This window comes from Mytilus californianus, unplaced genomic scaffold (genome assembly GCF_021869535.1).
Source record: "Mytilus californianus isolate M0D057914Y unplaced genomic scaffold, xbMytCali1.0.p SCAF_21, whole genome shotgun sequence".
In the NCBI taxonomy this organism is placed as follows: Eukaryota; Metazoa; Mollusca; class Bivalvia; order Mytilida; family Mytilidae; genus Mytilus; species Mytilus californianus.
This window is the reverse complement of record NW_026262670.1, coordinates 3085052-3373409: the sequence shown is the minus strand read 5'-3', so window position 1 is coordinate 3373409 and position 288358 is coordinate 3085052. Positions and strand designations below refer to the sequence as shown.

At 33.7% G+C, this 288358-nt stretch overlaps 1 long non-coding RNA gene and 1 other non-coding gene across 52 annotated transcripts; both read right to left on the bottom strand.

Annotated features, from left to right (window-relative positions):
- Positions 1-64744: 64744 nt before the first annotated feature.
- Positions 64745-177362, bottom strand: LOC127731838 (uncharacterized). Of its 50 annotated transcripts, none has more exons than XR_007995791.1 (18): positions 177097-177362; positions 176366-176470; positions 171275-171346; positions 132915-132966; positions 113076-113342; positions 109920-110369; positions 99488-99642; positions 95998-97218; positions 95128-95214; positions 87240-87320; positions 72678-73131; positions 70938-72375; positions 68333-69744; positions 68150-68271; positions 68028-68088; positions 67662-67722; positions 67479-67600; positions 64745-67236 (listed from the first exon to the last, which is right to left on the bottom strand). It is a non-coding gene; the product is annotated as an uncharacterized LOC127731838 (transcript). The 50 variants fall into 50 exon arrangements; XR_007995795.1 differs by having other exon boundaries at positions 67540-67600; XR_007995794.1 differs by lacking the exon at positions 64745-67236 and adding an exon at positions 67784-67844 and having other exon boundaries at positions 67389-67600.
- A 7392-nt stretch (positions 177363-184754) lies between these two features.
- LOC127731855 (uncharacterized) lies at positions 184755-285395 on the bottom strand. 2 transcript variants are annotated; one of them, XR_007995847.1, is made up of 8 exons: positions 285291-285395; positions 273439-273492; positions 272568-272633; positions 217131-217216; positions 202210-202307; positions 198204-198317; positions 187247-187270; positions 184755-184839 (listed from the first exon to the last, which is right to left on the bottom strand). It is a non-coding gene; the product is annotated as an uncharacterized LOC127731855 (long non-coding RNA). The 2 variants fall into 2 exon arrangements; XR_007995848.1 differs by lacking the exon at positions 202210-202307.
- Between the last annotated feature and the right edge of the window lie 2963 nt (positions 285396-288358).

The window sequence follows — 288358 nt, the reverse complement described above, 5'->3', positions numbered from 1 at the left end:
ATCGAAGTAAACGTACAGATAGATATAAAAAAGGGCAACCTGATCCAAAACTTGATGCTGCATTTGTAAAAGCATAATGGACGATCATTCATATGGTAGAGTAATACCTGCTAAGAAGAATATACATACCAGAAGCTGTTCTTCAAAAGTACCAAAATCAAGGAAGATATAGCTGCATTCATCTACTGCTGAAAAAGATACAGACAAAATTAACGGTCCTTTTAAGGACCACCAAAATCTTTAAAAAGGAGTCTAAAATTGTTGTTCATTCAGTTAAAATTGTTTATATAAGCTATAGCCCTACCCCTTACATATCTTCAAAAAACATCCAGGCCCAAATCTTTAAAATTGGAGAGCCCCTGGCAAAATTTTCTGAGTTTACAAAATATTCTGTCGTTATTTATGTGATGCGGCTCTTCAGTAATGTGAGCCGCATTCCCACACAAACTTTTATGACACATAAAATGGCATAAAGTGTTTTATTTAATATTTAAAACTTATCAAAAACTAATTAAAAACCATAAAACTGAATCTATGGGCTTTTTTCTTTTTCCAGGTCCCAGAAATAGGATACTGGAAAGAAATAAGCCCATATTTTCCATCTTTTGTTGTCCCCTGATCCCATATAAGACATTTGTTATTTCTTGCCAGGTGGCTCTTTTCTAATATTCTTTGCTGATATTTTTCGAAAAATCCCTCCATTTTAACTTACAAGTGTATGAATACATAATACCATCAAAATGACCTTACTGTAACCCCTTTTGAAACTTTAAATTGAAAAACAAACTTTTTAAAAATTTCATAAATTTAAATTTCAATTTAATTTAAAAAGTTTAATTCAAATTTTAAAAATAATTACACCATTGTTTTCCTTACTGAATTTTAAAGTTGCTGGCCAAATTTCATCTATGTAACTCCACAAATAAGCTTACAATTGCAGATTGAAGTGTTCAAAATAATTATGCCCTCTGACAGGAACGGGGACCCAGTTATTTCCCCCATTGAAACGCATTGAAAATCATAGTAAATAAATGGGGTGCTGTCCAATAAATAATTTTGATAGCCACCTTGGGACTTCTGTTTCACGTTAGGCATTTGTTTCGAAGTTTCTAAGTGCAATCTCAGTGCCTCGTGACCGGCATTCCGTTGCACAATTTTGTTTTGATTGACAACAGGGTAGGTCGGTCTACTTCCGGGGAAGAATAAAGGCTAGAATTTAGGCAATTTACTCTATGTACCGACGCCAGATTACATTTAAATCAATCAAAATTTTTACAGAAATTCAAGCTAGAAAGCCTACCCATTCAAATAAATCTACATTCAGTTACAGAACTTGTGTAATAATAAAACTACACCATTTTAAATAAAAGTTATATATTTTTTTAAGAACTACATTCGTGGGTACCGGACTGGTTGCCGTAACTGGGATCCTATTCCTGTCAGACTTTAATTTTTTTTCCAGACTTTAAACTGCACTTTTAAAATAAAGATATACATCTCAGTAGTTATTGTGCAAAGTTTCAATAGATTTGATCCAACAGTTACAGAGTTATTGATCCTTATCTATGACATCTCAAATACCAGAAAATTGATCGGATAAAATCATAAATTCATGAAGAAAATATGCTTAAAATCAGCAAAACTTTTTTATTTTAAAAGATATTTACATTCTGTAAATTGCACATGGTAGATAAATTCATTTTTGATATGGAAATCTAGTTAAAAAAAAAATTCTGCTGAAAAAAAAATAATTATAATTATTTTTTTAATTAAAAAAAAAATCTTATAAGAATTACATATGCAAAGAAGCATACCCCATAACAAGGGTATAAATCATGAGACTTAGTCTTCAAACAGTCAGCTAAGTTCATTTAATATACAATGGAAAAGGCTAGATGCAGAGAAGTTCTCACTTGTAGCTAAAACCAGTCAAGACGGCACCTCCTACAGTTTTACAAATGTCGGGGGAAATCCTGGATCTGCCTGAATGCTTAATGCTACTGTGCGTTGTTATACTTGTGACTGCTCTAAATGTCCCACTAGTTCATACGTGTGTGGTGGTGGACACTCAAACTGTTGGTGGCTCATAGGAGATCCATGTACTTGGGTCCAAACAAGTTAACCAACCTGAATATGGATAACAAAGACAAGTTAATAATGCAGGAACTTTTAAAAATGAAACTTAGCGAAGAAGCATTAATGAAAATGAAATTTAATCATAACACTCAAAAAGATGAATCTGTTAACAGAGCACTGTTTCCTTACCAAAGAATATGAACTTTTCTAGAAATTTGAAGGGAGGGAGGGCATCATCAATAATTCACACTTTGAATAATGGTATAGCTTATTCCTTGTGACAAAAAGCAGAATGTATTGGTTTTAAAATCTCAAAAGGTTCATTAAAACACTTCGACCAGATGTAAAGGGAGTGTGAACGGAACAAAGTAAACCAAAATACTCCAGAAAGGAAAAAGAAAAATTTACAACGCACCAGACAGAAGACTATGGTTCAAGTGGAAGAAAAGGATCGAAGTAAACGTACAGATAGATATAAAAAAGGGCAACCTGATCCAAAACTTGATGCTGCATTTGTAAAAGCATAATGGACGATCATTCATATGGTAGAGTAATACCTGCTAAGAAGAATATACATACCAGAAGCTGTTCTTCAAAAGTACCAAAATCAAGGAAGATATAGCTGCATTCATCTACTGCTGAAAAAGATACAGACAAAATTAACGGTCCTTTTAAGGACCACCAAAATCTTTAAAAAGGAGTCTAAAATTGTTGTACATTCAGTTAAAATTGTTTATATAAGCTATAGCCCTACCCCTTACATATCTTCAAAAAACATCCAGGCCCAAATCTTTAAAATTGGAGAGCCCCTGGCAAAATTTTCTGAGTTTACAAAATATTCTGTCGTTATTTATGTGATGCGGCTCTTCAGTAATGTGAGCCGCATTCCCACACAAACTTTTATGACACATAAAATGGCATAAAGTGTTTTATTTAATATTTAAAACTTATCAAAAACTAATTAAAAACCATAAAACTGAATCTATGGGCTTTTTTCTTTTTCCAGGTCCCAGAAATAGGATACTGGAAAGAAATAAGCCCATATTTTCCATCTTTTGTTGTCCCCTGATCCCATATAAGACATTTGTTATTTCTTGCCAGGTGGCTCTTTTCTAATATTCTTTGCTGATATTTTTCGAAAAATCCCTCCATTTTAACTTACAAGTGTATGAATACATAATACCATCAAAATGACCTTACTGTAACCCCTTTTGAAACTTTAAATTGAAAAACAAACTTTTTAAAAATTTCATAAATTTAAATTTCAATTTAATTTAAAAAGTTTAATTCAAATTTTAAAAATAATTACACCATTGTTTTCCTTACTGAATTTTAAAGTTGCTGGCCAAATTTCATCTATGTAACTCCACAAATAAGCTTACAATTGCAGATTGAAGTGTTCAAAATAATTATGCCCTCTGACAGGAACGGGGACCCAGTTATTTCCCCCATTGAAACGCATTGAAAATCATAGTAAATAAATGGGGTGCTGTCCAATAAATAATTTTGATAGCCACCTTGGGACTTCTGTTTCACGTTAGGCATTTGTTTCGAAGTTTCTAAGTGCAATCTCAGTGCCTCGTGACCGGCATTCCGTTGCACAATTTTGTTTTGATTGACAACAGGGTAGGTCGGTCTACTTCCGGGGAAGAATAAAGGCTAGAATTTAGGCAATTTACTCTATGTACCGACGCCAGATTACATTTAAATCAATCAAAATTTTTACAGAAATTCAAGCTAGAAAGCCTACCCATTCAAATAAATCTACATTCAGTTACAGAACTTGTGTAATAATAAAACTACACCATTTTAAATAAAAGTTATATATTTTTTTAAGAACTACATTCGTGGGTACCGGACTGGTTGCCGTAACTGGGATCCTATTCCTGTCAGACTTTAATTTTTTTTCCAGACTTTAAACTGCACTTTTAAAATAAAGATATACATCTCAGTAGTTATTGTGCAAAGTTTCAATAGATTTGATCCAACAGTTACAGAGTTATTGATCCTTATCTATGACATCTCAAATACCAGAAAATTGATCGGATAAAATCATAAATTCATGAAGAAAATATGCTTAAAATCAGCAAAACTTTTTTATTTTAAAAGATATTTACATTCTGTAAATTGCACATGGTAGATAAATTCATTTTTGATATGGAAATCTAGTTAAAAAAAAATTCTGCTGAAAAAAAAATAATTATAATTATTTTTTTAATTAAAAAAAAAATCTTATAAGAATTACATATGCAAAGAAGCATACCCCATAACAAGGGTATAAATCATGAGACTTAGTCTTCAAACAGTCAGCTAAGTTCATTTAATATACAATGGAAAAGGCTAGATGCAGAGAAGTTCTCACTTGTAGCTAAAACCAGTCAAGACGGCACCTCCTACAGTTTTACAAATGTCGGGGGAAATCCTGGATCTGCCTGAATGCTTAATGCTACTGTGCGTTGTTATACTTGTGACTGCTCTAAATGTCCCACTAGTTCATACGTGTGTGGTGGTGGACACTCAAACTGTTGGTGGCTCATAGGAGATCCATGTACTTGGGTCCAAACAAGTTAACCAACCTGAATATGGATAACAAAGACAAGTTAATAATGCAGGAACTTTTAAAAATGAAACTTAGCGAAGAAGCATTAATGAAAATGAAATTTAATCATAACACTCAAAAAGGTGAATCTGTTAACAGAGCACTGTTTCCTTACCAAAGAATATGAACTTTTCTAGAAATTTGAAGGGAGGGAGGGCATCATCAATAATTCACACTTTGAATAATGGTATAGCTTATTCCTTGTGACAAAAAGCAGAATGTATTGGTTTTAAAATCTCAAAAGGTTCATTAAAACACTTCGACCAGATGTAAAGGGAGTGTGAACGGAACAAAGTAAACCAAAATACTCCAGAAAGGAAAAAGAAAAATTTACAACGCACCAGACAGAAGACTATGGTTCAAGTGGAAGAAAAGGATCGAAGTAAACGTACAGATAGATATAAAAAAGGGCAACCTGATCCAAAACTTGATGCTGCATTTGTAAAAGCATAATGGACGATCATTCATATGGTAGAGTAATACCTGCTAAGAAGAATATACATACCAGAAGCTGTTCTTCAAAAGTACCAAAATCAAGGAAGATATAGCTGCATTCATCTACTGCTGAAAAAGATACAGACAAAATTAACGGTCCTTTTAAGGACCACCAAAATCTTTAAAAAGGAGTCTAAAATTGTTGTACATTCAGTTAAAATTGTTTATATAAGCTATAGCCCTACCCCTTACATATCTTCAAAAAACATCCAGGCCCAAATCTTTAAAATTGGAGAGCCCCTGGCAAAATTTTCTGAGTTTACAAAATATTCTGTCGTTATTTATGTGATGCGGCTCTTCAGTAATGTGAGCCGCATTCCCACACAAACTTTTATGACACATAAAATGGCATAAAGTGTTTTATTTAATATTTAAAACTTATCAAAAACTAATTAAAAACCATAAAACTGAATCTATGGGCTTTTTTCTTTTTCCAGGTCCCAGAAATAGGATACTGGAAAGAAATAAGCCCATATTTTCCATCTTTTGTTGTCCCCTGATCCCATATAAGACATTTGTTATTTCTTGCCAGGTGGCTCTTTTCTAATATTCTTTGCTGATATTTTTCGAAAAATCCCTCCATTTTAACTTACAAGTGTATGAATACATAATACCATCAAAATGACCTTACTGTAACCCCTTTTGAAACTTTAAATTGAAAAACAAACTTTTTAAAAATTTCATAAATTTAAATTTCAATTTAATTTAAAAAGTTTAATTCAAATTTTAAAAATAATTACACCATTGTTTTCCTTACTGAATTTTAAAGTTGCTGGCCAAATTTCATCTATGTAACTCCACAAATAAGCTTACAATTGCAGATTGAAGTGTTCAAAATAATTATGCCCTCTGACAGGAACGGGGACCCAGTTATTTCCCCCATTGAAACGCATTGAAAATCATAGTAAATAAATGGGGTGCTGTCCAATAAATAATTTTGATAGCCACCTTGGGACTTCTGTTTCACGTTAGGCATTTGTTTCGAAGTTTCTAAGTGCAATCTCAGCAATCTCAGCACAACCGGCATTCCGTTGCACAATTTTGTTTTGATTGACAACAGGGTAGGTCGGTCTACTTCCGGGGAAGAATAAAGGCTAGAATTTAGGCAATTTACTCTATGTACCGACGCCAGATTACATTTAAATCAATCAAAATTTTTACAGAAATTCAAGCTAGAAAGCCTACCCATTCAAATAAATCTACATTCAGTTACAGAACTTGTGTAATAATAAAACTACACCATTTTAAATAAAAGTTATATATTTTTTTAAGAACTACATTCGTGGGTACCGGACTGGTTGCCGTAACTGGGATCCTATTCCTGTCAGACTTTAATTTTTTTTCCAGACTTTAAACTGCACTTTTAAAATAAAGATATACATCTCAGTAGTTATTGTGCAAAGTTTCAATAGATTTGATCCAACAGTTACAGAGTTATTGATCCTTATCTATGACATCTCAAATACCAGAAAATTGATCGGATAAAATCATAAATTCATGAAGAAAATATGCTTAAAATCAGCAAAACTTTTTTATTTTAAAAGATATTTACATTCTGTAAATTGCACATGGTAGATAAATTCATTTTTGATATGGAAATCTAGTTAAAAAAAAATTCTGCTGAAAAAAAAATAATTATAATTATTTTTTTAATTAAAAAAAAAATCTTATAAGAATTACATATGCAAAGAAGCATACCCCATAACAAGGGTATAAATCATGAGACTTAGTCTTCAAACAGTCAGCTAAGTTCATTTAATATACAATGGAAAAGGCTAGATGCAGAGAAGTTCTCACTTGTAGCTAAAACCAGTCAAGACGGCACCTCCTACAGTTTTACAAATGTCGGGGGAAATCCTGGATCTGCCTGAATGCTTAATGCTACTGTGCGTTGTTATACTTGTGACTGCTCTAAATGTCCCACTAGTTCATACGTGTGTGGTGGTGGACACTCAAACTGTTGGTGGCTCATAGGAGATCCATGTACTTGGGTCCAAACAAGTTAACCAACCTGAATATGGATAACAAAGACAAGTTAATAATGCAGGAACTTTTAAAAATGAAACTTAGCGAAGAAGCATTAATGAAAATGAAATTTAATCATAACACTCAAAAAGATGAATCTGTTAACAGAGCACTGTTTCCTTACCAAAGAATATGAACTTTTCTAGAAATTTGAAGGGAGGGAGGGCATCATCAATAATTCACACTTTGAATAATGGTATAGCTTATTCCTTGTGACAAAAAGCAGAATGTATTGGTTTTAAAATCTCAAAAGGTTCATTAAAACACTTCGACCAGATGTAAAGGGAGTGTGAACGGAACAAAGTAAACCAAAATACTCCAGAAAGGAAAAAGAAAAATTTACAACGCACCAGACAGAAGACTATGGTTCAAGTGGAAGAAAAGGATCGAAGTAAACGTACAGATAGATATAAAAAAGGGCAACCTGATCCAAAACTTGATGCTGCATTTGTAAAAGCATAATGGACGATCATTCATATGGTAGAGTAATACCTGCTAAGAAGAATATACATACCAGAAGCTGTTCTTCAAAAGTACCAAAATCAAGGAAGATATAGCTGCATTCATCTACTGCTGAAAAAGATACAGACAAAATTAACGGTCCTTTTAAGGACCACCAAAATCTTTAAAAAGGAGTCTAAAATTGTTGTACATTCAGTTAAAATTGTTTATATAAGCTATAGCCCTACCCCTTACATATCTTCAAAAAACATCCAGGCCCAAATCTTTAAAATTGGAGAGCCCCTGGCAAAATTTTCTGAGTTTACAAAATATTCTGTCGTTATTTATGTGATGCGGCTCTTCAGTAATGTGAGCCGCATTCCCACACAAACTTTTATGACACATAAAATGGCATAAAGTGTTTTATTTAATATTTAAAACTTATCAAAAACTAATTAAAAACCATAAAACTGAATCTATGGGCTTTTTTCTTTTTCCAGGTCCCAGAAATAGGATACTGGAAAGAAATAAGCCCATATTTTCCATCTTTTGTTGTCCCCTGATCCCATATAAGACATTTGTTATTTCTTGCCAGGTGGCTCTTTTCTAATATTCTTTGCTGATATTTTTCGAAAAATCCCTCCATTTTAACTTACAAGTGTATGAATACATAATACCATCAAAATGACCTTACTGTAACCCCTTTTGAAACTTTAAATTGAAAAACAAACTTTTTAAAAATTTCATAAATTTAAATTTCAATTTAATTTAAAAAGTTTAATTCAAATTTTAAAAATAATTACACCATTGTTTTCCTTACTGAATTTTAAAGTTGCTGGCCAAATTTCATCTATGTAACTCCACAAATAAGCTTACAATTGCAGATTGAAGTGTTCAAAATAATTATGCCCTCTGACAGGAACGGGGACCCAGTTATTTCCCCCATTGAAACGCATTGAAAATCATAGTAAATAAATGGGGTGCTGTCCAATAAATAATTTTGATAGCCACCTTGGGACTTCTGTTTCACGTTAGGCATTTGTTTCGAAGTTTCTAAGTGCAATCTCAGTGCCTCGTGACCGGCATTCCGTTGCACAATTTTGTTTTGATTGACAACAGGGTAGGTCGGTCTACTTCCGGGGAAGAATAAAGGCTAGAATTTAGGCAATTTACTCTATGTACCGACGCCAGATTACATTTAAATCAATCAAAATTTTTACAGAAATTCAAGCTAGAAAGCCTACCCATTCAAATAAATCTACATTCAGTTACAGAACTTGTGTAATAATAAAACTACACCATTTTAAATAAAAGTTATATATTTTTTTAAGAACTACATTCGTGGGTACCGGACTGGTTGCCGTAACTGGGATCCTATTCCTGTCAGACTTTAATTTTTTTTCCAGACTTTAAACTGCACTTTTAAAATAAAGATATACATCTCAGTAGTTATTGTGCAAAGTTTCAATAGATTTGATCCAACAGTTACAGAGTTATTGATCCTTATCTATGACATCTCAAATACCAGAAAATTGATCGGATAAAATCATAAATTCATGAAGAAAATATGCTTAAAATCAGCAAAACTTTTTTATTTTAAAAGATATTTACATTCTGTAAATTGCACATGGTAGATAAATTCATTTTTGATATGGAAATCTAGTTAAAAAAAAATTCTGCTGAAAAAAAAATAATTATAATTATTTTTTTAATTAAAAAAAAAATCTTATAAGAATTACATATGCAAAGAAGCATACCCCATAACAAGGGTATAAATCATGAGACTTAGTCTTCAAACAGTCAGCTAAGTTCATTTAATATACAATGGAAAAGGCTAGATGCAGAGAAGTTCTCACTTGTAGCTAAAACCAGTCAAGACGGCACCTCCTACAGTTTTACAAATGTCGGGGGAAATCCTGGATCTGCCTGAATGCTTAATGCTACTGTGCGTTGTTATACTTGTGACTGCTCTAAATGTCCCACTAGTTCATACGTGTGTGGTGGTGGACACTCAAACTGTTGGTGGCTCATAGGAGATCCATGTACTTGGGTCCAAACAAGTTAACCAACCTGAATATGGATAACAAAGACAAGTTAATAATGCAGGAACTTTTAAAAATGAAACTTAGCGAAGAAGCATTAATGAAAATGAAATTTAATCATAACACTCAAAAAGGTGAATCTGTTAACAGAGCACTGTTTCCTTACCAAAGAATATGAACTTTTCTAGAAATTTGAAGGGAGGGAGGGCATCATCAATAATTCACACTTTGAATAATGGTATAGCTTATTCCTTGTGACAAAAAGCAGAATGTATTGGTTTTAAAATCTCAAAAGGTTCATTAAAACACTTCGACCAGATGTAAAGGGAGTGTGAACGGAACAAAGTAAACCAAAATACTCCAGAAAGGAAAAAGAAAAATTTACAACGCACCAGACAGAAGACTATGGTTCAAGTGGAAGAAAAGGATCGAAGTAAACGTACAGATAGATATAAAAAAGGGCAACCTGATCCAAAACTTGATGCTGCATTTGTAAAAGCATAATGGACGATCATTCATATGGTAGAGTAATACCTGCTAAGAAGAATATACATACCAGAAGCTGTTCTTCAAAAGTACCAAAATCAAGGAAGATATAGCTGCATTCATCTACTGCTGAAAAAGATACAGACAAAATTAACGGTCCTTTTAAGGACCACCAAAATCTTTAAAAAGGAGTCTAAAATTGTTGTACATTCAGTTAAAATTGTTTATATAAGCTATAGCCCTACCCCTTACATATCTTCAAAAAACATCCAGGCCCAAATCTTTAAAATTGGAGAGCCCCTGGCAAAATTTTCTGAGTTTACAAAATATTCTGTCGTTATTTATGTGATGCGGCTCTTCAGTAATGTGAGCCGCATTCCCACACAAACTTTTATGACACATAAAATGGCATAAAGTGTTTTATTTAATATTTAAAACTTATCAAAAACTAATTAAAAACCATAAAACTGAATCTATGGGCTTTTTTCTTTTTCCAGGTCCCAGAAATAGGATACTGGAAAGAAATAAGCCCATATTTTCCATCTTTTGTTGTCCCCTGATCCCATATAAGACATTTGTTATTTCTTGCCAGGTGGCTCTTTTCTAATATTCTTTGCTGATATTTTTCGAAAAATCCCTCCATTTTAACTTACAAGTGTATGAATACATAATACCATCAAAATGACCTTACTGTAACCCCTTTTGAAACTTTAAATTGAAAAACAAACTTTTTAAAAATTTCATAAATTTAAATTTCAATTTAATTTAAAAAGTTTAATTCAAATTTTAAAAATAATTACACCATTGTTTTCCTTACTGAATTTTAAAGTTGCTGGCCAAATTTCATCTATGTAACTCCACAAATAAGCTTACAATTGCAGATTGAAGTGTTCAAAATAATTATGCCCTCTGACAGGAACGGGGACCCAGTTATTTCCCCCATTGAAACGCATTGAAAATCATAGTAAATAAATGGGGTGCTGTCCAATAAATAATTTTGATAGCCACCTTGGGACTTCTGTTTCACGTTAGGCATTTGTTTCGAAGTTTCTAAGTGCAATCTCAGTGCCTCGTGACCGGCATTCCGTTGCACAATTTTGTTTTGATTGACAACAGGGTAGGTCGGTCTACTTCCGGGGAAGAATAAAGGCTAGAATTTAGGCAATTTACTCTATGTACCGACGCCAGATTACATTTAAATCAATCAAAATTTTTACAGAAATTCAAGCTAGAAAGCCTACCCATTCAAATAAATCTACATTCAGTTACAGAACTTGTGTAATAATAAAACTACACCATTTTAAATAAAAGTTATATATTTTTTTAAGAACTACATTCGTGGGTACCGGACTGGTTGCCGTAACTGGGATCCTATTCCTGTCAGACTTTAATTTTTTTTCCAGACTTTAAACTGCACTTTTAAAATAAAGATATACATCTCAGTAGTTATTGTGCAAAGTTTCAATAGATTTGATCCAACAGTTACAGAGTTATTGATCCTTATCTATGACATCTCAAATACCAGAAAATTGATCGGATAAAATCATAAATTCATGAAGAAAATATGCTTAAAATCAGCAAAACTTTTTTATTTTAAAAGATATTTACATTCTGTAAATTGCACATGGTAGATAAATTCATTTTTGATATGGAAATCTAGTTAAAAAAAAATTCTGCTGAAAAAAAAATAATTATAATTATTTTTTTAATTAAAAAAAAAATCTTATAAGAATTACATATGCAAAGAAGCATACCCCATAACAAGGGTATAAATCATGAGACTTAGTCTTCAAACAGTCAGCTAAGTTCATTTAATATACAATGGAAAAGGCTAGATGCAGAGAAGTTCTCACTTGTAGCTAAAACCAGTCAAGACGGCACCTCCTACAGTTTTACAAATGTCGGGGGAAATCCTGGATCTGCCTGAATGCTTAATGCTACTGTGCGTTGTTATACTTGTGACTGCTCTAAATGTCCCACTAGTTCATACGTGTGTGGTGGTGGACACTCAAACTGTTGGTGGCTCATAGGAGATCCATGTACTTGGGTCCAAACAAGTTAACCAACCTGAATATGGATAACAAAGACAAGTTAATAATGCAGGAACTTTTAAAAATGAAACTTAGCGAAGAAGCATTAATGAAAATGAAATTTAATCATAACACTCAAAAAGGTGAATCTGTTAACAGAGCACTGTTTCCTTACCAAAGAATATGAACTTTTCTAGAAATTTGAAGGGAGGGAGGGCATCATCAATAATTCACACTTTGAATAATGGTATAGCTTATTCCTTGTGACAAAAAGCAGAATGTATTGGTTTTAAAATCTCAAAAGGTTCATTAAAACACTTCGACCAGATGTAAAGGGAGTGTGAACGGAACAAAGTAAACCAAAATACTCCAGAAAGGAAAAAGAAAAATTTACAACGCACCAGACAGAAGACTATGGTTCAAGTGGAAGAAAAGGATCGAAGTAAACGTACAGATAGATATAAAAAAGGGCAACCTGATCCAAAACTTGATGCTGCATTTGTAAAAGCATAATGGACGATCATTCATATGGTAGAGTAATACCTGCTAAGAAGAATATACATACCAGAAGCTGTTCTTCAAAAGTACCAAAATCAAGGAAGATATAGCTGCATTCATCTACTGCTGAAAAAGATACAGACAAAATTAACGGTCCTTTTAAGGACCACCAAAATCTTTAAAAAGGAGTCTAAAATTGTTGTACATTCAGTTAAAATTGTTTATATAAGCTATAGCCCTACCCCTTACATATCTTCAAAAAACATCCAGGCCCAAATCTTTAAAATTGGAGAGCCCCTGGCAAAATTTTCTGAGTTTACAAAATATTCTGTCGTTATTTATGTGATGCGGCTCTTCAGTAATGTGAGCCGCATTCCCACACAAACTTTTATGACACATAAAATGGCATAAAGTGTTTTATTTAATATTTAAAACTTATCAAAAACTAATTAAAAACCATAAAACTGAATCTATGGGCTTTTTTCTTTTTCCAGGTCCCAGAAATAGGATACTGGAAAGAAATAAGCCCATATTTTCCATCTTTTGTTGTCCCCTGATCCCATATAAGACATTTGTTATTTCTTGCCAGGTGGCTCTTTTCTAATATTCTTTGCTGATATTTTTCGAAAAATCCCTCCATTTTAACTTACAAGTGTATGAATACATAATACCATCAAAATGACCTTACTGTAACCCCTTTTGAAACTTTAAATTGAAAAACAAACTTTTTAAAAATTTCATAAATTTAAATTTCAATTTAATTTAAAAAGTTTAATTCAAATTTTAAAAATAATTACACCATTGTTTTCCTTACTGAATTTTAAAGTTGCTGGCCAAATTTCATCTATGTAACTCCACAAATAAGCTTACAATTGCAGATTGAAGTGTTCAAAATAATTATGCCCTCTGACAGGAACGGGGACCCAGTTATTTCCCCCATTGAAACGCATTGAAAATCATAGTAAATAAATGGGGTGCTGTCCAATAAATAATTTTGATAGCCACCTTGGGACTTCTGTTTCACGTTAGGCATTTGTTTCGAAGTTTCTAAGTGCAATCTCAGTGCCTCGTGACCGGCATTCCGTTGCACAATTTTGTTTTGATTGACAACAGGGTAGGTCGGTCTACTTCCGGGGAAGAATAAAGGCTAGAATTTAGGCAATTTACTCTATGTACCGACGCCAGATTACATTTAAATCAATCAAAATTTTTACAGAAATTCAAGCTAGAAAGCCTACCCATTCAAATAAATCTACATTCAGTTACAGAACTTGTGTAATAATAAAACTACACCATTTTAAATAAAAGTTATATATTTTTTTAAGAACTACATTCGTGGGTACCGGACTGGTTGCCGTAACTGGGATCCTATTCCTGTCAGACTTTAATTTTTTTTCCAGACTTTAAACTGCACTTTTAAAATAAAGATATACATCTCAGTAGTTATTGTGCAAAGTTTCAATAGATTTGATCCAACAGTTACAGAGTTATTGATCCTTATCTATGACATCTCAAATACCAGAAAATTGATCGGATAAAATCATAAATTCATGAAGAAAATATGCTTAAAATCAGCAAAACTTTTTTATTTTAAAAGATATTTACATTCTGTAAATTGCACATGGTAGATAAATTCATTTTTGATATGGAAATCTAGTTAAAAAAAAATTCTGCTGAAAAAAAAATAATTATAATTATTTTTTTAATTAAAAAAAAAATCTTATAAGAATTACATATGCAAAGAAGCATACCCCATAACAAGGGTATAAATCATGAGACTTAGTCTTCAAACAGTCAGCTAAGTTCATTTAATATACAATGGAAAAGGCTAGATGCAGAGAAGTTCTCACTTGTAGCTAAAACCAGTCAAGACGGCACCTCCTACAGTTTTACAAATGTCGGGGGAAATCCTGGATCTGCCTGAATGCTTAATGCTACTGTGCGTTGTTATACTTGTGACTGCTCTAAATGTCCCACTAGTTCATACGTGTGTGGTGGTGGACACTCAAACTGTTGGTGGCTCATAGGAGATCCATGTACTTGGGTCCAAACAAGTTAACCAACCTGAATATGGATAACAAAGACAAGTTAATAATGCAGGAACTTTTAAAAATGAAACTTAGCGAAGAAGCATTAATGAAAATGAAATTTAATCATAACACTCAAAAAGGTGAATCTGTTAACAGAGCACTGTTTCCTTACCAAAGAATATGAACTTTTCTAGAAATTTGAAGGGAGGGAGGGCATCATCAATAATTCACACTTTGAATAATGGTATAGCTTATTCCTTGTGACAAAAAGCAGAATGTATTGGTTTTAAAATCTCAAAAGGTTCATTAAAACACTTCGACCAGATGTAAAGGGAGTGTGAACGGAACAAAGTAAACCAAAATACTCCAGAAAGGAAAAAGAAAAATTTACAACGCACCAGACAGAAGACTATGGTTCAAGTGGAAGAAAAGGATCGAAGTAAACGTACAGATAGATATAAAAAAGGGCAACCTGATCCAAAACTTGATGCTGCATTTGTAAAAGCATAATGGACGATCATTCATATGGTAGAGTAATACCTGCTAAGAAGAATATACATACCAGAAGCTGTTCTTCAAAAGTACCAAAATCAAGGAAGATATAGCTGCATTCATCTACTGCTGAAAAAGATACAGACAAAATTAACGGTCCTTTTAAGGACCACCAAAATCTTTAAAAAGGAGTCTAAATTTGTTGTACATTCAGTTAAAATTGTTTATATAAGCTATAGCCCTACCCCTTACATATCTTCAAAAAACATCCAGGCCCAAATCTTTAAAATTGGAGAGCCCCTGGCAAAATTTTCTGAGTTTACAAAATATTCTGTCGTTATTTATGTGATGCGGCTCTTCAGTAATGTGAGCCGCATTCCCACACAAACTTTTATGACACATAAAATGGCATAAAGTGTTTTATTTAATATTTAAAACTTATCAAAAACTAATTAAAAACCATAAAACTGAATCTATGGGCTTTTTTCTTTTTCCAGGTCCCAGAAATAGGATACTGGAAAGAAATAAGCCCATATTTTCCATCTTTTGTTGTCCCCTGATCCCATATAAGACATTTGTTATTTCTTGCCAGGTGGCTCTTTTCTAATATTCTTTGCTGATATTTTTCGAAAAATCCCTCCATTTTAACTTACAAGTGTATGAATACATAATACCATCAAAATGACCTTACTGTAACCCCTTTTGAAACTTTAAATTGAAAAACAAACTTTTTAAAAATTTCATAAATTTAAATTTCAATTTAATTTAAAAAGTTTAATTCAAATTTTAAAAATAATTACACCATTGTTTTCCTTACTGAATTTTAAAGTTGCTGGCCAAATTTCATCTATGTAACTCCACAAATAAGCTTACAATTGCAGATTGAAGTGTTCAAAATAATTATGTCCTCTGACAGGAACGGGGACCCAGTTATTTCCCCCATTGAAACGCATTGAAAATCATAGTAAATAAATGGGGTGCTGTCCAATAAATAATTTTGATAGCCACCTTGGGACTTCTGTTTCACGTTAGGCATTTGTTTCGAAGTTTCTAAGTGCAATCTCAGTGCCTCGTGACCGGCATTCCGTTGCACAATTTTGTTTTGATTGACAACAGGGTAGGTCGGTCTACTTCCGGGGAAGAATAAAGGCTAGAATTTAGGCAATTTACTCTATGTACCGACGCCAGATTACATTTAAATCAATCAAAATTTTTACAGAAATTCAAGCTAGAAAGCCTACCCATTCAAATAAATCTACATTCAGTTACAGAACTTGTGTAATAATAAAACTACACCATTTTAAATAAAAGTTATATATTTTTTTAAGAACTACATTCGTGGGTACCGGACTGGTTGCCGTAACTGGGATCCTATTCCTGTCAGACTTTAATTTTTTTTCCAGACTTTAAACTGCACTTTTAAAATAAAGATATACATCTCAGTAGTTATTGTGCAAAGTTTCAATAGATTTGATCCAACAGTTACAGAGTTATTGATCCTTATCTATGACATCTCAAATACCAGAAAATTGATCGGATAAAATCATAAATTCATGAAGAAAATATGCTTAAAATCAGCAAAACTTTTTTATTTTAAAAGATATTTACATTCTGTAAATTGCACATGGTAGATAAATTCATTTTTGATATGGAAATCTAGTTAAAAAAAAATTCTGCTGAAAAAAAAATAATTATAATTATTTTTTTAATTAAAAAAAAAATCTTATAAGAATTACATATGCAAAGAAGCATACCCCATAACAAGGGTATAAATCATGAGACTTAGTCTTCAAACAGTCAGCTAAGTTCATTTAATATACAATGGAAAAGGCTAGATGCAGAGAAGTTCTCACTTGTAGCTAAAACCAGTCAAGACGGCACCTCCTACAGTTTTACAAATGTCGGGGGAAATCCTGGATCTGCCTGAATGCTTAATGCTACTGTGCGTTGTTATACTTGTGACTGCTCTAAATGTCCCACTAGTTCATACGTGTGTGGTGGTGGACACTCAAACTGTTGGTGGCTCATAGGAGATCCATGTACTTGGGTCCAAACAAGTTAACCAACCTGAATATGGATAACAAAGACAAGTTAATAATGCAGGAACTTTTAAAAATGAAACTTAGCGAAGAAGCATTAATGAAAATGAAATTTAATCATAACACTCAAAAAGGTGAATCTGTTAACAGAGCACTGTTTCCTTACCAAAGAATATGAACTTTTCTAGAAATTTGAAGGGAGGGAGGGCATCATCAATAATTCACACTTTGAATAATGGTATAGCTTATTCCTTGTGACAAAAAGCAGAATGTATTGGTTTTAAAATCTCAAAAGGTTCATTAAAACACTTCGACCAGATGTAAAGGGAGTGTGAACGGAACAAAGTAAACCAAAATACTCCAGAAAGGAAAAAGAAAAATTTACAACGCACCAGACAGAAGACTATGGTTCAAGTGGAAGAAAAGGATCGAAGTAAACGTACAGATAGATATAAAAAAGGGCAACCTGATCCAAAACTTGATGCTGCATTTGTAAAAGCATAATGGACGATCATTCATATGGTAGAGTAATACCTGCTAAGAAGAATATACATACCAGAAGCTGTTCTTCAAAAGTACCAAAATCAAGGAAGATATAGCTGCATTCATCTACTGCTGAAAAAGATACAGACAAAATTAACGGTCCTTTTAAGGACCACCAAAATCTTTAAAAAGGAGTCTAAAATTGTTGTACATTCAGTTAAAATTGTTTATATAAGCTATAGCCCTACCCCTTACATATCTTCAAAAAACATCCAGGCCCAAATCTTTAAAATTGGAGAGCCCCTGGCAAAATTTTCTGAGTTTACAAAATATTCTGTCGTTATTTATGTGATGCGGCTCTTCAGTAATGTGAGCCGCATTCCCACACAAACTTTTATGACACATAAAATGGCATAAAGTGTTTTATTTAATATTTAAAACTTATCAAAAACTAATTAAAAACCATAAAACTGAATCTATGGGCTTTTTTCTTTTTCCAGGTCCCAGAAATAGGATACTGGAAAGAAATAAGCCCATATTTTCCATCTTTTGTTGTCCCCTGATCCCATATAAGACATTTGTTATTTCTTGCCAGGTGGCTCTTTTCTAATATTCTTTGCTGATATTTTTCGAAAAATCCCTCCATTTTAACTTACAAGTGTATGAATACATAATACCATCAAAATGACCTTACTGTAACCCCTTTTGAAACTTTAAATTGAAAAACAAACTTTTTAAAAATTTCATAAATTTAAATTTCAATTTAATTTAAAAAGTTTAATTCAAATTTTAAAAATAATTACACCATTGTTTTCCTTACTGAATTTTAAAGTTGCTGGCCAAATTTCATCTATGTAACTCCACAAATAAGCTTACAATTGCAGATTGAAGTGTTCAAAATAATTATGCCCTCTGACAGGAACGGGGACCCAGTTATTTCCCCCATTGAAACGCATTGAAAATCATAGTAAATAAATGGGGTGCTGTCCAATAAATAATTTTGATAGCCACCTTGGGACTTCTGTTTCACGTTAGGCATTTGTTTCGAAGTTTCTAAGTGCAATCTCAGTGCCTCGTGACCGGCATTCCGTTGCACAATTTTGTTTTGATTGACAACAGGGTAGGTCGGTCTACTTCCGGGGAAGAATAAAGGCTAGAATTTAGGCAATTTACTCTATGTACCGACGCCAGATTACATTTAAATCAATCAAAATTTTTACAGAAATTCAAGCTAGAAAGCCTACCCATTCAAATAAATCTACATTCAGTTACAGAACTTGTGTAATAATAAAACTACACCATTTTAAATAAAAGTTATATATTTTTTTAAGAACTACATTCGTGGGTACCGGACTGGTTGCCGTAACTGGGATCCTATTCCTGTCAGACTTTAATTTTTTTTCCAGACTTTAAACTGCACTTTTAAAATAAAGATATACATCTCAGTAGTTATTGTGCAAAGTTTCAATAGATTTGATCCAACAGTTACAGAGTTATTGATCCTTATCTATGACATCTCAAATACCAGAAAATTGATCGGATAAAATCATAAATTCATGAAGAAAATATGCTTAAAATCAGCAAAACTTTTTTATTTTAAAAGATATTTACATTCTGTAAATTGCACATGGTAGATAAATTCATTTTTGATATGGAAATCTAGTTAAAAAAAAATTCTGCTGAAAAAAAAATAATTATAATTATTTTTTTAATTAAAAAAAAAATCTTATAAGAATTACATATGCAAAGAAGCATACCCCATAACAAGGGTATAAATCATGAGACTTAGTCTTCAAACAGTCAGCTAAGTTCATTTAATATACAATGGAAAAGGCTAGATGCAGAGAAGTTCTCACTTGTAGCTAAAACCAGTCAAGACGGCACCTCCTACAGTTTTACAAATGTCGGGGGAAATCCTGGATCTGCCTGAATGCTTAATGCTACTGTGCGTTGTTATACTTGTGACTGCTCTAAATGTCCCACTAGTTCATACGTGTGTGGTGGTGGACACTCAAACTGTTGGTGGCTCATAGGAGATCCATGTACTTGGGTCCAAACAAGTTAACCAACCTGAATATGGATAACAAAGACAAGTTAATAATGCAGGAACTTTTAAAAATGAAACTTAGCGAAGAAGCATTAATGAAAATGAAATTTAATCATAACACTCAAAAAGGTGAATCTGTTAACAGAGCACTGTTTCCTTACCAAAGAATATGAACTTTTCTAGAAATTTGAAGGGAGGGAGGGCATCATCAATAATTCACACTTTGAATAATGGTATAGCTTATTCCTTGTGACAAAAAGCAGAATGTATTGGTTTTAAAATCTCAAAAGGTTCATTAAAACACTTCGACCAGATGTAAAGGGAGTGTGAACGGAACAAAGTAAACCAAAATACTCCAGAAAGGAAAAAGAAAAATTTACAACGCACCAGACAGAAGACTATGGTTCAAGTGGAAGAAAAGGATCGAAGTAAACGTACAGATAGATATAAAAAAGGGCAACCTGATCCAAAACTTGATGCTGCATTTGTAAAAGCATAATGGACGATCATTCATATGGTAGAGTAATACCTGCTAAGAAGAATATACATACCAGAAGCTGTTCTTCAAAAGTACCAAAATCAAGGAAGATATAGCTGCATTCATCTACTGCTGAAAAAGATACAGACAAAATTAACGGTCCTTTTAAGGACCACCAAAATCTTTAAAAAGGAGTCTAAAATTGTTGTACATTCAGTTAAAATTGTTTATATAAGCTATAGCCCTACCCCTTACATATCTTCAAAAAACATCCAGGCCCAAATCTTTAAAATTGGAGAGCCCCTGGCAAAATTTTCTGAGTTTACAAAATATTCTGTCGTTATTTATGTGATGCGGCTCTTCAGTAATGTGAGCCGCATTCCCACACAAACTTTTATGACACATAAAATGGCATAAAGTGTTTTATTTAATATTTAAAACTTATCAAAAACTAATTAAAAACCATAAAACTGAATCTATGGGCTTTTTTCTTTTTCCAGGTCCCAGAAATAGGATACTGGAAAGAAATAAGCCCATATTTTCCATCTTTTGTTGTCCCCTGATCCCATATAAGACATTTGTTATTTCTTGCCAGGTGGCTCTTTTCTAATATTCTTTGCTGATATTTTTCGAAAAATCCCTCCATTTTAACTTACAAGTGTATGAATACATAATACCATCAAAATGACCTTACTGTAACCCCTTTTGAAACTTTAAATTGAAAAACAAACTTTTTAAAAATTTCATAAATTTAAATTTCAATTTAATTTAAAAAGTTTAATTCAAATTTTAAAAATAATTACACCATTGTTTTCCTTACTGAATTTTAAAGTTGCTGGCCAAATTTCATCTATGTAACTCCACAAATAAGCTTACAATTGCAGATTGAAGTGTTCAAAATAATTATGCCCTCTGACAGGAACGGGGACCCAGTTATTTCCCCCATTGAAACGCATTGAAAATCATAGTAAATAAATGGGGTGCTGTCCAATAAATAATTTTGATAGCCACCTTGGGACTTCTGTTTCACGTTAGGCATTTGTTTCGAAGTTTCTACGTGCAATCTCAGTGCCTCGTGACCGGCATTCCGTTGCACAATTTTGTTTTGATTGACAACAGGGTAGGTCGGTCTACTTCCGGGGAAGAATAAAGGCTAGAATTTAGGCAATTTACTCTATGTACCGACGCCAGATTACATTTAAATCAATCAAAATTTTTACAGAAATTCAAGCTAGAAAGCCTACCCATTCAAATAAATCTACATTCAGTTACAGAACTTGTGTAATAATAAAACTACACCATTTTAAATAAAAGTTATATATTTTTTTAAGAACTACATTCGTGGGTACCGGACTGGTTGCCGTAACTGGGATCCTATTCCTGTCAGACTTTAATTTTTTTTCCAGACTTTAAACTGCACTTTTAAAATAAAGATATACATCTCAGTAGTTATTGTGCAAAGTTTCAATAGATTTGATCCAACAGTTACAGAGTTATTGATCCTTATCTATGACATCTCAAATACCAGAAAATTGATCGGATAAAATCATAAATTCATGAAGAAAATATGCTTAAAATCAGCAAAACTTTTTTATTTTAAAAGATATTTACATTCTGTAAATTGCACATGGTAGATAAATTCATTTTTGATATGGAAATCTAGTTAAAAAAAAATTCTGCTGAAAAAAAAATAATTATAATTATTTTTTTAATTAAAAAAAAAATCTTATAAGAATTACATATGCAAAGAAGCATACCCCATAACAAGGGTATAAATCATGAGACTTAGTCTTCAAACAGTCAGCTAAGTTCATTTAATATACAATGGAAAAGGCTAGATGCAGAGAAGTTCTCACTTGTAGCTAAAACCAGTCAAGACGGCACCTCCTACAGTTTTACAAATGTCGGGGGAAATCCTGGATCTGCCTGAATGCTTAATGCTACTGTGCGTTGTTATACTTGTGACTGCTCTAAATGTCCCACTAGTTCATACGTGTGTGGTGGTGGACACTCAAACTGTTGGTGGCTCATAGGAGATCCATGTACTTGGGTCCAAACAAGTTAACCAACCTGAATATGGATAACAAAGACAAGTTAATAATGCAGGAACTTTTAAAAATGAAACTTAGCGAAGAAGCATTAATGAAAATGAAATTTAATCATAACACTCAAAAAGGTGAATCTGTTAACAGAGCACTGTTTCCTTACCAAAGAATATGAACTTTTCTAGAAATTTGAAGGGAGGGAGGGCATCATCAATAATTCACACTTTGAATAATGGTATAGCTTATTCCTTGTGACAAAAAGCAGAATGTATTGGTTTTAAAATCTCAAAAGGTTCATTAAAACACTTCGACCAGATGTAAAGGGAGTGTGAACGGAACAAAGTAAACCAAAATACTCCAGAAAGGAAAAAGAAAAATTTACAACGCACCAGACAGAAGACTATGGTTCAAGTGGAAGAAAAGGATCGAAGTAAACGTACAGATAGATATAAAAAAGGGCAACCTGATCCAAAACTTGATGCTGCATTTGTAAAAGCATAATGGACGATCATTCATATGGTAGAGTAATACCTGCTAAGAAGAATATACATACCAGAAGCTGTTCTTCAAAAGTACCAAAATCAAGGAAGATATAGCTGCATTCATCTACTGCTGAAAAAGATACAGACAAAATTAACGGTCCTTTTAAGGACCACCAAAATCTTTAAAAAGGAGTCTAAAATTGTTGTACATTCAGTTAAAATTGTTTATATAAGCTATAGCCCTACCCCTTACATATCTTCAAAAAACATCCAGGCCCAAATCTTTAAAATTGGAGAGCCCCTGGCAAAATTTTCTGAGTTTACAAATATTCTGTCGTTATTTATGTGATGCGGCTCTTCAGTAATGTGAGCCGCATTCCCACACAAACTTTTATGACACATAAAATGGCATAAAGTGTTTTATTTAATATTTAAAACTTATCAAAAACTAATTAAAAACCATAAAACTGAATCTATGGGCTTTTTTCTTTTTCCAGGTCCCAGAAATAGGATACTGGAAAGAAATAAGCCCATATTTTCCATCTTTTGTTGTCCCCTGATCCCATATAAGACATTTGTTATTTCTTGCCAGGTGGCTCTTTTCTAATATTCTTTGCTGATATTTTTCGAAAAATCCCTCCATTTTAACTTACAAGTGTATGAATACATAATACCATCAAAATGACCTTACTGTAACCCCTTTTGAAACTTTAAATTGAAAAACAAACTTTTTAAAAATTTCATAAATTTAAATTTCAATTTAATTTAAAAAGTTTAATTCAAATTTTAAAAATAATTACACCATTGTTTTCCTTACTGAATTTTAAAGTTGCTGGCCAAATTTCATCTTTGTAACTCCACAAATAAGCTTACAATTGCAGATTGAAGTGTTCAAAATAATTATGCCCTCTGACAGGAACGGGGACCCAGTTATTTCCCCCATTGAAACGCATTGAAAATCATAGTAAATAAATGGGGTGCTGTCCAATAAATAATTTTGATAGCCACCTTGGGACTTCTGTTTCACGTTAGGCATTTGTTTCGAAGTTTCTAAGTGCAATCTCAGTGCCTCGTGACCGGCATTCCGTTGCACAATTTTGTTTTGATTGACAACAGGGTAGGTCGGTCTACTTCCGGGGAAGAATAAAGGCTAGAATTTAGGCAATTTACTCTATGTACCGACGCCAGATTACATTTAAATCAATCAAAATTTTTACAGAAATTCAAGCTAGAAAGCCTACCCATTCAAATAAATCTACATTCAGTTACAGAACTTGTGTAATAATAAAACTACACCATTTTAAATAAAAGTTATATATTTTTTTAAGAACTACATTCGTGGGTACCGGACTGGTTGCCGTAACTGGGATCCTATTCCCATTAGCATGCTCCCCGAGAACAGAACATAACCTAAGAGAATAGAATAGAATTTTATTTTGAATCGACAAAGCATTAAACATACTAACATAAGCTATAATGAGCATTTTATCGAATATACAAAACAAACAAGTAATAGCTTTTCTAAAAAGCTTGCCGTTTTATAGCTTATTATTTTAAAAATAGATTTTTTTATTTGTAGTGTCATCCATTCAAAATATTACTCTTTATATAAATTGTATTGGGGTAAAACAAAGTGGAACATTGGAAAGGCCAATATTGTATTTTTAAAAGGGTTACAATTCTCTTTTTGTGAGTGGCAATTTTTACCCTTGGAAAGAGCTTAATTTCTAAATCCTTGCGTTTTTGCCTGTACTAATTTCGGTAAACTTTTTTTATGAATAAATTTTTCAAAAGACATGTCATTTATTTACTCTCTATTTACTTGTTTGAGTTTGAAAAAAAAGTGTGATAAATATCTTTCATTAATTATCCCGTGAGATAAATCAACAAAAAACGTTTTAGATTCCACTGAATCTTTATTATACCGGAACTAATTGTCCGTATATCCAACTTGAGCAGGTTCTATTAGTTTGTAAGGGTACATAGTTCCTGCGAAAAATGTTTCTATCTAGTAAATCGGTTTAAAGTCGGTTATATAGGTCTTCTTGTTAGTTTTTCATTTAGCTTTGTATCAATCTGATGAGTCAGCCCCTTTTCAACTGATTTTTACAATAAGTTCTCACATAATAGAAAAGAAAGGATAAGGGGTACCCATCCATGACACCAAGTCATTTCATGCACAGCAAAAACACAAAAAGCAAAGAAACAGCGCTTTTATTGATGTATGTCCCGCTTTAACACCAAAGTCCTAGATTGGGCGCCCACAAATTGGTTATGTATGTGCCACATTCTGTATGTGCCTGTCCCAAGTCAGGAGCCTGTAGTTCAATGGTTGTCGTTGGTTCATGTCTGTCATATTTGTTTTTGGAAATTGCATTCACTTCATTTGAACTTTGGGGGATAGTTGTCTCATTGGCAATCATGCCACATCTCCTTATTTTTATAATATAACTATTTGTATTTGATTTTATGTCAGCTAGATTCTAAGTTTTGGCTTATCCTAGAAGAGGCAAGACATATATGTACAATACACGATTCTCTCTAGTAGCTGGATTAACTAGTCACCACAATAATTCCATAACAGCAATGAAACTAGACCATTATGATGTTTTGAAGATATTACATGTGTTTCTACAGATATGATCAATTTTGAAGATTTTTACCAGGTCTCATCATATGTCGACTAGTCAGACAAATTTTGGTTCTGGTGACCGACAGGAATTATTACAAAATTGCCAATGGTTGCAACAGTTACACATGTATATTATTTGTTATCTAGTTTGCTTATCGGTCCAGCTATTTTTAGAGACTGTATTACGATACTTTAAGAACTATGATATGTCAGAATCTGTGTAAAAGAGAGGCGAAAAATACCAAAGGGACATTCAAACTCATATGTCGAAAATAAACTGACAACGCCATGGCTAAAAAAGAAAAAGACCAACTGACAAACAATAGTACACAAAACACAACATAGAAAACTAAAGACTATACATGTGTAACTGTTACTACAAAGAGAGAGATATTATTGCACACTAAGAAGTATACCCAGTTATCAGAAACTTTTTGCAACAAGTTATATAAAGATAGTTGAATTCATAATATTCATGCATTTTGCAGAAACATGAAATATGTTAGTTTGTATACTTAACAATCTAAGAGCAAAGTTAAATTGTACCCAGGAGAATTATCAATTAAGCAGCAGTATTTCGATTATGGATTTTTAATTTTTTTTATTTACTGAATACATTTTTGTCACTTGTTTTTAATATCAAAGAAATGAAGAATATTAAAATATTTAAAAAAGACTGACATAATATTTGTATAATAAATATGTTGTAAATTTAAAAAAAAAAGATTAGACACTTAGAAAAACAATAATGTATATATTGCATCATTGCTAGGCCAACAACATCAGCATTTTGTGTAATATAATATACAAGAAAATTACACCACTTCAGATTGTTTCAAGTTTGATTAAATCAGTTTGTGTGCAGGGTGGCACCAGCTGATCCATCTACCGCTAATGTGGCATATTAAAACTCTAGTACATAGTGGAATTAAATCATACACCACTGTGGGACACCATAATTCTGATAAGAATGTTCCTCCATAAGTTAAATTCATTTATCAGTGTATGGAGAAGTTGACAGAAGTTAACTACTATAGATCACCATACAGCCTGCAACAATGAACAAAACCCATACCGCATAGTAACTATAAAAGGCCCCGAAATGACAAATGTAAAACAAGTCTAACAATAAACCAGCAGCCTGATTTATGTATTAAACAATAATTAAAAACAAATATGATATACAGCAACAATCAACAACCACAGAATTACAGGGTCCTGACTATGGACAGGTACATACAGAATGTGGCTGTAAAACATGTTAAACGAGAATGGGAGCGAACGTGATATTGGGCGAACAGACCCGGATTCATTTTTCTTTTACATGATTGTATCAATTACACCATTATACCAATAATACTACGGGTGTATTGATACAGGTGTGTTTTTGAAAATGTGTTGTGCCTGTTTGTAATTGAGAAGATATTTTCGTGTTGAAAATTGTTGAAAGGAATGGTTTGTCCCAAGAAGAAATCAAAGCACCAAAGGCGCTATAGGCAGTTAATTAAAAAAATCAAAGGTAAACTTGGCAGAAGTTAAGATTAATATTATGGAAGAATGGATGAAAATATTTTTCTCTAATTCTTCGTCAATTTATCCCTTTCTGCACCCATTGTATAAAAAAAATTTAATCAACGTGTGGTTCGTTTGATCTCAGTTCTTCATTGGTTAAAATCCGATTATGACGTCGAATTTTCTTGCTTTCCTCTGAATTTCCTATTGTGACGGCATGAAAAAAGGCGACCATGCCTGATGACGTCTCATAGAAAGAACACATCTTTTTACAGATCATTCGAAAAGACGGAATAAGTTTGCCCGCATATTGTTTGAAAATCATTAGAGAAACAGATTCCACCACCAAATCTCGTGTAATACGATATTTATCCACTCTCGACAGTTAAATTTTAAATATTTAAAACGCTCGGCAAGCCTCGCATTTTAAATTTGAAAATTTAACTGTCTCGAGTGGATAAATATCGTATCACACTCGATGCAGTGGTAGAATCTATATATCTCAGCTATTTCTCAAGTATCAAATAATGTTTGTACCGTAATGTTTCTGCTATCCAATCCTACCACTTTCAAAAGTTATTTCCAATTTATTTTTTAAAGATTTAATGTCTGAGATTATGCACATACACTGTCCCATGTTAGGGGAGAGTTTTGTGCCAGCTAACGTGTTTAACCCGCCACATTCTGTATGTACCTGTCCATAGTGAGGACCCAGTAATTTGGTGATTGTTGATTGTTGCTGTATATCATATTTATTTTTCATAATTGTTTTGTACATAAATCAGGCTGCTTTAGTTTTATTGTTTTACATTTGTCATTTCGTGGTCGTTTATATCTTACTATGCAGTATAGGTTTTGCTAATTGTTGCAGACTGCATGGAGGAATATTCTTTTCAGAATAATAATTTCAATTATGGTGTCCAACAGTGGTGTATGGTTTAATTCCACTATGTACTAGAGTTTGAATATGCCATATTAGCGCTTTTAGTTGGATCAGCTGGTGCCACTATGCACAATTATCAAATCATACCTGAAACTATCTGAAATGGTGCAATTTTCTTGTATACTAGTATTACAAGAAATGCTGATGTTGTTATAATGGCCTAGCAATGATGCAACATATATTTTTGAAGGCTGTACGGTTGCCTGTAATTGCTTACATCCACTTCATTTGAATTTTGGTGGATAGTTGTCTCATTTGCAATCATACCACATCTCCTTATTTTTATAATAATTACACATGTCTAATCTATAATAAGCTATTAACACAACGATATGTTTTGCCTATTTGTTATTTTGATAATGCAAATGTTACACTTAAAATAGTAATACTTTAACATGTAAGTGATATTCAAAGTAAATGAACCATGACTGAAGGTACAGGGCTAAACAATCTCTATGGAAATGAAAGGTGCCAATGCTTGTACAACTGCAAACCAAATACCATTGACTTTTCATAAGTCGTTCCCTTTAAACAAACCTTAACACAAATTCAATTTCTAAGTCAATGAACCATAATGAGGGGGTGGGGTTATATAATATCCATGGAAATGAAACTTTTGAATACCAATACGTTCGCATACCAATTTTGACTTAAGAATACTGGTAATTTTAAACTGACATAATCATAATAATCACAAACTCATTCATGTAAACTAAGTAAAAGTTTCAAAGTCAATAGATCATGCATATGACTGAGGGGTGAGGACCAAATATCCTCTATGGAAATGAGACGTACTAATGCTTCTACACCTACATGCCAATTATCATTGACCTACCACTATTGGTTTCCCTAATACTAACCTAATCAAAAACTAATAAATGAAATTTCAAAGTAACATAAGTTTCCAAGTAAAAAGAGCATGATTGAGGGGGCGGGGCCAAATAATCTCAATGGAAATTAGAAATGAAAAAGTTTATACAACTGCACACCAAATATCATTGACCTACCACTAGTGGTTCCCCCTAAACTGACCTAATCACAAACATATACATGTAAACTATGCAAAGTTTCAAAGTCAATAGACCATGACTAAGGGGGTGGGGCCAAATATTCTCTATGGTAATGAGATGTGCCTATGCTAACACAACTACTTACAAAATGTCATTGACCTACCAGAAACCAGACCTTATCACAAAATCACAAACTAATACATTGTTGATTCCGCCAAAACAGCATGCCTATATATATATATATGTCTCACTTTTTGACTCTGTCAAGGCAAGACAAAAATTGCTACAAATTTAATACAAATATTTTGTCCATCTTTTTTTAATATTCTTCATTTCTTAGATATATCAATGCTGCGTTTACACATAATTCGAATTCGATTCACATTATTAACTGATTTGAATTAGTTTAATACGCATTCGAAACGTTTAATGTCCAAAAGTAAATTCTACTTGGAATTGCAATACACGTCAAAATCGCTTTACTGTGAATGCAGGGGTTAAAATTAACATTTGGTACTGGACAGTCCAGGACCTTTGACACTCCAAACTGAAAGGTCCACAACCTAAATTCCAGGTCCTGCTTTTACTTGAAATAGTTCATAACATAGTAAGATACTTTAATGTGCTTTTGGTGTTAAGTTAGCTTGTTTCATTGTCAGTGTCACTGTCGTTTAACATGTTTAATAATAAATGTAATTGTCTTGTATATTAATTTATGAATTCAAATAATCTTTTTTTTTTGTATTAGGAAGGCTGAGGGAGGCTGAGGGTATCACTGTGGGTGGTGTGTTGTCTCAACAATTGATTATTTATTACTAATTATACCATTATATTAAACAGTTCAAATTCAAAACTGTTTAAGTGTATCATATCTAGTTGCACTATATATTATATTAGCTAGTTCCTCTGTGAAAATAAAGTAAGAAACTTCCAGATTTTATAGGCCCTTCAAAATTCAGAAGAAATTACCTCATGGAATTGTAGTAATATGTTTAAACAATAAAAACATCTACATGTAATATCAATATATATTAATGATAAGGAAAATACTGTCACATTTTATTGGTTTTTGACATGAAAATTTGTGAACTAAAAGTAATTTTGAGTTTCTGTATAAAATATTTCCTGCTTTTTCTTTCTTTTCAATATATCTTTGGTTTTCAATTCTAGAGTTTATACTTCATCATGATAGATGTATTTTGTCTCATGCCTGGAATTATTATATTTTTATTGTATTTGATCGGCAAACCCGGAATTACCCTTATCCGCCCCCGGAATTAGATCCGGTATTATAATTGTCTTCATTTCCGGTTTATGGCATCCATTGTTTTTCAATGTTGTTTTTGTCAGTCAGATACGTTTTACTCGGATTTACAAATAACATGTTGGCGATTTTCGGTATAAAGCCAGCGGTTGAACAAAATGATTATTATCAGAAATCACCAAATTTAAAACGTCCTTGATTTACGTTTTGTCGACGAAGTTAAAATTACCGCCAACTGAGACTTCAACTCCGTGTCATATTAGTCACAGCCGTTATACAATATTCCTGCGCTTTGTGCCATTTGGCAACTGTAAACGACTTGTAATTAGAGATTTTCGGCGATGAAATAATTCATGCAATTGTTCTTTGACATCTTGGCCAAAAGCACAGGGGATAATAAACTACATAAGGATTTCTATTGAGCACTACTTCCTATGTGCAACTTCAAAACTTTTGGGTGGTTCGACGATCATTTAAGGTTTTTCTGGTCATATTTTTTGAATTCCAACTGCTTAAAAAAACTATGCCCTCTTCCCAGAAGAAGAATGAGAGTTGCCTAGTATAGAAAAACGCAGACGTGTCTTCTCTTCATTTTCATGTATATAATACATATTACAAGCCAGTGGTTTTACTCGTTTGAATTGTTTTACGCTGGTTATTTTGTGGGCCTTTTATACATTGCTATGCGGTGTGGACTTGCTCCGTGTTGAAGGCCGTACGGTAACCCATAGTAGCCTTCATCAACGACATTTGGTCTTTTTTACAGTTTTGATATAAAATGAAAAATTGAGATTTCCGACAAAACATATTTGTTTTCCGTATATTTTTGTCAGAAGTTTGCTCCGGTTTGTACAAAGGCTGCGTCACTCACGTTAGGTTTTGTTTTAAATGTATATTATACTTTGAACTGCTATGTGTCGGTGTTGTTCTTATTTCGTGCATATTTAATTATGAACTGATGGATACATATTTGTCTTTTTTCACGTTTTGAATAGATTTGAAAAACAAATTTTAAATCCCCGTAGAAGGACATGGACAGGAAATCTTCTGTAGTTACAGCCTTTAACAATTAAACAAATTAAGATCTGATTATGCTAACACAACTATAAGCAAATATATAGTTATAAGAAGATGTGGTATGAGTGCCAATGAGACAACTCTTCATCCAAGTCACAATAGTTATAAGAAGATATTGTATGAGTGCCAATGAGACAACTCTCCATCCAAGTCACAATAGATATAAGAAGATGTGGTATGAGTGCCAATGAGACAACTCTCCATCCAAGTCACAATAGTTATAAGAGGATGTGGAATGAGTGCCAATGAGACAACTCTCCATCCAAGTCACAATAGTTATAAGAAGATGTGGAATGAGTGCCAATGAGACAACTCTCCATCCAAATCACAATAGATATAAGAAGATGTGGTATGAGTGCCAATGAGACAACTCTCCATCCAAGTCAAAAGAGTTATAAGAAGATGTGGTATGAGTGCCAATGAGACAACTCTCCATCCAAGTCACAATAGCTATAAGAAGATGTGGTATGAGTGCCAATGAGACAACTCTCCATCCAGGTCACAATAGATATAAGAAGATGTGGTATGAGTGCCAATGAGACAACTCTCCATCCAAGTCACAATAGATATAAGAAGATGTGGTATGAGTGCCAATGAGACAACTCTCCATCCAAGTCACAATAGTTATAAGAGGATGTGGTATGAGTGCCAATGAGACAACTCTCCATCCAAGTCACAATAGATATAAGAAGATGTGGTATGAGTGCCAATGAGACAACTCTCCATCCAAGTCACAATAGATATAAGAAGATGTGGTATGAGTGCCAATGAGACAACTCTCCTTCCAAGTCACAATATATATAAGAAGATGTGGTATGAGTGCCAATGAGACAACTCTCCATCCAAGTCACAATAGTTATAAGAAGATGTGGTATGAGTGCCAATGAGACAACTCTCCTTCCAAGTCACAATAGATATAAGAAGATGTGTATGAGTGCCAATGAGACAACTCTCCATCCAAGTCACAATAGATATAAGAAGATGTGGTATGAGTGCCAATGAGACAACTCTCCATCCAAGTCACAATAGTTATAAGAAGATGTGGTATGAGTGCCAATGAGACAACTCTCCATCCAAGTCACAATAGATATAAGAAGATGTGATATGAGTGCCAATGAGACAACTCTCCATCCAAGTCACAATACATATAAGAAGATGTTATATGAGTGCCAATGAGACAACTCTCCATCCAAGTCACAATAGTTATAAGAGGATGTGGTATGAGTGCCAATGAGACAACTCTCCATCCAAGTCACAATAGTTATAAGAGGATGTGGTATGAGTGCCAATGAGACAACTCTCCATCCAAGTCACAATAGATATAAGAAGATGTGGTATGAGTGCCAATGAGACAACTCTCCTTCCAAGTCACAATAGATATAAGAAGATGTGGTATGAGTGCCAATGAGACAACTCTCCATCCAAGTCACAATAGTTATTAGAAGATGTGGTATGAGTGGCAATGAGACAACTCTCCTTCCCAGTCACAATAGATATAAGAAGATGTGGTATGAGTGCCAATGAGACAACTCTCCATCCAAGTCACAATAGATATAAGAAGATGTGGTATGAGTGCCAATGAAACAACTCTCCATCCAAGTCACAATAGATATAAGAAGATGTGGTATGAGTGCCAATGAGTCACAATAGTTATAAGAAGATGTTGTATGAGTGCCAATGAGACATCTCTCCATCCAAGTCACAATAGATATAAGAAGATGTGGTATGAGTGCCAATGAGACAACTCTCCATCCAAGTCACAATAGATATAAGAAGATGTGGTATGAGTGAGACAACTCTCCATCCAAGTCACAATGGATATAAGAAGATGTGGTATGAGTGCCAATGAGACAACTCTCCATCCAAGTCACAACAGTTATAGGAAGATGTGGTATGAGTGCCAATGAGACAACTCTCCATCCAAGTCACAATAGTTATAAGAAGATGTGGTATGAGTGCCAATGAGACAACTCTCCATCCAAGTCACAATAGATATAAGAAGATGTGGTATGAGTGCCAATGATACCAATAACAAATGTACAAACGTAATTCAATAATTCGGTTAACAGGTTAGAAGGTTTAGACAAAAGCCGGTCCGGGACTAGGTCCATGAAAAATTGCAAATTTCCATTTAAGTCTTATTTCATTTTACCAAAATGCAATAGGAATGAATTAACAAGTTTTAAGGGAAACATTTAAGATAATTTATAAAGGAAAGTCACCCCTGAATTAAATGCAGCGTTTTGATCTACAATTCTTGGGAAGTGGCATTTCGTAGGAATATGTACAAGTTTACATTATTGAACGGATCTATATCTCTAATCCAATTAACTTCCGACATCAGAATGTTAGCGAGATTGTATACATCCTCATCACATGGAAGATGGTCAAAAGAGCATTCATCTAGGCAAACATCGACCTCATCAGTATCAATATCACAAAGAAAATCATCACAGTCATACAATTCAGGCATAATGTACATAAAATGTGGCCTTCCTGACGGTGTATGTGATGTTTTTATTGGTCTTATTTTATGTTGATTCCAATTAGCAGCAAACACTCGAATATCCTCCTGAAATAATCATGATAATACATAAATTAGAGATAAGATACGAATAACAATGATAATCATAATTACGTTCGTACCATGGATGCTAGTGTTGTTTTTGCTTGCATACCTTATTATATAAAATATCTTTATATGCTTTATTTGATTCAAAGGCAAAATGAATGTTAGTATCTTTTGTTCTCTTAGAAGTTTGCTATTACAAATCAGAACATAGTATTTGCCATACAAAGGAGTTACCAAGTCAAAGTAGATCTGATTGGTTTTTTAGATTCGTTACAAATGAAGAAATGCAATGTACAGGAACACCAATCAACAACATTTGAAAATGAATGAAAATTATGGTAGATAAGTAAAAAGATGTAAAAAGATGAAAGTAACGTTACGACTATAGAAAACTCACGAACCAATCATATGGAAGTAAATGTATTAAATTGCTTACATCCATTTCATTTGAACTTGGATGGATAGTTGTCTCAATGGCAATCATACCACATCTCCTTGTCTTCATATTTATAACAAATTCAATGTTAATAAAATGTAAATATTATTAACATTTCGAGCTCTAGCCGATAGAATATGAACCACTCCCTTCGGCTCGAACATTATTAACATTTCGAGCTCTAGCCGATAGAATGTGAACCACTCCCTTCGGCTCGAACATTATTAACATTTCGAGCTCTAGCCGATAGAATATGAACCACTCCCTTCGGCTCGAACATTATTAACATTTCGAGCTCTAGCCGATAGAATGTGAACCACTCCCTTCGGCTCGAACATTATTAACATTTCGAGCTCTAGCCGATAGAATGTGAACCACTCCCTTCGGCTCGAACATTATTAACATTTCCAGCTCTAGCCGATAGAATATGAACCACTCCCTTCGGCTCGAACATTATTAACATTTCGAGCTCTAGCCGATAGAATGTGAACCACTCCCTTCGGCTCGAACAATAGAAAACAACTGGTCAATATACGGACCATTGGACAGGTTACTTATAATATAACATTCTCAATATACATGTAAGTAACTATTATAGTATGTAAATAAAGCATTTCCCTTAAATCTTACTTTGTCGTAAGGATCAACAATAATAAACTAAAGCATGATGTCATAGAACACATGTTTCAAATATATTTGAGGTCAGACGTACCTGAATCAATCCCATGAAGCAGAACCGGACAAGACTTTGGTCCAGATATGAGCCATCAAATTTATTATGTTGCTTTAAAAGAGTAAACAAATCTCTCCAAAACTGAGCACACTGTTTTCGCAAAATGGCCCACAGGCATTCTATCCTTTGGTTTTGGTTACTCGATCCATAAATGTAACATTGAGCAGAATCTATCCCATTACGTTGGAAGAAACGCTGCATTTGTTCAACGTACTTTTTTCTGTTCTAAAGTCACTTCTCATTGATCTCGGGCACCCGTTCTTCTTTGTGACAGCTTGGATATAATACCCAGCTACGATTTTCGGATCATTATTCGTCACGCCTGCTTTCAATCATATAATATTCCTAGAGTATCCATCTATACAGCCATGTATTGCTATTCCGTAAGGTTTTAATTTATCATAACCACCCCTATGCCACATGTAATTTGGGCCACGAGATATATATTGTCTGCGTTTAAGTCTTCGTCTTCTTCTGCCTGAAACCCCTTCTGGGTCTAATATTTGTGATATCAACCGAACTGTCTCTATACTTATTACCAAGTTGTTTTTATGCACATCTGATGAACCAGACGATACCCATGCGAACCACTAGACTTTGACAGGATCCCTTGGATGAAAGTATAGCACATTTCCAAGTTGGACTGCTTACGCTTATAAAGTCCCATTGAATTGGCAAGACGCCGTAAATGGCGAACACTGATATAGATATTAAGATTGTCCTCAAATAAAAGTTTCATTTCACTGTACGAGTATCCTTTTCTGAAAAGCCTATGTAAGAATTGTGCACACTGATCACCCATTTTTCCACTTTATTATTCCTGCGAATAAAAACCGAGTAATTATATACCAAACTCAAACAATAAATGCCAGAGTACAATTATGGTTTATGTTCTATGAAATGGAGATGATATACACATAGGCATTCATTAGAGGTTCCTGAAAGAGAGATGAAGATAATGTCGACGAGAAACTTGTATATAGAAATGAAATGGGACTTCGAATTTGCATCTTAGTGTAGATGCTATAAAAAAGATAGTGCGTAATTGTAATAAAAGGCCAGGGCAAGAAAATAGGCTACTAAAATATACTCAATGAAAAAATACTTACAATTTTGTATTCAAGACGAATCAAATGCGATCTTCTATAATTGAATGGCCAAATCGATTAAAAGTTGAAAAAAACTAACCATCTCAAAGTTGCATTTAATCTTTCAAAAGGGAGTATAAACACTCCTCTCACTGCAAGTTAAAGAAAACCCCTAGAACAATTTAAGCTGAAAACTGCTATTGATGTCGAGCACGATACAACTGTGTAATGATGCGAATACTGTCTTGTGGTTAACAAATTTTTAGAATGTATTGTCGGAAATTCTTTGAATCATTGAAACTGTCTTTTTATAAGTTTTGTTGTGCTCCATGTCGATATGCTAAGTCAAGCACTTTTCAACTGGTTTTAACAGTTTGTTCTTTTAAAAGTTGTGTTGTTACCCCACATACCCAGTTTAAGGGAGAATAGAGCTATCGAAAGCATGTTTAAAACTGCACCTCTCTCTCTATGTTCCGGTCCCAAGTAGGGAGACTGCAATTCTGTGGTTGTCCTTAGTTGCTGTCAAACAATCTATCAATCAAAGCAATTATGTAAAAAGGAGGTGTGTTTCAATTTTCTGTTCAAGAAGTATTAAGAATGTTGAATAACAAAACTGTATCAATGCAAACTCACTACATAGGTCATCATCATAATGAGGACGTATATACTACAAATTGAGGATGCATACAAACTTGAAAAATTGTCAAATTTAGCGGCTTTACTTCTCGTTACATGTAGCTTTTTTTATAAATCTTGCATATCTGTTCGAGTTAATTATGCACACCTTTGTGTAAGTTGCTATATAATCACTGCTTTATATATTTGTAACGCCTTAGTATAACAAAATATGCATGCCTACTTTATTTCATTCGTATCCGTGCCAGTTAAGCTCTTGGCGTGTCTATATATAATCTGTTACACAATAATATGAACGAAACACTTCTTGTGGGAACAATATATTATCTTGTGGGAACAATATATTATGTTGTGGATACAAGATATTATCTTGTTGGAACAATATATTATGTTGTGGGTACAAGATATTATGTTGTGGGAACAATAAATTATTTTGTGGGAACAATAAAACTTTCTTGTGGGTACAAGATTTTATATTGTGGGAACAATATATTATGTTGTGGATACAAGATAAAAATTTGTGGGAACAATATATTATCTTGTTGACACAAGATATTATGTTGTGGGAACAATATATCATGTTGTGGGTACAAGATATTATCTTGTAGGAACAAGAAAAGTTTCTTGTGGGTACAAGATATTAACTTGTGGGAACAATATATCATGTTGTGGGTACAAGATATTATCTTGTGGGAACAATATATTATCTTGTGGGAACAAGAAAAGTTTCTTGTGGGCACAAGATATTATCTTGTGGGAACAAATATTATGTTGTGGGAACAAGTTAAAAAACATTTCTTGCATGGCCTTATTCTGCCACCGTACTTTTGGATCGTTAAAATTAAAATCGATTCGCTCGTGTATGTAACAACGTATTTGATTTCAACGAAAGAAATCTCTGTATTACTGAAAAATTATTACACCAGGGTTTTCGATATCAGAAACTAGTCAAAACATTTACTAAATTTTATCATCGGTACAAGGACATCATTCGTAAATATAAATCAACATGCAGACATCTTATACGTTGTTCAGGTATTTCACATACATATTTTATGGAAATATTCTTTACAAGGCACAAAAATGTCGGCATTCACCTCAAAAGCTAACCAAACCTTTAAACAGACTTATTCGGAAAGGATATAGTTACGATACTGTTGTCAAGTCATTAAGGATTGCATATTTTGGTATTGATATTGATTCACTCATAGGGTCTTTGCATCGGGGAAATAAACACATTTATTCTAAAACCAGTTGTTGGCATGATACGGGTTATGTTCTTCTCGTATATTTTATGATGGTATGATACGAAACGCCTAACGGGAGGGATTGTATTTGATTTTCATATGATGAAGACATAATTTTTTAATCAGTTTAATTGAGGTCTGGAGCTGGCATGTCAGTAACTGCTAGTAGTCCTTTGTTCATTTATGTATCATTGTCATTTTGCTTAGTTTCTTTTGTTACCTATTCTGACATCGGACTTGGAATTCTTTTAAACTGAGTTTTTCTGTGCGTATTGCTATGTGTTTCTGTATTCTACATTGGCTAGAGGTATAGGGGGAGGGTTGAGATCTCACAAAACATGTTTAACCCCGCCGCATTTTTGCGCCTGTCCCAAGTCAGGAGCCTCTGGCCTTTGTTAGTCTAGTATGTTTTTTAATTTTAGTTCATTTATATGTTTTGGAGTTTGTTGTGACGTCCATTTTCATTGAACTAGCACACAATTTTATTTAGGGGCCAGCTGAGGACCACCTCCGGGTGCAGGATTTTCTCGCTGCATTAAAGACCCATTGGTGGCCTTCGGCTGTTTTCTGCTCTTTGGTCGGGCTGTTGTCTCTTTGACATATTCCCCATTTCCATTCTCAATTTTATTACTTAAAAAAACTTATTTGTGTGTGTGTTATCTAGGTTATCTAGTCTTCATTCTCTGAACAATTCTAGTCTGCCCTTTCGTGAAATATTTTATATTTTTTTAGTGTTTTATTGAACTTTCGAAAATTCCCCCTGACAACCGATCAGACAATAATTTTATGTTGACAAAAGGTTAAAGGTACATCAAATGATGCTTAATAGCTAATAGTTACATTTTTCTTTAAAGTACAACTTGTAAATCTTACGGGAAACCCCCTTCCCCTCTTGTTTTTATGGTAAAATTATCATCTGCAGTAATAAAATCGTTCTTGATCATCTGAATCAAATTATTTTTATCAACAATTGTAGAACTTCAAAACTATTCCAAGCTTAACAACTTTCACCGTGACCTCCCTCTTCCTTATTCCAAAAAAAAAACCCGCAATATTATTGTCATCCTTTTAGTAAACGCTAAATTGTTACAAAGAAATCTGATTTTAGCTGCTGAGGACACATGATTCTTAGGCTCAGAAACAAGGCTGAGATTCATTTGGTTGAATAAAAAGAAAAGTATCTACAGTATTGTACAAATTTGTCAGAGAAACAATATCCAGGATGCTTAGGCTACACTGAGGTTGTGCTTGACTTTCATATGATGAAGACATAATCTTTCAATCAGTTTAATTGAGGTCTGGAGCTGGCACGGGAGTAATTGCTAATAGTCCCTCGTTGATTCATGTATTATTGTCATTTTGCTTAGTTTCTTTAGTTACCTATTCTGACACGGACTCTGACTTCTTTTAAACTGAGTTTTACTTTGCGTATTTCTGTGTGTTTGTTTATTCTACATTTGCTAGAGGTATAGGGGGAGGGTTGAGATCTCACAATACATGTTTAACCCCGCCGCAGTTTTGCGCCTGTCCCAAGTCAGGAGCCTCTGACCATTGTTAGTCTTGTATGTTTTTCAATTTTAGTTCATTTATATGTTATGGAGTTCAGTGTGACGTCAATTTTCATTGAACTAGTACACATTTTGTTTAGAAGCCAGCTGAAGCCCGCCTCCGGGTGCGGGATTTTTTTTTGCTGTGTTGAAGACACATTTGGTGGCCTTCGACTGCTCTTTGGTCAGGTTGTTGTCTCTTTGACACATTCTTCATTTCCATTCTCAATTTTACAGAAGAACATTTTTTTTATATCTTGTGATCAATATAAAGATATAAGGCAAACTTTTTTCCTATCTTATAGTTTAGATTTAAAAGATTCACACAATAATTATTTTTCAGTTTCTTAACTTTTAAATCCACAAAATATTATTAAAAGTAATTATTTATACAAATTTATTAGAGATACATTATTTTTTTCCGACCGGCAGTTAAACTCTTGCCGAAATGGGGCGTTCGTTTGGCTACCATGTCAGGGCAGAAAGTGGATGTTTAATCTGATGCTTCGTGTACAAAGCGTACCAAGCTCTCTGCATGTTAAAAAAATATGCAGCAACTCTTTTCTTAGGCCAAAAGTTAGTCTGTTTCAAGGCTAAGTTTTTTGGCACTATCTAATATACTATAATTTTTCAGTGGCAACCCAAAATTTACCGCACTTCATTCCGATCGACTCCTACTAAAGGCTCAATCTACTGTTTGTATTGTTAATTTGTTCTCGTCCTGAACATGCATAAACTATTTGCCACTGGACGTTAAGCAAAAAAAAATCTTTTTCATAGCATTCTTTCGTTAATAAATAATTTAGTCTTTATTGTCATATAAGTAAACATAATACATACTTGTAAAATATACAAATAATAAATGAAGGTGATGTTAGGTAAATGTTAGTTAGACCCTAGCAGGCATACCCTGAGAAGTTTCATGACGTCACCGTCCCCATCCTCCCAAACTACTGTTATGGTTTTTAGGACTATAATGAAAAACTTTGCTTGTCAACGACGATGAAAGTAAGAAATAGAAAGGAGGAACCCATTACCGCAGGTTAAAGGAATCAATCGTGTGTCCGATTCGTACTTTGTTCGTAGTGATCGTTTTTTATAAACAGACAAAGTCTCTTGAAATATAAATAAACGTAAGTGATATATTTAAGCATAAGTATGTTAAATAAGTTTTTTGACAGTTTGTAAATGTGTTACTAGTATTTAAATTCGAACATAATACCCGCTCCTACATTGAATTGATTAAAAAAAAGGGGGGGGGGGGGTAATTTTAAATGAATTTTTACTATATAACGTCAAAATACGACTAACTTGTTTCTTTCCAATGATATCTTCTTGTCGGAAAGAATTTTGCGTTAAGAATAAACTTTCATCGTTGTCTTTATCCATTTTGAGAAACCATATAGATATGAAGGTATTCACAAAAAATACCTGTAGTCTTAGTGCACGCAAGAAAGCACTATATACATGCACTGTGTCTGCATGTAGCTATACATGTAGTTTACCTTCAACTAGACTTCTTAATTTCATTCTATTTTTAGATTGAGCTACTATTTAAAGGGGCCGACATGTAGGATACTATTAATAAAGTTTATCAAAAACAATTTTCACACCTGATGAAAATAAATCTTAAAAAACACTTGTATTTGTTTAGTTTAGTAGAAAAACAAAGGATATTGGGTATTCATCCGTAACACAAAATCAGTACAAGCACAGCAAAACAAAAACAACACAAAAAGCAAAGGAACAGTGCTTTTATTGCTGTTTCTCATCTCAAAGTCACAGTATGGCCTTCAACTCGGTGGGGAGGGGGATTTGCTTTGTTCATCTTCTTGACAAGTTAAACAAAGTTTTAAGTAAGTTATAAGCCTCCTTCAGTTCGTCCTGTAAAACATTGAACAGTTCTGTGACCGCAGGCCTCAGATCTGTCAAATATTTTACATAATTGATTATTCATCCTATTCGTGGTGCGAAGCAATAATGAGATATTGCATCGATGTATGTTCTGTCAACACATAATAATATAGGTATTTAGAAATGAGGCAGGCGAATTTTTATGCCTTTAGAAGAGGTACTTTAAATTATAAGAAAATTTGCGAAAATTTATCCCAGATCCCCCCAATAAAAGAAAAAGACCAGTGTCTAAGTTGTTTCATTATTTTCTCGAGGCTTTTTTGTTTTCTTCAATTTTGTTAGATATATATCATTCTTTTGCCTTTTTTACAGTTCTATGTACCAAATTTCTAATTTTGCAGTAGTCCAAAAATATTTCTAGATTTTTTTGTGTATAATAGCTAGTGTCTCATTTTCTTAAATCATCTACAATGTATGATTTCATCCACGGGTTTAAATTGTGTTTTATTTACATCTCTCTATACGGGCTTTAAAAAATTACAGTCAAATTAAATAGTTTTTCTAAAAGTTCCCAGTGCTTGTTTCTGCATTTCTGCATATAAACAGGGCTTCAATAATCTTACCTGTATGTTCATATGACCAGGGCAACAATAATCTTACCTGTATGTTCATATGACCAGGGCTTCAATAATCTTACCTGTATGTTCATATGACCAGGGCTTATCTTACCTGTATGTTCTTATGACCAGGGCTTCAATAATCTTACCTGTATGTTCTTATGACCAGGGCTTCAGTAATCCCACATGTATGTTTATTTGACCAGGGCTTCTATAATCTTACCTGTATGTTCATATGACCAGGGCTTATCTTACCTGTATGTTCTTATGATCAGGGCTTCAATAATCTTACCGGTATGTTCTTATGACCAGGGCTTCAATAATCTTACCTGTATGTTCATATGACCAGGGCTTCAATAATCTTACCTGTATGTTCATATGACCAGGGCTTATCTTACCTGTATGTTCATATGACCAGGTCTTCAATAATCTTACCTGTATGTTCATATGACCAGGGCTTATCTTGCCTGTATGTTCTTATGACCAGGGCTTCAATAATCTTACCTGTATGTTCTTATGACCAGGGCTTCAGTAATCCCACATGTATGTTTATTTGACCAGGGCTTCTATAATTTTACCTGTATGTTCATATGACCAGGGCTTATCTTACCTGTATGTTCTTATGATCAGGGCTTCAATAATCTTACCGGTATGTTCTTATGACCAGGGCTTCAATAATCTTACCTGTATGTTCATATGACCAGGGCTTCAATAATCTTACCTGTATGTTCATATGACCAGGGCTTATCTTACCTGTATGTTCTTATGACCAGGGCTTCAATAATCTTACCTGTATGTTCATATGACTAGGGCTTCAATAATCTATCTGTATGTTCATATGACCAGGGCTTCAATAATCTATCTGTATGTTCATATGACCAGGGCTTCAATAATCTTACCTGTATGTTCATATGACCAGGGCTTTAATAATCTTACCTGTATGATCATATGACCAGGGCTTCAATAATCTTACCTGTATGTTCATATGACCAGGGCTTCAATAATCTTACCTGTATGTTCATATGACCAGGGCTTCAATAATCTATCTGTATGTTCATATGACCAGGGCTTCAATAATCTATCTGTATGTTTATATGACCAGGGCTTCAATAATCTTACCTGTATGTTCATATGACCAGGGCTTCAATAATCTTACCTGTATGATCATATGACCAGGGCTTCAATAATCTTACCTGTATGTTCATATGACCAGGGCTTATCTTACCTGTATGTTCTTATGACCAGGGCTTCAATAATCTTACCTGTATGTTCATATGACTAGGGCTTCAATAATCTATCTGTATGTTCATATGACCAGGGCTTCAATAATCTATCTGTATGTTCATATGACCAGGGCTTCAATAATCTTACCTGTATGTTCATATGACCAGGGCTTTAATAATCTTACCTGTATGATCATATGACCAGGGCTTCAATAATCTTACCTGTATGTTCATATGACCAGGGCTTCAATAATCTTACCTGTATGTTCATATGACCAGGGCTTCAATAATCTATCTGTATGTTCATATGACCAGGGCTTCAATAATCTATCTGTATGTTTATATGACCAGGGCTTCAATAATCTTACCTGTATGTTCATATGACCAGGGCTTCAATAATCTTACCTGTATGATCATATGACCAGGGCTTCAATAATCTTACCTGTATGTTCATATGACCAGGGCTTCAATAATCTATCGGTATGTTCATATGACCAGGGCTTCAATAATCTTACCTGTATGTTCTTATGACCAGGGCTTCAATAATCTTACCTGTATGTTCTTTCGTTGTTTTCTCGTACTATATGGTATAGAATGACCACTGATTCCAACTTCAATATCACCGACTTTGCTAGCTGTATCACGAATATTACTTTCTGTAAATGTATGGTCTATTTTTGAACAAGAAGACTATGTTATTCTCGTTGGTTGGTTTATATTCATTTTAGGGAAACATGTTAAAGATATTTGAGTAACTCTTATACAATGCAGAATTTCGTTTTTTATGAAAATATTAAAGTTACCAATAATTGTTTTGAGTCGGTGGCTTAAATCAAGAACCTATGATTATAAGTTTGGATTGTGGTAATAAAAGTTCTATCCAAATAGATTCTAACTCATAAACTGAAATATCGTTTTTCAGGCAAAGTGAATGAAATGTCATCTCCGTTATAACGGTACAGACTCCTCTACCATTTCTGAATATATCGCTCCTCACAATGCTATAATTGCCAATTTAAATTACAGCTTCGGTCACAGAATCGTCTAGCCATGTTTCGAACACAGATATTAATGCAGCTTTGGTTTAACATTCCATAAGATTAATTCTTATAATTTGGGGAGCAATGATAAATTATGTCAACATCATTTCCTGATTTTGCATCTTAGTTAGATTGGTAGAGTTACAGATTGGTAGGAGTTTGAAGAACTATGTCTGTGCTATATCATCATAGTTAGATTGGTATGAGTTATCAGAACTCTGTCTGTGCTACATCATCTTAGTTAGATTGGTAGAACTTTTAAGACCTATGTGTGTGCTACATCATATTAGTTAGATTGGTAGCAGTTTAAAGAACTATGTCTGTGCTACATCATCTTAGTTAGATTGGTAGCAGTTTTAAGAACTATGTTAGTGCTACATTATCTTTGTTAGATTGGTAGAGTTAGAGATTAGTAGGAATTTTAAGATCTCTGTCTGTGCTACATCATCTTAGTTAGATTGGTAGCAGTTTAAAGAATTCTGACTGTGTTACATTATCTTTTTTAGATTGGTAGCAGTTTTTAGAACCATATTTGTGCTACATCATCTAAGTTAGATTGGTAAAGTTAGAGATTGGTAGGAGTTTTAAGAACTCTGTCTGTGCTACATCATCTTAGTTAGATTGGTAGGAGTTTTAAGAACTATGTCTATGCTACATCATCTTAGTTAGATTGGTAGAGTTAGAGATTGGTAGGAGTTTTAAGAACTCTGTCTGTGCTACATCATCTTATTAAGATTGGTAAGGGGTTTAAGAACTATGTCTATGCTACATCATCTTAGTTAGATTGGTAGAGTTAGAGATTGGTAGGAGTTTTAAGAACTATGTCTGTGCTACATCATCTTAGTTAGATTGGTAGGAGATTTAAGAACTATGTGTGTGCTATATCATCTTTGTTAGATAGGTAGAGATAGAGATTGGTAGGAGTTTTAAGAACTATGTCTGTGCTATATCATCTTAGTTAGATTGGTAGGAGATTTAAGAACTATGTCTGTGCTACATCATCTTAGTTAGATTGGTAGGAGTTTTAAGAACTATGTCTATGCTACATCATCTAAGTTAGATTGGTAGGAGTTCTAAGAACTATGTTAGTGCTACATCATTTTAGTTAGATTGGTAGGAGTTTAAAGAACTTTGTTTGTGCTACATTATTTTATTAAGATTGGTATAGTTAGAGATTGGTAAGAGTTTTAAGAACTATGTCTGTGCTATATCATCTTAGTTAGATTGGTAGGAGATTTAAGAACTATGTCTGTGCTACATCATCTAAGTTAGATTGGTAGGAGTTTTAAGAACTATGTCTGTGCTACATCATCTAAGTTAGATTGGTAGGAGTTTTAAGAACTATGTTAGTGCTACATCATCTTAGTTAGATTGGTAGCAGTTTTAAGTACTATGTCTGTGCTACATCATCTTAGTTAGATTGGTAAAGTTAGAGATTGGTAGGAGTTTAAACAACTATGTCTGTGCTACATCATCTTAGTTAGATTGGTAGGAGATTTAAGAACTATGTCTGTGCTACATCATCTTAGTTAGATTGGTAGCAATTTTAAGAACTATGTCTGTGCTACATCATCTAAGTTAGATTGGTAGGAGTTTTAAGAACTATGTTAGTGCTACATCATCTTAGTTAGATTGGTAGCAGTTTTAAGTACTATGTCTGTGCTACATCATCTTAGTTAGATTGGTAAAGTTAGAGATTGGTAGGAGTTTTAACAACTATGTCTGTGCTACATCATCTTAGTTATATTGGTAGGAGATTTAAGAACTATGTCTGTGCTACATCATCTTAGCTGAATTGGTATGAGTTTTAAGAACTATATATGTGATACATTATCTTAGTATCTAGTAGATTGGTATGAATTTTAACAACTATGTCTGTGCTACATTGTCGTAGTTAGATTGGTAGAGTTAGAGATTGGTAGAAGTTTTAAGAAATATGTCTGTGCTACATCATCGTAGTTAGATTAGGTAGGAGTTTTAAGAACTTTGTTTGTGCTATATCATCTTTGCTAGATTGGTAGAGTTAGAGATTGGTAGGAGTTTTAAGAACTATGTTTGTGCTATATCATCTTATTTAGATTGGTAGGAGTTTTAAGAACTTTTTTTGTGCTACATTATCTTAGTAAGATTGGTAGGGGTTTTAGAAACTATGTGTGTGCTACATCATCTTATTAGTTAGATTGGTTGTGTTAGAGATTGGTAAGAGTTTTAAGAACTATGTCTGTGCTATATCATCTTAGTTGGATTTGTAGGAGTTTTAAAAACTATGTCTGTGCTACATCATCTTAGGTGAATTGGTATGAGTTTTAAGAACTATGTCAGTGATACATTATCTTAGTGACTAGTAGATTGGTATGAGTTTTAAGAACTATGTCTGTGCTACGTCATCTTAGTTAGATTGGTAGCAGTTTTAAGAACTATATCTGTGCTACCTCATCTTAGTTAGATTGGTAAAGTTAGAGATTGGTAGGAGTTTTAAGACCTATGTGTGTGCTACATCATCTTAGTTAGATTGGTAGAGTTAGAGATTGGTAGGAGTTTTAAGAACTATGTCTGTGCTATATCATCTTAGTTGGATTTGTAGGATTTTTAAGAACTATGTCTGTGATACATCATCTTAGGTGAATTGGTATGAGTTTAAAGAACTATGTCTGTGATACATTATCTTAGCTACTAGTAGATTGGTATGAGTTTTAAGAACTATGTCTGTGATACATTATCTTAGCTACTAGTAGATTGGTATGAGTTTTAAGAACTATGTCTGTGCTACGTCATCTTAGTTAAATTGGTAGCAGTTTTAAGAACTATATCTGTGCTGCATCATCTTAGTTAGATTGGTAGAGTTAGAGATTGATAGGAGTTTAAGAACTATGTTTGTGCTATATTATCTTATTGTCCCCCGCGCAACGCGTTGCGGGGGACATAGAAATAATGGGCGTCCGTCCGTCCGTCTGTGCGTCCTTCCGTCCGGTCTTGTTAGCGCTCTCACGTGTACAAATATTGCCAGATTTGTATGAAACTTATATGATAGTTTATATCATCAATGTCTTGGACGAGTTCGAAAATTAGTGCCGATCAATTTTTTTTTAAAGAGTTATGCCCCTCGGAAACATTAATTATAAGGAAAATTGCACCGTTAGCGCTCTCATTTGTACAATTCTTGCCAGATTTTTATGAAACTTATATCATAATAGAAAAACAAAGGATATAGGTATCCATCTATGGTGCAAAATCAGTACATGCGCAGCAAAAAAAAAAAAAAAACACACACAAAAAGCAAAGGAACAGCCCTTTTATTGCTGTTCTTCATCTCAAAGTCACAGTGAGGCCTTCAATAAGTTTATACTAGCAATGTCTTGAACGAGTTCGAAAATCAGTGCCGATCAATTTAAAAAAAAAAAGAGTTATGCCCCTTGGAAGCATTAATTATATTGACATGCATCGTTAGCGCTCATGTCATATGCTCAATTCTTGCCAGAAATTTATGAAACTAAAATCATAGGTTTTTATCAGCAATGTCTTGGACGAGATCGAAAATTAGTGCCGATCAATAATTTTTGAAATTCTTAGAAATATTAATTTTATGAAAAATTGCCTTATGACCGCTCTGATTTGTTCAATTCTTGCCGGATTTTTTTATGATATTTATATTATATGTTAATATCAGCAAAACCTTTTGACACTTTCGAAAATAAATCTGATCAAATATTTTAACGAGTTATGCCCCTTGGAAATATTTATAATAATGGAAATCATATTGCATTTGCTCTGAAGCCTTCATTTCTCTTAAGATATTAATAAACAAATTTAAAGAAAAATAAAAGTGCTTTTTGTAGTTATTGCCCTTGTGCCCTTGTACCTTGGATAGATCTGTTCTATGTCTGTGCTACATTATTTATTAACAATAAAGCATATACCTATTTCCTTATTGAAACGTGTATGAAAACATTTTCCTATCCTGCCAGTTTGTCACATGGTCATTATCCTGTAGGGTACGAGTTGTAGGAGCGGATGTTTTTTTTATCCCCCCATCAAATCCGAAGACGCTAAGGCACAATCATATATGGGCATGCCCCGCCCCCTTCATGACATATATGGACATGCCCGCCTCCATAATGCCATGACATCGGACATGCCCCGCACCCTTAATGCTATATATGGACATGCCCCGTCCCCATTATGTCAAATATGGACATGGCTCCGCCCCTATATTATATATGGGCATATACCGGCCCCTTTTCCCCGCCCTAATTACGTCACCGGAAGTAAGGAAGATGATTCACGACGAATGCATGTTGACCATATTTGGATATGAATATAACAGTATGAGCCATACCTGATTGAATAGCGTCAAGCCCTTATTTGACGTTACGCCTTAGTATCACATGAGTCACAAAGTCGACATTGCTGGTACGTTCATTATACAAGCGCATGGCTCCCTAATTGGAAAATTCATATTATAGAAAATTCAAAAAATTCAAAAATCCATAGACATGATAAATTCCAAATTTGAAAAATAAATAATAAAAAAAAAAATTAAAATAAAATATTTTTTTTTTTTTTTGAAAATTGAAAAAAAAATCACTGCATAACATTGATCAACCTATCAAACGTCTAAAAAAATGCCTGAAGCAAAACTTGTTACTAAACGATTGATGAATTTTACACTTACGTATCGAGCGAGGATTCTCTTTCGCTTTTTTGAAAATAATAACAGTGGCGCATTTAGGATTCAACTTCACAAAAGCTACATATTGGACGGAGAATGGGAATGTGCACTGCTAGAGTTATCGTTCGTACCGAACTTTCCAATACCAACGGTACGGGTCTTCTTTTGCTCAGCCTTTGTGATCGACACGTACGCTCGGGAAATGTCTCTGCCGATACATCAATCGGCAGGGGTTTTTAACGATATCGCGGATATCGTATATGAAAAACCAATTTACCTCAAAGTAACCAGAAACGAATTGCACCGAATCGAACTCGTCTTGAGGGATGATAATCTCAAAGCATGTCACCCGAAGGATAACCACCTGTTTTGCTTGCTTCATTTTCGCAAAAAACCTATAAAAGGAGATTGTATACACATGCAGAAAAGGTGAAGATGTTTCAGTGCAACTTATGTTGAATCGTTTGTGATCGATATCGACGACAATGACTTGTACATGTCCATAAGACCTCCCTAAACCAATGTGTGTGATCGATATCGTCGACAATGACTTGTATCTATCCATAAGACCTCCCACAATATTTGTTTGTGATCGATATCGTCGACAATGACTTGTACCTGTCCATAAGACCTCCCACAACAAATGTTTGTGATCGATATCGACGACAAAAACTTGTACCTGTCCATAAGACCTCCCTAAACCAATGTTTGTGATCGATATCGTCGACAATGACTTGTATCTGTCCATAAGACCTCCCACAATTAATTTTTGTGATTGATATCGTCGACAATGACTTGTACCTGTCCATAAGACCTCCCACAACAATGTTTGTGATCGATATCGTCGACAATGACTTGTATCTGTCTATTAAGACTTCTCACAACAAATGAGTGTGATCGATATTATCGATAATGAATTGTAGCAGTCCATAAGACCTCCAACAACAAATGTTTGTGGTCGATATCGTCGACAATGACTTGTACATGTCCATAAGACCTCCCTAAACCAATGTTTGTGATCGATATCGTCGACAATGACTTGTATCTGTCCATAAGACCTCACTAAACAAAAGTTTGGGATCGATATCGACGACAATGACTTGTACCTGTCTATTAAGACTTCCCACAACAAATGAGTGTGATCGATATCATCGATAATGACTTGTATCTGTCCATAAGACCTCCCACAACAAATGTTTGTAACCGATATCGTCGACAATGACTTGTATCTATCCATTAAGACCTCCAACAACAAATGTTTGTGGTCGATATCGTCGACAATGACTTGTACCTATCCATTAAGAACTCCAACAACAAATGTTTGTGCTCGAATTCGTCGACAATGATTTGAACCTGTCTATTAAGACTTCTCACAACAAATGAGTGTGATCGATATTATCGATAATGAATTGTAGCTGTCCATAAGACCTCCCACAACAAATGTTTGTGGTCGATATCGTCGACAATGACTTGTACCTGTCCATTAAGAACTCTCAAAACAAATGTTTGTGATCGATATCATCGACAATGACATGTACCTGTCCATTTACACCTCCCATAACAAATGTTTGTGATCGATATCGACGACAATGACTTGTACCTGTCGATTAAGTCTTCCTACAACAAATGTTTGTGATCGATATCGTCGAGAATGATTTGACCTGTCCATTAAGATCACCCATAACAAATGTTTGTGATTGATATCGTCGACAATGACTTGTACCTGTCCATAAAGACCTCCCACAACAAATGTTTGTGATCGATATCGTCGACAATGACTTGTATTTGTCAATCAAGACCTCCCACAACAATTGTATGGGATCGATATCATCGATAATGACTTGTATCTGTCCATAAGACCTCACTAAACAAAAGTTTGGGATCGATATCGACGACAATGACTTGTACTTGTCCATTAAGACCTCCCACAACAAATGTTTGTGATCAATATCGTCGATAATGACTTGTACCTGTCTATTTAGACTTCCTAAAACAAATGTTTGTGATCGATATCTCCGACAATGATTTGTACCTGTCCATTAAGATCTCCCACAACAAATGTTTGTGATTGATATCGTCGACAATGACTTGTACCTGTCCATTAAGACTTCCCACAACAAATGTTAGTGATCGATATCGTCGACAATGATTTTTACCTGTCCATTAAGACCTCCCTCAACAAATGTTTGTGATCGATATCGTCGACAATGACTTGCACCTGTCCATTAAGACTTCCCACAACAAATGTTTGTGGTCGATATCGTCGACAATGACTTGTACCTGTGTATTAAGACTTCCCAAAACAAATGATCGATAATGACTTGTATCTGTCCATAAGACCTCTAACAACAAATGTTTGTGGTCGATATCGTCGACAATGACTTGTACCTGTCCATTAAGACTTCCCACAACAAATGTTAGTGATAGATATCGTCGACAATGATTTTTACCTGTCCATTAAGACCTCCCTCAACAAATGTTTGTGATCGATATCGTCGACAATGACTTGCACCTGTCCATTAAGACTTCCCACAACAAATGTTTGTGGTCGATATCGTCGACAATGACTTGTACCTGTCCATTAAGAACTCTCAAAACAAATGTTTGTGATCGATATCATCGACAATGACATGTACCTGTCCATTTACACCTCCCATAACAAATGTTTGTGATCGATATCGACGACAATGACTTGTACCTGTCGATTAAGTCTTCCTACAACAAATGTTTGTGATCGATATCGTCGACAATGATTTGACCTGTCCATTAAGATCACCCATAACAAATGTTTGTGATTGATATCGTCGACAATGACTTGTACCTGTCCATAAAGACCTCCCACAACAAATGTTTGTGATCGATATCGTCGACAATGACTTGTATTTGTCAATCAAGACCTCCCACAACAATTGTATGGGATCGATATCATCGATAATGACTTGTATCTGTCCATAAGACCTCACTAAACAAATGTTTGTGGTCGAATTCGTCGACAATGACTTGTACCTGTCTATTAAGACTTCTCACAACAAATGAGTGTGATCGATATTATCGATAATGAATTGTAGCAGTCCATAAGACCTCCAACAACAAATGTTTGTGGTCGATATCGTCGACAATGACTTGTACATGTCCATAAGACCTCCCTAAACCAATGTTTGTGATCGATATCGTCGACAATGACTTGTATCTGTCCATAAGACCTCCCACAATATTTGATTGTGATCGATATCGTCGACAATGACTTGTACCTGTCCATAAGACCTCCCACAACAAATGTTTGTGATCGATATCGACGACAATGACTTGTACCTGTCCATAAGACCTCCCTTAACCAATGTTTGTGATCGATATCGTCGACAATGACTTGTATCTGTCCATAAGACCTCCCACAATTAATGTTTGTGATTGATATCGTCGACAATGACTTGTACCTGTCCATAAGACCTCCCACAACAATGTTTGTGATCGATATCGTCGACAATGACGTGTATCTGTCCGTAAGACTTCCCAATACAAATGTATATTATCGATATCGTCGACAATGACTTGTACCTGTCTATTAAGACCTCCCACACCAAATGTTTGTGATTGATATCGTCGACAATGACTTGTATCTGTCCATATGACCTCCCACAATAAATGTATGTGATTGATATCGTCGACAATGACTTGTACCTGTCCATTAAGACCTCCCACAACAAATGTTTGTGATCGATATCGTCTACAATGACTTGTATCTGTCCGTAAGACTTCCCAATACAAATGTATGTTATCGATATCGTCGACAATGACTTGTACCCGTCTATTAAGACCTTCCACACCAAATGCTTGTGATTGATTTCGTCGACAATGACTTGTATCTGTCCATATGACCTCCCACATTAAATGTATGTGATTGATATCGTCGACAATGACTTGTACCTGTCCATTAAGACCTCCCACAACAAATGTTTGTGGTCGAATTCGTCGACAATGACTTGTACCTGTCTATTAAGACTTCCCACAACAAATGAGTGTGATCGATATCATCGATAATGACTTGTATCTGTCCATAAGACCTCCCACAATAAATGTTTGTAACCGATATCGTCGACAATGACTTGTATCTATCCATTAAGACCTCCAACAACAAATGTTTGTGGTCGATATCGTCGACAATGACTTGTACCTATCCATTAAGAACTCCAACAACAAATGTTTGTGCTCGAATTCGTCGACAATGACTTGAACCTGTCTATTAAGACTTCTCACAACAAATGAGTGTGATCGATATTATCGATAATGAATTGTAGCTGTCCATAAGACCTCCAACAACAAATGTTTGTTGTCGATATCGTCGACAATGACTTGTACCTGTCCATTAAGAACTCTCAAAACAAATGTTTGTGATCGATATCATCGACAATGACATGTACCTGTCCATTTACACCACCTCCTATAACAAATGTTTGTGATCGATATCGACGACAATGACTTGTACCTGTCCATTAAGATCACCCATAACAAATGTTTGTGATTGATATCGTTGACAATGACTTGTATCTGTCCATAAAGACCTCCCACAACAAATGTTTGTGATCGATATCGTCGACAATGACTTGTATTTGTCAATCAAGACCTCCCACAACAATTGTATGGGATCGATATCATCGATAATGACTTGTATCTGTCCATAAGACCTCACTAAACAAAAGTTTGGGATCGATATCGACGACAATGACTTTTACTTGTCCATTAAGACCTCCCACAACAAATGTTTGTGATCAATATCGTCGATAATGACTTGTACCTGTCTATTTAGACTTCCTAAACAAATGTTTGTGATCGATATCTCCGACAATGATTTGTACCTGTCCATTAAGATCTCCCACAACAAAAGTTTGTGATTGATATCGTCGACAATGACTTGTACCTGTCCATTAAGACTTCCCACAACAAATGTTAGTGATCGATATCGTCGACAATGATTTTTACCTGTCCATTAAGACCTCCCTCAACAAATGTTTGTGATCGATATCGTCGACAATGACTTGCACCTGTCCATTAAGACTTCCCACAACAAATGTTTGTGGTCGATATCGTCGACAATGACTTGTACCTGTGTATTAAGACTTCCCAAAACAAATGATCGATAATGACTTGTATCTGTCTATAAGACCTCTAACAACAAATGTTTGTGGTCGATATCGTCGAAAATGACTTGTACCTGTCCATTAAGACTTTCCATAACAAATGTTAGTGATAGATATCGTCGACAATGATTTTTACCTGTCCATTAAGACCTCCCTCAACAAATGTTTGTGATCGATATCGTCGACAATGACTTGCACCTGTCCATTAAGACTTCCAACAACAAATGTTTGTGGTCCAGATCGTCGACAATGACTTGTACCTGTCCATTAAGAACTCTCAAAACAAATGTTTGTGATCGATATCATCGACAATGACATGTACCTGTCCATTTACACCTCCCATAACAAATGTTTGTGATCGATATCGACGACAATGACATGTACCTGTCGATTAAGTCTTCCTACAACAAATGTTTGTGATCGATATCGTCGACAATGATTTGACCTGTCCATTAAGATCACCCATAACAAATGTTTGTGATTGATATCGTCGACAATGACTTGTACCTGTCCATAAAGACCTCCCACAACAAATGTTTGTGATCGATATCGTCGACAATGACTTGTATTTGTCAATCAAGACCTCCCACAACAATTGTATGGGATCGATATCATCGATAATGACTTGTATCTGTCCATAAGACCTCACTAAACAAAAGTTTGGGATCGATATCGACGACAATGACTTGTACTTGTCCATTAAGACCTCCCACAACAAATGTTTGTGATCAATATCGTCGATAATGACTTGTACCTGTCTATTTAGACTTCCTAAAACAAATGTTTGTGATCGATATCTCCGACAATGATTTATACCTGTCCATTAAGATCTCCCACAACAAATGTTTGTGATTGATATCGTCGACAATGACTTGTACCTGTCCATTAAGACTTCCCACAACAAATGTTAGTGATCGATATCGTCGACAATGATTTTTACCTGTCCATTAAGACCTCCCTCAACAAATGTTTGTGATCGATATCGTCGACAATGACTTGCACCTGTCCATTAAGTCTTCCCACAACAAATGTTTGTGGTCGATATCGTCGACAATGACTTGTACCTGTGTATTAAGACTTCCCAAAACAAATGATCGATAATGACTTGTATCTGTCCATAAGAACTCTAACAACAAATGTTTGTGGTCGATATCGTCGACAATGACTTGCACCTGTCCATTAAGACTTCCCACAACAAATGAGTGTGATCGATATCATCGATCATGACTTGTATCTGTCCATAAGACCTCCAACAACAAATGTTTGTGGTCGATTTCGTCGACAATGACTTGTATTTGTCAATCAAGACCTCCCACAACAATTGTATGTGATCGATATCATCAATAATGACTTGTATCTGTCCATAAGACCACCCTAAAAAAACGTTTGGGATCGATATCGACGATAATGACTTGTAATTGTCCATTAAGACCTCCCACAACAAATGTATGTGATCAATATCGTCGATAATGACTTGTACCTGTCTATTAAGACTTCCTAAAACAAATGTTAGTGATCGATATCTCCGACAATGATTTGTACCTGTCCATTAAGATCTCCCACAACAAATGTTTGTGATTGATATCGTCGACAATGACTTGTACCTGTCCATTAAGACTTCCCACAACAAATGTTAGTGATAGATATCGTCGACAATGATTATTACCTGTCCATTAAGACCTCCCTCAACAAATGTTTGTGATCGATATCGTCGACAATGACTTGCACCTGTCCATTAAGACTTCCCACAACAAATGTTTGTGGTCGATATCGTCGACAATGACTTGTACCTGTCCATTAAGAACTCTCAAAACAAATGTTTGTGATCGATATCATCGACAATGACATGTACCTGTCCATTTACACCTCCCATAACAAATGTTTGTGATCGATATCGACGACAATGACTTGTACCTGTCGATTAAGTCTTCCTAAAACAAATGTTTGTGATCGATATCGTCGACAATGATTTGACCTGTCCATTAAGATCACCCATAACAAATGTTTGTGATTGATATCGTCGACAATGACTTGTACCTGTCCATAAAGACCTCCCACAACAAATGTTTGTGATCGATATCGTCGACAATGACTTGTATTTGTCAATCAAGACCTCCCACAACAATTGTATGGGATCGATATCATCGATAATGACTTGTATCTGTCCATAAGACCTCACTAAACAAATGTTTGTGGTCGAATTCGTCGACAATGACTTGTACCTGTCTATTAAGACTTCTCACAACAAATGAGTGTGATCGATATTATCGATAATGAATTGTAGCAGTCCATAAGACCTCCAACAACAAATGTTTGTGGTCGATATCGTCGACAATGACTTGTACATGTCCATAAGACCTCCCTAAACCAATGTTTGTGATCGATATCGTCGACAATGACTTGTATCTGTCCATAAGACCTCCCACAATATTTGTTTGTGATCGATATCGTCGACAATGACTTGTACCTGTCCATAAGACCTCCCACAACAAATGTTTGTGATCGATATCGACGACAATGACTTGTACCTGTCCATAAGACCTCCCTTAACCAATGTTTGTGATCGATATCGTCGACAATGACTTGTATCTGTCCATAAGACCTCCCACAATTAATGTTTGTGATTGATATCGTCGACAATGACTTGTACCTGTCCATAAGACCTCCCACAACAATGTTTGTGATCGATATCGTCGACAATGACTTGTATCTGTCCGTAAGACTTCCCAATACAAATGTATGTTATCGATATCGTCGACAATGACTTGTACCTGTCTATTAAGACCTCCCACACCAAATGCTTGTGATTGATATCGTCGACAATGACTTGTATCTGTCCATATGACCTCCCACAATAAATGTATGTGATTGATATCGTCGACAATGACTTGTACCTGTCCATTAAGACCTCCCACAACAAATGTTTGTGATCGATATCGTCTACAATGACTTGTATCTGTCCGTAAGACTTCCCAATACAAATGTATGTTATCGATATCGTCGACAATGACTTGTACCCGTCTATTAAGACCTTCCACACCAAATGCTTGTGATTGATTTCGTCGACAATGACTTGTATCTGTCCATATGACCTCCCACAATAAATGTATGTGATTGATATCGTCGACAATGACTTGTACCTGTCCATTAAGACCTCCCACAACAAATGTATGTGATCGATATCGTCGACAATGACTTGTACCTATCCATTAAGACCTCCCACTACAAATGTTTGTGGTCGAATTCGTCGACAATGACTTGTACCTGTCTATTAAGACTTCCCACAACAAATGAGTGTGATCGATATCATCGATAATGACTTGTATCTGTCCATAAGACCTCCCACAACAAATGTTTGTAACCGATATCGTCGACAATGACTTGTATCTATCCATTAAGACCTCCAACAACAAATGTTTGTGGTCGATATCGTCGACAATGACTTGTACCTATCCATTAAGAACTCCAACAACAAATGTTTGTGCTCGAATTCGTCGACAATGACTTGAACCTGTCTATTAAGACTTCTCACAACAAATGAGTGTGATCGATATTATCGATAATGAATTGTAGCTGTCCATAAGACCTCCAACAACAAATGTTTGTGGTCGATATCGTCGACAATGACTTGTACCTGTCCATTAAGAACTCTCAAAACAAATGTTTGTGATCGATATCATCGACAATGACATGTACCTGTCCATTTACACCTCCCATAACAAATGTTTGTGATCGATATCGACGACAATGACTTGTACCTGTCGATTAAGTCTTCCTACAACAAATGTTTGTGATCGATATCGTCGACAATGATTTGACCTGTCCATTAAGATCACCCATAACAAATGTTTGTGATTGATATCGTTGACAATGACTTGTACCTGTCCATAAAGACCTCCCACAACAAATGTTTGTGATTGATATCGTCGACAATGACTTGTATTTGTCAATCAAGACCTCCCACAACAATTGTATGGGATCGATATCATCGATAATGACTTGTATCTGTCCATAAGACCTCACTAAACAAAAGTTTGGGATCGATATCGACGACAATGACTTGTACTTGTCCATTAAGACCTCCCACAACAAATGTTTGTGATCAATATCGTCGATAATGACTTGTACCTGTCTATTTAGACTTCCTAAACAAATGTTTGTGATCGATATCTCCGACAATAATTTGTACCTGTCCATTAAGATCTCCCACAACAAATGTTTGTGATTGATATCGTCGACAATGACTTGTACCTGTCCATAAAGACTTCCCACAACAAATGTTAGTGATCGATATCGTCGACAATGATTTTTACCTGTCCATTAAGACCTCCCTCAACAAATGTTTGTGATCGATATCGTCGACAATGACTTGCACCTGTCCATTAAGACTTCCCACAACAAATGTTTGTGGTCGATATCGTCGACAATGACTTGTACCTGTGTATTAAGACTTCCCAAAACAAATGATCGATAATGACTTGTATCTGTCCATAAGACCTCTAACAACAAATGTTTGTGGTCGATATCGTCGACAATGACTTGTACCTGTCCATTAAGACTTTCCACAACAAATGTTAGTGATAGATATCTTCGACAATGATTTTTACCTGTCCATTAAGACCTCCCTCAACAAATGTTTGTGATCGATATCGTCGACAATGACTTGCACCTGTCCATTAAGACTTCCCACAACAAATGTTTGTGGTCGATATAGTCGACAATGACTTGTACCTGTCCATTAAGAACTCTCAAAACAAATGTTTGTGATCGATATCATCGACAATGACATGTACCTGTCCATTTACACCTCCCATAACAAATGTTTGTGATCGATATCGACGACAATGACTTGTACCTGTCGATTAAGTCTTCCTACAACAAATGTTTGTGATCGATATCGTCGACAATGATTTGACCTGTCCATTAAGATCACCCATAACAAATGTTTGTGATTGATATCGTCGACAATGACTTGTACCTGTCCATAAAGACCTCCCACAACAAATGTTTGTGATCGATATCGTCGACAATGACTTGTATTTGTCAATCAAGACCTCCCACAACAATTGTATGGGATCGATATCATCGATAATGACTTGTATCTGTCCATAAGACCTCACTAAACAAAAGTTTGGGATCGATATCGACGACAATGACTTGTACTTGTCCATTAAGACCTCCCACAACAAATGTTTGTGATCAATATCGTCGATAATGACTTGTACCTGTCTATTTAGACTTCCTAAAACAAATGTTTGTGATCGATATCTCCGACAATGATTTGTACCTGTCCATTAAGATCTCCCACAACAAATGTTTGTGATTGATATCGTCGACAATGACTTGTACCTGTCCATTAAGACTTCCCACAACAAATGTTAGTGATCGATATCGTCGACAATGATTTTTACCTGTCCATTAAGACCTCCCTCAACAAATGTTTGTGATCGATATCGTCGACAATGACTTGCACCTGTCCATTAAGTCTTCCCACAACAAATGTTTGTGGTCGATATCGTCGACAATGACTTGTACCTGTGTATTAAGACTTCCCAAAACAAATGATCGATAATGACTTGTATCTGTCCATAAGACCTCTAACAACAAATGTTTGTGGTCGATATCGTCGACAATGACTTGTACCTGTCCATTAAGACTTCCCACAACAAATGTTAGTGATAGATATCGTCGACAATGATTTTTACCTGTCCATTAAGACCTCCCTCAACAAATGTTTGTGATCGATATCGTCGACAATGACTTGCACCTGTCCATTAAGACTTCCCACAACAAATGAGTGTGATCGATATCATCGATCATGACTTGTATCTGTCCATAAGACCTCCAACAACAAATGTTTGTGGTCGATTTCGTCGACAATGACTTGTATTTGTCAATCAAGACCTCCCACAACAATTGTATGTGATCGATATCATCAATAATGACTTGTATCTGTCCATAAGACCACCCTAAACAAACGTTTGGGATCGATATCGACGATAATGACTTGTAATTGTCCATTAAGACCTCCCACAACAAATGTATGTGATCAATATCGTCGATAATGACTTGTACCTGTCTATTAAGACTTCCTAAAACAAATGTTAGTGATCGATATCTCCGACAATGATTTGTACCTGTCCATTAAGATCTCCCACAACAAATGTTTGTGATTGATATCGTCGACAATGACTTGTACCTGTCCATTAAGACGTCCCACAACAAATGTTAGTGATCGATATCGTCGACAATGATTTGTACCTGTCCATTGAGACCTCCCTCAACAAATGTTTGTGATCGATATCGTCGACAATGACTTGCACCTGTCCATTAAGACCTCCCACAACAAATGTTTGTGATCGACATCGTCGACAATGACTTGTACCTGTCTATTAAGACCTACCACAACACATGTTTGTGATCGATATCGTTGACAATGACTTGTACCTGTCCATTAAGAGTGATAACTTGGAATTGTTATACTTTATCTACAAACACCAGAAAACTAGTAAACTGACAATTTTTAAATTTACTGAAATTGTTTCTTATAATTGGAATCAACATTCAACATTTAACGATGCATATTTATAAGTAAATAAAGATTGGTTCCATTTTGAAATTTAAATGTTTTGTTGCCATTTTCTCACGTAGTTCAAACTTTGACACTAATTTTGTGAAGAAATAATCTCATAGAAAAGTAAATTTGAATTTAGCTGTGAATATATTATATCAAGGAGACCTTAGTATATTATGTATAACATTTACTAAATTCCTCCATGGGTACAAAGGTTTAATTTGTATGTTTGGCAAATTTTTACGGAGATGTTTTTTTCCAAGCCCAGAATTGACATTGTAGATACGATCGTGGTAAACTAATCGATCCGTTAAATAAACTTATTCTAAAAGGTTACCAATTCAACTTTGTAATTTGATCTTTAAATATTATTTTTATTGGTATAAATATTGATTTTGTTATCAGTAAATTAAAACGAAGCTAATATTATTGTTATATACTAGTGTTGTCAACGGTTAACCGGTTAACCGTCGGAAGGACCGAATATCGAATACCAAAAACGCTAACCGGTTAACCGGACCTTATTTTCAATTTTAAGAGATTTGATATTGAAATCATTAATAAATTTTGTTCAATTTTAAAATGATCCTAGTTGTAATAAATTTGACAGATCAATTGTCCAGTATATTGCTTATTCTTGTTAACCTTGAAAACATAAAATTAATTAGCACAAATACAACTTGTCTATCAGCTCGGGGCAAGATTGTAAGTGAACATAATTAGCAAACATGTATTATGAACAGTTGTAAGCCGATTAAATTTTACGATTTACTATATTATATCATTTTTTATTTGATATTGCGTAGACCTACATGTAAATATGCCATCTCCATCGTCCAATGCTTTGTCATACTTTAAACGAAATGCCGACTCAAAAATGGTGAAATGCAAATCAACGTGAATGGAACTAATGTATACTGGGTGGTACGAGTAACACACTTAATCATCTCACAATGGAACTAATGTATACTGGGTGGTACGAGTAACACACTTAATCATCTCACAATGGAACTAATGTATACTGGGTGGTACGAGTAACACACTTAATCATCTCACAATGGAACTAATGTATACTGGGTGGTACGAGTAACACACTTAATCATCTCACAATGGAACTAATGTATACTGGGTGGTACGAGTAACACACTTAATCATCTCACAATGGAACTAATGTATACTGGGTGGTACGAGTAACACACTTAATCATCTCACAATGGAACTAATGTATACTGGGTGGTACGAGTAACACACTTAATCATCTCACAATGGAACTAATGTATACTGGGTGGTACGAGTAACACACTTAATCATCTCACAATGGAACTAATGTATACTGGGTGGTACGAGTAACACACTTAATCATCTCACAATGGAACTAATGTATACTGGGTGGTACGAGTAACACACTTAATCATCTCACAATGGAACTAATGTATACTGGGTGGTACGAGTAACACACTTAATCATCTCACAATGGAACTAATGTATACTGGGTGGTACGAGTAACACACTTAATCATCTCAAATTGAAACACTCAACATATATATTACGAGTAACACACTTAATCATCTCAAATTGAAACACTCAACATATATATTACGAGTAACACACTTAATCATCTCAAATTGAAACACTCAACATATATATTACGAGTAACACACTTAATCATCTCAAATTGAAACACTCAACATATATATTACGAGTAACACACTTAATCATCTCAAATTGAAACACTCAACATATATATTACGAGTAACACACTTAATCATCTCAAATTGAAACACTCAACATATATATTACGAGTAACACACTTAATCATCTCAAATTGAAACACTCAACATATATATTACGAGTAACACACTTAATCATCTCAAATTGAAACACTCAACATATATATTACGAGTAACACACTTAATCATCTCAAATTGAAACACTCAACATATAAATCACGAGTAACACACTTAATCATCTCAAATTGAAACACTCAACATATATATTACGAGTAACACACTTAATCATCTCAAATTGAAACACTCAACATTATTTACTGAGACATAAGAGAAAATGAAACAATCAACGGTTTCAGACTTTGTCAATTCGACGAGATCAAGAAGATTTTCATCATCTCAATCTGAAGTTAGGAATGCTCAACGCCAAGCCTTATAATGCTCAAGGATAAACATCAAGTTATCGTATCATAAAAACGTACATATGTAGCGTACTATAGATAAGGCATTTAAACATTAACTAAACTACCGGTTAACCGGTCAATCGGACGAAAGATTATCAGAGTAACCGGTTAGGCAAAACTGTTCGATTTGACAACACTATTATATACATATATATATTTATAAGTACGTCTGAACCAGTGACAACTCTACAACAGATTTATCCATCGGATCACCAGCAGTGATGGTGATACATGGCTGTGTACATTCTGTATATACAACTCGTCTAAACATCAGCCCAACATGTTAGATCTGTAAATTTGCTTTCGCAAATTTTTTGTTCTTCCCTCTATACATAAATAAGTCTAAATTGAAAACCTATGATTGCGTTGGATAAAAACCGCAATTTTTATACGTGTGCATGCAAAACAAATTTCTTGGTAGAGGGGTCTAAATACAGCACAAACAACATTTTCCAAAAAACCAAAAGTGAAAAAGTATATTTTAACAAAACGCATTTGACTAGCAGGTCGAACAACTGATGTTCTTAAACCCTGCTGACTGCCATTGGCGATAGCCAAATAAACGGATCACCAGATGTATATATGCACATTCACGGTTCTACAATCTGTCGATACCAGCAATTTGGCATTGCACAAGGTCCTGTTTTCTCTAGACTCTTAATGACGTCTTTACACTAAATCAATTGGATGTTGGATGTGTACTGATTGATACTTTAGTCTTAGATACATGATTTTATCTATTAGTTGTTTCTGGCTTTGCACTAGCAGTCAGTAACTGCGAGTACTCTCCAGATCTGTACTTTTTGCTGTGGGGATGTATAAATACCCTGTCACGTCCGGTCTGCGTTTTTGTTAATTGTTTTTCTGCTTTGTATCGATCTGATGAGTTGAGCCCTTTTCAACTGATTTTTATAGTTTGTTCATAGCTGTTCTGTTACACCACTGCCACAGGTTAGGAGGATGGTTGGGCACCCGCTAACATGATTGACCCGGCACATTCTATATGTGCCTGTCCCAAGTTACAGAAATCTGTAATTCAGTTGTTGTAGTTTGTTGCTGTATATCATATTTGTATTTTGTTCATTGTTTTTCTACATAAATCAGGCAGTGTTTTTTTCGTTGGAATTGTTTTACATTTGTTATTTCGGGGTCTTTTGTTAATAATGAACAAAAAGGTTAAACATGCTACACCGAGGAACAAGTGATCAATATGCTGGAGTTTCATATTGAAAACATATTTGTTGAATTTGTTCACACATTGTTGTCAACATAATGGAATTTATGCGACTGTCATTACAAGTGGGATGTTTAGCTAGCTTTAAAACCAGGTTTAATCCACCATTTTCTACATAAGAAAATGACTGTACCAAAAAGGAATGTGACAGTTGTTTTCCATTCGTTTGATGTGTTTGGGTTCTTGATTTTGCCATTTGATAAGGGATTTCCCGTTTTTGAATTTTCCTTGGTGTTCGGTATTTTTGTTATTTTACTTTTAATAGCCGACTATGCAGTATGGGTTTTGTTCATTGTTGAAGGTCGTACGGTGACCTATATTTGGTAACTTCTATGTCATTTGGTCTCTGGTGGAGAGTTGTCTCATTGGCAATTATACCACATTTTCTTATCTTTTATATTAGCGAATCGAGTTTTGTTTATAGTTTGTTATTATGCCTTGCTAAATATTTCTCGACCTGTATCTGTTAGGGAACGACCATTTAACTTCAAAGGGGGGGAGGTATAGTTTTTTCCTAAAAAAATATTCTGATCCCAAGTTTGATGAAAAAAAAAATATTGTGGTCAAGCAGATGACAAAGAAAGTTTTCTGATTCCAGATTTTCCCCATACCTTATAGTGTTAAATTTTGAAAAAAATTTCTGACTCAAACAAAAAACAAAAAACCATACCCCCCCTTGAAGTTAAATGGTTGCTCCCTAAATACAAAGAAACACATATATGTACAATATAACCAAAAATATATAAGTAAACACCAAATTTCACATATTTGTACAATATAAACAAGAATTCATAAGTAAACACTAAAGCTCACATACATGTATAATATATACAAGAATTATAAGTAAACACCAAAACTCACATATATGTACAATATAAACAAGAATTACATGCAAACACCAAAAATCTCATATATGTACAATACATACAAAAATTATCAGTAAACACATTAGCTCACATATATGTACAATATAAACAAGAATTATCTGTAAATACCAAAACTCACATATATGTACAATATAAACAAGAATTATCTGTAAATACCAAAACTCACATATATGTACTATATAAACCAGAAGGGGAAGTGTTGTTATGTTCTTGAAAACAACTGATTTATTTATTAATCATATAAATCTACCATTTTTTTAATTATTTAAACTTTCCTGTTCAACTCATAATTTCTTTGCATTTCACAATATTTGGTCTTTGCAATACATTTTCATCCGTTAGCTTTTTCTTATTTATTGCAAATGTTTATCATTCTAGAATATGGTTTTCAACACCGAAATAGTTAATATTGCATTAGAAACATATACTTCAACATTCCACCGACCTGTTTCTATTAAGACCATTCTTAAACTCAAAATTTTCTTTAAAAATTCTATAATTTAAAGATTTTGGTGAATTTACCATAAGTTATAATGTAATGCCATTCTGGTCTAAATTCGATATGTAGGCGCATAAGTACTGAAGACATAGGCCAATCTGAGTTAGGAACAAGCTGGTCTGTCATAATATAGGAATAGCCAGTATCACCAAACACTGTTCAATTAACTTTAATCATGGGATTCAAAATGATAGGCGACCGACAATTTGCAAAATCGTAATTGATACGCTAAATAAGAAAGTTTTGAATCCTTCCCGGATAAAAGTCAAGCCTAATATGCAATCATTCTTAGTTGTCTAGTCAGGTGTAAGAGCACGGACTGGTCGCCTTGAAGCCAAAATATGCGTCCAGGTAGGGGGATTTGTTTTTATGCGTTCCGTTACCTTGGAATCTGCATGTTAAAAAAAATCATGTTGGTAGGGGTTATATTCATATTATTTGAATTTGTTTCCTGTGTAGTATTTTGTTGTCTGTCTGTCGTTCTTCTTTTTGATTTTATTGTTTTTAATTAATTGATATATCCTACCTCCTTTAAGTTTCATATCTTTTAAAATCATTGTTAATTTGTTCTCGTACTGAATATGTATGATATATTTGCCACTTGACGTTTAGCAAACAAAAACCAATCAGTCCGATTAAGAGATATGGACAATTTCTCCTTAATTTATGCATCACCTGGTCAAATTCAAAAGAAGTCTTTTACTAAATTTAACAGTATCACAGCCTGATGTGGGCAACTTGAGATTCTAACAACTCGCATGTTGTATTTCTGAGCATGTCACAAAATCATAAATGTCTAAATATACATAAACACTAAAAACATATGATTCATTCGGACAAATTTTTTTTTTTTTTTTTTCAAAAATAAAGAAGAAAATATTCATTTTTTTCTTATCAGATATTGTCCTATGTATTGTCCTTTAAAAACTTGTGAAATTCCAAATTTTTATTTAATTTGATACTTTGTATTGAGAGAAAACCAATGCGGCCTGTTCTTAAGCAACATGTCTGCCCTGATCAAGCATTCAATGTTTTTAAAGTGGGAGTCCAAATCTACGGTGGTCAATTTAAATTCACTCGCTTTTAGGTAGATCGGGAGTATTCCCCCATCTTGGATTGTAAAATAATAGATAACAATCGGTATAGATTTTTAATGAATTGTGCAAATTAGAGTGGAATGTAAATGTAGTTCATTTGTAAGTCTTTTCATCTTAATGAAAAAAAGATATGTGTTTTATCTTATACTGCTTTAAGAAATACAATAAAAAAAATTTCAACCTAGCCATATAAAGGGTAAGAACTCATATATTCTAACTTTTATAAAAGGAATATGTTGTAAACGTTAATTAAATTTACCCAGTTTGTTTAATAGAAAAAAACACAAAAATCAAAGCATCATGGATGTTGTGATTCAGCCAATTTTGTAGCTAGTCTGGCATTTTTTTCTGACCACACTTTCAATAATTATTTTATTATCTTCATTTCCATAATCTCACTGTAAAATTTTCATTCTATTGCCAAAAGATTAATGCAAATTATTTTGGTATTTCAATTCAAGACACTGTCAGATTTTTTTATATCTTTTTTTCGAAACATTTGAAACTCAATGATTTTGGACAAGAATGTTAAGGGAAATCTTCAAATGACTGTAGCATACTTTTTATATGCCATTAATAATAATTGGCTTAATAATTTCCAAAAAGAGCCATTAAAAATGCACTTTCTCAGCAACAACAAAAATAAATAATTAGCTTTTTATCTAAATTGGTGTTCATTTTTCATTAAGGAAAAATACATTTCCTGTATTCAAATACACATGTACAAATACCTCATGCTGAATTTATTCCAATTATCGTTAACTAGCATTATAATGGGGAATATACAAATACCTCATGCTGAATTTATTCCAACTATTGTTAAATAGCATTATAATGGGGAATATACAAATACCTCATGCTGAATTTATTCCAATTATGTTAACAAGCATTATAATGGGGAATATACAAATACCTCATGCTGAATTTATTCCAATTATGTTAACAAGCATTATAATGGGGAATATACAAATACCTCATGCTGAATTTATTCCAATTATTGTTAAATAGCATTATAATGGGGAATATACAAATACCTCATGCTGAATTTATTCCAATTATTGTTAAATAGCATTATAATGGGGAATATACAAATACCTCATCCTGAATTTATTCCAATTATTGTTAACAAGCATTATAATGGGGAATATACAAATACCTCATGCTGAATTTATTCCAATTATTGTTAAATAGCATTATAATGGGGAATATACAAATACCTTATGCTGAATTTATTCCAATTATTGTTAAATAGCATTATAATGGGGAATATACAAATACCTCATGCTGAATTTATTCCAATTATTGTTAAATAGCATTATAATGGGGAATATACAAATACCTCATGCTGAATTTATTCCCATTATTGTTAAATAACATTATAATGGGGAATATACAAATACCTCATGCTGAATTTATTCCAATTATTGTTAAATAACATTATAATGGGGAATATACAAATACCTCATGCTGAATGTATTACAATTATTGTTAAATAGCATTATAATGGGGAATATACAAATACCTCATGCTGAATTTATTCCAATTATTGTTAACTAGCATTATAATGGGGAATATACAAATACCTCATGCTGAATTTATTCCCATTATTATTAACTAGCATTATAATGGGGAATATACAAATACCTCATGCTGAATTTATTCCAATTATTGTTAACTAGCATTATAATGGGGAATATACAAATACCTCATGCTGAATTTATTCCAATTATTGTTAACTAGCATTATAATGGGGAATATACAAATACCTCATGCTGAATTTATTCCCATTATTATTAACTAGCATTATAATGGGGAATATACAAATACCTCATGCTGAATTTATTCCAATTATTGTTAACTAGCATTATAATGGGGAATATACAAATACCTCATGCTGAATTTATTCCAATTACTGTTAAATAGCATTATAATGGGGAATATACAAATACCTCATGCTGAATTTATTCCAATTACTGTTAAATAGCATTATAATGGGGAATATACAAATACCTCATGCTGAATTTATTCCAATTACTGTTAAATAGCATTATAATGGGGAATATACAAATACCTCATGCTGAATTTATTCCAATTACTGTTAAATATCATTATAATGGGGAATATACAAATAAATTTGTGACAGAAAATGCTCAGGTAAGACATGTAAGAGAGATAATTGTAACTTAAATAGACCTTAATTATTAACTTATGTCAGAAGATTATGACACTGATTTTACAACTATTGTGGTCAAAATTTGGTGTATTCAGTAAGATGTGTAATACATTGAATACACAAATTCTTGACCTCAATACCTGTATGATTATCAACTGTCATGATATATTAATATAACTGTGGTCAATTAAGACTGCATTTGAGTGGAGTTTAATCCAAATAATACTTACACCTTTGAGTGCAATTGTTTGATAATCGTGGCAGCTGTCCATCATACTGGTATTGTACCAACAATTTGATTTGCCTTATGCAAGATTGGGAATAATAGCATTTAAAAAAGTGTGGGAATCAACTCTGATATGAATACACATCTTGAACCAAATTTTATTCAATGGCTTACAGGAACATCAGATACTGATAAAACACTTTTATTATTCTTATCAACGGCTAAAATTTGATAAATCACATTTTCCACATTCATGTGACATTAATTAATAAATGGCAATTTAATATAAATTTTGATTTACACAGGAACTATATACAAGTGTTTATCTAAAATAAAGAAGTTGTTCGCCCAACCTTTTCTTAATTTAAAGACAAATAACATATTAAAAGTTGGCAGTTGATGATTAAAAGGGTGTATAAAGTTTCTGCAAGTCATAGAAACACATAATTATTTTCATGACATGTCTTCAACATTGAATTTTGCACCATCTCCAAAACCAGAGTGATCACATAGATCCAGCATGGCTGAATCAAAAAACCAGAGTTCAGTGACCCCGTTTTTTTTATTTTCTGAAAGCTTATTATAAGAGATGTCTTCTCATATTTTACCTTAAAATTCTATCGTTCAGTTTTTCTTTCTATAAAACAAAGTTTGTTTTAGTATAGCGTATTCAAAATCTGTAGCTTAAAAAATACTGGTGACTCATACTTTTTCTAATTTGTTTGCGGTTAGTATAGAAAAGGGAACATTGGCTTTACCTCTTTAACCTGAAGGGAACTGACCTAAACATTGATTGATTGAGTGTTTGCTTTATGCCCAATGGTTGATTCAAATAGCTATCTATTCAAGGAAAAGTAAATTATCTAACTCCACACAAATGTTAATGTTGAACATATTTGTAAAAAGTAGTCTAGTTAGAGAGACTATGGTCTTAGTTGAAATTTGACGTTGAACGAGATTTCAGTCACAATGTGAGTACACTTTATAATGGTATTCATGCCTATTGACTTATTTGTTTTGTATTAATTTGTACTTGGAACTGATCTATGCATCAATCCTGTTCGAACTAATCTAGACAGTTCGTTTTTATATCGTGCTTTCACACAAATGTGACAGTCCCAGATTGGGGATGGGGAAGGAAGGTTGAGCGCTAACAAACATATCTAACCCGCCACATTATGTACCTTTCCAAAGTCCGTACTTTGACCTATAGATATTGTATTGTGCTTTTTTTATGTTGTTATGTTACACCACTGTTTCAGGTTAGGATAAAGGTTGGCGCTTGTTAAAATATTTAAACCCGCTGCATTTTTATGCACCTGTACGAAGTCAGGAGCCTGTTGTTCAGTGGTTGTCGTTTGTTGGTGTGGTTCATAAGTGTTTCTCGTTTCTCGTTTTTTATATAGATTGGACCGTTGGTTTTCTTGTTTGAATTGTTGACTTGGATTGATAGTTGTCTCATTGACACTCATACCATATCTTCTTATTCTTATCGATCTGTAGTCCAGTCGTTATCATCACGTTTCCGTTTTTTACGATATTTTTTGCTACCACAGCCTGAATCAGGTTAAAAAGGTATTAGGGTGATCAGCTCTGAAAGAACGTGATAACTTAAACTACATATTAAATATTCCAACTTATCTTAAATCTAACAAGCAGGTTATTTCTTTTCACGTACAAAACAAAACATAGACATTTGGATATTTTTAAATGATTTATAATTGGTCAATTGAACAATACCAAAACATTGTCTGAAAAATGAGATTTCTGATTGATCCTTAGAACTTATAACCAGACTTTTTCAAATATTGGTGATTTCAGGTTGGTTCCTATAGAACAAGATAACTAGACAGTATATAATAATGGTGATTATGATTGGTCCTCTGAACGTTATAACCAGATATTACTTATAATGGGGATTTCTGATTGGTCCCTTGCATATAAAAATCAGAAAAAGCCCGAAAATGTTGATTGATTTTTATTCTGCAAAAACAGGGAACAATCTTTGGCATAAGAAATGTACACAATTCAACCTTTTTGCATACATTTTAAGAGTTAAATTGGTTATCAGTCTATCTTAACGACAAAAAGTTCAAAAGGTTAGAAAACACACATTGTCACATGTTTGTTCCTTCATGGTTAATTGCTAGATACAAAAGCTGGGAATTTATTTGACGAAAACTAACCACCATCTATACTTAATTCCCTGAAGGACAAAATCATAAAAATAATTCATATATCAACAGAAAAACATACCACAAAATTTCCTAAATGTTTTTTTTCTATGTTTCATGTTTCTCATACTCCTATATACATTTGTATAAATAAATATTCATTTATGTGCACAATGTTTATAGTTTTGGCAATATTTACACAACAGTTTTTACTGCATGTGATTAAATTTAAAAAAAATTACTATAACAGACCAAAATTGATCTAGTTGTCAATTTTATTCCAATATTTCCTCTCTAGTCCACTTTTTCATCTTCACAATTTTTTTTTATAAAAGAGAGGCGAAAGATACCAAAATGGAGATTCAAATTCATGAGTAAAAATAAACTGACAACGCCATTGCAAAAAATAAAAAAGACAAAAAATTAAACAACAGTACAGCCCTTGGATGGTGTAAACTTCCCAAAAAAAACGTGTATGGTGTAATGGTGTATGGCATATGGTGCAATGGTAGAAGGTGTATGGTGCTATGGTGTATGGTGTAAGGGGAATGATGTAATGGTGTAACGTGCGATCGGGAATGGTGTGAATGAATGGTGTACGACATTTAAAACTATGCAAAAATTGATGTATGTTTTGGTTAAAAATAAAATGAATTTACAAAATGACATAAAGAACTGGTTTTTAATTTTATACTTTAATTTACAATATTGTGATCAAAATTCGTTTTTTAAAATAAATAAATAATTTTGTAGTCGCACGCTTTCTTTGAAATTAAATTGCATTATGGTGTAATGTGTAAGGTGTATGGTGCAAAGTAGTAACGTGTATGGTGTAATGGCACAAGGGTGTAATGGTGTATGGTGAATGGTGTAATGGTGTATGGTGTCAGTGGGAAGTTTACACCATCCAAGGACTGTATACAAAACACAATATTGAAAACTAAAGATTGAGCACCAAAAACCCCACTAAAACTTGGAGGGAATCGCAGGTGCTCCGAAAAGGTATGCAGATCATGCTCCAACAGTGACAAGTATAATTCGGGAGAATTACTCTACATGATTGTATGAATAGAAAGATGTAGTCTGACTTTTATCGGTAGCATTACATTGCTATCAAATATAAAGATGGTCGCTTTCTATGCACAAGGTCTTCTACAAATCTGTTTCTATGGTTATATGTGTATTTCTCATCAACTACAAAAATAACTGTTTGCCATACAAATGATGAGAACAACTTTATTTCTCTATTGCGTTAGAACATTGATTTGTTGTTCAATTTCTACCTCAACAGTAATTTCTGAAAAAAAGTAAAAAAATTCACAAATCCAAAGATAAAATACGCAACTATTAAAAATTTTACTTTAAAAAATTGAAGTTTTACAGAAATACCCCTTTTTTACTGGACCAGTAGAAAAAAAAGCTGTGGCGACTATCATTCTATGGAACCTCCTCTTTACCCGAAATATATTCATATTCGAAAGACATAAAATTAAGTGTTTTATTAGATAATACTTATCAAGTCTGCACACTGATACTTTAGTCTGGATAAAACCCTTATTAACTTTGAGCACAACTTCAAACTGTTTAAAGCATATTTACCCGATATTTCTTTTTTAACCAATTTCACATCCTCATCTGAAATTGTATTAGCCAAAATATCCTTAAGCTCATGTGTATACAGCTTTTGTGGTTTGTTAAATTGGTCGAACCGTATTAAGAGGTCACTTAATATGTTACATAACTCGTTAAAACGTGTATCTCCAAGTTTAGCTGCCGTTGAGTGTTGTAGTTCATTCCTTGTAAGTCTTATGCGCTCAATATCATCTCCAACAGTTATGTCTGTAACCTGAATTTTCTGCCATTTCCCTCCCCATCCATTAGTTGGAATATGTTTTTTAAGTTTAAAGTGCTCCTGGTATAAGTGTGATATATCACAATCGCTTCTTGGACATAGATTTGGTTTGTCTGGTTTTAAGAGGTCATATAAAGCATCAGCGAGAATATTCAGCACGATCATTCCCATCTTTGTAAAATTGATTTCCTCTTTGGTGAACTGAAAAGAAGATAATTGTAAGGAATGGTAATGTAAAATATGAAAAAGATATTATACAATAAGGTTTAACATAAGTTTTATTGAAATCAATTGTCAGTTAACTTAGTCAAGTACTCATAGAAGTTCCTAAAAGAATAAAACTTAAAAGTAAAATCAATGAGCTGGTACCTAGCATCTAAAAATAACTCTTGCTCAATTTTTTGGCACAACCAAATCTAGGAATGCTGTTCAAAATTATTATGAAAAACATCTACCTCAGAAATATTTCAGCAATATTTTGTCTTGGTACCATAAACAGATAAAAAATTCGTAAGGGTTCCGCGGAACCCAGTGTCTCGCCTACTTTTGCTGTTAATTGCAGGCTAAAAAAAAATGAGGAAAAAAATTAATAAAAATATTCCTCTTGATATATCTTTTGATTGTAAGAAGCTTCTCTCCAAGTTTGGTAAAAATCCAGGATAGTTTATGAATCTAATAAATGTTTTAAAAACTTTAACTGCAGACTGTATGTAATGTTAACTGAAAGTTAAATACGCAAAAACGGGTACAAAATTTTAACAAAATTTTCTTCTAGATACCAGCTTTTGATCATAAACAAGCTTCTGTACAAGTTTGGTAAAAATCCAGGATAGTTATTTGTGGACGCTGACGCCGCCACCTCCGACGGAATGTAGGATCGCTATGTCTCGCTTTTTCAACAAAAGTCGAAGGCTCGACAAAAAGCACATGTTATGTTAAATCGGTTTTTTTTTATTATCAATGATAATGGAACAAAGTCAACTAAATACATTCATGTTTAAAAAAAAATCAAACATAATGTTTAAATGGATCAAAAATGTAATATTTACCAAACATTTGAGGAATCTGGTCTTTTACATGATAATTCATGATAAGATGTTTGTTTCAAATAACTAATGCATAGCAGTATGATGACTATGAAAGGAGTAAGGTATGTACAGACCACATTTGACCCTGAACATTGGGTTCATTGTTTCAAGATCAACATATTTCATGTTCATAATGTTGATTAAAATACATACAGCGCAGGCTTTGACAAAATAAATATCTGAGTCGAATATGTTTATTGTTATAACAAATAAACATTATGTTAATAGACGTTTTTATTGACCAATGCGCTCTACGTTTCCGTTCCTAAAAACCAATGAAAATATGCGTGTTAACATTGAATTTTGTGTAAAATGTAAATTTGTACTATTTGCGACACCAAGAAATAATCTTAATGACCTATTTCATATCAAGTCATTGTTTTAGCTATGATTTATTGTGATATTGGTTAATACAACCTTATTTGAAATTTTAGCCAGAAATAGAAGCCATATAAAACAGTCTCGTTTGAAGCATACTGATTGCATTTAAGAAAACGTTTTTTTATTCTAAAATGCGTAATATATACAATATATAAATGACACATAGCTGAGAAGGTGATAGAGCAGATTTTTACCTCGAGAAAACATTGTCAACAGATGCCTGGTCAAGGTTGATAATGTTTTTTTTAAGGGTGCCAATCTGCTCTATCACCCTTTCAGCTATGTTTTATTTAATTCATTATACTGAATGTTCTATCATTTTTGTCTTTTGATTCAAGCACATAACGTTACAGTTATTAGAAAAACAACAAAAGTGAAGCAAGATATTTTTTTTTATTTTGACAGTCTATGAAAAGTTCTTAGGCCATAACGTAGAACTGCATCATGTTTTTTTTAAGTATTGATGTACATCCTCTTCATTGTCATTTTAATTATCGATTTTTGATTGCACGAGATGATGACATTCAAAAAATTGTCTCCTGCTGAGCCATGGGATAGAGTAAATTATCTCCTGCTGAGCCATGGGATTGAGTAAATTATCTCCTGCTGAGCCATGGGATAGAGTAAATTATCTCCCTCATATTTAACAATCAAAATCTGGCATTTTAACGTACAGTATAATAATAGTGGTTTGCCGACCCAATGACAATTCACTTCTCACTTCCAAAAAAGTGATACTAGTTCAGTTTAGCTGTCTATGTATATTTATCAACCCGATGACAGTTACGTCCAATGTTGAACACACACTACTAACTTCACATGAATACTAGTACAGCACAGCTGTTAGTGTATGTTTATTGACCTGATGACAGTTACGTCCAATGTAGAACACACACTACTAACTTCACATGAATACTAGTACAGCACAGCTGTAATTGTATGTTTATTGACCCAATGACAGTTACGTCCAATGTAGAACACACACTACTAACTTCACATGAATACTAGTACAGCACAGCTGTTAGTGTATGTTTATTGACCCGATGACAGTTACGTCCAATGTAGAACACACACTACTAACTTCACATGAATACTAGTAAAGTGCAGCTGTTAGTGTATGTTTATTGACCCGATGACAGTTACGTCCAATGTAGAACACACACTACTAACTTCACATGAATACTAGTAAAGTGCAGCTGTTAGTATATGTTTATTGACCTGATGAAAGTTTACGTCAAAAGCTGACCATATACTACTCACTCAACATAATAATACTAGTTCAGATAAAGTGTCTTTGTATGTTTTTATCAACCTGATGACAGTTGCTGAATACATCCTACTCACTTCACATGTGAGAAAATGTTTTACAATTGAGAATTGAGAGTCTACCAAAAAAAATTGTAAAATCACAAAAATACCGAACGCCCAGGAAAATTCAAAACAGAAAGTCCCTAATCAATGGTAAAATCAAAAGCTCAAACACATCAAACGAATGGATAACATCTGTCATATTCCTGACTTGGTACAGGCATTTTCTTATGTAGAAAATGGTGGATTAAACCTGGTTTTATAGCTAGCTAAACTTCTCACTTGTTTGACAGTCGCATAAAATTCCATTATTTTGACAACGATGTGTGAACAAAACAAACAGGCATAATAGATATAAATCTCAAAAATTGGGGTACAGCAGTCAACATTGTGTTATAATCTTAATCACTATAAAAAACAAACAAATATGTAACAAAGAAACACAAAAAGGCATATAGACAAAACACATTAGTAAAAATGAAAGACAAGAATACAAGAATTTAACATAGCACAATTACCACAATAACGGGATGTATAAGTACTAAGATGACCGCATATGTCAAATTCAAAGTCTAATAAAATGCTCCGCAGGGCGCAACTTGATACGACCGCAGAGGTCGAACCCTGAACAGTTGGGACAAGTATGGACACAACATTCAAGCTTGATACAGTTCTGAATTTGGATTGTGATTAAATATTTGACACAGCATAGGTTTCTGACACAGAATGAATGTGGTCTAAGAACTTAAAAATTTTAAATTGGACATTCACCTATTATGGTCCAATATCCAAAATCTAAATACATGGTTAGATTCAGCATATCAAAGAACCCCAAGAATTCAATTTTTGATGAAATCAAACAAAGTTTAATTTTGGACCCTTTTGACCTCAATGTGGACAAAGTTGATAACGGGGCCCAAAAATCAAAAATCTAAATACATGGTTAGATTCAGCATATCAAAGAACCCCATATATTCAATTTTTGTTGAAATCAAACAAAGTTTAATTTTGGACCCCGATTTGGACCAACTTGAAAACTGGGCCCATAATCAAAAATCTAAATACATGTTTAGATTCAGCATATCAAAGAACCCTAAAAATTCAATTTTTGTTAAAATCAAACTAAGTTTAATTTTGGACCCTTTGGACCTTAATGTAGACCAATTTGAAAACGGAACCAAAAATTAAGAATCTAAATACACGGTTAGATTCGGCATATCAAAAAACCCCAATAATTCAATTTTTTGATGAAATCAAACAAAGTTAAATTTTGGACACTTCGGACCTCAATGTGGACCAATTTAAAAACGGGGCCCAAAATCCAAAAACTAAATACATGGTTAGATTCAGCATATTTAAGAACCCCAAGAATTCAAGAATAAAACCCCATTGAAATTGATCAAGAAATAAGCAATTTATACGAAGTATCTTCTTTTGCACAATACTGTGCAATTGAATATTTCTTGCTATTGTGCAATACTGTACAATTGACAATTTCTTGCTATTGCGCAATATTGTGCTATTGGATATTTTCTTGCTATTGCGCAATACTGTGCAATTGAAGATTTCTTGCTATTGCGCAATACTGTGCAATTGAAGATTTCTTGCTATTGTGCAATACTGTGCAATTGAAAATTTCTTGCTATTGCACAATACTTATTTTATAATAATTTACACATCCTGTTTGGTGTGTATCTCCTACCATATCATTATTATTTGCTTTTAAATATTAATCAGAAATAACCAACTTAAAATGGAAAATTTTAAAAGAAAAAAAAAAGGAAAAAAAGAAAAAAAAAGAAAAAAAAAATCCCCCCCCAAAATTTTTTGAACCCCCTTATGATTCATCACCCCGAAACTCAATCCCAGCCTTCCCTTTGTGGTATGGTACCTTGCAGTACAATTTCAGAGAGATCCATACTCTTGAACACAAGTTATTGTCTGGAAACTAGAAAAATGCTTATTTTTGGCCCCTTTTTGGCCCCCAATTCCTAAACGTTTCGGGCAATTACCCCCAAACTCAATTCCAGCTTTTCCTTTGTGATATGGAACCTTGTAGTACAATTTCAGAAATATCCAAACACTTACACACAAGTTATTGTCATGAAACTAGAAAAATGCTTGTTTTTTGCCCCTTTTTTGGCCCCTAATTCCTAAAATTTTGAGGCAATTACCCCCAAAATCAATTACAGCCTTCCCTTTGTGATATGGAACCTTGTGGTACAATGTCAGAGATATCCATACACTAACACACAAGTTATTGTCTGGAAGTTACAAAAATGCTTATTTTTGGCCCCTAATTCCTTAACTGTTGGTACCATAACCCCCAAAATCAATCCCAACCTTCCTTTCGTGGTATTGAACCTTATGGTAAAATTTCATGGAGATCCATTCACTTAAACTAAAGTTAGAGTGCGAAAACCAATATGTCTTCGGACGACGCCGGACGACGCCAGACGACGACGACGACGACAACACCAACGTCATACCAATATACGACCAAAAAATTTTTAATTTTTGCGGTCGTATAAAAATGAGGCGGAGGAAGCCGTGTCTGTTGTTTCTTTAATTTTCTAGTTCTGGGAGATATATAAATGGAACCCAATCAGAAAAGTTTGGATTGTTATTGGAAAGCACATCATCAATATATCTGAATGTGAAATTTAATGACCTGGCTTCTTTGATCTTCTTGTTTTTGACAAGTGTCTAAAGGAACTCTGACTCATATGAAAATAAAAAGAGGTCGGCAAGGAGAGGCGCACATTTTGTTCCCATAGGAATGCCGTGTTGTCAATAAGAAACTACAGCAGACTGATCACGTGTTCCTCTGTGTAGCATGTTTTACCTTTTTGTTAACAAAATATGCTGTATGGTATTCCAAAGTAATAGAGATATTTGGATAAATGATCATCTCAAAAGTATGAATTTTGTTATTGATTTATTAGGTGTTCTAGGTACATTAACAGCTTTTATTACATTACTAACAATAAATATATAATTATTGTTGTAGCTAATATTTGTTTTAGAAAAACAATTGTAAATAAAAGTCTTTCCTATATTTTTAAATTAAAACATCATTATAAGTTGATTGCTTGCTTGCTTGATTCATAAAATGTTTGCATTATATCAACATGATCAATGGAAAAGTTCTTCTTATCGATCCGGTGGTTGGTTGTTGGGTGTAAACATTGATTGGTTCCTTAGTTTATTTATTTATGAATTGATTTATTGACAGTATGCTTAATCACCGTGCATCATCGGTACAGCAGATATAGGTACTAACCAAGCGGGGTGTGATAGATTTTTAACGGAAAAAGCTATATATCGTACATTCACTTAACTATGCACCGTACAGAAGGATTTATGTGGTCAGCTTTACACCGTACACAACGCTTCTTTTCGGAATAAAATATCGAAAAATAACATATGTATGAAAGATTTCAATGCCAATTATTGAAACAGATATACTAACTTATTACGCACACACAGTGGCCTTTTATCAGAAAAAGAGTTGCAATGAATATAGAATCATATCGGATGAGACGAGCGCCAACTTCTTTGACAAGTATTTGCACATGTTTTTAGTAAGCGTTCTTGTTTTGGGAAAATAATGAGACTTCTCTAATCATCAACTTACGACCAAATGATTTCTTAAAACAACAATTATGTTTAGATTGAAGTACACATTGATAGTATGTAAACAAAACAAAGATTTTCTTACTATGTCAGGTCAAAATCGATCACGCGCGACTAACCTATATCCGTTGTACCGATGATACACAGTGCTAATGTAAAGAAAAGTATTATCCAATTCATTGATTGTTTGTGTGACGTCAAGTGACGAATATTTACTGAACATGCTTTACTAAGAGAAGCAGGTTAAATATCCCCTTCTAAAAAAAGAGAAACAAATACAGATACTACTTTCACGATTAAATACAGTGGAACGACTCTCCTGGAACATGCCAAAAAGAAAATACAATGGAATTTTAAGATTCAGATAGACACATAAAACAATAACTAGAGGCTCCAAGGAGCCTGTGTCGCTCACCTGATATTTTTGTTTACAATTGATGCATAAAATAAGCCAAAAACTGCATTTTACCCATATGTTCTATTTTTAGGCATGTCGGCCATGTTGGTTGGCAGGCGTGGTCATCGGACACATTTTGTAAACTAGATACCCTAATGATGATTGTGAAAAAGTTTGGTAAAATTTGTCTCAGTAGTTTCAGATGAGAAGATTTTTGTAAAATATTACATAAATTAACGAAAAATTGTTAAAAATTGACTTTAAAGGGTAATAACTCCTTAAGGGGTCAATTGACAATTTTGGTCATGTTGACTTATTTGTAGAACTTACTTTGCTGAACATTATTGTTGTTTACAGTTTATCTCTATCTATAATAATATTCAAGATAATAACCAAAAACTGCAAAATTTCCTTAAAATTACCAATTCAGGGGCAGCAACCCAACAACGAGTTGTCTAATTCGTCTGCAAATTTCTGGGCAGATAGATCTTAGCCTGATGAACAGTTGTACCAATTGTCAGATTTGCTCTAAATGCTTTAGTTTCAGAGATATAAGCCAAAAACTGTATTTTACCACTATGTTCTATTTTTAGCCATGTCAGCCATGTTGGTTGGCAGGCCGGGTTATCGGACACATATTTTAAAATAAATACCCTAATGATAATTGTGGCCAAGTTTGGTTAAATTTGGCCAAGTAGTTTTAGAGGAGAAGATTTTTGTAAAAGTTAACGACGATGGACGACAAGTGATGAGAAAGAAGTACCATGATTAAGGTACAAATAAACATGTTGCACCGACATGAAAACCTTCCATTTAATGGGAGCCAGCCCCTACCTTTGTTGTATATTCCTTGGAACCAAACCCCGTGTATTTTTTTCTAAAATTATGAATTGGTTCTTTATTTGGAGGATTTTTTTTTATCATTCTGTGGATAAAGAATAAAAGTAAAGTATTTGTTACTGGACATCATAGAAACAATCAATCCATCAATCAATGTATATGGTATACAATATGCACTTCTGTACGTTATGAAAATGTCGATCAATCAATTACTAATATTCATGCATATAAGAAAACGAACCAAGTCAAATCAATTAATGAATGCAATTTCCGTCAAATATGACATGAAGCAAAATGTCATTCAATCAATTAAGCTATTTACCAACAATCCACACCAATCAATCTAAATGAAGAAGTAACTGATGTTATGCAAATATTTTTTTTTCAACCAACCAATCAACCAACTTATTGATAGAGCAGGTGGAAAAACTTCAAACGAACGTTTTACTTAAATCTACTGGAGGTTATGTTCAAAAGCCATTGTTATGTGGAGTAAATCAATAAATCAATTAACACTTTTGAGATGATCCCTTATTTAAATATCTCTGATGTAGACTCTTGACTCTCAGTTGTCCATTGTAAACATTTTTCTATCATGTCTATTACTATTCGAGGCTGTTTGTGTATGTTTATCGACTCGATGAAAACTACATCCAATGCTGAACACATACTTCTCACTTCACATATCAATACTAGTTCAGTTAAGCTGTCTGTGTATGATTATCAACCCAACGAAAGATTAAGTCCAATTCTGCACACACACTACTCACTTCACGTAAATACTAGCCGTTTGTGTAAGTTTATTCATCCAACTGATGAAAGTTTACTTACTACTCACATCACATATTACATATATTAAAACATAATTTTGTTTTCAGTAAAGCTGATTGTTTTTGTTTTGTTTTTGTTTCCTTTATATTTACTAAAACTAGAGGCTCTAAAGAGCTTGTGTCGCTCACCTTGGTCTATGTGCATATTAAACAAAGGACACAGATGGATTCATGACAAAATTGTGTTTTGGTGATGGTGATGTGTTTGTAGATCTTACTTTACTGAACATTCTAGCTGCTTACAATTATCTCTATCTGTAATGAACTTGGCCCAGTAGTTACAGAGGAAAATATTTTGTAAAAATTTACAAAAATTTACAAAATTTATGACAATTGTTAAAAATTGACTATAAAAGGCAATAACTCCTTAAGGGGTCAATTGATCATTTTGGTCATGTTGACTTATTTGTAGGTCTTACTTTGCTGCACATTATTGCTGTTTACAGTTTATCTCTATCTATAATAATATTGAAGATAATAACCAAAAGCTGCAAAATTTTCCTAAAATTACTGATTCAGGGGTAGCAACCCAACAATGGGTTGCCTGATTGGTCTGAAAATTTCAGGACAGATAGATCTTGACCTAATGAACAATTTTACTCCATGTCAGATATGCTCTAAATGCTTTTGTTTCAGAGATATGAGCCAATAAAATGCTCCGCAGGACGCAGCTTGATATGACCCCAGAGGTCGAACCCTGAACAGTTGGGGCAAGTATGGACACAACATTCAAGCTTGATACAGCTCTGAATTTGGATTGTGATTAAATAGTTGACACAGCAGAGGTTTCTGACACAGAATGAATGTGGTCTAAGAACTTAAAAATTTTAAATTGGACATTTACCTATTATGGTCCAATATCCAAAATCTAAATACATGGTTAGATTCAACATATCAAAGAACCCCAAGAATTCAATTTTTGATGAAATCAAATAAAGTTCAATTTTGGACCCTTTAGACCTCAATGTAGACCAATTTGATAACTGGGCCCAAATATCAAAAATCTAAATACATGGTTAGATTCAGCATATCAAAGAACCCCATGTATTCAATTTTTGTAGAAATCAAACAAAGTTTAATTTTGGACCCTGATTTTGACCAACTTGAAAACTGGGCCCTTAATCAAAAATCTAAGTACATGTTTAGATTCAGCATATCAAAGAACCCCAAGAATTTAATTTTTGTTAAAATCAAACTAAGTTTAATTTTGGACCATTTGGACCTTAATGTAGACCAATTTGAAAACGGGACCAAAAATTAAGAATCTAAATACACGGTAAGATTCGGCATATCAAAAAACCCCAATAATTCAACTTTTGATGAAATCAAACAAAGTTTAATTTTGGACCCTTTTGGCCTCTAATTCCTAAACTGTTGGAACCAAAACCCCCGAAATCAATCCCAACCTTCCTTTTGTGGTCATAAACCTTGTATTTAAATTTCATAGATTTCTATTTACTTATACTAAAGTTATTGTGCGAAAACCAAGAAAAATGCTTATTTGGGGCCCTTTGTTGGCCCCTAATTCCTAAACTGTTGGGACCAAAACTCCCAAAATCAATCCCAACTTTTCTTTTGTGGTCATAAACCTTGTATTTAAATTTCATAGATTTCTATTTACTTATACTAAAGTTATTGTGCGAAAACCAAGAAAAATGCTTATTTGGGGCCCTTTGTTGGCCCCTCCTAAACTGTTGGGACCAAAACTCCCAAAATCAATCCCAACTTTCCTTTTGTGGTCATAAACCTTGTGTTTAATTTTCATAGATTTCTATTTACTTATACTAAAGTTATTGTGCGAAAACCAAATGTCTTCGGACGACGACGTGATACCAATATACGATCGCAAAAACATTTTTTTGCGGTCGTATAAAAACTGCATTTTACCCTATGTACTATTTTTAGCCATGTCGGCCATCTTGGTTCACATGCAGGGTCATCGGACACATTTTTTAAACTAGATACTCTAATAATGATTGTGGACAAGTTTGGTTGAATTTGTCTCAGTAGTTTCAGAGGAGAAGAATTTTGTAAAAGATTACAAAAATTTACGAAAAAATTGTTAAAAATTGACTATAAAGGGCAATAACTCCTTAAGGGGTCAACTGATTATTTTGGTCATTTGACTTATTTGTAGATCTTACTTTGCTGAACATTATTGTTGTTTACAGTTTATCTCTATCTATAATAATATTCAAGATAATAACCTAAAACGGCAAAAATTCCTTAAAATTACCAATTCAGGGGCAGCAACCCAACAACGGGTTGTTCTATTCATCTGAAAACTTCAGGGCAGATAGATCTTGACCTGATAAACAATTTTACCTCTGTTAGATTTACTCTAAATACTTTGGTTTCAGAGATATAAGCCAAAATCTACATTTTACCCCTATGTTCTAATTTTAGCCATGGCGGCCATTTTGGTTGGTAAGCCGGGTCACCGGACACATTTTTTAAACTAGATACCCCAATGATGATTGTGGCTAAGTTTGGTTAAATTTGGCCCAGTAGTTTCACAGGAGAAGATTTTTTTTCAAAGTTAACATCGACGGACGCCAAGTGTGAGAAAAGCTCACTTGGCCCTGTGGGCCAGGTGAGCTAAAAAAGTATAACAAAACTACCAAACTCCAGGGTAAATAAAACTAGAGGCTCTAAAGAGCCTGTGTCGCTCACCTTGGTCTATGTGCATATTAAACAAAGGACACAGATGGATTCATGACAAAATTGTGTTTTGGTGATGGTGATGTGTTTGTAGATCTTACTTTACTGAACATTCTTGCTCCTTACTACTATCTCTATCTATAATGAACTTGGCCCGGTAATTACAGTGGAAAATACTTTGTAAAAATTTACAAAAATTTACAAAATTTATGAAAATTGTAAAAAATTGACTATAAAGGGCAATAACTCCTTAAGGGGTCAATTGACAATTTTGGTCATGTTGCCTTATTTGTAGATCTAACTTTGCTGTACATTATTGCTGTTTACAGTTTATCTCTATCTATAATAATATTCAAGATAATAACCAAAAGCTGCAAAATTTTCTTAAAATTACCAATTCAGGGGCAGCAACCCAACAACGTGTTGCCTGATTGGTCTGAAAATTTCAGGGCAGATAGATCTTGACCTAATGAACAATTTTATTCTCATCAGATTTGCTCTAAATGCTTTGGTTTCAGAGATATGAGCCAACAAGAGTGCACACGCTGAAATGTCTCGCCTTCTTTACTAATCATTGATATTATGTTGATAGTCCTAAATATAAAGCTTTATTACAACTGTCACATAAACTTAACATTAACCAAGTAAACTAAACATTGACCAATGAACCATGAAAATGAGGTCAAGGTCAGATGAACCATGCTAGGCAGGCATGTACAGCTAACAATTCTTCCATACAACAAATATAGTTGACCTATTGCTTATAGTTTAAGAAAAACAGACGAAAACACAAAAACTTAACACTGAGCAATGAACCTTGAAAATGAGGTCAAGGTCAAATAAAACCTGCGTGACTGACATATAGATCATAAAATATTTCCATACACCAAATATAGTTGAACTATTGCATATAGTATTAGAAAAAAAGACCAAAACTCAAAAACTTAACTTTGACCACTGAACCATGAAAATGAGGTCAAGGTAAGATGACACCTGCCAGCTAGACATGTACACCTTACAATCATTCCATACACCAAATATAGCTGACCTATTGCATGCAGTATTAGAAAAAAAGACCAAAACTCAAAAACTTAACTTTGACCACTGAACCATGAAAATGAGGTCAAGGTCAGATGACACCTGCCAGCTAGACATGTACACCTTACAATCATTCCATACACCAAATATAGTAGACCTATTGCATACAGTATAAGAAAAACAGACCAAAACACAAAAACTTAACTATAACCACTGAACCATGAAAATGAGGTCAAGGTCAGATGACACCTGCCAGTTGGACATGTACACCTTACAGTCCTTCCATACACCGAATATACTAGACCTATTGCTTATAGTATCTGAGATATGGACTTGACCACGAAAACTTAACCTTGTTCACTGATCCATGAAATGAGGTCAAGGTCAAGTGAAAACTGTCTGACGGGCATGAGGACCTTGCAAGGTACGCACATACCAAATATAGTTATCCTATTACTTATAATAAGAGAGAATTTAACATTACAAAAAATCTGAACTTTTTTTTCAAGTAGTCACTGAACCATGAAAATGAGGTCAAGGACATTGGACATGTGACTGACTGAAACTTCGTAACATGAGGCATCCATATACAAAGTATGAAGCATCCAGGTCTTCCATCTTCTAAAATATAAAGCTTTTAAGAAGTTAGCTAACGCCGCCGCCGCCGCCGGATCGCTATCCCTATGTCGAGCTTTCTGCGACAAAAGTCGCAGGCTCGACAAAAACTGCATTTTACCCTATGTACTATTTTTTAGCCATGTCAGCCATCTTGGTTCGCGAGCAGGGTCATCGGACACATTTTTTAAACTAGATACCCTAATGATGATTGTGGACAAGTTTGGTTAAATTTGTCTTAGTAGTTTCAGAGGAGAAGATTTTTGTAAAAAATTACAAAAATTTACGAAAAATGGTTAAAAATTGACTATAAAGGGCAATAACTCCTTAAGGGGTCAACTGACCATTTTGGTCATGTTGACTTATTTGTAGATCTTACTTTGCTGAACATTATTGCTGTTTACAGTTTATCTCTATCTATAATAATATTCAAGATAATAACCAAAAACGGCAAAATTTCCTTAAAATTACCAATTCAGGGGCAGCAACCCAACAACGGGTTGCCTGATTGGTCTGAAAATTTCAGGGCAGATAGATCTTGACCTAATGAACAATTTTATCATCATCAGATTTGCTCTAAATGCTTTGGTTTCAGAGATATGAGCCCAAAACTGCATTTTACCCTATGTACTTTTTTTTAGCCATGTCGGCCATCTTGGTTTGCGGGCGGGGTCATCGGACAAATTTTTTAAACTAGATACTCTAATGATGATTGTGGACAAGTTTGGTTAAATTTGTCTTAGTAGTTTCAGAGGAGAAGATTTTTGTAAAAGATTACAAAAATTTACGAAAAATGGTTAAAAATTGACTATAAAGGGCAATAACTCCTTAAGGGGTCAACTGACCATTTTGGTCATGTCGACTTATTTGTAGATCTTACTTTGCTGAACATTATTGCTGTTTACAGTTTATCTCTATCTATAATAATATTCAAGATAATAACCAAAAACGGCAAAATTTCCTTAAAATTACCAATTCAGGGGCAGCAACCCAACAACGGGTTGTCCGATTCATCTGAAAATTTCAGGGCAGATAGATCTTGACCTGATAAACAATTTTACCCCATGTCAGATTTGCTCTAAATGCTTTGGTTTCAGAGATATATGCCAAAATCTACATTTTACCCCTATGTTCTATTTTTAGCCATGGCGGCCATCTTGGTTGGTTGGCCGGGTCACCGGACACATTTTTTAAACTAGATACCCCAATGATGATTGTGGCCAAGTTTGGTCAAATTTGGCCCAGTAGTTTCAGAGGAGAAGATTTTTGTAAAAGTTTACGGACGACGGACGACGGACGCAGGACGACGGACGACGGACGCAAAGTGATGAGAAAAGCTCACTTGACCTTTCAGGTCAGGTGAGCTAAAAAAGGGGAATTACATACAACTTGACGATTCAAACGTTACACTTTCTCAACAAACTAAACAAACGCAAGACTGAACATCTCCCAATTCATTTATTTTCATTTTTGGGAACTGAATTTGGCATGAAATTACATTGTGGTGTTACATACCCCTGCCGAACTGGCTGTTCCTGTTGCCCCTTCATTGGCATTTGAAAATACTCTCTCACCAGCTTGGACCCGGACAAATACCTTCAAATATACAAGCATGTCATTCATTATCAATAGAAAATATTGGTAACCATCATGATAAAATGATTCGCTGAGCGCAGCCTGATACGACCGCAGAGGTTAAACCCTGAAGAGTTAAGGCAAGTTTGGACACAATATTCAAGCTTGATACTGTCTGAATTTGGATTGTGATCAAATTTTTAACATAATATAGGTTTCTGACACAAAATAAATGTGATCAAAGATCTTAATCAAAGCACTGTAAGCGCTGCAGGCAGTTAACCAAAAACCAAGGCAAACGTAATTATGAAAACTGTGGCAGTGTTGCTTCAAATTTTTTTTTCAGATTTGAAAGAACAAACATTAAACATTCGTATATTGTACATTTATGTTTATTTAATGAATTGATTATTAAGGCAAATTAATTAATATTTTATCAAGATTTTCTAAAGCAACGCATATATCAATGTATATTTTTAATGGTGAGTCTGCAGTGGTACAAGTTCGCAATGATTGCAGGTGTTCTAGTTGGTAGTTAACGTTGGTACCAGTTGACTTTTAGTGGTACAAGTTGACGTAATTGTATGAATGGACTTGCTTCCCTGGAAGGAACACTGAGTTTGGGTTCTACAGTACAAAAGTTATGAGACACAAATCAGACAAATATTTACTACTACAGGGATCAAAGGTGAGGTCTGACTGCCCTGACCATAGTAAATGTAAATGACCCCCACCTTCACCCCAAGTCCGTGATATCACTCCATACCAAGTTTGGAATAAAATGACAGGTGATTATAAAAGAGGGACGAAAGATACCAGAGGGACAGTCAAATTCATAGATCGAAAACAAACTGACATCGCCATGGCCAAAAATAAAAAGACAAACAGACAAATAATAGTACAGATGACACAACATAGAAAACTGAAGACTAAGCAACACGAACCCCACCAAAAACTGGGGGTGATCTCAGGTTCTCCGGTCAAATAAAACAATTGGTCAAACATTCTTGGACTTTACGTACACTGCTTGAAAGATTTATATGTTTTCTTTAAAATGAGCCATAAATGAAAATTTTTATAGGCCCAGAAATAATTCAAAAAATAACTAAAGTAAATTCAATTTACCTAGACTCATTTTTTGCATCAATAAAATTTTATAATAAACAAGAAATAATTGTAACAGGATGCTGTTACGAAGTCTCCCAAACAAAGCTCCCATAATTCGTCATTCCCATGGTCGCCTGATATTGGGCAAAGTCCAGTACACATTGGTTTGGTCTAGTAAAGTGATATGCATATGTCACATAATGTGACGCCTAGGAGATTGACCCTGTATATCATTCAAATTATTTTGAAATGACAAACAGGAATAAATATGGTTTAGGAGTGGGGACCGTTTACAAGTTCTCAAACAGGAGGGGCTGGGTTGACCCCAGGGACTCCCCCTATATTTCATTTGATTTGTTATATTGTCCCATACATGAATATATATGGTTTAGGAGTGGGGATTTCAACCGTTTACAAGTTCTCAAACAATAGGGGGTGGGGTGACCCCAGGGACTCCCCCTATAAGATAAGATAAGATAAGATAAGATATTTTATTTCCAATTATGGGCCCCAAAGGGCATAAACATTACAACATCAATAATTTTTCATAATACAATACAAACAATGAGATAAAAAAAAAAAAAAAAAGTTAAACGAGAACTATTTAAGTTCTTAAAGAATACGTAGATAAAGAATCTATAGTATGTGGTTTTTTAATACTAATGCATTTTATTGCAAGTGTGGTTGATATAGATAACAAACAAGCAGCCCAAAAAGAAAAAAAGAAAAATAGATATCCACATATGTATAGTACACAAAAAGTTGGATCAATTAAATATATAATAATTAGCCAAAAAGAAAGTAGAAATTAAGCATGTCCATGACTCATCCTGTGTCAGCAGCAAATAGGAAAGCATGATGGTTTCCTAAAGGCAGCTGACACCAGGGGGCGATACCTTATGGGCCATAGGCATGTAAAATGTGTGTAAATGTCTCTTTCCTACCTGTATCAAAAGCAAACAAGGAAGCATCATAGGTAACTTGAATGCAGTTGATACCAGGGGACGATGCCTCAAGGATATAAGAGAACATTTGAATAAATAATATATCTTAACAATTTTTTTTTTTTTTTTAATCGGCTAGTATGTTTGTGATATTCAGATGAATATAATTTTCTATGTCCAATCAAATGTATATACACACATAGATTTCCTTTAACTAATCTTCACTAAGGAAGATGTTTGTATATAAAATTACATATTATTTTAAGTAACTCAACATTTTCTACACTAAATAACCAGATAATTTTGCTTTGACTGCTCATATGATTAAAATAAGAATTATATTTTGCAATACTAGCTAACATACAATTTCTATCATCCTCAAATTTGTTACAATCAAATAGAAAATGAGCCTCATCTTCGACAGTATTGGAAGAACATTTATTACATATTCTGTTAATTCGGGGAATACCCTGATATCTACCTAATTCTATTTGTAATCTATGAGAAGATACACGTAATTTAGTAAAACTTCTTCTAAGTTCAAAATTCTTGATCAATGTTAGATATTTTTCAAAACCAAAATTTGTTTTGTATAAAAGGTAGGTTTTCAGTTTACTGTCTGAAAATTTATCTATTTGTTTTTTCCAACAGCTAATAAACAATATTGATAGCTTGGTTTGTATATATTTCTTAAATTTGTATAAGGATTCACAAAATGGAGCATTTATGGCATTTGTATAGTCAATACCAAGTATTTTAAAAACAACATATATTTCATTTGATTTGTTATATTGTCCCATACATTAATATATATGGTTTAGGGGTGGGGATCTCGACCGTTTCCAAGTTCTCAAACAAGAGGGGGTGGGGTGACCCCAGGGACTCCCCCTATATTTCATTTGATTTGTTATATTGTCCCATACATTAATATATATGGTTTAGGGGTGGGGATCTCGACCGTTTCCAAGTTCTCAAACAAGAGGGGGTGGGGTGACCCCAGGGACTCCCCCTATATTTCATTTGATTTGTTATATTGTCCCATATATTAATATATATGGTTTAGGGGTGGGGATCTCGACCGCTTCCAAGTTCTCAAACATGAGGGGGTGGGGTGACCCCAGGGACTCCCCCTATATTTCATTTAATTTGTTATATTGTCACATACATGAATATATATGGTTTAGGGGTGGGGATATCGACCGTTTACAAGTTCTGAAACAGAAGGGGGTGGGGTGACGCCAGGGATTCCCCCAAATTTTCATTTGATTTGTTTTATTGTCCCATACAAGTATATATATATGGTTTAGGGGTGGGGATCGCGACCGTTTACAACGGATAAAAGAACATTTTCAAATTGAAAGGGGGTGGGATGACCCCCAGGGACTCACCCTATATTTTATTTTATTTGTTTCATTGTCCTGTTCTCATTACTGAAGACCACGCGTGTCTATCACATACTATTTTCGAGTATAAATAGTCATTTGAAAATAAAATCCCATAGGGTTCTACAGTAAACCCCTCCCTTCTTTAGGCCCCTCAAAATACCCCTAAATAGTTCCCAATGCACAAACGAAAGATTGATGGCTCCGCTAGACATGTTAGTCTTACATTTTATGAGACCCTAAGTTAATCTGACAAGGGGTCCGAGTAGTTTTCTTAGACGGTCCGAGTGGACTTGGTCCGACTTGTCTCTGGGACGAGTTATTCCGCATTTCTTAAAACATCGACCTGATTGGTCGACATTAATTACGTCGATTTCCGGTTTTTCATTCATAAAATAACAACAAGTTCAGTGATAAACGGAATAATTTAATAAAAGAAAGGAATTTAAATGTGCATACATTTAATTGAAATCAATTAAATAATCACAATCTTCTTAAACTAAAAGAATATCATGATTAAGAGTACTTTCGCTTAATCGGACTTTCTATCATCAGAATCAAACGAACTTACGTTTCGTGTAAGTTAAAATTACCGCCAACCTAGACTACATGTGTACTATATATAACTTTATTCCCTCTATCATAGAGATTTGGTGTACATGAACAATATTCCTGCGCAGTTTGTCATTTGGAAAATATAAACGACTTGTAATTACAGATTTTCGGCGATGAAATATTTCATACAATTGTTCTTTGCCATCTTAGCCAAAAGCACAGGGGATAATAAACTAAGTACGGATTTCTATTGAGCACTATTTCCTATGTGCAACTTCAAATATTATGCGTCGTTCGACGATCATTTAAGGTTATTCTGGTCATATTTTTTGTATTCCAGAATTAAAAGAATGAAAAAAATGTCCAATTAGTTATAAATAACATATTAGCCTGCTAGATTACAACAATGGCACTTTTTTCAGCATTCGTTAGGAAGAACACAAATCTAGGGTGCTAGCATAAGGCAGCTTAACTGCCTAAAAACAACATGATTAGATTTAGCATATAAAATTAGAGGCTCTTAAGAGCCTTTGTCGCTCACCTTGGTCTATGTGCATATTAAACAAAGGACACAGATGGATTCATTACAAAATTGTGTTTTGGTTATGGTGATGTGTTTGTAGATCTTACTTTACTGAACATTCTAGCTGCTTACAATTACCTTTATCTATAATGAACTTGGCCCAGTAGTTACAGTGGAAAATATTTTGTAAAAATTTACAAAAATTTTAAAAATTTATGAAAATTGTTAAAAATTGACTATACAGGGCAATAACTCCTTAAGGGGTCAATTGACCATTTTGATCGTGTTGACTTATTTGTAGGTCTTACTTTGCTGTACATTATTGCTGTTTACAGTTTATCTCTATCTATAATAATATTCAAGATAAAAACCAAATGCTGCAAAATTTTCTTAAAATTACCAATTCAGGGGTAGCAACCCAACAACGGGTTGCCTGATTAGTCTGAAAATTTCATGGCAGATAGATCTCGACCTAATGAACAATTTTATTCCATGTCAGATTTGCTCTAAATGCTTTGGTTTCAGAGGTATGAGCAAAAAACTGCATTTTACCCTGTGTACTATTTTTAGCCATGTGGGCCATCTTGGTTCGCGGGCAGGGTCATCGGACACATTTTTAACACTACATACCCTAATGATGATTGTGGACAAGTTTAGTTACATTTGTCTTAGTAGTTTCAGAGGAGAAGATTTTTGTAAAAGATTACAAAAATTTACGAAAAATTGTTAAAAATTGACTATAAAGGGCAATAACTCCTTAAGGGGTCAACTGACCATTTTAGTCATGTTGACTTATTTGTAGAAATTACTTTGCTGAACATTATTGGTGTTTACAGTTTATCTGTATCTATAATAATATTCACAACATAATAATCGAAAACTGCAAAATTTTCTTAAAATTACCAATTCAGGGGCAGCAACCCAACGACGGGTTGTTCGATTCATCTGAAAATTTCAGAGCAGATAGATCTTGATCTGATAAACAATTTTATTCCATGTCAGATTTGCCCTAAATGCTTTGGTTTCAGAGATATAAGCCAAAATCGACATTTTACCCCTATGTTCTATTTTTAGCCATGGCGGCCATCTTGGTTGGTTGGAAGGGTCACCGGATATATTTTTAAACTAGATACCCCAATGATGATTGTGGCCAAGTTTGGTTAAATTTGCCCGAGTAGTTTCAGAGAAGAAGATTTTTGTAAAAGTTAACAACGACGGACGACGGACGAAGGAAGAGGGACGACGTCGGACGCCAAGTGATGAGAAAAGCTCACTTGGCCCTTTAGGCCAGGTGAGCTAAAAACACCCAAAATTTAATTTTGGTTGAAATCAAACAAAGTTTAATTTTGGGCCCTTCAAACCTCAATATGGACTAATTTGAAAACAGGGCCCAAATTAACAAAATCTAAATGTATAATAAGACTCAGCAAACCATACATGATACAGCCGCAATAATTCAGTTTTTGAAAGTTTAATTTGGGACCCTTTTGACCTCAATGTAAACCAATTTAAAAATCGGGCCCATTATCTCAAAAAATTATACAAGGTTAGAACCCCCCCAAAATTAAAGACTTAATTAATCCCATTGAAATTGGTTGAAATATTTGTATTTGTTTTCAATTGAAGATTTCTTGCTACTGCGCAATACTGTGCAATTGAAGATTTCTTGCTATTGTGCAATACTGTGCTATTGCGAAATACTGTACAATTGAAGATTTCTTGCTATTGCGCAATACTGTACAATTGAAGATTTCTTGCTATTGCGCAATACTGTGCAGTTGAAGATTTCTTGCTATTGCGCAATACTGTGCTATTGTGCAATACTGTGCTATTGGGCAATACTGTCCAATTGAAGATTTCTTGCTATTGCACAATACTGTGCAAATGAAAATTTCTTCCTATTGCGCAGTACTGTGCAATTGAAGATTTCTTGCTATTGCGCAATACTGTGCAATTGAAGATTTCAAAAATTTTGAAGACAAAAAATGAATCCCCCAAAAAATTTAGACAAAAAAAATTCCCCAATTTTTTGACCCCCCCTTTGAAGTAATTACCCCCAAACTCAGTCCCAGCCTTCCCTTTTGTGGTATGGAACATTGTAGTACAATTTTAGAGAGATCCATACACTTAAACACAAGTTATAGTCTGGAAACTAGAAAAATGCTTGTTTTTGGCCCCTTTGTTGCCCCTTATTCCTGAACGTTTAGGGCAATTACCCCCAAACTCAATCCCAGCCTTCCCTTTGTGATATGGATCCTTGTGGTACAATTTCAGAGAGATCCATACACTAACACACATATTAGTGTGCGGAAACTACAAAAATGCTTTTTTTTGCCCCTTTTTGGCCCCTAATCCCATAACTGTTGGTACCATAACCCCCAAATTCGATCCAAACCTTCTTTTTGAGGTATTGAACCTTCTGGTAAAATTCCATAGAGATCCATTCACTTAAACTTAAGTTATTGTCCAGAAACCAAATGTGTCTTCGGACGACGACGCAGACGAAGACATCATAGCATTATACGATGCAAAAAATATTTTGCGGTCGTATAAAAATATGTCAATGAGGCTGGCCCCTATCATTTTCTTTCATTCTATTTTGATAAACATACATGTAGGTTGAATAATCAACCAATTCAAGCATGCAATTATGTCTAAATTCTTTGGCGTATACAAGAATTAGTAAAATGGGTAAATTAAAAAAAGCTACATTTTTCTTCAAAGATGTGCTACCTTTATGATGAAAAGTCCTCTGCTTAAGTTTCAAACAAGCCCGTCATTAAAATTTTAAACCCCAGACTCCTTATAGATTTTAACTGAAAAGGTAAATAAATTTATAAGTAAAGACAATGATTGGAGTTTGGTTCATTTTGGCCGCACATTTTTCTTTAAAAAGAGGAAAATCTTTTTTACATTCAGAACGAGGGAAAAAGACGCAAAACCATAGCAATAGCTTACATTGTCAGATTAGCTAAAATGCTCAGTTTGGATTATCTTGAATCCACTGTCTGAATAGTTTGCATTTCAACAGCAAGAAATATTTCATATTATTTATTGTCAATCTAAACATGCTAAATAAAAGTTGCTCGATTTGACGAATGTATAATTTTGTCAGAAATTAGGTCTGAAGTAATACAAGTAATAATTAATCTATCTTACATCATCATGTATACATAACATAATACTTACTGCTAGTTATACAAATATCAACATAATACTTACTGCTAGTTATACAAATATCAACATAATACTTACTGCTAGTTATACAAATATCAACATAAGGATAACTTCCATGCTATAAAATAGTAGCTTTTTACCTTGGTGGATTGAACCGTAGTTTGGATTTGACTTGAGCTTTCTGTGTAAGGATTAGATATTGGAACGTTTGCAGAACTCTGTAACAACTACAATAATTTAGAAAATAAAATGTACCACTATCAGATGATCCCCCTTACCTTATATATAATTAAAACAGCACTCTACTTAAATGTATGAACTATTATGGAAACATATTACAACTTACATGTTATTACAATGATTGCATAGATAGAGCATCTTGTATTTCTACAAGCAGATTATAGTTAAGTTTTCACAGTTAGTTTCTGAAATATTCAGTTTATCTCTTGCCAGTTCTTTGTTTGGTCTTTAGACCATCCGAACTAAGAAAAGGAGGTTGAGGACATCACTGCTGCCTGATTCTGAAGTAAAATACATGTCTTGCTTCAGTTTTCTGGAGGAAACAACATGGACAAGTTGAACTGTGAGCTTTTTCTAACTATTTTCATATCAATAGATAAGTATTTGGTAAATACAGAGACGGAGATGATGAGTATCATATTTGAAAAGGTATCACGCGGTATAGCAAATTTCATGGAACTCTAATTGACACTTTTTAGAAAGAGAGAAAAACATGTGTCATATACATAATATATGGTTGAAATGTGTAAAAATATATGTTTATATCAAACTGGATCACGATAAACAATTAATGTGAAAGTGAAAAATTGTTTAAATCAACAAATAACTATTAAGATGTAAATTTCTCTTAACGTTAGTGCCTGAGAAAAGCTAGGAAAACATTTTATTGGATGGATTAATGGAAGGACTAAAAGAGGTTAACCAATGTACCATCTTATTACAAATTTTCCTTGTAAAACTCACCAAACATTGATAAATCTTTTACTTACATCAACTGTTCTATATTGTAGATCTGACCATTCACCTGTGAACTCATGTGCAATTCTACATGTCTCACAATAATATTTTGTATCCTGATCTTCAGGATAGTCAAACAATCCTGTTACAGACTCTGGTCTTGTTTGGCCACATTCCCACTTTTTCTTAAATTTCACATTAGACATCTTAAATCTTGTGCTTATTATCTTGACAATTTCCTCTGTCACAAAGTCGTCAATGTATTTGTACATATGACGTCCTTTCTCAAATTGCCAAACCTGAATTTGAATCCAATTCGGACATTTCAGTATATGCAATTTTGCTAATTTTGTCGTTTTCTGTAACTCAAAGACAGCTGAATCTCTGAAGAGAGCAATTTGTCTTTTCTGTTCCTTCGTGACAACTTCTGCAACTTTATATTTCCTGCACAGTGACGCAATTAAATGATTCATTAAATGAGGTGGAAGAAACCTAAACTTATAACATAACCAGGTGGACTTATTACATGTGTTTTCTGTAACATTAAACATTTCGTATATATCACACTCAGGTTCTGATTTAATCATACAAGGTACATAATAGAGAGGTTTGTCATCACCAGCGTCTCTTTGAGTTTCTGATATGTTAGGACGTATAATGATATCAAATTTCTCCATTACGTTCAGGATGTGATCCTTGTGTTTGGCAAAAATGTTTTCACTTTTTCTAAATATGTCGTCTAAAACCTCACTATGTAATTTGCCTCTGCTATACAATTCATCCCATTTTGTTCTATTTTTAGTACTAAAAGCTCTAAATTTCTTAGCTGTGACTATACATTTAAAAGCATCAGACAACCACTGTGTGTCTAAAATAATATAAGAAGACAGATCTTTGAAATAAACTAAAGCTCTGATCTCATGGTGAAATTCCAGGAACAATCTGAGTTCCTCATCATTTAGTGGATTAGGTGTATTAGTAGAGATGTGCTTAATTTCATGAAAGGAAATAATTGGTAACTCCTTCTTTTTCTCTTGAAGTCGTTTTTCCAGCTGAATAAATTTTAAGGGGTAAACTTTGTTCCACGTTTTTATTTTTCTAGCTAAGCTTAGGATGTCTTCTCGGATTTGCTGGAATACACTGGGGTCATCTTCTGTATTGGAAATGAAGTATTCTTGCCTTATATGTTTTAGTTCATCTTCTGACATATTCTTCGTAAACTTAAAAATGTTTTCTCGGCATGCATCGTCAATCTACAAAAAAAATATGCTTGTTTGTTTGTTTGGTCTTTACAAATATATGAATGCTTTGAACATATTTGAAAACATGAAGTAAATACTAAAGCTACATGTATATAAACATATATGATAATCATTTAACTATATTATATTAAATAAATTATCGTAAGAACACAACTTTTTTAAAATGTGATAAAGGATTTGCTATTCCTGATAACACTTTAAACTGATAAAGTTATTTCATTATCATACCTGTCAACTGACCCGTATCCTGCGGGTCACACCCGAGAATTTCACCCCCTACCCGGGATGGTTTAAATATCCTCTGGGTCGTCAAATAACCTGTGAATTTGGAAAATAACCCGTTTTGAAATAAGGGAGCCTTTAGATTGTCCTTAAAGTGATTTTCCTTTGAAATACCAGGCAAATTCGCAATTCTTCCTAGACAAGAAGTTCAAATAGCTGTGTTAACTGTCAAATTAAGTGAAAAGTTAAATCACAAAAATACTGAACTCTGAGGAAAATTCAAAATGGAAAGTCCCTAATCAAATGGCAAAATCAAAAGCACAAACACATCAAACGAATGGACAACAACTGTCATATTCCTGACTTGGTACAGGCATTTTCTTATGTAGAAAATGGTGGATTGAACCTGGTTTTAAAGCGCTAAACCTCTCACTTGTATGACAGTCGCATCCAATTTCATTATATTGACAACGATGCGTGAATAAAACAGACATAATAGGTAAAAATGTCAAAATAGGGGTACAGCAGTCAACACCGTGATATCGATACAATCTTAATCACAACAAAAACAAACAAGTATTTAACAAAGAAGCACAAAAAATCATATATCACATTTAACAACCTCGTTCATTGCTAACTTATTTTTGTATATTATTTATGTATGCTAAACCAACCCATAAAGGATTGAGGGATTTTAAGCACTGGGACCGAATAGTAATTTTAACATTAACTCTGGCGTAGAATCGCGCGTTTCACGTCAGAATGTAAACGTCACACAGGTAGAGATATAAAATAATTTTGTCGTTCAAAGTATGCAAAAATTATAATAGAACAATAACACAATGGCGGGATGTTTAAAGTACAGAGACACGTCATATGTATCAAAGAAACATAAAAAGTCACACGGACAAAGCACACAAGTAAAAATGAAAAATAATACAAACAACACAATGACGGGATGCATAAGTACAGAGCCACGTCACATATATATATCACCAAAAACAGACCAAACAGTAAAAGTAATATTAATAAAGACAAAAAAAAGAACACTTTAACACGTTATTAAGATGATAAACAGCGTCAGTACGCAGAATTTATACTTCAAGACCATCATGTATTATTTGTGAAGTTGATTTGGAATATTTATCAACAATGACCAATTAAGTGCATGGCTTCACTTGACAGCTTTGGTGTCAAACACACTGTTAATTAACACCAATTACCGTAGCTTAAGGTCATAAATAATTTTGTCTATTTTAAAATTGTTTGACAACAAATTTGAGTTACTTTCCCTTTTTTGTCACCTTTCACAATATACTCCTTAATTTTATGATTTATATTTGTAAAAAGATTAAATCTTAGAACGAATTGAATGCAAATACATATCAGAATATTATATTCTTTTATTTTTCTACCTTAGAACTATGAAAACAATATTTTGAAAATTAATTTTTTTATCTTCAGTTCCTTTGAATGCTTAATTATTTTATTACATTATAATAATCACTCTCTTTTATATTTGTTACACAGCATGATACATACTGAGAAATAAAAATCACGTCCAACGGTGAATAATGATAAATGATATCAAGCACTGTAGCTTGAGAATTAAGTTAATACTCTAAATCAAACTAGGAGATGGGGTATAGTTAGGTTTGACATAATACAGTATATTGAACACATAAATATGTCAATGGCTTATGCAATGAACAAATGAAATTAAAGCCTATTTTCTATTAGAAATTCATCATGCGAACATATTTTGGAAACTGTTGGATTTAAAATATAACGACATGTCCCCTAAATACTTAAATTCAGCTGTAAAAAGTTCGTTCGCTTTATGACCTAAGATTTGATTCTTCAATGCAGGTCATGACCTGCATTTTCATTTGCATAGGTTGACAGGTATGCATTAGATATTGTCAAAATGTTGATCTGATTAGATTACACTATCAGTAAAACATAATGGTCCTGTACAAAAATGAAAGAACAGTAGAAGTGTGCTTGCAACCCATAAACATTTGGAGATTTTCAATACCTCTTCTACATCAGAGGTCACAGCATCTTTCCAAGTACCAACAATAACTACTGGTGGATCAAGATCATCTGATGTCTTGCTGTCAGCAGAATTACTTTTGTCCTCTTCCAGTCTACTGTAGCAATGGATTGAGTCCATCCATAACTGGAATAAATCTACAAAGAAATAGAATACCGATTTCAATCACCATTTATTTAAGTCTCATAAAGATGTGCAAGTTATTTGTAGTTGAACGGAATAATGAAAAACACATTACGAGCTGTCTTTACTTTCACCAGCATTGCAATGTTATTAGAACATGTAATAATTGTACTGTTACTATTTTATGGGAGACAGATTCATGATACCATCTTATACATTTTATTTTATGTATATGGCATTACTTAAGCAATTTTAGGAATATATTAATGTGACATTTTAGGTATGAAAATAAATCACCCTTGTTAAAGCTCTACACGTTCTCTATAACAAAAAACAAATGAGCGGATGTGTTATGATAGATATTGAGACAACAATTCACCACAAACCAATAGACAAGTAAATAATCAGCTAAAGGTCACAGTTCAACCCTTTCAAATTCTATCAAATAACAGCAATAGAGGAAAGATATGAAATTCATATACAAATAATGTTTTTAATATAATCTAGCTAGTCTGTTTGGCTTTAATTGGCGAAATTTTTACAATTTATAATGAACACTGTCAATCAATAATCTGTTAATAATTGATCAATTTAAAACAGTTTTGACCTATAATAAGCATGAACAAAAAACTCCTGTCTGTCAGACCTTCCCATGAGTCAATGCATAATACAAACCTGATCTCTCATTAACAGTAAAAAAAATGATAAACGCCAATTAAGAAACTGCTTGGATAGGGGAAATATTTAATATGTAAACAACTACTAGTAACTAATATGTAAATTATTCACCTTTTAATAAAGATACAGACCAAGTATTTTACTGTTTTATTAAAATCATAGTGAAAGAAATTATTTTAGAAAAAAATGGTGTCATTTTGGTGGGGTTTGTGTTGCTTAGTCTTTAGTTTTCTATGATGTGTCTTGTGTACTATTATTTGTCTGTTTGTTTCTTTCTTTTTTAGCCATGGCATTGTCAGTTTATTTTCGATCTATGAGTTTGACTGTCCCTCTGGTATCTTTCGCCCCTCTTTTAAGAGGTAAAATGTAAAAAGTAAGTACATTGTTCCATCATGGAAGAAACAGTTCTGAGTACAGTCCCAATTTGTCTGAAGATATCTAAATTCTTTTAGAAATTGTCTAATACAAGAAAAATATGACTGAATCTTTTTGAATCCCGATATGAAAATAACAATACCAATTTCGTGCGTCCTAAGTGCTCTTCTGGATTAGCATGATAAATAACCTTCATCAGGAATGCTTATATCCAAACATTTGAAACCCTTTAAGTTAGTTATAAATCATGTGATTACGTGATATAACTTTTTTGGAATGGAGACTGACAATTCTGAATTTCTGCTGCATTTTTCTGAATCTTGAAAACATTTTGATTCAGAAAAATTCAGAACTTCTGAAAATGTCTTAAATTTTATGAATGTGTCAGAACTATGTTCCGGAATATATGTTAGACAGACTAATAAAATTGAGAATGGAAATGGGGAATGTGTCAAAGAGGCAACAACCCGACCATAGAACAGACAACAGCAGAAGGTCACCAACAGGTCTTCAATGCAGCGAGAAATTCCCGCACCCGGAGGCGTCCTCCAGCTGGCCCCTAAACAAATATATATACTAGTTCAGTGATAATGAACGCCATACTAAACTCCAAATTGTACACAAGAAACTAAAATTAAAAATAATACAAGACTGACAAAGGCTAGAGGCTCCTGACTTGGGACAGAATTTCTGAAACAAGTCTGATGTATCTGAACAATCTAGAAAGCTCCTCAAATGAAGCAATTTGATGAAAAGAATATTTAGAAAGCATTTGATTAGCGCTATAAGCACAAGGATTTACATATTTGTATACATATTGCAATGATTACAAAAAGTTTAAGTTATATTAAGATTTCAAAGACTGTAAAACAATTTAATTAAAAAAAATCCACTTCATTGGATTTCTGCACTCTGAACTATTTAATCTATAAAGAAATCATGATTTCGATGAGTAATCATGAGAAAAAAATCTATAGATATCTAACGTTGAGAAAACTCTTAAAGCAATATGTACAGTACTTGCAACCTTAGGCGTTACTGTTTGATGGGAACTTGACTGATCGATGAATGATAAATGATGTATGTTTGACTGATCAATGAATGATCGGTGATCAATGACCCATAGAATCTGTCAGATACGTCAAATAATCGGCGACTGATCGATGACCGCAGATTGATTGCTAAAATAGTAACGCCTAAGGTTGCAAGTACTGTATGGCATTGGTGTGTACAATTGAGATAATTCTATCATTTTATAACTTAATCAATAACAAACGAAATATAGAACATTGAAAATTGCCTGTTAATTCAAAGTCACTGGTCTTGACCTAGGGGACAGAGCCTCGAAATATGATTCTACACATGTTTTAACGACTTTATAGATATATCTATGACAACTTTTAAAATGTTGAGAAAAAAAAAAATATCAATTCCAATAAAAGGCTATTTGAACATTTGGAAATCGTTAAGCATCACTTAAAGAATAGAAGTGTTAAAAATAGCTGAAATCAATATATTTTCAAAAGCCTGCCGACTGCATAACACATTTGTGTACAAGATTTGGATTTTCCAGGTTGTCTACCTTATGAAAGGTTGAAAACAACTGACGGGTGATATATAAATATGACATATGTGAGACTGATAAATCTGTCTTTTAAACAAAAGCTGTAATTAGCTCAACATTTTGCCATCGAGCATTACTGAAGAGACATTCATTGTTGAAATGCACATCTGGTGCAGTAAAATTGGAACAGTTAATGCAATTAATTGGCCCAAGAACACAGTTATTTCGTAGTGCATTTCTTTTAGACAATACATTCAAATTAAAAAAATTGCACCTGCTCTATCTCAAAAAGATGTTTACAGTGTAGTGTACTACTATTGGGACAAATAATATCAAAATTATAGAAAAGTCTACCAGCTCTAACTCAAAATATTGACATTTCTTTGTCAAGGGGGTCTAAAATTCAGTTCGACAGCTTCAGACATACTAGTTTTTGGCCTTTTTGAACTGGACCATATCACTACTTAACATAAAGATTCAGCACCCAAATTTTTTTAATATGTAATTTCATCTCTTTACTTAATATTTCATGCATAAAATATAAAGAAATAAATTTGGAAAGTGTATGAACAAAATTTGCAAGTTATACACTGTCCACACTAGGGACTATATTTGAAGACAACGAAAATCTAAGGACGATAACTGTGTCCTCGGACCTAATAGAATAGAAAGACTTGACCAATTCTAATAAAACGTTGCATGACCTAAGCTTAGGGAATTATAAGATAGTTGGCCAAGTTTCATGGCAAGAGGATATATATCATAGGAACTATGGCTATTTTAATATTGAAATTTGGATGTTTAATTTCAACTATCAAGATTTGGGCTTTAAAAATTTAAATATTGCAAAAATTTGCTTTTTAAATGCTCTTAGATATAAAATATTAGGTATTAAAAGAAACTGAACACTCATTTGATTTTTCAGATTTATTACAATTATTCAAAAGTCAAATTTATATGAGCCTGTGCCTGAAAGTTGAGATTTTCGAATTAAGGGGAGCCTTGCATAAACATGCATTTTTTCCAACCAATTTGAATTTTTTGAAGTTTTTTAACCATAAATTATTCTTCCATATATACTAAATATACTTTAAATGGAAAGAAAAGTTACAAAAAGCATACCACATGAGTATAAAATGGTCTTAGGTCATGCAAGACTGAACATTTTTTAGAGTCAATTTAGGCCGTAGCACATATTTACATATAAAAATGCATACAGAAGCTATTAGAAATGGAAATTTGTTACTTTTTGCTCATTTCTATGCTAAGATGTCATGATACAAGAAGTCTAATTGCAAAAGGACTCTTGCATTCAACTTTTTTTGCAGACAGTATGGGCTGTGCACAGTTTTTTCACTTTTCAATGGAAAACTTGCATGTAGTTTTAGTCTTAACTGGCATATATTTGAACCACATGCTATCCTACAGAAAAAAATAAAGGTAGTCTATGAAATGAATAAGGTGCACAGATCATTGTCAAGTGCTTTTTGTACAGATTAAGTGAAATATTTATGATGGACTACAAATTTTATGTACAAAGCTCTTCACATTTCACATACATCAAACAGGCCGTTCGACCAGTTCCTAATTACAACACATTTTGCACATTTTTTTCTGTGATAATCTACTTTTCTCTACATTCAGAGTTCACAAATGGTTAATAGAATTTGAATTAATCATAGAAACACAAATATCAAAGCATAAAAAGCTGTCAGATAGAAAGTCAGCATGCCTCTTAGGCATAAAAATGGAAACTGCTACAAAATGCTTACTTTCGCAGTATAATGTCAAAATGGGACATTTTAACAGAATTTCTTTCAAATAAAGATTTAAATCCTTTACTTTTATTGAGTTTGACAAATTGAAACCAGCAAACCATTCAGGGAAGTTGCCAAAGTACAGAATCTACATTTCCTGAATTCATTTCTTAGGCCCGAGAACACAGTTATTTCGTAGTGCATTTCTTTAAGACAATAAATTCAAATTAAATCAAAGTGCTGCATAGCACCTGTGGAAAGTTTGCAACGGTAGATGTGTATTATTTCAAATGGGTTGTAGATGTGTATTATTTCAAATATGTATTTAATCACATGTTTTTTTCCGAAACCATAGTCTCATCAGCAATTATCAAAAATCTCTTTTGTTCATATGTTTGTCATGTAAAATTTTGATAATTTCTATTGCAGTCTTAAACTGTAGATTTTAAATAATCAAATATACAGAAAGCTCTGTTAATTTCTTTCTGTGCCCATCCCATATAAAGGGCCTGTGATTTTAGTATTTTTTATTGATTTAGGTCCTTCATATTTGTTTTTAGTAAATTGTATTATTACTAATTAAGCAGTTAGTTTTCTTGTTTGAATTGTTCCACATTTTGTTTTTCTTATTCTTGACGACCATATGGTGACCTATAATTGTTTATATAGCTTCTTCCTTTGAACTCTTTTGAAAAGCTGGTTCATTTGCAAAAATTACCACATCTCTTAATTTAAATAAGACAGCAAACTTAAATCAATACATGATTGATTGATTGTTGGTTGCTTAACGTCTAGTGGCAAATATTTCATGCATATTCAGGACGATAAATCAATACATGTCATTCAATTCTTCTTGAAATGACTAACAGGAATATATATGGTTAAGGGTGGGGATCTCGACCGTTTAAAATTTCTCAAAAGGGGGAGGTGACCCCCAGGGGACTCACCCTTTATTTCATTTGATTTGTTTTATTGTCTCATACAAGAATATATATGGTTTAGGAGTGGGGATCTCGACCGTTTACAAGTTCTCAAAAAGGAGGGGGTGGGGGTTACCCCCATTGACTTCCCCTATATTTAATTTGATTTGTTTTATCATCCCATACAAGAATATTTATGGTTTAGGGGTGGGGATCTCAACCATTTACAAATGTTCTCAAACAGGAGGGGGTGGGATGACCCCCAGGGACTCGCCCTATATTTCATTTAATTTTTTTTATTGTCCCATACATGAATATATATGGTTTAGGATTGGGAACCTCGACCGTTTACACGTTGTATATATAAGGGGGTGGGTTGACCCCCGTGGACTTCCCCTATATTTCGTTTGATTTGTTTAATTGTCCCATACAAGAATATTTATAGTTTAGGGGGGGGGGGGGAACCTCGACCGTTTACACGTTGTATATATAAGGGGGTGGGGTGACCCCCGTGGACTTCCCCTATATTTCATTTGATTTGTTTAATTGTCCCATACAAGAATATTTATGGTTTAGGGGTGGGAACCTCGACCGTTTACACGTTGCATAAATAAGTGGGTGGGTTGACCCCCCTTGGACTTCCCTTATATTTCATTTGATTTGTTTTATTGTTCCATACAAGAATATTTATGGTTTAGGGGTGGGGATCTCGACCGTTTACAAGTTCTCAAACAGAAGGGGGTGGGGTGACCCCAGGGACTCCCCCAATATTTCATTTGATTTATTTTATTGTCTCATACAAGAATATATATGGTTTAAGGGTGGGGATCTCGACTGTTTACAAGATAAAAGCACATTCTCAAATTGAAGTGGGTGGGGGTGACCCATAGGGACTCATCCTATATTTTATTTGATTTGTTTTATTGTCCTGTGATCATTTCTGAAGACCGTGTGTGTCTATCACTTACTGTTTTCGAGTTATAGTCATTTGAAAATTTAATAAATCTTGCAAAAAATGTTCTCCGCTGGGCACAGCTTGATACGACCGCAGAGGTTGAACCCTGAACAGTTGGGGCAAGTATGGACATAACATTGAAGCTTGATACAGCACTGAATTTGGATTGTGATTAAATATTTTACACAGCATAGGTTTCTGACACAGAATGAATATGGTCTAAGAACTTAAATTTTTTTAATTTACATATTCAAACCATATCATTATTATTTGATTTTACATATAAATCAGAAATAACCAATTTAAAATGAAAAATTTTAATGAAACCCCACCACCCCCCCCTCCCAATGTTTTGAACCCCCTTATGATTCATCACCCCCAAACTCAATCCCAGCCTTCCCTTTGTGGTATGGTACCTTGCAGTACAATTTCAGATAGATCCATACACTTGAACACAAGTTATTGTCATGAAACTAGAAAAATGCTTGTTTTTGGCCCCTTTTTGGCCCCTTATTCCTAAACGTTTTTGGCAATTACCCCCAAACTCAATTCCAGCTTTCCCTTTGTGATATGGAACCTTGTAGTACAATTTCAGAAAGATCCATACACTTACACACAAGTTATTGTCATGAAACTAGAAAAATGCTTTTTATTTGCCCCTTTTTTGCCCCTAATTCCTAAAATTTGGAGGCAATTACCCCCAAAACCAATCCCAGCATTCTCTTTCTGATATGGAACCTTGTTGTACAATGTCAGAGAGATCCATACACTAAGTCTGGAAGTTACAAAAATGCTTATTTTTGGCTCCTAATTCCTAAACTGTTGGAACCATAACCCCATCAAACAAAATCAATCCCCACCTTCCTTTTGTGGTATTGAACCTTATGGTAAAATTTCATAGAGATCCATTCACTTAAACTAAAGTTAGAGTGCGAAAACCAATGTGTCTTCGGACGACGACGACGACGACGACAATGTCATACCAATATACGACCACAAAATTTTTTTGCGGTCGTATAAAAAAATTATAGTCCGATTTTGTGAGGCCAATTGTATGTTATAGGCCGAGTTGTTATGGGCCGAGATATGAGGATACTTTCAATACACTCGGGCTTTTACGTCTTTAATAAACATTTGTAAATATCGTAAAAATGGTGCCAGAAAATGTTCATTCATGAGAATTTTTTAAACACGGTATTTATTTTCTCTTCGATCGGAGGACGCGGGAGACCCGTGACACCGGGATTATTGTACTCCCGTCAGGAGGTTCACATATATGGATTAAACGCATGTCTAGGGATTCCCGTAGGAAAACATACAGATAACATAAACAGTGACAGTTCAAAGTATGCATAATTTATAGAGGTCACACCTAATACCATTCGCAAATGTAAAAATTGAAAAGATTACGACATTCTTAACAATAAGAATTCTTTAATTTCATGAATAAATGTAAAAAAAAAAAAACCAACACACACCTCGAAATAAAAATCAGGCCCTCATAATTTTCAATTAATTAAACGTAGAAACTGCTGCCTCGTTTTGATGTGTATTGATTTTATCTTCCGTGCAGGGCAGATCCGCGAAGTAGTTTTTGTGATACCCATTTTCAAAATAAAGTTGGATCCACTTGAATTGTCGGTGAACCTTCAGTCCAATTTTTAATTAATTTTCTTTAAGCTGTAAGTTTATCAAAATAGAAGTAACTCAAAAAAATTTCAAAAGCGTCTTTATTTAATTTGTATTCAAACACTAGTACTACATTATCTAGGGGTAGAACACACATCCTATATTTAGATAGTCGAGTTTGAGGCCGATGCCATAGGAAAGTTTATTGCTATAGCAAGCTATAGCAAACTTTCCAAAAAATCGCACCTGCTCTATCTCAAAAAGATTTTTACAGTGTAGTGTACTACTATTGGGACAAATAATATCAAAATTATAGAAAAGTCTACCAGCTCTAACTCAAAATATTGACAATTCTATGTTAAGGGGGTCTAAAATTCAGTTCGACAGCTTCAGACATACTAGTTTTTGACCTTTTTGAACTGGACCAAATCACTACTTAACATAAAGATTCAGCACCCAAATTTTTTTAATAATTTTATGTAATTTCATCCCTTAACTTAATATTTCATGCATAAAATATGAAGAAATAAATTTGGAAAGTGTATGAACAAAATTTGCAAGTTATACACTGTCCACACTAGGGACTATAATTGTAGACAACGAAAATCTAAGGACGATAACTGTGTCCTCGGACCAATTGACTGATTGCCTCCCATATTTTCTTCTTTCAGAGCTCCAGATAAGCTGCGTATTTGCGTGATCACGCAATAAAAATAATTAAAAACCCAATGCAATTGACCATTGCAGCGTTCTAAAACCCAATACATTCAAAAGAAAACCCTATTATATGCCAAACCATGAGTTCTTTACGCTTTTATTCGCTATCGTTTGCGTTATTTACCCTTATCTTTTACATAGTCGTGCGTAAATCTATTTTTATAATATTTATAATTGGAAATGTCCTTTCGCACGTGTTGATGAAAACATTTCGATCTTCTCTGCGTTTATCCAATTAGGGTTTGTCAAGTTGTTATAATCTTTTCGAATTGCTCGGGTTTTATCATAACACACAATGAATTAAAACGAAAGTAAATGTCCGGTAAAAGTATTGAATGGTTTCAGCTTCTTTTTGATAGCTGAGGGATTACTATGATGATAACAAGACTCAGCTAGTGTTTTTATGAAGAGTTCATCGAACGCACGGGCGTGTTTGCGTGCCTTTACGAGAACATTGTTAGAACAAACACGGGGTTTCGTCAATAAACTCAGCATGCTCAGTTGGAACAATGTAAGGCCAAATTAATTATGACATCATATGTAGCTGGAAAGCATCGGAACCAAAAGTTCTAATAACAATTATAAGGAAAAACTTAACCCAGATTTATTTAAATTAAAATAAACAAAAACATTCAAGTATAATTGAATATATATTATTTTGTCATTTTAGTAGACCGAATTATCTGTCGTTCAAAAGCTTTTTTTTTTATGGTGCTTTTGTGACAAAAGCACCATAAAAAAAAGCTTTTGAACGACAGATAATTCGGTCTATTATTTTAGTTGATGAGTGAACACACATATCCGTTTTTACGTCAATGTAGCTTGGTCCTTTCTTTGGTTTTGGTCTAATTGTATGCTTAAGATAGTTGTCTAATTGGCAAGTGCAGTGAAATATTGTCATTTAATTAATTGATGTTGCCGGATTATTTGTAAATTTAAAATGAATCATTAAACCACCCTATCATGAACCTGGTCAAGGTTTTTGGGGGTATGTCTTCAATCTGGGAACTACTTTTTTTTAAGTAGTTCTGGCAATTAGGTGGTAGGAGTGGCAACACTATCTTACAGCACCTTATGTTCACATATAATATTACAAAAAAATCTAAACACGTAGCTATACCTACTCCAACTAAACTGTAGGGTGATCATATGTGATCTAGAAAGGTAATTAGTTACTGCCCAACTAGTGACACCAGCTGCAGTTTATATAAGTTGTGAGAAAATACAAAACTGGCAGAACGGTTAAAACCGGACACAAATTTAACCTACAATTGCTCGTCAGTGTATAAACCAAATAAAACAGCTATCGCATATACAAAGAAAGAAACATATTTAAGATGGATGAACATCTCGGTTTGATAAAATGCGATTATAAAATGTCTAAATATTCAATATTGTGTTGATGAAAAAACCCAATACATTAAGGGGCTTGGTGGTGAAAAACCCAATTTGATATTTGTTAGAGGGGTGAATTGGAATTGATGATGCAATTAAAAAACTTTATCACCCAATTACATTAAAAAATGGTGGGTAAAAACCCCAATTTGTGAATTCTTATCTGGAGCTCTGTTCTTTACTTGGAGCATAAATTGGAATCTATAGTTCTTGACAACAATTTGCATTTTAAGCTAAGAAAAAGTTAAATAAAATATAAAATATTTTAAATCTCACTTATCTTAACTCTATGAAATGTTACCTTGTGCATTTTTGTCGTCAGCTTCATTGAGTTTTGTTACAACAAGATAAATTGCACCTGAGGACAAAAAGGTTTGATGTGTGTGGTAAAATTCTTCATCTCCTGCAAAATCCCATAGCAATAATGTGGCATACTCCTCTTTGTCATGTAAATCAACATTAGATTTAAGCATGGTTTCAATATCCAATTTTGCCTGTTTTAATGATTGGTTTCGTTGCTGCGAGGTTACTGGAGGTTCAACTTGAGATTCAGTGGTTACTTGAAGTATTCTTTTTTTAGGCTGCTGGCTTACTGTTTCTGATTCTTTTGATTCCTCAATACGCTTGTACAGAATGGTTATGAGGGTGTTTTCCCTAACAACTTCATGTGTTACTTCTTGTACTGATGCTTCAATTGTTCCTTTGTATTGTTTCAAGAGTCTTGCATGAATTTCAGTTTCTTTATTGGTTCCTATCATTAGAAAATTATAATAATATTAAAGAAATACTAAGTAAGATCCTATCATAAAATATGCAATAAACAGTTACAAAATAAATGTTGTCCATCAATTTTTTTTCCAACCCTTAGCTAGTTCTACAAAAATACTCATGAACAGTTATCACAATTGAAAAGGGAGTTTCTTCAGTTGGTTGTAATATTGATATAACAGATTTGACAAAAACCACAAAACTTGATGCATATTCTACACATACCTTATTATTAATATGTTGCTAAATAAAGTAAAGATATTCATCAAAATAAATTAAAAAAAAAGCATGCATTAAGAATCATTATATAACCTTAGAAAATAAAACTTAAATCATCATGAGATGATGTGGTTAACATATAATTTTGAAGGCAAACAGTGAGTTGTAATTGTTTACACCCTCATCCTTTGGTCTTTGTTGGAAAGCTGTCTTATGGGCAATCATAACACATTTTATATCAATGTCTCTACATGTTAAAACAGCATTAGCTACCAAATCCACATAAACTGGATTGATTTGGAACTTTGATTTATACCATATTTAAGAGTATATCAGAAGTACAATGATTTCACTGAAAACAACAGAAAACGCACACAATGTTCATAAAGTATCAACATTTTTACGACTGGAAAACATCTATTATCCGTCAACATCAGCTCTAAAAATAGGCATATAAAAAAAGGCAATTTAAATAGATGAATATAAATAAGACATGAAAAAGTGTTATAAGAGGGGATGGACAGGAGGTAAGGGGGGCGGGAACCGGGAGTAAGGGGGCATGAACCGGGAGCGAGCGGGGCGGGAACATGAAGAAATCGAGGAAACAGGGAAACCAATTCAGTGCTGTATTAAACAAAAATCTTACACGATAAAAGGTGTTGTTATTCTTTAAGACCATCTTATTGGGTTTGGAGATTATTTGCAGAAGATTGCATGCGAAAAGATCGTTTCCAGACTTTCCGTATTGTCTGTACAGTATTGTATCTGTGTCTGTATCCAACGGGAAGGTCTAAAAACCAGGACAGTTATTTTTGATACGTTTGTATCTGTAACTTTCGTTTTACTCAACATGTTATTAAAATATAAACTGTATGATTATAAGTAAAAAAAAAATGCAAGACAGTTAAATTTTAAGAAAAATATGGCGGAAAATGCTGAGAAAAGTTTACTTACAATTAAAATAATTTCTCCAAAACAACTGTCTGGCATAAAATTTTTGTACTTTTATAATGTTTAGGGAATAATCATTTCAAAAATTTATAATTTAATATTTTTTTTGTCTTTTAAGGTAAAAAAATCTGCCAGGACAGTAGCCTATTACATTAGAAGTTTTGTTGAAATTGGCTCAAATTCAAAATATAACGTTGCATATCTTCTTCAAAATGAATGTCTGGTAAGCAAACTTTTGTTCATTGGAAAGTTTAAGATATAAGCTTTATGAAAATATAAAATATTATGGACTTTCATTTTGTTAACACAAAAAAAAAATCTGCTAGGACAGTAGCCTATTACATTAAATTTCTGCATAAATGGCGTAAAAAAATAAAGCAATTTTTAACTATAAATGAAATAGTTTCTTTAATACAATTTTCTGGTATATACTATTTAATATTATTATAAAATTACAGACACAATCATAAAAAAAATCAAGAAATTGAATACTTTTCACTTTTAAAGTAAAAACAAATTTGCCAGGACAGTAGCTTATTATATCTTAACTTGTGAAGAAATTTGTTTCAAATCGAAATACAAAGTTCAATATCTTCTTAAAAATAATTGTCTGGAATGCAATTGTTATTTCTTTTTAAAGTTTTCATGATCAGTTCTACATTCAGGAATATGGAAATCAATCTATGTATTTATATATAAATTTTTCAGTACAGTATATATTTACGTAGATTATTACATTTAGATTTTAAAGTTATCTTTATTTTTTATTGGTGCATCTTGTCATTGTCAATCCTCTGGTATGGTATGCTAGATACTCGTGCGCATGTGATGATGTTCATGTCCATTGAGGATCATTGAGATCAACCCCTTCACCAGCAAGGACTGGTTGGAGAAACGGAGGTATGTTCACAGTTCTAGATTTTCTTGTGTGAAGGGAGAAAGGAGGCATATCTGAACGAAATGATAAGTTAAAGGAGGGAAGCGGAAGTCTAGGGGAGGGAAGCGGGAGTCAGGGGGGAGGGAAGTGGGAATTGAATACCCCCTGTCAAAGGTCAAAACATAGGGCTGTGCAGTATATTTTCAACATTTATATGCCACAAACTTCTAAGAGTTTAAACTTATACTAAAATTCTGAACTACCCCTACCTTTACTTTGGGTCTTCTTCAGAATTCATTTTTCACCGCTACCATGTGTTTTTATACATTTTTGTAACATTCCCAAGTTATTTCTCTAAGAGATGAAACATAGAGATTATATCTTGGAACCAGTACGTAAACAAAACAAAATAGCTATGAATATTATATATCTCCCCAAAAGAGGCGTGGCTTGTGAACCAGCTGTCATGGCTGTATTTACAAAGTGCAACCTGTAATACCTATGCTTTGAAAACTAAAAGATAGTCCTCAAACAACCCAAAAGTATTGCTGAATAATAAGTCATGTAAACTAGAAATCAAAAACATTATAAATACTTTCTTAATAATAGAGAAACATTTGTGTTTAAGCTTATACATCATACCATCTAATTTATTCCATATGCCATCATCAGACATTGCTTTGCATTTTATTGTGTGGATTTCTATTCCATTTGTACTAGTTACATCTGTATTCTCTTCAGAGAACAATCTTTTAATCAATGAGGTTTTTCCTGCACCTTTCTTCCCAACTATTACTAAACGTATGTCTCTCTTTTTCTCAGATCCTGACTCAAGTAATTTGAGGTACAAATCAATAGATCTTTTGTCAGCCATTAATTTTATTTCAGTTGGAACCATATCACCTGCAACTATATTTTTTCATAAAGAGTTTTTCTATAAAGTAGAAGATCATAACTTTACTCTCTTTAATTAAGTATAAAAATATAACTATTTTGTGTGCCTGTTTTCACTGTATGTTAATATTTAATATTCAATTGCATTACATGTATGTTATTATAGTTTTGTTTGACAGACAACAGTCATGAGACATTCCAAAATTATATTTTATTTATTTACCAATAAAATTCATTTTTTCATGACTGCATGTGCTTCCTTTGAGAACATCAGAACAATGCATAGGAAAACTAATGAAAAGCTTGATATGAACTGCTATATCATGATTGTAGCATAAACATCTCATTATCAAAATTGAATCCTTCTTTTGTCATTTTACAGTGTTGTAAAAGCATTGATCGTTTGTACATTTGTAGTACGAAATGTGCTTCAGTTGTCGCTTTAATACCCACATAGAAATATACAGAAAGAAGCTATGGAAATATACTTGAAGAATCAACTCGCTATGATGCCAGAGTCTGTGCACAATTGTCTCGAATTAAAGAACCTTTGTGAGCACGCTCACATACCCCACGCCCCAAAATTGTCACTGGGCAAACAAAATCTCACCAGATTCCTAAAACTCATAACTCCTACAAAAATCAACTGATAAAAATTTCCTGTGCATATGCACATATACATAGTATGTCCTAACTATCTACAAAGTTTCATAAAATTCTGGTGTGTGGTTTCAGAGGAGTTGCGATGATAAACTCTTACAGTAGTATATTTAGGCCAACATTCTAAGTTCACACAGGCATAACTCCTAGAAAAACAAGAGTGCACACACTGAAATGTCTTGCCTCATTTACTGAAAATTGATTTAATGTTGATACTCCTAAATATAAAGCTTTACTACAAGTATCACATAAAATTACGATAATAAAAGAAAATGAGGTCAAGGTCAGATAAACCAAACAAGAAATACATCATGTACATGTACACCTCACAATCATTCCATACACGAAATATAATTGACCTATTGCTTATAGTTTCTAAGAAATAAACTTAACGAGGAAAACGTAGCATTGACCAGTGAACGATGAAAATGAAGTCAAGGTCAGATGAACCATCCAAGTACACCTTACAGGCAATCTATGTATTACATACAGTTGACATATTGCTTATAGTTTCTAAGAAACAAACTTAAGCATGAAAACTTAATATTGACCAATGAACCATGAAAATGAGGTCACAGTCAGATGATACCTGCAAGACAGACATATACCTTACAATCATTCCATACACCAAATATAGTTGACCTATTGCTTGAAATATCCTAGAAAAAAACTTAACAATGAAAACTTAACATTGACCAATGAACCATAACAAGAGGCTCTCAAGAGCCTGAATCGCCCACCTGTAAATTTTTGATTAAATCTTTCATCAATGATTATTTTTGCTTTTCAATATATATTAATAAGTGGCTTAAAAATGCCATTTAAATGTTCTTTGTATCTGTCATATTTTCTTCAAATGCAAAAAAAAAAAGCATTTTATCCCTTTGTTCAATTTTAGCCATAATGGCTATGTTTCTTGACGAACAAGGAAATAAAATGTAGAAATTTAAACTAGATACTCTAAACCCATTCAGCCCAAGTTTGGCTGAATTGATTCAGCAGTTTCAAAAGAGAAGATTTTTTTTAAGTAAGCAAACTAGAGGAACAAATTATGAAAAATTGTCTTTAAAGGGCAATAACTCCTTAAGGAGTCAATTGACAATTTTGGTCATATAGAACTTATTTGTAGATCTTACTTTGTTGAACATTATTGCTGTTTACAGTTTATCTCTATCATCAATAATATTAAAGATAATATCCAAAAACTGCAAAATTTCCTTAAAATTACCAATTTAGTTGCAGCAACCCAACAATTGGTTGTTCGATTTGTCTGGAAACAATTATAAACTAGATACCCTACGGAACATTCAGTTTAAGTTTGAAGGTATTTGGCCCAGAAGTTTCACAGGAGAAGATTCATGAAATAGTTTACGACGACAGATGACGATGACGGAAGCCAAGTGATGGCATAAGCTCACATGAGCTAAAAAGGAGGTCATCGTCAAATGATACCTGCCAGACAGATATATACACCTTACAATCATTCAATACACCAAATATAGTTGACCTATTGCTTATAGTTTAAGATAAATTGCTTTGCTGAGCGCAGCTGGATACGAGCGCAGATGTCCAACCCTGAAAAGTTGCAGCCAAATGGACACATTATTCGCGCTTGATACAGATCTGAATTTGGATTGTAATTAAATATTTGACACATGATAGGTTTCTGACACAGAATAAGTCTAGTCAAAGAACTTAAAATTGGTTATATGATTTGAATTTATATTCAATTTTTTGCTTTTGTGCAATACACTATGCTGTTGTGAATTGCCCCACCCCCCCTCCCCCTCCCCCCAAAAAAAGTTTACCCGTTTTTTTTTTCTTTTGTTCAAAACACTATGCTATGCTGTTGAATATTAACCCCCCCCCCCCTCCCCCACAAAAAAAAAATATTTGAAGAAATTTTCTTTTTAATTTTTGAAATCTGAAATGAGAAAAATTATAGCCCCCCCCCCCCCCCCCCACTAATTCTTATTAACCCCCCCCCCCCCAAATTTTTTCAACTCCCCTTTTACCTTATTCCAAAAATAATCTCAATTCAAATTTCTGATGGAGTTTGCAACCATAACTACTCATTTAAATACATCATAAAATATCAAAATATAAAATGACATACAGTCATGGTTAAAATTAATATTAATTAATAGTAACTTCTAAAAATAAATTTACAGCTAATCATCTCAAGTCAATCATCATTTCTTAATATATAATTTGCAAGCAGTGTAAGGAAGGTAATCAAACATATAAACAACAGTATTCTTTGAATGGATTGGATAACCTCCCTTACACTGCTTTTAAATTGTCGAAATTGTCCTTTAACCATAAAAACCCTTGTTTTGCCCCTAATTGCTAAAAGGTTTGAGCCGTGACCTCCCATAACCATCCCTTTGTTGTATGGAAACTTTTGTATCATTTCAGAGAGATTCATACACTTAAACACAAGTTATTGTCTGGAAACTGCAAAAATGCTTATTTGGGCCCTTTTTTGGGCCCCTAATTCCTAAACCTTTGGGACCATAACCCCCAAAATCAATCCCAACCTTTCTTTTGTGGTTATAAACCTTGTGTTGAAATTTTATTGATTTCTATTTACTTATACTAAAGTTATTATCCGGAAACCATCTGTCTTCGGACGACGACAACATGATACCAATATACGACCAAAAAATTTTTAATTTTTGCGGTCGTATAAAAAACAGATCAAAACACAAACTCTTAAATTTCACCACTAAACCATGAAAATGAGGTCATAGTCAGATGACACCTGCCAGTTGGACATGTACACTTTACAATCATTCTATACACAACTAGGATTTCCTAGATATGTACTAAAAAATCATGATCTCCTGAACAACACACACTTAAAAGTCTTGATCTCTTGATTGTGTGGTTTCAAAGGAGCTGCAATGACAAACTACTGTTTAGTATATTATGGCAAAAATGTTAAGTTCAAAGCGAAGGGGCATAACTCCTATAAAAAATGGAATTATAATTTTCTGTCTATATGTTTGTCCTTATTATCTACAAAGTTTCATGAAATTATGTTGTGTAATTTCAGAGGAGTTGCGATAACAAACTGTTGCAGTAGTATATTGAGGCCAATAAGTGCAAAGGGGCATAACTCATAGAAAAAAAAAATGAATCATAATTTCCTGTCGATATGCACGTCTACATAGTTTGTCCTTATTATATATAAAGTTTCATAAATGAGGCCAAATAAAATAGAATGTGTAGTTCCAGTTACATCAATAAAAAGTTAGGGTAGGTAGGTAGGGATTTGTTTTTATGTTTTTTTTTTAAATTGAGTCTATGGGAGCACCATTCTGACTTTAACAGTAATTAATGAAAAATGACAAAAAAATCTTTAGGGTAGGCTATTATTAAGACTAAAAAGAAGGGTAGGTAACTGGAACCACACATATATTTTTATTTGGCCTGACGGACGGATGGATGGAATGACAGACGGACGGACGGACGGACAGATGGACGGGTCAAAAACATTATACCCGACGCAAAAATTGCGCGAGGTATAAATATAAAATTTATTTGTGCAAGGCTTAGAAACAAGTAGGATGCGAGGCTTCGCAGAGCATTTGTTATCCTGTTTCGAGCTGAGTCCAGATAAATTTTATATTTCGAGACTATGAATAGTTTTCATGGTTATTCTTTATATATATATGATAGATTTGAGATATAAGACCTTTTTATCTATGTACATACATACGTAATGAGATTGTCTGACTGTATTTATTAGATGTCTTTGTTCAATATAAATAATTTGTTGGTATTGACCAGGAGATGTGTGAGAACAATATCTTGCAAAAAATGTGCTCCGCTTGAAGCAGCTTGATACGACCACAATGGTCTAACCCTGAACAGTTGGTGCAAGTATGGACACAACATTCAAGCTTGATACAGTTTTGAATTTGAATTGTGATTAAATATTTGACACAGCATAGGTTATTGATACAGAATGAATGTGGTCTCAGAATTTAAAAATTTGAAAATGGACATTATCCTTTTATGGTTTAATATCAAAAATCTAAATACGTGTTTAGATTCAGCAATCAAAAATCTAATGATATATATATATATAGTTTAAAAAGTAGAAGTGAATTGAAAATGAATTAAGAGGTGAAATAAGATAGAAATATTTTATCTGTATTTTTTAGCATGTATCAACCTGTTAAAAAGAGGGGGTGGTGGGGTAACTGCTATCTGTAATAGCACTATACATTGAATTTTGGGAACTGTGGTTTATTGGATTTTAATTCTTATTTAATAGTTGGCATTAAATAATAATTACAATATGTTTTTTTTTTTGGTAGAATTATTTAAAAAAGTGGTATCATAGGATGACATAATTGCAGTGATTTTTTAAAGTCGATTAGCTTTAAACAATCAAAACAACTTTACGGAGAAACATAGTTATTTTTGGTGTAGTTGGGGAGGTCTGCTTTGTATTATTAAATTTGTGTCATTTCCTTTTGAACATGTAATGATGAATATTGTTCTCTTCTGTATACTGTAAAATATCATAAATCAATCGAGTGTTATCCCCTATATAATGCTTAATGGTCCAACATCTAAAATGTAATTCCAATGATTAGATTCAGCATATAAAATAAATGTGGATTGTGTCCATGGGACACAGATGATGCCCCCGCTTGCATATCATATAAAGATATAAAGGGTCATAACTCAAGAACGGTAAAAGTGACACCACCCAATTTCAAACTTGATCTGTATTAAGTGGTAATAAGCATTGTTTATAAGTTTCATAACATGTGGTTGAGGCAAACTAAAGTTAAAGAACGGAACTGAAAAATTCAGCAATTTATGTTTATAAATCAATCCCATCCTTCCTTTTGTGGTATTAAACCTTGTGTTTAAATTCTATAGAATTTCATTCACTTATACTAAAGTTATTGTCCGGAAACCAAATGTCTTTGGACAACAACGACGACGTGATAGCAATATATGAACTCAAATTTATTGCGGTCATATAAAAATATGCTAAAACCAGTAATGAGTAAGATGAGAATTTTTGCTCCATGCATGTCAATGGGAATTTGAGGCGAACAAAAAAGTGCTGCTTCTTTGCTTTTTTTGTTTTTTCAAGTGTGTATTTATTTTGTGTCATTGATACCCCATATCCTGTCTTTTCCATTATGAATGGGGAATTTTAGTTGGCCTTATACTGGCTCATCATTTAATAATAAATAGACATTTTTCAACAAACAGTTATTTTTGTTAATTCTTTACAGCAATAAAATGCATGTGAGATATCTTTAGTGTTCATCTCAACAAAGAAGAGGCTATTTATTATACATACATCATTGTATATAAGAGCTTGAATCGTTACCTGGAAAAAATATGGCAATTTGATAATTACGCTTTTCCTTTTTCACAATAAAAAAAATGTCTTTTGGTGATAGTTTGCTTCTATTTTTAAAAACATACAACATTTGGTGAGCAATAAAATTAATTCAAAGGGAATAATTTACATCCTTGATTCATATAAGGCCTCTCTACCTTTAGTCTTCACAATATTAAAATGATATTTGTAGATTTCAATTAGCTGTTTCAAGTCTGTTTTAATTTCCCTATATTCATTACCAATGTGTATCAAACTTGGTTTCAAGGAAGCGGAGAGAGAAGATAAACAAATTTAACATGATAGAATGCTCTTTCATTTAAAGCATTTCTATTGTTTTAATGCTTATAAAATGACTTTACAAAATATTTTCCGTCTGTAATTTTGTATGCCAACAAGTACCATACAAAGACTAGATTATGTGTTATACAAACAGCTGTGCACTTGGTAACTGAAAATTTCAAAGTCAATTGTTTCCACCGCCGTCCAGAACAGATATTCATCTCTTTTTTACATTTTTTATCAGATAAATTTTAGCATGTAAAAGAACAGTGTGACTTCATATTGTGATGAAGACTTCGATGTTCAACTTGATAAATTTACAGTACAGCAACTTGCTAATCCAAAATAGGAAAACTTGATACTATTATAAAATCTTATATGACATCCTTTTCAAGAAACAATCCTTTGAGTCTAAATACCTCACAAAACATGTGGTAATAAAAAATCACAATTTGCTTGACAGTGTTGTAGAGACCTAAAAACATGTATAATCCTATTAGATCTATAGTACAGGACAACGTTCCATTTATACTCCTGCATTGCACTTTTTTTATCTGACCGAGGGCAATAATTAAAACAATTTTTTAAGGGGGTTCTATAAAACTTTTTATAAAAATCTTAAAAGAAATGTAGGCTTGAAAGCAATTACAATACAATTTTCCATATAATTAATATTTCCAAGGGGCACAACTCTTTTAAAATAGTTGATCAGCACTAATTTTCAAATTTGTACGAAACACTGCTGATATAATCTTCGAAATCAGTTTGATAAAACCTTGCAAGAATTGTACACATGACAGCACTTACAATGCATTTTTCCATACAATTATTATTTCCAAGGGGCATTTCTCTTTCAAAAATTGTTGATCGGTACTGATTTTCAAACTCGTTTGAAACATTGCTTATATAAACCTTCCAACAAGTTTGATAAAGATCTTACAAGAATTGGACACATAAGAGTGCTTACAATGCATTTGTATAACTCTTTCTAGATCTTAAATAGTTGATCTGCATTGATTTTCAAACACACGGGAGACATCGCTGATATAAACCTTTGATATAATTTTAACAAAAATCTAGTAAGAATTGTACATGTGAAAGCGCTTACATTAGACTGGATGGATTGACTGTGGCCTGGTATTTCTATGTCCCCCGCAACAGGTCACGTACAGGAAAAAAAAACGCCATGGTATATATTTTCCCAGATGAAAACCCTTCCTCAATATTTGACCCATTCTCATTAGGAAAATGAAAACATGACATGAAGTGTTTAATTGCTGTTAGATAAAACCCTTTAAATAGTTATCTAACTTAAGTATGTATTTTTTTTTTAACATATAACTAGAACACATCTGTGGCATCGCAGGTCCCTGACTGAATTACAGTACCTACGCCTTATTTTGAGCCTGGATTTTTAGTATTTGTATTGTCATTTGATAAAGTCATGCTGATTATAAGGTGTACAGTTTTCTCAGCTTTCAAAATTATTCTGTTTGAATCCGTCCTGGCTTTCTTATTACAACTGGAAACTACTTGTAGATATATTTATTTGGTCAATGATTGAATTTAGTATAGTCAATCCCTGTACAATGACGAAGTTCAGGTGTGATTATGACAAGTGTATATAGCAAATCCCAAATACACTTTTTGGTGGTGCACCTGACAGAGGCGGAACATACAGATTAGGTACCAGGTACTATTGATATCGGTATCGACTTCGACCTGGAACTTGTTAATTATGGGTAAAATTAATTATGTGGAAAACAAAAGGGCCTGCAATGGTGTAATGTTTGATCAACACCATTGTCCTATATTAGTTATAACCATAAAGTTGAATTCTTTGATTCGTCGTTTTTATGTCATGCTGGCTGACTAGTTGGACCTCATTATTTTAGTAGTATAGATATAACATAAGTTATACTCGTCCTGGATAAGACATAAAGATTAATCATTGGCAAAAAGTCTGTTATAAATTACTGTACAGAATTTATAATTTCACATATGAAAACTACATATTATCTTGAGATTTTATGGCTGTAATTAGGTCAAAAGTAGAATCCTTATATAAACAAGCATTCTGTGAGTATTGCCTGGCAATACATAGCCCCCTACCGGTTAAAAATTCATTGTACTGGAACAAAATGCTAACTTGATCTATAACTTGTCATGGTGTAAACTATATAACAAATATCAAGTCAATATTTTCAAGCATGACGAAAAAAAAATGTGGCAAATTGATTATTTGAGTGAATTTTCTAAGGCCAAGGACCATAACTCTACACAAAATCATCAGACCAGAACAAAATTCGAACTTGATCTGTAACTTGTCATGATAAAACTATATACCAATTATCAAATCAGTATCTTTAATTAGGCATGAAGAATTAAAGTGAGGAAAACTGATTATTTGAGTGAATTTTCGAAATCCGAGGACCATGATAACTCTGCACAAAATTATTAGACCGGACCAAAATTGAACTTGATCTGTAACTTGTCATGATAAAACTATATACCAATCATCAAATCAATATCTTCAAGCATGACAAATAAAAGTGCGGAAAACTGATTATTTGAGTGAATTTTCTAAGTTCAAGGACCATAACTCTGCACAAAATCGTCGGACCGGAACAAATTTCTAACTTGATCCATAACTTGTTGTGATAAAACAATACACCAAATATCAAATCAATATCTTCAAGCAGAAAGAAAAAAAGTGTGGAAAACTGATTTGCCGGACAGACAGAGACAGACAGACAGACGGACGGACGGAGGCAAACCTAAAGTTCCCTTCGACTTCGTCGGTAGGGGACTAATTAAAGGGGTTAAAATTACAAAAAAACTTTATTGAAATTATTGAGCACTCACAAATATGTTTAACCCCACCACATTCTTTATGTGCCTGTCCCAAGTCAGGAGCCTGTAGTTCAGTAGTTGTCGTTGGTTCATGTCGGTCATATTTGTTTTTAGTAAATTGTTTTTTTTATAAATTTTGCCGTCGGTTTTCTTAATTGAATTGTTTAATTTTTTTTATGTTGGGTTCTTTTTATAGCCGACTCTACGGTATGAGTTTTTCTCATTGTTGAAGGTCATACGGCTGTCTTTAATTGCTTACACCCACTTCATTTGATGGATAGTTGTCTCATTGGCAATCATACCTCATGTCCTTATTCTTATATAATAGCTTGGATGTACTTCACAGTTTTGCGGATATTCAACATATTATCTGTGAGAAGAAGAACGCTAGTCTAGCCTTTTCAAAAGGGCATTTTATTTCTCCAAGCTATAGTGTACCTTTGTACATTGGGATAAATTTTAGGGGCATTAACTCCAAAACAAGGTAACAGATTTTTCTCTATTTTAGGGTAGATAAATCTTGTTGTGCTGATCCTTTTTTGCAATTTACATTTTCAACATAGTTCCTATAATTTTCACAATAACAACCAACAACTGCTAAAAATGGGGCAATAACTTTAAACAGGCAGTTACATTTTTCCTTCCACAATTTTCAGGGTGGATACATTTTGTCATGCAAAATGCCAAAAAAGAAAATTAACATTACTCATTGTTACTAGACAATAACACTAAAACAGTTGAACAATTATTTTCAAAATTTTCAGGATAAATAGAATGATCTAAAACTTGTTGCGCTGTCCATGTTTACCCACTTAGTTCTTCTCTAATTGCTATAGTTTTAAAGATATTAGCCAAATTTGTACTTTGACCTCTTTGTTGAATTTTTAGACACAACAGCCATGTTGGTTGATAAACCTGGACGTAAATCATGAACATTAAAGCTTAAATCCAATGATGAAAGTTTGCCTTTAATGCATTGAGCAGTTTCAGAGCAAAAGATTTTTGAAAACAGTTTACAGACCATAGACGAGTGACGGTCGAAAAATGGAAGCAAAGTGATGTTGGAAGAAGCTAAAAAGGGTCTTTCGGCCAGGTGAGCTAAAAATGGGAAACAAATTAAAGAAACTTTATATTTAGAGGATAAACTTGATGAACTTTCAACAACAGAACTAGAAAAGAAAACCAGAAGTTCCTAAAATTAAATAATGGTGTGAGTGTCCTTTATACCTACTGACAAATTCATTAGATGACGTACAAATTTTAGACTTCTCAAGCACTCCTGATGAATATTAATCAAGGCAATCGCTTCATACACAATTAATTCATTGTTTGCAATATTGTATTTTTTTTTTGTTTATTTAAATTGACATATAATTCAGTGTTCTTGTTAATGGGGCGTACACAAGGCTTAACATTACCGTTTGTCTGATTATTTACATTATTTCTAAAGAGTTGCATAAAGTAATTATCAATTTAAGTACATTGTTTTTGGAATCATTCAATAATTAATTGGTTTGGCTTCTTTGACAACTGTATTGCTGGTAAACGTACTTAAAAATCAAGTATTTGCAAACATATAGTAAACAGGAGACATGTACGCCCTACAATCATTCCATTAACCAAATATAGTTAACATTAGTTTTCTGATAGTATCTGCGAAATAAACCTTACCAAGAAAACTAAACTTTGACTAATGAACCATGAAAACGAGGTCATTATAAAATTAAAGAACCTTAGTGAGCGCGCTCACATACCCCACGTCCCCACATTGTCACTGGAGAAATAAAATAACTGTAAGAAAAAAAAATTTCAAAGGAGTTGCGATGACAAACTGTTGCAGTATATAGTATATTGAAACAAATAAGTTCAAAGGGGTGTAACTCCTAGAAAAAAAATTGAATCATAATTTCCTGTCGATATGCACATCTACATAGTATGTCCTTATTATTTACAAAGTTTCATGAAATTCTGTTGTGTGGTTTAAGAGGAGTTGCGATAAAAAAACTCTTGCAGAAGTATATTGAAGCAAATAAGTTCAAAGGGGTGTAACTCCTAGAAAAAAAAATTGAATCATAATTTCCTATCGATATGCACATCTACGTATATAGTATGTCCTTATGATCTACAAAGTTTCATGAAATTCTGTTGTGTGGTTTCAGAAGAGTTGCAATGACAAACTGTTGCAGTAGTATATTGAAGCAAATAAGTTCAAAGGGGCGTAAATCCTGGAAAAAAAATTGAATCGTAATTTCCTGTCCATATGCACATCTACGTAGTATGTCCTTATTATCTGAAAAGGTTTCATGAAATTCTGTTGTGTGGTTTGAGAGGAGTTGCAATGACAAAAGGTTGCAGTAGTATATATTGGGCAAATAAGTTCAAAGGGGCGTTAATCCTGGAAAAAAATTGAATCGTAATTTCCTGTCGATATGCACATCTACGTAGTACAGGGGTTTTTCTGGGTATTTTGGGAAAAAGGACCCTGGCCAGTTTGGGGAATTTTTTCACACTCTTTTCAATGAAATTGGGAAAACAGCAAATATACCAGATTTGAGTTTTAGTGTGTTTAGGTCATTAAAAGTTATCTTTTATTGTGAAAATAAAGTAAGAAACTTCCAGAAATTTACTGGCCCTTCAAAATTGAGAAGAAATTACCTCTTGGAATTGTAGTTATATGTTTACACTATAAAAACATCTACATGTAATATCAACATTTATTAATGATTAGGAAAATTACTGTCACATTTTATTGGATTTTGACATGAAAATTTGTGAACTAAAAGTAATTTTGAGTTTCTGTATAAAATATTTCCTGCTTTTTCTTTTTTTTTCCATATATCTTTTGGTTTTCAATTCGAGTGTTTATATTTCATCATCATAGATGTATTTTGTCACCTGCCTGGAATTATTATTTTTTTTATTGTATTTGATCGGCAAACCCGGAATTACCCTTATCTGCCCCCGGAATCTGACCCGGTATTGTAATTGTCTTCATTTCCTGTTTAAGGCATCCATTGTTTTTCAATGTTGTTTTTGTCAGTCATATACGATTTTACTCAGATTTACACATTACTTGTTGGCGATTTTCGGCATAAAGCTAGCGGTTGAACAAAATGAACATCGCTGTCATGAATATTAAAGATGAAAATAAATTTTGAGATCGTTTGGGAATTTTGCTCCCAAAATTGGGAAAAAATGTAGGGTATTTGCCATTGGGAATGGGTCCGAATACCGGACCCTGTGGAATGCTAGAAAAATCCATTTAGTATGTCCTTATTATCTGAAAAGGTTTCATGAAATTTTGTTGTGTGGTTTGAGAGGAGTTGCAATGACAAGAAACAGGACTAACGGACTGAAGGACTGACGGACAGACAGGTCAAAAACATTATACCCTCGGCAACTCGTTGCGTGGGTTATAATTAAGGAGATGTGGTACGATTGCCATTGAGACAACTATCCATCAGAATTTAAATAAGTGGACTTAAGCAATTATAGGTCATTGCAAGGCCTGCAATGATGAGAAAAACCCTCACCATATTTAATCGTATACTGACAATTCAGAAATCATTGCGAGTTTTTTTTTTTTATAATGAGACTGAGTGAGAATTGCAATAATATTAACCTGCATTTTGATATCTGATACATATATCTGTATATTTATCGAACATTTCAGTTCAATCTTCAATAAAATGCTCAACTAGGCACAAGCTATATATGACCGCAGAGGTCGAACCCTGAACAGTTGAGGCAAGTATGGACACAACATTTAAGCTTAAAACAGCTCTGAATTTGGATTGTGATTGAATATTTGACAGTCAGACACAACATAGGTTTGTGACACAAAATGAATGTGGTCAAAGAACTGAAAAATTTGAAATTGGACATTTACCTTTTATGGTCCAATTTCCCAAATCTAAGAACATGGTAAGAATCAGCATATCAAAGAACCCCAAGAATTCATTTTTAATGAAATCAAACAAAAGTTTAAATTAGGACTCTTTGAACCTCAATGTGGACCAATTTGATAAAGTAACCCAGAATCCAAAATCTAAATACAGGGTTAGATTCAGCATTTCAAAGAACCCCATAAATTCATTTTTTGTTGAAAATCAAACAAAGTTTAATTTTGGACCCTGATTAGATCAACTTGAAAACTGGTACCAAAAATCCAATATTTAAATACAGGTTTAGATTCAGCATTTCAAAGAACCCTGTATATATTCAATTTATGTTGAAATCAAACACAGTTTAATGTTGGACCCTGATTTGGACTAACTTGAAAACTGGGCACAAAATCAAAAATCCAAATACATGTTTATTAATAGATTGTTTTGATTTTTGGTGTTTTAACGCCACTTTTAAGCATCGCTTTTGGGCTATTTCGTGGCGGCCAGTTTTTATTGGTGGAGGAAGCCGGAGTGCCCGGAGAAACCACGACCTTCGATAGGAAAACTGACAATCCTAGTCAATTAAGATTGGAGTCGAGTGCACCTGCACCTGTAACATTCCATTCAGTGCACCTCTAGAAGAAGCATTTGTATGTATTTCCCATAGGGTCTTATGTTAAAGGAAGTCCCCCCATTGACGGCCATCATGGATGAAGGATCAGCTTCAAAGTAACAAAACTTAGTCAGCACCTCATAAGGAACATTCATGCCATGTTTGGTTTCAATCCATTCAGTATGTGGTTCTCTAAAAGAAGACATTTGTATGTATTGTCCATAGGGTCCTTTGTTAAACATTGTCCCCATCTGGCAGCCATCATGGATGAAGGATCAGCTTCAAAGTAACAACACTTGGTCAGCACCTCAAAAGGAACATGCATATGCCATGTTTGGTTTCATTGCATTCAGTGGTTCTCTTAAAGAAGACATTTGTATGTATTTCCCATAGGGTCCTATGTTAAACTAAGTCCCCCGCTGGCTGCCATCTTGGATGATGGATCAGCTTCAAAGTAACAACATTTGGTCAGCACCTCATAAGGAACATTCTTGCCATGTTTGGTTTCATTCCATTCAGTGGTTCTCTAAAAGAAGACGTTTGTATGTATTTCCCATAGGGTCCCATGTTAAACTGAGTCCCCCATTGGCAGCCATCTTGGATTATGGATCGACTTCAAAGTAACAACACTCGGTCAGCACCTCATAAGGAACATTCATGCCATGTTTGGTTTCATTCCAATTCAGTGGTTCTCTAAAAGAAGACATTTATATGTATTTCTCATAGGGTCCCATGTTAAACTAAGTCCCCTGCAGGCGGCCATCTTGTTATTATGGATCGGCTTCAAAGTAACAACACTCGGTCAGCACCTCATAAGAAACATTCATGCCATGTTTGGTTTCATTCCATTCCAGGCATGGGGCGAATTACATTGCAATGTAATGCATTATATTACAATTACTTTGACCAAACCATGCATTATACTACAATTACAATTACATGCATTTATCAAAGTAATGCATTATATTACAATTACTTTTGCAAAGTAATGCCTTGAATTACACATTACGTTTGAAAATTTTATTAGTGAATAGAAAAATTAAACATTTTGAAAAACAACTAGAAGTCACAAAAGATTCTAGCATATGCAGTAACTGTTCCATGAATTGAATATAAGTATACATGTAAAAAGTCTATTTAATTTGACTTTTACAATTTTTAATTATTTTAACTTAATGTTGACTTTTATAAATATTTTTTTTGTTGTTTTTTTTTAAATTTTAAACGAAATATTTAATTACTGTGAATTACTTCCCTAATTATAAAATAAACATAGACCTTAATTAATGAACAATTGTCTAAATGGTGAAAATATTGATTGTTAAACAAACTAATTAGTGTTTTATAACAAAGTTTAATTATCTTTTATTTAAGCAAAACAAAGATATTCTTTGATCTTATGACAACAATACAACTATGCTTTTCAAATATCAATCTTTTTATGCAGGAAAATGTATGAAATAAGATGAAATAAAGAAATATTCTAATGATTAACATATTCTTAGTTAATCAAGAAATCTTAAATTTGGTTTAGTTAAAACCTCCAACAATATTTTAAAGATGTAGTATGTGAAAAAAGTAATGACATGTAATGCCATGTAATGCATGAAATTACACATTCCATTCAGTGGTTCTCTAAAAGAAGACATTTGTATGTATTTCCCATAGGGTCCTATGTTTAACTAAGTCCCCGGCTGGCGGCCATCTTGGATGATGGATCCGCTACAAAGTAACTACACTTGGTCAGCACCTCATAAGGAACGTTCATGCCATGTTTGGTTTCATTCCATTCAGTGGTTCTCTAGAAGAAGTTCAAAATGTAAAAAGGTAACGCCGACGACGGACGACGGACGCCAAGTGATGAGAAAAGCTCACTTGGCCCTTCGGGCCAGGTGAGCTAAAAAGGGGGGGAGGGGAGGGGAGGTGGAGGATGGTGGACCTTGGTTGATAAATTAAGATAAGATGCATGTATACATCATGATACCTGCAAAGTTTGAGGCTATAATTAGTTCATTTTGTTCATTTTACTATTTCAGTGGCATGGAACCCCTAAAACAATGACGCGTACCATTTTGACAAAAACTTTCCAGTTATATCATGTCGCGACTAACATTTTGGTCAAATTTTTTTTATACGCTTACGGTTTACGTGTTACAAAAACACACAGAAAAGTGGAAAGACCTAATAAATCTATAAATGTAGAGCTTGATTAACTATTTAATATCCCAACCCTCCAATTGTGGAATGGAACCTTGTGCTTAAATTTCTTACACATCCATACACTTATACTAAAGTTATTGTCTTTAAACTAATTTATTTTCCATGAACCAGTGATGTATACCACAAAAATAGTTCTCTAAAATTGATTTGGTGTTTTATCTATTTTCAACTATGACCCGAATTAAAATTTCTGTTAATTTTCCAATAACGTCTCTGAATTTAGATTCTGAGCAAATATGTAATAAAAGCATAGTTTCTGACACAGACATGACAGAATGAATGTGGTATAAGTTCTTAAATAATTTCAAAATTAGACATTTACCAATTATGGTCCATTATTCAAATTCTAAATACATGGTTGGATTCAGCATATCAAATAACCACATTGTTTCATTTTTTTGTTAAAATCAAACTAAGTTTTATTTTGGATACTTTGGACCTTTATGGGGTCCAGTTTGAAAAACAAGCCCAAAATCAAAAATTTTAAACACTGTTAGATTGCACACATTAAAGAACACCAATGATTTATTTTTTGAAGAAATCAAACAGTCTAATTTTGGACCCAAATTTGGACCAACTTTGAAAACCAAGCACAAAATCAAAAAATTTAAAACACTGTTATATTGACCATATCAAATAACACAAACAATTTAATTTTTGATGTTATCAAAAAATGTTCAATTTTGGACCCCAATTTGAACCATGTTGAATACTGTGCCCAAAATCAAATATCTAAATACAAGCTTCGATTCAGCATATCAAAGAAGCCCAACTATTTTTTTTTCTTTAAATCAAACAAAGTTTAATTTTGGACCCTTTGGACCTTAATGTGGGCCGACCATGCCCCAAATCAAAAATCTTAATACACCTTTAGATACAGCATATCAAAGAACTCCAAGAATTCAATTTTTTTTTAAATAAAAAAAAAGTTGTATTTAGGACCCATGGACCTTAATCATGTTAATGTGGATCAATTTGAAAACAGGCCTCAGATTCAAAAAATCTTATAACACAATTAGATCCAGTATATCAAGGAACACAAATAGTTCAATTTCTAAAGAAATCAAACAAAGTTTAATTTTGGACCCTTTGGACCTTAATATGAATCATTTCAAAAACAGACCCTAAAATCCAAATATTAAATACCTAATTAGATTCAGCATATTAAAGACCCCAAAGAATTCAAGACTATTGAATTAAACACCACTGAAATTGCTAAACAATTAGCAATTTATACAAAGTATTGGTTTGGGCCTCTTTTAACTAAACCAATAAGGTTATAACACCTAAAATCAATACCAAACTATATTATATGGTATAACAACTTGTGGCACAATTAAATAGCAATAAATAGGCTTATACTCAAATTATTGTCCAGAAAACAGAAAATCCTTGTTTTTTTTGCCCCTTTTCAGCCCCTTATTATTAAACGGTTTGGACCATGACCCCTAAAATCACTCTCAACATTCCTTTTGAAGTATGGAACCTTGTAGTAAAGTTTCATAGAAACCCACTCTAATACACAAATTAGTGTCCTGAAACATGAAAAATGCTTGTTTTGACCCCTTTTTGGTCCTTACTTACTAAATAGCTACAACAATAACCCCCAAAATAAATCCCATCCTTCCTATTGTGGAATGCAACCTTGTGCTTAAATTTTATACAGATATATACAGTTATACAAGTTATTGTCTGTGAACCAGACAAATAATTGTTTTTGTTAGGCTCTTTCTGGTCCCTAATTCCTAAACAGCTACTATAATAACCCCCGAAAAAAAACCCAACCTTCCTATTGTGGTATGGAACCTTGTGCTAAAATTGAATAGAGATCCATACACTTATATTCAAGTTATTGCCTGCAACCTAGAAAAATAATTGTCTTCTGCCCCTTTTCGACCCCTAATTATTAAACGGTATGGGCCATGACACTCAAAAATTCGTAAGGGTTCCGCAGAACCCAGTGTCTCGCCTACTTTTGCCGTTAGTCGCAGGCTCAACAAAAATGGGGAAAATTTTTTTAAACATTTTCCTCTAGATACTATCTTTTGATTGTAAGAAGCTTCTGTCCAAGTCTGGTAAGAATCCAGGATGGTTTAAGGAACTTATAAATGTTTTTAAAACTTTAACTGCAGACTATATGTAATGTTAACTGGAAGAAAAACTAAGTCCAGTAGTATACGAAAAAACAGGTAATAAATTTTTACAAAATTTCTTTCTAGATACTGTCTTATGATCATAAACAAGCTTCTGTCCAAGTTTGGTAGAAATCCAGGATAGATTAAGAAAGTTATTAAAATTTTAAAAACTTTAACCACAGAGTGAATGTAATGTTAACTGGCAGAAAAACTAAGTCTATTTATAAGTAAAATACGGATAAACAGGATTTTTTTTTTTTGCAAAATTTACTTCTGGATACTGTCTTATGAATGATCATAAACAAGCTTCTGTCCAAGTTTGGTAGAAATCCAGGATAGTTTAAGAAAGTTATTAAAATTTCAAAAACTTTAACCACAGAGTGAATATTTGTGGATGCCCCCACCGACGACGACGACGGAATGTAGGATCGCTATGTCTCGCTTTTGCGACTTTTTTTGCGACAAAAGTCGCAGGCTCGACAAACCTCATTCTAAACTTCTTTGAAGTATGGAACCTTGTGGTAAAATTTCATAGAAATCTATATTCTTATACACCAATTATTGTCCTGAAACATGAAAAATGCTTGTTTTTGGCCCCTTTTTGGCCCCTAATTCCTAAACAGCTACGACAATAACCTTTACAAAAATTTACAAAATTTATGAAAATTGTAAAAAATTTACTATAAAGGGCAATAACTCCTTAAGGGGTCAATTGACAATTTTGGTCAGTTTGACTTATTTGTAGATCTTACTTTGCTGTACATTATTGCTGTTAACAGTTTATCTCTACCTATAATAATATTCAAGATAATAACCAAAAGCTGCAAAATTTTCTTAAAATTACCAATTCAGGGGCAGCAACGGGATGTCAGATTCATCTGAAAATTTCAGGGCAGATAGATCTTGACCTGATAAACAATTTTACCCCATGTCAGATTTGCTCTAAATGCTTTGGTTTCAGAGATATAAGCCAAAATCTACATTTTACCCCTATGTTCTATTTATAGCCATGTCGGCCATCTTGGTTGGTTGACCGGGTCATCGGACACATTTTTTAAACTAGACACCCTAATGATGATTGTGGCCAAGTTTGGTTAAATTTGGCCTAGTAGTTTCAGAGGAGAAGATTTTTGTAAAAGTTAACGGACGACGACAACGGACGACGGACGCCAAGTGATGAGAAAAGCTCACTTGGCCCTTTGGGCCAGGTGAGCTAAATAGCTAGGACAATAGCCCCCCAAAACAATCCCAACCATTCTTTAGTGGTATGGAATGTTGTGCTAAAATTTCATAGAGATCCATGAACTTATAATCAAGTTATTGTCTGCGAACCAAAATGTCTTCAGACGCAGACGCAGACAACACCATAACATAATACTACTGCAAATAAATTTGCGGTCGTACAAAAAAATCGCAATAATAAATGCACGCAATAATTTCGAATTTAAGGTATGTAGTTGGCCACAAAAGATCCTGATATGAACTCTGCCAGACAGACATATACACCAAACACTTTTAAAATACCAAATATTTATTACAGAAATTATTAATGAAAATTACCTTCCATCCCTTGACCAGCAGTCACACCTGAAGATTCCTCTGACATGACAGACTGAAAAATAAGGAATATGCACTGTGAATATACCTTTACTCATATTTCTTGTAGAACTATTAAATTTCTAAAATATAAACCCCCCAAAAATAATATACAATAAAAATGTTACACATTATATAATATATTTATCGATAAAATTTTCATATTTTCCAAAAAATTGTGAGGCCCAGATTTAAAGTGTACAGGTTGTTTTTGAATTTACTTTGTGTTTATTTGCAAGAGCATTTTAAATGCACCTTTGAATCGAAAATTATTCCAACTGTAGAATATTCTAATATTCTGTGACCTTACACTTGTTACCATTTGTCTTGATTATGTCTCCGTCAATTTTTGGATAACCTCCATTTGAAGTATGTAATTTGTGGTAAATTAAGTACAGATATGTTCAACCGTAAAATAAAATTGTCCCTTAAGCTAAGATAGTATTTGGGGTATAACTAAACTATATAGGCTCGAAGGAGCCTGTATATGGCTTACCCAGCATTTTTGCCCCTCAAAATTTAAACAATGCAACAAGAATATTTGTGTTTATTGGAAAATTTCTGCCAAAACCTGTCTTGCTGATCATTTTTGCTCAACCAGGTTTTGTAGTTTAAAGATAAAAAGCAGAAATGAAAATTAGACAAGAGCCTCAAACAAGAGTGTATCGCTTGAGAACCTTGGCATTTTGGCAAAAACTAAATTGGATTGATTGATTGATTGTTGGTGTTTAACACCACTTTCAGTACTATTGTCTATATCGTGGTGGTAAGGATTGATTGATTGTTGATGTTTAACACCAATTCCAGTACTATTGTCTATATCGTGGTGGTAAGGATTGATTGATTGTTGGTGTTTAACACCACTTTCAAATTCAGTACTATTGTCTATATCGTGGTGGTAAGGATTGATTGATTGTTGGTGTTTAACACCACTTTCAGTACTATTGTCTATATCGTGGTGGTAAGGATTGATTGATTGATTGTTGATGTTTAAAACCACTTTCAGTTCTATTGTCTATATCGTGGTGGTAATGATGGATTGATTGTTGGTGTTTAACACCACTTTCAGTACTAATGTCTATATCGTGGTGGTAAGGATTGATTGATTGTTGGTGTTTAACACTACTTTCAGTACTATTGTCTATATCGTGGTGGTGAGGATTGATTGATTGTTGGTGCTTAACACCACTTTCAGTACTATTGTCTATATCGTGGTGGTAAGGATTGATTGATTGTTGGTGTTTAACACCACTTTCAGTACTATTGTCTATATCGTGGTGGTAAGGATTGATTGATTGTTGATGTTAAACACCACTTTCAGTTCTATTGTCTATATCATGGTGGTAAGGGTTGATTGATTGTTGGTGTTTAACACCACTTTCAGTTCTATTGTCTATATCTTGGTGGTAAGGGTTGATTGATTGTTGGTGTTTAACACCACTTTCAGTACTATTGTCTATATCGTGGTGGTAAGAATTGATTGTTGATGTTTAACACCACTTTCAGTACTATTGTCTATATCTTGGTGGTAAGGATTGATTGATTGTTGGTGCTTAACACCACTTTCAGTACTATTGTCTATATCGAGGTGGTAAGGATTGATTGATTGTTGGTGTTTAACACCACTTTCAGTACTATTGTCTATATCGTGGTGGTAAGGAGAGATTGATTGATTGTTGATGTTTAACACCACATTCAGTACTATTGTCTATATTGTGGTGGTAAGAATTGATTGATTTTTGGTGTTTAACACCACTTTCAGTACTATTGTCTATATCTTGGTGGTAAGGATTGATAGATTGATTGTTGGTGTTTAACACCACTTTCAGTACTATTGTCTATATCGTGGTGGTAAGGATTGATTGTTGGTGTTTAACACCACTTTCAGTACTATTGTCTATATCGAGGTGGTAAGGATTGATTGATTGTTGGTGTTTAACACCACTTTCAGTACTATTGTCTATATCTTGGTGGTAAGGATTGATGGATTGATTGTTGGTGTTAAACACCACTTTCAGTACTATTGTCTATATCGTGGTGGTAAGGATTGATTGATTGATTGTTGGTGTTTAACACCACATTCAGTACTATTGTCTATATCGTGGTGGTAAGAATTGATTGATTTTTGGTGTTTAACACCACTTTCAGTACTATTGTCTATATCTTGGTGGTAAGGATTGATAGATTGATTGTTGGTGTTTAACACCACTTTCAGTACTATTGTCTATATCGTGGTGGTAAGGATTGATTGATTGTTGGTGTTTAACACCACTTTCAGTACTATTGTCTATATCGTTGTGGTAAGGATTGATTGATTAATTGTTGGTGTTTAACACCACTTTCAGTACTATTGTCTATATCATGGTGGTAAGGATTGATTGATTGATTGTTGGTGTTTAACACCACTTTCAGTTCTATTGTCTATATCGTGGTGGTAAGGATTGATTGATTGATTGTTGATGTTTAACACCACTTTCAGTACTATTGTCTATATCGTGGTGGTAAGGATTGATTGATTGTTGATGTTTAACACCACTTTCAGTATGGTGGTAAGGATGGATTGATTGTTGATGTTTAACACCACTTTCAGTACTATTGTCTATATCGAGGTGGTAAGGATAGATTGATTGTTGGTGTTTAACACCACTTTCAGTACTATTGTCTATATCGTGGTGGTAAGGATTGATTGATTGTTGATGTTTAACACTACTTTCAACACTATTGCCTATATCAATGTGGTAAGGATTGATTGTTGGTGTTTAACACCACTTTCAGTACTATTGTCTATATCGTGGTGGTAAGGATTGATTGTTGGTGTTTAACACCACTTTCAGTACTATTGTCTATATCGTGGTGGTAAGGATTGATTGATTGTTGATGTTTAACACCACTTTCAGTTCTATTGTCTATATCTTGGTGGTAAGGATTGATTGATTGTTGATGTTTAACACCACTTTCAGTACTATTGTCTATATCATGGTGGTAAGGATTGATTGATTGATTGTTGATGTTTAACACCACTTTCAGTACTATTGTCTATATCATGGTGGTAAGGATTGATTGATTGATTGTTGGTGTTTAACACCACTTTCAGTACTCTTGTCTATATCGAGGTGGTAAGGATTGATTGATTGATTGTTGGTGTTTAACACCACATTCAGTACTATTGTCTATATTGTGGTGGTAAGAATTGATTGATTTTTGGTGTTTAACACCACTTTCAGTACTATTGTCTATATCTTGGTGGTAAGGATTGATAGATTGATTGTTGGTGTTTAACACCACTTTCAGTACTATTGTCTATATCGTGGTGGTAAGGATTGATTGATTGTTGATGTTTAACACCACTTTCAGTATGGTGGTAAGGATGGATTGATTGTTGATGTTTAACACCACTTTCAGTACTATTGTCTATATCGAGGTGGTAAGGATAGATTGATTGTTGGTGTTTAACACCACTTTCAGTACTATTGTCTATATCGTGGTGGTAAGGATTGATTGATTGTTGATGTTTAACACTACTTTCAACACTATTGCCTATATCAATGTGGTAAGGATTGATTGTTGGTGTTTAACACCACTTTCAGTACTATTGTCTATATCGTGGTGGTAAGGATTGACTGTTGATGTTTAACACCAACTTCAGTACTATTGTCTATATCGTAGTGGTAAGCAGTGTTCTCCCCAGGTATTTTGGATAGCATCACATTTGGCGAAAAAAAAATAAACTATTTTTTTCAATGTCATTTGTCGCGTCGTGGTGATGCTCTATTTCCTTTATGGTACAATGTTTATATTGTTCAATTCATAACTGAGAATACAATTAAAATATAACCATGATAACAGTTGTTTCAGTTTATGTTTTCTATATTCATTTATAGTTACTGTACAGAATTATTGTTTTCCTCTTGGGCCATATAACAATATATGTGTGGTTCTAGCAGAGACATATAATACAATATATGTCTCTGGTTCTAGTTACCCTACCTACCCAACTAAATGAATGAGTGAATGGTTTATTATAGTGCAACCTTTATATATATACAATACTAAATATCAAGTAAAAGAAAAGAAAGTATCATATAGCAATAAAATTTCAATTAAAAAAAAATTTTCATGTCTAAAAATTCATTGTTTCATGGTAGTCAATGAATTAGTCCCAGTTGTTTCTTTATATCGAGGTGATAGATATTTTTAACAAAGTTATCTAACAAATAGTCTGTTAATGCATAGTTTTCTCTTTTTGGTATATTTTTTTCTGTCTGCTGTGCCATTTGTGCATCTGTAGTTATTATTGTGAAAATGCGGATTTTTGTCATATCTGGTCCGGTTCCAATCGGTAGTTTGCACAAAAGTAGTCAATGGCGGCCGAAGAAAAATTAACGAAAATAAACAATGTTTGACAAGAGATTGGGAACGAATGTGACGCTTTTGATGTATTAAATGGATGAAACATAAACTTAAGCCAACTTATTGAGCCCAAAACCGATATGTTCGCTCTCGATTAACAAGTAGTACCGGCGGAAGAGAAAGAAAGTAATTTTATGAAAGTTGTAAAAATAAACGACCAAACCTCATTTTTAAAGAGAAAAATCGTTTGTATCTTTGAATTTCCGTAATGCAAAACGTAGATTTCGAATTGTTTTATGATTACATTTTTTCCATGTCTTAATTTGCGATTGCAGACAGACCACTTGGTATTAATCATGTCACAAGTGTCAGCTTGGGGTATTCGTATCCAAACAGTTATCACCCAAAAGGCAATTAACACCTTTTTAATCACTCTTAAATGCCTCTATTGTCCGATTTCAGGGGATTACACTTAAAGGTGATATAATTTTTATGATCATACGCGGTAATTAGATGAAAGTTCAAAATTTAGGACATGGATTTACGATATAGAAAGAAGAAAAATAGCATCCTCAAAATGATTATAGAGTCGCGGGAATTATTATAGCATCACGGGAAAAAATATAGCGTCGTCGTACCACGACGCTAAAACGGCCTAGGGAGAACACTGGGTAAGGATGGATTGATTGATTGTTGGTGTTTAACACCACTTTCAGTACTATTGTCTATATCTTGGTGGTAAGGATTGATTGATTGTTGATGTTTAACACCACTCTCAGTACTATTGTCTATATCGAGGTGGTAAGAATTGATTGATTGTTGATGTTAAACACCACTTTCAGTACTATTGTCTATATCATGGTGGTAAGGATGGATTGATTGATTGTTGGTGTTTAACACCACTTTCAGTACTATTGTCTATACCGTGACTGATTGTTGGTGTTTAACACCACTCTCAGTACTATTGTCTATATCGTGGTGGTAAGGATTGATTGTTGGTGTTTAACACCACTTTCAGTACTATTGTCTATATCGAGGTGGTAAGGATTGATTGATTGTTGGTGTTTAACACCACTTTCAGTACTATTGTCTATATCTTGGTGGTAAGGATTGATGGATTGATTGTTGGTGTTAAACACCACTTTCAGTACTATTGTCTATATCGTGGTGGTAAGGATTGATTGATTGATTGTTGGTGTTTAACACCACATTCAGTACTATTGTCTATATCGTGGTGGTAAGAATTGATTGATTTTTGGTGTTTAACACCACTTTCAGTACTATTGTCTATATCTTGGTGGTAAGGATTGATAGATTGATTGTTGGTGTTTAACACCACTTTCAGTACTATTGTCTATATCATGGTGGTAAGGATTGATTGATTGATTGTTGATGTTTAACACCACTTTCAGTACTATTGTCTATATCATGGTGGTAAGGATTGATTGATTGATTGTTGGTGTTTAACACCACTTTCAGTACTCTTGTCTATATCGAGGTGGTAAGGATTGATTGATTGATTGTTGGTGTTTAACACCACATTCAGTACTATTGTCTATATTGTGGTGGTAAGAATTGATTGATTTTTGGTGTTTAACACCACTTTCAGTACTATTGTCTATATCTTGGTGGTAAGGATTGATAGATTGATTGTTGGTGTTTAACACCACTTTCAGTACTATTGTCTATATCGTGGTGGTAAGGATTGATTGTTGGTGTTTAACACCACTTTCAGTACTATTGTCTATATCGAGGTGGTAAGGATTGATTGATTGTTGGTGTTTAACACCACTTTCAGTACTATTGTCTATATCTTGGTGGTAAGGATTGATAGATTGATTGTAGGTGTTTAACACCACTTTCAGTACTATTGTCTATATCGTGGTGGTAAGGATTGATTGATTGTTGGTGTTTAACACCACTTTCAGTACTATTGTCTATATCGTTGTGGTAAGGATTGATTGATTAATTGTTGGTGTTTAACACCACTTTCAGTACTATTGTCTATATCATGGTGGTAAGGATTGATTGATTGATTGTTGGTGTTTAACACCACTTTCAGTTCTATTGTCTATATCGTGGTGGTAAGGATTGATTGATTGATTGTTGATGTTTAACACCACTTTCAGTACTATTGTCTATATCGTGGTGGTAAGGATTGATTGATTGTTGATGTTTAACACCACTTTCAGTATGGTGGTAAGGATGGATTGATTGTTGATGTTTAACACCACTTTCAGTACTATTGTCTATATCGAGGTGGTAAGGATAGATTGATTGTTGGTGTTTAACACCACTTTCAGTACTATTGTCTATATCGTGGTGGTAAGGATTGATTGATTGTTGATGTTTAACACTACTTTCAACACTATTGCCTATATCAATGTGGTAAGGATTGATTGTTGGTGTTTAACACCACTTTCAGTACTATTGTCTATATCGTGGTGGTAAGGATTGATTGTTGGTGTTTAACACCACTTTCAGTACTATTGTCTATATCGTGGTGGTAAGGATTGATTGATTGTTGATGTTTAACACCACTTTCAGTTCTATTGTCTATATCTTGGTGGTAAGGATTGATTAATTGTTGATGTTTAACACCACTTTCAGTACTATTGTCTATATCATGGTGGTAAGGATTGATTGATTGATTGTTGATGTTTAACACCACTTTCAGTACTATTGTCTATATCATGGTGGTAAGGATTGATTGATTGATTGTTGGTGTTTAACACCACTTTCAGTACTCTTGTCTATATCGAGGTGGTAAGGATTGATTGATTGATTGTTGGTGTTTAACACCACATTCAGTACTATTGTCTATATTGTGGTGGTAAGAATTGATTGATTTTTGGTGTTTAACACCACTTTCAGTACTATTGTCTATATCTTGGTGGTAAGGATTGATAGATTGATTGTTGGTGTTTAACACCACTTTCAGTACTATTGTCTATATCGTGGTGGTAAGGATTGATTGTTGGTGTTTAACACCACTTTCAGTACTATTGTCTATATCGAGGTGGTAAGGATTGATTGATTGTTGGTGTTTAACACCACTTTCAGTACTATTGTCTATATCTTGGTGGTAAGGATTGATGGATTGATTGTTGGTGTTAAACACCACTTTCAGTACTATTGTCTATATCGTGGTGGTAAGGATTGATTGATTGATTGTTGGTGTTTAACACCACATTCAGTACTATTGTCTATATCGTGGTGGTAAGAATTGATTGATTTTTGGTGTTTAACACCACTTTCAGTACTATTGTCTATATCTTGGTGGTAAGGATTGATAGATTGATTGTAGGTGTTTAACACCACTTTCAGTACTATTGTCTATATCGTGGTGGTAAGGATTGATTGATTGTTGGTGTTTAACACCACTTTCAGTACTATTGTCTATATCGTTGTGGTAAGGATTGATTGATTAATTGTTGGTGTTTAACACCACTTTCAGTACTATTGTCTATATCATGGTGGTAAGGATTGATTGATTGATTGTTGGTGTTTAACACCACTTTCAGTTCTATTGTCTATATCGTGGTGGTAAGGATTGATTGATTGATTGTTGATGTTTAACACCACTTTCAGTACTATTGTCTATATCGTGGTGGTAAGGATTGATTGATTGTTGATGTTTAACACCACTTTCAGTATGGTGGTAAGGATGGATTGATTGTTGATGTTTAACACCACTTTCAGTACTATTGTCTATATCGAGGTGGTAAGGATAGATTGATTGTTGGTGTTTAACACCACTTTCAGTACTATTGTCTATATCGTGGTGGTAAGGATTGATTGATTGTTGATGTTTAACACTACTTTCAACACTATTGCCTATATCAATGTGGTAAGGATTGATTGTTGGTGTTTAACACCACTTTCAGTACTATTGTCTATATCGTGGTGGTAAGGATTGACTGTTGATGTTTAACACCAACTTCAGTACTATTGTCTATATCGTAGTGGTAAGCAGTGTTCTCCCCAGGTATTTTGGATAGCATCACATTTGGCGAAAAAAAAATAAACTATTTTTTTCAATGTCATTTGTCGCGTCGTGGTGATGCTCTATTTCCTTTATGGTACAATGTTTATATTGTTCAATTCATAACTGAGAATACAATTAAAATATAACCATGATAACAGTTGTTTCAGTTTATGTTTTCTATATTCATTTATAGTTACTGTACAGAATTATTGTTTTCCTCTTGGGCCATATAACAATATATGTGTGGTTCTAGCAGAGACATATAATACAATATATGTCTCTGGTTCTAGTTACCCTACCTACCCAACTAAATGAATGAGTGAATGGTTTATTATAGTGCAACCTTTATATATATACAATACTAAATATCAAGTAAAAGAAAAGAAAGTATCATATAGCAATAAAATTTCAATTAAAAAAAAATTTTCATGTCTAAAAATTCATTGTTTCATGGTAGTCAATGAATTAGTCCCAGTTGTTTCTTTATATCGAGGTGATAGATATTTTTAACAAAGTTATCTAACAAATAGTCTGTTAATGCATAGTTTTCTCTTTTTGGTGTATTTTTTTCTGTCTGCTGTGCCATTTGTGCATCTGTAGTTATTATTGTGAAAATGCGGATTTTTGTCATATCTGGTCCGGTTCCAATCGGTAGTTTGCACAAAAGTAGTCAATGGCGGCCGAAGAAAAATTAACGAAAATAAACAATGTTTGACAAGAGATTGGGAACGAATGTGACGCTTTTGATGTATTAAATGGATGAAACATAAACTTAAGCCAACTTATTGAGCCCAAAACCGATATGTTCGCTCTCGATTAACAAGTAGTACCGGCGGAAGAGAAAGAAAGTAATTTTATGAAAGTTGTAAAAATAAACGACCAAACCTCATTTTTAAAGAGAAAAATCGTTTGTATCTTTGAATTTCCGTAATGCAAAACGTAGATTTCGAATTGTTTTATGATTACATTTTTTCCATGTCTTAATTTGCGATTGCAGACAGACCACTTGGTATTAATCATGTCACAAGTGTCAGCTTGGGGTATTCGTATCCAAACAGTTATCACCCAAAAGGCAATTAACACCTTTTTAATCACTCTTAAATGCCTCTATTGTCCGATTTCAGGGGATTACACTTAAAGGTGATATAATTTTTATGATCATACGCGGTAATTAGATGAAAGTTCAAAATTTAGGACATGGATTTACGATATAGAAAGAAGAAAAATAGCATCCTCAAAATGATTATAGAGTCGCGGGAATTATTATAGCATCACGGGAAAAAATATAGCGTCGTCGTACCACGACGCTAAAACGGCCTAGGGAGAACACTGGGTAAGGATGGATTGATTGATTGTTGGTGTTTAACACCACTTTCAGTACTATTGTCTATATCTTGGTGGTAAGGATTGATTGATTGTTGATGTTTAACACCACTCTCAGTACTATTGTCTATATCGAGGTGGTAAGAATTGATTGATTGTTGATGTTAAACACCACTTTCAGTACTATTGTCTATATCATGGTGGTAAGGATGGATTGATTGATTGTTGGTGTTTAACACCACTTTCAGTACTATTGTCTATACCGTGACTGATTGTTGGTGTTTAACACCACTCTCAGTACTATTGTCTATATCGAGGTGGTAAGGATTGATTGATTGTTGATGTTAAACACCACTTTCAGTACTATTGTCTATATCATGGTGGTAAGGATGGATTGATTGATTGTTGGTGTTTAACACCACTCTCAGTACTATTGTCTATATCGAGGTGGTAAGGATTGATTGATTGTTGATGTTAAACACCACTTTCAGTACTATTGTCTATATCATGGTGGTAAGGATTGATTGATTGATTGTTGGTGTTTAACACCACTTTCAGTACTATTGTCTATATCGTGGTGGTAAGGATTGATTGATTGTTGATGTTAAACACCACTTTCAGTACTATTGTCTATATCGTGGTGGTAAGGATGGATTGATTGTTGGTGTTTAACACCACTTTCAGTACTATTGTCTATGTCGTGGTGGTAAGGATTGATTGATTGTTGGTGTTTAACACCACTTTCAGTACTATTGTCTATATCGTGGTGGTAAGGATTGATTGATTGTTGGTGTTTAACACCACTTTCAGTACTATTGTCTATATCGTGGTGGTAAGGATTGATTGATTGTTGGTGCTTAACACCACTTTCAGTACTATTGTCTATATCGTGGTGGTAAGGATTGATTGATTGTTGGTTTTTTATACCACTTTCAGTACTATTGTCTATATCGAGGTGGTAAGGATTGATTGATTGATTTTTGGTGTTTAACACCACTTTCAGTACTATTGTCTATATCTTGGTGGTAAGGATTGATTGTTGATGTTTAACACCACTTTCAGTACTATTGTCTATATCGTGGTGGTAAGGATTGATTGATTGTTGGTGGTAAACACCACTTTCAGTTTTATTGTCTATATCGTAGTGGTAAGGATTGATTGATTGATTGTTGGTGTTTAACACCACTTTCAGTACTATTGTCTATATCGTGGTGGTAAGGATTGATTGTTGGTGTTTAACACCACTCTCAGTACTATTGTCTATATCGTGGTGGTAAGGATTGATTGATTGTTGATGTTTAACACCACTTTCAGTACTATTGTCTACATCATGGTGGTAAGGATTGATTGATTGTTGATGTTTAACACCACTTTCAGTTCTATTGTCTATATCTTGGTGGTAAGGATTGATTGATTGTTGGTGTTTAACACCACTTTCAGTAATATTGTCTATATCATGGTGGTAAGGATTGATTGATTGATTGTTGATGTTTAACACCACTTTCAGTACTATTGTCTATATCGTGGTGGTAAGGATTGATTGATTGTTGATGTTTAACACCACTTTCAGTTCTATTGTCTATATCTTGGTGGTAAGGATTGATTGATTGTTGATGTTTAACACCACTTTCAGTACTATTGTCTATATCATGGTGGTAAGGATTGATTGATTGATTGTTGATGTTTAACACCACTTTCAGTACTATTGTCTATATCATGGTGGTAAGGATTGATTGATTGATTGTTGGTGTTTAACACCACTTTCAGTACTCTTGTCTATATCGAGGTGGTAAGGATTGATTGATTGATTGTTGGTGTTTAACACCACTTTCAGTACTATTGTCTATATCGTAGTGGTAAGGATGGATTGATTGATTGTTGGTGTTTAACACCACTTTCAGTACTATTGTCTATATCGTGGTGGTAAGGATTGATTGATTGATTGTTGGTGTTTAACACCACTTTCAGTACTATTGTCTATATCTTGGTGGTAAGGATTGATTGATTGATTGTTGGTGTTTAACACCACTTTCAGTACTAGTGTCTATATCATGGTGGTAAGGATTGATTGATTGATTGTTGGTGTTTAACACCACTTTCAGTACTAGTGTCTATATCATGGTGGTAAGGATTGATTGATTGTTGGTGTTTAACACCACTTTCAGTACTATTCTCTATATCGTGGTGGTAAGGAGAGATTGATTGATTGTTGGTGTTTAACACCACTTTCAGTACTATTGTCTATATCTTGGTGGTAAGGATTGATTGATTGATTGTTGGTGTTTAACACCACTTTCAGTACTAGTGTCTATATCATGGTGGTAAGGATTGATTGATTGTTGGTGTTTAACACCACTTTCAGTACTATTCTCTATATCGTGGTGGTAAGGAGAGATTGATTGATTGTTGGTGTTTAACACCACTTTCAGTACTATTGTCTATATCTTGGTGGTAAGGATTGATTGATTGATTGTTGGTGTTTAACACCACTTTCAGTACTAGTGTCTATATCATGGTGGTAAGGATTGATTGATTGTTGGTGTTTAACACCACTTTCAGTACTATTCTCTATATCGTGGTGGTAAGGAGAGATTGATTGATTGTTGGTGTTTAACACCACTTTCAGTACTATTGTCTATATCGAGGTGGTAAGGATTGATTGATTGTTGATGTTAAACACCACTTTCAGTACTAGTGTCTATATCTCGGTGGTAAGGATTGATTGATTGTTGGTGTTTAACACCACTTTCAGTACTATTGTCTATATCATGGTGGTAAGGATTGATTGATTGATTGTTGGTGTTTAACACCACTTTCAGTACTATTGTCTACATCATGGTGGTAAGGATTGATTGATTGATTGATTGTTGGTGTTTAACACCACTTTCAGTACTATTCTCTATATCGTGGTGGTAAGGAGAGATTGATTGATTGTTGGTGTTTAACACCACTTTCACTACTATTGTCTATATCATAGTCATAAGGATGGATTGATTGATTGTTGGTGTTTAACACCACTTTCAGTACTATTGTCTATATCATGGTGGTAAGGATTGATTGATTGATTGTTGGTGTTTAACACCACTTTCAGTTCTATTGTCTATATCGTGGTGGTAAGGATTGATTGATTGATTGTTGATGTTTAACACCACTTTCAGTACTATTGTCTATATCGTGGTGGTAAGGATTGATTGATTGTTGATGTTTAACACCACTTTCAGTATGGTGGTAAGGATGGATTGATTGTTGATGTTTAACACCACTTTCAGTACTATTGTCTATATCGAGGTGGTAAGGATAGATTGATTGTTGGTGTTTAACACCACTTTCAGTACTATTGTCTATATCGTGGTGGTAAGGATTGATTGATTGTTGATGTTTAACACTACTTTCAACACTATTGCCTATATCAATGTGGTAAGGATTGATTGTTGGTGTTTAACACCACTTTCAGTACTATTGTCTATATCGTGGTGGTAAGGATTGACTGTTGATGTTTAACACCAACTTCAGTACTATTGTCTATATCGTAGTGGTAAGCAGTGTTCTCCCCAGGTATTTTGGATAGCATCACATTTGGCGAAAAAAAAATAAACTATTTTTTTCAATGTCATTTGTCGCGTCGTGGTGATGCTCTATTTCCTTTATGGTACAATGTTTATATTGTTCAATTCATAACTGAGAATACAATTAAAATATAACCATGATAACAGTTGTTTCAGTTTATGTTTTCTATATTCATTTATAGTTACTGTACAGAATTATTGTTTTCCTCTTGGGCCATATAACAATATATGTGTGGTTCTAGCAGAGACATATAATACAATATATGTCTCTGGTTCTAGTTACCCTACCTACCCAACTAAATGAATGAGTGAATGGTTTATTATAGTGCAACCTTTATATATATACAATACTAAATATCAAGTAAAAGAAAAGAAAGTATCATATAGCAATAAAATTTCAATTAAAAAAAAATTTTCATGTCTAAAAATTCATTGTTTCATGGTAGTCAATGAATTAGTCCCAGTTGTTTCTTTATATCGAGGTGATAGATATTTTTAACAAAGTTATCTAACAAATAGTCTGTTAATGCATAGTTTTCTCTTTTTGGTATATTTTTTTCTGTCTGCTGTGCCATTTGTGCATCTGTAGTTATTATTGTGAAAATGCGGATTTTTGTCATATCTGGTCCGGTTCCAATCGGTAGTTTGCACAAAAGTAGTCAATGGCGGCCGAAGAAAAATTAACGAAAATAAACAATGTTTGACAAGAGATTGGGAACGAATGTGACGCTTTTGATGTATTAAATGGATGAAACATAAACTTAAGCCAACTTATTGAGCCCAAAACCGATATGTTCGCTCTCGATTAACAAGTAGTACCGGCGGAAGAGAAAGAAAGTAATTTTATGAAAGTTGTAAAAATAAACGACCAAACCTCATTTTTAAAGAGAAAAATCGTTTGTATCTTTGAATTTCCGTAATGCAAAACGTAGATTTCGAATTGTTTTATGATTACATTTTTTCCATGTCTTAATTTGCGATTGCAGACAGACCACTTGGTATTAATCATGTCACAAGTGTCAGCTTGGGGTATTCGTATCCAAACAGTTATCACCCAAAAGGCAATTAACACCTTTTTAATCACTCTTAAATGCCTCTATTGTCCGATTTCAGGGGATTACACTTAAAGGTGATATAATTTTTATGATCATACGCGGTAATTAGATGAAAGTTCAAAATTTAGGACATGGATTTACGATATAGAAAGAAGAAAAATAGCATCCTCAAAATGATTATAGAGTCGCGGGAATTATTATAGCATCACGGGAAAAAATATAGCGTCGTCGTACCACGACGCTAAAACGGCCTAGGGAGAACACTGGGTAAGGATGGATTGATTGATTGTTGGTGTTTAACACCACTTTCAGTACTATTGTCTATATCTTGGTGGTAAGGATTGATTGATTGTTGATGTTTAACACCACTCTCAGTACTATTGTCTATATCGAGGTGGTAAGAATTGATTGATTGTTGATGTTAAACACCACTTTCAGTACTATTGTCTATATCATGGTGGTAAGGATGGATTGATTGATTGTTGGTGTTTAACACCACTTTCAGTACTATTGTCTATACCGTGACTGATTGTTGGTGTTTAACACCACTCTCAGTACTATTGTCTATATCGTGGTGGTAAGGATTGATTGTTGGTGTTTAACACCACTTTCAGTACTATTGTCTATATCGAGGTGGTAAGGATTGATTGATTGTTGGTGTTTAACACCACTTTCAGTACTATTGTCTATATCTTGGTGGTAAGGATTGATGGATTGATTGTTGGTGTTAAACACCACTTTCAGTACTATTGTCTATATCGTGGTGGTAAGGATTGATTGATTGATTGTTGGTGTTTAACACCACATTCAGTACTATTGTCTATATCGTGGTGGTAAGAATTGATTGATTTTTGGTGTTTAACACCACTTTCAGTACTATTGTCTATATCTTGGTGGTAAGGATTGATAGATTGATTGTTGGTGTTTAACACCACTTTCAGTACTATTGTCTATATCGTGGTGGTAAGGATTGATTGATTGTTGGTGTTTAACACCACTTTCAGTACTATTGTCTATATCGTTGTGGTAAGGATTGATTGATTAATTGTTGGTGTTTAACACCACTTTCAGTACTATTGTCTATATCATGGTGGTAAGGATTGATTGATTGATTGTTGGTGTTTAACACCACTTTCAGTTCTATTGTCTATATCGTGGTGGTAAGGATTGATTGATTGATTGTTGATGTTTAACACCACTTTCAGTACTATTGTCTATATCGTGGTGGTAAGGATTGATTGATTGTTGATGTTTAACACCACTTTCAGTATGGTGGTAAGGATGGATTGATTGTTGATGTTTAACACCACTTTCAGTACTATTGTCTATATCGAGGTGGTAAGGATAGATTGATTGTTGGTGTTTAACACCACTTTCAGTACTATTGTCTATATCGTGGTGGTAAGGATTGATTGATTGTTGATGTTTAACACTACTTTCAACACTATTGCCTATATCAATGTGGTAAGGATTGATTGTTGGTGTTTAACACCACTTTCAGTACTATTGTCTATATCGTGGTGGTAAGGATTGATTGATTGTTGATGTTTAACACCACTTTCAGTAATATTGTCTATATCATGGTGGTAAGGATTGATTGATTGATTGTTGATGTTTAACACCACTTTCAGTACTATTGTCTATATCGTGGTGGTAAGGATTGATTGATTGTTGATGTTTAACACCACTTTCAGTTCTATTGTCTATATCTTGGTGGTAAGGATTGATTGATTGTTGATGTTTAACACCACTTTCAGTACTATTGTCTATATCATGGTGGTAAGGATTGATTGATTGATTGTTGATGTTTAACACCACTTTCAGTACTATTGTCTATATCATGGTGGTAAGGATTGATTGATTGATTGTTGGTGTTTAACACCACTTTCAGTACTCTTGTCTATATCGAGGTGGTAAGGATTGATTGATTGATTGTTGGTGTTTAACACCACATTCAGTACTATTGTCTATATTGTGGTGGTAAGAATTGATTGATTTTTGGTGTTTAACACCACTTTCAGTACTATTGTCTATATCTTGGTGGTAAGGATTGATAGATTGATTGTTGGTGTTTAACACCACTTTCAGTACTATTGTCTATATCGTGGTGGTAAGGATTGATTGTTGGTGTTTAACACCACTTTCAGTACTATTGTCTATATCGAGGTGGTAAGGATTGATTGATTGTTGGTGTTTAACACCACTTTCAGTACTATTGTCTATATCTTGGTGGTAAGGATTGATAGATTGATTGTAGGTGTTTAACACCACTTTCAGTACTATTGTCTATATCGTGGTGGTAAGGATTGATTGATTGTTGGTGTTTAACACCACTTTCAGTACTATTGTCTATATCGTTGTGGTAAGGATTGATTGATTAATTGTTGGTGTTTAACACCACTTTCAGTACTATTGTCTATATCATGGTGGTAAGGATTGATTGATTGATTGTTGGTGTTTAACACCACTTTCAGTTCTATTGTCTATATCGTGGTGGTAAGGATTGATTGATTGATTGTTGATGTTTAACACCACTTTCAGTACTATTGTCTATATCGTGGTGGTAAGGATTGATTGATTGTTGATGTTTAACACCACTTTCAGTATGGTGGTAAGGATGGATTGATTGTTGATGTTTAACACCACTTTCAGTACTATTGTCTATATCGAGGTGGTAAGGATAGATTGATTGTTGGTGTTTAACACCACTTTCAGTACTATTGTCTATATCGTGGTGGTAAGGATTGATTGATTGTTGATGTTTAACACTACTTTCAACACTATTGCCTATATCAATGTGGTAAGGATTGATTGTTGGTGTTTAACACCACTTTCAGTACTATTGTCTATATCGTGGTGGTAAGGATTGATTGTTGGTGTTTAACACCACTTTCAGTACTATTGTCTATATCGTGGTGGTAAGGATTGATTGATTGTTGATGTTTAACACCACTTTCAGTTCTATTGTCTATATCTTGGTGGTAAGGATTGATTAATTGTTGATGTTTAACACCACTTTCAGTACTATTGTCTATATCATGGTGGTAAGGATTGATTGATTGATTGTTGATGTTTAACACCACTTTCAGTACTATTGTCTATATCATGGTGGTAAGGATTGATTGATTGATTGTTGGTGTTTAACACCACTTTCAGTACTCTTGTCTATATCGAGGTGGTAAGGATTGATTGATTGATTGTTGGTGTTTAACACCACATTCAGTACTATTGTCTATATTGTGGTGGTAAGAATTGATTGATTTTTGGTGTTTAACACCACTTTCAGTACTATTGTCTATATCTTGGTGGTAAGGATTGATAGATTGATTGTTGGTGTTTAACACCACTTTCAGTACTATTGTCTATATCGTGGTGGTAAGGATTGATTGTTGGTGTTTAACACCACTTTCAGTACTATTGTCTATATCGAGGTGGTAAGGATTGATTGATTGTTGGTGTTTAACACCACTTTCAGTACTATTGTCTATATCTTGGTGGTAAGGATTGATGGATTGATTGTTGGTGTTAAACACCACTTTCAGTACTATTGTCTATATCGTGGTGGTAAGGATTGATTGATTGATTGTTGGTGTTTAACACCACATTCAGTACTATTGTCTATATCGTGGTGGTAAGAATTGATTGATTTTTGGTGTTTAACACCACTTTCAGTACTATTGTCTATATCTTGGTGGTAAGGATTGATAGATTGATTGTAGGTGTTTAACACCACTTTCAGTACTATTGTCTATATCGTGGTGGTAAGGATTGATTGATTGTTGGTGTTTAACACCACTTTCAGTACTATTGTCTATATCGTTGTGGTAAGGATTGATTGATTAATTGTTGGTGTTTAACACCACTTTCAGTACTATTGTCTATATCATGGTGGTAAGGATTGATTGATTGATTGTTGGTGTTTAACACCACTTTCAGTTCTATTGTCTATATCGTGGTGGTAAGGATTGATTGATTGATTGTTGATGTTTAACACCACTTTCAGTACTATTGTCTATATCGTGGTGGTAAGGATTGATTGATTGTTGATGTTTAACACCACTTTCAGTATGGTGGTAAGGATGGATTGATTGTTGATGTTTAACACCACTTTCAGTACTATTGTCTATATCGAGGTGGTAAGGATAGATTGATTGTTGGTGTTTAACACCACTTTCAGTACTATTGTCTATATCGTGGTGGTAAGGATTGATTGATTGTTGATGTTTAACACTACTTTCAACACTATTGCCTATATCAATGTGGTAAGGATTGATTGTTGGTGTTTAACACCACTTTCAGTACTATTGTCTATATCGTGGTGGTAAGGATTGACTGTTGATGTTTAACACCAACTTCAGTACTATTGTCTATATCGTAGTGGTAAGCAGTGTTCTCCCCAGGTATTTTGGATAGCATCACATTTGGCGAAAAAAAAATAAACTATTTTTTTCAATGTCATTTGTCGCGTCGTGGTGATGCTCTATTTCCTTTATGGTACAATGTTTATATTGTTCAATTCATAACTGAGAATACAATTAAAATATAACCATGATAACAGTTGTTTCAGTTTATGTTTTCTATATTCATTTATAGTTACTGTACAGAATTATTGTTTTCCTCTTGGGCCATATAACAATATATGTGTGGTTCTAGCAGAGACATATAATACAATATATGTCTCTGGTTCTAGTTACCCTACCTACCCAACTAAATGAATGAGTGAATGGTTTATTATAGTGCAACCTTTATATATATACAATACTAAATATCAAGTAAAAGAAAAGAAAGTATCATATAGCAATAAAATTTCAATTAAAAAAAAATTTTCATGTCTAAAAATTCATTGTTTCATGGTAGTCAATGAATTAGTCCCAGTTGTTTCTTTATATCGAGGTGATAGATATTTTTAACAAAGTTATCTAACAAATAGTCTGTTAATGCATAGTTTTCTCTTTTTGGTGTATTTTTTTCTGTCTGCTGTGCCATTTGTGCATCTGTAGTTATTATTGTGAAAATGCGGATTTTTGTCATATCTGGTCCGGTTCCAATCGGTAGTTTGCACAAAAGTAGTCAATGGCGGCCGAAGAAAAATTAACGAAAATAAACAATGTTTGACAAGAGATTGGGAACGAATGTGACGCTTTTGATGTATTAAATGGATGAAACATAAACTTAAGCCAACTTATTGAGCCCAAAACCGATATGTTCGCTCTCGATTAACAAGTAGTACCGGCGGAAGAGAAAGAAAGTAATTTTATGAAAGTTGTAAAAATAAACGACCAAACCTCATTTTTAAAGAGAAAAATCGTTTGTATCTTTGAATTTCCGTAATGCAAAACGTAGATTTCGAATTGTTTTATGATTACATTTTTTCCATGTCTTAATTTGCGATTGCAGACAGACCACTTGGTATTAATCATGTCACAAGTGTCAGCTTGGGGTATTCGTATCCAAACAGTTATCACCCAAAAGGCAATTAACACCTTTTTAATCACTCTTAAATGCCTCTATTGTCCGATTTCAGGGGATTACACTTAAAGGTGATATAATTTTTATGATCATACGCGGTAATTAGATGAAAGTTCAAAATTTAGGACATGGATTTACGATATAGAAAGAAGAAAAATAGCATCCTCAAAATGATTATAGAGTCGCGGGAATTATTATAGCATCACGGGAAAAAATATAGCGTCGTCGTACCACGACGCTAAAACGGCCTAGGGAGAACACTGGGTAAGGATGGATTGATTGATTGTTGGTGTTTAACACCACTTTCAGTACTATTGTCTATATCTTGGTGGTAAGGATTGATTGATTGTTGATGTTTAACACCACTCTCAGTACTATTGTCTATATCGAGGTGGTAAGAATTGATTGATTGTTGATGTTAAACACCACTTTCAGTACTATTGTCTATATCATGGTGGTAAGGATGGATTGATTGATTGTTGGTGTTTAACACCACTTTCAGTACTATTGTCTATACCGTGACTGATTGTTGGTGTTTAACACCACTCTCAGTACTATTGTCTATATCGAGGTGGTAAGGATTGATTGATTGTTGATGTTAAACACCACTTTCAGTACTATTGTCTATATCATGGTGGTAAGGATGGATTGATTGATTGTTGGTGTTTAACACCACTCTCAGTACTATTGTCTATATCGAGGTGGTAAGGATTGATTGATTGTTGATGTTAAACACCACTTTCAGTACTATTGTCTATATCATGGTGGTAAGGATTGATTGATTGATTGTTGGTGTTTAACACCACTTTCAGTACTATTGTCTATATCGTGGTGGTAAGGATTGATTGATTGTTGATGTTAAACACCACTTTCAGTACTATTGTCTATATCGTGGTGGTAAGGATGGATTGATTGTTGGTGTTTAACACCACTTTCAGTACTATTGTCTATGTCGTGGTGGTAAGGATTGATTGATTGTTGGTGTTTAACACCACTTTCAGTACTATTGTCTATATCGTGGTGGTAAGGATTGATTGATTGTTGGTGTTTAACACCACTTTCAGTACTATTGTCTATATCGTGGTGGTAAGGATTGATTGATTGTTGGTGCTTAACACCACTTTCAGTACTATTGTCTATATCGTGGTGGTAAGGATTGATTGATTGTTGGTTTTTTATACCACTTTCAGTACTATTGTCTATATCGAGGTGGTAAGGATTGATTGATTGATTTTTGGTGTTTAACACCACTTTCAGTACTATTGTCTATATCTTGGTGGTAAGGATTGATTGTTGATGTTTAACACCACTTTCAGTACTATTGTCTATATCGTGGTGGTAAGGATTGATTGATTGTTGGTGGTAAACACCACTTTCAGTTTTATTGTCTATATCGTAGTGGTAAGGATTGATTGATTGATTGTTGGTGTTTAACACCACTTTCAGTACTATTGTCTATATCGTGGTGGTAAGGATTGATTGTTGGTGTTTAACACCACTCTCAGTACTATTGTCTATATCGTGGTGGTAAGGATTGATTGATTGTTGATGTTTAACACCACTTTCAGTACTATTGTCTACATCATGGTGGTAAGGATTGATTGATTGTTGATGTTTAACACCACTTTCAGTTCTATTGTCTATATCTTGGTGGTAAGGATTGATTGATTGTTGGTGTTTAACACCACTTTCAGTAATATTGTCTATATCATGGTGGTAAGGATTGATTGATTGATTGTTGATGTTTAACACCACTTTCAGTACTATTGTCTATATCGTGGTGGTAAGGATTGATTGATTGTTGATGTTTAACACCACTTTCAGTTCTATTGTCTATATCTTGGTGGTAAGGATTGATTGATTGTTGATGTTTAACACCACTTTCAGTACTATTGTCTATATCATGGTGGTAAGGATTGATTGATTGATTGTTGATGTTTAACACCACTTTCAGTACTATTGTCTATATCATGGTGGTAAGGATTGATTGATTGATTGTTGGTGTTTAACACCACTTTCAGTACTCTTGTCTATATCGAGGTGGTAAGGATTGATTGATTGATTGTTGGTGTTTAACACCACTTTCAGTACTATTGTCTATATCGTAGTGGTAAGGATGGATTGATTGATTGTTGGTGTTTAACACCACTTTCAGTACTATTGTCTATATCGTGGTGGTAAGGATTGATTGATTGATTGTTGGTGTTTAACACCACTTTCAGTACTATTGTCTATATCTTGGTGGTAAGGATTGATTGATTGATTGTTGGTGTTTAACACCACTTTCAGTACTAGTGTCTATATCATGGTGGTAAGGATTGATTGATTGATTGTTGGTGTTTAACACCACTTTCAGTACTAGTGTCTATATCATGGTGGTAAGGATTGATTGATTGTTGGTGTTTAACACCACTTTCAGTACTATTCTCTATATCGTGGTGGTAAGGAGAGATTGATTGATTGTTGGTGTTTAACACCACTTTCAGTACTATTGTCTATATCTTGGTGGTAAGGATTGATTGATTGATTGTTGGTGTTTAACACCACTTTCAGTACTAGTGTCTATATCATGGTGGTAAGGATTGATTGATTGTTGGTGTTTAACACCACTTTCAGTACTATTCTCTATATCGTGGTGGTAAGGAGAGATTGATTGATTGTTGGTGTTTAACACCACTTTCAGTACTATTGTCTATATCTTGGTGGTAAGGATTGATTGATTGATTGTTGGTGTTTAACACCACTTTCAGTACTAGTGTCTATATCATGGTGGTAAGGATTGATTGATTGTTGGTGTTTAACACCACTTTCAGTACTATTCTCTATATCGTGGTGGTAAGGAGAGATTGATTGATTGTTGGTGTTTAACACCACTTTCAGTACTATTGTCTATATCGAGGTGGTAAGGATTGATTGATTGTTGATGTTAAACACCACTTTCAGTACTAGTGTCTATATCTCGGTGGTAAGGATTGATTGATTGTTGGTGTTTAACACCACTTTCAGTACTATTGTCTATATCATGGTGGTAAGGATTGATTGATTGATTGTTGGTGTTTAACACCACTTTCAGTACTATTGTCTACATCATGGTGGTAAGGATTGATTGATTGATTGATTGTTGGTGTTTAACACCACTTTCAGTACTATTCTCTATATCGTGGTGGTAAGGAGAGATTGATTGATTGTTGGTGTTTAACACCACTTTCACTACTATTGTCTATATCATAGTCATAAGGATGGATTGATTGATTGTTGGTGTTTAACACCACTTTCAGTACTATTCTCTATATCATGGTGGTAAGGAGAGATTGATTGATTGTTGGTGTTTAACACCACTTTCAGTACTATTGTCTATATCGTGGTGGTAAGGATTGATTGTTGATGTTTAACACCACTTTCAGTACTATTGTCTATATCGTGGTGGTAAGGATTGATTGTTGGTATTTAACACCACTTTCAGTTCTATTGTCTATATCATGGTTGTAAGGATTGATTGATTGTTGATGTTTAACACCACTTTCAGTACTATTGTCTATATTGTGGTGGTAAGAATTGATTGTTGGTGTTTAACACCACTTTCAGTACTATTTTCTATATCGTGGTGGTAAAGATGGATTGTTGATGTTTAGCACCACTTTCAGTACTATTGTCTATACTGTTGTGGTAATGATTGATTGTTTGTTGGTGTTTAACACCACTTTCAGTAATATTGTCTATATCGTGGTGGTAAGGATGGATTGATTGATTGTTGGTGTTTAACACCACTTTCAGTACTATTGTCTATATCGTGGTGGTAAGGATTGATTGATTGTTGATGTTTAACACCACTTTCAGTTCTATTGTCTATATCTTGGTGGTAAGGATTGATTGATTGTTGATGTTTAACACCACTTTCAGTACTATTGTCTATATCGTCGTGGTAAGGATTGATTGTTGATGTTTAACACCACTTTCAGTACTATTGCAGGGGTTCAAATTAACATTTGGTACTGGAAGGTCCAGGACCTTTGACACTCCAAACTGAAAGGTCCTACTTTTACAGGAAAAATTTCATAACTCAATAAGATACAAATTAATGAGCTTTTGGAGTGAGGTTAGTTTGTTTCATCATATTTGAACTGCATGTGATGTTTCGTTTCTCATATAATGCCTAAATTGGCTATCCAGCAAATAAACAGTTTACAACCTTCAATATTGAAGTACTGCTTACACATCAACACCATTTTTGCACTGGATTTCAAAAATAAATTCATAGTAACTGAAGGGTTTCCCTTTTTTGCAATACTGTATGCAGTGTTGAAAAGAACCTTATATCTATTTAACTGATCAGGCTTACATTCTGCTTGAGAATACATTGTCCAAGTTTAGTGTCTGACAATTAATCTTTAGTCATAATTAGACTTAAAATTTGGGTCACTTTCATGGATCCACTGCTTTAAACAAGATAAATGCTGGGGTGTCACTTCGTATATTTTCATTGGGTCTATTTTAAGATTTTGTGTTCCCCTTACAAGTGCACTTTCTTTTTCTGAATGAGAGGGGAACTTCTGGCAGTATGTGCATGACATTAGACCAGTTGATTCATCAAAATATAGCCACGGTCGATCGATTTTCCTGAAGGGCTCCGTTCCCGTTTTTCACGATCGCATTTTTGGTCTTTAGTGAGATCTTCATTTGATTTCTTTTGAAGACGTTGAAGACACAGGCACTTGTTTCTATCCATGGGAAGGTTGAATATCCTTCCATATTTATGGATAGTCGACCTTCCCATGGATAGAAACAAGTGCCTGTGGTTGAAGACCGTCCATAATCTTCAGGCTTTCTCTTGGAAGACGTGACACCAAAGTGAAACGGACTCATTTTGTTCTAAAATGTCTAAATGATTAAATGATTTGTCACGTGACTTCTCGCAACTATTTATAACCTTGTGTTTCCAAGAAATACAAGGTTAAAAATAACTTTTATCACTCGTCGGCAAGGTCAGGGATGAAACATTTTTTTTTATCTCGATTTCAATAATAATATAAATATGGCTTAAAAATGACGATACCGATGGTTAAAAAGGTCAGCAAAAATCATTTTTATTTCCTTTAAGATCGAAGGTCCGTCGGGCGTAGCTAGTAACCAAAACGAAAGTCCGATTGCAACAGTGGAAGGTCACGGACCTCGGACCACTGCTAATTTGAACCCCTGAACAAAGTTTAATTTTGGACCCTTTTGACCTCAATGTGGACCAATTTGATAACGGGGCCAAAAAATCAATAATCTAAATACATGGTTAGATTCAGTATATCAAAGAACCTCATATATTCGATTTTTGTTGAAATCAAACAAAGTTTAATTTGGACCCAAATTTGGACCAACTTGAAAATTGGGTCCATAATCAAAAATCTAAACACATGTTTAGATTCAGCATATATAAGAACCCCAAGAATTCAATTTTTGTTAAAATCAAACTAAGTTTAATTTTGGACCCTTTGGACCTTAATGTAGGCCCCTTTTTGGCCCCGAATTCCTAAATGTTTTGGGCAATTATCCCCAAACTCAAACCCAGCTTTCCCTTTGTGATGGAACCTTGTAGTACAATTTCATAAAGATCCATACACTTACACACAAGTTATAGTCCTGAAACTAGAAAAATGCTTGTTTTTTGCCCCTTTTTTGCCCCTTATTCCTAAAATTTTGAGGAAATTACCCCCAAAATCAATCCCAGCCTTCCCTTTGTGGTATGATACCTTGCAGTAAAATTTGAGAGAGATCCATACACTTGAACACAAGTTATTGTCTGGAAACTAGAAAAATGCCTGTTTTTTGCCCCTTTTTTGGCCCCTTATTCCTAAAATTTTGAGGCAATTACCAAAATCAATCCCAGCATTCCCTTTGTGATATGGAACCTTGTGGTACAATGTCAGAGAGATCCATACACTAACACACAAGTTATTGTCTTGAAGTTAAAAAAATGCTTATTTTTGGCCCCTTTTTGGCCCCTAATTCCTTAACTGTTGGTACCATAACCCCCAAAATCGATCCCAACCTTCCTTTTGTGGTATTGAACCTTATGGTAAAATTTCATAGAGATCTAATCACTTAAACTAAAGTTATTGTGCGAAAACCAATGTGTCTTCGGACGACGACTACGCCAACGTCATACCAATATAGGACCGCAAAATTTTTTTGCGGTTGTATAAAATTATAACAATAAAGATTAAAACAAAGCAGCTGATTTTCCACAAATGTATGTTTTTATTTTGAATGTTTATGTCTCCAAACAATGACTAATGGGACGCATATATAATGACTCTATTGATCAATGTTCCTGTCCTTATAATTAGCTTATGGTCTGTATATGTTACAGAATAGAGTAAATGTGCAATTAAATGAAGAAAAGAGAATAATGGGTGTTTAGATATATACAGAATAGTGAAAATTTGTATAAAAAATAAAGAATACAGAAAATGATGACCCAAGCACCGTACCCATCCTGCTACCAAGACCCTCTTAACTTTTCCCATAACTCAAAAGACCTAAACCAATAAATTCTAAAGTCAGAAGTATGTAGACATATCTTTAGTAGGTATCTCAATACTAGGACAAAATCAAATTGAGTTATCTTTCTTTATTCAGGTGTGCTCCTTCTTCGGAGGATTATACACAGTACTCAGTAGAAGTAAATACGATCAACAATGGCATCCAGTTTTGTTATTTTCGTATCAAAATTGAGAGCAGGCAAAGACAAATCAAGTCTGAATTTACCATTTTTTATGGAATACAAGTAAAATGATGTGTTTTAATTAGTTATTGTGGTTTTCATCTTTCTGTCAATTACGTTTTCTTCATGAAACTACGGTAAACGTTGCAAATTGTGTTGCCGTATGAAAATTTCTTCAAATGAAATGACAAATGCCAACTGACCAATTCTATTTAAATGAATTAATGTTGATGATCATTAATGACCCCTCTGATAAACGGATTACCTGTAACAACTAATTATAACACCTGTTGTAACCGTTGCTTAGCTTGGGGTCGTAAACAAAGTCATAAACTTGTCGCCAGGTAAAATTTCTTACAATTAAATTTTTTTTCTTTTACCAATGTAAATGAAGATCGGTAATATTATCGTTACAGTCAAGAAATGAAACATTTTGACATAGGGAAATGTTGACGCCAGAAAAATCGCCAGCAGCCATATTTTGTCGCCGGATGAAAAAAAAATCGCAATTTGCGACATTAGCGAAGCCCAGCGCAGTTAAATATTTGAAACATAAAAGGTTTCTGACACAGAATAACTGTAGTCAAAGAACTTAGAATTGGTTACATGATTTGAATTTATATTCAATTTTTTGCTTTTGTGCAATACACTTTGCTGTTGCGAATTGCCCCCCCCTCCCTCCCCCCACAAAAAAAATTTAAAAATTTACCCCCCCTTTTTTTTTGCTTTTGTGCAATACACTATGCTGTTGCGTATTAACTGGTCTTCCTTTATACACATGCATTTCTTTAAACATGAAAAGCAGTGTAAGGGAGGTAATCAAAACGTTGTATTTGGATTACCTCCCTTAAACTGCTTTTAAATTGTCTTAATTGTTCATTATTCATTACTTTCTACATAATTTAAAAGCAGTGTAAGGGAGGTAATTCAAATGGGATAATATATTGTAAGGTTGGGCAAACCAAAGAGCACTGATAATTCAATTTTTGATGAAATCAAACAAAGTTTAATTTTGGAACACAATTTGGACCAACTTTGAAAACATGCCCAAAATCTAAAATCTAAAACACTGTTTGATTGGGCATATATTAATTCAATTTTAACCAACTTGAATACTGTGCCCAAAATCAAAAATCCTAATACACGCTTAGATTCAGCATATCAAAGAACCCCTAGAATTCATTTCTTTTTTGAAATTAAAACTAAACTTTAATTTGGGGCCCTTTGGACCTTAATATGGACCAATTTGAAGACGGCTTGCCCAAAAATTAAAAATCTAAATGCACGGTTAGTCTGCATATCAAAGAACAGCAATAATACAAATTTGGATGAAATCAAAGTTAAATTTTGGACCCTTTTGACCTCAATGTAGACCAATTTAAAAATGGGGCTCAATATCCAAAATAGTAATACAAGGTTAGAACCCAAAAATTAAAGACTTTAAAATTAATCCCATTGAAATTGGTTTAAAGATTTGTCTTAATTTTCAACTGAAGATTTCCTGCTATTCCGCAATACTGTGCAATTGAAGATTTCTTGCTATTGTGCAATACTGTGCTATTGCGCAATACTGTGCTATTGTGCAATACCTATGCTATTGTGCAATACTGTGGAACTGAAGATTTCTTGCAATTGCGCAATACTGTGTGCGCAATACTGTGCTTTTGTGCAATTAAAGATTTCTTGCTATTGCCCAAATACTGTGCAATTGAAGATTTCTTGCTATTGCACAATACTGTGATAATGCCCAATACTGTGCTATTGCGCAATACTGTGCTGTTGCACAATACTGTGATATTGCCCAATACTGTGCTATTGCGCAATACTGTGCTGTTGCGCAATACTGTGCTATTTTGCAATATTGTGCAATTGAAGATTTCTTCTTGAAACTTTTCAAAAAATTTGAAATTTCAAAAATTTTGAAGAAAAAAATATGAACCCCCAAAAAAAATTGAAAAAAAAATCCCCCCAAACTTTTTGAACCCCCCCCCCCCAGGAGTAATTACCCCCAAACTAACTCATTCCCAGCCTTCCCTTTGTGGTATGGAACCTTGTAGTACAATTTTAGAGAGATCCATACACTAAAACACAAGTTATTGTCCGGAAACTATAAAAATGCTTGTTTTTGGCCCCTTTTTGGGCCCTAATTCTTAAACTGTTGGTACCATAACCTCCAAAAGCATTCCCAACCATCCTTTTGTGGTATTGAACCTTCTGGTAAAAGATCATAGAGAGACATTCACTTAAACTAAAGTTATTGTCCGGGAACCAAATGTGTCTAAGGACGATGATGCCGACGACGACTACACCGCCGACATCGTAGCATTATATGAACGCAAAAATTCTTTGCAGTCGTATAAAAAATGCTGAAAACTGATTACTTTCCTGAATTGTCCAAGTCAAAGGACCATAACTCTGCACAAAACTTCAGACCGGAACAAAATCAGAAATTGTTCTATAATTTGTCATGGTAAACCTAAAACTGTATACCAAATATCAAATCAACATCTGTAAGCATAACGACAAAAAGTGTGGAAAACTGATTACTTGCGTGAATTTAAGAAGTCAAAGGACCTGCCATGTGAGGGACTCAAACTCATAACCTGAGTGTTAAAAGGCTAGTGATATAGTAGTTAGCTACGTAAAAGAATATTTGCTAAAATAGGACAAAGTTAATTGTAGGCCAAGCTAAAAATAGTTATACAATACAGTTATTTCCATTTCTATGCATTCTATACAAAATATAAAAATGAGTATTTGACACAGCATAGGTTTATGACACAAAATGAATGTGGTCAAAGAAATGAAAAATTGGAAATTGGAAATTTACCTATTATGGTCCAATATCCCAAATCTAAGTACATTGTTAGGATCAGCATATTAAAGAACCCCAAGAATTCAATTTTTGATGAGATAATTATTAATTAAATCATTCCTGTTCAAAGGGAAATAACTCAAAATAAACAAGAGACCAAATGACATAGAAATTAATTATTAATTATACCATTTCTGTTCAAAGGGAAATAACTCAAATTCATATAGTAATAAAATGCTCCGCTGGGCGCAGCTTGATACGACCGCAGAGGTCGAACCCTGAACAGTTGGGGCAAGTATGGACACAACATTCAAGCTTGATACAGCTCTGAATTTGGATTGTGATTAAATATTTGACACACCATAGGTTTCTGACACAGAATGAATGTGGTCTAAGAACTTTAATTTTTTTAATTTACCTATTATGGTCCAATATCCAAAATCTAAATACATGGTAAGATTCAGCATATCAAAGAATCCAAAGAATTCCATTTTTGATGAAATCAAACGAAGTTTAATTTTGGACCCTTTTGACCTCAATGTGGACCAATTTGATAACGGGGCCCAAAAATCAAAATACATGGTTAGATTCAGCATATCAAAGAACCCCATATATTCAATTTTTGTTGAAATCAAACAAAGTTTAATTTTGGACCCCAATTTGGACCAACTTGAAAACTGGGCCCATAGACAAAAATCTAAACACATGTTTAGATTCAGCATATCAAAGAACCCCATATATTCAATTATTGTTAAAATCAAACTAAGATTAATTTTGGACCCTTTGGACCTTAATGTAGACCAATTTAAAAAACTGGACCCAAAATTAAAAATCTATATACACAGTTAGATTTGACATATCAAAGAACCCCAATAATTCAATTTTTGATGAAATAAAACAAAGTTTAATTTTGGACCCTTTTGACCTCAATGTGAACCAATTTGATAGCAGGGCCCACAAATAACAAAATCAAAATACATGGTTAGATTCAGCATATCAAAGAACCCCATATATTCAATTTTTGTTGAAATCAAACAAAGTTTAATTTGGACCCCAATTTGGACCAACTTGAAAACTGGGCCCGAAATAAAAAATCTAAACACATGTTTAGACTCAGCATATCAAAGAACCCCAAGAATTCAATTTTTGTTAAAATCAAACTAAGTTTAATTTTGGACCCTTTGGACCTTAATGTAGACCAATTTAAAAAACTGGACCCAAAATTAAAAATCTAAATACACGATTAGATTTGGCATATCAAAGAACCCCAATAATTCAATTTTTGATGAAATAAAACAAAGTTTAATTTTGGACCCTTTTGACCTCAATATGAACCAATTTGATAGCAGGGCCCACAAATAAAAAAATCAAAATACATGGTTAGATTCAGCATATCAAAGAACCCCATATATTCAATTTTTGTTGAAATCAAACAAAGTTTAATTTGGACCCCAATTTGGACAAACTTGAAAACTGGGACCGAAATCAAAAATCTAAATACATGTTTAGATTCAGCATATCAAAGAACCCCAAGAATTCAATTTTTGTTAAAATTAAACTGAGTTTAATTTTGGACCCTTTGAACCTTAATGTAGACCAATTTGAAAACTGGACCCTAAATTAAAAATCTAAATACGCGGTTAGATTTGGCATATCAAAGAACCCCAATAATTCAATCTTGATGAAATAAACAAAGTTTAATTTTGGACCCTTTTGACCTCAATATGAACCAATTTGATAGACGGGCCCACAAATAAAAAATCTAAATACATGGTTAGATTCAGCATATCAAAGAACCCCATATATTCAATTTTTGTCGAAATCAAACAAAAGTTTAATTTTGGACCCCAATTTGGATCAACTTGAAAAATGGGCCCGAAATCAAAAATCTAAATACATGTTTAGAATCAGCATATCAAAGAACCCCATATATTCAATTATTGTTAAAATCAAACTAAGATTAATTTTGGACCCTTTGGACCTTAATGTAGACCAATTTAAAAAACTGGACCCAAAATTAAAAATCTATATACACAGTTAGATTTGACATATCAAAGAACCCCAATAATTCAATTTTTGATGAAATAAAACAAAGTTTAATTTTGGACCCTTTTGACCTCAATGTGAACCAATTTGATAGCAGGGCCCACAAATAAAAAAATCAAAATACATGGTTAGATTCAGCATATCAAAGAACCCCATATATTCAATTTTTGTTGAAATCAAACAAAGTTTAATTTTGGACCCCAATTTGGACCAACTTGAAAACTGGGCCCGAAATAAAAAAATCTAAACACATGTTTAGACTCAGCATATCAAAGAACCCCAAGAATTCAATTTTTGTTAAAATCAAACTAAGTTTAATTTTGGACCCTTTGGACCTTAATGTAGACCAATTTAAAAAACTGGACCCAAAATTAAAAATCTAAATACACAGTTAGATTTGGCATATCAAAGAACCCCAATAATTCAATTTTTGATGAAATAAAACAAAGTTTAATTTTGGACCCTTTTGACCTCAATATGAACCAATTTGATAGCAGGGCCCACAAATAAAAAAATCAAAATACATGGTTAGATTCAGCATATCAAAGAACCCCATATATTCAATTTTTGTTGAAATCAAACAAAGTTTAATTTGGACCCCAATTTGGACAAACTTGAAAACTGGGACCGAAATCAAAAATCTAAATACATGTTTAGATTCAGCATATCAAAGAACCCCAAGAATTCAATTTTTGTTAAAATTAAACTGAGTTTAATTTTGGACCCTTTGAACCTTAATGTAGACCAATTTGAAAACTGGACCCTAAATTAAAAATCTAAATACGCGGTTAGATTTGGCATATCAAAGAACCCCAATAATTCAATCTTGATGAAATAAACAAAGTTTAATTTTGGACCCTTTTGACCTCAATATGAACCAATTTGATAGACGGGCCCACAAATAAAAAATCTAAATACATGGTTAGATTCAGCATATCAAAGAACCCCATATATTCAATTTTTGTCGAAATCAAACAAAAGTTTAATTTTGGACCCCAATTTGGATCAACTTGAAAAATGGGCCCGAAATCAAAAATCTAAATACATGTTTAGAATCAGCATATCAAAGAACCCCATATATTCAATCATTGTTAAAATCAAACTAAGTTTAATTTTGGACCCTTTGGACCTTAATGTAGACCAATTTGAAAACGGGACCCAAAATGAAAAATCTAAATACATGGTTAGATTCAGCATATCAAAGGACCCCATATATTCAATTTATGTTGAAATCAAACAAAATTTAATTTTGGACCCCAATTTGGACCAACTTGAAAACTGGGCCCGAAATCAAAAATCTAAATACATGTTTAGAATCAGCATATCAAAGAACCCCATATATTCAATTATTGTTAAAATCAAACTAAGATTAATTTTGGACCCTTTGGACCTTAATGTAGACCAATTTAAAAAACTGGACCCAAAATTAAAAATCTATATACACAGTTAGATTTGACATATCAAAGAACCCCAATAATTCAATTTTTGATGAAATAAAACAAAGTTTAATTTTGGACCCTTTTGACCTCAATGTGAACCAATTTGATAGCAGGGCCCACAAATAACAAAATCAAAATACATGGTTAGATTCAGCATATCAAAGAACCCCATATATTCAATTTTTGTTGAAATCAAACAAAGTTTAATTTGGACCCCAATTTGGACCAACTTGAAAACTGGGCCCGAAATAAAAAATCTAAACACATGTTTAGACTCAGCATATCAAAGAACCCCAAGAATTCAATTTTTGTTAAAATCAAACTAAGTTTAATTTTGGACCCTTTGGACCTTAATGTAGACCAATTTAAAAAACTGGACCCAAAATTAAAAATCTAAATACACGGTTAGATTTGGCATATCAAAGAACCCCAATAATTCAATTTTTGATGAAATAAAACAAAGTTTAATTTTGGACCCTTTTGACCTCAATATGAACCAATTTGATAGCAGGGCCCACAAATAAAAAAATCAAAATACATGGTTAGATTCAGCATATCAAAGAACCCCATATATTCAATTTTTGTTGAAATCAAACAAAGTTTAATTTGGACCCCAATTTGGACAAACTTGAAAACTGGGACCGAAATCAAAAATCTAAATACATGTTTAGATTCAGCATATCAAAGAACCCCAAGAATTCAATTTTTGTTAAAATTAAACTGAGTTTAATTTTGGACCCTTTGAACCTTAATGTAGACCAATTTGAAAACTGGACCCTAAATTAAAAATCTAAATACGCGGTTAGATTTGGCATATCAAAGAACCCCAATAATTCAATCTTGATGAAATAAACAAAGTTTAATTTTGGACCCTTTTGACCTCAATATGAACCAATTTGATAGACGGGCCCACAAATAAAAAATCTAAATACATGGTTAGATTCAGCATATCAAAGAACCCCATATATTCAATTTTTGTCGAAATCAAACAAAAGTTTAATTTTGGACCCCAATTTGGATCAACTTGAAAAATGGGCCCGAAATCAAAAATCTAAATACATGTTTAGAATCAGCATATCAAAGAACCCCATATATTCAATTATTGTTAAAATCAAACTAAGATTAATTTTGGACCCTTTGGACCTTAATGTAGACCAATTTAAAAAACTGGACCCAAAATTAAAAATCTATATACACAGTTAGATTTGACATATCAAAGAACCCCAATAATTCAATTTTTGATGAAATAAAACAAAGTTTAATTTTGGACCCTTTTGACCTCAATGTGAACCAATTTGATAGCAGGGCCCACAAATAAAAAAATCAAAATACATGGTTAGATTCAGCATATCAAAGAACCCCATATATTCAATTTTTGTTGAAATCAAACAAAGTTTAATTTTGGACCCCAATTTGGACCAACTTGAAAACTGGGCCCGAAATAAAAAAATCTAAACACATGTTTAGACTCAGCATATCAAAGAACCCCAAGAATTCAATTTTTGTTAAAATCAAACTAAGTTTAATTTTGGACCCTTTGGACCTTAATGTAGACCAATTTAAAAAACTGGACCCAAAATTAAAAATCTAAATACACGGTTAGATTTGGCATATCAAAGAACCCCAATAATTCAATTTTTGATGAAATAAAACAAAGTTTAATTTTGGACCCTTTTGACCTCAATATGAACCAATTTGATAGCAGGGCCCACAAATAAAAAAATCAAAATACATGGTTAGATTCAGCATATCAAAGAACCCCATATATTCAATTTTTGTTGAAATCAAACAAAGTTTAATTTTGGACCCCAATTTGGACAAACTTGAAAACTGGGACCGAAATCAAAAATCTAAATACATGTTTAGATTCAGCATATCAAAGAACCCCAAGAATTCAATTTTTGTTAAAATTAAACTGAGTTTAATTTTGGACCCTTTGAACCTTAATGTAGACCAATTTGAAAACTGGACCCTAAATTAAAAATCTAAATACGCGGTTAGATTTGGCATATCAAAGAACCCCAATAATTCAATCTTGATGAAATAAACAAAGTTTAATTTTGGACCCTTTTGACCTCAATATGAACCAATTTGATAGACGGGCCCACAAATAAAAAATCTAAATACATGGTTAGATTCAGCATATCAAAGAACCCCATATATTCAATTTTTGTCGAAATCAAACAAAAGTTTAATTTTGGACCCCAATTTGGATCAACTTGAAAAATGGGCCCGAAATCAAAAATCTAAATACATGTTTAGAATCAGCATATCAAAGAACCCCATATATTCAATTATTGTTAAAATCAAACTAAGATTAATTTTGGACCCTTTGGACCTTAATGTAGACCAATTTAAAAAACTGGACCCAAAATTAAAAATCTATATACACAGTTAGATTTGACATATCAAAGAACCCCAATAATTCAATTTTTGATGAAATAAAACAAAGTTTAATTTTGGACCCTTTTGACCTCAATGTGAACCAATTTGATAGCAGGGCCCACAAATAAAAAAATCAAAATACATGGTTAGATTCAGCATATCAAAGAACCCCATATATTCAATTTTTGTTGAAATCAAACAAAGTTTAATTTTGGACCCCAATTTGGACCAACTTGAAAACTGGGCCCGAAATAAAAAAATCTAAACACATGTTTAGACTCAGCATATCAAAGAACCCCAAGAATTCAATTTTTGTTAAAATCAAACTAAGTTTAATTTTGGACCCTTTGGACCTTAATGTAGACCAATTTAAAAAACTGGACCCAAAATTAAAAATCTAAATACACGGTTAGATTTGGCATATCAAAGAACCCCAATAATTCAATTTTTGATGAAATAAAACAAAGTTTAATTTTGGACCCTTTTGACCTCAATATGAACCAATTTGATAGCAGGGCCCACAAATAAAAAAATCAAAATACATGGTTAGATTCAGCATATCAAAGAACCCCATATATTCAATTTTTGTTGAAATCAAACAAAGTTTAATTTTGGACCCCAATTTGGACAAACTTGAAAACTGGGACCGAAATCAAAAATCTAAATACATGTTTAGATTCAGCATATCAAAGAACCCCAAGAATTCAACTTTTGTTAAAATTAAACTGAGTTTAATTTTGGACCCTTTGAACCTTAATGTAGACCAATTTGAAAACTGGACCCTAAATTAAAAATCTAAATACGCGGTTAGATTTGGCATATCAAAGAACCCCAATAATTCAATCTTGATGAAATAAACAAAGTTTAATTTTGGACCCTTTTGACCTCAATATGAACCAATTTGATAGACGGGCCCACAAATAAAAAATCTAAATACATGGTTAGATTCAGCATATCAAAGAACCCCATATATTCAATTTTTGTCGAAATCAAACAAAAGTTTAATTTTGGACCCCAATTTGGATCAACTTGAAAAATGGGCCCGAAATCAAAAATCTAAATACATGTTTAGAATCAGCATATCAAAGAACCCCATATATTCAATTATTGTTAAAATCAAACTAAGTTTAATTTTGGACCCTTTGGACCTTAATGTAGACCAATTTGAAAACGGGACCCAAAATGAAAAATCTAAATACATGGTTAGATTCAGCATATCAAAGGACCCCATATATTCAATTTATGTTGAAATCAAACAAAATTTAATTTTGGACCCCAATTTGGACCAACTTGAAAACTGGGCCCGAAATCAAAAATCTAAATACATGTTTAGATTCAGCATATCAAAGAACCCCAAGAATTCAATTTTTGTTAAAATCAAACTAAGTTTAATTTTGGACCCTTTGGACCTTAAAGTAGACCAATTTGAAAACTGGACCCCAAAATTAAAAATCTAAATACACAGTCAGATTTGGCATAACAAATAAATAAATGTGGTCAAAGATTTTACAAATCTAATGCGCCATACTGTGCAATTAAAGATTACTTCTTGAAATTTTTCAATATTTGAAATTTGAAAAAAAAATAATATTTGAAGAATAATTCTTTTTAATTTCTGAAATCTGAAATGAGAAAAATTTGACCCCCCACAATTTCTTTTTACCCCTCCCCCCTCCCCCCCCCCCCCCCTCGCCTTTTCCCCAAAAAAATTCTTTCCCTCAAGATATGGTCATAATCTCAATTCAAATTTCCAATGGAATTTGCAACCATAATTATCCATTCAAATTTACCACAGTGCTATCTTATTCTATTTTATAATAGAATTTAAAATATGGTGTCAAATCTTTCATTTGGATTTTTTTGTAAAAAAAAAAGATGCAACATTTGCAGATATTTTTACTGGTCTTCCTTTATAAATATGCATTTCTTTAAACATAATTTAAAAGCAGTGTAAGGGAAGTAATCAAAACGTTGTACGTGGATTACCTCCCTTACACTGTTTTAAATTGTCTTAATTGTTCATTAACCATTACTTTATACATAATTTAAAAGCAGTGTAAGGGAGGTAATTCTAATGATGAATTTGATTTATCTCCCTTACACTGCTTTAAATTATGTTTTGTACTAAAGTATTTGTCCATATAAAAATGCTTGTTTTTTGCCCCTTTTTTGGCCCCTAATTCCTAAAATTTTGAGGCAATTACCCCCAAAATCAATCCCAGCATTCCCTTTGTGATATGGAACCTTGTGGTACAATGTCAGAGAGATCCATACACTAACACACAAGTTATGTCTGGAAGTTACAAAAATGCTTATTTTTGGCCCCTTTTGGCCCCTAATTCCTTAACTGTTGGTACCATTGCCCCCAAAATCAATCCCCACCTTCCTTTTGTGGTATTGAACCTTATGGTAAAATTTCATTGAGATCCATTCACTTAAACTAAAGTTAGAGTGCGAAAACTAATGTGTCTTCGGACGACGACGCCGGGCGACGACGACGACGCCAACATCATACCAATATACGACCACTAAAATTTTTTGCGGTCGTATAAAAATCACTTTTGTTTCTGAAAGGTCTACAACTCAACAACGAAAAAAGCTAAAATGGTGAAAATTAAACTTGACCTTCATTTAGTCACAGGAAACAACATATCTTAATTTGAAAAGATTTCGTCAAAGCGTTTTCATGTTAATGAACGGACACTGTTTGGCAGCCAAGGCCCCCCCCCCCGCCCACCGCCCTACATCTCCAAATCAAAAACCAAAAAACAATTTATTATTAAAAATTAAGAAAACTTGCTCTCGTCTTGTTTGCTCTAGAATATGAAATAAAAAACATCTGCTAATTTTGTTGAATATTGAAGAAATCACATAATAATAAATTCCTGAATTGAAACATGACAACTAAGCTTAGTTAAAAGCTTGTTAAGTGTGGATTTAGCGCCCCAAATATATGATGTTGTCGAATCAAAATGGTGATAACAAATAATTGCATTAGAATTTTAAATTGTTTGTTTAAAACCAATTTTGTAAGATTTCTCTCCTGAAGTATTTTGGTTTTGCGGCATTTGATTTCTTAGTTTTATATTTCTTTATATTTTGTAACTTATTTTCTACTTGATTCATTCTAAGTGTAAGCGTTTGTAATTCAACACCATATCTATCACTATATGTACCTGTAAGTATTCCATCACTTCTTTATACTGGAGAGATTTATTTTCTGCTGCTAGATCGTATGGCGTCTGACCCTGAAATACAGACAAATCTTTATATTGCTTTCACCTGTTACAAAGAAGGCTTCTGTAACACATAATATCTTACAATTAGTAAGACCAGTAGCAGCTGAGTGGTGATTTTTTTTATCTTAACAGATGCTAACCATATATATATAACTCATGAGACGACATTTCGATTATTTTTCACAATTTTGTGAAGACTTTAAATAGGCTTTTAACTCTTTTTTTTTTAAAGAATCAGAATAAAAGTTCCATCTGTCACCATTTGGTCCTGTTATTTTCTTTGCAGTCTGAAGATTGGTAAATGCATCCTAATGTCTACATGAGGTGTGGATGAGTTTGGGGGTCTTCATTTTTAACTATCTTTTCTAATTTTGTGGGCACATTATTCACAGTTCTTTATATTTTTAACATCCCAATATTATTCTCTATTTTTTATATTTTTGTACCCAATCCTTTTCTATTCATTAATTCTACCCATCCAAACCCTCCTATATCTGTATACCCCATCAAAACCCTCCTATATCTGTATTACCTATCCACACCCTCCTATATCTGTATACCCCATTTAAACCTTCCTATATCTGTATACCCCATCCAAACCCTCCTATATCTGTATACCCGATTTAAACCCTCCTATATATTTGTATTACCCATCCGAACCCTCCTATATCTGTTTTACCAATCCAAACCCTCCTATATCTGTATACCCAATCAACACCCTCTTATACCTGTATTCCCCATCCAAACCCTCCTATATCTGTATACCCCATCCACACCCTCCTATATCTGTATACCACATCTACATCCTCCTATATCTGTATACCACATCTACATCCTCCTATATCTGTATTACCCATCCAAACCCCCCTATATCTGTATACCCAATCCACACCCTCTTATATCTGTATACCCCATCCACACCCTCCTATAGGGAAAACGGTAGTATTTATTCTGCCATAGGCGACAATACTAACATTTTCTAAATTTACCACTTTTTATAATAAAAACCTGGACAAAACAGTTATGTGTGGTATAAGTACTTTATTATTCTGTTTTAAAAATTGAGGTCAAATGTATCATGACCAACTTCCAATGGAGCTTGTTTATGTTATCCATGCCCACCTTCATTTTACACCAAATTTATGAAATTTTGGAAGTCTTTTCGAACAATTCTCTAGAATATATTTCAATGGGTTTCAAAATTTATATTGTAAATATACACACTGCAGTTATTCATAGATAAAAAAAAAATATATATATTGTACCCTAATAAAATCTCAGGTCATAACGCTTACGAACTTTTTTCCAGCTGAATTTAAGTATTTTAGGGGACATTTTTTTATATTTTAAAACAAGCAATTTCCAAACCATGAAAAGTAATGGTAAAGTATTAACTGAAAATAATTTTAAAGTATTATTATCAATGCACTTCTGGCTATGATAGATTAATGTTTAACACTTTAACAATTTCCTTGATTATATTCAATTCACAAGTCACAAGGAGCTCAGTATGCATCTATCATGTCTATCTGTAGAGTTTTATACATTATTTCTAGAGATGATGATGGGGGTTATTAAAGACCTTGACTGGCTATACAGCCCTCGCACGGTAGTTGATATTAGAGTATAATAAAAAAAAGTTAAACATTTAAAGGAAGTAGAGATGAAAAAAACTAGATATCATTGAGATGGGAGCCATCTCTGTGGGCCCCGCTGAGAATAACATGAGGTAAAAAATTTGTATCTTTATCATTGGACATGTGGTTGTCAACTGAAACCAAAGTTTATGACCTTGACCTTTGACCTAGGAAGATGTATATAAATTATGACACACCCTATGGTGTTGGTTTATATACATGTCAAGTATAAACTTTGAAATCATAACAGTTCTCAAGATATAGAGCGGACACGATCTTTACCATAGGACATGGGGTTGTCAACTTAAACCAAAGTTTTTGACCTTGACCTTTGACCTAGGAAGTTGTACATACATTATGACACACCCTCTGGTGTTGGTTTATATACATGTCAAGTATAAACTTTGAAATCATTCCAGTTCTCTAGATATAGAGCAGACACAATTTGTTACAGACGGAAGGACGGACAGATGGACGGACAGATTGATCACTATAGGGCGTCTGCCATTCGGCGAGGCCCTAATAATTTTCAACTATTTATTTTCTAATTGTTCTAAGGTAGAAAAATAATAAGTAATAATCTTATATGTATTTGCATTCAATTTGTTTTAGATTTAACCTTTTTTACAAAAATAAACATAAATTTAAGGAGTATATTGTGAAAGGTGACAAAAAGGTGAAGTAATTAAATTTTTTGTGAAACAACTTTGAAATACACAAATTATTTTTGACCTAAAGCTAAGGTAATTGGTGTTAATTAACAGTGTGTTTGACACCAAAGCTGTCAAATAAAGCCATGCACTGAAATGGGTCACTTAATTTGAGTTTACACAGCTAGTTGAACTTCTTGTAAAGGAAGAATTACGAATTTGCCGGTATTTCAAAGGAAATCAGTCTGAAGGCTAAAGAATCCGGTTGAAAACGGTGTGAAAAAATATTTAAATGGGTTTCAAAATTTATATTGAAAATATACACACTGCAGTTATTCATAGATAAATAAAATAAAGTTAGAGAACGGAAACTAAAAATTCAGCAATTTTTATGTTTATAAAGGGACATAACTCAAGAATGGTAAAAGTGTTCTCACCAAATTTTGTACTTAATCTGTATTATGTAGTAATAAGCATTGTGTATAAGTTTCATAACATTTGGTTGAGGCAAACTAAAGTTCGAAAACGGAAACAAAAAATTTGTACTTGATCTTAGTTTTGTGGTAATGAATATTGTGTATAGGTTTCATAATGTTTGGTTGGGGCAAACTTAAGTTACAGAATGGAAACTAAAAATTTTGCAATCTTTCGATTTACAAAGGGGCATAACTCAATAATGGTTAAAGTGACACTACCCAAATTCAACTTGATCTGTGTTTTATCAGTGGAAGTAAAAATTAAACATTGCTTTGTATAAAGCATTGATTGTAGTTGATTCAACTATAATCATGGACAAAGGAATATAACTCCAATTTCAAAAACTAGTTGATATTTAGAAAAAAATAAAAATTTTGCAATTTTTCCATTTATAAAGGGGTATAACTCTAGAACAGTAAAAGTGACGCCACCAACATTCAAACTTGATCTGTGTTTTACTAAAAATTTTGCATTTTTTCCATTTATAAAGGGCATAACTGGAGAATGGTTAAAGTGACCCCACCAAAATTCAAACTTGATCTTTATTTTGTGGTAATAAGCATTGTGTATATGTTTCATAAAATTTGGTTGAGGCAAACTTAAGTTAGAGAACGGAAACTAAAAATTTTGCAATTTTTCCATGTATAAAGTGGCATAACTCTAGGACGGTTAAAGTGACGACACCAAAATTCAAACTTGATCTGTGTTTTGTGGTAATAAGCATTGTGTATAAGTTTCATAACATTTGGTTGAAGCAAACTCAAGTAAGAGAACGGAAACTAAAATTTTTGTAATTTTTCCATTTATATAAAGGGGCATAACTCTAGAACGGTTAGAGTGATGCTACCAAAATTCAAACTTGATCTGTATTTATTGGTAATAAGCATTGTTATAAGTTTCATAAAATTTGGTTGAAGCAAACTTAAGTTAGAGAACGGAAACTAAAAATTTTCCATTTCCATTTATAAAGGGGCATAACTCTAGAACGGTTAGAGTGACGCCACCAAAATTCAAACTTGATCTCAGTTTTGTGGTAATTAGCATTGTTTATGAGTTTCATAACATTTGGTTAAGGCAAACTCAAGTTAGAGAACAGAAACCAATTTTTGGACGCACGGACGGACGTACGTACGTACGTACTTACAGACGGACAAGGGTAAAACTTATAAAAATATATATTGTACCCTTACATCTAATCACAGCGCTTCTAAGTTGACTTCCTTCACCTGCCTTGGGTACACAAAAGGCCAACCTAAAGCCGGGAAGATGTAATACTACTTTTTTCTCTATATCTGTATACCCAATCCCCATCCTCCTATATCTGTATACCCCATCTATACCCTACCCAATCCACACCCTTCTTTATCTGTATACCCCATCCACACACTCCTATATCTGTATTACCCATCCACTCTTTCCTATATCAGTATTCCCCATCCACACCCTCCTATATCAGTATTTCCAATCCACATCCTCCTGTATCTGTATTACCCCTCCACACCCTTCTCAACCTCTATACCCCATCCACACCCTCCTATATGTGTATACCCGATCCACACCTTCCTATAGGTGTATACCCTATCCATCCCCTCCTATATCTGTATTACCCCTCCACACCCTTCTCAACCTCTATACCCCATCCACACCCTCCTATATGTGTATACCCGATCCACACCTTCCTATAGGTGTATACCCTATCCATCCCCTCCTATATCTGTATTACCCCTCCACACCCTTCTCAACCTCTATACCCCATCCACACCCTCCTATATGTGTATACCCCATCCACACCTTCCTATTCCTGTATATTCCATTCACACTCTCCTATATGTGTATACCCCATCCACACCCTCCTATATGTCTATACCCCATCCACACCCTTCTATATGTGTATACCCCATCTACCCCTCCTATATCTGTATTACCCCTTCACACCCTCCTAAACCTCTATATCCCATCCACACCCTCCTATATGTGTATACCCCATCCACACCATCCTATATGTGTATACCCCATCCTCACCCTCCTGTATGTGTATACCCCATATACACCCTCCTATATCTGTATACCCTATCCACACCCTCCTATGTCTGTATCCACACCCTCCATAAAACTTTTTCATATCTTAAGTTAAATTTAAAGGATCAGATGACTTTTGACTATTGCCTTGAAAAAGAATCAATTTGACCAAATATATCTCATACATCATTTTAGTGATTCATTACTTAATAGTTGAACACTGGGTATATACTATAAAATATTACCTCATGTGTTGTAACCAAGGGACTGGCACCTCCTTCTACTAGACATCTTGTGATCTGTAGATGTCCATACCTAGCAGCCCAATGTAAAGCTGTGTATTCATCCCACTATAATATAACCAAATAACATGTAAATATTATGTACAATACTTTGTTATCAATATCAATAATATACAACATATCCTACAACTGACATTAAAACTGGTCTGATAAACTGGACAATGTTGTGTAATAAATATAAATAAAATATATATCACATGAATCAGTGGTCAAAACTGAATAAAATGACCAGTCACACTTGTATTTATATTCTATATAAACAATAAATAAACATGTTTTGTTGTGAAATGTCAAAACTTCCATTAAACCTGATATCTTCAAAAAAAAAATTTTTCAAGAAATGTGTAAAATAATTATATCAATGGATTCAGTAGAACAAAACGAGTAAAATGAGACCCCACTTTATATGATTCTTACACATATTTGTTCATTAAAACTGTCTAATTAACAACAGGATTTAGTGTAGATTCAGTATAATCATTCATTTTAATAAAATAATTTTTTAAAGAAACCTGAAAAGGAGTAATATTTTCTGATTCAGAACAATAATATGAGTAAAATGAGACCCCACTTGATATAATTATTACAAATATTTGTTCATTAAGCTTGTATGATTAACAACATGATTTTGTGTTGATTAATAGTAATGTGATCAGACTAAGTAGATAACATACTTGTGTGGTGTCGATCTTACATCCTGTATCAATGAGAAGTCTACAGATCTCCAGGTGTCCTACCCTGGCAGCAAACATTAATGCTGTCCATCCAGTACCCTGGAATAATACAACTGACATCAAAACTTGTCTGATAAACTGGACAATGTTGTGAAATAAATATAAACAAAATATATATCACATGAATCAGTGGTCAAAACTGAATAAAATGACCAGTCACACTTGTATTTATATTCTATATAAACAATAAATAAACATGTTTTGTTGTGAAATGTCAACACTTCCATTATTCCTGATATCTTAAAAAAAAAATTTTTTTCAAGAAATGTGTAAAATAATTATATCAATGGATTCAGTAGAACAAAACAAGCAAAATGAGACCCCACTTTATATGATTCTTACACATATTTGTTCATTAAAACTGTCTAATTAACAACAGGAATTAGTGTAGATTCAGTATAATCATTCATTTTAATAAAATAATTTTTTTAAAGAAACATGAAAAGGAGTAATATTTTCTGATTCAGAATAATAATATGAGTAAAATGAGACCCCACTTGATATAATTATTACAAATATTTGTTCATTAAACCCGTCTGATTAACAACATGATTTTGTGTTGATTAATAGTAATGTGATCAGACTAAGTAGATAACATACTATATCTGTGGTGTCGATCTTACATCCTGTATCAATGAGAAGTCTACAGACCTCCAGGTGTCCTCTCTCGGCAGCATACATTAATGCTGTCAATCCATCAACCTGGAATAATACAACCGACATCAAAACTTGTCTGATAAACTGGACAATGTTGTGTAATAAATATAAACAAAATATATATCACATGAATCAGTGGTCAAAACTCAATAAAATGACCAGTCACACTTGTATTTATATTCTATATAAACAATAAATAAACATGTTTTGTTGTGAAATGTCAAAACTTCCATTAAACCTAATATCTTAAAAAAAAATTTTTTTTCAAGAAATGTGTAAAATAAATATATCAATGCATTCAGTAGAACAAAACAAGTAAAATGAGACCCCACTTTATATGATTCTTACACATATTTGTTCATTAAAACTGTCTAATTAACAACAGGATTTAGTGTAGATTCAGTATAATCATTCATTTTAATAAAATAATTTTTTTAAAGAAACATGAAAAGGAGTAATATTTTCTGATTCAGAACAATAAAGTGAGTAAAACGAGACCCCACTTGATATAATTATTACAAATACTTGTTCATTAAAACTGTCTGATTAACAACATGATTTAGTGTAGATTCAGTATAATCATGATAACATTGATAATAGGTATGTTTCACATTCAGTGTTGTGTTTGATAATAGGTATGTTTCATATTCAGTGATGTGCTTTGATAATAGGTATGTTTCACATTCAGTGTTATGTTTGATAATAGGTATGTTTCACATTCAGTGTTGTGTTTGATAACATGCATGTTTCACATTCAGTGTTGTGCTTTGATAATAGGTATGTTTCACATTCAGTGTTGTGCTTTGAGAATAGGTATGTTTCACATTCAGTGTTGTGTTTGATAATAGGTATGTTTCACATTCAGTGTTGTGTTTGATAACATGCATGTTTCACATTCAGTGCTATGTTTGATAATAGGTATGTTTCACATTCAGTGTTGTGTTTGATAATAAGTATGTTTCACATTCAGTGTTGTGTTTGATAACATGCATGTTTCACATTCAGTGTTGTGCTTTGAGAATAGGTATGTTTCACATTCAGTGTTGTGTTTGATAATAGGTATGTTTCACATTCAGTGTTGTGTTTGATAACATGCATGTTTCACATTCAGTGCTATGTTTGATAATAGGTATGTTTCACATTCAGTGTTGTGTTTGATAATAAGTATGTTTCACATTCAGTGTTGTGTTTGATAACATGCATGTTTCACATTCAGTGTTGTGCTTTGAGAATAGGTATGTTTCACATTCAGTGTTGTGTTTGATAATAGGTATGTTTCACATTCAGTGTTGTGTTTGATAACATGCATGTTTCACATTCAGTGCTATGTTTGATAATAGGTATGTTTCACATTCAGTGTTGTGTTTGATAATAGGTATGTTTCATATTCAGTGATGTGCTTTGATAATAGGTATGTTTCACATTCAGTGTTATGTTTGATAATAGGTATGTTTCACATTCAGTGTTGTGTTTGATAATAGGTATGTTTCATATTCAGTGATGTGCTTTGATAATAGGTATGTTTCACATTCAGTGTTGTGTTTGATAATAGGTATATTTCACATTCAGTGTTGTGTTTGATAACATGCATGTTTCACATTCAGTGTTATGTTTGATAATAGGTATGTTTCACATTCAGTGTTGTGTTTGATAATAGGCATGTTTCACATTCAGTTTTATGTTTGATAATTGGTATGTTTCACATTCAGTGTTGTGTTTGATAATAGGCATGTTTCACATTCAGTGTTGTGTTTGATTACAGTGTCTCACATTCAGTGTTGTGTTTGATAATAAGTATGTTTCACATTCAGTGTTGTATTTGATAATAGGTATGTTTCACATTCAGTGTTGTGTTTTGATAATAGGTATGTTTCACATTCAGTGTTGTGTTTGATAATAGGTTTGTTTCACATTCAGTGTTGTGTTTGATAATAAGTATGTTTCACATTCAGTGATGTGTTTGATAACAGGTATGTTTCACATTCAGTGTTGTCTTTGATAACAGGTATGTTTCACATTCAGTGTTGTATTTGATTACAGTGTCTCACATTCAGTGTTGTGTTTGATAACATTCATGTTTCACATTCAGTGTTGTGTTTGATAATAGGTATGTTTCACATTCAGTGTTGTGTTTGATAATAGGTATGTTTCATATTCAGTGATGTGCTTTGATAATAGGTATGTTTCACATTCAGTGTTATGTTTGATAATAGGTATGTTTCACATTCAGTGTTGTGTTTGATAACATGTATGTTTCACATTCAGTGTTGTGTTTGATAATAGGTATGTTTCACATTCAGTGTTGTGTTTGATAACAGTGTTTCACATTCAGTGTTGTGTTCGATTACAGTGTTTCACATTCAGTGTTGTGTTTGATAATAGGTTTGTTTCACATTCAGTGTTGTGCTTTGATTATAGGTATGTTTCACATTCAGTGTTGTGTTTGATAATAGGTATGTTTCACATTCAGTGTTGTGTTTGATAATAGGTATGTTTCACATTCAGTGTTGTGTTTGATTACAGTGTTTCACATTCAGTGTTATGTTTGATAACAGGTATGTTTCACATTCAGTATTGTGTTTGATAACAGGTATGTTTCACATTTAGTGTTATGTTTGATAACATTCATGTTTCACATTCAGTGTTGTGTTTGATAATAGGTATGTTTCACATTCAGTGTTGTGCTTTGATAATAGGTATGTTTCACATTCAGTGTTATGTTTGATAATAGGTATGTTTCACATTCAGTGTTATGTTTGATAATAGGTATCCTTCACATTCAGTGTTTTGTTTGATAATAGGTATGTATCACATTTAGTGATGTGTTTGATTGCAGGCATGTTTCGCTTTGTTTACAGGTATGTCTCACATATTCACTTTTAGTGATGTGCTTTGATTACAGGTATGTTTCAAATTCCCCAATGAACTCTGATTACAGGTAGGTTTTTCATTAAGTGTTGTACTTTGATTGCAGGTAGCTTTCACATTCACTGTTGTATTTTGATCACAGGTCGGATTTACATTGAGTGATATGTACAACCTTGTAGTTGTGTGTTTTATACTTTTTATGTACAACCTTGTAGTTGTGTGTTTTATACTTTATATGTACAACCTTGTAGTTGTGTGTTTTATATGTACAACCTTGTAGTTGTGTGTTTTATACTTTATATGTACAACCTTGTAGTTGTGTGTTTTATAATTTTATGTACAACCTTGTAGTTGTGTGTTTTATACTTTTTATGTACAACCTTGTAGTTGTGTGTTTTATACTTTATATCTACAACCTGGGGTGTTTTTAAGTGACTTGACTTGTATTTTTGTACTGTAATAATTGGTTATTTTGAAATGTCTTATAGTTGTGTTTTTTATTCTTTTATGCATTTTCTTACTGTCATGTTTGAGTGACTTTTTTTTATGTGTTTTATTCTGTTTCTGTTCTTACTGTCATGTTTAAGTGACTTATATCTATGTGTTTTATTCTGTTTCTGTTCTTACTGTCATGTTAAAGTGACTTATATTTATGTGTTTTATTCTGTTTATGTTCTTACTGTCATGTTTAAGTGACTTATATTTATGTGTTTTATTCTGTTTATGTTCTTACTGTCATGTTTAAGTGACATATTTATGTGTTTTATTCTGTTTATGTTCTTACTGTCATGTTTAAGTGACTTATATTTATGTGTTTTATTCTGTTTATGTTCTTACTGTCATGTTAAAGTGACTTATATTTATGTGTTTTATTCTGTTGATGTTTTTACTGTTATGTTTTGAAGTGACTAACAGTTGTGTGTTTTATTCTGTTGATGTTCTTACTGTCATGTTTTGAAGTGACTAACAGTTATGTTTTTATTCTGTTGATGTTCTTACTATCATGTTTTGAAGTGACTAACAGTTGTGTGTTTTATTCTGTTTTTGTTCTTACTGTTATGTTTTGAAGTGACGTACAGTTGTGTGTTTTATTCTGTTGATGTTCTTACTGTCATGTTTTGAAGTGACTAACAGTTATGTTTTTATTCTGTTGATGTTCTTACTATCATGTTTTGAAGTGACTAACAGTTGTGTGTTTTATTCTGTGTATGTTCTTTCTGTTATGTTTTGAAGTGACTTACAGTTGTGTGTTTTATTCTGTTTATGTTCTTACTGTCATGTTTTGAAGTGACTAACAGTTGTGTATTTTATTCTGTTGATGTTCTTACTGTCATGTTTTCAAATGACTAACAGTTGTGTGTTTTATTCTGTTTCTGTTCTTACTGTCATGTTTTGAAGTGACTAACAGTTGTGTGTTTTATTCTGTTGATGTTTTTACTGTCATGATTTGAAGTGACTAACAGTTGTGTGTTTAATTCTGTCAATGTTCTTACTGAAATGTTTTGAAGTGACTAACAGTTGTGTTTTATTCTGTCAATATTCTTACTGAGATGTTTTGAAGTGACTACCAGTTGTGTGTTTTATTCTGTTTATGTTCTTACTGTCATGTTTTGAAGTGACTAACAGTTGTGTGTTTTGTTCTGTTGATGTTCTTACTGACATGTTTTGAAGTGACTAACAGTTGTGTGTTTTGTTCTGTTGATGTTCTTACTGACATGTTTTGAAGTGACTAACAGTTGTGTTTTATTCTGTCAATATTCTTACTGAGATGTTTTGAAGTGACTACCAGTTGTGTGTTTTATTCTGTTTATGTTCTTACTGTCATGTTTTGAAGTGACTAACAGTTGTGTGTTTTGTTCTGTTGATGTTCTTACTGTCATGTTTTGAAGTGACTTACAGTTGTGTATTTTATTCTGTTGATGTTCTTACTGTCATGTTTTGAAGTGACTAACAGTTGTGTATTTTATTCTGTTTATGTTCTTACTGTCATGTTTTGAAGTGACTAACAGTTGTGTGTTTTATTCTGTGTATGTTCTTACTGTCATGTTTTGAAGTGACTAACAGTTGTGTGTTTTATTCTGTGTATGTTCTTACTGTTATGTTTTGAAGTGACTAACAGTTGTGTGTTTTATTCTGTTTATGTTCTTACTGTCATGTTTTGAAGTGACTAACAGTTGTGTATTTTATTCTGTTGATGTTCTTACTGTCATGTTTTGAAATGACTTTTAGAAACGTATTTTATTCTGTATATGTTCTTACTGTTTGTTCTTACTGTAATGCTTTGAAGTGACTAACAGTTATGTGTTTTATTCTGTTTATGTTCTTACTGTCATGTTTTGAAGTGACTAACAGTTGTGTGTTTTATTCTGTGTATGTTCTTACTGTTATGTTTTGAAGTGACTAACAGTTGTGTGTTTTATTCTGTTTATGTTCTTACTGTCATGTTTTGAAGTGACTAACAGTTGTGTATTTTATTCTGTTGATGTTCTTACTGTCATGTTTTGAAATGACTTTTAGAAACGTATTTTATTCTGTATATGTTCTTACTGTTTGTTCTTACTGTAATGCTTTGAAGTGACTAACAGTTATGTGATTTATTCTGTTTATGTTCTTACTGTCATGTTATGAAGTGACTAACAGTTGTGTATTTTATTCTGTTTATGTTCTTACTGTTATGTTTTGAAGTGACTAACAGTTGTGTATTTTATTCTGTTTATGTTCTTACTGTTATGTTTTGAAGTGACTAACAGTTATGTGTTTTATTCTGTTGATGTTCTTACTGTCATGTTTTGAAGTGACTAACAGTTGTGTGTTTTATTCTGTATATGTTCTTACTGTTTGTTCTTACTGTAATGCTTTGAAGTGACTAACAGTTATGTGTTTTATTCTGTTTATGTTCTTACTGTCATGTTATGAAGTGACTAACAGTTGTGTGTTTTATTCTGTTGATGTTCTTACTGTCATGTTTTGAAGTGACTAACAGTTGTGTATTTTATTCTGTTTATGTTCTTACTGTTATGTTTTGAAGTGACTAACAGTTATGTGTTTTATTCTGTTTATGTTCTTACTGTCATGTTTTGAAGTGACTAACAGTTGTGTGTTTTATTCTGTATATGTTCTTACTGTTTGTTCTTACTGTAATGCTTTGAAGTGACTAACAGTTATGTGTTTTATTCTGTTTATGTTCTTACTGTCATGTTTTGAAGTGACTAACAGTTATGTGTTTTATTCTGTTTATGTTCTTACTGTCATGTTATGAAGTGACTTACAGTTGTGTGTTTTATTCTGTTTATGTTCTTACTGTCATGTTATGAAGTGACTAACAGTTGTGTGTTTTATTCTGTTTATGTTCTTACTGTCATGTTATGAAGTGACTAACAGTTGTGTGTTTTATTCTGTTTATGTTCTTACTGAGATGTTTTGAAGTGACTAACAGTTGTGTGTTTATTCTGTTTATGTTCTTACTGATATGTTTTGAAGTGACTAACAGTTGTGTATTTTATTCTGTTTATGTTCTTACTGTTATGTTTTGAAGTGACTAACAGTTGTGTGTTTTATTCTGTTCATGTTCTTACTGTCATGTTTTGAAGTGACTAACAGTTGTGTGTTTTATTCTGTTTATGTTCTTACTGTCATGTTTTGAAGTGACTAACAGTTGTGTGTTTTATTCTGTTTATGTTCTTACTGTTATGTTTTGAAGTGACTAACAGTTGTGTGTTTTATTCTGTCAATGTTCTTACTGTCATGTTTTGAAGTGACTTGCAGTTGTGATTTATACTGTATTAATCTGCTGTATTGTTAACCAGCAAGGTTAAAGTTATTTAAAGTAAGTGTTTTATACTGTTTATGTTCAACTGTCAGGTTTTGAAGTAACATGCAATTGTATTTCATTTTATTACAATTTGCTGTATTTTGAAGTAACATGTAGTTATGTGATTTATATTGCTCAAGTAAGATCTACTATATTCTTAAGTTATCTGTAGTTGTGCGTTTTGTTTTTTACTGTACATAGTTAATTTGCTCTAGTACTAATTTGGATGTTACTACTGTACCTAATGAGACTGTTTTACCTACATCTTGATAATCAATGTCTGCTTTATTCACTAGGCTTAGTTTTAAAGCTTCTATATCTCCATTCTCAGCATCTGCAAGAAGTTTCTGTAAGCAAAACATAGATTTTACATTTAATAGATTGTAATGAAAAATAAATAAAACAACTGTTAAATAAAGCAATAATTATTTATTATCCTGCATGACAAATAACTATATAAATCGGGGGTATCCTCACTTCAAATAACATTCAGGCAGAGAGGATATGTACCGATTATCAGGTTGCCTGCATATTGACATTGTTAAGAATCAGCTGTGATTCACAATATGAAGCTTTTTTCATGGGAGCACAGCGAATGAGTTCAGAGGCTTCATATTGTGTGGAGCAGCTGACATTTTACAATAAAAATTAAATATCATCAAAATGATGGCAATCTGTAAATTGATTTATCGGATTGTATTTGTGTATTTTGCATTATAGAAACAAGTGTTTTCTTTGTTTCAACAGCAAACCGGAAAATGACTTGATAAGTTCGGGTCAAACTTATCCTTTCCTTGAGATATTATGGTGTCTGGGAGACACAAATGATGCCCTCACAGATGCAAAGTGTTATTTTAACATACACAAAGTTGAGCATGAGAGCACATAGGTCTATGGTTCACTGTAGGAGGAGTTATCTGGAAACGCTATGCGCCTCTTAAATATGCAAATATATACTCCAAAAATGATAGAGTTCAACTATTTCCCAAAAGAGCAAATATTAATCAAAATCTAAACCCTGACGACATGCACACCTTCAATATATGTTCAAACAGCCAGCAAAGTTAAAACTTCCTAGCATTCAAACTGTAGGAGGAGTTATTTGGAATAACTATATACCCATAATGGGACGGAAGGACAGACAGGGGTAAAACAATATGCCCCCAACTTTCAGTTGATGGGGCATAAAAAAAACTTTTGGATAACAATTTGTTATGACAATGTGCGTTGTGTCAATTTACACTTTATACCATAAAATAGATATGTTTTTTTTCAACTAACGAACTCAACAATTGCAAGAGGAGAGAACTTCTGTATTTTTAATTTATCAAAAATTGTCCAATAGTTTCTCTAACAACTCAATAGGGTTATGTATTTGACATTGTAAACAAGCATTCTGAAGGTACTAGATATAGAATAAACCTTAAGAGAGTGTATACACTTATATTTAAAAAACATTCGATACATTTCTGAAAATGAAAAAACCTAAAACACTAAACTGCCACTAAATTATGCATGATAATCAGCTCCAAGTTACTGACACCATGACCTCAGAGGATTTCTGGCAAGTTACTAATGATTTATAAAAAATAAATGGGGAATGTGTCTATGGGAAACAGATGATGCCCCCGCTTTCATATAACGTTATAAAGGGCCATAACTCAAGAACTGTAAAAGTGACACTATCCAAATTTGAACTTGATCTGAGTTTTGTGGTAATAAGAATTGTTTATAAGTTTCATAACATTTAGTTGACGTAAACTTAAATTAGAGAACAGAAACGAAAAATTCAGCAATTTTTCCATTTTTAAAGGGGCATAACTCTAGAACAGTAGAATTGACGCCACCAAAATTCAACCTTCATCTGTTTTTTGTGGTTATTAGCATTGTGCATAAGTTTCATAACATTTGGTTGAGGCAAACTAAAGTTAGAGAACAGAAACAAATATTTCAGCAATTTTGAGATTTGTAAAGGGGCATAACTCTAGAACGGTAAAAGTGACGACAACAAAATTCAAACTTGATCTGTGTATCATGGTAATTAGCATTGTGCATAACATTTGGTTGAGGCAAACTAAAGTTAGAGAACAAAAACTAATATTTCAGCAATTTTTCCATTGGAAAGGGGCATAACTCTAGAATGGTAAAAGTGATGCCACCAAAATTCAAACTTGATCTCTGTTTTGTGGTAATAAACATTGTGGATAAGTTTCATAACATTTGGTAGAGGCAAACTAAAGTTAGAGAACGGAAACGAAAAATTCAGCAATTTTTCCATTTGTAAAGGGGCATAACTCTCGAACGGTAAAAGTGATGCCACCAAAATTCATACTCGATCTGTGTTTTGGGGTAATAAGCATTGTGAATAAGTTTCATATCATTTGGTTGAGGCAAACTAAAGTTAGAAAACAGTAACCAATTTTGGGACGTACGGACGGACGAACAAGGGTAAAACTTAATGCCCTCTCCGCTATGGCTGGGGCATAAAAATAAAACAGGCAAGAAATTTCATGCAGTTTATGGCTATCTTTGCTATGAGTTGTTATTAGCAACACCTTAGTCAAATGTTTGTAGTACATTTTTCTTTGTCCCAATCTTTGTTGTGTTTGTTTTATCTTTGATCTTGTAATATCTTTTTTGTAGGTCACGTAGAATTCTACTAGTTTGTATCTCAAATCGTCACATACATGTATTTTTGGTAAGAAAATGGAAATAAAAGTTCACATGACAATTGGACTTAAAAGTAAATCTTACCTCATTCCAATTTTCCATTATATCCTAAAAATAGAAAAAAAAAATATTTCAAATATATACTGTTGTAGTTATCATTGAGTTATAATTGTTAATGCCAATTGAAAATACATGATCATTATGGACTTGAAAATTACTGACCTAATATTTTCAGATATTAATCTAATCCAAAAACATGTAAATCTAGCATCTAAAAGACTATCTCAACTTTTCTGCACTATTTGAAATTTGTGTCGCTCACCTGGTGAAAATATCGCTAGTTTGCTCACTACGATTTTTATATGCACATACTAGCTATTCTTTGTGTTGCTGATAATTTTTTGCAATTTACATATTTAACCTAGGTCCTATAGGTTTTTAGATAACAGCAGGGGTTAAAAAAAATTGTTACAGGTAACTAGCCCAGGACTTATTTGCAGCAGGATTTTACTAGCCCTGTTGGAAGAACTGCTAGCCCATCAAAACTGACCTGCTAGCCCGAGAATGCTTTACAAATCAGTTTGCTGCATAATTACAAAGTGGGTGTCCCTTGTTTTGAAGGCAGCATTATACACTGTATTTAATAATTTTTGTTGACCTGCTTTTTATTCTGTTGGTCCCACATACAGAGCAGACTTTTTATTGGCGTGCTCGGGAAAATATTCTCTGGGTGTTTTTTCATCAGCAACACGGCCTACCTTGCCCAGTGGGAATCTTTCTTTCCGGGACACTATTCCGCTTTTCCCGGTCGTATTTGGCATTTTTTGGGGATGAATTGTCAGTCTCATTACCCCTTTCATCTACAGTTTTTCGTTTTAAAACTGACGAAGTTCCTGGGGTGCCCGTACTTAAATATTTAGAAATATTTGGTTGCATGGATTGGTTTCGTTCTCAACAGCTGTCCGACAAGACATGTTAATACGGATCAATACATCACCCAGTACCGTTAATTGAACATCTTGGCATAAGAAATCTACAATACCCTGTACTGTTGTACTGAGAAATCGATATTTAAAGTACGAAAATTGCGATCAATACATGATACCAGGCCACCCAGAGTTATTTGTTCTAGTTTTAAAATATGTACAACAGGACCTGTACAAACCAGTTCAAATTCTTGGAATCCCGGATGACGTAATTGAATCTGATTGGCTAAGATAGAATAGTGATGAAGGGATTTTCCACTTTCTATTTTGGAAACGCCAAGAATTTTTTGTTACCAGTCCGTCGGGCATATTGGGTTAAAAATTTTGATTGCCCGAGGCGTAAATGCTCAAGTCCCGGGCGTCGGGCTAGTGGATTTTTTAACCCCTGAATAGCCAAAACTACAAACATGAGTACACGCGCTGAAATGTCTCGCCTTCTTTACTGACCATTTATGTTGATATTCCTTAATATAAAGTTTTACTACAAGTATCACATGAACTTAATATGATCAAAGAAATGAGGTCAAGGTTAGATAAACCAAGCCAGAAATACATGTACATCTTACAATCATTCCATACACCAAATATAGTTGACCTTTTGCTAGTAGTATACAAGACAGACCAAATCATTAAAATTTTATATTGACAAATGAACCATGAAAAAAGGGTAAAGGACAGATGAACCCTGTCAGACAGACATATACACCTTACAATCATTCCATGGATCAAATATAGCTGACCTATTGCATATAGTATTTAAGGAAAAAACTAAACCAGGAAAACATCATAATGACCAATGAACCATGAAAAAGATGTCAAGTTGAGATGATACCTGCAAGAAAGGTTTTCCTGTTCGAATTGTTTTGCACTGGTCATTTTTGGGTCTTTATAGCTTGCTGTTCAGTGTGAGCCAAGGCTCCGTGTTGAAGGCCTTCTTTACTAATCATTGATATTATGTTGATAGTCCTAAATATAAAGCTTTATTACAACTGTCACATAAACTTAACATTAACCAAGTAAACTAAACATTGACCAATGAACCATGAAAATGAGGTCAAGGTCGGATGAACCATGCTAGGCAGGCATGTACAGCTAACAATTCTTCCATACAACAAATATGGTTGACCTATTGCTTATAGTTTAAGAAAAACAGACCAAAACACAAAAACTTAAAACTGAGCAATGAACCTTGAAAATGAGGTCAAGGTCAAATAAAACCTGCGTGACTGACATATAGATCATAAAATATTTCCATACACCAAATGTAGTTGAACTATTGCATATAGTATTAGAAAAAAAGATCAAATCTCAAAAACTTAACTTTGACCACTGAACCATGAAAATGAGGTCAAGGTCAGATGACACCTGCCAGCTAGACATGTACACCTTACAATCGTTCCATACACCAAATATAGTAGACCTATTGCATGCAGTATTAGAAAAAAAGACCAAAACTCAAAAACTTAACTTTGACCCTGAACCATGAAAATGAGGTCAAGGTCAGATGACACCTGCCAGCTAGACATGTACACCTTACAGTCATTCCATACACCAAATAGTGTAGACCTATTGCATACAGTATAAGAAAAACAGACCAAAACACAAAAATTTAACTATAACCACTGAACCATGAAAATGAGGTCAAGGTCAGATGACACCTGCCAGCTAGACATGTACACCTTACAATCATTCCATACACCAAATATTGTAGACCTATTGCATACAGTATAAGAAAAACAGACCAAAACACAAAAACTCAACGATAACCACTGAACCATGAAAATGAGGTCAAGGTCAGATGACACCTGCCAGCTAGACATGTACACCTTACAATCCTTCCATACACCAAATATAGTAGACCTATTGCATACAGTATAAGAAAAACAGACCAAAACACAAAAACTTAACTATAACCACTGAACCATGAAAATGAGGTCAAGGTCAGATGACACCTGCCAGCTAGACATGTACACCTTACAATCATTCCATACACCAAATATTGTAGACCTATTGCATACAGTATAAGAAAAACAGACCAAAACACAAAAACTCAACTATAACCACTGAACCATGAAAATGAGGTCAAGGTCAGATGACACCTGCCAGCTAGACATGTACACCTTACAATCCTTCCATACACCAAATATAGTAGACCTATTGCATACAGTATAAGAAAAACAGACCAAAACACAAAAACTTAACTATAACCACTGAACCATGAAAATGAGGTCAAGGTCAGATGACACCTGCCAGTTGGACATGTACACCTTACAGTCCTTCCATACACCGAATATACTAGACCTATTGCTTATAGTATCTGAGATATGGACTTGACCACCAAAACTTAACCTTGTTCACTGATCCATGAAATGAAGTCGAGGTCAAGTGAAAACTGTCTGACGGGCATGAGGACCTTGCAAGGTACGCACATACTAAATATAGTTATCCTATTACTTATAATAAGAGAGAATTTAACATTACAAAAAATCTTAACTTTTTTTTCAAGTAGTCACTGAACCATGAAAATGAGGTCAAGGACATTGGACATGTGACTGACGGAAACCTCGTAACATGAGGCATCCATATACAAAGTATGAAGCATCCAGGTCTTCCACCCTCCAAAATATAAAGCTTTTAAGAAGTGAGCTAACGCCGCCGCCGCCGGATCACTATCCCTATGTCGAGCTTTCTGCGACAAAAGTCGCAGGCTCGACAAAAAACTGAGTAAAAAGATCTTGTCATGCTGATCGTAATTGTAGTTTACACTTTTAACCTCTAGCTCCTATAGTTTTCCAAATAACAGGCAAAAATGAAAACTAGAGGCTCTAAAGAGCCTGTGTCGCTCACCTTGGTCTATGTGCATATTAAACAAAGGACACAGATGGATTCATGACAAAATTGTGTTTTGGTGATGGTGATGTGTTTAGGTGATGGTGATGTGTTTGTAGATCTTACTTTACTGAACATTCTTGCTCCTTACTATTATCTCTATCTATAATGAACTTGGCCCGGTAGATACAGTGGAAAATACTTTGTAAAAATTTACAAAAATTTACAAAATTAATGAAAATTGTAAAAAAATGACTATAAAGAGCAATAACTCCTTAAGGGGTCAATTGACAATTTTGGTCATGTTGCCTTATTTGTAGATCTAACTTTGCTGTACATTATTGCTGTTTACAGTTTATCTCTATCTATAATAATATTCAAGATAATAACCAAAAGCTGCAAAATTTTCTTAAAATTACCAATTCAGGGGCAGCAACCCAACAATGTGTTGCCTGATTGGTCTGAAAATTTCAGGGCAGATAGATCTTGACCTAATGAACAATTTTACCCCCATGTCAGATTTGCTCTAAATGCTATGGTTTCAGAGATATGAGCCAAAAACTGCATTTTACCCTATGTACTATTTTTTAGCCATGTCGGCCATCTTGGTTCACGGGCGGGGTCATCCGTCACATTTTTTAAACTAGATACCCTAATGATGATTGTGGACAAGTTTGGTTAAATTTGTCTTAGTAGTTTCAGAGGAGAAGATTTTTGTAAAAAATTACAAAAATTTACGAAAAATGGTTAAAAATTGACTATAAAGGGCAATATCTCCTTAAGGGGTCAACTGACAATTTTGGTCAAGTTGACTTATTTGTAGATCTTACTTTTCTGAACATTATTGCTGTTTACAGTTTATCTCTATCTATAATAATATTCAAGATAATAACCAAAAACGGCAAAATTTCCTTAAAATTACCAATTCAGGGGCAGCAACCCAACAACGGGTTGCCTGATTGGTAAGAAAATTTCAGGGCAGATAGATCTTGACCTAATGAACAATTTTATACTCAACAGATTTGCTCTAAATGCTTTGGTTTCAGAGATATGAGCCAAAAACTGCATTTTACCCTATGTACTATTTTTTAGCCATGTCGGCCATCTTGGTTCACCGGCGGGGTCATCGGACACATTTTTTAAACAAGATACCCTAATGATGATTGTGGACAAGTTTGGTTAAATTTGTCTTAGTAGTTTCAGAGGAGAAGATTTTTGTAAAAGATTACAAAAATTTACGAAAAATGGTTAAAAATTGACTATAAAGGGCAATAACTCCTTAAGGGGTCAACTGACCATTTTGGTCAAGTTGACTTATTTGTAGATCTTACTTTGCTGAACATTATTGCTGTTTACAGTTTATCTCTATCTATAATAATATTCAAGATGATAACCAAAAACGGCAAAATTTCCTTAAAATTACAAATTCAGGGGCAGCAACCCAACAACAGGTTGTCCGATTCATCTGAAAATTTCAGGGCAGATAAATCTTGACCTAATAAACAATTTTACCCCATGTCAGATTTGCTCTAAATGCTTTGGTTTCAGAGATATAAGCCAAAATCTACATTTTACCCCTATGTTCTATTTTTAGCCATGGCGGCCATCTTGGTTGGTTGGCCAGGTCACCGGACACATTTTTTAAACTAGATACCCCAATGATGATTGTGGACAAGTTTGGTCAAATTTGGCCCAGTAGTTTCAGAGGAGAAGATTTTGGTAAAAGTTTACGGACGACGGACGACGGACGACGGACGCAAAGTGATGAGAAAAGCTCACTTGACCTTTCAGGTCAGGTGAGCTAAAAAATGGAAAAAACAGCTGCGCCATGAGCGCATGATACGCCTGTCGTCTTCAAGACTTGTGTGTGAATTTTTATGCAATAATCATAAATAGTTTCTGACATACGGCCTGACACGCGAAAACCCCCTTTTTTACAAAAAACTCAATATCTCTAAAATAAATTTTGAATCAAAACCAAAAAGTATACAGATCTGTAGATTAATATAACTAAGAAGTGTGTAAAATCTTAAGCAATAATCATAAATCTTTTTTGAGATACGGTGCGACATGTGAAAACCCCCCTTTTTAAAAAAAAAAAATCAATGTCTCAACAATAAAATTTTGAATCAAAATCAAAAAGTATATAGATCTTAAGATTAATATAATTAAGAAGTGTTTAAAATTTTAAGCAATAATCATAAATTGTTTTTGGGATACGGTGCGACATGTGAAAAACCCCTCCCCCTTTTTTTTACGAAATACTCAATAACTCAAAAATAAAATTTTGAATCATCACCAAAAAGTATACAGATCTTAAGATTAATATACTTAAGAAGTGTGTAAAGTTTTAAGCAATAATCATAAACTGTTTTTGAGATACAGCGCGACATGTGAAAAAACCATCCCCCTTTTTTAACAAAATACTCAATATCTCTAAAATAAAATTTTGAATCGTCACCAAAAAGTATACAATTCTTCAGATTAATATAACTAAGAAGTGTGTAAAGTTTTCAGCAATAATCATAAATTGTTTTTGAGATACGGCGCGACATGTGAAAAACCCCTCCCCCTTTTTTAACAAAATACTCAATATTATCTCTAAAATAAAATTTTGAATCATCACCAAAAAGTATACAGATCTTAAGATTAATATAACTAAGAAGTGTGTAAGTTTTAAGCAATAATCATAAATTGTTTTTGAGATACAGCGCGACATGTGAAAAAAAAACACACACCTGTTTTAGTTACTAAGTCCCAAAACTCAAAACGTTTTAATCTTATTTTCACCAAAAAGTATACAGATCGTTTGACCATCATAAGAAACAACTATGTTAAGTTTCATGAAATTTCTTGTTCTCAAGTTACGGTCAACATGTTTACACCGGACAGACGACATTTGTATACCATAATTCGTCCCGTCAAAATTTTGACGGGCGTATAAAAATGTATTTTTCAGGGGCAATAACTCAAAAACACAGGTTTACATATTTTTTTCAACATTTCCAGAGTTATAAAATCTTGTCAAGCTGACCATTTTTGTGATTTACACTTTTAACCTAGGGCCTACACGTTTATCAATAACAGGATAACACTTTTAATAAATGTGCTTGGCAAGTGCAGCTGGATACGACCGCTGAGGTCCAACCCTGAACAGTTGGGGCAAAAATGGACACAATATTCAAGCTTGATACAGGTCTGAATTTGGATTGTAATTAAATATTTGACACATTATAGGTTTCTGACACAGAATAAATGTAGTCAAAGAACTTGAAATTGGTTATATGATTTGAATTTATATTCAATTGATTTCTTGCTGTTGTGCAATACACTGTGATGTTGCGCAATACTTAGTAAATCTGTTTTCAGACTATATACAAAGAATTAGCAAAATAAATTGTGACCCCCAATTTTTTTTTGGAAAATTGACTTTCTTAAATCTTGAGGGAAAAAAATTGACCCCACCCCCAAAAAAAATTTTTGTTTACCCACCTTCCAAAAAAATAATGGAAAATTGATAATTTATTAAATCTTGAGGAAAAAAAATTGACCCCCCAAAAAATATTTTTTGTTTACCCCCCTCCAAAAAAAATAATATTTGAAGAAATTTTCTTTTTGTAACATGTGGTACAATTTAAGAGACATCCATACATTTAAACACAAGTAATTGTCTGAAAACATAGAAAAATGCTTGTTTTGGTCCCTTTTTGGCCCCTAATTCCTGAAAGGTGTGGGCTATTACCCCCAAAATGAATACCAACCTTCTACTTGTAGAATTGACCCATATGGTACAATTTCAGAGCAATCAAAATACTTATACACAAGTTATTGTCCTGAAACTAGAAAAATGCTTGTTTTGGGCCCCTTTTTGGCCCCTAATTCCTAAACTGGTTGGGACCATCACCCCCAAAAACAATCCCAACCTTCCTTTTGTGGTATTGAACCTTTTGTTCAAATTTCATAGAGATCCGTACACTTAACCAAATGTCTTCGGACGACGACAACGTGATAGCAATATAGGAACGCAAATTTTTTGCGGTCGTATAAAAATGATTTTTCAGGAGCAATAACTCTAAAACAGGGTGACAGATTTTTCTCCAATTTTTAGGTTAGATACATTTTGTTGTGTTGCCCCTTTTTGCAATTTACACTTTTAACCTTACTCCTATAGTTTTTATGATAGCAGCCACCAACTGTAAATTCTAAAATAGATAGTTTAGAGGCAAAAACAAGTGGTTAGTTTTTACCAAATTTTCAGGGTGGATACATCTTGTCGTGCTGATAATTTTTACAGTTTACACTTTTAACCTAGCTCCTATAATTTTGGTAGATCTTACTTTGTGGAACATTTTTGCCACTAAAGGTTTCTCTCTATCTATCATAGTTTCAATAACTCCAATAAGGGATTAATTTACAAATTTGTTCAGTTTGACTTATTTGTAGATTTTTTTAAACTTGCTGAACATTTTTGCTGTTGAAATTTCTCTTTATCTTTAATAGTTTTCTAGATAAAATCGAAAAACAGAAACTTTAATAACAATTATTATTTCAGGGGCAATAACTCCAAATAGGGTTGTCCCATTGGTTTGAAATTTTTGTGGCAGATAAATCTTTACATGCTTATCATTTTTATTTAGGTCAGTTTTGCTTTAACTGCTTTTTTTTCAGATATAAGCCATAAACTTTTTTTTTTGCCCTATGTTTTATTTTCTTTGTCATGGCGGTCATGTTTTTTGATAGACAAAAAAACACAAACTTTATACTAGATACCTTAAGGATAATTCAGCCCAAGTTTGATAAATTGGTCCCCTGTTTTCAGTTTATCTCTATCTATAATAATATTCAAGATAATAACCAAAAACGGCAAAATTTCCGTAAAATTACCAATTCAGGTGCAGCAACCCAACAACGGGTTGTCCGATTCATCTGAAAATTTCAGGACAGATAGATCTTAACCTGATAAACAATTTTACCCCTTGTCAGATTTGCTCTAAATGCTTTGGTTTCAAAGATATAAGCCAAAATCTACATTTTACCCCTATGTTCTATTTTTAGCCATGGCGGCCATCTTGGTTGGTTGGCTGGGTCACTGGACACATTTTTAAAACTAGATACCCCAATGATGATTGTGGCCAAGTTTGGTCAAATTTGGACCAGTAGTTTCAGAGGAGAAGATTTTTGTAAAAGTTAACGACGACGGACGACGACGACGGAGCCAAGTGATGAGAAAAGCTCACTTGGCCCTTGGGCCAGGTGAGCTAAAAATGTTGACTTTTTTTTCAAGTAGTCACTGAACCATGAAAATGAGGTCAAGGACATTGGACATATGACAGACGGAAACTTTGTAACATAAGGCATCTATATACAAAGTATGAAGCATCCTGGTCTTCTAGCTTCTAAAATATAAAGCTTTTAAGAAGTTAGCTAACGCCGCTGCCACCGTAGCAGCCGGATCACTATCCCTATGTCGAGCTTTCTGCGACAAAAGTTGCAGGCTCGACAAAAATGCTTTGCTGAGCGCAGCCTAATACGACCGCAGAGGTCGAACCCTGAACAGTTTGGGGCATTTTTGGACACAATATTCAAGCTTGATACTGTCTGAATTTGGATTTTGATCCAATTTTTGACATAACATAGGTTTTTGACAAAAAATAAATGTGGTCAAAGATCTTAAAAAAACTATTGCGCAATACTGTGAAATGAAGATTTCTTCTTGAAACTTTTCAAAAACTTGAAATTTGAAAAATTTTGAAAAAAAAATATGAACTCCTTAAAAGAATTGGAAAAACAATCCCCCCCCCCCCTTGGAGCAATTACCCCCAAACTCAATCGCAGCCTTCCCTTTGTAGTATGGAACCTTGTAGTACAATTTTAGACAGATCCATACACTTGAACACAAGTTATTGTTTGGAAACTAGAGAAATGTTTGTTTTTGGCCCCTTTTCTGCCCCATTCCTGCATGTTTACGGCAATTACCCCCAAACTCCATCCCAGCCTTCCCTTTGTGATATGGAACCTTGTGGTACTTTGTCAGAGAGATCCATACACTTATACACAAGTTATTGTCCGGAAACTACAAAAATGCTTGTTTTTGGCCCCTTTTTGGCCCCTAATTCCTAAACTGTTGGTACCATAACCCCCAAAATCAATCCCAACCTTTGTTTTGTGGTGTTGAACCTTCTTGTAAAATTTCATAGAGATCCATTCACTTAAACTAAAGTTATTGTCTGGAAACCAAATGTGTCTTCAGACAACGCTGACGCCGATGCAGACGACGACGACAACATCATAGCATTATGACGCAAAAAAAATTATGCGGTCGTATAAAAATTACACATTCCACACGCATTAACAGACTTTTGAACTACTTGATTAATGTATATAATTCCATGTATCTGGGTTGTTTCAATTTATTGATTAAAGTAGCTTAACTCCAGGACTAATTTACTAATATCAATATATTATGATCCAGCTTAACTTTGTTAAATTTATATATCTTTTTGATGAGCACTGAATTTCATAAATATGCATATGATAAACAGAATAGTTTTTTAATTGAATTGTAATTGATATATTATACTTTCTTTTCCTTTCTGACATAAAAAAAAATTCTTTTTAGTGCTAGATATTTAGTTGGTAGTTTCTCACAAGAACCTAAATATCTTTGAAATTGAACTGTTTTTTTAATTGTATACTCAGATATAAGTTACATATAACCCCTTATACTATAGTAAAAACCAAACATTGTAGCGCCACGCACGAAGGAGAACTTCTCTTTCAAATCTCACCACTTCTCCCTATCAGTTTCAAAAAGAGAAGTCACTTTTCCCTATGATTCTGAAGTAGTGTGAGCCCTGTATCTATTATAGTTTTTTCAGATATAAGGCAAAAATGCAAAAATGACAAAAATATTCATTAAGGGGCATTAACTCCAATAAGGAGTCGTCTGACGATTTCGACCATGTAAACTTATTTGCAGATCATTTTTCACATTTTTTTTCATTTAGCACAAGTTCAATGCTGAAGTTCAACCAATCTATATTTGTAGGAATATAATTTTGTAATTATTCTTTGGGCTTTTTTGTGTCTTGTTTAATGTTGCAGTATTTTGAATGAAAAACTATATGTTGATTATCTTCCCTTTTAGAGTTGAGACACTCTTACATTTCAAACAAATTTCAGTAGTAAATGGTCCTACATATAGTTCACATATAATGTACACTTACCTATAATAGCAACTAGACTGGACAATGTTCACATTGACTGGACAAGGTTTACATTGACTGGACAATTATCTAATTGACTGGACAAGGATGAAATACAAATAACAGATGTTCAATCTGGAAATATAAACAGATAAATGTTTCTTTTTCAAATAGAAATAATAATAACACTTTATAATTGATTGATCGACTGATTGGTGTTTAACGCCACTTTCAACACAATTGTGCTATTTCGTGGCAGTCAGTTTTTATTGGTGGAGGAAGACGGAGAGCCTGGAGAGAACCACCAACCTTCGGTAGAAAAACTGACAATCCTTGTGAATTAAGATTGGAGTCAAGTGCTCCTGCCCCATGTGGGAATTGAACTCGCAACCTCAGTGTTGACAGGCTAGTGAAACAGTAGGTCGACTACTTAGACCACTCAGCCACCGAGGCCCGAAAATTTTATCAAGACAATGATTTTTTGTTGAATACCATTTTGACCTTTATCATTGATTGGTTGCTGTCTGTTTGACATAGACCTCCTAGGGTTCTGACTAAGGACTTTTGAAGGGGAGTTCAGGGAATCCATTGTTGAATACCATTTTGACCTGTCTCATTGATTGGTTGCTGTCTGTTTTACATAGGCCTCCTAGGGTTCTGACTAAGGATTTTTGGAGGGGAGTCAAGGGAATTTATTGTTGAATACCATTTTGACCTGTCTCATTGATTGGTTGCTGTCTGTTTGACATAGACCTCCTAGAGTTCTAAGGATTTTTGAAGGGGAGTCAAGGGAATCTATTGTTGAATACCATTTTCACCTGTCTCATTGATTGGTTGCTGTCTGTTTTACATAGACCTCCTAGGGTTCTGACTAAGGATTTTTGGAGGGGAGTCAAGGGAATTTATTCATTGTTATTGTTGAATACCATTTTGACCTGTCTCATTGATTGGTTGCTGTCTGTTTTACAGACCTAGGGTTCTGACAAAGGACTTTTGAAGGAGAGTCCAGGGAATCTATTGTTGAATACCATTTTGACCTGTCTCATTGATTGGTTGCTGTCTGTTTTACAGACCTAGGGTTCTGACAAAGGACTTTTGAAGGAGAGTCCAGGGAATCTATTGTTGAATACCATTTTGACCTGTCTCATTGATTGGTTGCAGTCTGATTGACATAGACCTCCTAGGGTTTTGACTAAGGACTTTTGAAGGGAAGTCCAGGGAATCTATTGTTGAATACCATTTTGACCTGTCTCATTGATTGGTTGCTGTCTGTTTTACATAGACCTCCTAGGGTTCTGACTAAGGAATTTTGAAGGGGAGTTCAGGGAATCTATTGTTGAATACCATTTTGACCTCTATCATTGATTGATTGCTGTCTGTTTGACACAGACCTAGGGTTCTGACAAAGGACTTTTAAAGGGGAGTCCAGGGAATCTATTGTTGAATACCATTTTGACCTCTATCATTGATTGATTGCTGTCTGTTTGACACAGACCTAGGGTTCTGACAAAGGACTTTTAAAGGGGAGTCCAGGGAATCTATTGTTGAATACCATTTTGACCTCTATCATTGATTGATTGCTGTCTGTTTGACACAGACCTAGGGTTCTGACAAAGGACTTTTAAAGGGGAGTCCAGGGAATCTATTGTTGAATACCATTTTGACCTCTATCATTGATTGGTTGCTGTCTGTTTGACACAGACCTAGGGTTCTGACAAAGGACTTTTGAAGGGGAGTCCAGGGAATCGTCATTAATGACCATGGCGAGTTCCAACTGCGAGAAGAAATTTTAATGCTACATAATTATCGTTTTAGTCTTCATGATAAAAAAGAGCACGGAAATGACATCAAATTTAGATAATTTTTAGACATTCAAATTTGCTATAAAATGGTGATACATGTATGTTCGCTTAGTTGATCTACAAAATTTTACAATCCTTGAGCATCTTTAGGCTTGTCAGTTTTGAAAATGAGTCTAGATAGTTTTCATGACTTCATGACTCATTGACTGCCTTATTGAGAACCCTGATTATTTAGTTAACAACTCTATTTTTATATGCAATTTATATTGTAATGATTGCAAGGTTTATTAGTTTTTTACTCTAACAAGCAATTAATTTTGTAAATAGGTCATGCTATTTTTGTTGAACAGTTGCTCAATGAAATATGTTTATCATGTTAAAAAGGAATTAAAAGCACTGGTGTAATGCAACCTACTAGAATGAACCAGCTAGCTCTTGATTATCTCCCCTTTTATAATTTTAACAATTACATGTACATTGTAGTTCATTTAATAAACTGGGGTATTTACCACTCAACCTTGTTATACTGTGACATACCAGTATCCTTATAATACAAAAAAAAACTCAGCTATTTTCTTGAAAAGTTAATTTTCTTAATCTAATATTTATAATCAATTATTAAAAATATTAATCAAAGCATTGTCGATGTTGTGATCCAGCCATATTGGATTTGAATACCAAAAATAATAACCGGTTAACGAGACCTTTTTCAATTTTTATAGATTAGATATATAAACTGTGTATTGCAGTCATTATATTCAAATTTTTAAATAATCATCTTGCTACTTAATTTGACAGATCATTGTCCAGTATATTGATTGCTTTTCAATTACCTTGGAAACCTTCCAATTTTAAAAAATTAATTAGCACAAATACAACTTGTCTATCAGCTTGCGGCAAGATCTAAAGTAAACATAATTATCATATAGATATAAGAAGATGTGGTATGACTCTCCATCCAATTCAAAATTTATAAAAGTAAACCATTATAGGTCACAGTACGGTCTTCAACACGGAGCCTTGGCTCACACCGAACAGTAAGCTATAAAGGGCCCCAAAAAATTACTAGTGTAAAACCATTCAAACGGGAAAACCAACGGTCTAATCTATATAAAAAACCAGAAACGAGAAACACTTATGAACATGCATGTATTTTGAACAATTATAAGCTGATTAAATTTTACTGTTTACTTCATTATTTCATTTTTGATTTAATATTGCGTAAATATGCCACTTCCATCGTGAAAGGTTTTCTCATAATCAAGACGAAATTCCGACTCAAAAACCGGGAAATGCAAATTATGTGAATGGAATTAACATATATATGAGAAGTAGAGTAACATGCTTAATCATCTCAAATTAAAATACCCAACAGAATGTTCATACTTTGTCAATTCACATAGATCAAGAAGATTTCCATTTTCTCAATCTGAATTTATTACTGTAGATATAGGGCCATAAAAAAGAATAGGTTGGTTTGCCTTAACCCGACCGACCCATAAAAAAGCACCCGAGTCAAAATCTTTTTTTATTCAAAATTCGTGATGTTTTTTTTTTGCGGAATTTTGTCGTATCCGTATCCGTCTTGAGTTTGTTGCATAGAATAACCTGATCCGATCTGACCGCGCTTTATCACAGGACAATTTGTGTTATGTACTAAAGCCTCCAATTGATACGGATGAAAAACAACATGATACCGTCTAGGGGACACGGTAGTATTTCCTGGCCCATAAGGGATAATGATAGCCTTTTTAGAATTTTCACCACTTTCTAATTCTGCCAAAAATTCTACATAAACAGTTAACTGAAGTACTTTCCTTATACTATTCAGAAATGAATTTGAATATGTATCATGACCGTTTACTTTTTTTGATATCTTTAAAAACCTAAGGCCACTAATTAATGCTTTTTAAGATCAATATTTTATCTTTTCGTGCATGTTTTTTTTTCAGTTGAATTTATGCTTATGCATCTTAAAAACCCAGAAGTATTTGCACCTACTGAAATCGGCTGTTTTGTTAAATGATCAAAAATTACAATATCTCGTAGCTTCATACTACCAATTATGTATAAACAAGTATATAAGATGCAAAAAATCTTAAATTATACACCTACATTTAACTTTTAAAAGCCATAAAAACAGTTTTAAACAATCCAAATATACAAACTTTACAATACTTGGTTTAATTTCAACTGGTTATCAACCCGTTATGCTCTAAGCTCACCTGTATCAAGGGGCCGTGTGAGCTATTGACTTGGCGTCCGTAAATCTTCTCTGAAATTGCTTGACCAAATGTTACCAAATGAACTTTCCTGAGTGAATCTAGGAAAAACAATATTCATCAACAAACATGACCACTGTTAGTTAAAATGTATTCGAGTTTTTAGTTTATATCGCAAAAGTTCAAGCAGTTAGCATGGTTAGAGCAAAACTTACCGAGTTAAATTATTTAACAGGCCAATGTCTATCTACCTTGCACTTTTCAGAAAATTCAGATCAGATGCCGAAACTTGGTTCAACAACATTTATCAGCAATACAAGATTTTGACCCACACAGTTTCCATTCAATACAAATATTCTTGTTGCAATGAATCATTTTAAATGCAAACATACCAATTACAGCCTTTAGTTTATTTATATATATGTATAGATTATCGGGTTTTCTACACATTGATATCGTAAAATATCAACCGCGAGCCACAATGTGAACCTTTTTTGGCGAGTGAGAGAACGAGAGAAAAGGCTTCACATTGTGTCGAGCGGCAGATATTTTGCGATATCTATACGAAGAAAAACCGATCATCTGTTTATCGTTCTATAACTGGTCTTTTCCCCCTCCTTAAGACAGTTTTACGCTTGATGAAAGCAAGCTTGATAACGTCTCCTCTCACATTGTGACGTCGCTGATAACTTCTCCCCAGACATTGTGACGTCGCTGATAATGCCTGCTCACGTCTCAAAGCCGTGATACGAGAATTACGGAGCGACTGAGCAGGGTGATATATGCGTAGGGAAGGACGATAAATATGAATATATGGAGGGGAGCAGGGTCACCAGGGTGTGAAATCCATACCATCTGAAATAAATACTATGCATAGATCTAGAAATCGACAGATAATAATGACATTTAAAAAAAATACTCTCTTGTATTCGAAGTTTTTGCAGTTTTTTTTTGTCTAAACAAATTGACACACAAAATGAATATAATATTGTGGAATTTTTTAACTTAAAATGTTCGATACATTGGAAACACCGGTTACTAGGATAATAATCCTGTCACGTATGAATTGGGTAAAAAGATGGAAATGTGAAAGTTTACGGGCGGTAGGTGCAACAGGATACAGACAGCTCACATGGCTCGTCACGGTGGGAGCTAAAAAAATGGATCAAAGTCCATGAAAATTTGATTTAAAACCTTTATTCATTCCAACAAATTATTGAGATTTTGTTGAGGATTTTACCATTTACAGCAACAAGAAAACTTTCAGAATTTAATGCAAAGAAGGTTTAAAGTCTTTCGCCAAAAATACTATCAATTTCTTCTTATCCTATGTTAACCTCCATGCAATCTCCATCCCTTTATGATCAATAAATTGAACTGTAAAATACTGCTTAGTATTTTCCACATGCCTTTATAATGCCTGATGTATACATATTTATGACAATAACTGTTGTGAGCACAAGATTCACTGCACAGTTTTAAAGTTTTGCTAAAACAAAAATTAAAATGTAAACTTAAGTTTTGCGAAATTTGTTTGATGTGTACCGATTGAGATTTTAATCTAAGAGAACATGGTTTATCTATTAGTTGAACTAGCTTTCAGTAGTAGCGAGTACTCGTGGTTCAATAATTTGTGTCTTTATGTTATTATTTTGTGTGCTAAGTGTTGTGTTGTTACACCACTTACCAATGAAGGAGGAAAGGAGGAGGGGTTGGGTGGGGTGTGGAGCGCAAACAAACATGTTAAGCCCTGTCACGAGTGCCCAAAACCAGTGTTTGTCGATGCTTGCTATCTGTCATGTTTGTTTTTTGTTCAAAGTTGTATTTTAAATCAGGCCGAAGGTCTTAATTATTTAATCTTTTACCGTGATTTTTATAGCTAGTATTCGTTATGGTTTTTGCTCGTTGTTGAAGGTCATACTTTGACTTGCAATTGTTCACATCTTGTTCCATTCTAGTAAGTTTTTATCAGTCATGTATGAAAAGCAAGTCTAGGTCGTTTTTTTTATCCAGTCGAAATGTATTGGAAACAGTGTATATATTTAGGAAGAAATTAGAGGCACCAGTAGTAAGATCATCTAACCTCGTATATTTAACTGAAATAAACCAGTCAAACGTTTATTGTTGTTATAATATACATGTCGCTTAACCTTAAGCACCTTTTAAAACTGTTTTAGTTAGCATATTATGTAGAGAATCATCAATTTAAGGGCATTTAATATCTTAAATAAAACTATTCTAATTAGATATATTTTCATCTGATATTGGACGGAAGATGTTGCCCTTTTATGTAATATAAGTTACGATTATTTGAAAACGCTTATTAAACAGCCAAATGGATGCACAAAAGTAAAAATAGGAGTCACAAATCCGATTGAATACAATTATCTGCCCAATTTTATTGATTCTGTAACGTTTGTTTCAAATATAACCAATTATTTACCCAAAATCACCAGCACCGTATCAGGACCCACCAGCACAATGACAGGACCCACCAGCACAGAATCAGGACATGTTTAAACTGAGAAAATGCACAATTTTAATAAATTGCACAGGTTTTTCACAAAATAATTTTGTCGTGTGGATTTGGGTATAGAAAGCGGACTCCAGGAGTATTTTTGTTTTTTTTTTTTCAGTTCTAGATTTTCTAAAAATGAGCACTTTTGTGTTACGCTTACTGAAACAGTTTAGAAGGTCACATTTGTAATTGTTTGCCTATGAACCAATAAGAAACAAAATTAAAACATCTCAACTATTTCCTTCCATTTTTTATGCGAGAAAACGTCAAAATTCGTCATTTTCGTCTTTGTTTACATATTTTTAATGATCACCAGCACCAGTCAGGACCGAATCACCAGCACAGAACGCTCTCTGGAAGGACAACCTTACCCACCGTGATTTAGTAGGGTGCCCAGTCAGCAAAGGAGTAGGTCCAGTAAGACCCCTTTTTGGCCCCAAAATATAGCAGTTTTACAAAGTTGTTAAAATGTAAACTTTTAGCTATTTATTGGAAAGAAGAATACTTCTGTTACATAAATATGGGCTGTTTTTGACAATACAATGCACATGTATCGGGTACTAGCATCATTAAGTCATGCTAAATTACTGAAATCTTCACAATTTTAGCATTTGAGTTAATTTTTAGACGGTTTTCGTCTTAAATGGAAGTGGCCGCATTCGTGTTCATTCTTAATATTTAAATGTAAGTTGTATTTGATGATAATACATATCATATATAAAGGTCGAGGATGAACACGAATGCGGCCACTTTCATTTTTGACAAAAACTATCTGAAAAGTGACATATTATGGCATAATTGAGAGATTTTTAATATTTAAGCCTGCATTTGAGCGTCTTTGGTGACTAAATCGGCCCAAATCTTTCAGATAAACTAATTGAATCTACTAAAGTAGACACTTGAGTGTTTAAAAAGTGTCCAAAATCTTTCATCAGATGAACCTGAAATTTGAGGCCAAAATCGGCCCTTACCGGACCTACTCCTTTGATCGATTTGGGTTAACGGAATATCACACGGCTGTATTTCATATCATTGGAAAGAGAAGAACAAGACTCGTCGAAATATTGATGTCGTCGTTGTCTACAGTGGTCACGATTTTCTTAAATCTTGGTCAAAGGTCAAATCTAAAATTTCAAGGAAAACGCAGAGTCAAGTTTAGACAGCTGGCCGCCCCTACATATATGCATTTATAGCAAAATAAATTCGAATAATTCAAAGGATTATAACTATAGTTTCTATATTAAGGACTTATTTGATATTTATGCTGCCAAATATGGTTCGAGATTGGCATTTGTACTTATAGGGTGCACATTTACAATTTTCATTCAGCTGTTAAATAACAATGACCCTGACCTATTAAAATTTTCAAATTTGGAATTTTTACATAAGATTCGATACAAGTGATCTCTAGAGATGTTTTTTAGATATTAACATTTATAAGTTGCCCTGCCAACATGTTATTTTTTCATCTTTTGATAGAAGGTGTTTGTAATGATTTTCTGGGAAAATATCCAATTTTCGTTTGGTAAGTGGTGAAGCACATAAAATTGTACTTAGTTCCAAAACTGGTGTAATACTATCGCAGAATGGATTGAATTAGCAGGTCTGAGTATACCGTTCCTTTATAGAAATAAGAAAGACTGCAAACGGTGGAAAAGAGGGAGGGTTTCTGTTAAAGTACCGGTATATATGAAAACAAAAAATGTTAAAAAATGTTAATCACTCCATCTTACAATCTTATATATGCCTTATTGAGCATAAATTGGCCTACAATTGACATGAAGTTAAAGATTATCTACAAAAAGAGGGTTGTAAACAACATCAATCTAATTAAAATATAGATCTCTGATTTCGTTATCCTCATATGAGCTTATATATACGAGTGCGCAAGTTAATCATGTTAATATAGATCAGAATTTTAATCAGATTGAAACAACATAAACAAAATGCCGAAGCTAGCAGTAGCTATTACGTTTCATTGTCTACTGTTAAGTTGAAAGCCCACCGACCAGGTTTAGGTTAGAGAGCTAATTTCAGTTGTTTCATTTTAAAATCGCATTTGAAGCAAGTCGCAGAATGCGAAGGAATACAGCATACAATCTGATGGTGGCGTCGGCAACACTGTTAACTATTTAGATATAAGAAGATGTGGTATGAGTGCCAATGAGACAACTCTCCATCCAAGTCAAAATTTATAACAGTAAACCATTAAAGGTCAAAGTACGATCTTCAACACGGAGCCTGGGCTCACACCGAACAGCAAGCTATAAAGGGCCCCAAAAATTACTAGTGTAAAACCATTCAAACGGGAAAACCAACGGTCTAATCTATATAAAAACGAGAAACAAGAAACACTTATGAACCACATCAACATACGACAACTACTGAACTTCAGATTCCTGACTTAGGACAGGTTCAAACAATTGCAGTGGGTTTAAACGTTTTAATGGTACCAAAGTTTCACCCTTATCTGAAACAATAGTGTAACATCACAACATAGAAAGACACACTATAAAATATTAATTGAAATGGCTTAACTCAATCAAAAGACATATTAACACCAGTGAACATACACTGAACAAATAAATATTTGTACACATTTGTATCTTTATATTTCAGAGGGTAGAGGAATCGGATGATTCATACTTTGTATATAGATCCTTTGTGTCACGAAGTTCCCGTCTGTCATATAATCATTGTCCTTGACCTCATTTTCATGGTTAAGTGACTGCTAAACAACTGTATAGCTTTTTTTCTTCATGTGAATGTCTCACTGGTGACTTTGAATGTCCCTAATGTATCCTTTGCATCTCTTTTATCGTGAGTTCTAGGATAACTATATTTGGTTACTAATATATGGTATCCTTGCAAGGTCTACTTGTCGGTCATACATGGTTCCCCTGACCTCCGCCTCATTTCATGGATCAGTGAACAAGGTTAAGTTTCAGTGGTCAAGTCCTTATCTCAGGTGATATAAGTAGTGGGTCAAATATATTTGGTGTATGCAATGGTAGCAAAGTGTACATGTCTTTGTGGCAGAGTTCATCTGACCTTACCTCATTTACATGGAACATTGATGATGTTAATTTTATGTAATACTTGTAATATATAAAAATAAGGATATATGTGGAAGTAAGCAGTTTGAGGCAAACCGTACTGCCTTCAACAATGAGAAAAACCCACCGTACGGTCAGCTATAAAAGCCCCGGATATAAAAAAATCGAAACAAAGAGAAAACCAACAGCCTAATTGATAACAAAACAATTTACCAAAACAAAATTGACAGATATGAACAAACGACAACCACTCAAATACCTGCTTGATCCAGACTTGGTACAGGCATATAAAGAATGTATAATCCTAGCTTTTATCTAAGAATTCCGACATAATTCAATCAGTTAGTAAAACATGCTGTACCAGTAGAATCCTTATTTTTATAGTAATGATGTTTATGATCATACTTTTCTCAGAATATAAATTGATGACGTCCTTTCATTAGCTTTCAGTAAGGGGACGACCGTTTGATTCCAAAAGGAGGGAGGGGAGTAGGATTTTGAACATCAATAACTTGGCTTGGTATGAACTGAAAATAAATGACTTTGCACAAGACCGGATGAAAATGAATACTCTGCAACATGAAATGCAGTATAGTTGAGGATATAAATGTGTACAAAAGTGAAAATAAATTTTCCCGCAGCAAAGCCACGGAAAAAAATAAGCATGCGTAGCAACAGATGAAAGCAAATGGTCAATCCGAAAAAAAAATCCTGCTGCCAGCTTGCCACATATAGGTCATTGGCTTCATTGGTTTGCTCGGCAAACCTATTGCCAATTCAGCTTTGAAATTATTGCAGTTGTGTCTGCTGGTGTATAATTTATAGCACGAACAGTGATATATTTTTGTTGTCGTTCACAACGAGGGGGATTTAGGTCGAAAACATCATGCAGGACCATAACATAGACTTAATTTATGTGCCATATTCCAGGTGTGAAACGGAACCGACCGATTTGATTCTTATACTACAATTGTAAAAAAAAAAATCTATTCAATAAAAAGTTTAAAGTATTGAAAAACAGACACAAAACATATTCCTCCAAAGAAAATAACAATTTACGAAGTTAGCTAGCTATTCAAAACAAATAAATCAACCACACAACAAGCAAAAATGAGAAATGTATTGAGTGACCACTGTCCTTGTTAATGACCTAATAGTGTAAGCAACAAAATGATTAATGCCACAGGATAATCTGTGTTTAATCAATGCACTACAAACCAGTAAAAGTCTGAAATGGCCTATATCTGTACTCGACTGTACTGATTTTTACTCGACCAGTCTGAATTGGTCTGAATTTTACTAGACATTACTCGACCCCAGTCTTAACCATACTCGACCGTACTGATTTGTACTTGACCCTTATCTTTGCCATTGAAAATAGTCTGAACTATTACTCGACCAGTCTGAAACAGTCTTAACCCATTCTCGACCAATTTTTTTCAGTCTAAACCATACTCGACCAAAGGTCTGAACAATACTCGACCAGTCTGAACCATACTTGACCAAAAAACCTATACTTTTTTTTTTAATTTTAGCTGTTAAAATTAATTTCTTTTTTTCTGACATGACAACAGCCACAATGAAATAAAGATATATATAAAAACATATTTTTACATCCTTACCTGATTCTCAGATTTATCAAATAGAGATAGTTAAATTAAATTATCTTATATAATAATATAATTATATTAATTTTAAAGTTTGAGAGTTTTGTTAAAAAAAAAGATTTTTTTTAAACTGAAAACCACACCTTTACTGAGGGTAATAAAACCTTATTAAGGTGCTTCTTGTTTGGCATGTGTTTTTTTTTTTTTTTTTTAAACTTAATTTTCCTAAATTCCTAAAGAAAAACTATATAGGTTTCATGGTTACATACAATAGTTATATAATTATCTTTTTAATGAGGTAACAACAGCCAAAAAATCACTGAAATTGTTCAACCTTATATTAGAAATATATCTATTCTTATTATAATTTGGGATATATTATATATAATATATATCAGAAAGGGATAAAAAAATTAAAGAAATAAATAAAATTTTTCTTCTGATTAGTGGTAAAGTATAAAGTAATACCTCCTGCTTGGGGCAAACTCATTAAAAAGACCACACCTGGTCAGAGAGTATTAATTTCTAATTAACATTCATTAAAAATTGCAACATCCTGTAAAACTTAAATCGCAAGGCCTTTTAAATTCACTAGATAAGTAATACACGAGTTTAAGAAAAAAAAGGGCTTTCTTTTTACCTGTAAAACACACATGTACCGAGGTAAATAAACCTTATTAAAGTGCTTCTTGTATGCCATGTCTTTAATTTTGAAAAAGTTATTTAAATTTAATTGAAATAAGTTTTTTTCTGCAACTTTGGAACACATTTCCTTTTTTAAATGGTTATCAAGGATTGCTATGGAAGTTTTATTATCATGATTATATTAAATTCTTGGTCTTACAAAACAAAGTGCGATTTTTAAAATTTATTAAGTTGCTTTATATACTATTTTGAATATATTTTACTGAAAAAAAATGTTCACTGCATTATTAACTAAACTCAACTGACACCATAAATCTATACAAGGCTTAAGTAAATGGTGAAAATTGTCCAGTTACCATAAAATATATCTGAAACATTAAAAAAAAATTGAATAACATTGAAAATATTAGTCACAATTCAGTTTTGAGATTATTTGATCAGCTTGTTTTATTTTTATTTTGAAGGTGATATATATATAAGTGTTGATAAATATGGTGTTGAATTTATATTATGTTTATTGTGAAATTTTGGTTTCAATGCCATATTGAATACATTTTAAATTTCAAATTGTTGTTCAAATTTATAGCCAGGGGAAATAGCAGTTAAAACAGTTCCTAAATTGATGAACTACAATAGATAGATACAAAAATTAGGTCTAGGTTGGTTAAGACTTAGTCGAGTATGGTTCAGACTAGGTCGAGTATGGTTCAGACTAGGTCGAGCATGGTTCAGACGAAAATAAAATGGTTAAGTACTGGTCGAGTAAAGGTCGAGTACAAGTTCAGACTGTTAAGTATGGTTCAGACTTCAGTCGAGTATTATCAAGTAAATTTCAGACCTATTCAGACTGGTCGAGTAAAAATCAGTACAGTCGAGTACAAATATAGGCCATTTCAGACTTTTACTGGTTTGTAGTGATGACAAAATGTTGACTTAATTTGTGTTTTTAATTGCTAATTTCTTCAAAACTACTTTTATTTCACACATGAAATTTGGCACACACATGCACCGTGTCTTATTGCTTTAATCAGAGTAAAAAATATTGTGAAGATACACGTAATAATTTTGCTTTCTATAAAAAGGTGGTAAATATCAGGAAAATTTTAGTCTTCCTAAAATGCTGCAATAATTACACTAAAATCACTTAAATACTTTCCGCTTTTGTTATATCTTATATTTTATGTATAAACTATATTAAAAGTACTATTTTAACCACCAACAAAGAGCGTAATAATTTTATTTTTCATGTTAAAGATTTCATGTACAATACAGTATCTGGAGGTACCCTGTTGATTTTTCTATAATTTGCAAAAACAATAAGCCGTGTGTTATCCGTTGACTTAAACTCTTTAACTAGAAGACTTTTTGGACATTGGGCACCTTACTAATTGGCAATGATACCACATCTACTTATTTTTACTTTGGTGGATAGTTCTCATTGACAATCATACCACATCTCCTTATTTTTACTTGGCGGCTAGTTGTCTCATTGGCAATCATACCACATCTCCTTATTTTTACTCTGGCGAATAGTTCTCATTGGCAATCATACCACATCTCCTTATTTTTACTATAGAAGATAGTTGTCTCATTGGCAATTATTTTTACTATAGCAGTTCTTCTTATTCTTACTTTGGCGGATAGTTCTCATTGGCAATCATACCACATCTCCTTATTTTTACTCTAGCGAATATCTCATTGGCAATCATACCACATCTCTTTATTTTTACTATAGCAGATCTTCTTATTTTTACTTTGGCGGATAATTCTCATTGGCAATCATAACACATCTCCTTATTTTTACTTTAGAAGATAGTTGTCTCATTGGCAATGACTACATCTTCTTATTTTTACTTGGCGGATAGTTGTCTCATTGGCAATCATACCACATCTCCTTATTTTTACTCTGAGGAATAGTTCTCATTGGCAATCATACAACATCCCCTTTTTTACTATAGCAGATCTTCTTATTTTTACTTTGGCGGATAGTTCTCATTGGCAATCATACCACATCTCCTTGTTTTTACTCTGGCGAATAGTTCTCATTGGCAATCATACCACATCTCTTTATTTTTACTATAACAGATCTTCTTATTTTTACTCTGGCGGATAGTTCTCATTGGCAATCATACCACATCTCCTTATTTTTACTTGGCGGATAATTGTCTCATTGGCAATCATACCACATCTCCTTATTTTTACTCTGGCAAATAGTTCTCATTGGCAATCATACCACATCTTCTTATTTTTACTATGGAAGATAGTTGTCTCATTGGCAATCATACCACATCTCCTTATTTTTACTCTGGCAAATAGTTCTTATTGGCAATCATACCACATCTCCTTATTTTTACTTTGGAAGATAGTTGTCTCATTGGCAATTATACCACATCTCCTAATTTTTACTTGGCGGATAGTTGTCTCATTGGCAATCATACCACATCTCCTTATTTTTACTTTTGGGGATAGTTCTCATTGGCAATTATACCACATCTCCTTATTTTTACTTTGGAAGATAGTTGTCTCATAGGCAACTAGATATCATTGAGATGGGAGCCATCTCTGTGGGCCCTGCTGTGAATAATGTGTGGTAAAAAATTGGTATCTTTATCATTGGACATGGGGTTGTCAACTGAAACCAAAGTTTTTGACCTTGACCTTTGACTTAGGAAGTTGAACATAAATTATGACACACCCTCTGGTGTTGGTTTATATATATACATATCAAGTAAAAACTTTGAAATCATAACGGTTCTCAAGATATAGAGCGGACACGATCTTTACCATAGGACATGGGATTGTCAACTAAAACCAATTTTTTTTACCTTGACCTTTGACCTAGGAAGTTGTACATACATTATGACACACCCTCTGGTGTTGGTTAATATACATGTCAAGTATAAACTTTGAAATCATAACGGTTTTCTAGATATAGAGCGGACACAATTTGTTATGGATGGACAGACGGACGGACATCCTGATCACTATAGGGGGTCCTCCATTCCGTAGGGCCCTAATTATTCCACATCTCCTAATTTTTACTTGGTGGCTAGTTGTCTCATTGGCAATCATACCACATCTCCTTATTTAAATTTTGGCGAATATTTGTCTCATTGGCTATCATACCACATCTCCTTATTTTTACTTTGGTGGATAGTTCTCACTGGCAATCATACCACATCTCCTTATTTTTACTCTGGTTGATAATTCTCATTGGCAATCATACCACATCTCCTTATTTTTACTTTGGCAGATAGTTGTCTCATTGGAATTGGCAATCATACTACATATCCTTATATTTACTTTGGTGGATAGTTCTCATTGGCAATCATACCACATCTCCTTATTTTTACTTTGGCAGATAGTTGTCTCATTGGCAATCATACCACATCTCCTTATTTTTACTTTGGCAGATAGTTCTCATTGGCAATCATACCACATCTCCTTATTTTTACTTTGGCAGATAGTTGTCTCTTTGGCAATCATACCACATCTCCTTATTTTTACTTTGGCAGATAGTTCTCATTGGCAATCATACCATACCTCCTTTTTTTACTTTGGAAGATAGTTGTCTCATTGGCAATTATACCACATCTCTTTATTTTTACTTTGGCAGATAGTTCTCATTGGCAATCATACCACATCTCCTTTTTTTACTTTGGAAGATAGTTGTCTCATTGGCAATTATACCACATCTCCTTATTTTTACTATAGAAGATAGTTGTCTCATTGGCAATTATTTTTACTATAGCAGTTCTTCTTATTCTTACTTTGGCGGATAGTTCTCATTGGCAATCATACCACATCTCCTTATTTTTACTCTAGCGAATATCTCATTGGCAATCATACCACATCTCTTTATTTTTACTATAGCAGATCTTCTTATTTTTACTTTGGCGGATAATTCTCATTGGCAATCATAACACATCTCCTTATTTTTACTTTAGAAGATAGTTGTCTCATTGGCAATGACTACATCTTCTTATTTTTACTTGGCGGATAGTTGTCTCATTGGCAATCATACCACATCTCCTTATTTTTACTCTGAGGAATAGTTCTCATTGGCAATCATACAACATCCCCTTTTTTACTATAGCAGATCTTCTTATTTTTACTTTGGCGGATAGTTCTCATTGGCAATCATACCACATCTCCTTGTTTTTACTCTGGCGAATAGTTCTCATTGGCAATCATACCACATCTCTTTATTTTTACTATAACAGATCTTCTTATTTTTACTCTGGCGGATAGTTCTCATTGGCAATCATACCACATCTCCTTATTTTTACTTGGCGGATAATTGTCTCATTGGCAATCATACCACATCTCCTTATTTTTACTCTGGCAAATAGTTCTCATTGGCAATCATACCACATCTTCTTATTTTTACTATGGAAGATAGTTGTCTCATTGGCAATCATACCACATCTCCTTATTTTTACTCTGGCAAATAGTTCTTATTGGCAATCATACCACATCTCCTTATTTTTACTTTGGAAGATAGTTGTCTCATTGGCAATTATACCACATCTCCTAATTTTTACTTGGCGGATAGTTGTCTCATTGGCAATCATACCACATCTCCTTATTTTTACTTTTGGGGATAGTTCTCATTGGCAATTATACCACATCTCCTTATTTTTACTTTGGAAGATAGTTGTCTCATAGGCAACTAGATATCATTGAGATGGGAGCCATCTCTGTGGGCCCTGCTGTGAATAATGTGTGGTAAAAAATTGGTATCTTTATCATTGGACATGGGGTTGTCAACTGAAACCAAAGTTTTTGACCTTGACCTTTGACTTAGGAAGTTGAACATAAATTATGACACACCCTCTGGTGTTGGTTTATATATATACATATCAAGTAAAAACTTTGAAATCATAACGGTTCTCAAGATATAGAGCGGACACGATCTTTACCATAGGACATGGGATTGTCAACTAAAACCAATTTTTTTTACCTTGACCTTTGACCTAGGAAGTTGTACATACATTATGACACACCCTCTGGTGTTGGTTAATATACATGTCAAGTATAAACTTTGAAATCATAACGGTTTTCTAGATATAGAGCGGACACAATTTGTTATGGATGGACAGACGGACGGACATCCTGATCACTATAGGGGGTCCTCCATTCCGTAGGGCCCTAATTATTCCACATCTCCTAATTTTTACTTGGTGGCTAGTTGTCTCATTGGCAATCATACCACATCTCCTTATTTAAATTTTGGCGAATATTTGTCTCATTGGCTATCATACCACATCTCCTTATTTTTACTTTGGTGGATAGTTCTCACTGGCAATCATACCACATCTCCTTATTTTTACTCTGGTTGATAATTCTCATTGGCAATCATACCACATCTCCTTATTTTTACTTTGGCAGATAGTTGTCTCATTGGAATTGGCAATCATACTACATATCCTTATATTTACTTTGGTGGATAGTTCTCATTGGCAATCATACCACATCTCCTTATTTTTACTTTGGCAGATAGTTGTCTCATTGGCAATCATACCACATCTCCTTATTTTTACTTTGGCAGATAGTTCTCATTGGCAATCATACCACATCTCCTTATTTTTACTTTGGCAGATAGTTGTCTCTTTGGCAATCATACCACATCTCCTTATTTTTACTTTGGCAGATAGTTCTCATTGGCAATCATACCATACCTCCTTTTTTTACTTTGGAAGATAGTTGTCTCATTGGCAATTATACCACATCTCTTTATTTTTACTTTGGCAGATAGTTCTCATTGGCAATCATACCACATCTCCTTTTTTTACTTTGGAAGATAGTTGTCTCATTGGCAATTATACCACATCTCTTTATTTTTACTTTGGTGGATAGTTGTCTCATTTGCAATCATACTACATCTCCTTATTTTTATATCAAATGATAATACCAACTAACAAATACTAAAAACTTTGCATTTATATAATTTTCAAAGATTTGTCATGATTGTAAAATATGTAAAATCATACCACATCTTATCTTTATATAACCATGAAATATTAACACTTGACTAATGAACCATGAAAATAAGGTAACGGTCATATAAACCATGTGGATAGACAGACATGTTTACCTTACAAGCATACCATAAAGGAAAATACAGCTGATCTTTTGCTTTTAGTATCTGAGAACCTGACCAAACCACAAAAACTTAACACTGACTAATGAACCATGAAAATAAGGTAACGGTCATATAAACCAAGTAGATAAGACACATGAGACAAACATGTTTACCTTACAAGCATACCATAAACCAAAATACAGCTGATCTATTGCTTATAGTATCTGAGAACCTGACCAAACCACAAAAACTTAATTCTGACCAATGAACCATGAAAATAAGATCAAGGTCTGCAAATCCTGCCAGACAAACATGTTCACCATACAAGCATTCCATACACCAAATATAGCTGACCTTTTGCTTATGGTATACGAGATATGGACTTCATCATGAAATTTTAACCTTGATCACTGATCCATGAAATGAACTCCTGGTCAGGTGAATCCAGTGTGACAGACATGTAGACCTTGCAAGAAAAAATGGTACAATTGGTCATTCAAAGGTAATAACTTCTATAAGTAGTTGTAGGCCAATTTTGATCGATTCAAGTGGACAGTAGGTGGATGTAAACATTCTGAACATTTCTGCCTGTCAAAATTTCTCGACCTATAGCAGTTTTCAAGATAATAGACAAAACTTGCATTCTAACCATAAATTCTATTTTGAGCCATGTTGGCCATGATGGTTAGCAGGGGGGAAAAGGGGGGTCATAGGAATGCACTTTCAAGTTAACACCGCCATGCATAAAATTTTAATTGATTACTTTAATAATAAAATTGTTAAGTCTTTCTGTCTAAAATTACCACCACGCATCAAATTTGAATAAAAGTCCCCACCCTCCCACCCCTGCCACTCCCATTCAAATAATTCTGGAAAAGCCCTAAGCAATTTCATTGGATGCCGCTCTTAAATCAAGTATAAACCTTTTTTTTTAAATCTGATAATAAAGGGATTTTCCATTATAAATGTTTTATCAGAGGAATATATATAGTTCACAAATAATGTACACTTACCTATAATTAAAACTTGACTAGACAAGGATAATGACTGGACGAGGGTCACGTTGACTGGACGAGGATCACATTGACTGGACAAGGGTCTATAAATAAATATCAATAATAGATGTTCAATCTGGAAATATGAATGTTTGTATTGAAGTAGAAATAATAACATGTAATAAAGACTCATTGAATACCATTTTGACATCTCTCATTGATTGGTTGCTGTCTGATTTGACATAGACCTCCTAGGATTCTGACAAAGGACTTCTGAAGGCAAGTCCAGCGAACCTTCATTTATGACCATGGTGATTTCAACAGTGAGATGAAATTCTATTGCTACATAATTATTGTTTGTCTTCATGATAAAATAGAGAAAGGAAATGATATCAAATTTGATTATTCTTTTTTTTAAATTTGCTATAAAATGATATGATGATATACATGCTTAGTTGATACAATATTTTATGATCCTTATGCATCTTTAGAATCATCAGTTTTGAAAATGATGAGTCCAGACCAATTTTCATGAATCCATGACTCATTGACTGCCTTAGTGAGAACATTGTCTCCCATCTTTCATTCATACAGCTGATTTCTTAGTTAACAACTCTATTGTTATATACAATTCCTATTTTAATGATTGCAATGTTTTATTATCTTTTTACTCTTAAATGAAATTAAATATGTAATTTCTTCATGTTATTTTTGTATAGAAGTTGCAGAGTGAAAAGTGTTAATACTGTTAAAAAAGAATTAAAAAGCACTGAACTGGTGTAATGCTACTTACTAGAATGAACCATGCAGCTAGTTCTTGATTATCTCCCCTTTTAGAATTTTAATATTCACATGAACATTGTAGTTTTTTTGGTAAACTAAATTATTAATCGTTCCAATTCAATTTGACTATTATGTTCACTTATCTATAGTTATAAATTGACACGACCTTGAATAGATGAATACTAATAGATCTTCAAACTGAAATTGTAAAATAGCTCAATTTCAGTTTACATCACATCTGTTTAAAAATTTGTTAACTTTCTCCGAATTTTTATATAATTGTCATTAAATGAAAAAAAAAAAGAGGTCAAAACCTTTCATAGTTCCATACAAAGCTCAGTGTAAGAGTTTTAAAAAATTAATTCATAATAGTTTGAAATAAATAGGGAATGTGTCCATGGGACACAGATGATGCCCCCGCTTGCATATATAATGTTATGAAGGGACATAAGTCGGAATGCACTTTTTATTTGACCCCACCATGCAAAATTTTTTAATTGGTTATTTCCTTTAAATGTTCAAGCAATCTTTCTTAAATAACCACCACCCATCAAATTTAAATAAAAGTGCCTTCCGCCCCCCCCCCCCCCCCCCCCCCATACAATTAATTCTGGAAAATCCCTAATAAGCATTGTGCATAAGTTTCATAACATTTAGTTGAGTCAAACTAAAGTTAAAGAACGGAATGAAAATTTCAGAAATTTTTCCATTTGTAAAGGGGCATAACTCTAGAACATAATTATCATACATGTATGTATTTTGAACAATTATAAGCTGATTAAATTTTACTGTTTACTTCATTATTTCATTTTTGATTTAATATTGCCTTAATATGCCACTTCCATCGTCCAAGGTTTTCTCATAATTTAGACGAAATTCCGACTCAAAAACCGGGAAATGCAAATTATGTGAATGGAATTAACATATATATGAGAAGTAGAGTAACATGCTTAATCATCTCAAATTAAAATACCCAACAGAATGTTCATACTTTGTCAATTCACATAGATCCAGAAGATTTCCATTTTCTCAATCTGAATTTATTACTGTAGATATAGTTGTATTGGATTATTAAAAATATCTAAAACAGGAATTCTAAAAGCCAAGCCTTATAATGGCTAAGAATAAACTTCAATTCATCGTACCATGAAGCCATGTATTTAACCCCGTCAAATTCTATATGTGACTGTCCCAAGTCGTAGCCTGTAATTCAGTGGAAGTCTTGTGTAGCTGTATATCATATTTTTTTTTCGTACATAAGTCAGGCTGTTAGTCTTCTCGTTTGAATTACTTTACATTTTTCATTTAGGGGCCTTTTATAGCTGACTATGCGGTATGGGTTTTGCTCATTGTCATAAGCCGTACAGTGACATATAGTTTTGTTAACTTCTATGTCATTTGGTCTCTGGTTGAGTGTTGTCATTGGCAATCAAACCACATTTTAATATTATTTTTATATTTTAAGAGTACTGTAGACAAAGATTTTATCAATCAACTTAACTACAGGCTATTCTGATAATCGGTCGAAAGATTATCCGACTAACCAGTTATGCAAAAGTGTTTGCTTTGACAAAACTAATTTTATATATATATTAAGATAGACTAGATTAGAGATAACTGTATTCTATTTGAAGCTGTTCAGACGTCCATCAGTAGTTTTACTGTCGCAAATTGAGTTTCCCTGGAAACGCGTAGTGGAGATAGTTGTCTCACTGGCAATCATACCACATCTCCTTATTTTTACTTTGGTGGATAGTTCTCATTGGCAATCATACTACATCTCCTTATTTTTACTTTGGCGGATAGTTCTCATTGGCAATCATACCACATCTCCTTATTTTTACTTTGTCGGATAGTTCTCATTGGCAATCATACCACATCTCCTTATTTTTACTTTGGCGGATAGTTGTCTCATTGGCAATCATACCACATCTCCTTATTTTTACTTTGGCGGATAGTTCTCATTGGCAATCATACCACATCTCTTTATTTTTACTTTGGCGGATAGTTGTCTCATTGGCAATCATACCACATCTCTTTATTTTTACTTTGGCAGATAGTTCTCACTGGCAATCATACCACATCTCTTTATTTTTACTTTGGCAGATAGTTCTCATTGGCAATCATACAACATCTCCTTATTTTTACTTTGGCAGATAGTTCTCACTGGCAATCATACCACATATCCTTATTTTCACTTTGGCAGATAGTTGTCTCATTGGCAATCATACCACATATCCTTATTTTTACTTTGGAAGATTGTTGTCTCATTGGAAATCATACCACATCTCCTTATTTTTACTTTGGAAGATTGTTGTCTCATTGGCAATCATACCACATCTCCTTATTTTTACTCTGGTGGATAGTTCTCGTTGGCAATCATACCACATCTCCTTATTTTTACTTTGGCGGATAGTTCTTATTTAGTAGGGTGCCCAGTCAACGAATTTGATTGATTTGGGTTAACAGAATAACACACGGCTGTGATTCATATCATTGGAAAGAGAAGAACAAGCCTCATCGAAATATTGATGTCGTTGTTGTCTACAGTTGTCACGATTTTCTTAAATTTGGGTCAAAGGTCAAAGCTAAAATTTCAAGGAAAACGCAGAGTCAAGTTTAGACAGCTGGCCGCCCCTACATATATGCATTTATAGCAAAATAAATTCGAATAATTCAAAGGATTATAACTATAGTTTCTATATTAAGGACTTATTTGATATTTATGCTGCCAAATATGATTCGAGATTAACATTTGTACTTATAGGGTGCACATTTACAAATTTCATTCAGCTGTTAAATAACAATGACCTTGACCTATTAAAATTTTCGAATTCGGAATTTTTACATAAGATTCGATACAAGTGATCTCTAGAGATGTTTTTTAGATATTAACATTTATAAGTTGCCATGCCAACATGTTATTTTTCCATCTTTTGATAGAAGGTGTTCGTAATGATTTTCTGGGTAAATATCCAATTTTCTTTTGGTAAGTGGTGAAGCACATAAAATTGTATTTAGTTCCAAAACTGGTGTAATACTATCGCAGAATGGATTGAATTAGCAGGTCTGAGTATACCTTTGCTTTATAGAAATAAGAAAGACTGCCAACAGTGGAAAAGAGGGAGGGTTTCTGTTAAAGTACCGGTATATATGAAAACAAAAAATTATAAACTAGAGGCTCTAAAGAGCCTGTGTCGCTCACCTTGATCTATGTGCATATTAAACAAAGGACACAGATGGATTCATGACAAAATTGTGTTTTGGTGATGGTGATGTGTTTGTAGATCTTACTTTACTGAACATTCTTGCTGCTTAAAATTATCTCTATCTATAATGAACTTGGCCCAGTAGTTACAGTGGAAAATATTTTGTAAAATTTTACAAAAATTTTAAAAAATTATGAAAATTGTAAAAATTTGACTATAAAGGGCAATAACTCCTTAAGGGGTCAATTGACAATTTTGGTCATATTGACTTATTTGTAGATCTTACTTTGCTGTACATTATTGCTGTTAACAGTTTATCTCTATCTATAATCATATTCAAGATAATAACCAAAAGCTGCAAAATTTTCTTAAAATTACCAATTCAGGGGCAGAAACCCAACAACGTGTTACCTGATTGGTCTGAAAATTTCAGGGCAGATAGATCTTGACCTAATGAACAATTTTATCCTTGTCTGATTTGCTCTAAATGCTTTGGTTTCAGAGATATGAGCCAAAAACTGCATTTTACCCTATGTACTATATTTAGCCATGTCGGCCATCTTGGTTCATGGGCAGGGTCATCGGACACATTTTTTAAACTAGATACCCTAATGATGATTGTGGACAAGTTTGGTTAAATTTGTCTTAGTAGTTTCAGAGGAGAAGATTTTTGTAAAAGATTACAAAAATTTACGAAAAATGGTTAAAAATTGACTATAAAGGGTAATTACTCCTTAAGGGGTCAACTGACCATTTTGGTCAAGTTGACTTATTTGTAGATCTTATTTTGCTGAACATTATTGCTGTTTACAGTTTATCTCTATCTATAATAATATTCAAGATAATAACCAAAAACGGCAAAATTTTCTTAAAATTACCAATTCAGGGGCAGCAACCCAACAACGGGTTGTCAGATTCATCTGAAAATTTCAGGGCAGATAGATCTTGACCTGATGAACAATTTTACCCCTGTCAGATTTGCTCTAAATGCTTTGGTTTCAGAGATATAAGCCAAAATCAGGAAAACCAAGGGTCTAATCTATATAAAAAACGAGAAACACTTATGAACCACATCAACAAATATATGGTATCCTTGCAAGGTCTTACTCTACTTGTTGGTCATATATGGTTCCCCTGACCTCGGCCTCATTTCATGGATCAGTGAACAAACTTAAGTTTTAGTGGTCAAGTCCTTATCTCAGGTGCTATAAGTAGTGGGTCAAATATATTTGGTGTATGCAATGGTAGCAAAGTGTACATGTCTTTGTGGCAGAGTTCATCTGACCTTACCTCATTTACATGGAACATTGATAATGTTAATTTTAGGTAATACTTGTAATATATAAAAATAAGGATATGTGGAAGTAAGCAGTTTTAGGCAACCGTACTGCCTTCAACAATGAGAATAAAATGCTCCGCAGGGCGCAGCTTGATACGACTGCAGAGGTCGAACCATGAACAGTTGGGGCAAGTATGGACACAACATTCAAGCTTGATACAGCTCTGAATTTGGATTGTGATTAAATATTTGACACATCATAGGTTTCTGACACAGAATGAATGTGGTCTAAGAACTTAAAAATTTTAAATTGGACATTCACTTATTATGGTTCAATATCCAAAATCTAAATACATGGTTAGATTCAGCATATCAAAGAACCCCATATATTCAATTTTTGTTGAAATCAAACAAAGTTTAATTTTGGACCCCGATTTGGACCAACTTGAAAACTGGGCCCATAATCAAAAATCTAAATACATGTTTAGATTCAGCATATCAAAGAACCCTAAGAATTCAATTTTTGTTAAAATCAAACTAAGTTTAATTTTGGACCCTTTGGACCTTAATGTAGACCAATTTGAAAACGGAACCAAAAATTAAGAATCTAAATACACGGTTAGATTCAGCATGTCAAAGAACCCCAATAATTCAATTTTTGATGAAATCAAAACCCTTTGGACCTCAATGTGGACCAATTTAAAAACGGGGCCCAAAATCCAAAAACTTAATACACGGTTAGAATCAGCATATTAAAGAACCCCAAGAATTCAAGAATAAAACCCCATTGAAATGGGTCAAGAAATAAGCAATTTATACGAAGTATCTTCTTTTGCACAATACTGTGCAATTGAATATTTCTTGCTATTGCACAATACTGTGCAATTGAAGATTTCTTGCTATTGCGCAATACTGTGCAATTGAAGATTTCTTGCTATTGTGCAATACTGTGCAATTGAAAATTTCTTGCTATTGCACAACACTTATTATATAATAATTTACACATCCTGTTTGGTGTGTATCTCCTACCATATCATTATTATTTGCTTTTAAATATAAAACAGAAATAACCAACTTAAAATGGAAAATTTTAAAAGAAAAAAAAAAGGAAAAAAAGAAAAAAAAGGAAAAAAAAAAAATACCCCCCAAAAATTTTTTTGAACCCCATTATGATTCATCACCCCCAAACTCAATCCCAGCCTTCCCTTTGTGGTATGGTACCTTGCAGTACAATTTCAGAGAGATCCATACACTTGAACACAAGTTATTGTCTGGAAACTAGAAAAATGCTTATTTTTGGCCCCTAATTCCTAAACGTTTTGGGCAATTACCCCCAAACTCAATTCCAGCTTTCCCTTTGTGATATGGAACCTTGTAGTACAATTTCAGAAAGATCCATACACTTACACACAAGTTATTATCATGAAACTAGAAAAATGCTTGTTTTTTGCCCCTTTTTTGGCCCCTAATTCCTAATATTTTGAGGCAATTACCCCCAAAATCAATCCCAGCATTCCCTTGTGGTACAATGTCAGAGAGATCCATACACTAACACACAAGTTATGTCTGGAAGTTACAAAAATGCTTATTTTTGGCCCCTAATTCCTTAACTGTTGGTACCATAACCCCCAAAATCAATCCCAACCTTCCTTTTGTGGTGTTGAACCTTACGGTAACATCTCATAGAGATCCATTCACTTAAACTAAAGTTAGAGTGCGAAAACCAATGTGTCTTTGGACGACGATGACGACGATGCCGAAGATGCCAACGTCATACCAATATACGACCGCAAACATTTTTTGCGGTCGTATAAAAACCCACCGTATGGTCGGCTATAAAAGGCCCAGATATAAAAAAATCGAAACAATTCATTAGAGAAAACCAACAACCTAATTCATAACAAAACAATTTACCAAAACAAAATTGACAGATATGAACAAAAGACAACCACTCAAATACCTGCTCGATCCGGACTTGGTACAGGCATATAAAGAATGTATAGCCTAGCTTTTCTCTAAGAATTCCGACATAATTCAATCAGTTAGTAAAACATGCTGTAGCATGAGAATCCTTGTTTTTACGGTAATGATGTTTATGATTATACTTTTCTCAGACTATAAATTGATGACGTCCTTTCATTAGCTTTCAGTAAGGGGACGACCGTTTGATTCCAAAAGGAGGGAGGGGAGTAGGATTTTGAACATCAATAACTTGGCTTGGTATGAACTGAAAATTAATGACTTTGCATAAGACCGGATGAAAATGAATACTCTGCAACATGAAATGCAGGATAGTTGAGGATATAATTGTGTGCAAAAGTGAAAATAAATTTTCCCGCAGCAAAGCCACGGAAAAAAATAAGCATGCGTAGCAACAGATGAAAGCAAATGGTCAATTCGAAAAAAAAAATTCCTGCTGCCAGCTTGGCACATAAAGGTCATTGGCTTCATTGGTTTGCTTGGACAAACCCCCCTATTGCCAATTCAGCTTTGAAATTATTGCAGTTGTGTCTGCTGGTGTATAATTTATAGCACAAACGGTGATATATTTTTGTTGTCATTCACACCGAGGGGGATTTAGGTTGAAAACATCATGCAAGACCATAACATAGACTTAATTGATGTGCCATATTCCAGGTGTGAAACGGAACCGACCGATTTGATTCTTATACTACAATTGTAAAAAAAAAATCTATTCAATAAAAAGTTTAAAGTATCGAAAAACAGACACAAAACATATTCCTCCAAAGAAAATAACAATTTACGAAGTGAGCTGGCTATTCAAAACAAATAAATCAACCACACAACAAGCAAAAATGAGAAATGTATTGAGTGACCACTGTCCTTGTTAATGACCTAATAGTGTAAGCAACAAAATGATTAATGTCACAGGATAATCTGTGTTTAATCAATGACAAAATGTTGACTTAATTTGTGTTTTTAATTGCTAATTTCAACAAAACTACTTTTACTTCACACATGAAATTTGGCACACACATGCACTGTGTCTTATAGCTTTAATCAGAGTAAAAAATATTGTAATGATACACGTAATAATTTTGCTTTCTATAAAAAGTTGGTAAATATCGGGAAAAATTAGTCTTCCTAAAATGCTGAAATAATTACACTAAAATCACTTAAATACTTTCTGCTTTTGTTATATCGTATATTTAATGTACAAACTATATTAAAAGTACTATTTTAACCACCAACAAAGAGCGTAATAATTTTATTTTTCATGTTAAAGATTCCATGTACAATACAGTATCTGGAGGTACCCTGTAAAAACACAAAATTTGGAAAATCGTGACCATGGGAACTTACATAGACAATCATGATTGTAAAATATAATGATTTTTCTATAATTTGCAAAAACAATTAGCCGTGTGTTATCCGTTGACTTAAACTCGTTAACTAGAAGACTTTTTGGACATTGGGCACCTTACTAATTGGCAATCATACCACATCTCCTTATTTTTACTTTGGTGGATAGTTCTCATTGACAATCATACCACATCTCCTTATTTTTACTTTGGAAGATAGTTGTCATTTGGCAATTATACCACATCTCCTTATTTTTACTTGGCTGATAGTTGTCTCATTGGCAATCATACCACATCTCCTTATTTTTACTCTGGCAAATAGTTCTCATTGGCAATCATACCACATCTCCCTATTTTTACTTTGGAAGATAGTTGTGTCATTGGCAATCATACCACATCTTATTTTTACTATACCAGATCTTCTTATTTTTACTTTGGTGGATAGTTCTCATTGGCAATCATACCACATCGCCTTAATTTTACTCTGGCAAATAGTTCTCATTGGCAATCATACCACATCTCCTTATTTTTACTTTAGAAGATAGTTGTCTCATTTGCGATTATACTACATCTTCTTATTTTTACTTGGTGGATAGTTGTCTTATTGGCAATCATACCTCATCTCCTTATTTTTACTTTGGTGGATAGTTCTCATTGGCAATCATGCCACTTCTCCTTATTTTTACTCTGGCGAATAGTTCTCATTGGCAATCATACCACATCTCCTTATTATTACTTTGGCGGTTACTTCTCATTGGCAATCATACCACATCTCCTTATTTTTACTTGGAGGATAGTTGTCTCATTGACAATAATACCTCATCTCCTTGTTTTTACTCTGGCGAATAGTTCTCATTGGCAATCATACCACATCTCCTTATTTTTACTATAGCAGATCTTCTTATTTTTACTTTGGCTGATAGTTCTCATTGGCAATCATACCACATCTTCTTATTTTTACTTTGGTGGATAGTTCTCATTGGCAATCATACCTCATCTCCTTATTTTTACTCTGGCAAATAGTTCTCATTGGCAATCATACTACATCTCCTTATTTTTACTTTGGTGGATAGTTCTCATTGGCAATCATACCTCATCTCCTTATTTTTACTTTGGTGGATAGTTCTCATTGGCAATCATACCTCATCTCCTTATTTTTACTCTGGCAAATAGTTCTCATTGGCAATCATACTACATCTCCTTATTTTTACTTTGGTGGATAGTTCTCATTGACAATCATACCTCATCTCCTTATTTTTACTTTGGTGGATAGTTCTCATTGGCAATCATACCTCATCTCTTTATTTTTACTCTGGCAAATAGTTCTCATTGGCAATCATACCACATCTCCTTATTTTTACTTTAGAAGATAGTTGTCTCATTGGCGATTATACTACATCTTCTTATTTTTACTTGGCAGATAGTTGTCTTATTGGCAATCATACCTCATCTCCTTATTTTTACTTTGGTGGATAGTTCTCATTGGCAATCATGCCACTTCTCCTTATTTTTACTCTGGCGAATAGTTCTCATTGGCAATCATACCACATCTCCTTATTATTACTTTGGCGGTTACTTCTCATTGGCAATCATACCACATCTCCTTATTTTTACTTGGAGGATAGTTGTCTCATTGACAATCATACCTCATCTCCTTATTTTTACTCTGGCGAATATTTCTCATTGGCAATCATACCACATCTCCTTATTTTTACTATAGCAGATCTTCTTATTTTTACTTTGGCTGATAGTTCTCATTGGCAATCATACCACATCACCTTATTTTTACTTTGGTGGATAGTTCTCATTGGCAATCATACCTCATCTCCTTATTTTTACTCTGGCAAATAGTTCTCATTGGCAATCATACTACATCTCCTTATTTTTACTTTGGTGGATAGTTCTCATTGGCAATCATACCTCATCTCCTTATTTTTACTTTGGTGGATAGTTCTCATTGGCAATCATACCTCATCTCCTTATTTTTACTAGTCAGAGCTCTGACATAAACAAGTCAGAATAAAATGACTTCTTCAAGTCAGAAAGTGTTTTGAAATTCTGACCTGTACGCGTCAATTTTTGTTTTGCGTAGTTTTCACTCGAGTCCGTCAAACCAGAAGTTATTTTGAATTTGCCGCCGATCTACGACACATACGATCACGTGGTTTTTTGCAAGAGATCACGTGTTTGAGAGTCGTTGTTTTGGAAGTGTCTCGAACGAGAAGTCATTGAATATTATATTGATTATTTACGATTTTTAGTGAAAATCTAGGTCATTGTGGGCATTTTTAGAAAGGTAATTCATATTACCTCCGTATTTTCATGGGCATTTTTATATTTTTTGCCTATAAAGAAGTTCCTTGCAAGTGATTTTTTTGCTGTTTCATGAAGGCGCGCGACCTGTAAATACGGACGCGTGGTCTTTTAGATGAGCTGGTGTTTGACAATTCTGACTTGTTCAGGTCAGAAAATGTTGTTATGATAATGAATTGTTATTTTCGGGAGATAACTCGTGTTGTCTTAAACAATATTAACATTATTAACCAGTCAGTGCAATTTAAAAAGTAAAATTATTGCTTCGAGCTGAACATCGTCACGTGATTTTTCTATTTTTAAACTCAATCACGAACTGATTTTTTAACCTTTCTGATTCGTTTCTCCCTATGAGAAAAACGATCATTGTGAATATTGATATGATGATAATGAAACGAAAATGGGAAAAATTTTAATAAAAGAAAAAGGAAGGGAGGGGTTTAACTAAAGAACCCAAGGTTTTTTTTTTATTTTTAAAGTTATAACTTGAGAACAATAAGTGATGCACACACCTGGTCTTCATTTATGATCATGGGACATGATAAAACAAATCAAATGAAATGTAGGGCAAGTCTCCAGGGATCACCCCTATCCCTGTCATTTCTCTATTCCTCTTTATAATGTCAAATTGATTTGAATAAAATATACCGGGCTAGTCTCCAGGTTTACCCCCACCCCCTGCCATTTGCAAATGTTCTTATATTTTGTAAACGGTAGAGATCCCCACCCCTAAACCATATATATTCTTGTATGGGACAATATAACAAATCAAATGATATGTTGGGGAGGTCCCTGGGGGTCACCCCTACCCCTCCTGTTTGAAAACTTGTAAACGGTCGAGATCCCCACCCCTAAACCATATATTTTCTTGAATAGGACAATAGAACAAATCAAAAGAAGTATAGGGGAAGTCCCTTGGGGTCACCCCCACCCCCTCCTGTGTGAAAACTTGTAAACGGTCGGGATCCCCACCCCTTAACCATATATATTCTTGTAAGGGTCAATAAGACAATTCAAATGAAATAAAGGTGGAGTCCCTGAGGGTCACCCCACCCCCTCATGTTTGAAAACTTGTAAACGGTCGAGATCCCCACCCCTACACCATATACATTCTTGCACAGGACAATAAAACAAATCAAATGAAATATAGGGGAAGTCCATTGGGGTCATCCCCATCCCCCTTTTTGAAATGTTCTGGATCACCACCCCTAAAGGTAAACCATATGATATTCCTGTTCGTCATTTCAAGAAGATTTGAATGACATGCAGGGTCAAACCCTAGGCGTCACTTATGCATATCACTTTACTAGACAAAACCAATTTGTACTGGAACTTGCCCAATGTCAGGCAACCATGGGAATGACGAATTATGGGAGCTTAAATTTGTTTGGGAGACTTCGTAACAGCATCCTGTTACAATTATTTCTTGTTTATTTTAATCTGCTGAGAGACCACCTTAATATATTATATTTATCAGTGTTTGTGCAAACAGAATTGTCTATTCAGTATTATTTTCCTCTCGCATGCATCACATCTTATTAATTACATGGATATAGGAAGATGTGGTATGAGTGCCAATGAGACAACTCTCCATCCAAGTTACAATTTATAAAAGTAAACCGTTATAGGTCAAGGTACGGCCTTCAACACGGAGCATTGGCTCACACCGAACAGCAAGCTATAAAGGGCCTCAAAAAAATTACTAGTGTAAAACCATTCAAACGGAAAAACCAACGGTCTAATCTATATGAAAAAAAAAAAAAATTTTGGCATATTTGTTTTCCTCTGAAATTACACATCTATAATTCTTACCCCAGATGCTTAGCCACATGAAGCATTTACCTCTTATTTGAGACATAGATAGTCTTTGTTTCTACAGAAGTGAGAAGAACATTGGAAGTCAGAATGTTCTGACTTATAAAAGTCTGAATGTTCTGACTTATAAAAGTCTGAATGTTCTGACTTAATAAGGTCAGAAAGACTCAGAATGATCTGAAAATACTGACTTTTTTTAATGTTTAGAGTATTTTAGAATATGAATGCACTTGTCATGCTGGTACCATAAGAAACCCTGACAAGATTGTGTTCCCAAACAACAATTTTTAAAGATATTAAGAATAACAAGTGTACAATGGAACATAAATTACAAAGTTATAAGTGTTGTGAAAAAAGCTATTTAAAAAAAAATCAATAGATAGTTATCTTTCAACTTTTACATGTATTTAAAAAACAGTGAAAATATTATGGATTATATGTACGGCTTCTTGAAGGACAACAAAGTCACCATATTTGGTCTGAATTTGTATGTTTTTTCTCCTCAAATTTTTTTTAACATTATTAATGTCGGTTTTTTTCTTAACTAATTTTAAACATTCTTAATTATAATTAAATTTCCCCAACATTTTGCTTACAAACTCTTTAATTTCTAAAGTCAAATTGAAAGTTGTCTTCACAGATTCAATGTGTCTGAAAATGTTATATTGAAAAAACAATACTTTTATATCCTCAAATAAAATGGGTATACCATGAGTTTAATGGTCTTGCAGATATGCAATCCAGGATGTTAACAATCAGAGTTTAGATTACAGTCATATAGTAATAGGCAGAGTTTTTCTTATATAATCAATAACCAGAGTAAAGATAATTGATTAATAGAGGTTTGGTTTAATATAAGTAATAAACAAAGCTAATTAATACACTTGCAATAACATACATGTAGTTAAATTAGTAAATACAGAATATTGATAAAAAATTCAGACAGAAATACTGTAATAGGTCAAGTCATTAGGGACGACATCAAAAGTTCAATATAGGATAAAAAACCTAATTCACATCACATAGTTTTTTCACCACCCCCAAACTATTTGATTTAAGTTTTTTTATCCTACATTGGTCTTTTGATGGCGTCCCTTAGAATGTGCTGACTTTGTACATGTTGTAGTGATAGTTATGGCACCCATACAACATATAGGAATCAGTCAAAAGGAGAGAAAAATTCCCGAAATTTGTCACATAGTGACATTTGTGAGTCGGAATAACAAAATATAGACTCATTAATCTCTCCATCATTTACAAAAATTATGAACCAGATTTTATGCATATCCATTTAGTTTTTGACGGACTCTTTTAAGTCAGAACATGATTTGACCTGTTTGAGTCAATTTGCAGAACAAAATTTCCAATCAAAGCTATGTGTTCTTCCTCTTAGCCCCCTTCTGAATCTGCCACTGTTGAGTTTATTAATTGATTTTTCCATACATTATCATTAATATCAAATGGCAATGCCTGACTTAATAATTTCAATAAATTTAGTTTTTGACGGATTTTTTAAAGTCAGAACATGACTTGACCTGTTTAAGTCAATTTGCAGAACAAAATTTCCAATCAAAGCTAGGTGTACTTCCTTTAAGCCCTGCAATGCCCGGCTTAAATATTTCAATAAATTTATTTTAGTTTTGGACTGACTCTTTTAAGTCAGAACATGATTTGACCTGTTTAAAACAAAATACATTTAATATTGAATATACCAAATAAACTTTTTTATTGTCCTCATTATTGTGACTTATGGGGACTTAATTCTCTCTGTCTTTTATCTGGCTCACCCATACATTTTTAAATCAATATGACAAAACTATACTTAAAAGTTGTAATAAGTTTAGTTTTGTTTGACTCTTTGAAGTCAGAACATGATTTGACCTGTTAAAGTCAGTTTACAGAACAAAATTTCCAATCAAAGCTAGGTGTACTTCCTTTAAGCCCTGCTTCTGAATCTGCCATTTTCGAGTTTATTATTTGATAAGTTTTTAGAAACAATTAAGTCAAATGGTTATTTATTTTAGGGGATCTTACATATATTTCCTTTGTCTTTTATCTGACGTTCCCATACATTCATTAAATAACATATGGCAATGCCCAGCTTATATATTTCAATAAATTGATTTTAGTTTTGGACTGACTCTTTTAAGTCAGAACATGATTTGACCTGTTTAAAACAAAATACATTTAATATTGAATATACCAAGTAAACTTTTTTATAGTCCTCATTATTGTGACTTATGGCTACCTTATTTCCTCTGTCTTTTATCTGGCTCACCTATATATTTTTAAATCAATATGACAATACTAGACTTAAAAGTTGTAATAAGTTAAGTTTTGTTTGACTCTTTGAAGTCCCAACATGATTTGACCTGTTAAAGTCAGTTTACAGAACAAAATTTCCAATCAAAACTGGTCTTTTCCTCTAAGCCCCCCCCCCCCCCCCCCCCCCCCCCCCCCCCCTAAATCTGAATCTGCTACTGTTGAGTTAATTAATTGATAAGTTTGTTTAGAAACAATTCAGTCAAATGGTTTTAAAATAATATTTTTTATAACCAAAAGTTCCATATGTTAACTTAACAGAAAAAAAAGTAATAAAAATGCAGAAATAGAATAAAATTTTAAGATAATTTGATGAAATTTGTAAACAAAATACACTTGAAAATTAAATATACCAAATAAACTTTTTTATAGTCCTCATTATTGTGACTTTATTATTGGGTGTCTTTTATCTGATTTTCCCATACATTCTTAAATGCATATGACAATTCCAGACTTAAAAGTTGCAATAATTAGTAAAAGTATAGTTTTTGACTGACTCTTTGAAGTCAGAACATAATGTGACTTGTTCAAGTCAGTTTGCACAACAGGATTTACCTCAATGAAATATTAAGATATCAAATATATACCAAATTAACTTTAATATAGTTCTAAAAATTGTGACTTAATATTTGTGATCTTTTTTCCTACTTGTATCCATACATTCTAACAATCACATCACAATCATGACAATGCCCGACTGTTACAGTTGCAATCCATTTAGTGTTTGACAGACTCTTATAAGTCAGAACATGATTTTACCTGCTTGAGTCAGTTAACAGAACACAATTTCCAATCAAAGCTATGTGTTCTTCCTCTTAGTCCCCTTCTGAATCTGCCACTGTTGAGTTTATTAATTGATAAGTTTTAAGAAACAATTAAGTCAAATGGTTATTTATCTTAGAGGATCAGACATGTATTTCGTGTGTATTTTATCTGACTTTTCCATACATATCATTAATATCATATGGCAATGCCGGACTTAAAAATTTCAATAAATTTAGTTTTTGACTGATATTTTTAAGTCAGAACATGATTTGACCTGTTTAAGTCAATTTGTCAGAACATAATTTGACCTGTTCAAGTCAGTTTGCAGAACAAAATTTCCAATTAAAGCTAGGTGTACTTCCTTTAAGCCCTGCTTCTGAATCTGCCATTTTTGAGTTTATTATTTGATAAATTTTTAGAAACAATTAAGTCAAATGGCTATTTATTTTAGGGGATCTTAACATATATTTCCTGTGTCTTTTATCTGACGTTCCCATACATTCATTTAATATCATATGGCAATGCCCGGCTTAAATATTTCAATAAATTTATTTTAGTTTTGGATAAATTTATTTTAGGGGATCTTACATATATTTCCTATGTCATTTATCTGACGTTCTCATACATTCATTAATATCATATGGAAGTGTCCAACTTTAAAATTTCAATAAACTTAGTTTTGGACTGACTGTTTTAAGTCAGAACATGATTTGACCTGTTTAAAACAAAATACATTTAATATTGAATATACCAAATAAACTTTTTTATAGTCCTCATTATTGTGACTTTAGGGGACCTTATTTCCTCTGTCTTTTATCTGGCTTTCCCATACATTTTTAAATCAATACGACAATACTAGACTTAAAAGTTGTATTAATAAGTTTAGTTTTGAGTGACTCTTTGAAAGCAGAACATGATTTGACCTGTTAAAGTCAGTTTACAGAACAAAATTTCCAATCAAAGCTAGGTGTTCTTCCTCTAAGCCCCCCCCCCTAAATATGAATCTGCTACTGTTGAGTTAATTAATTGGTAAGTTTTTTTAGAAACAATTCAGCCAAATGGTTATTAAAATTTTATTTTTTTTGGCAACCACAAGTTCTATGTGTAAACTTAACAGAAAAGAAAAGTCATGAAAATACAGAAATAAAATAAAATTTTAAGATAATTTGATGAAAATCTTTAAAAACAAAATGCATTTGATATTGAATATACCAAATAAACTTTTTTATAGTCCTCATTATTGTGACATAAGGGGACCTTATTTCATCTGGCTTTTATCTGGCTTTCCCATACATTTTAAAATCAATATGAAAATCCTAGACTTAAAAGTTGAAATAAGTTTAGTTTTGTTTGACTCTTTGAAGTCAGAACATGATTTGACCTGTTAAAGTCAGTTTACAGAACAAAATTTCCAATCAAAACTAGGTCTTCTTCCTCTAAGCCCCCCCCCCCCCCCCCCCCCCCCCCCCCCTTTCCCCTTTATATGAATCTGCTACTGTTGAGTTAATTAATCATGTTAAATGGTCTTTAAAATAATATTTTTTACAACCAAAAGTTCCATGTGTTAACTTAACAGAAAAGAATAAAATGCTCCGCAGGGCGCAGCTTGATACGACCGCAGAGGTCGAACCCTGAACAGTTGGGGCAAGTATGGACACAACATTCAAGCTTGATACAGCTCTGAATTTGGATTGTGATTAAATATTTGACACAGCATAGGTTTCTGACACAGAATGAATGTGGTCTAAGAACTTAAAAATTTTTAATTGGACATTCACCTATTATGGTCCAATATCCAAAATCTAAATACATGGTTAGATTCAGCATATCAAAGAACCCCAAGAATTCAATTTTTGATGAAATCAAACAAAGTTTAATTTTGGACCCCGATTTGGACCAACTTGAAAACTGGGCCCATAATCAAAAATCTAAATACATGTTTAGATTCAGCATATCAAAGAACCCTAAAAATTCAATTTTTGTTAAAATCAAACTAAGTTTAATTTTGGACCTTTTGGACCTTAATGTAGACCAATTTGAAAACGGAACCAAAAATTAAGAATCTAAATACACGGTTAGATTCGGCATATCAAAGAACCCCAATAATTCAATTTTTGATGAAATCAAACAAAGTTAAATTTTGGACCCTTTTGACCTCAATGTGGACAATGTTGATAACAGGGCCCAAAAATCAAAAATCTAAATACATGGTTAGATTCAGCATATCAAAGAACCCCATATATTCAATTTTTGTTGAAATCAAACAAAGTTTAATTTTGGACCCCGATTTGGACCAACTTGAAAACTGGGCCCATAATCAAAAATCTAAATACATGTTTAGATTCAGCATATCAAAGAACCCTAAAAATTCAATTTTTGTTAAAATCAAACTAAGTTTAATTTTGGACCCTTTGGACCTTAATGTAGACCAATTTGAAAACGGAACCAAAAATTAAGAATCTAAATACACGGTTAGATTCAGCATATCAAAGAACCCCAATAATTCAATTTTTGATGAAATCAAACAAAGTTAAATTTTGGACCCTTTGGACCTCAATGTGGACCAATTTAAAAACGGGGCCCAAAATCCAAAAACTTAATACACGGTTAGATTCAGCATATTAAAGAACCCCAAGAATTCAAGAATAAAACCCCATTGAAATTGATCAAGAAATAAGCAATTTATACGAAGTATCTTCTTTTGCACAATACTGTGCAATTGAATATTTCTTGCTATTGCGCAATACTGTGCAATTGACAATTTCTTGCTATTGCGCAATATTGTGCTATTGGATATTTCTTGCTATTGCGCAATACTGTGCAATTGAAGATTTCTTGCTATTGCGCAATACTGTGCAATTGAAGATTTCTTGCTATTGTGCAATACTGTGCAATTGAAAATTTCTTGCTTTTGCACAATACTTATTAGATAATAATTTACACATCCTGTTTGGTGTGTATCTCCTACCATATCATTATTATTTGCTTTTAAATATTAATCAGAAATAACCAACTTAAAATGGAAAATTTTAAAAGAAAAAAAAAAGGAAAAAAAGAAAAAAAAAATCCCCCCCCCCAAATTTTTTGAACCCCCTTATGATTCATCACCCCCAAACTCAATCCCAGCCTTCCCTTTGAGGTATGGTACCTTGCAGTACAATTTCAGAGAGATCCATACACTTGAACACAAGTTATTGTCTGGAAACTAGAAAAATGCTTATTTTTGGCCCCTTTTTGGCCCCCAATTCCTAAACGTTTCGGGCAATTACCCCCAAACTCAATTCCAGCTTTCCCTTTGTGATATGGAACCTTGTAGTACAATTTCAGAAATATCCAAACACTTACACACAAGTTATTGTCATGAAACTAGAAAAATGCTTGTTTTTTGCCCCTTTTTTGGCCCCTAATTCCTAAAATTTTGAGGCAATTACCCCCAAAATCAATTACAGCCTTTCCTTTGTGATATGTAACCTTGTGGTACAATGTCAGAGAGATCCATACACTTACACACAAGTTATTGTCTGGAAGTTACAAAAATGCTTATTTTTGGCCCCTTTTTGGCCCCTAATTCCTTAACTGTTGGTACCATAACCCCCAAAATCAATCCCAACCTTCCTTTCGTGGTATTGAACCTTATGGTAAAATTTCATGGAGATCCATTCACTTAAACTAAAGTTAGAGTGCGAAAACCAATGTGTCTTCGGACGACGCCGGACGACGCCAGACGACGACGACGCCGGACGACGACGCCAACGTCATACCAATATACAACCAAAAAATTTTTAATTTTTGCGGTTGTATAAAAAGTCATGAAAATACAGAAATAGAATAAAATTTTAAGATAATTTGATGAAACTTGTAAACAAAATACATTTGAATATTACATATACCAAACTAACTTTTTTATAGTCCTCATTATTGTGACTTTATTATTGGGTGTCTTTTATCTGTTTTTCCCATACATTCTTAAATGCATATGACAATGCCAGACTTAGAAGTTGCAATAATTAGTTAAAGTATAGTTTTTGACTGACTCTTTGAAGTCAGAACATAATTTGACCTGTTTAAAACAAAATACATTTAAATATTGAATATACCAAATAAACTTTTTTATATAATCCTCATTATTGTGACTTTAGGGGACATTATTTCCTCTGTTTTTTATCTGGCTCTCCCATACATTTTTAAATCAATATGACAATACTAGACTTAAAAGTTGTAATACGTTTAGTTTTGACTGACTCTTTGAGGTCAGAACATGATTTGACCTGTTAAAGTCAGTTTACAAAACAAAATTTCCAATCAAAGCTAGGTGTATTTCCTTTAATCCAAGAAAGTCCTTGCTTTCAGACTGCTTCTGAATCTGCCATTTTCGAGTTTATTATTTGATAAATTTTTAGAAACAATTAAGTCAAATGGTTATTTATTTTAGGGGATCTTAACATATATTTCCTGTGTCTTTTATCTGACGTTCCCATACATTCATTTAATATCATATGGCAATGCCCGGCTTAAATATTTCAATAAATTTTTTTTAGTTTTGGACTGACTCTTTTAAGTCAGAACATGATTTGACCGTGTTTAAAACAAAATACATTTAATATTGAATATACCAAATAAACTTTTTTATAGTCCTCATTATTGTGACTTATGGGGACCTAATTTCCTCAGTCTTTTATCTGGCTTACCTATACATTTTTAAATCAATATGACAATACTAGACTTAAAAGTTGTTATACGTTTAGTAAGTCAGAACATAATGTGACTTGTTTGAGTCAGTTTGCACAACAGTATTTACCTCAATGAAATATTAAAATAATAAATGTTTTGCTCTTAATACATTTAGCTTAAAGTGGATGAGAATATATCTTTTATTAACATAGTCTTATCATGAATAAGTGTCTTGTTTTTCCTTGGAAGATTTGAAGTATTGTCATGTAATGTATCCAATATTGTATTTTGTAAATCTTTTGATATTCAGAAAATTGTATGATCCATTTTTTCTCACCTGGTTTTTCTTTGTATTTTGAAATAATTGAAAGTGATGAGATAAATATATTATGTTTAGATTCTGGAAAGGAGAAGGTATGATGTCAGATGAGCCCCACTTTTTAAAACTCTTTAATTCGAAACTAGTAATCACCATATTTTTATGGAGATTGATAACAAAGTGGTAGTAATGACTGCTTCAAATCAGAACAAAAATGACCTCTCGAAGTCAAAATGCATTAAAAAGGGGCATAAATCTTATTAGAATATGAAGATATTAAGTCACAATATTTTGTGCAAAATCTGACCTGTGGAAGTCATTTTATGATAAATTAAAGTCTGACATAAACTGACCTGTACAAGTCATATTCTGTTAAGTGCAAGAAGGGAGACAACACTTACATCAAATTATATCTGACCTATGGAAGTCATTTTATTCTGACTTGTTTATGTCAGAGCTCTGACTGTTTGGCGGTTACTTCTCATTGGCAATCATACCACATCTCCTTATTTTTACTTGGAGGATAGTTGTCTCATTGACAATCATACCTCATCTCCTTATTTTTACTCTGGCGAATAGTTCTCATTGGCAATCATACCACATCTCCTTATTTTTACTATAGCAGATCTTCTTATTTTTACTTTGGCTGATAGTTCTCATTGGCAATCATACCACATCACCTTATTTTTACTTTGGTGGATAGTTCTCATTGGCAATCATACCTCATCTCCTTATTTTTACTCTGGCAAATAGTTCTCATTGGCAATCATACTACATCTCCTTATTTTTACTTTGGTGGATAGTTCTCATTGGCAATCATACCTCAACTCCTTATTTTTACTTTGGTGGATAGTTCTCATTGGCAATCATACCTCATCTCCTTATTTTTACTCTGGCAAATAGTTCTCATTGGCAATCATACCACAATTCCTTATTTTTACTTTGGAAGATAGTTGTCTCATTGGCAATCATTCCACATCTCCTTAATATTACTTTCGAAGATAGTTGTCTCATTGGCAATTATACAACATCTCCTAATTTTTACTTGGCAGATAGTTGTCTCATTGGCAATCATACCACATCTCCTTATTTTTACTTTGGTGGATAGTTCTCATTGGCAATTATACCACATTTCCTTTTTTTTTCTTTGGAAGATAGTTGTCTCATTGGCAACTAGATATCATTGAGATGGGAGCCATCTCTGTGGGCCCCGCTGTGAATAATGAGTTGTAAAAAATTTGTATCTATCATTGGACACGGGGTTGTCAACTAAAACCAAAGTTTTTGACCTTGACCTTTGACTTAGGAAGTTGTACATAAATTATGACACACCCTCTGGTGTTGGTTTATATACATATCAAGTATAATTTTTGAAATCATAACGGTTTTCAAGATATAGAGCGGACACGATAGGACATGGGGTTGTCAACTAAAACTAAATTTTTTTACCTTGACCTTTGACTTAGGAAGTTGTACATACATTATGACACACCTTCTGTCGTTGGTTAATATACATGTCAAGTATAAACTTTGAAATCATAACGGTTCTCTAGATATAGAGTGGACACAATTTGTTATGGATGGACAGACGGAAGGACAGACTGACGAATAGACAGACTGATCACTTTAGGGGGTCCGCCATTCCGCGGGGCCCCAATTATACCACATCTCCTAATTTTTACTTGGCGGATAGTTGTCTCATTGGCAATCATACCACATCTCCTTATTTTAATTTTGGCCAATATTTGTCTCATTGGCTATCATAAAACATCTCCTTATTTTTACTTTGGTGGATAGTTCTCATTGGCAATCATACCACATCTCCTTATTTTTACTCTGTTGGATAGTTCTCATTGGCAATCATACCACATGTCCTTATTTTTACTATAGCAGATCTTCTTATTTTTACTTTGGCGGATAGTTCTCTTTGGCAATCATACCACATCTCCTTATTTTTACTTTGGAAGATAGTTCTCTCACTGGCAATCATACCACATCTCCTTATTTTTTATATCAAATGATTATACCAACTAACAAATACTAAAAACTTTGCATTTATATAATTTTCAAAGATTTGTCATGATTGTAAAATATGTAAAATCATACCACATCTCCTTATCTTTATATAACCATGAAATGTTAACATTGACGAATGAACCATGAAAATAAGGTAACGGTCATATAAACCATGTGGATAGACAGACATGTTTACCTTACGAGCATACCATAAAGGAAAATACAGTTGATCTTTTGCTTTTAGTATCTGAGAACCTGACCAAACCACAAAAACTTAACACTGACTAATGAACCATGAAAATAAGGTAACGGTCATATAAACCATGTAGATAGACAAACATGTTTACCTTACGAGCATACCATAAACCAAAATACAGCTGATCTATTGCTTATAATATCTGCGAACCCTGACCAAACCACAAAAACTTAATTCTGACCAATGAACCGTGAAAATAAGATCAAGGTCTGGAAATCCTGCCAGACAAACATGTTCACCATACAAGCATTCCATACACCAGATATAGCTGACCTATTGCTTATGGTATCTGAGATATGGACTTCATCATGAAATTTTAACCTTGATCACTGATCCATGAAATGAAGTCCTGGTCAGGTGAATAAAGTGTGACAGACATGTAGACCTTGCAAGAAATATGATATAATTGGTCATTCAAGGGTAATAACTTCTATAAGAAGTTGTAGACCAGTTTTGATCGATTCAAGTGGACAGTGGGTGGATGTAAACATTCTGAACATTTCTGCCTGTCAAAATTTCTCTACCTATAGCAGTTTTCAAGATAATAGACAAAACTTGCATTCTACCCATAAATTCTATTTTGAGCCATGTCGGCCATGTTGGTTGGCAGGGGGAAAGGTCATAGGAATGCACTTTTTAATTATCACCGCCATGCATAACATTTTAAATGATTACTTTAATAATCAAATTGTTAAGTCTTTCTGTCTAAAATAACCACCACGCATCAAATTTCAATAAAAGTCCCCCCTCCCCCCCACTCCCATTCAAATAATTCTGGAAAAGCCCTAAGTAATTGCATTGGATGCCGCTTTTAAATCAAGTATAAACCTTTTTTTTTTTAATCTGATAATAAAGGGATTTTCCATTATAAATGTTTTATCAGACGGATATATATAGTTCACAAATAATGTACACTGACCTATAATAACAACGTGACTGGACAAGGATCACATTGACTGGACAAGGATCACATTGACTGGATGAGGGTCACATTGACATTTCTTTATCATAGTGCTCAAAAAGTGCCAAAAACATTAATTATACTTGATATTTGATGTGAAACCGTATTTTTTGGTGACAAATGATTTATTGATCAACTAGTTTTTAAGCTATAGTCTGTTTCATATTTGTATTGCGATTTATATTAGAAACAAGGGTGGGCTCGACTTTTGACTTACTGTGGAGAGAATATGTCATTTTCTGAACTTCTGCTGATTTGTTTGAATGAAGCACGTACACGTCTTGAGTTTGGATACAAATATCGATTTTTAAACATGACAATCTCGACCCAAGTGCTGTTATCGAAATTACCAAATTCAGTGAAAATGAACAGAAATGATCCTCTTCAAACATTAAATGTTCACTCGAATGGCAAACTATAAAAATTAGAATAGGCATGACATTTTGTAGTTAAAGAATAGTTTTTAATGTTAAAACACAAATATTTACACATTTTTCATATTTTGAAGTGCTATAGTCTGTTTCAAAAATGTATTTTTATACGAAAATGGTTTCATTTAAAACTGTTGTTCATAACTCACCGTAGTAGTTACATATTGGATTGGTTTTGGTATCAATATAATCAGTACTTGATGACATATAAAGAATCATTGGAGTAAGTGGACATTATCTTCAGGCCCTTTTTAGCAGTACCCGCATTTACTTTTATAGAAAATTATGGCTACTTTAGGAAAAGTTGTAATTCATTATTAGAAGGCTGGTTTGAAAGGGTAATACCAACATTGTTTTTCCCCTTGTATGTCTCTGTTTAATTGACTTTTTTTTTTTTAAATTGTGCAGAATTTATCTTTGTTTTAAATAAAGAAATACTTGGCATGAGTCAAGTCTCATCCTGTCCAGTACTACAGTGAAAATACAACATAACTTTTCATTGCATATAAGATAGTAAACGTCACCAGAAGTTAACCAATCATATTCCTCTCCCCCTTTTAAGCTTTAGTAGCCATGTCCCCTTAAATTTTCAAAATATTTTATAGAAAATCAGACAGAATTTTATTATTGCTTTGAAACACCCAAGATATATGTTGAAGACCCAAAAAAAATTTTCTGCAATGAAATGCAGGGTTAATTTCCAACAACACAAAGTTAGTTAGAATTCGAGGCATAATTATGTTCATTAGTATAAGACATTGTGGCAGTTGTTTGGAGTTGAAACAATTATTTTTTGCTTGTTTTGTGTTGTTTAATATTCAATTTATACAACTAAAATATGATAACACAATTTTAAAAGTAAAAATTGATAAAAGTCTCTCTGCAATTCTGTCTAATAATACTGTTTTGATAACTGTTTTTAAAATTGGAATCAATTATTATTGTTGAAGATGTTTTTTCATCTAAAAGGCCCGAGAACACAGTTATTTAGTAGTGCATTTCTTTTAGACAATAAATTCAAATTTAAAAAATCGCACCTGCTCTATCTCAAAAAGATTTTTACAGTGTAGTGTACTACTATTGATACAAATAATATCAAAATTATAGAAACTTCTACCAGCTCTAACTCAAAATATTGACAATTTTGTGTTAAGGGGGGCTAAAATTCAGTTTGACAGCTTCAGACATTCTAATTTTTGACCTTTTTTAACTGGACCAAATCACTACTTAACATAAAGATTCAGCACCCAATTTTTTTTAACATGTAATTTCATCCTCTTACTTAATATTTCATGCATAAAATATCAAGAATTAAATTGGGAAAGTGTATCAAAAAAAAATGCAAGTTATACACTGTTCACACTAGGGACTATATTCGTAGACAACGAAAACCAAAGGACAATGACTGTGTCCTTGGACCTAATGGGATAGAAAGACTTGACCAATTTTAATAAAACTTTGCATGACCTAAGCTTAGGAAATTATAAGATAGTTGGCCAAGTTTCATGGCCATAGGATATATAATATAGAAACTAGGGCCATTTTAATATTGAAATTTGGATGTTTATTTTTGACGTTTAAATCAAATATTTTCAACTGTCAAGATTTTGGCCTAAAAAATTTAAATATTGCAAAAATTTGCTTTTTAAATACTCTTGAATATAATATAATAAGTATTAAAAGCAACGGAACACTCATTTGATTTGTCAGATTTATCACAGTTATTCAAAAGTCAAATTTATATGAGCCTGTGCCTGAAAATAGAGATTTTCGAAATAAGGGAATCCTTACATAAACATGCATTTTTTTCAACCAATTTGAAGTTTTTGAAGTTTTTTAACCATACATTATTCTTCCATATAAATATTAAATGTACTTAAAATGTAAAGAAAAATTACAAAAAGCATACCACATGAGTATAAAATGGTCTTAGGCCATGTAAGACTGAGAATTATTTAGAGTCGATTTAGGCCGTAGGCCATATTTACATTCAAAAATGCACACAGAGGCTATAAGAAATGGAAATTTGTTACTTTTTGCTCATTTCTATGCTAAGATGTTATGATACAAGAAGTCTAATTGCAAAAGGACTCTTGAATTCAACTTTTTTTTGCAGACAGTATGGTCTGATGACCAGTTTTTCACTTTTTAATGGAAAACTTGCATGTAGTTTTAGTCTCAATTGGCATATATTTGAACCACTTTCTATCCTAAAGAAGAAAATTATGGTAGCATACGAAATGAATAGGTTGTACTGATCATTGTAAAGTGTGTTTTTACCAATTTTTGGTGAAATATTTGTGATGGACTACAGATTTTATGTACAAAGCTCTTCACATTTCACATACATCAAACAGGCCGTTTAACCAGGGACATAAATACAAATATTCTGCACATTTTTCCTGTGATAATCTACTTTTCTCTAGATGCAGAGTTCACAAATGATTAATTAAATTTGATTTAAGCATAGAAACACAAATATCAGGAACATAAAAAGCTGTCAGATAGAAAGTCAGCATGGCTCTTAGGCATAAAATGGAAATTGCTTTAAAATGCTTATTTTAGCCGTATAATGCCAAAATGGGACATTTTAACAGAATTTCTGTCAAACAAAGATGTAAATCCTTTACTTTTATTGAGTTTGACAAATTGAAACCAGCAAATCATTCAGGAAAGTTGCCAAAGTACAGAATCTACATTTACGGAATTCATCTCTTAGGCCCGAGAACAGTTATTTCGTAGTGCATTTCTTTTAGACAATAAATTCAAATTTAAAAAATCGCACCTGCTCTATCTCAAAAAGATTTTTACAGTGTAGTGTACTACTATTGATACAAATAATATCAAAATTATAGAAACTTCTACCAGCTCTAACTCAAAATATTGACAATTTTGTGTTAAGGGGGGCTAAAATTCAGTTTGACAGCTTCAGACATTCTAATTTTTGACCTTTTTTAACTGGACCAAATCACTATATAGCTACTTAACATAAAGATTCAGCACCCAAATTTTTTTAACATGTAATTTCATCCTCTTACTTAATATTTCATGCATAAAATATCAAGAATTAAATTGGGAAAGTGTATCAAATAAAAATGCAAGTTATACACTGTTCACACTAGGGACTATATTTGTAGACAACGAAAACCAAAGGACGATAACTGTGTCCTTGGACCAACAGCATACAACATTTTAATATTAACACAATATTTCATATGGGCATAACAGAGGATGCTCTAAAATAATTATCCCTACTGAAACTGTAAAATGGTTTATTCCCTCAAACTATAATGTTTATATAATGTATCATGCTGTGATAATAATGTTTTGCCTCTACACAGATTTCTTAACAGTATTATTAGACAGAATTGCAGAGACCAGTACCGGAAATTTGCAGCGGGTACATCTGATAACCGATGTAAACACTTGGCCAAAGACCACAATTAATTATCCCGCTTTTTGTTGTCCACGAATATAGTTCCTTTTAATTAGAGTATATTTTTTCTTAATTTTTTTTCTTTCCCTTCCTCACTCATTTCTTAGATTTTTTTGGATGGAAATGAAAGAAGAGAGGTGAAATAAACTTTTGGATGTTGTATTTTAACTGATTTTGATATGGAAAGAGTGATTAGGCCAGGTGCAAAAAGGTGATATTTACAGTTTTTCGGAACATCTCTTGACTTGTCCATACGGGTATGGATGTGTATTGGCTAAATTTGTAAGATGCTGGGGAGCGATATTTCTGAATGTTTGATATATGTTTGGATTAGTACTGTTCTTTACACACACAAAATATTTGACAAAAAGAATCGGTGCATTTTTTTTAATGAAACAAAACGTTATAAAGAACTAATAGAGAATTTAATTAATATATTGTGGTCTGTGGCCACTTATTGGAAACAGTTGCGGTACATCTAATAACTGATGTAAAAAAGTGCCGAAATATGCACTACAACGGCCGTTTTTACATCGGTCATCGGGACTGGCACTAGCCTTCAAAATACTGGTCCGAGCCTCATTTTGACCGACAGGACCGACAGGACCGACCATTTTCGCGAACTCTACTTTTTTAAGGTTCATCATAACAAATGGACAAAAATGGCTGTATTTAAACCTCAAAAACTACTCAGAGTACAGACTAACCTGTGCAGTTGGGAAAGTTTTAAGGCCTGGCATCCACTAGATATATAAAAGTTAAATGCATTTTGTGTTTCAGAAAGATGAATTTTTTTTTTGATTTTGATGGGCATTTTTTTTCGTTCCTGCAGAAGGTGTAAAAATAAACAAACACCTGAATTGCCTTTGATACTGCCCACTCAGTTACAACCTTTAACTCACCTATAGTTGTGTAGATATCTATTGTCTGTCTATTGTCCATGTCAATCAAGGACAATCAATACAATACAATACAGTTGTTACCTGAAAGGGAGCATCTCAAAGTTGTATCCCAACTTAGTTTATTTTTACACCTTCTGCAGGAACAGAATAAAATACCCATCAAAATCCAAAAAAGATTTTCTCTCATATCCAACTATCGCGGTCATCACGTGACTTTTACACTTCAGTTGTATATCATTAATGGCCGATTGATTATCAATGAAAATGAACGGGGTACATAGATTAAACGGTCATAACTTTTTTGTTACATTTTGTATTTTACTTCCCAACCCCGCGTTGTACAGTATATTCATTTTTACAATTAAAAATGTTCTAAGTTTCAGTTCAGATATATGATTTCTTGCTTCAAAATAAGTTTGAAAATTGAGGTGACATAACCACACAACCTCCGTTGACTTCTTCGCTAAAACTCGATAAAATTGCAATGGGACCTTATTATATAGTCAATTTTCTCAACTTATTTATTGTTACTAAATTTCTCCCAACCCCTAAAAAGATCGACAACATATTCATATAAATGAAATCGAAAACCATATCAGTTTAGGTATCAAACTTTTTGCTTCAAAATTTGATTGAAAAGTTCACATTTTGGCATTCGTTAGCAATATTTTAAAAATGGCGGCCGCTGTTGGTAGTAAACAAAGACACAACATGCCGGTATTCATTTAGTTATTAATCAAAATGTGATATTTCAAATATTCATTGAAGAGTGTCTTACTGTATTTAAGAAATTTCTTATTTCACCTTTTCTTTAATATATTTATTAGAAACAGTTTCTTCCACCGAAAATAAAGATTTATATGCATTAACCATGCATTTTACATTGACAGCTTGGGCCGACTTGTGAAGATATATTTTGTAAGATATTTACGATGAAAATCGAATAAATGTTGGATGCATGCGTTTTCAGTAATTGTCTTACCTTAAAGCAGCATAGAATCATACATTGTTTCTCTTTGTTAAAGTGGATACATGCTGTTTGTTTGATAAAATTTCGAAGTTACGTAAGGTGGCGACTAAATAATTTTCAAACGTAGACGATGTTCGACACTAATTTTACCCATGCAAATGATTCAATTTGATTTCACTGTTGATATTGCAATTAAGTATGACATGTTATTGTCACTTTAACAATACCAAGGACATAGCGAGATTAAGGAGATATTAATTAAGTCATCAACGTGATCAAAGAAAACAAACATGGCACCTAATCACGATGTAATTTGACAAGACCTGTGTACATGTAGATTAGTATTGTTCGATTCTTAATGAAATTATTTTATGCTATTATTTTATATCAGTAAAAGAAAAACTCGAATGAATGGTATCCGAGGTGAAATATCTATATTTTTCAATTTTCTAATCATCACACGGGTAACCAGTAAATTTGACATAATTATTATTAAACCAGTAACATGCAGAGTTATCGAACGTAACTATGACTGGAATAGTTGCATATGTTCTGAAACACAAAATGTATTTAACTTTTATATATCTAGCGGATGCTAGGCCTTAAAACTTTTCCAACTGCACAGGTTAGTCTGTACTCAAGAGTAGGTTTTGAGGTCTAAACACAGCCATTTTTGTCCATTTGTTATGATGAACCTTAAAACCAGGAATCACAGCATAAATGAAATTGTTACGAATATTTCACTGCATTATCACTATCCCTGTGGTATCAAATGTAATTATGACTTTCTGCATTTTGATTAAGCTTTAAAAAGATATTTGAAAAAATAAGTTGACATTTTTTACAAATCAATGTGTATTGAAGAACTAGAATCTAAAATAAAATTAAGAGCTTAGAACTATGGACTTAGAAAAAGATGCTCCAATACTTTGTACATTTAATAGTATGGTATAAATGGAGGACATGATTGGTCTGGGCAGTTGAATTATTTTAATGCACTTTTCTAAGTTATTTTGTAGTTATGAAAAAGAAAAAGAGCCTTATTATAAAGCTCATAATTTCTTATTAATTCCATTAAATCTGTGTATAATTTTGGAAATAAAACATTTTCTCAATACTTTCCTGTGGATATCATATATAAAATATTTTGAGAAAAGAAGTTGTATTGTATAGACAAAAGGGATTCCAGTACAAAGTATAAATTTTTGTTATAAAGTTTTTGGTCCACTCAATCCGTTTAACTATCATAAAAACAAAATAAAAAAAGTTATTCAAGGAATTCAAGTTATTCAAGTTATTTTAAAAACATTTTCTTTCTAAGCATTGTACAGTACTATGGAAGAATTTCTAATCTGTTTTATAGTTTTGTAAAATTTCATGCAAGATTTATTTGATTAGACCAGATGTTTACACTGCAGGTGTTAATTGAGCTTCCTCTATAATACTTTCTTTATTATAGAAGTGCTACAGATTTGATTGACATCTTAATGGATAATTATAATTATTGTCACATAAACTGCTGAGAAGAGCCTACTTTAAAAGTTCTGGGCATCCTCGGAGGATGCTCCGAGCTTCCTCGTAAGAATAAATCTATGATCCCTAAATATTTTCCGCTTTTGTTATATGGTATATTTATTGTATAAACTATATTATAAGTACTATTTTAATTACCAACAAAGAGCGTAATAATTTTATTATTCATGTTAAAGATTCCATGTATAAAACAGTATCTGGAGGTACCCTGTAAAAACATGAAATTTGGAAAATCGTGACCATGGGAACTTACGACGAGAATCATGGTCGTAAAATATAATGATTTTCCTATGATTTGCAAAAACAATTAGCCGTGTGTTATCTGTTAACTTAAACTCGTTAACTAGACATGCTAGAAGACTTTTTGGACATTGGGCACCCTACTGATTGGCAATCATTCCACATCTCCTTATTTTTACTTTGGAAGATAGTTGTCTCATTGGAAACAAGAAATGATTGTAACAGGATGCTGTTACGAAGTCTCCCAAACGAAGCTCCCATAATTCGTAATTCCCAGGGTCGCCTGACATTGGGCAAAGTCCAGTGAAAATTGGTTTGGTCCAGTAAAGTTATATGCATTAATGATGCCTGGGGACTACTCTGTATATCATTCAAATCATCTTGGCATGACAAACCAGAATATATATGGTTTAGGGGTTGGGATCTCGACCATTTACAAGGTACTAGAACATTGGGGGTGGGGGGAACCCCTGGGGCCTAACCCTATACGTCATTCAAATGTTCGAGACATGACGAACAGGAATATGTATGGTTTAGGGGTGGGGATCTCGACCATTTACAAGATATTAGAACTTTCCCAAATGGCAGGGGGTTAGGATGACCCCTGGGGACTAACCCTGTATATCATTCAAACCATCTTCACATGACAAACCAGAATATATATGGTTTAGGGGTGGGGATCTTGACCACTTACAAGATATTAGAACTTTCTTAAATGGCAGGGGGTGGGGGTGACCCCTGGGGACTAACCCAGTATTTCATTTGATGTGCTTTATCATGACAAACCAGAATATATATGGTTTAGGGGTGGGGATCAGGACCATTTACAAGATATTAGAACTATCTCAAATGGCAGGGGGTCGGGATGACCACTGGAGACTAACCCTGTATATCATTCAAACCATCTTAGCATGACAAACCAGAATATATATGGTTTAGGGGTGGGGATCTTGACCATTTACAAGATATTAGAACTTTCTTAAATGGCAGGGGGTGGGGTGACCCCTGGGGAATAACCCTGTATTTCATTTGATGTGCTTTAACATGACAAACCAGAAAATATATGGTTTAGGGGTGGGGATCTCGACCATTTACAGGATATTAGAACTTTCTCAAATGGCAGGGGGTCGGGATGACCCCTGGGGACTAACCCTGTATATCATTCAAACCATCTTAGCATGACAAACCAGAATATATATGGTTTAGGGGTGGGGATCTTGACCATTTACAAGATATTAGAACTTTCTTAAATGGCAGGGGGTGGGGGTGACCCCTGGGGACTAACTCTGTATTTCATTTGATGTGCTTTAACATGACAAACCAGAATATATATGGTTTAGGGGTGGGGATCAGGACCATTTACAAGATATTAGAACTTTCTTAAATGGCAGGGGGTGGGGGTGACCCCTGGGGACTAACTCTGTATATCATTTAATGTGCTTTATCATTTAGAACATTTTCAATTAAAAAGATTGTGTCTATCACAAACGGTTTTCAATTTATAATCATTTGAAAATTTAAAAAAATAAAATCCCATAGGGTTCTATAGTAAAACCCTCGTTTCTTTTTGCCCCTCAAAGTACCCCTTTATAAACCCCATTGCACAAACCAAACAATGATTGCACCACTAGACATGTTAGTCTAACATATTGTGAAACCCTAAGTTAATCTGACAAGCGGTTTTTGAGAACCGGTGCGGACAAGTTCAAATTTAAAAGCGGCGGACGAGGAAGAGGAAGAGGAAGAAGAAGAATAATAATAATAACTAGATTTGCCATTGCAAGCAATAGCGGATGTCTCCCTTCCCCCATTGCCACTAAGCGGCAGCAATTTTGAAAATTTTAAACAGGGAATGCACATATATGCATGGCTATACATCTTTCTGTAAATTTTTAAGACATTTAGAGCTTTTTTGATCATTTTAAAATTTTTGACTGTTTTGCAGTTTCCATGGCAACGGTGGCCACTTTGGAAATTCCAAAGTCAAAAGTCTCATCTAGACTTGCCAGTTAACAATCACATTAAGTTTCATTAGATTTGAAGCATTTTGATTTTTTTTTACTGTTTTGCAGTTTCCATGGCAACAGTGGCCATTTTGGAAATTCCGAAGTCAAAAGTCTCATCTTACCTTGCCAGGTAACAATCATAATAAGTTTCATAAAGTTTGGAGCATTTTAAAATTTTTGAAATTTTTGACATTTTTGCTGGTTCCTATGGTAACAGAGACCATTCCCAAAATTTAATGACAGATGCCACATTGGTACATGGGAGGGAACATACCATAAAAGTTTCAATGGATTTGACCTACCATTTTAAGAAAGTAAATGCTACTTTAAGGTTTTTGAAGCATTTTGACCTTTTTTGCATTGTTTCCATGGTAACGGCAGCCATTTTGGAAATTCCAATGCCAAATTCAACATCTACAAATGTTGCTCATCGTTACTGTGAAGTTTCATAAAATTTGGAGCATTTTGATATTTTTGAAATTTTTGGTGTAGTTTCCATGGCAACATAGTAGTTCCAATGATTGTCAAAATCAGCCAAAACCTGTATATAGTGGACAACTACATTGTATTAAAATTTAATGATTTTAAGTTTAAGCATTCTCAAATTATTAACCAAACTCAAAAATTTTATTTTTTCACCTTTTTCAGTTTCCATGGTGATGGCAGCCATTTTTTAGTTCCAAAGTTGCACTGCAACTTGGAAGTCAGGGTTCCTTGTTATAGTGAACCATCATTTAGATTGGTTCCTTTAGCTCTGAGAAAACGGGCGGACAAAATTAGGTGGAAGAAAAATAATAATAACTAGATTTGCCATTGCAAGCAATGGTGGATGTCACCCTTCCCCCCATTGCCACTAAGTGGAAGCCATTTAAAAAAATTTAAACAGTGAATGCACATATATGCATGGCAATACATCTTTCTGTAAATTTTCAGAACATTTGGAGCATTTTGAAATTTTCACATTTTTGCTGTTTCCATGGCAACGGCGACCATTTTGGAAATTCCAAAGTCAAAAGTCTTATCTATACATGCCAGTTAGTATTAATATAAAGTTATATTAAGTTTGGTGCATTTTGAAATTTTTTGACATTTTTGCTGGTTTCCATGGTAACAGAGACCATTCCCAAAACTTTTTTGTTACATTTTGTATTTTACTTCCCAACCCCGCGTTGTACAGTATATTCATTTTTACAATTAAAAATGTTTTAAGTTTCAGTTCAGATATATGATTTCTTGCTTCAAAATAAGTTTGAAAATTGAGGTGACATAACCACACAACCTCCGTTGACTTCTTCGTTAAAACTCGATAAAATTGCAATGGGACCTTATTATATAGTCAATTTTCTCAACTTATTTATTGTTACTAATTTTCTCCCAACCCCTAAAAAGATCGACAACATATTCATATAAATGAAATCGAAAACCATATCAGTTTAGGTATCAAACTTTTTGCTTCAAAATTTGATTGAAAAGTTCACATTTTGGCATTCGTTAGCAATATTTTAAAAATGGTGGCCGCTGTTGGAAGTAAACAAAGACACGACATGCCGGTATTCATTTAGTTATTAATCAAAAAGTAACATTTCAAATATTTATTAGAAACAGTTTCGTCCACCGAAAATAAAGATTTATATGCATTAACCATGCATTTTACATTGACAGCTTGGGCCGACTTGTGAAGATATATTTTGTAAGATACTTACGATGAAAATCGAATAAATATTGGATGCATGCATTTTCAGTAATTGTCTTACCTTCAAGCAGCATATAGAATCATACATTGTTTCTCTTTGTTAAAGTGGATACATGCTGTTTGTTTGATAAAATTTCGAAGTTACGTAAAAGTGGCGACTAAATAATTTTCAAACGTAGACGATGTTCAACACTAATTTTACCCATGCAAATGATTCAATTTGATTTCACTGTTGATATTGCAATTAAGTATGACATGTTATTGTCACTTTAACAATACCAAGGACATAGCGAGATTAAGGAGATATTAATTAAGTCATCAACGTGATCAAAGAAAACAAAACATGGCACCTAATCACGATGTAATTTGACAAGACCTGTGTACATGTAGATTAGTATTGTTCGATTCTTAATGAAATTATTTTATGCTATTATTTTATATCAGTTAAAGAAAAACTCGAATGAATGGTATCCGAGGTGAAATATCTATATTTTTCAATTTTCTAATCATCACACGGGTAACCAGTAAATTTGACATAATTATTATTAAACCAGTAACATGCAGAGTTATCGAACGTAACTATGACTGGAATAGTTGCATATGTTCTGAAACACAAAATGTATTTAACTTTTATATATCTAGCGGATGCTAGGCTTTAAAACTTTTCCAACTGCACTAGTTAGTCTGTACTCAAGAGTAGTTTTTGAGGTCTAAACACAGCCATTTTTGTCCATTTGTTATGATGAACCTTAAAACCAGGAATCACAGCATAAATGAAATTGTTACGAATATTTCACTGCATTATCACTATCCCTGTGGTATCAAATGTAATTATGACTTTCTGCATTTTGATTAAGCTTTAAAAAGATATTTGAAAAAATAAGTTGACATTTTTTACAAATCAATGTGTATTGAAGAACTAGAATCTAAAATAAAATTAAGAGCTTAGAACTATGGACTTAGAAAAAGATGCTCCAATACTTTGTACATTTAATAGTATGGTATAAATGGAGGACATGATTGGTCTGGGCAGTTGAATTATTTTAATGCACTTTTCTAAGTTATTTTGTAGTTATGAAAAAGAAAAAGAGCCTTATTATAAAGCTCATAATTTCTTATTAATTCCATTAAATCTGTGTATAATTTTGGAAATAAAACATTTTCTCAATACTTTCCTGTGGATATCATATATAAAATATTTTGAGAAAAGAAGTTGTATTGTATAGACAAAAGGGATTCCAGTACAAAGTATAAATTTTTGTTATAAAGTTTTTGGTCCACTCAATCCGTTTAACTATCATAAAAACAAAATAAAAAAAGTTATTCAAGGAATTCAAGTTATTCAAGTTATTTTAAAAACATTTTCTTTCTAAGCATTGTACAGTACTATGGAAGAATTTCTAATCTGTTTTATAGTTTTGTAAAATTTCATGCAAGATTTATTTGATTAGACCAGATGTTTACACTGCAGGTGTTAATTGAGCTTCCTCTATAATACTTTCTTTATTATAGAAGTGCTACAGATTTGATTGACATCTTAATGGATAATTATAATTATTGTCACATAAACTGCTGAGAAGAGCCTACTTTAAAAGTTCTGGGCATCCTCGGAGGATGCTCCGAGCTTCCTCGTAAGAATAAATCTATGATCCCTAAATATTTTCCGCTTTTGTTATATGGTATATTTATTGTATAAACTATATTATAAGTACTATTTTAATTACCAACAAAGAGCGTAATAATTTTATTATTCATGTTAAAGATTCCATGTATAAAACAGTATCTGGAGGTACCCTGTAAAAACATGAAATTTGGAAAATCGTGACCATGGGAACTTACGACGAGAATCATGGTCGTAAAATATAATGATTTTCCTATGATTTGCAAAAACAATTAGCCGTGTGTTATCTGTTAACTTAAACTCGTTAACTAGACATGCTAGAAGACTTTTTGGACATTGGGCACCCTACTGATTGGCAATCATTCCACATCTCCTTATTTTTACTTTGGAAGATAGTTGTCTCATTGGAAACAAGAAATGATTGTAACAGGATGCTGTTACGAAGTCTCCCAAACGAAGCTCCCATAATTCGTAATTCCCAGGGTCGCCTGACATTGGGCAAAGTCCAGTGAAAATTGGTTTGGTCCAGTAAAGTTATATGCATTAATGATGCCTGGGGACTACTCTGTATATCATTCAAATCATCTTGGCATGACAAACCAGAATATATATGGTTTAGGGGTTGGGATCTCGACCATTTACAAGGTACTAGAACATTGGGGGTGGGGGGAACCCCTGGGGCCTAACCCTATACGTCATTCAAATGTTCGAGACATGACGAACAGGAATATGTATGGTTTAGGGGTGGGGATCTCGACCATTTACAAGATATTAGAACTTTCCCAAATGGCAGGGGGTTAGGATGACCCCTGGGGACTAACCCTGTATATCATTCAAACCATCTTCACATGACAAACCAGAATATATATGGTTTAGGGGTGGGGATCTTGACCACTTACAAGATATTAGAACTTTCTTAAATGGCAGGGGGTGGGGGTGACCCCTGGGGACTAACCCAGTATTTCATTTGATGTGCTTTATCATGACAAACCAGAATATATATGGTTTAGGGGTGGGGATCAGGACCATTTACAAGATATTAGAACTATCTCAAATGGCAGGGGGTCGGGATGACCACTGGAGACTAACCCTGTATATCATTCAAACCATCTTAGCATGACAAACCAGAATATATATGGTTTAGGGGTGGGGATCTTGACCATTTACAAGATATTAGAACTTTCTTAAATGGCAGGGGGTGGGGTGACCCCTGGGGAATAACCCTGTATTTCATTTGATGTGCTTTAACATGACAAACCAGAAAATATATGGTTTAGGGGTGGGGATCTCGACCATTTACAGGATATTAGAACTTTCTCAAATGGCAGGGGGTCGGGATGACCCCTGGGGACTAACCCTGTATATCATTCAAACCATCTTAGCATGACAAACCAGAATATATATGGTTTAGGGGTGGGGATCTTGACCATTTACAAGATATTAGAACTTTCTTAAATGGCAGGGGGTGGGGGTGACCCCTGGGGACTAACTCTGTATTTCATTTGATGTGCTTTAACATGACAAACCAGAATATATATGGTTTAGGGGTGGGGATCAGGACCATTTACAAGATATTAGAACTTTCTTAAATGGCAGGGGGTGGGGGTGACCCCTGGGGACTAACTCTGTATATCATTTAATGTGCTTTATCATTTAGAACATTTTCAATTAAAAAGATTGTGTCTATCACAAACGGTTTTCAATTTATAATCATTTGAAAATTTAAAAAAATAAAATCCCATAGGGTTCTATAGTAAAACCCTCGTTTCTTTTTGCCCCTCAAAGTACCCCTTTATAAACCCCATTGCACAAACCAAACAATGATTGCACCACTAGACATGTTAGTCTAACATATTGTGAAACCCTAAGTTAATCTGACAAGCGGTTTTTGAGAACCGGTGCGGACAAGTTCAAATTTAAAAGCGGCGGACGAGGAAGAGGAAGAGGAAGAAGAAGAATAATAATAATAACTAGATTTGCCATTGCAAGCAATAGCGGATGTCTCCCTTCCCCCATTGCCACTAAGCGGCAGCAATTTTGAAAATTTTAAACAGGGAATGCACATATATGCATGGCTATACATCTTTCTGTAAATTTTTAAGACATTTAGAGCTTTTTTGATCATTTTAAAATTTTTGACTGTTTTGCAGTTTCCATGGCAACGGTGGCCACTTTGGAAATTCCAAAGTCAAAAGTCTCATCTAGACTTGCCAGTTAACAATCACATTAAGTTTCATTAGATTTGAAGCATTTTGATTTTTTTTTACTGTTTTGCAGTTTCCATGGCAACAGTGGCCATTTTGGAAATTCCGAAGTCAAAAGTCTCATCTTACCTTGCCAGGTAACAATCATAATAAGTTTCATAAAGTTTGGAGCATTTTAAAATTTTTGAAATTTTTGACATTTTTGCTGGTTCCTATGGTAACAGAGACCATTCCCAAAATTTAATGACAGATGCCACATTGGTACATGGGAGGGAACATACCATAAAAGTTTCAATGGATTTGACCTACCATTTTAAGAAAGTAAATGCTACTTTAAGGTTTTTGAAGCATTTTGACCTTTTTTGCATTGTTTCCATGGTAACGGCAGCCATTTTGGAAATTCCAATGCCAAATTCAACATCTACAAATGTTGCTCATCGTTACTGTGAAGTTTCATAAAATTTGGAGCATTTTGATATTTTTGAAATTTTTGGTGTAGTTTCCATGGCAACATAGTAGTTCCAATGATTGTCAAAATCAGCCAAAACCTGTATATAGTGGACAACTACATTGTATTAAAATTTAATGATTTTAAGTTTAAGCATTCTCAAATTATTAACCAAACTCAAAAATTTTATTTTTTCACCTTTTTCAGTTTCCATGGTGATGGCAGCCATTTTTTAGTTCCAAAGTTGCACTGCAACTTGGAAGTCAGGGTTCCTTGTTATAGTGAACCATCATTTAGATTGGTTCCTTTAGCTCTGAGAAAACGGGCGGACAAAATTAGGTGGAAGAAAAATAATAATAACTAGATTTGCCATTGCAAGCAATGGTGGATGTCACCCTTCCCCCCATTGCCACTAAGTGGAAGCCATTTAAAAAAATTTAAACAGTGAATGCACATATATGCATGGCAATACATCTTTCTGTAAATTTTCAGAACATTTGGAGCATTTTGAAATTTTCACATTTTTGCTGTTTCCATGGCAACGGCGACCATTTTGGAAATTCCAAAGTCAAAAGTCTTATCTATACATGCCAGTTAGTATTAATATAAAGTTATATTAAGTTTGGTGCATTTTGAAATTTTTTGACATTTTTGCTGGTTTCCATGGTAACAGAGACCATTCCCAAAATTGTAATGACAGATGCCACATTGGTACATGGGAGGGAACATACCATCAAAGTTTCAATGGATTTGACCTACCATTTTAAGAGAGAAAATGCTACTTTAAGGTTTTTCCCATAGAGTTATAATGGAAAACCTTTCCCCAGTTCCATGGCAATACAGTAGTTCCGATGATTCTTAAAATCATCCAAAACCTTTATATAGTGGATACCTATGTTGTATAAAAATTTGATGATTTTTAGTTCAGGCATTCTCAAATTAGTCATCAAAACAAAAAAAATATTTTTCACATTTTTGCTGTTTCCATGGAAACGGCGGCCATTTTAAAGTTCCAAAGTTTCACTGCAACTCCACTGATGGTGGTCCTCATTATGCTCAACAATCATGAAGATTGGTTCCATTGCCTCCGAGAAAACTGCTGGACAAAATTAGGTGGAAGAAAAATAATAATAATAGGGAAAAAGAAACAGAGGAAAAGCAATATGTCACCCGACATTGTCGATCGGGTGACATAACTAGAATTGCTATTGCAAGCAATAGCGGATGTCACCCTTTCCCCATTGCCACTAAGCGGCAGCCGTTTCGAAAATTTTAAACAGTGGATGCACATATATGCATTGCTATACACCTTTCTGCAAATTATCAGAACATTAAGAGCTTTTTGAAATTTTCCACATTTTTGATGTTTCCATGGCAACGGCGGCCATTTTTGAAATTCCAAAGTAGAAGGTCTCATCTATACTTGCCAGTTAACATTTATATTAAGTTTCATTAAATTTGGAGCATTTTTGAAATTTTTGCTGTTTCCATGGTAACATTGATTAATTCCAAAATTCCAAAGAATATGCCACACTGACTGATGACATGTTACATATAATTGCATATTCATTTGGTTTAATCTTATATTCTTTAAGAAAATGCTCCTTTAATATGTTTTCCCATAGGGTCAATGTTAAACTTTTGCCCAGTTTCCATGGCAATGGCAGCCATTTTGGAATTTCTAAATATAGTCGGTGCTTCCACACATACCAGGCAACATTTCCATAAAGTTTCATTGGGTTTGGTCTAATAATAAAAGAATTGGCTTTTTGAAATTTTTTCACATTGTTGCGGTTTCCATGGAAACGGTGGCCATTTAAAAAAATCCAAAGGTGTCCTGCATAACTAGAGTTGGTGGTCCCCATTATGGTACCCATTCATTATGATTGGTCCACAAATCTACGAGAAAACTCTAGGACAAAAAAGGTGGAATAATAATAATAATAATAATAAAGAAACGGAGGAAAAGCAATATGTCACCCGACATTGTCGATCGGGTGACATAACTAGATTTGCAATTGCTAGCAATAACGGATGGCACCCTTCCCCCATTGCCAGAGTAACGGCAGCCATTGTGAAAATTCTAAACTCAAAGAGTGCATCTACACATGTCAATAAACAATTTTGTAAAGTTTGATAAAATTTGAAGCATTTTGAAAATTTTGACATTTTTGCTGTTTCCATGGTAACGGCAGCTTTTTTGAAAATTCCAAAGTCAAACTGCAAATCAGCACATGCCAGTTAACATTCCTGTGGAGTTTCTCCCAGTTTGGAACACTTTGATTTTTTTCGCATTTTTGCTGTTTCCTTGGAAACGGCGGCCATTTTTTACCATTCCATAGCAAGGTGCACAACTTTACATGGGGGTCCTCATTATAGTAGAGTTCCATCAACATTGGTCCATTGGATTCCGAGAACTCGCGCGGACAAAATGTGTGGAAGAAAAATAATAAAAACTAGATTTGCCATTGCAAGCAATAGCGGATGGCACCCTTCCCCCATTGCCAGGTGAGCGGCAGCCATTTTGAAAATTCCAAAGTCAAAGACCGCATCTACAGATGTCTATTAACATTGTAAAGTTTCTTCAATTTTGGAGCATTTTGAATTTTTTTTAATTTTTGCTATTTCCATGGTAACGGGTACCATTTCACACTTTTTTGTCCATGCTATTTCTCAGAAGTGGCTTGAACAATATTGATGGAACTTTACCATAATGTAGACCACTATATGAAATTGTGCAATCGGGGTATGGCATCATCAAGATGGCTGCTGTTGCCATGGAAACTGATAAAATGTGAAAAAAAAATGCAAATTCTAAATCTTTCATTATAAGACCTAGCTGGATGAAACTTTATGGTAATGTTCCTTGGTATGCCTTGATGTTGTGAAAATATTAGGAAATTCCAAAATTACAAAAAGTTTAACATTAGCCCTATGGAAAAACACATTGAAGCTGCATTTCCTGCAAGAATATTAGATCAAACCTTCTACAACTTAATGGATATGTAACATGGCATGTTCCAAAGTGGCACCTGTCTTTGGAATTTTTGAAATGGTACCCGTTACCATGGAAATAGCAAAAATTAAAAAAAATTCAAAATGCTCCAAAATTGAAGAAACTTTACAATGTTAATAGACATCTGTAGATGCGGTCTTTGACTTTGGAATTTTCAAAATGGCTGCCGCTCACCTGGCAATGGGGGAAGGGTGCCATAAGCTATTGCTTTCAATGGCAAATCTAGTTTTTATTATTTTTCTTCCACACATTTTGTCCGCGCGAGTTCTCGGAATCCAATGGACCAATGTTGATGGAACTCTACTATAATGATGACCCCCATGTAAAGTTGTGCACCTTGCTATGGAATGGTAAAAAATGGCCGCCGTTTCCAAGGAAACAGCAAAAATGCGAAAAAAATCAAAGTGTTCCAAACTGGGAGAAACTCCACAGGAATGTTAACTGGCATGTGCTGATTTGCAGTTTGACTTTGGAATTTTCAAAATGGCTGCCGTTACCATGGAAACAGCAAAAATGTCAAAATTTTCAAAATGCTTCAAATTTTATCAACTTTACAAAAATGTTAATTGACATGTGTAGATGCACTCTTTGAGTTTAGAATTTTCACAATGGCTGCCGTTACCCTGGCAATTGGGGAAGGGTGCCATCCGTTATTGCTAGCAATTGCAAATCTAGTTATGTCACCCGATCGACAATGTCGGGTGACATATTGCTTTTCCTCCCTTTCTTTATTATTATTATTATTCCACATCTGTGAGCCCCCCTTATTATGCCAAGATGACACCCTGGTATCATGAACATTGGGTTCTGCAACCCCCATGATACAGACCCATACCCAGAAAAAATATAATGTTTCCATCCTCTATAGCTTCCAAGAAAATGGTAGGACAGTTTAAGGGTTTAGAAAAAGAAGAATAAGAATATTAAACTAGATTTGCTATGATGTCACCCTCTATTGGACATTGTCACAGTAGCAGCAACTACTTTGAGTGACCAAAGTCAAATGGCACATCTATTATACATGCTGGAATTGGCATGTCTTTGATTCCCCCCCCCCCCCCTCTTTTTCTCTTCACGTAGAATAAGTTTGAGTTCTATTCATAGTTTGGGAATTCTTTAGAATAAAAAAAAGACTCACGCCGAGGAAGAACATGGAGTCACGTGATGCGCAAGTATTCATTTATATTCTTTTTAGAGGGGACCTTGGACTGACAACATGTGTATATATTGACGGAGCGGCATACTAACTGTTCATTTTTGTTCTTTAATAGCTCGCGTATCACACGATACATGTGTCTTATCTTGTACAATTAAATTACACTTTCATCGATTGATTTCAGCTAATGTGTATATTTTAGCAGGTGTGTGATTCACGGATGTGTACTTTAATGCAAGTACAGAAATGTCACTAATATGTACTCTTAGTGTTTCTCTCTCTCTCGGTGGCGATTTTCTCTTCAAATAGATAAAGGAAGATGTGGTATGAAAGCACGATTTTTGTATAGAATAGAAGCACGTTAAATTATATATTTTTTTCTCTTCTAGCATATTCTAGAAGATGTTTTGCAGTACAGATTTGTATTTGATCATATGCACATACATCTGTCATTAAATTTTGGGAATGGTCTCTGTTACCATAGGAACCAGCAATAAAATGCTCCGCAGGGCGCAGCTTGATACGACCGCAGAGGTCGAACCCTGAACAGTTGGGGCAAGTATGGACACAACATTCAAGCTTGATACAGCTTTGCATTTGGATTGTGATTAAATATTTGACACAGCATAGGTTTCTGACACAGAATGAATGTGGTCTAAGAACTTAAAAATTTTAAATTGGACATTCACCTATTATGGTCCAATATCCAAAATCTAAATACATGGTTAGATTCAGCATATCAAAGAACCCCAAGAATTCAGTTTTTGATGAAATCAAACAAAGTTTAATTTTGGACCCTTTTGACCTCAATGTGGACAAAGTTGATAACAGGGCCCAAAAATCAAAAATCTAAATACATGGTTAGATTCAGCATATCAAAGAACCCCTATATATTCAATTTTTTGTTGAAATCAAACAAAGTTTAATTTTGGACCCCGATTTGGACCAACTTGAAAACTGGGCCCATAATCAAAAATCTAAATACATGTTTAGATTCAGCATATAAAAGAACCCTAAGAATTCATTTTTTGTTAAAATCAAACTAAGTTTAATTTTGGACCCTTTGGACCTTAATGTAGACCAATTTGAAAACGGAACCAAAAATTAAGAATCTAAATACACGGTTAGATTCGGCATATCAAAGAACCCCAATAATTCAATTTTTGATGAAATCAAACAAAGTTTAATTTTGGACCCTTTGGACCTCAATGTGGACCAATTTAAAAACGGGGCCCAAAATCCAAAAACTAAATACACGGTTAGATTCAGCATATTAAAGAACCCCAAGAATTCAAGAATAAAACCCCATTGAAATTGGTCAAGAAATAAGCAATTTATACGAAGTATCTTCTTTTGCACAATACTGTGCAATTAAATATTTCTTGCTATTGCCCAATACTGTACAATTGACAATTTCTTGCTATTGCGCAATATTGTGCTATTGGATATTTCTTGCTATTGCGCAATACTGTGCAATTGAAGATTTCTTGCTATTGAGCAATACTGTGCAATTGAAGATTTCTTGCTATTGTGCAATACTGTGCAATTGAAAATTTCTTGCTATTGCACAATACTTATTATATAATAATTTACACATCCTGTTTGGTGTGTATCTCCTACCATATCATTATCATTTGCTTTAAAATATAAATCAGAAATAACCAACTTAAAATGGAAAATTTTAAAAGAAAAAAAAAGGAAAAAAAGAAAAAAAAGGAAATAAAAAAAATTCCCCGCCCCAAATTTTTTGAACCCCCTTATGATTCATCACCCCAAAACTCAATCCCAGCCTTCCCTTTGTGGTATGGTACCTTGCAGTACAATTTCAGAGAGATCCATACACTTGAACACAAGTTATTGTCTGGAAACTAGAAAAATGTGTTTATTGGCCCCTTTTTGGCCCCTAATTCCTAAAATATTGAGGCAATTACCCCCATCATCAATCCCAGCCTTCCCTTTGTGGTATGGTACCTTGCAGTACAATTTCAGAGAGATCCATACACTTGAACACAAGTTATTGTCTGGAAACTAGAAAAATGCTTATTTTTGGCCCCTTTTTTGGCCCCCAATTCCTGAACGTTTCGGCAATTACCCCCAAACTCAATTCCAGCTTTCCCTTTGTGATATGGAACCTTGTAGTACAATTTTAGAAACATCCATACACTTACACACAAGTTATTGTCCTGAAACTAGAAAAATGTTTGTTTTTTTGCCCCTTTTTGGCCCCTAATTCCTAAAATGTTGAGGCAATTACCCCCATCATCAATCCCAGCCTTCCCTTTGTGGTATGGTACCTTGCAGTACAATTTCAGAGAGATCCATACACTTGAACACAAGTTATTGTCTGGAAACTAGAAAAATGCTTATTTTTAGCCCCTTTTTTGGCCCCCAATTCCTGAACGTTTTGGCAATTACCCCCAAACTCAATTCCAGCTTTCCCTTTGTGATATGGAACCTTGTAGTACAATTTCAGAAACATCCATACACTTACACACAAGTTATTGTCATGAAACTAGAAAAATGCTTGTTTTTTGCCCCTTTTTTGGCCCATAATTCCTAAAATTTTGAGACAATTACCCCCAAAATCAATCCCAGCATTCCATTTGTGATATGGAACCTTGTGGTACAATGTCGGAGATATCCATACACTAACACACAAGTTATGTCTGGAAGTTACAAAAATGCTTATTTTTGGCCCCTTTTTGGCCCCTAATTCCTTTACTGTTGGTACCATAACCCCCAAAATCAATCCCAACCTTCCTTTTGTGGTATTGAACCTTGTGGTAAAATTTCATAGAGATCCATTCACTTAAACTAAAGTTAGAGTGCGAAAACCTATGTGTCTTCGGACGACGACGACGACGCCAACGTCATACCAATATACGACCACAAAAATTTTTTTGCGGTCGTATAAAAATGTCAAAAATTTCAAAAATTTTAAAATGCTCCAAACTTTATGAAACTTATTATAATTGTTACCTGGCAAGGTAAGATGAGACTTTTGACTTTGGAATTACCAAAATGGTCAACATTGTCATGGAAACAACAAAAATGTGAAAATTTCAAAATGCTCCAAATATTCTGAAAATTTACAGAAGATGTATTGCCATGCATATATGTGACCATTTTGGTAACTCCAAAGTCAAAAGTCTCATCTTACCTTGCCAGGTAACAATTATAATAAGTTTCATAAAGTTTGGAGCATTTTAAAATTTTTGAAATTTTTGACATTTTTGCTGGTTCCTATGGTAACAGAGACCATTCCCAAAATTTAATGACAGATGCCACATTGGTACATGGGAGGGAACATACCATCAAAGTTTCAATGGATTTGACCTACCATTTTAAGAAAGTAAATGCTACTTTAAGGTTTTTGAAGCATTCTGACCTTTTTTGCATTGTTTCCATAGTAACGGCAGCCATTTTGGAAATTCCAATGCCAAATTCAACATCTACAAATGTTGCTCATCGTTACTGTGAAGTTTCATAAAATTTGGAGCATTTTGATATTTTTGAAATTTTTGGTGTAGTTTCCATGGCAACATAGTAGTTCCAATGATTGTCAAAATCAGCCAAAACCTGTATATAGTGGACAACTACATTGTATTAAAATTTAATGATTTTAAGTTTAAGCATTCTCAAATTATTAACCAAACTCAAAAAATTTACTTTTTCACTTTTTGTCAGTTTCCATGGTGATGGCAGCCATTTTTTAGTTCCAAAGTTGCACTGCAACTCGGAAGTCAGGGTTCCTTGTTATAGTGAACCATCATTTAGATTGGTTCCTTTGGCTCTGAGAAAAATGGGCGGACAAAATTAGGTGGTAGAAAAATAATAATAATAATAAAATGCTTCGCTGGGGCACAGCTTGATACGACCGCAGAGGTCGAATCCTGAACAGTTTGGGCAAGTATGGACACAACATTCAAGCTTGATACAGCTCTGAATTTGGATTGTTATTAAATATTTGACACAGCATAGGTTTCTGACACAGAAAGAATGTGGTCTAAGAACTTGAATTTTTTTTAATTTACCTATTATGGTCCAATGTCCAAAATCAAAATACATGGTTAGATTCAGCATATCAAAGAACCCCATATATTCACAACTTGAAAACTGGGCCCATAATAAAAAATCTAAACACATGTTTAGATTCAGCATATCAAAGAACCCCAAGAATTCAATTTTTGTTAAAATCAAACTAAGTTTAATTTTGGACCCTTTGGACCTCAATGAAGACCAATTTAAAAAACGGGACCCAAATTAAAAATCTAAATACACGGTTAGATTTGGCATAGTAAAGAACCCCAATAATTCAATTTCTGATGAAATCAAACAAAGTTTAATTTTGGACCCTTTTAACCTCAATATGAACCAATTTGATAGCGGGGCCTACAAATAAAAAATCTAAATACATGGTTAGATTCAGCATATCAATGAACCTCATATATTCAATTTTTGTTGAAATCAAACAAAGTTTAATTTTGGACCCCAATTTGGACCAACTTGAAAACTGGGCCCCATAATCAAAAATCTAAATACATGTTAAGATTCAGCATATCAAAGAACCCCATATATTAAATTTTTGTTGAAATCAAAGAAAGTTTAAATACTGGACCCTATCTTGGACCAACTTAAAAACTGGGCCCATAATAAAAAATCTAAACACATGTTTAGATTCAGCATATCAAAGAACCCCAAGAATTCAATTTTTGCTAATATCAAACTAAGTTAAATTTTAGACCCTTTGGACCTTAATGTAGACCAATTTAAAAAACAGGACCCAAAATTAAAAATCTAAATACACGGTTAGATTTGGAATATCAAAGAACCCCAATAATTCAATTTCAGATGAAATCAAACAAAGTTTAATTTTGGACCCTTTTGACCTCAATATGAACCAATTTGATAACGGGGTCCACAAATAAAAAATCTAAATACATGGTTAGATTCAGCATATCAAAGAACCCCATATATTCAATTTTTGTTGAAATCAAACAAAGTTTAATTTTGGACCCCAATTTGGACCAACTTGAAAACTGGGCCAAAAATCAAAAATCTAAATACATGTTTAGATTCAGCATATCAAAGAACCTCATATATTCAATTTTTGCTAAAATCAAACAAAGTTTAATTTTGGACCCTTTGGACCTTCATATGGATTTTTTTGTAAAAAAAACAGATGCAACATTTGCAGATATTTTTACTGGTCTTCCTTTATAAATATGCATTTCTTTAAACATAATTTAAAAGCAGTGTAAGGGAAGTAACCAAAACATTGTATTTGGATTACCTCCCTTACACTGTTTTAAATTATCTTTATTGTTCATTAACCATTACTTTATACATAATTTAAAAGCAGTGTAAGGGAGATAATTTCAATGATATATTTGATTTATCTCCCTTACACTGCTTCAAATTATGTTTTGTACTAAAGTATTTGTCCATTAACCAGGACAACCTTGTTTTTCCCCCCTAATTCCTAAACGGTTTGAGCCATAACCCCCCAAAGCAAATCCTAACCATCCCTTTGTGGTATGGAAACTTGTAGTATAATTTCAGAGAGATCCATACACCGTTCCACAGTTATTGTCTAGAAACTAGAAAATGCTTATTTTTGGCCCCTTTTTGGCCCCTAATTCTTTAACTGTTGGTACCATAACCCCCAAAATCAATCCCAACCTTCCTTTTGTGGTATTGAACCTTATGGTCAAATTTCAAAAAGATCCATTCACTTAGACTAAAGTTAGAGTGCGAAAACCAATGTGTCTTCGGACGACGACGCCGGACGACGACGACGACGACGCCAACGTCATACCAATATACGACCACAAAATTTTTTTGCGGTCGTATAATAATAATAACTAGATTTGCCATTGCAAGCAATAGCGGATGTCACCCTTCCCCCATTGCCACTAGATTGCAGCCAGTTTTAAAATTTTAAACAGTGAATGCACATATACTGATGGCTATACATCTTTCTGTAATTTTTTAGAACATTTAGCGGATTTACAAATTTAACGCATAATTTTTCTTTTTTTGCCTTGTTTCCATGGTAACGGCAGCCATTTTGGAAATTCCAACGCCAATTGCCGCTTCAACACATGACAGTCAACATTATTGTGAAGTTTCATTAAGTTTGAAGCATTCTGAAACTTTTGCTCCTGTATCCATGGTAACATAGTAGTTCCAATGATTGTCAAAATCATTCAAAACCTGTATATAATGGACAACTATATTGTATAAAAATTTGATGATTTTAAGTTAAAGCATACCAAAATTATTCACCAAACCCTGAAGTTTTTGGAGCATTTTGACCTTTTTGCATTGTTTCCATGGTAACAGCAGCCATTTTGGAAATTCTAACTCCAAATGCCACATCTTCCAATGTTGCTCATCGTTACAGTGAAGTTTCATTAAGTTTGGAGCAATTTGATATTTTTGAAATTTTTGGTGTAGTTTCCATGGCAACATAGTAGTTCCAATGATTGCCAAAATCATCCAACACCAGTATATAGTGGGCACCTACATTGTGTTAAAATATAATGATTCAAAATTTAAGCATATCCAAATAGTTCACCAAAACCAAAAACTGGATTTTTTCACATTTGTTCCGTTTCCATGGTAACGGCAGCCATTTTTTATGTTCTTAAGACCTACTGCAACTCGAAATTTTGTATTCCTCATTATAGTACACAATCATTAAGATTGGTTCCATTGGCTCAAAAAAAAACTGCCGGACAAAAATCATTGGAAAAATAATAATAATAACAAAGAAACAGAGGAAAAGCAATATGTCACCCGACATTGTTGATCGGGTGACATAATAATAATAGGGAAAAAGAAACAGAGGAAAAGCAATATGTCACCCAACATTGACGATCGGGTGACATAATAACTAGATTTGCCATTGCAAGCAATAGCAGATGTCACCCTTCCCCCCATTGCCACTAAGTGGCAGCCATTTCAAAAATTTTAAACAGTGAATGCACATATATGCATGGCAATACATCTTTCTTTAAATTTTCAGAACATTTGGAGCATTTTGAAATTTTCACATTTTTGCTGTTTCCATGGCAACAGTGACCATTTTGGAAATTCCAAAGTCAAAAGTCTTATCTATACATGCCAGTTAGCATTAATATAAAGTTATACTAAGTTTGGTGCATTTTGAAATTTTTGACATTTTTGCTGGTTTCCATGGTAACAAAGACCATTCCCAAAATTGTATGCCACATTGGTTCATGGGAGGGAACATACCATTAAAGATTCAATGGATTTGACCTACCAATTTAAGAGAGAAAATGCTACTTTAAGGTTTTTCCCATAAGGTTTATAATGACAAACCTTTCCCCAGTTCCATGGCAATACAGTAGTTCCGATGATTCTTAAAATCATCCAAAACCTGTATATAGTGGATACCTATGTTGTATAAAAATTTGATGATTTTTAGGTTAGGCATTCTCAAATTAGTCATCAAAAACAAAAAAAATATTTTTCACATTTTTGCTGTTTCCATGGAAACGGCGGCCATTTTAAAGTTCCAAAGTTTCACTGCAACTCCACTGATGGTGGTCCTCATTATGCTCAACAATCATGAAGATTGGTTCCATTGCCTCCGAGAAAACTGCTGGACAAAATTAGGTGGAAGAAAAATAATAATAATAGGGAAAAAGAAACAGAGGAAAAGCAATATGTCACCCGACATTGTCGTTCGGGTGACATAATAAGAACTGAGCAAAAACAATAAGTCTTCCCAAACTTCGTTTTATACCACATCTCCTTATTTTTACTTGGCGGATAGCTGTCTCATTGGCAATCATACCACATCTTATTTTTACTCTGCTAATAGTTCTCATTGGCAATCATACCACATCTCCTTATTTGTACTCTGGCGAATAGTTCTCATTGGCAATCATACCACATCTCCTTATTTTTACTCTGGCGAATAGTTTTCATTGGCAATCATACCACATCTCCTTATTTTTACTCTGTTTTATAGAGTTTATAATTCTATAATCTGTTTTATAGATTTGTAAAATTTCAAGCAATATTTATTTGAATAGGCCAGATATTTATTTGAATAGACCAGATGTTTACACAGGTGTTAATAGAGCTTCCTCTATAATGATTTACTTTCTTTATTATAGAAGTGCTACAGATTTGATTGACATCTTAAAATTGATAATTATAATTATTGTCACATCAACTGCTGAGAAGAGCCTACTTAAAAAGCTCTGAGCATCCTCGGAGGATGCTCCGAGCTTCCTCGTAAGAATAAATCTATAATCCCTAAATATTTTCCACTTTTGTTATATGGTATATTTATTGTATAAACTATATTATAAGTACTATTTTAATTACCAACAAAGAGCATAATAATTTTATTATTCATGTTAAAAATTCCATGCACAAAACAGTATCTGGAGGTACCCTGTAAAAACACGAAATTTGGAAAATCGTGACCATGGAAACTTACGACGAGAATCATAGTCATAAAATATAATGATTTTCCTATAATTTGCAAAAACAATTAGCCGTGTGTTATCCGTTAACTTAAACTTGTTAACTAGAAGACTTTTTGGACATTGGGCACCATACTAATTGGCAATCATACCACATCTCCTTATTTTTACTTTGGCGGATAGTTCTCATTGACAATCATACAACATCTCCTTTTTTTACTTTGGAAGATAGTTGTCTCATTGGAAATTATACCACATCTCCTTATTTTTACTTGGCTGATAGTTGTCTCATTGGCAATCATACCACATCGCCTTATTTTTAATATATGAGATCTTCTTATTTTTACTTTGGCGGATAGTTCTCATTGGCAATCATATCACATCTCCTTATTTTAACTCTGGCTAATAGTTCTCATTGGCAATCATACCACATCTCCTTATTTTTACTATAGCAGATCTTCTTATTTTTACTTTGGTGGATAGTTCTCATTGGCAATCATACCACATCTCCTTATTTTTACTCTGACGAATAGTTCTCATAGGCAATCATACCACATCTCCTTATTTTTACTTTGGAAGATTGTTGTCTCATTGGCAATTATACCACATATCCTTATTTTTACTTGGCGGATAATTGTCTCATTGGCAATCATACCACATCTCCTTATTTTAATTTTGGCCAATATTTGTCTCATTGGTAATCATACCACATCTCCTTATTTTTACTTTGGTGGATAGTTCTCATTGGCAATCATACCACATCTCCTTATTTTTACTTTGGCAGATAGTTCTCATTGGCAATCATACCACATCTCCTTATTTTTACTACAGCAGATCTTCTTATTTTTACTTTGGTGGATAGTTCTCATAGGCAATCATACCACATCTCCTTATTTTTACTTTGGCAGATAGTTCTCATTGGCAATCATACCACATCTCCTTATTTTTACTTTGGCAGATAGTTCTCATTGGCAATCATATCACATCTCCTTATTTTTACTTTTGCAGATAGTTCTCATTGGCAATCATACCACATCTCCTTATTTTTACTTTGGCAGATAGTTCTCATTGGCAATCATACCACATCTCCTTATTTTTACTTTGGCAGATAGTTCTCATTGGCAATCATACCACATCTCCTTATTTTTACTTTGGCAGATAGTTCTCATTGGCAATCATACCACATCTCCTTATTTTTACTTTGGTGGATAGTTCTCATTGGCAATCATACCACATCTCCTTATTTTTACTTTGGCGGATAGTTTTCATTGGCAATCATACCTTATCTCCTTATTTTTACTCTGGCGAATAGTTCTCGTTGGCAATCATACCACATCTCCTTATTTTTACTATAGCAGATCTTCTTATTTTTACTTTGCCGGATAGATCTCATTGGCAATCATACCACATCCCCTTATTTTTACTATAGCAGATCTTCTTATTTTTACTCTGACGAATAGTTCTCATAGGCAATCATACCACATCTCCTTATTTTTACTTTGGAAGATAGTTTTCTCATTGGCAATCATACCACATCTCCTTATTTTTACTTGGCAGATAGTTGTCTCATTGGCAATCATACCACATCTCCTTATTTTAATTTTGGCCAATATTTGTCTCATTGGCAATAATACCACATCTCCTTATTTTTACTTTGGTGGATAGTTCTCATTGGCAATCATACCACATATCCTTATTTTTACTTTGGTGGATAGTTCTTATTGGCAATTATACCACATCTCCTTATTTTTACTTTGGCAGATAGTTCTCATTGGCAATCATACCACATCTCCTTATTTTCACTTGGCGGATAGTTGTCTCATTGGCAATTATACCACATCTCCTTATTTTTACTTGGTGGATAGTTGTCTCATTAGCAATTATACTACATCTCCTTATTTTTACTTTGGAAGATTGTTGTCTCATTGGCAATTATACCACATCACCTTATTTTTACTTTGGCAGATAGTTGTCTCACTGGCAATCATACAACATCACTTTATTTTTACTTTGACAGATAGATGTCTCTTTGGCAATTATACCACATCACCTTATTTTTACTTTGGCAGATAGTTGTCTCACTGGCAATCATACCACATCTCTTTATTTTTACTTTGGAAGATAGTCTCATTGGCAATCATACCACATCTCCTTATTTTTACTTTGGTGGATAGTTGTCTCATTGGCAATCATACTACATCTCTTTATTTTTACTTTGGTGGATAGTTGTCTCATTGGCAATCATACTACATCTCTTTATTTTTATATCAAATGATAATACCAACTAACAAATACTAAAAACTTTGCATTTATATGATTTTTAAAGATTTGTAAAATATGTAAAATCATACCACATCTCCTTATTTTTATATAACCATGAAATATTAACATTGACGAATGAACCATGAAAATAAGGTAAAGGTCATATAAACCATTCGGAAAGACAAACATGATTTCCTTACAAGCATATCATAAACCAAAATACAGCTGATCTATTGCTTATAGTATCTGAGAACCTGACCAAACCACAAACACTTAACACTGACCAATGAACCATGAAAATAAGATCAAGGTCTGCAAATCCTAACAGACAAACATGTTCACCAAACAAGCATTCCATACACCAAATATAGCTGACCTATATATTGCTTATGGTATCTGAGATATGGACTTCATCATGAAATTTTAACCTTGATCACTGATCCATGAAATGAAGTCCTGGTCAGGTGAATGCAGTGTGACAGACATGTAGACCTTGCAGGAAAAAATGGTACAATTGGTCATTCAAGGGTAATAACTCCTATAAGTAGTTGTAGGCCAATTTTGATCGATTCAAGTGGACAGTAGGTGGATGTAAACATTCTGAACATTTCTGCCTGTCAGAATTTCTCGACCTATAGCAGTTTTCAAGATAATAGACAAAACTTGCATTCTACCCATAAACTCCATTTTGAGCCATGTCAGCCATGTTGGTTGGCAGGGGGAAAGGTCATACGAATGCACTTTTTAATTATCACCATCATGCATAAAATTTTACTTGATTACTTTAATAATGAAATTGTTAAGTCTTTCTATCTAAAATTACCACCACACATCAAATTTGAATAAAAGTCCCCACCCTCCCACCCCTGCCACTCCAATTCAAATAATTCTGGAAAAGCCCTAAGCAATTTCATTGGATGACGCTTTTAAATCAAGTATAAACCTTTTTTTTTAAATCTGATAATAAAGGGATTTCTCATTATAAATGTTTAACCAGATGGATATATATCATATATAGTTTACAAATAATGTACACTTACCTATGATAAAAACTTGACTGGACAAGGATAATGACTGGACGAGGGTCACATTGACTGGACAAGGGTCTAATAAATATCAATAATAGATGTTCAATATGGAAATATAAATGTTTGCATTAAAGTAGAAATAATAACATGTAATAAAGACTCTTTGAATACCACTTTGACATCTCTCATTGATTGGTTTCTGTCTGATTGACATAGACCTCCTAGGATTCTGAAAAAGCACAGAGATGAAATCTTATTGCTACATAATTATTGTTTTAGTCTTCATGATAAAATAGAGAAAGGAAATGACATCAAATTTTATCATTTTTAAACATTTGCTATAAAATGATATGATTATATGCATGCTTAGTTGATACAATATTTTATGATCCTTATGCATCTTTAGATTCATCTGTTTTGAAAATGATGAGTCCAGACCAATTTTCATGAATCCATGACTCATTGACTACCTTATTGAGAACACTATCTCCCATCTTTCATTCATACAGCTGATTTCTTAGTTAACAACTCTATTGTTATATACAGTTTATATTATAATGATTGATGGACGTTAAGCAACCAACAATCAATCAATTGTAATGATTGCAATGTTTTATTAGCTTTTTACTCTTAAATGAAATTAAATATGTAATAACTTCATGTTATTTTTGTATAGAAGTTACAGAGTGAAAAATGTTAATCCTGTTAAAAAAGAATTAAAAAGCACTGGACTGGTGTAATGCTACTTACTAGAATGAACCATGCAGCTAGTTCTTGATTATCTCCCCTTTTAGAATTTTAATATTCACATGAACATTGTAAATCATTTGATAAACTAAATTATTAATCGTTCCAATCCAATTTGACTATTATGTTCACTTACCTATAGTAATAAATTGACTGGACTTGAATAGATGAATACAAATAGATCTTCAAACTGAAAGTATAAAATAGCTCAATTTCAGTTTACATCACATCTGTTTAAATATTTGTTAACTTTCTCTGAATTTTTATATAATTGTCATTAAATGAAAAAAAAAAAGAGGTCTAAACCTTTCATAGTTCCATACAAAGCTCAGTGTAATTGTTTTTAAAATTAATTCATAATAGTTTGAAATAAATGGGGAATGTGTCCATGGGACACAGCTGATGCCCCCGCTTGCATATAATGTTATGAAGGGACATAAGTCGGAATACACTTTCTATTTGACCCCACCATGCATAAATTTTTAATTAGATATTTCCTTTAAATGTTCAAGCAATCTTTCTTAGAATAACCACCACCCATCAAATTTAAATAAAAGTGCCTTCCGACCCCCCCCCCCCCCATACAATTAATTCTGGAAAAGCCCTAATAAGCATTGTGCATAAGTTTCATAACATTTGGTTGAGTTTAACTAAAGTTATAGAACGGAATAAAAATTTCAGCAATTTTTCCATTTGTAAAGGGGCATAACTCTAGAACAGAAAAAGTGACGCCATCAAATTCAAACTTGATCTGTGTTTTGTGGTAATAAACGAATGGAAAACAACTGTCATATTCCTGACTTGGTACATGAAAGCCTGTTATTAGCCAGATTATTCTCTAATGGAGTCATTTTGGTCATGCCGCTCAAATGTTAATAGTCAAACTTTTTAATCTGAATTTCCACTTTATAAGGGTTAATTATATTTTTGTTTTTCACAAAGGGGGAACTTTGTCTACATCTCACACCCTGGCTACAAATGTGGTATGTTTACCTGAAAGACAATAAACATATCACTGTTTATTAATTCCTTTTCAGTCTAAACTCCTCAGATTTATCTCAAGAATGCCTTACGTTACAGTTTTTTTATTTACAAATCTTCCTCAAGCTGCTGTGTTTAGTGCACATTTTGAATAAGCATATGACAATTTTGACAAATCAAAAGTCAATGCTCCACCAGTCAACGTCTTCTACATATGTTAAAACTTTTTTTTTAAACTAGATACCCTAATGATGATTGTGGACAAGTTTGGTTAAATTTGTCTTAGTAGTTTCAGAGGAGAAGATTTTTGTAAAAGATTACAAAAATTTACGAAAAATGGTTAAAAATTGAATATAAAGGGCAATAACTCCTAAAAGGGAAAATTCGTGATTTTTTACTTATCATCTTATTATGTTCATAATACCATAAAAAACATATTCACCAAGTTTTATCTCGATATGAAAACTAATAAAGAAGAAAATTGGGAATTATTAATTTTATTTATTCGAACTTCCTGACTTCTGTGACGTAGTTTAAGTCTTTTTGCATGCCGGGAGTGGAATTAATCTCATTTAAGTCTTGTTCGTTGATCATCTAATAACGCGATTTAAAGCGCATCGACGACTTTTGGCGTAGCTATTAACCAACTAATAATTAAGAAAGTAAAGTGATCAGCCGTGCAACTTTTAAAAATAAAATGTACGATTTATATTTTAGGGATTTCTGATATGATTATAGTCATTATAGTAATAAAAGTAAATCATACAATAGAATATTTTTATGAATTTTTTCCCGACGGATATTTTCAACAAACATATTTAACTGATAGGGCCTAAATTAATATTTTGTTTGTTTCCCCAATCCCGACCCTGCCAAGCAGGTGTGGGTAGGTAGGTAGGGAAATAATTTTATTTTTCCAAAAAGCTTGAACATTTTCTGATGATCCTGCAAGCCTGAAAATCGGAAATGAATAAAATAATATTTGACTAAGTTTTGACAATAAAATTTTATGAGTAGGACCATTTTTGCAGGGTCGGTCTGGATTGGGGAAACAAACAATATTTTATTTTAGGCCTAGTGTATTAAAAATGCATGTTTGTATTCTCACCTTTTACTTCAGTCTAGCAAACATTTTCCGCTAGTACCGTGTAAATACAATGTGTATTGTACTGCGACACTTAGTGACTACCTGTTGAATGCGTGGTTAAATTCAAGGTATTTAAAGGTTTGCATTCTGTAATTCTAATCTTTTGATCTTCACTCAGTGAATTTTAGCCGTCACGGTTCACCGTTCCAGGTGTGAACATCATTTCGTATGAATGATAAACGGGAGTGATAGTTTGAGACAGAAAATTAAAAAAAATATAATTATTTTGAGGGAGTAATATGGTGGCACAATAACTGGATAGCCGTGGTATATTTTTATATTTTCCGTAAGCTCAGTTTAAAATGAATTATGACTGCTGAATATTTTTGTAACAATGAAATACTGAATTAATTTAATTGAATAAATAATAATGGCATTCTAAACACGAGTGTATGAACTAAAAATTGTACTATTTTAAATTAGAATCAGTAACCTTGAATATTTGAAATAGATAATTACCAATTGCAATTATTTAATTTGGTCCGTCCAAAGCGATCTTTATTTACATATTCAGGAATTAATGTCCTTATCAAAATATTTTAAATCTCACAACGTATAAATACTTCAGCCATTTGAAGAAAGATAATTAAAAAGTTGACAAGAAATTTAAGGTCAACTTTGTCTTATTGGAATGAGATCGAATAATTAAGAACAAAAATCATTTTGAGAAATGTGGGTTTGAGACAGAAAAAAATAATTATTTGGGGAGGAATATGGTGGCAAAATACCTGAATCGCCGTTATATATATTTTTTATATTTTGCGTTAGCTCAGTTTTTAAATAGATGGGTGAGTATTTTGTTGTAACATCGGAATTCTGAATAACTTTCAATGAAATAATTTTATAAATAAAAATGGCCCACGAAAACGAGCGTATAAACCAAAAACTGTGCTATTTTGAATTATGATCGGTAACCTTGAATATTTAAATGTGCAGAGAAAATTATCAGTTACATTAATATAATTTGGTCCGTCCAAAGCGATCTACATTTACCTAATCGGGAATGTCCTTATTAAAATATTCTACATCTCACAACAAATACTTTAGCTATTTGACCAACGATGTTTAAAATTTTTTACAGAATCAATCTAACGTCAACTTGCCTTTATTGAATGGAGACAGACTGGCGGAATCAATGTTCAATGTGCTTTATATCTTGTACCTTTGTAAGACTTATCATTCATTCATAAACCATGTCTATATCGCAGACATATATATACATATAATTATATGTCTGTCTTAACTGACAAGAATACTCCTGCAGACCTGCCAACTTTTAAAAATCTCCATGGGGGATTAGTGCGTGACCAGATTTTTAAGGGTTACAATTTTTGCGGCGTTTCTGTGTGCACTGTTTTTTTACTCTTGAAATAGTCTCATATCTCTTCTTTTTTCTTTTAGTACACTGGTGATGAGCTAATAAGCCTTGATTTCTTTTATTTGCATGATTCTTGTACTTATTAATTGGCAAAATAACTTGAGAATAGAGAAAAATGGCCTAAAAAAAATAAAGTATACAAAATGAAGACCACCAAATTGTGATCGTATGATAAATTGATTAAAATTGAAATTATGCCGACTGACCGTTTCTGTTTACAAATTAATTAATTTTGAGGATTGTTATGACCCATCAGATAAGCAGATTACATGTAACAACAAATTATGACACCTGTTATCACACCTGTTGTGACCGTTGATTAGCACAGGGTCGTAAACTTGTCATAAATATGTCGCCTATATATATATGTATATATAGGTAAAATTATAGATTTAAAGAAATTGATCAGAAAAACTTCAAAATCGGTAACCAATAATTTTTTCGGGTTTATTTTGTGAAAATCAGGATTTTGACTTGTGTTACGATCCTGATATCGGGATTCGGGTTGAGGCATGAAAATCGGGATGATACCGCCAAAATCGGGATAGTTGGCAGGTCTGCTCCTGGTTTTACACTAGTAATTTGTTGGGGCGCTTTATAGCTTAATTGCTGTTCGGTGTGAGCCAAGGTTCCGTGTTGAAGACCGTACTTTGACCTATAATGGTTTACTTTTATAAATTGTGACTTGGATGGAGAGTTGTCTCCTTTGCACTCATACCACATCTTCTTATATCTATAAGCAGTATTATCTTTAAATTTCTGTGATTTGATACCAAGAAAGAAAAAAATCCCGAAATTAATTTGATACTTTGATACTCAATATTTTTCCTGGAAAATATTCACATCCTCATTCGGTCTGAAAATAAGATAAGAAACTGGTATACAGAACATGCAGAAGTGTGAATGTCATAAAACCTTGTTATATCAGAAACCATTATAAATGTGAACCTGTATACGTAAGACCTCATGGGACGATGTACCTAACCACATACAGGTAATATACAAGTAGCTCTGTTATACCCGGAAATGTCAAGGTTAATCACTACCGATACAGAATGTACCAATGCAAAGTAAATTCTGATGATTGTGAAGCATGACCATTCATGATTTTAGAGGAGTATTAGGTGGGGGATTGTCGGAACGATTTAAATTCTGACTAGATTTTTTCTCAAATTAAATCACTGAACTAAAAAAAAAAGAAAGGAGAAAACTACGTCCAAGAACAGAATTCTTCTTGTAAATTCATAAATACAACGTTCTTATTTTGTAACTTTCGATAGACTTGACCTCCAACCCCCCCCCCTCAAACCTGGGAACATTATATCTAACAATGTTTATGTTCCTGCCCAAATCAAAAAAAAAAAGAAGAAGAAAAAAAGAAAGAGATGAACCACTAGAGATGAACGGTAAGTCACATCAGATTCAGATATTTATATAGTTGATTGTCGTTAACTAGAGATGTATAGTTACATGTCTCTGCGTTAACTGATAAGAATAACAGGAAAGTATAAACTTGAAATAGATTTATGATGAATAATATGCAACTGCGGCACCCCTTTTTATCAAAGCGTACATGCATGTATTTTAATGACTGTCCGTTATTTCGATCATAATGACAATTGTACGTGAAATCCTATAGTTGGTGAGACTTTTTTTTTTACCAGATATGCCACTTTTCATATTTATATTTTCTCTTATATTACTCTTATTTAATATTTTATGCATAAGTGCAATAGTGGGAATGGTTTATTCCCCCACAAGCTAACGTAATAAATTAATCAACCCTCAAGCTGATCAGACGTTAATACAACTACTATCAGTCTATCCGTAGTGAAGTTTCTTTATTTCTTCAAATAAACTTTTGGGGATCATTAGTGTACGTCCAGTGGCATATATATTACATGCATGTCAGAACAGGAAAATTGGCATAAGGTTCTTTTAGAACCATGTTCACATTAATATACATTATACCCAACAATTGTGATGATGACGAATTTCTTCAACTGTTCGAGAACAATCTAATTGAAATATAAATCTGTGATTTTACTATGTCCATAACTTCGATGAACCAAAGCAAGTTAGATATCGACCTGTATTTAAATCAAATTGGTTCTAGATGTTCTTTCTTATATTCAATATACAATTTTAAATTACGACTATCTATAGTTCCGTAACTTTCTATCTAGGCGTATAAACCAATGATCGACAAGTGCGTATTTTTTAAATCAATAGTTTTTCATGTTTCAAAATGTCCATCATTATTGACAACGAGTATATACTTACATTTTCCCCAATTTACCCTTGGAAAAATATGTAAATAGATTTTTATTTTATCAAATCTTTTTTTGGAATTATTTAGATTTTCATAAATATCATTCTTTACACTAGAAATGTTATTTATAAACAAGCGTATGAGTTTAGTAATGACTAGTATATCACTATCGGACACGCAAGACAAAGATGTATATTACACCTGATAGTTTTAAAATGGAAAGTTACAAGTTATCGGCCGTGTACACTAATCAATACCCTCAGAAGTGAAGCGATGCATGAACATGCTTTATGTAATTGTGTAATAAGAGTTTTTAAACCCGACAGGAAATCGCTTGAATACCTGGACGTGTCACCTCACAATACCTCAGGGAATAATTCCTTTAGCCATGCTGGTGATCAGATAAGAGAAGGTCCGAATTTATTTAAATAAGTTTATTACATAAAAGAATTATGAACAAATTAGACTTTCGAAAACGATTTTACACGGAACACTTATTTATGACTTTGAACTTTGACTTTTTAACTAATTCCAATATAAATTTCTTGTTTCAAAAACTTCGTAAAGAAAAAACAGTTTTAAAACGACAGACCATAGTTATTTAAAAAAATAATTACATTTTCCGTATCAAGTTAGTTAGTCGGATAAATGCGACTACGTTAGGTTACTGCTGGTTTTGGTCATTTGTGGTTTATAGATATATTTTTGGGGTTTCTAAACCGAGAAGATGTCAAAATGGCCGCACGCAGAGAATTGATACTCTAAATTTAAAATCGATGGTGATCTCTTATCTAGCAGAATAAAACTTTAATATTTATGAATTTGTGCTTTTTTATACAGAATGGACATAATATCAATTTTTTATTTTTTTGCGAAGTTTCCCTTTAAGGGGTCGACTGACCATTTTGGTCAAGTTGACTTATTTGTAGATCTTACTTTGCTGAACATTATTGCTGTTTACAGTTTATCTCTATCTATTATCATATTCAAGATAATAACCAAAAACGGCAAAATTTCCTTAAAATTACCAATTCAGGGGCAGCAACCCAACAACAGGTTGTTCGATTCATCTGAAAATTTTAGGGCAGATAGTTCTTGACCTGATAAACAATTTAACCCATTCAGATTTGCGCTAAATGCTTTGGTTTCAGAGATATAAGCCAAAATCTACATTTTACCCCTATGTTCTATTTTTAGCCATGGCGGCCATCTTGGTTGGTTGGCCGGGTCACCGGACATATTTTTTAAACTAGATACCCCAATGATGATTGTGGCCAAGTTTGGTTTAATTTGGCCAAGTAGTTTCCGAGGAGAAGATTTTTGTAAAAGTTAACGACGACGGACGACGACGACGACAAGTGATGAGAAAAGCTCACTTGGCCCTTTGGGCCAGGTGAGCTAATAAAACAAACATATATTTGATTTATTTTATTAAATACTGTGTATAATGCTGCTTTCAAAACAAGGCTCACCCACTTTGTATTATGCAGCAAACTCTGAATTTGTAAGGTATACTCGGGCTAGCAGGTAGTTTTGATGGGATAGCAGCTCTTTCAACAGGGCTAGTAAAATACTGCTACCAATAAGTCCTGGGCTAGTGAGCTGTAACAAAATTTTTTAACCCCTGGAACGTGTAGGGTGCGAAAGTGTATTGGGCGCTAACGGACCTGATACCTGGTGGCCTTGGGTTGACTTGTATATTTTGGTTGGGTTGTCTCTTTGACACATTCCCCGTTTCCATTCTTATTCTATACATGTAGTGTCAAATATACTTTTATAAAAGAGACAAAAGACCAAGTTTTGGAATATGTAACTTCTCTCTGAAAAAACGGGTTAATCATACAAAAATGTACAATACCCAGCTGATATCTGAAACTACAACATTTGTATCAAGGCTGCATGTAGGTGAAAAAGTTAACTCGTGACAGGCAAGGCTTTCGTGCTCATACCGTAAAAAACACACGCCATAACATTCCTTAAAACTGTTCCTTTATTTTTAGTAACAGCGGTATAATAGCTTATTGTAGAATAGCATCTTTCCAAATTAAAAAAAAGCTCCATATTATGATCTATGCCAGGAAGTTACCATAATGCCATAGAAAGACATCTATAGCCGCTGCTTATTTTTGCGTTATAGTATTCAGATATAAAATTGAGAATGGAAATGGGGAATGTGTCAAAGAGACAACAACCCGACCATAGAGCAGACAACAGCTGAAGGCCACCAATAGGTCTTCAATGCAGAGAGAAACTTCCGCACCCGGAGGCGTCCTTCAGCTGGCCCCTAAACAAATATGTATACTAGTTCACTGATAATTGACGTCATACTAAACTCCAAATTATACACAAGAAACTAAAATTAAAAATGATACAAGACTAACAAAGGCCAGAGGCTCCTGACTTGGGACAGGTGCAAAAATACGGCGGGGTTAAACATGTTTTTTGAGATCTCAACCCTCCCCCTATACCTCTAGCTAATGTAGAAAAAACAAACGCACAACAGTACGCACAGTAAAAATTTTGTCTACATGATATGTTCAGTACAGTATACATTTTGTCTTATACATGTATCTACAGTATATCCTGTTTTATTTTAGAAAATGAACAATGTCGCTCTCATGAAAGAAATTTAAGCATGTTTGACTTTGCAGCATATATAGACTCTTATAAATAAGTATCACATAACTCTTTCAAATCCTGCAATCAAAATACCAGGACCCTTCCTCATGCAGTGTATAACTAAGTTCGGGTACATGTATGCTTTGATTATTAAATGCAAAGTAAACTGGAAAATTCTGTTTAAAAAATCAGACGACATGAACATTTATATAAACGACCGTTAATATACATATAATTCTTAAGAAATAAGAGAAACATAATCTATTTGTAACTTGCAACTCGACCTTCGTAACTCGCAACTCGACCCTTCGTAACTTGCAACTCGACCTTTGTAACTCGCAACGACCTTCGTAACTCGCAACTCGACCTTCGTAACTCGCAACTCGACCTTTGTAACTGGCAACTCGACTTTCGTAACTGGCAACTCGACCTTCTTAACTCCCAACTCGACCTTCGTAACTCGCAACTCGACATTCTTAAATTGCAACTGGACTTTCGTAACTCACAACTCGACTTTCGTAACTTACAACTCGACTTTTGTAACTCGCAACTTGCAACTCGACAATAAGAACCCCTCTCCCGGAGGATAGTTATGGTAGCAACTATAAACAAATCGAGCTGCTCGTCTCTGTACCTGCTCTATGTCACGTATGATGGTAATTTGGTGAGGATCCCATACTGGGAAAGCATATTGCAGAGTTGGTCTTACTAACGTGGAGTAAGCTGTGGCTTTTGTTGCTGGGGTACACCTACCCAGGGTTGTCAATGATATTATATTTCACTGGACCACCTGGGACCAACATTTCAATTTGCACGTTTTATTTTAACATACTTCTTTGTGTATTCACAACATATTGTATATATGCATCTTTGAGTATAATCGACAAAAACCATTTCCTTTCACAATCGTAACAGGAAACATACTTTCACAGGCGGCGGGAAACTAATATCTATAAACGCATAATATACAACTCGTTTCAGGACTTGTTTCCGGATTTTTTTATGATAAAATTATAAGTCAGACAGCTGGGACTAGCAGACAGGTTGCAGTCATACCGGTTGATCCAGGGATACGTAGAGGACATACGCTGCACTTTGATCTTCAAAAAGTTTCTCATTGTTTCTCACGATTTAAATGATTTTTTTAACAAAAAATCGTTAAAAAAGTTCCGCTCTAATACACCTTATCGCTTTTTGTCCGTCATTACTGGACATCATATTCCCGTAAAAATTTTGACGTGACAATAGAAAATGTCTTGCGCCACAAAGGTAACGTGATTGTTGTATGACGTCAGCAGTCCAAGTCAGTGGCGTATCCAGGGGGGGGGTTCCGGCCCGGGGGTTGGAATCCCCCTTTTTTTGACGATCAATGCATTTGAAAGGGGACATATAGTTGGAACCCCCCCCCCCCCTTTTTATCCTGTTTTGGGAACCCCCCTTGTGAAAATGGCTCAGTGGATCAGCACCTGCAAGTGTCGCAGATTCCTAAATAGCGATAGCTAGGGTCTATTTCCGCTCGTCGGTACTAGATAGATTCCGTTTTCTGAAATAACGCCGCCTCCTCTTTTGAAAAATCCTGGGCCCGCTCCGAGTCTTGTATATTGACTGCTCCATAGTCTTATATGGTAAACAAAAAGGCTGCATAGAAACAATTTTCCTTTTACAATTCGTAATGAGACTTTCCGTTGAATATATGAAAAGCCGGGTTGATTATACCTTGTCAAAGACCCCCTAAGAAAAATTTCAGGCACATTTCAATCTCTCACATGCCTTGTTTTTGAACCCCTCAAATGCCAAATTGTGCCAGCAATTTCTCAATTTTACATATTAAGACAACAAAAAAAAAACATCAGAAATAAAAATGGGCACACTTCAGAGGTATATTATGAGCCAATCGGGGCTAAGAAATGACTTTTGATATCCCTCAGAAAATACATCCACCCCTTTAAAGATATAAAATGATTCTGAATTGTCCAATGTACTAGTACTAAGTATGATCATGTGAACAGTTTTCTTGAAAGAAAACGAAAAATGTTGCATACCAAAAAATTACTTGCTTTGCAGTATGAAGATCACATAGACAAAATGAAGAAAAAAATCTGACATTTGGTCGTCAATCGGCAAGTCTTATACATACAAATAAATTATCAGTGACCGCTGTCGATAATAAACTAGCAATTGATTGTTAATCGTAAAAAAAATGTTGTTTGTAGTAAATTTATTGAAGTATTACACAGAAAAACACAAAAAATAATTACAATTAAAAGAAAACAAAAAATAACGGATTTTGAAATAAGGGGGAGGGCAAAAAAATTTCCTGTCTATAAGTTCAATGACACTCCGGAAGGCGCCTGCTACTATGTCATGTCAATGTTGTTTACTTTTTTTAATAATTTTTAATAAACAATGTTTAACTATACCTCAGAAAAAGACGAATGATTTGTGTCGAAAGTTTTATTTGTTGTTTTAGTGTAGGTGTTGTCATGCAGAGAAAATAAATCAATAAAAGAGAGGAGAAAGTTATCAGAGGGACATTCAAACTCATAAGTTGAAAACAAACTGACAACGCCATGCATGGCTAAAAAAGAAAAAGACCAACAGACAAATAATAGTACACAAAACACGACATAGAAAACTAAAGACAACACGAACCCCACAAAAAACTGGCGGGTGATCTCGGGAGCTCCGGAAGGGTAAGCAGATCGTGGCCTGCTCCACATGTGTCACCCGTCGTGTTGCTCATGTTAGTACAAATCAGGTAATAAGTCTAATTCGGTAGGTCACATTCAGGAAAATAATTTATGTCTAGGCCACATGACTGGATAATTCAAATGGTATAATCAATGGTACATTTGCATGTACAATGAATAAGGAAGTTATGTTTAATTCTTTGTTAGATGGACCTTTAAATAGATTTACCTTTGTTAGCTGTCCATTGAAAGAGCACTGATAGCTATTACAAATCATTTACGGGGGATAAACAAAGACCATTGAAAAACCTGTAAGACTTGTTTATAAGTTTATTTTAAACTAGTAAATATGTGCATCTTACAAGGCTTAGCAAGTTTGTATTATGACGTCCAGCTTTTCTGTTTGGTTTACTATGAATTGAATTAAAAAACTTGGTAAAATAGTAAGTTTTCAGAATGAGGTCCTCAAAGGGGGCATATATACGTGAAACATATGATATCTTTCACCAGTGGCAGATCCAAGACTTTCATAAAGGGAGGAAGATACGGAGGAGTATATTAAAAAAAGTAGGCTGTCAAAAATTTTAAAAAAAGAACTAAAACATATTTTTCAACATAAGATGCATCCCTGATACGCCCATGTTCACGAAAATCTACAATATTATTTTCTTTTCATAAAGGTCATTTAATGTAACACACAAATATAGATTTTACTATACTTATATTACTGTCTGAATAATGAAAAGTAAAATAACAAAAATACCGAACTCCATGGAAAATTCAAATCGGAAAGTCCCTTATCACTGAATGGCAAAATCAAAAGCTCAAACCCATCAAACAAATGGAAAACAACTGTCATTTTATATATAGTATACATATTTATATATCTAGCTAAAATTACCTTTAAAAATAGTCCTCTTGGTTAAAAAGAGTTTCCATTTTCGTTTCCTTTATAAACATTACCGATTGTCGACAAGTCAGTCATTTCTACATACGGGTATCTAGTATGTAATACAATACCCATCAATGCAATGCAATATATGTTTATTGAACCAATAACAAAAGATCAACTTTAATAGACTTTAGTGCGGAATTTAGGAGTTGTAATAAACGGAGGGAGCAGTGGGAGGAAGCTGCATGCATTAATTTTTATCACTCTTTGCACTTATCTCAAAGTGAAAGGCTGGAGTGTTAAGCACATAATCATGGCATAATAATGAGAGAATAAAGAAAATTGAGTAAATTGAAGTTGTATCGAAAAAAAAATTAAAAAGATATAAGAAGATGTGGTATGAGTGCCAATGAGACAACTCTCCATCCAAGTCAAAATTTATAAAAGTAAACCATTATAGGTCACAGTACGGTCTTCAACACGGAGCCTTGGCTCACACCGAACAGTAAGCTATAAAGGGCCCCAAAAATTACTAGTGTAAAACCATTCAAACGGGAAAACCAACGGTCTAATCTATATAAAACGAGAGACGAGAAACACTTATGAACCACATCAACAAACGACAACTACTGAACATCAGATTCCTGACTTAGGACAGGTGCAAAAAAAAAACTATTAATCTCTGAGAAACCCATTTTTCTCTGTTCTTTATATTTTAGCAACCCATTATTCTCTATTCCTAATTTTTTGGTCTGAGTAGTATGGGTCCGTTGATCTTAGTAATATGGGTCCGTTTATCTGTGTAACATGGGTCCAATGATCTGATTAATAATGGTTTGATGATCTGAGTAGAATGGTTCCGAAGAACAGAGTATCCGATCAACAGAGTAGCATTGTTCCAATGATCTGAGTATATGCCCGTTGAGATGAGTAGTATGGGTCCTTTGATCTTAGTAGTATGTGTCCGTTTATCTAAGTAGTATGGGTCCGTTGATATGTGTAGCATGGGTCCAATGATATGAGTAGATGTCCTTTGAGATGAGTATCCCCCCCCCCTTTTGTGGGAAAAAATTGGTTGATTATATAGGGAATCACTGAAGCATGACTGGAGCGGGCCCCCTCTTATGAAAATTTCTAGATCCGCCACTGTATGGGTCCGTTGATATGTGTAGCATGGGTCCAATGATCTGAGTAGATGTCCTTTGAGATGATTATATGCCCTTTAAGATGTGTAGTTATGGGTCCGTTGGTCTTAGTAGTTTGGGTCCATTGATATGAATAGTACGGGTATGTTGATCTGAGAGGTATAGGTAAAAAAAAACTCTGAGTAGTATGGGTTCTTTGGTCTGAGAAGTATGGGTAAAAACCCTGAGTAGTATGGGTCATTTTGTCTGAGAAGTATAGGTTAAAACCCTGATTAGTATCATTAGTATGGGTCCGTTGGTCTTGGTAGTATGGGTCCGTTGATCTGAGAAGTATGGGTCGTTGAACTAAGTAGTATGGGTCCGTTGATTTGAGCAGTATGGGTCCGTTGATCGGAGTAGTATGGGTCCGTTGATCGGAGTAGTATGGGTCCGTTGATCGGAGTAGATGGTCCATTGAATAGGGTAATAAGGGTCCGTTGATCTCAGTAGTAAAGGCCCGTTGATCTGAGTAGCATGGGTCTGCTGCTCTTAGTAGTATGGATCCGTTGATCTGAGAAGTATGGGTTCGTTGATCTGAGAAGTGTGGGTCCGTTGATCTGAGAAGTGTGGGTCCGTTGATCTGAGAAGTATGAATCCGTTGCTCTAAGTAGTATCGTTTCTTTAGTCTGAGTGGTCCGTTGATCTGAGAAGTATGAGTCTGTAAATCTGAGTAGTATGGGTATGTTGATCTGAGTTATATGGGTTTGTTAGTCTGAGTAGTACTGGTCCAATTATTTTAGTAGTATGAGTCCGTTGATTCGAGTAGTAGTATGGGTCCGTTGATCTGAGTAGTATTGGTCCGTTGATTTGAGTAATATGGGTCCGTTGATCTGAGTAGTACATTTATGGGTAAGTTGATATGTGTAGCATGGTCTCAATGATCTGAGTAGCATGGGTCTAATAATCCAAGTAGTTTGGATCTGTCGATCTGTGTAGCACGAGTCTAATGATCTGAATAGTATGGGTCGAATGATCTGAGTAGTTTTGGTTCGTTGATCTGTGTAGTATGGGTCCAATGATCTGAGTAGCATGGATCCAATGATCTGAGTAGAATGGTCCGTTGATCTTAGTAATATGTGTCCGTTTATCTTAGTAATATGGGTCCGTTGATATGTGTAGCATGGGTCTAATGATCTGAGTAGATGTCCTTTGAGAAAACTCTGAGTGGTATGGGTCCTTTGGTCTGAGAAGTATAGGTAAAAACACTGAGTAGTATGAGTCCTTTGGTCTCAGAAGTATAGGTTAAAACACGGAGTAGTTTGGGTCCTTTGGTCTGTGAAGTATAGGTTTAAACACTGAGTAGTATGGGTCCTTTGGTCTGAGAAGTATAGGTTTAAACACTGAGTAGTATGTGTCCTTTGGTCTGAGAAGTATGGGTTAAAACACTGAGTAGTATGGGTCCTTTGGTCTGAGTAGTATGGGTAAAAACCCTGAGTAGTATGGGTCCTTTGGTCTGAGAAGTATGGATTAAAACACTGAGTAGTATGGGTCCGTTGGTCTGAGTAGTATAGGTCCTTTGGTCTGAGAAGTATGGGTTAAAACACTGAGTAGTATGGGTCCTTTGGTCTGAGTAGTATGGGTAAAAACCCTGAGTAGTATGGGTCCTTTGGTCTGAGAAGTATGGATTAAAACACAGAGTAGTATGGGTCCTTTGGTCTGAGTAGTATAGGTTTAAACACTGAGTAGTATGGGTTCTTTGGTCTGAGAAGTATGAGTTAAACACTGACTATTATGGGTCCTTTGGTCTGAGAAGTATGGGTTAAAATACTGAGTAGTATGGGTCCTTTGGTCTGAGAAGTATGGATTAAAACACTGAGTAGTATGGGCCCGTTGGTCTGAGTAGTATAGGTCCTTTGGTCTTAGTAGTTTGAGTACACTGATGTGATTAGTATT